This window comes from Mauremys mutica, chromosome 2 (assembly GCF_020497125.1).
Source record: "Mauremys mutica isolate MM-2020 ecotype Southern chromosome 2, ASM2049712v1, whole genome shotgun sequence".
NCBI lineage: Eukaryota > Metazoa > Chordata > Testudines > Geoemydidae > Mauremys > Mauremys mutica.
The window spans coordinates 11,722,713-11,982,554 of NC_059073.1; the positions used below are offsets into that span (position 1 = coordinate 11,722,713).

Below are 259,842 nucleotides of genomic sequence, written 5' to 3' on the forward strand. Positions count from 1 at the left end.
CCTGGGGTTGGGCTTTTATGCTTCCGGTCCTGCGCCTTGACATCTGGGGGGCGGGCGCAGGCTCCAGTGGCTTCGCCCACTTTGGCATCCAGAGGGGCTCGTCCCTCTTTGGAGCGGCTGGGAGCCAGGCCGCCTCACTACAATTGGCCATGAGCACCAGCTGAGGATCTGGCCCATGATTCACTCATTTCATGCAAGCAAAACTTCCTCCTTTTGTCTCTGTCCCCCTGCTCTCTTCTTCCCTGGGACCTTTCCTTCTGCTACAGCAAATGATGCCCCTTTAGAGCGCGATAGGGCCTGACTGTCCCCTCACGTAAGCCTTACACCAGTTTGATATTGGTGTACCTCCATAGCGTTCAGCCGAGTTACTCCTGATTACAAATCAGACCTGTATTACTCTGATTTGCCACTGGGTGTCGCCCAGACATCATGCTTTCCAATTCCTGGCCCTATCCAGCTCCCCAGATTTCAAGAGGAAAGCCCAGAAGGCTCCATCCAGTGTCAGTGCCCGGACTGTGCCTACAAACGGGCCCTTCTGCAGGAAGGGGCAAGATGCCCATTCGACACTCTGGTGCATATCAGTCAGAAAAGACACGAGACCTAAGGCCAAGAGAGGACTGGGATTTTGTCACTCCGCCGGGGCAATTTGAAAACAGATCATGCTGGCCTAACACAGGGGTATATGACCGGGGGCCCTTGAGGACATGTGGGTCTGGTTATGAACTGAAAACGTGTCCCTGCAACTTCTAAACTTGAATCACCAGGAGGTGGTAGGGGGCACTGCCTCCCTCCTGACTCCCACAACCACCCTGCAGCCCCACCAGCAGCCTGGGGTGTGCCAAGAGTGCGCTGAGCAGCTGCTGGGCCTTCTTCCTGCCAACTGCCCAAGACCTGCCCCGCTGGCTGCCCGCTGCACTGCAGGGGCAGGAGGAGTGAGTAGCTCTAGCTTCCCAGTGCCTTGCTTTGTGACCGCATGGCGGGAGCCCCAGGAAGACGGAGACAGGAGCTCAGCTGGCTGTGCATTCGGCGCGGGAGTAGTGCAAGGATTGGCTGTGGCCGTCTGAAATCACGAGTCAAGTCCACAGGCTTGGAGAGGCTGGATAGGGCTGCTAGGCGGGATCCAGATGTGGGTGCCAGGTGGAAACCGTCTCTCTCACTGGCGCTGCAATCCTGTACGTAAGCAACTTGACAGTCTCCTGTCGATTTTCCCAGGGACACAACAAGGGCGGCTGGGCTTTCTCGGACAAGCAAGAGGCAGCTGTCTATATGCCAGGTGAACGAATCCCAGCGCTATAACCCACCCCAGTCCCAGCGCTGCAAGCCATCCACATTCCAGCCCGTAGTGTTTCCTCACTTGGAAAAGCATGCAATCATGACTGGTGGTTGGCGGCACTTAAAGGAACATGTTTACATAGGCTCTGCCAAACCACAGGAAGTCTCAGTTCGTAGGGGTGAGGAGGCAGGGGAGAAAATGAGGGGTTTGTTAGCCATTCCCAGCGGTGATTTGCTGATGGTGGCAAAGGCAAGACTAGAGGATTACACTGCTATTATTTTGGGTCACATCTCAGGTTGTGCCTTCAAAAGAGCTGGATTCTCCTCTCACATGAGGTTTATCCCTGTGTCAACTCAACTGCCTTCAGTGCAGCTACTTCTGATTTACACCCGTGTGAGGGAGAAGACAGTGTTGTGAGGTCTTGGGATTTTATCACGAGTCTGGCAGCGTTTGGTGTTCGTCTTCCAGCCCCAGCTGCTCAATGCAAGAGATGGCTTGAGAATCTTGGCTTTAATGAAAAAAACACCTAAGTAACTAGCCCTTGTGCTTGCAAAGGAAAGCTTGAAAATGTGACCTGAGTGTAACCTATAGTCTTAGAACCAGAAGGCAAATGGAAGGAGCTCAACTCTTTTTTAATAACAAAATCTCATGACTTTTGGGGGCCTGACTCATACATTTTCATTGCTTGGGGTTGGCAATACTAGAGAATCAAGCCCAGCATCTCTGTGGCACCCATTGGCATCATAACAGCTGCATGTGTTCAAGGCTTTATCCCCTGGACAGTGCACTCCTGTGGCTTGTTAACGAGTTTGAGTACCTTGCAGGACCACAGCAGGGTACCTATAGCAGTACAGCAGGGTACCTATAGCAGCACAGTGCTTGTGATCATTTGTTGGCTCTGCAAATTTCTGGTCAATCCAATCAGCCTGGGGCTGTTTTGTGGTGTTTTCATGAATGGGATTTTGCACATTTAACCCACTGCTTGATCCAAGAGGGATGAGTCTGTTATAGCTCCCCCAAGTTGGATGTTATTCTTTAGCTCAAACTGTAATGACTCATGCCTTTTAGCTCTGGAAGGCCCCAGTTCAATCCTTGGTCATGACCAAAATAGTGGCTGACCCACTCAAACATATGTTTGGGGAATGGCTACTTTTAATTCACCTGTGAAATACCCATATCAGTTATTCATTCCTGAGAAATAACATTTCAGACATGCAGTGAGGGGGCAGAAGCTATACCATATGGTGTAGGTGTCAAATCATACAGCATGAAAAATCATAGAATCTCAGGGTTGGAAGGAACCTCAGGAGGTCATCTAGTCCAACCCTCTGCTCAAAGCAGGAGCCATCCCCAGGTAGATTTTGGACCCAGATTGCTAAAAGGCCCCCTCAAGGACTGAACTCAATGCTGGGTTTAGCAGGCCAAATGCTCAAACCACTGAGCTATGCCTCCCACCCAAAGAACATAGGGACAGCAACAATCTGTTGGCTTGACATGTCTGTACAAACTGTTCAAATACACCTCTACCCCGATATAACACTGTCCTCGGGAGCCAAAAAAATCTTACCGCGTTATAGGTGAAACCGTGTTATATCGAACTTGCTTTGATCCATCGGAGTGCGCAGCCCCGCCCCCCTGGAGCACTGCTTTACCGCGTTATATCTGAATTTGTGTTATATCAGGTCGCGTTATATTGGGGTAGAGGTCTAATTAGGACTTGTTAATGAATTTATAAAATCTAAAGTCTGTTGTTAAATAATTAGCCCAAAGGGGTGGAAAATGAACCCCACATGCTGGGATAAATTATTTGCAATGAACACTACCAGCCCTGTTGTGTGGTACCCATTAAGCAGCTGTGCCTATTAAGAGCAGGCGATGTATCAGGTAAGGTATTTCCAGTAGAGATAGGGGAGTGATACTGCCAGTATACAAGGCACTGGTAAGATCTCATCTGGAATGCTATATAGAGTTCTGGTGACCCATGTTCAAGAAAGATGAATTCACACTGGGACAGGTGACACGAAAAGCTACTCAGATGTTCCGGGAGGTGGCAGGCCTTTCTTACAAGAGGAGACGAAAAGAGCTTGAAAAATGAAGGCGAAGAGGGGATCCAATATGCTCTTTGTCAATACATCATGGAGTAAACACCAGGGAGAGTGAAGAGCTGTTTAAGGAGAATGTTGGCACAAGAACAAATGGGTATAAACCGACCTTGAGCAAATTCAGGCTGGACATTAGACAACGCAACACTGTGTTTCATCTTTTATTTTTTTTAAAGAACTTTGTTTTCTTTTAACCTTTTATTTATTTATTAAAAGATCAAACCTTGGACTTTCACACCGAATAAAGACTCACCTCTGTACATGGTAGTCAATGGGAGTTGGCCCTGGTTTGTCACCCCTGCACTAAAGTTCATTAACATCCATTATCTTTAGGCTAATTTGGTTCCCGGTAAGTGGCCTCCCTGATTAAGTAAACTATATTGTAATCAGTCTCCTTTTAAGTAACAGCACTATCAAACCAGGACATGTTTCCAAAGGGTTCAGTTGTTATCAGTGTTAGTTTCTGCTGCCTCGTGCTTTGAAAATTTTATCCCAAACTTTTAAAGTTGGAAAAAACCCTCAAATCAACAATTAACGTCTTCAGGGCTGCCCAATGTACTTGATAAATGGGGAGAAACAGCCCAGGCAGGCAGTGTTGTCTGAGGGTTAGAACTGGGGGCTGGGAAGGAAAAACTCTAGAGTTTTATTTCCATCTCCAATAAGGCACCTATTAACTCCAATGGGCATTGGATCAGGCCCTCACTGGGCCCCAATCCACCTGAACAGGGCTGGCTCCAGACCCCAGCGCGCCAAGCGCACGCTTTGGGGGGCGTCCCAGCGGGAGGGCGGCAGGCGGCTCCGGCAGACCTCCCGCAGGCATGCCTGCGGAAGGTCCGCTGGGACCACGGCTCCGGTGGAGCATCCGCAGGCATGCCTGCGGGAGGTCCACCGGAGCCGCAGGGCCAACGGACCCTCCACAGGCACGTCTGCGGGAGGTCCACCGGAGCCGCGGGACCGGCGACCACTAGAGCACCCCCCGCGGCATGCCGCCCTGCTTGGGGCGGCGGAAATCCTAGAGCCGCCCCTGCACCTGAACACGTGCTGAACTTTAAGCACAGGTATAGTCCCATTGAATTCACTCAGGGCTGGGTGACCTCAGACAAGTCACTAACAGCTCGGTGTGTCAGTTACTCCATCTGTAAAAAGGGGACAATAATCATTGGCCATTTGCAAGGATTAATTAATGTTTATTAAGCTTCTTGAGAGCCTCAGATGAAAGATCCAGGAGCAGATTCTGATGTTATGGACACTAATGCAAATACAGACTAACGGTGTTAAGTCAGCGGAGAGGTAACACACCCCTTTGGTTTTACCCTGAAACTTGGTGGACCCTCTGCGACATCTCAAAGAAATATTGGCACTTAAAAGTGCACCCCCTTGGCACCAGGACCCAGCAATAGAATCATAGAAATGCCAGGCTGGAAGGGACCTCAAGAGGTCATCTCATCCATCCCTCCCACTGAGGCAGGACCAAGTATGCCTAGCTAGACCATCCCTGACAGGCATTTGGCTAACCTGTTCTTCAAAATGATGGGGATTCCACAAGATCCCTTGGTAACCTGGTCCGGTGCTTAGCTAGCCTTATAATTAGAAAGTTTTTCCTAATATCTGAACAAAATCTCTCTTGCTGTAAACTTTTTTTTTCTATCTTCTGTGGACATGGAGAACAATTGATCACCATCTTCTCTGTAACAACTTTTACATGTTTGAAGACTCTCACCAGGTTCCACCTCAGTCATCTTTTCTCTAGGCTAAACATGCTTCCCCCTCCCCACTTTTTTTAACCTTTCTTCATAGGTCAGGTTTTCCAAATCTTTAGTCAGTTTTGTTGCCCTCTTCTGGACTCTCTCCAGCTTGCCCACATCTTTCTTAAAACGTGGCACCCAGATTTGGACACCGTATTCCAGTTGAAGCCTTACCAGTCATGAATAGAGCAGGACAATCACCTCCCATGTCTTGCATAGGACACTCCTGTTAATACACCCCCAAGTGACAACTAGACAATAAAGAGGTGACCTCCCAGTGGATTATGGCCTGGTTCTCTGTTGCCTGGCACCGGGTACAGTTACTGCCACCTGTGCGAAGTGGGTGTGTAGCCAGGGTCTGGATGAGCTCTCCCTGCCATCTACTGATGAACTGGGGGGAAATTCCTCAGGAGCAGACTGTATTTGCAGAGACACACCTACTTTGCCTAGGCAATCAGCAGACAGACCTACTTTGTCAAAGCGATCAATTTAGGCTGATTTGGGTCAAAATTCACTTTTGTCTTGAATGCAGGGGTAATGAAATGATGTTATCCTTACTGCATGACAAAGGGCAGCAGAACTGTTCTTAGCATGCCCTAACTGAGCAGATCACCTAACGTTAACCTCACTTGCTAAACGGGGGGGTAGGAATGCCAGATCCAAGTGAAATTCAGAGAGGTGTTCGAGGACAGGTGTTCCTACTTCGTGGTATCAAAATGTTTAAAGCGTTCTAAAAATCATTTAACCCTTTCCCTCCAGTGTTTAAAAACAGACTGGCCAGACTCAATTGAGTGTCCTGGCTTCTTCTCAGCGATCATTAGAACCCGTAACACCGATAAACTGATGTGGGGCTTAAGCCTTCGGCTGTATGTAAAGTGTTGGAGACTATACTGGCATAGCTATGCAGGCATAACCCCACTGTGTAGACGCAGCCTACACCAATTGAAGGGGGGCCTTAGACCTGGTGGTGTGGACAGTGTTGTGGTGAAAGACAATGCAGAGAGAGCAGCAGCCATGAGATTTCCCACCACCCAGGGACATCACAAAGGGCTGGGAGAGGTAGAGGAACCTCAGGACACAGCATTGCAGCTGAAGGCAGAGGTGCTGGCGACCAGCAGCAGAGACAGCGGTGAGTAGCAGCAGATGTGCCACGGCGATCAGCCGCAGAGGCAGGGGGACTTGAACCCACCTGACCACACCCCTGGGTTTTGGGATTCTGCTGATCTCCATCCATGAGTGGGGTATGGTGGAGGGAAAGGGGAGAGGTGTGTTACAGAGATATTCATCCATTGGATTTTCACACTGCAAGGTGGGAAACTGGGAGAAAGGAAACTGTCCAAGATACTGTGAGGCAGATGTTTTCCTTGGGGTTCACATACTTCGGAGTCATTGTTGCAGCGGTTTCCCAAATTAACATTGTGTTTCCTTCTTCTTTTAATCAAAGATTTCTGTTGTGACACACAGACTTAGTGTTTGCGAGCGGGGAAGTGTTACCTCTTAGAGGCACTATGGGCGGGGGTTAGTTTTCCTGGTTTCTGGGTGGGGGCTTGAGCCAATTCTGTTTTGTAATGTAAAGAGGAACCCCCTAGTTATTGAACCCAACCTCTGGTGCTGCTGACATCACCTGGCAGAAGGTTTTTGTTACCATTCCGACCTGGTAGCATTTTTCACCCATTTAGCTCTCCCTTTGGGTCAGAGATCAATGATGACATGGGGCCAGGCTCCAGACCCAGCATTTCTGTAGCCATTGGACACAGCTTAGAGCTTTTACACAAGCTAAAATCTATCCGGAAATAGTTAATCAGCACTGTAAAATTGGAGAAGAACCATACAGATGACAGGCCAAATAAGCCAGCCAGCACCCAGTGTATTATAAATCAGTAACCTGCCCCCTCCCTGAAATGAAAGGCAAACCAAACCCCAGTGGTCTCTCCCGCTCTGAGCATGGCTTTGGGATAATAAATTATCCCCAGATTATCTGTCCCCAGCATTGTTTTGCTCATCTGCTCTGCACTCTGGCTGTGTTTGCACAGGGGATTAATTGCTGCTGCAGAAGTTAAAGCTGCAGACTCTTAATTACCATGGTTGCTCCCTGGGAGCAAAAGGCAACAAATGTAAACCAGATACAAGGGAATCTTTAAAAAACAAAACAAACCACCCAAACCCCACATTTAACCCGTGAAGATTGCTGCCATGGGCTATTATCAAGGCAAATGGGACAAGACATTCCCAGTGCATGAGCAAGTTTAACATCGACAGTTACGCTCACTGGGATAGAGCTGGCAAGGACTAATCCGTCAACTGAGCACCAGTGGAAGACAGACTGGACTCTGCCCTCTCCTCGCCACCACTGCCGGGGTTTCTGCTGCACCACTCAGAGCAGAGACCGAGGACTGGGTGATGCTGTCCTCTGATGCATCTTGCAAGGATCACTGTCATAGGGTGCACAAGGAACCACATTGACCATCGGTCTGTTCTACCGTGACACCTCCTGTGTTCTCAAAGGCCGAGAGGTCCGTGTGGCTGCTTTAAATGTGTCATAAGGCCAAATGGCTGGAGACCTTCTCATTGCAGTGGCAGTTTATGGACCGGCCTGTTAGCCTCAGGTTTTAGGCTCAGGGCCAACTTGTCAGCCTGGGGATTAGTGATTGACTGCGTTCAACGTCTCACAGCCTGTCCTGTGTCGCAAGTTTATATGCTCTCCGGGGAGAAGAAATCCCACCTCTCCCAGCTGCTCCATGGCCTCTACGGCCATCTCCAGCCTGTGGTCCCACCCATGACTTTAGTGTGCCCTCAATGGTGGAGGGAATGACTATGTCAATCAGTCAAGTGGCAGAGCCCCTGGTCTCACGCCTACTCACCCTGGGGCAGGGTGGAGCTGAGTGCTGGAGCAATACAGGGTCTGCTCCTCTTGCATGAATGCCAGAATCATGTCCCAGCCCTCGCAGCAGAACCGGTGTGATCCTGCTGCATGCCAGCTCTCCAGCATAAGGACAGGAAGCACCCACGGCCCTTAAAGGTGCAGATGAGCTTCCAAGAACTCTCCTGCTTCTCCCAATGCCTGTGTGGGAAGCCAGGCTGGAAGCCTGTCAAGAACAGGCTCTCTCCTGAGATTTCCAGCATGTCCTGGTTCTGTTTGGGCTGGAAACGCCATGAGAACAGCTCTCCCCATGATATTTCAGTATTTCTGCTTCCGGGCCTGGGCTGAATGAGGAAGTGAGGGGGCGTGGGAACCAACAGGAGAGACATACACATGAGAACGTTAACTAAACTGCTCTGAAACCTCAACACAGGGCTCTGCCTTGTTTGGAGTGATTCTTATGTTAGCCTAATTGCCTTGCCTCCTGAAAGTATTTACACCATTTGATAGAGACTCCCTCTGTGAACCTGATTAGGTAAACTCACTGCGCTCCTAGAACCACTGGGTTAGAAGGGACCACAACGGTCATCTAGTCTAACCCCCTGCCGAGATGCAGGATTTGTTGTCTAAACTATCCAAGACAGATGGCTGCCCAGCCTCCCTTTGAAAACCTCCAGTGAAGGAGTTTCCACAACCTCCTGAGGCAGTCTATGCCATTGTCCTACTCTTCTTACAATTAGGAAGTTTTTCCTGAGATTTAATCTAAACCTGCTATGCCGTAGTTTGAACCCATTGCCTCTTGTCCTGCCCTCTGTGGCAAGAGAGAACAACTTTTCTCCATCTTTTTTATGGCAGCCTTTCAAGTATTTGAAGACCGCTATCATTCCCCTCCTTAATCGCCTCTTTTCCAAACTAAACAGGCCAGTTCCTTCAGTCTTTGCTCATATGTCTTGCATTGCACCTTTTGAGCATCTTTGTCACTCATCTCTGGATCCTTTCCAGTTTCTCTACATCCTTTCTATACATTGGTGACCAAAAGTCGACACAGTTCTCCAGCTGAGGCCTAACCAGCGCCAAGCTGAGTGGTACTATCACCTCCTGTGACTTTTATCCTATGCCTCTGTTAATGCCACCCAAAACTGAATTTGCTTTTTTTTGCAACATTGCTGACTCGTGTTGAGGCTGTGATCCACCCCAACTCCCAGCTCCGTCTCAGCAGTGCTGCTGCCAAGCCAGTTTTCCCCCATTCTGTATTGGTGCATTTGGGTTTTTCCCTAAGTGTAGCACCTTACATTTGTCTTTGTTGAATTTCATTTCGTTGTCTATAGCCCCATTCTCCAATTTATTAAGATCCCGCTGGATTTTAGCTCTATCCTCCACAGTGTTTGCAACCCTCCCTAGCTTTGTGTCATCTGCAAATTTCATCAGTGTGCCCTCTATTCCTACGTCCAGGTCATTAATAAAGATATTAAACAACACTGGACCCAGAACAGATCCCCGTGGAACCCCACTTGAGACCTCCCTCCAATCTGACATCATTCCATTATAGTTACTCTGTTTGCGATTAGCCAATTATGTATCCATTTAATGGTAGCTCTGCCGAGCCGCATTTTTCCATATTATGTCATGTGGGACTGTATCAAAAGCCATGCTGAAGTCCAGGTATATTAGGTCCATCACATATCCACTATCCCCCAAACCAGTTACCCTGTCAAAGGAAATCAATCTGGTTTAGCATGATTTGTTCTTAGTAAATCCATGCTGGCTGCTAGTGATCACCCCTTCATCCTCCAGGTATTTGCAAAGTGAATGTTTTATACATTGCTCTAGAAGCTTCCCAGCTATTGAAGTCAGGCTGACTGGTCTACAGTTTCCTGGCTCCTCCTCCTTCCCTTTTTTAAAGATGGGCACTAGTTAGTCTTCTGGGACTTCTCCTGTCATCCACGAGTTTGCAAATATTATTGCCAGTGGCTGTGAGATTTCTTCAGATAATTCCTTCAGCAGCCTGGGGTGAATAGCATCAGACCCAGCTGACTTGAATTCATTCAAATTGGTCACAAGATCTCTGATGTTTTCTTTACTTATCCCAATCTGCATCCCTTCCCCTTTGTTGTCTATGGTAACTTTGCTAGTCATAGAATCATAGAATGTCAGGGTTGGAAGGGACCTCAGGAGGTCATCTAGTCCCACCCCCTGCTCAACGCAGGACCAATCACCAACTAAATAATTTGAGACATAAGGACACCACTCAAAAGAAGAGTCAGTGATTAATGGAATTATTAAAAATTATTAAATTATTACACACACAAGGATTTAGACTTTCTAAATAGAATATATATATATATATATATATATATATATATATATAGGAAGTCTCTATTCACTGTATCAATAAAAATGCAAAAAAGACAAAATTCCTTGTTTGTTGTATTATTGAAAATTTCCTGAAATACAGTTTAAAAAACAATGAAAGAGAGAGCCATTTAACACACCAATGTCTGCAACACCTTGAAACTGCAATTTCAAATGCACCTCTCATTAGGTGTAAGAAGTTCCACAAAATTTGGGAAAATGTTGAGAGGCGCTCAGAAAATTTTCTTTACTCCCATCCGTTTTTTTAAGGGTATATGATGAATGTCTCTTATCCTTGTTATTACCCTGAAGACTGGTATCCAAAGCTTTAAAATATCAAGTACCCTATGTAACTGAAGCTACACTGGTAGCTAACCTGGAGATAGCAGTTCTTTTATTAAGAAATTGAAAGAATTATGTTAACGTTTTACAATAGTGACATCTCACTAAATACAAGGGAGAACATTAACATTCAGGGCCGGCTCCAGGCACCAGCCCAGCAAGCAGGTGCTTGGGGCAGCCACGGGGAAGGGATGGCACGTCGGGCGCTTCGGCGGCGGGTCCCTCACTCCCTCTCGGAGCGAAGGTCCTGCTGCCGAATTGCCACCGAAGAATGAAGCAGCGGCGGTAGAGCTGCCACCAAAGTGCCGCTGATCGCGATCGCAGCTTTTTTTTCTTTTTTTTTCCTTGCTTGGGGCGGCAGAAACCCCTGTTAACATTTAAAAATAAAGTTAATAAATAATAAAATAAATATAAAGCAATTTATAACCCTAATATTTGCATTGCTTTAAAATATTTAAGATTTCTGAAAAAAAAAATCTTTGACTTATCTCCCATTATTTTTAATAATTCCATCAAGTATTTATTTTTAAAACCACAACAGTGGTATGAAACAGTATGCAAATTACTTTGCTTGTGGAAAGCAGGTAATTAAAAGTCATCCCTACATTTTATACACTTGCCAATATCACTAATGCCAGAGCAAAAGTATTAATAAAGAAAATAGAGGCATCATGGAATTTTTATCATTAGAATTACAGAATGCTTGCCAAATGAATAAGGGATGTGTTATTTTTAAACTCTTAAATTATAAAAACCAACACAGAGAGATTAAACTAGTAACCAAATTTCACGAGGTAGCTGTCCTGTTCTTTCACTAAACCTCCCAACAGTGCTAACAAAAGCTAATAGAAGTACTAATTAAAAAAAAAACCAGTCAGTCAAAAGAACCCCAGTGTTTTCACAAGACACACCTAGGGCAAATACTGAAAAATCTATCAGAAATTAAATAATAAATTATTGTAACCTCAAGGCAGAATAGTTGCATTTCCCCTCCCCTTATACATGCCCCAGTAGGACTCAATGAAGGGTTAAAAAAATCTTCTAGAACTTGCTAGCTGGTTCACTGCACAAAGACGAACACCCCAAGATGGAGTATCTAGGATGATACTTACCATGTAAGAAATTATACCACTGTCACATTATGTGTGTATGGACATACTAGGTGTCAGCATAAGAGTACACACCATGCTAGCAAATGCCTGGTTGGAGCCATAAGGTCTGATAACCAATGGAATATCCAGCTAAGTGTCAATTCTCCAGCCCTCATAGCCACATTCTAGATATCTTACATAGTCCTTCAATTTGCCTTGATACAGTTGATTTATGAGATCAGCCTGCTCTGTTTGCTCGTCCGGTCATGTTATTTTTTTGTGAGAAGACTGAAGCAAAGTAGGCACTGAGCAGCTCCGCTTTCCTATCATCTTCCATTACCATCACCTTCTCCATTGAGCTGCAGACCCGCACCATCCCTGATCTTTCTTTTGTGTCTGACATATTTGAAGAACCCCTTCCTGTGTCTCTAACAATTCTTGCCAGCTGTAACTCACTCTTTGCCTTGGCTTTCGTGACTTTGTCCCTCCACACTCGCGCTATTCCCACGTATGCTTCCTTGGTGACATGCCCCTCCTTCCATTTCCTGTACGTATCCCTTGTGGTTTTTAGATCACTAAAAAGCTGCTTGTGCAGCCACATTGGCCTCCCATGGCTCTTCTTATCTTTCTTCTGCATCAGAATAGCTTGATGTTGCACGTCTATTATTATATCTTTTAGGAACTCAGTTACATCAGTACAACCCATGGACTTCCATGAAGGACAATGATGCCGATGGGATTGCTAGACCAGGATCTCTGCTTTCTTGATGTCTTTTAAGGCCTAAGCCCTCTGGTATAATACAGAGCACTATGTCTCTAGGCCAAATTTTTCAAAAGTGCCAAGTGATTGTGGGTGTCTCTGTTTTTTGAGTGCCCAACTTGAGGCAGCTGAAAGGGGCATGATTCCAGAAAGTGCAGAGCACCAACCTCTGAAAACCAGGGTCTCAAGCTGGGCTCCCAAAAGTTGAGACACCCAAAATCACTCGTCTTTTTTAAAAGCTTGGCCTTGTTCTATATGAACAAGACTCTGCCACCATTACTCACGCTGGGAAGTACCTCAAATGCAGAGTGAGGTACAATTTAGCAAGTCAGTGGAGCAGAATATGGCCGTATAATAATTAATGATTCCCTATTACTGAATTTATTTCCAAGTATAATTTAAGCACTTATCCACAACCGGAGACTAACTACACATAATACAATGAATGTTTAAAGTGGGACTTTCTATAAACAAGAGAGAGGTGCTACCTTAGAGACAAGGGCTAGAAATAGGAAGATATGGTCCCCTTCCCACAGAGGGCTTGAAATTTAAGGCCGAATCCTGTGAATGGATCCGTGTTGGTACAATCCTATTGATTTCTATAGGGTTCCGCACAGGACCATTTGGATCCGTTCAAAGGATCAAGGCCTAATTGGTGATAAGACTGGGTTACAAGGAGAAAGCAAGAAGAACATGCCGTTAATCAATGTAGGCATGAGCAAGTCTTGCTGGTACTGTTAGAACTGTTATTATTTAATTAGTGTGATAATAATTATTAAAGTAATTAAAGTAAAAATGACTCAAGCTCTCTTGGGTTTCATCAAAGAAGCAAGCCTTAAGAAAGGACTAATTATTTTTATGCAATCTCCAAAAGGGAGCTGAGTGCTTAATCTGAATATTAACTTTCTAGCCCATAAATCTGTGAAGAAAAAGCCTTTCAAATATGAACCAACGTTACAACATCTTTGTGAGCCTGTAGGCCGTGAGAACAGAAAAGTCTCTTAGGGTGTCCTTGGAGAAAAACCTCGGAGGCAGCAACTCTCAGAGCCCAGGTCAATTGCCTCAGGCTCGCATGCACTATGGGGCTAAAAACAGCAGTGTAGAAGTTCCCTGGAGCCGAGGCTCTGAGACACAGAGGGTTTTTTTTTGCAGTGTAGACATACCCTAAGGCCAGCATGAATGCTCCCTATTCAGATCAATGATGTGTCAATTCTGAAACCTAATGATGACAACAACTGTGTCAACTCTGTTTCCTGTTGCACTCTTAATCCTTTAGCAGAAACTCCCATGTACTCTGGGATCATGGGAGGAACTTGAGGAAAGTCCCACTCCTTTTTTCTTTCCAATCTGCTGACACTGCTTGCTATATCTTCTCGAGGATTTCACTTACTTTTTCTGCTTCCTAGTTTTGCTATATATTAATATGGGGACATAAGGGATGTCTGTGAAGGTTATTTTGGTAAAGTTTTTATAGTGCTGTGACGGCCCTCGCTCAGGGTGGTTGGTAGGGGAGCATTGCCTAGTGGTCAGGGCTTAGGCTCATGACATGCAGCGGGATTTGTTGGTAGAAGAACCCGGGCCCCTCCCACTCCTCCGAGCTCTGACCCAGGGCACTTTGAGGGCTGTCAGTGCTCTGCAATCATCCCAAAGTCTCTGTCTGGGTTTAGGCGGTGTGGGGGAGGTCACTTTCTTTTCTCTCTCGGGCAGTAACTCCTGCTCCAGCGGTATGGCGCAGCCTCCTGGGGCCAGCTCAGTCCAAGGGCTTTCCCCTGCTAGAGTAGTTCAGACAAAAATAAAGGGTGATTAACCAAATCCAGAGTTTGTATGAGAGGGAGAGGGGAATGTTGCCCTCTCAGGCTGTCTGTGCAGCCGACCGTCCCTTCCCTCAGGGAAGGACCTTTGGGCAGCTGTTTAGTGAGAGATTCTGCCTTCCTTCAGTTCTTCTCTCCTGGAGCTGCAGGTTGCAGGTCTGCTCTCTTCCCTGGGCTGACACTAAATGTTTCATTCCTCTGACTTTTCACTCCCCCTCCAGTTGCTGCATTTGCTACAGGTGTGGCAGGGCGGGGCTGGCCGGGCCCAGAGCAGTTCCTTAACCCCTAGTTGCCCACTATGGGGTTTGTACACCCCATCACAAGTGCTTTGAGCTTTATTTTAATCTCTCTAAGCACATGCACTGCCCTCGTCTATGCAGCTGCAATGAAAAGCCATTATGATGGTCCAAATGATTTAAAATGCAAGGTTCTAACTCATGCTTACAGTGGCTAGCTTCATTGCCCTCAGAGAGAACAGCTGTCTGGGGGCATGGGCTGTCTCTGTACAGTACCGAGCACAATGGGGTGCAGCTGCTGACTGGGGACTGTGAGTGCTACCCCAAAACAAACATTCTAAGAATTAAGACTGAGCCAATTCTTGTGGGAGTGTAACTCCTCCTGAAGTCAGGGAGCTGAATTTTGCCTGACATGTCAATCAGGGCTAATACTGACATTTGACTTCAAAATCATCTCACCTTCCAGTCCTGAGCAGCACATGATCATCTGACCCATATGGCCAGGCTCTCGTGTCTCATCTCTTATGTAGCTAGTGCCCTTGTCTGCATGTTTTGCACACTGCACAAGGTTGCAAATAAACTACATCCCTCGAGCTCTTACTTAGGGCTGCTTCGGCTGCCAGCGCTCCCCGCAAACCAGATTGCTCTCTCAAAACAAGGTCTTTCAGTTGGGAGGCGCGAGAGATGCACCTGGACCACAACAGAGCTATCTGTGAGCCTCAGCCTTTGCTAGGCTCCTCTTCTGTGCCTCTCTCCAAGGCGCCTATGCCAATTACAGTCTGTCACATCTATTTCAGGCCCTTGACTCCGAGGTTTGCCACATACCACTTGGAGCAATAAATAGATACTCACAGGGGAAATCATGACCCTCCTCCCCCAAAAGCTGGTGGTAAACGCAGTTCATGAAACTCAGTGACGTCAGAGAGATGCCCCTGGGGCTCAGATAAGGAAGATCCAGCTGCTGGTTAATCCTGCTTCTCATCCAGTGATTTCTAGGGATAACCCACCCAGGGAATTCTGGGGAGAACTTTAAATAAACCTCTAGAAACATACACTGCGAGAATAAAACCCTTGTCCTTGGGAGTGTGCAAAGAGCCGAATGCCATTCCCTGCGCAATAAACTCCTGGAATGGCTGAGCATTGATCCCAACCCTCATGAAACAGTCTCCCCTTCATCACCGATGCACTGAGCCAAACTTCATCCTGAGGCAATTACCTGTTTCCCTCATTTATCTAACCATGTGACCATGCGTGGTTAGCAATGGTGCATGCCACTTTCCATCTTTAAATGACAAACACTAGCTAGATAATCCTCACTACACCCCGACAGGGTAGATAAAGGAAGAAATTTCCTTTTGCCCGTTTTACACATGGGCAAGAGTTTGGGATTTGCCCAAGTCAGTAGGAGAGCTAAGATCAGCACCAGTCTCCTGGCTTGTAGATTGTGCTCTTTAGATACATCCACTGCTCTTTAGCCGGTGCTCTTTAGATTCACCCACTGCTATGTCTGTGAACATTGCTCTGATTACAACATGCCCATTGCTGTTCAATCATGTATGCCCAGGTCACGAGGGAGAGGGGATGGTTTTGTGTTAAAGCAGAGACCGGGGCTGGGTTCTATCCAGGTTTTGCTGCTTGTGACTAACGCAGCCCTCCCAAACTCATGCCAGTAGCACCTCTCCACCACATTGTACCACTATGTATGGGGAGGCCAGAAATAAAACCTTTGGCTCCCTACCCTGAGCTTTAACAAGACAATGATGCTTGAAAATATGCACCAGGCACGTTTATGTGCATGGGAGAGGAAAGGAAGGATGAGGGCATCACAGATCCTACCGAGTGCTCCCTGCCGGCCACCCCTTAGGACGGCAGTGGGGGGATCCTCATCTCTACTGCTCTGGATCCCCGGCTGCACCAAGCTCCTGGATCTGCAGCAGGCTGCGGCACTGGTCCCTCCTTTGGCATCTCAGACAGATTCCCCGGGTGCCAACTCTCAGTCTCTTACACCTTCTTGGAAACAGAGCTCCTCAAGCTCATCCCAGTGCTGACCCCTGGGATACACCAGTTACTTAAACATACCCTGTCCCAGAACTTCACCCCAAAGGTGTGAAGCATCTGGTTCTAGTTTAACTCCCTCGGTGGTGCACAGCAGTTGTAAAGCAGTCAGCATGCACGTGCACGCACATGCACACACACGTTTTGCACAGTCTAACACCTTTATGCTCTTTTATAGTTAATCATGTAATGCCCGGGTGAAAACTGCTCATACAAAACAATAAAGACTAAGCACACGTCCCTTCCTATCTCATCCCTTCTTGCGAGTCTTTAGGGACCATTGGTGTCCAGGCAGGGTGTCCCTTCCTTGTGCAGCCTATTGCAGGCTAGCTGGTCTCTCTCCTTCATGGAGTCCCTTACCCAGCTTCTGTGACCTGGCTGTCTCCAACCCCACTCTTCCTCTGCCTGTCTGGCCCTTGTTCCTCTGTGTTTCTTTATTTTAAACCCCTCCTGGACACCTGGCCTCTTTTGTTCCATCGCTCCTACCTCCTCGCCTCACCCAACTTCAGAGGAATCAGCTAAATTGGTTTCTCTAAGGCTTTGACTATACTAGCACTTTTGTCGGTCAAGGGTGTGAAAAAACCATACCCCTGACCAACATAAGTGCCGGTGCGGACAGCGCTACGTGAGCAGAGAGGCTCTCCTGCTGACATAGCTAGCGCCGCTCGTTGGGGGTGCTTTAATTACGCCAGTGGGAGAGTTCTCTCCCGCCGGCAAAAAGCAGCTACGTGGGAGACCTGACAGTGGCACAGCTGTAGTGGTAGAGCTGTGCGCTGTAAGGTCTGTAGTGTAGACATAGCCTAATGCTGCAGCTGCTTTTAGCATACTTTTCCGTATCATCATTACCCTCAAGTGTTTCCCATTGTCCCTCTCTGGTGTGTATCTGCTACAGGGGCTGGCAGCAGTGTTGGATCCACATACTTATAGGTACAAATGATTCGGCAGTTTTTCCCTAATACGACTTCACACTCTCAGTCAGGCTTCATAAGTTATACAGAAATAGCCCCACTTCATCACAGAGGGTAACAGCAATGAGAATGTGTTTACACAGGCTAGCAATGGGCGCAGTTTGATTGGTCTGTTATTTGTGTTCTGTGATTGGTCACTGTAAATGTGCGGGACTCACCCAGCGGCGCCTCCTGCTGGTTGTCTTGGGGAATTAGCTCATCAGCCTCCGGAGCGCCCGCTGCAGGCCAGTGTCCTGCTGCCACTTGGCCCCCCATGTCCCTCCCAGACCCAGTGCCCCATTATCTAGGGTGCAGCCCCATGGCCATAGACCCCAGGGAACGCCCACCCACTATCCCCACCTTGCCTCAGTCTGGGCTACTGCCAGTCCTCATCTAGCCCCCACTCCCTGCAGTATCAGCCACTCATCACTGGCAAGGAGGGTTTGGACCTGCTGCCTCTGTCTACCCCTGGACTGCCCCCAATACCCATTGGCCTTCTGCTAGGCCACAGCCTGGGGCTTTCCAGGTTGGAGCCTCCCCAGCTCCTCTGCCTTTCCCCAGCCCTGCTCCACTCAGGTACCCTGTCTCTAGCTCCCTGCAGACAAGCCCATCTCCCTCTACAGCTAGAGACAGACTGCTGAGCTCCTGGCTCCCAGCCTCTTGTATAGGGCCAGCTGAGGCCTGATTGGGGTGTGGCTCCCAGCTGTGCTTACTTCCCCAATCAGCCTAGCTTTTCCCCCGCCCCAGCCCTCTGCCAGGGCTGTTTTAAGCCCTTTAGGGCAGGAGTGGGTGACCATCCCGCTACAGCCACCTAAGTCACGTGCTCTTTAATTGGCGGACCGGAAACTTTTAAGACAGGACAATAATTACTACAGAATTGGTGGTATGGATTTCCGTGCTAAAATTCATTAAACTTTCGAGATTCACAAGCCCACACCCAGCACTCACCTGAATTCCCAAGGATATCTAATAATATGATCCAGTGAAAATGCTACGAATTAGTTTGTTACCCTTTGACCTGCATCAATAATGTGAGCCAGGACATTTATAGACGTTTGTTCTTCATGAAGATCGGTATACAAACATAGGTATACAAAGGGGGGCTCGCATCGCTGTGCAGTATCAGAACTGGATTATTCAGTTATCAAAAAAAAAAGCGTAATTGCACTTTTCTTTTGTATGTGTGTATTATAAAATGTACAGGGTAGGTTATGAGGCCTAGGGAATAGCGTAATAAATGTCATTCTTGCTGGGAACAGCTCGTGAGCTTGGCATTATGGTGTAATAAAAAGCAGCTGAAAATAGCAAGCTGCTTAAAGGCCAAGGTCTTGCAGCCTTTCAGTGCTCAGGACGTGAGGAGATCAGATAGTGCAGACAGTGAGAAAAGGGGAAAGAAGTTTGCAGTAAAATTCTTTCTGGTTTTCACACAGAAAGGAAATGAACAAAGCAGGGAGGAAGCATCAAGGCAAGAGGGTTTGGGCGGGGCCGGGTTGAAGAAGAGTAGCACAAATTCAATGCAGGGCAGTCAGATGCTGCAAAAATCTCCCGATGCCCCACACAGAATGGTTTGCAGAATTGAGGCCATGCTAATTAGCAATGAGTGCAATTCAGCGCTGGTGGCACCCACCTGGATATACAGAGGATGATGGGCTGTGGTACAAGGGTTTTCCCATTGTTAAGATTTGGAGGAGTAAAGTGTGTCTAGGAGTGTGTAGAGCAGGGATGCCTGGATTCCATGCCCAGCTCTGCTAGTGACTTTTCCCAGGTCACTTAACCAGGGGCGGCTCCAGGCCTCAGCACGCCAAGCGCGTGCTTAGGGCGGCATGCCGCGGGGGGCGCTCTGCCGGTCGCCGGGAGGGCGGCAGGCGGCTCCGGTGGACCTCCCGCAGCCGTGCCTGCGGATGGTCCGCTGGTCCCGCGGCTTCGGTGGAGCATCCGGAGGCGTGCCTGCGGGAGGTCCACCAGAGCCGCGGGACCAGCAGACCCTCCACAGGCACGTCTGCGGGAGGTCCACCAGAGCCCGTGGGACCGGCGACCGGCAGAGCGCCCCCCATGGCATGCTGCCGTGCTTGGGGTAGCAAAATCACTAGAGCCGCCCCTGCACTTAACCATTTACTGCCTGATATCTGGAGGCCTGACGTGAGGTTTCAGTAATATCTGCAAAGCGTTTAGAAATCGACACCAGCTGAAAGGTGGCAGGGCTAATAGCGTGGGATGTGCCCAAGGGCTGGAATCAGACAGCCAAGCTGTGTGTGTGTGAGAGGCTATGGGCAGGGCCGGCTTTAGGCCAATAAGAAGGCCCCTTGCCCTAGAGAAGAGCCCCTAATGGCGCCTTTTTAATTTTTACTCACCCGGCGGCGCTCCGGGTCTTCAGCGGCATTTCAGCGGTGGGTCCTTCACTCGCTCCAGGGGTCTTTGGCAGCGGGTCCTTCAGTGCTGCGGAAGACCCAGAGCAAGTGAAGGACCCACCGCCAAAGTGCCGCTGAAGACCCAGACCACCGCCGGGTATTCGAATCAGGCCCTGCACTTCCTAAAGCCGGCCCTGGCTATGGAGAGGGGGAACCAAGTGCTGGAAAAAAAGTCATATAGCAGGTTCCAGGGGCAGCTCTCTCATGAGCAGCGTTCCCTTGGGCTGGACCAAGAGGTATCTTGTATTGACTGACTATCTCTTTGGAATTAGCGGGGTATTAATCACCCATCGTGAGTTGGATTTATTTTTATATTGCACGTTAGCTTGAAATAAAATTCTAATCCCTATCAGGAGTCGCAGATTTCACAGGGAACTAAGAAAATCAGCTAGATCATAGAATCATAGAATATCAGGGTTGGAAGGGACCTCAGGAGGTATCTAGTCCAACCCCCTGCTCAAAGCAAGACCAATCCCCAACTAAATCATCCCAGCCAGGGCTTTGTCAAGCCTGACCTTAAAAACCTCTAAGGAAGGAGATTCCACCACCTCCCTAGGTGACCCATTCCAGTGCTTCACCACCCTCCTAGTGAAAAAGTTTTTCCTAATATCCAACCTAAACCTCCCCCACTGCAACTTGAGACCATTGCTCCTTGTTCTGTCATCTGGTACCACTGAGAACAGTCTAGATCCATCGTCTTTGGAACCCCCTTTCAGGTAGTTGAAAGCAGCTAATCAAATCCCCCCTTGTTCTTCTCTTCTGCAGACTAAACAATCCCAGTTCCCTCAGCCTCTCCTCATAAGTCATAAATCCATGACCGTCAGCAGTTTTGCTTAGGTCAAAGCTTGGCATAACCCACTCTCTGTGAGGATAGCTGCTCTGACTGCCAGGGAGCAACTGTGTGTTGGGTGGGATCACCAAGGGGGTGCCTGAATGCGTAACTGAGGGAAGATATTCCTAATGGTAAGGAAACCTCATCTGCGATCCAGCACTGAGGAGTCAAATATCACGAATGGCCCGCGCTGTCCTAAGCGAAAGGGAATGTTCTCTCTAAGATATTAACGATGAGGCTTCCAGACCAGGAAGGACAGCTTTCCCAGGCTAGCACACATCAAAGGCATGACCAGAGCTGTGTGACATCTCCCTGGAAAGCTTGCCCTAAGAATCTCATGGTGTGAGCTGCCAGTTGGTGTCATTTCACCCCCCGCCCTTCAATTTCATTGTATTTGTGTTTTGAATTAAATGCCTATTTTTGCTTGCAACCCCCCCCGGGGGGCCTGATTCTGACCTCATCTAGGCTGGTGTAAGCCTGGAGAACACGCCACAGAGGTGAATGGAATTACAATAGGACAGAACTGGTGTAAGTGAGAGACGACTCAGGCTCCAATTTGTCTCATTTTTCAGAGGACATAAAAAAGGCTCAAAACTGAGCATATATCTACTCAGCTGTGGACTTGGTTTTTCACAGAAACTGGCCCATTTTAACTGAAATGGGGCCCTGGATTAATTTACATGTTTCAGCCCCATTTTCCATGCTCATTTAGAATCATAGAATCTCAGGGTTGGAAGGGACCTCAGGAGGTCATTTATGGAGGAGGCCTTGAGCATCAATTTGTTTTGCATCAAATTTCAGCTGGAATCGGACTGGACAATCAAGAATAGTTATTTTACCCCAACTATCTGCACCGGCAGAACTGGGAGGCATTTGGAAAGGTGTCCCAGTGGGACGAAACCCAAGGATCATTCCTGTTGGGAGAAATGGGGTTGTCGGGTGACAACTAAGAATTTAATTAACGAGTGAGTGGGCATGGAAGGAGAGAGTTCTCCGCCTCAGACAGCTGGCAGTCGAAATGGAGAAGAGCCAAATGAAGGGAAAATGAAAAGGGTGTCCACGGACATTATTTTTTCCCTTCCTGTTGCATGCATATGGGCACTGTTTGCTTTACGTTTGTAGCAGGGAGCCAGGCAGGACAGGGAAAGGCTCTAGGCCAGGGGTGGCCAACCTGAGCCTGAGAAGGAGCCAGAATTTACAAATGTACATTGCCAAAGAGCCACAGTAATACGTCAGCAGCCCCCCATCAGCTCCCCCACCCCGCTCCCAGCACCTCCCAATCAGCTGTTTCGTGGTGTGCAGAAGGCTCTGGGGGAGGAGCGAGGACACAGCAGGCTCAGGGGAGGGGGAGGGAAGGGGTGGAGTGGGAGTGGGAGGGGCAGGGCCTGTGACAGAGCCAGGGGTTGAGCAGTGCGCACCCCCCGGCACATTGGAAAGTTGGCGCCTGTAGCTCCAGCCCCGGAGTTGGTGCCTGTACAAGGAGCCGCATATTAACTGCTGAAGAGCCGCATGTGGCTCCAGAGCCACAGGTTGGCCACCCCTGCTCTAGGCAGGGGCCTTGCAGTGAAGCAAACAAAGCGAGCAGCTTCCCTGTTCTAATAAGGTTCCTGGTTCAGTGTTAGAAGAAAGCGACTCTTCCTGTGATTCTTCCCTCCCACCTCCTTTTGAATGGGCATTTCCTTTTGTTTTTAACCATTTCTATTCCAGCATTGCCATCCCAAGCAGTCACATATTACGAGTCAGGTCCCCCAATGTGGGAATAGAATGTGAGATGCTGAGATTGTTTAGGCTTCTGGGCTGGGAACTGTGTGTGAAGGGCTGGCCTTGGGCTCATTCTCATTGGCCAGCTAATTGTAAATAGGATGATAAGTCAGACAGGTGTGTAGGATGATAATTACCCTATGGGTTACAGCTGTGGCTGTGTGGGTTTGATTAATTAGTTAGTAATTGTGACTGCTTACCATGTGGTATATAAGAGCATGCTGGGAATGAATAAACATATATGCATACGCACACACGCTGTCTCTCTCTGCTTGGGATCACATTGAATGTTGAACTTTGCTCCTGCTCTCATGCGATGCAACAAATGGTGGAGAAGCTGCGGGCCATAGTATCGCTGGCCTGAAAAAAAAAAAAAAGGAAAAAAAAAAAAAAAAAGGCGTCTGAGATCCCCCGCCGCAGGAGGGGGAGAGAGGCGGAGGAGCCGCGCTCCGGAAAACTTCCCGGCGCTGTGAAGACGCAGCGGGCAGGGGGCTGAGCGGGGGGGGGGGCTCGGGCCCCACCTGGCCCCTGTTCCTGAGCCAGCGCTGATGCCTTGCGGTATCGTCCCTGCCAGGCGCTTGTCACAGGTGCTGGAGCGGCGTTCCCGGGGCGGCGGAGTCTAACAGGGCTCTGGTGTCACCTGCAACAAAAACAAAACGCCTTTGCAAGGGCTTTTCCGAAAGCTCCAGTGAGAAATGCCGCGCTCAGCCTGGGTGCACTCAGTGAATCTTCAACTAGTGTCTGCGCGGCTCCCTCTTGGCAAGTTTGGAGCGTGGCAGAGAGAGGAGAGATCAGGAGTCATAGGAACGGGAGCTACGTGCGTTTGTTACTTACAGGCAATTTGAATCTGTATTTAAATTGGAGAAAGGTCTGGAAAAAAATCCGTGTGTGTGGAGGAGAAGAGGCAGAAGTCAGCCAGTCAAAAGCCTGTGTATGTGTGAGAGTTTATAAGGGAGCAATATTTTCTGACGTGCGATTCTACACTTGGAAACAAAAGTGAAGCATGTTGCATGGAGCAGATTTTACCTTGTGTTTGTAAAATGACTTTGAGGTCTAAGAAATAACCCGTTGATATAAAAACAAAGAATAATAAAAAAAAACACTCATGTTGCCATAAAAAAAAAAAGGGGGGGGGGGCGCACCTGAGCTCAGTGTTGAGCGGCAAGCTGCAGGGCGTCTGAAAAGGGAGGCACACCCGAACTCAGAGGTGAGCAGCTAATATGGGAACCGCTGCGTCAACAGAGGAGAAGACGGTGACACGCATCACGGAGCGGCGGGGAGAAAAGTTCCCCTCTGATGCGTTATCCCGCCTGTTGCGGTGGGGACGAAGAAGGGGACTTTCCGTTAAAACTGTTTGGGAGCGGCTGGGCTGTGAGCTTTGGAAATCGGTGGCTCAGGGCGATGAGGAGGCTTTCTCCCTGAGTCCAGTATGGCTCACCGCGCAGAGAAGACTGGAGGAGTTTGAGGATGAGAGAGAACAACTGCAGAAAATGGCTGATTTTGCAGTAACACTGGAACAAGAACTGGAACAGGTTAAATTGATTCTGCATCAGCGAGATCTGCAGTTTGAATCTTTACAGCAAGAGCATCTAGTGCTCATGAAGCAGCTCACCTTAACCCAAGAATCATTGCACACCAAAGAGCAGTCCCTAAATGACCTACAGACTCAATATGATGAGCTGGTGGCCAGGTTAGAGGAATTCCAGGGTGATGTTATTTCCAAGGATGACACGATCCAATATTTGCAGAATGAGAAGATTGTCCTAGAAGTAGCTCTGCAGGCAGCAAAAGCAAGCAAAGAAGAACTTGATGAAGGAGCAAACTTCTTAGGTGAAAGTACTGAGGCAGCATCAGAAATCTTGGCACAATTGAGCCAGGTGGAAAATCTGCAACAGGAAAGTGCCAGCCTGAAGAAACAGACCCAAAAAGTAAAGGAGCAGTTCCTACAGCAAAAGGTAATGGTGGAAGCTTATCGAAGAGATGCAAGTTCACAGGACCAGCTGATTAGTGAATTGAAATCTACAAAGAAGCGGCTGGATTTGGAAGCGAAAGAATTAAAACGGGAGCTACTGAAACTTCAAGGTGAAAAGCAGTCCATTGATGTTGAACGCTCAAGATTTCAGAAGGAAGTATCCCAGGTTCACCAGCAGATGGTGGAGTTAGAAAGCCACCTCCAGTCAGTGCAAAAAGAACGGGATGACATGGAGATACAGCTACAGTCTTTGCAGATTGATAAAGAACAAATGACATCTCTTGCTGAGATGAATGAGGTATTAAAACTACAGGTAGAACAAATGCAAGAGGAAGCCAAAAAGGCCATCACTGAACAGAAACAAAAAATGAAGCGTCTGGGGTTAGATCTGACCAGTGCACAGAAAGAAATGAAGGCAAAACATACTGAATTGGAGCTGAGCAAACTAAAAGCACAAATCGCTGATGGAGGAAATAACCAGGCTTCCCATGAAAGGATTCAAGCCTTGGAGATAGAGCTGCAGGCTGTTAGCCACAGTAAGATGATGTTGGAGAAAGAGCTGCAAGAAGTAATTTCACTCACCAGCCAGGAGCTTGAGGAGTACAGGGAAAAAGTGATTGAACTTGAGGATGAGCTTCAGGAATCTAGAGGTTTCAGGAGGAAGATAAAACGTTTAGAAGAAATAAACAAGAAGTTGGCCCTCGGACTGGAACATGAACGGGGGAAGCTCACTGGTCTTGGTCAGTCTAACACTGCTTTGCGAGAGCACAGCAACATCCCCGAAACAGTACTAGCAGCCGAAACAGTACTAGCAGAGAGAGAGGCAGACCTGGTGCAGCTGAATTTCCGGGTTCAAGCAGTCCTAAAGCGTAAAGAGGAGGAGGATCAGCAAATGAGGCAACTTATTCAAGCCTTACAGATTGCCTTAGAAAGAGAAAAGTCAAAAGTTAATAACCTTGGAGAGCAGGTTGCGGCAGCCAGGGTGGGTGCAGCGCATGACCGTCATCATTATAAAGCTGCTGTTCTTGAGCTGAGTGAAATTAAGAAAGAGCTACAAGCCAAAGAACTGCTTGTCCAAGCCCTTCAGGCTGAAGCAGACAAACTACAAGCTATTATTGAACGTGCTCACGCCTCTCTGAAGGCGCTCCTCTTAAGACAGAAAGGGGGGATTTGCAGTGAGCGGGCAGACGCCTTGGATAAGACGCCTGCCGCTCGGTTGCTGAAAGCTCTTTACGTGCTTAATTGGTTACATCTTGGTAAAAACAGCCAGGTGCCCCCCGCGATTAAACATGTCAACGGGATGACTGGGGAAGAGCAGGGTGCGGCCTCCCGACCCTCGGTCAAATGGTTTGATTACCAGCAGCAAATATGGAAAGGACCAGTTGACTTGCTAACGTGGGGCAGGGGTTATGCGTGTGTTGCCACTGATGCAGGTCCCAGGTGGATACCGGCGAAGTGGGTTTGGCCTTGGCTGCGTCTTCCGGAGAGCCTTATGAGACGCGCCCAGGCGCCGCGGAACCAGAGCCCCCGGAGGAGAACTGTTTGTTAGCTCTGTCAGGACTTTTCCTGTTTGATCCTCCGTGAATGAGTTACTTGTTTGAAATGATTTTTGCTGTGCCTGAAAGAAATTTTGTGTTTGTTATTTAGAGTTAAGATTTATGTCTTGTGTTTTTGTTATGTTTCGTGTTGTCTGTTTTCTGGCCAGAATTGTTGTTGTGTTGTTATGTGGTTCGATGTGTCTAGGACCTCCCCCCACCCTCAGTGTCAGTTTGATCGCCTGACATCTGAGGGATCAGAGAGGGGGGAATCCTGCAGAATTTACATCATTTGTCTGTTGTGTCTTGTTTTTGTTTGTTCGATGTTTTGGGGTTATATGTTAAGGATCGTATCTACAAAATAGAGTAACTTTTGAAAACAGGTATAAAGTTTTAATTTTGGCTTGTGATAGATTGTGGTGTTATGTTGTTATAAGTTGGAAATGTTTGGCGAATGTTTTTATCTTGTTTCCCCTTTTTCTCTTCTTTTGATTGTGAATAAAGGGGGGAGATGTGGGCTCCGAGTAGGACTTGGTGCCTGCCCCCGATCACATGATGATTGAAATACTTGTAACGAATGTTTTTATCTTGTTTTCTCTTCTTTTGATTGTGAATAAAGGGGGGAGATGTGGGAATAGAATGTGAGATGCTGAGATTGTTTAGGCTTCTGGGCTGGGAACTGTGTGTGAAGGGCTGGCCTTGGGCTCATTCTCATTGGCCAGCTAATTGTAAATAGGATGATAAGTCAGACAGGTGTGTAGGATGATAATTACCCTATGGGTTACAGCTGTGGCTGTGTGGGTTTGATTAATTAGTTAGTAATTGTGACTGCTTACCATGTGGTATATAAGAGCATGCTGGGAATGAATAAACATATATGCATACGCACACACGCTGTCTCTCTCTGCTTGGGATCACATTGAATGTTGAACTTTGCTCCTGCTCTCATGCGATGCAACACCCCAAAATGATACGATGGGTTTAAAAACGTAAGGGATTGTTCAGAATAATAAAAGTGGGGTCTCGTTTGCCCTCTGCTCTGCAAGGCTGTAGAGTTCATATTTTCCAGCTTTTCTCTGCAATTGCAGAGGCTAGAAAAACTTACTTTAGACAAAATGAGATCCTTTCATATTCACACCACTCCAGGTGCTGGGGCTTTAAGAAAAAACTCCAAATACCACAAGACTTGTGATTAAATCAGGAGAGTTGGCCACGATGTGTGTCTTTACTTGTTCCGTTATTTTAGCCCTTTCGTGTCTCTTGCAGGATGCCCATAGGGCCAGCTGCTCAGATCCCGAGCCCTAATTTCTGATCTCTAGGAGCACACTTAGGAGGATTTATGGGCAGGAATGGCTGCTGTAAATCTTTAAGTTTCAATGTTTAGATGCCCACGGTGGACAAATCTAGAGGAAACAATAGCCTTCCCATTTACTAGCTTTATATCTGTAATTGTTCTCATTTTCTCCCTAATATCTTTCAACCATGTGTGTAATAAATATTCGGGATCTGAACTGGTGTAAATCCACATTGCTGTTTTGAAATCAGTTTACACCAGCTGAGGATCTGGGCACATTACTCTAAGGGATTCTGTGATTTGATCCGTTGGTCCAAATTAACACTCCGGCCTTTATCTGCTGAGAGATATTCTGTTAAAATTATCCCTAGCATTAGTTAATTCTAAACCATTTCCTTCATTTACACCAGGGTTGAGTTTGGACTGCAATGTGTATTACCAAAGCTGTCTACTCTTGTTGTTGCTATTTAACTTCTCTATGGTGGGAGCATGCAATCAGGAGCAGAGCCACATTGAGCTAGGCACCGGACGGATACACAATAAGGGCACGTTGAAGTGCATAGATGTTTCCTGCGTTGATGTAGGTAATCCACCTCCCCAAGTGCTGGCAGAATTCGAAGGAAGAATTCTTCCCTAGACCTAGCTGTGTCTACACCAGGGGTTAGGTCAGCTTAATTTTTAACACCCCGATGGACGTAGCTGGAGCGATCTATATTTTAAGTGCAGACCAGGGTTAAGTCACAGTCCTTACCCCCAATGGACTCAGTCTGCTCTTAGCTACGTGCAGACAGCAGATTTGGGGTAGCTGGTAACTTGGTGACACCATTACTGAGATTTTCCTCATCCCCTGCAGAGAGGAGGGGAAAGGTTATAGGATATAAAAGACCTGACCAAAAACAACTGAGTGCAAAACTCAGGGCGACGTTCAGAGTCATCAGCGGTGTCCAGAGCTGCCAGCGTTTTCAAAGCCTTTGAAGTTTGTTCCTGAATTGATGCAGCCACGTATGCCAACAGAGCTCCTCAGTGGGCAGCAAAAGGTATGTTGCAGCATCGCGTATGTCCAAATAGAGCCCTCACAAAGGGCAATACGAGGCTGTATTTGACCCTTTCATATGCAGAACTATTATTATTTATTTGTATTGTGGTAGCACGTAGAGGCCTTAACTGAGACCAGGGCCCCGTTGTGCTAGGTTCTGTACAAACAAGTAGTAAGAGATCACCCTGCCCCAAAGAGCATACAGCTCAAATACTCGTGCAGAGAAGGAGAAAGAGAAAAATACCACTGTCTCCCTGGATGGGGAACTGAGGGATGACCTGAAATACCCAAGACCACACAGCACATTGGGGACAGAATTGAACTCAGATCTTCACTGACCAATGCCTCAACCCCAAGACCTTGCTAGCATCAGATTGTGCAAATGACTCTTTGTAACTAGGTGACAGTATCACAGTTCCAAACAGCTGCCATAACTAGTACAGACCTATCGTGTGATCAGGAGAGTAACGGCTGTTTTTTTAACCCCTCTGAGGCAGCCGTTTCCTGCGGTAGGAACAGCACAGCTTCAGATTCCACAAGAGATAAACTGAACAGCTTCTAGCATCTTTACGGGCTCTGTGCAATTAACTTCCAACATATCTCTGCTATGAGACCTGAGTGTGCCTATCTCTGCACCCATTTCATCTTGCTTAGCATCTCCCGAGGCCTCATTTGTTTCCATTCAGCGTTTAGAGAAATGTTTGTATGCACCATCATGCATTTTGCCTGTAACACGCTGTGATCTAGCACCAGCAAATCTACCAAAAGGAACCTCCCTGCACTTGCCAAGGATGGCCTAGGTGTCCTGCTAGGTCCTTCCCCATCTCTAAATGCCATGGTTCCTGCGCTGTGCTCCCCATGGGTCCAGAAGAACATATTCCCACGAGAGGGAGAATGCAATCTGCTGTAGCCCATCTTGAAAGCTGGAACATAGGATCTGACTGGCATAGCTGTGTCTACAGTTCTCTGAATGCAGCCTGTCAGAACAACATGTAGATGGTAATCTCTTCGGGGCAGAGACTGTCTTTTTCTTCTGTGGTTATACAGCACCTAGCACAATGGATCCCAGTCTGTGAGTGAGGATCCTAGATGCTACCACATGATACATGTGACTGGAGCTTAATTTTTAACACCCCGATGGACGTAGCCATCTAACAAGATGGCTAAAACCCCAACTTGTTGCTCAGGGTAGAGATGTGGTGGAGACTGAGGCCTGGTCTATACTGTGGGGGGATCGATCTAAGTTACGCAACTTCATCTACATGAATAACATAGCTGAAGTCGACGTACTTAGACCTACTTACCGCAGTCTCAAGTCGACGGCTGACACTCCCCCGTCGACTCTGCCTGCACCTCTCGCGCCGGTGGAGTACCGGAGTCGACGGAAGAGCGCTCAGCGGTTGATTTATTGCGTTTTCACTAGATGCAATAAATCGACCCCCACTGGATCGATTGCTGCCCATCAATCCACTGGGTAATGTAAACAAGGCCTAAGAAACCCACAGAAAATGGGCACTGTCTGTGTTGCGTAGAGATGCTTGCTCTGCATAGACAACCCCCTGATAGCATTGTCTGATGGAGTAATAGTTGTGCACACCAGTGGCTCTCAACCAGGGGTATGTGTACTCTTGGGGTTACGCAGAGGTCTTCAGGGGACATCAACTCATCTAGATATTTGCCTTGTTTTACAACAGGCTACATAAAAAGCACCAGTGAAGTCAGTACAAACTAAAATTTCACAGACAATGACTTGTTTATACTGCTCTATATACTATACGCTGAAATGTAAGTTCAATATTTATATTCCAATTGATTTATTTTAGAATTATAGGGTAAAAATGAGAAAGTCAGCAAGTTTTCAGTAATTTTGTGCTGTGATACTTTTGTATTCTCATGTCTGGTTTTGTAAGCAAGTAGTTTTTAGGTGAGGTGTAACGTGGGGGTACGCAAGACAAATCGGACTCCTGGAAGGGGTACAGTCGTCTGGAAAGGTTGAGAGCCACTGGTGTGCACACAGGGCCGGTGCAAGGATGTTTTGCACCCTAGGCGAAACTTCCACCTTGCGCCCTTCCCTCCCCCTCGCGCCCCTGCCCTGAGGCACACACACACACACACCCCCGTGGCAGCTCCCCCTCTCCGCTTAGGCGCCGCAAGCCTGGGAGGCGGGAGAAGTGAAGCAGCCACGGTGAGCTCGGGGAGGAGGCGGGGCACGGGTGAGCTGGGGCGGGGAGTTCCCCTGCATGGCCTTCCCCCCTTACTTGCTGCAGGCAGCCCTCCCCTCATTCCCCTGCCCCAGCTCCCTCCGCCTAAATGCCGGCGGCGACCGGGGCGGCCGAAGATCCAGCCATCACGGTTGCTGCCGAAGAAAATGGTGCCCCCCAAATCCTAGCGCCCTAGGCGACCGCCTAAATCGCCTAAATGGTTGCACCAGCCCTCTGTGCACAGTCCAGACTCATATGTTTTCTGTGGTGGATGCTGGTGGGGCTGTAAGCACTTTCAAATGAACCAGATGTAAAAACACTTTCTTCTTCTGTATTATGATGATGAAGAGGCCACAATTCTTCAGCCATCTGAGTCAGGTATGTATACCCGTCACATCTGCCAGACCATCACAGGACATATTGCATGTCAACCCCGGACAGAAATTTAGTAAAAGAAGAAGGGTAGGAATGGGGTCCAGGGACTCCCGCTAAGCACTCGCAGAGAATTGATACCAGGGGTTCTCCCAACAAATGTTTTGGTGGCCTCAGAGTGCAGCCACCAACTCTTGCTGGTGGCCGCACTGACACTTTTTCCTAAAATTATTTATTTTTCCTAAAGTTAATAAAGTAATATGCACATATATACATCCAAATCATTGTAATTTATTTATGTAAGGTTGGGGGGTGGGGGGTTGCAGACTCAATAATAAAAAGTATGCACAGTTATCTCTATTCCTTACTGGACCTAACAGAATAGAAACACCAATAATGTGCTTTGCACGTTTTTGTCTTTTTTATTATTGTTTCGTTTGCTTTTTTGGTAAAAGTGGTTGTCTATATAGCAATTCTGAAGTAAATTTTAAAATGCTTTGACATAATAGAAGTCCAAATAATAAAGAAAAACATATCAGGGTGGCTTGGGTCTGGGGAGGGGAGGGAGGAGGGGCAGGGCTGCGGCTGGCCCAGGGCTCCTCCAAGCAGGTTGGGGGCTCGTGGCTTCAGCCGGCCGGAGCTCCTCTGGACGAGGAGGGGGTGCTCCAGGCTTCAGCCAACCCCGTCGGGACTTCTCTGGGCAGGTGGGGAGGGGGGCAGGTCTTGGGGCTTCAGCCAGCCTGGGGATTCTCTGTCCACAGGGGTGGGGGCACTCAGGGCTTCTCCGGCGGGGAGCTTGTGGCTTCAGGCACAGGGAGTCTCAGGGCTCCAGGTGCCGGGGATGGAGGGGAGCGTGGGCAGAAGGGGTGGAGTCAGAGGCTAGCCTCCCCAAAGGGGGGCTCCACCCACTGCCCATTAATGATCTGGAAGATGGTGTGGATTTCACCCTCAGCAAGTTTGGAGATGACATAAGCTGGGAGGAGTGGTAGATACGCTGGAGGGTAGGGATAGGTTACAGAGGGACCTAGACAAATTAGAGGATTCGGGCCCAAAAGAAACCTGATGAGGTTCAACAAAGACAAGTGCAGAGTCCTGCCCTTAGGATGGAAGATTCCCATGAACTGCTGCAGACTAGGGACCGAATGGCTAGGAAGCAGTTCTGCAGAAAAGGACCTAGGGGTTATAGTGGACAAGAAGCTGGATATGAGTCAACGGTTTGCCTTTGTTGCCAAGAAGGCTAACAGCATTTTGGGCTCTATAAGCAGGAGCATTGCCAACAGATCGAGGGACGTGATAATTCCCGTCTATTCGACATTGGTGAGGCCTCATCTGGAGTACTGTATCCAGTTTTAGGCCCCACACTACAACTAGGATGTGGAAAAATTGGAAAGAGTCCAGTGGAGGGCAACAAAAATGATTAGGGGGCTGGAGCACATGACTTATGAGGAGAGGCTGAGGGAACTGGGACACAAATGAGCTAAAGGGGAATTTCAGTTGACTGTAGTGGTGTTAGATCTTAGATCCGGGGGCTGCAGCCCCCGGATTGCAACATGTTCATATGTTACATCCAGTGGAAGGCAGTGGTGACGTATACATTCTAGCCACAACAGTTTATTATCCCCACCTGACGCCAGCAGATTATCTGAGTTCACAGGCACAGAGGAAGGTAAACTCTCCTATGTCCATTACCCTATGCCTTTATATACTGGAAAAAATAATTTGTCTACTACTAGACTAATGACTTCATTCTGCACCTTATTAAGATTGGGCTGCTCTCATGGCTGAGCTTTTGGTCTGGAGTTAGTGTGGTGGAGGAGGGTGTGCACAGTCGAATGGAAAGCAGGAAATGATTGCTGATTAAGATTCAGAACAGAGGCTTAGCATTGAGGAAGGGAGTAGGAGCCTAGAGCAAACAGTGACAAAAGTCTGACTCCCAATCATGCTGATTTGTATCAGTGGTTGAGAAGTCCTGACATTGGCTCTCACATCTTGATGGCCTCTCAGCTGCAAAATCTCCCAATTCCCCGATCCTAATGCAACTAAAATCACTTAGATCAATAAGGGCTGCACCCACTTGTGCCAAGGCTGAATGTGGTCCGTGCAATGTAGACGCAATAAGGCCAATAGAGCTGCATGTCTCCCAATGGACCGTCACTCCCCCACTCACTCCAGTGGAATGTCCTCAGCTGCTTCTTTTTGAAGTCCATATGACTAAGGACTCGAGCTAAACCAATGTTTGTTTGTGTTCTGACAGGGCAGATAGAATCTGTTGCTCCACTCAGGATCATTTCATCATCCTGACATTGGTTATAGTGCATTGCCTCATTTCTTCCTTAGTCCCTTACCAGAAATGAATATTTAAAAATAACATTCCAAGGCTGTATTCATAAATAGGTAGAGTGGTATGAATATTTTAAGCACACCATTTGTAGCAGATAGTTGTTCTTACATGGAACTTCACTATAAATATACGGGCATCCGTATGTTCATGGGGTTTTGCAATGATCTTCATTCCCACTTGACTTTGCCTTTCCCCCCCCCCCCCCGCACGTTGTCTTTCTTAAATAAACCATTGGCAGTTACCATGGAAACACAGCTCTCTCTTTCTATAGCCCCCTCCCCATTTCTTTTTAGTAGGCTTGTAGAGGAAATCTATTCATATTTCCCTTTTGTTGCTCTGCCCCTCTTCCCGCTCACTCGGCAGGAGCAGAGGTGGTCTAGTGGCTATAGCAACGCGAATCACATGCTACAGACCCAACAGTCATCCATGGGAATCAAGCCTGTGACCTTCAACGCCAAAATGGCAAGCCCACCACTTGAACTATCAAAGAACTCCTTCAGCATGGAGACAAGAGTAGGCTGCATACTCAGCGGGACCCGCTCCTAGAAGGAAACATGAAAACACACATATGCCACTGGGATCAACCACTAAAGGGAGACATGCTCATGCAGACTCTCTCTCTCTAAATTCAGTTCACCAAATTATGGACCTAACAGCCCTTGTCATTAGGAAGGAGATAGTACTACTGTCATCAGACCTCCCATCCACATATGGTTACAACCCTTCTATCTGGGCTTCAAACATTCATCTCTTTTTATGATAACCTGAAGAGGAAAAATGAGTTGTGCCCTCTTTTTGCTGATTTATGATGGATAAAGAAGGTCATATGATTTTTTCTACTTTTTATAGAATCATAGAAGATTAGGGCTGGAAGAAACTTCAGGAGGTCATATAGTCCAACCGCCTGCTCAAAGCAGAACGAACCCCAACTAAATCATCCCAGCCAGGGCTTTGTCAAGTCGGGCCTTAAAAACCTCTTATGGATGGAGATTCACCACCTCCCTAGGTAACCCATTCCAGTGCTTCACCACCCTCCTAGTGAAATAGTGTTTCCTAATATCCAACCTAGACCTCCCCCACTGCAACTTGAGACCATTACTCCTTGTTCTGTCATCTGCCACCACGGAGAACAGCTGAGCTCCATCTTCTTTGGAACCCCCCTTCAGGTACTTGAAGGCTGCTATCAAATCTCCCCTCACTCTTCTCTTTTTCAGATTAAATAAGCCCAGCTACCTCAGCCTCTCCTCATAAGTCATGTGCCCCAGCACTCTAATCATTTTCATTGCCCTCCAATGGACTCTCTCCAATTTGTCCACATCCTAGTGGGGGGCCCAAAACTGGATACAATACTCCAGATGTGGCCTAACCAGTGCTGAATAGAGGGGAATAATCACTTCTCTCAATCAGCTGGCAATGCTCCTACTAATGCAGCCCAATATGCCATTAGCCTTCTTGGCAACAAGGGCACACTGTTGACTTGTTGGGTAGAAAAGGTTTGATTTATTAAGTGTACATAGTCGCCATTTTGGATTGGTAAAAGGACAACCTGTCCTCCATCTTAGCATCCCTTCTCCTTCAACTTTTGGCACTCTTTTTGAGTTTGGCGGTAAAGCAAGGAAAAGGTGGGAAAGGTAGTGTCTCATGGCAGTAGAATCTGACTAGCAACAGAGAACACATATAAGGGACTGTCACCCTCTGAGGGGCTCTCTGTGTCTCTGGATGCTGTGAAAGCAGGTCATCCCAGTGAGGCATAGATGCCCTCCCACCGTGTACCAGTCCTGCTATTAGCTAGACCCCTGAGAGGTTAGGATTTGAGGTGAACCAATAACATCTACCAAGGTTTCCTTAACTTGCCTCCACTCACCTGTTCCATCATCATGTGAGCTAGCATTCAAATTCAGCATGCAGGATGACAAGATAAAGAATAGGAGACAGAAGACACCATACTGAAGATTTACTTACCTGTCACTGAAGTTCCTGAGGTCCAGTTCCTGTTGTTTTCCTGTTCCTGGCACCTATCCCTGAGATCCTGGTTCCCGTCTGTGTTCCTGTTCCTGTTCAGTGTCTGCAAGATATGGTATAGTCCTTCTTGTTTAGTCCTGGGTACCTCATTGTGTTTAGTGTTTGGGGTTCTGGGATTCACCCTGTAGTGGGGCAAACTGCCCCACTCCCTGAGAGTGTGGGCTACAGCAGGCCAGGGCACCTGCTCAGACAGGGAGCCAATTAAAGAAGGGCTTATTGTGAGCCAATCAGGGCCCAGTTTGGAGACAGCCAATCAGGGCCAGGCTCAGCCCTATAAGAAGGCTGCCCAGGAGAGGCACAGTCAGTCTGTCCCAGGCCTTTAAGAGGAGAAGGTCAGTCTCCAAGGGTGGAGACTAGCACCGTGGACAGCGCAGTGCTGGCCAGGGCTCGGGGAGGCTAGAGAGCTTGAGCCCATAGCCGCCAGGCTGCAGGCCCTGAAGGGAAGGGCCTAGCGGGTGCAAGGGGCCATAGGGGAAGCGGCCCAGGGAAGCAGACAGAAGAGAGGGGAGAAGGAGGACAGTGAGGCTGCTGCCAGAGGGTCCCTGGGCCAAGACCCAGAGTAGAGGGTGGGCCTGGGTCCCCCCCTTCACCCCTTGCAGTATACCCAGCCATTGGCCGTAGGGAGTGGCCATTGTACTACGCCAGATCCCTGACAAGAGGGATTAGACTCAGAGGGTGGTTGGACATAGTGGCTGAGGTGTAGGACTGCTGATCACCGACCCCCGGAAGGGGGTGCAGATGGACTAAGGGGCACTGACCTTGTCTGTGAAGACAGGCAAAAAAAGCATTGAGTGCATTAGCTTTTTCCACATCCTCGGTCACTAGGTTGCCTCCCCCATTCTGTAAGGGCCCCACACTTTCCTTGACTTTCTTCTTGTTGCTAACATACCTGTAGAAACCCTTCTTGTTACTCTTAACATCCCTTGCTAGCTGCAACTCCAAGTGCGATTTGGCCTTCCTGATTTCACTCCTGCATGCCTGAGCAATATTTTTATACTCCTCCCTAGTCATCTGTCCAAATTTCCACTTCTTGTAAGCTTTCTTTTTGAGTTTAAGCTCACTGAAGATTTCACTGTTAAGCCAAGCTGGCCGCCTGCCATATTTGCTATTCTTTCTGCACTTTGGGATGGTTTGTTCCTGCAACCTCAATAAGGATTCTTTAAAATACAGCCAGCTCTCCTGGATTCCTTTCGCCCTCATGTTATTCTCCCAGGGGATCCTGCCCATTAGTTCCCTGAGGGAGTCAAAGTCTGCTTTTCTGAAGTCCAGGGTCTGTATTCTGCTGCTCTCCTTTCTTCCTTGCACATCTTACACCCACAGGGTCTGTTTACACTACAACTTCAGCCATGTTGGTGGACCCAGTTACAATATGGCCCTTTCCTGACCTGGTTAAGCCACCATTCCACACCGTGGTACGTGCAGGAATTTAATCATTTTCTCAGACAATGCTAAAGCCTTGGACTGGCCTGTTTACATGGCAAAATGGGATTGAACTTTAACTGGGTTAGAGGACCGCTGCAATGGAACCAGGTCGTCTGATGTTGTGTAGTTGGACCTTTATACAGTACTTCTCTCCCAGGGCCACATGCATGTATAACTTTCCAGATCTGGATGCAGTCTCTGTTCAGGGCTCCCAGTTCCTGATGGCCTGAATTTGCCCCTGGGTAACAATACTTGGGTAATAAGTGAAGCATACAACCATGGTGTTGATGTGCATGGGAAGAAGAAAAGTGGTACCACACGGGAGTGAATTTCAGTTTCATTTGTGTGCAGAATGCAGTCCAGTTAGTCAGTCTTTAAGTGAATTTCAGACATTGATCCTATATATCCTTTGACTCTTTAAAAGCACAGGCTGCAGTTTTTACCTTTTGTGAGAAGGAAATACTAATACAGAAAAAATCTGAATCTGAGTTTTTGTTGGTCTTGTTTTCTCTCCAGCTCACTCAGAAAGAAAGAGCATCCCCAGCCACTCAGTGTTGCAGACGCTATTGAAGACTTTTCTGCAAGTTCAAGAAATCCAACATCTCCATGAGACCAAGTGGGTTTGTTGCTGGGTGGACCTCTGTGCTGAGAAAGACAATTAAAAACAATCATTTACTTTTTGTAATTCTGGAGGAACCAAGTGAATCAATTGTGCAGTTGTTATCTTCTACCCATTAGTGTCCATTTCAGGAGCTGCACAACCTAAACTGATACCTGCTCATTTCTATCAATAGACTTTTTCATACTGTTCAGATTGCAGGTGAGGCAATGTAGGAAAAGATGCTACAATAACTGGTGCTTCATCAGTGGTATTGCTTATTAACCAGGACACTGATGTGAAACAAAATGGTGAAACCTCAGACACTGATGTGAAACCCGTAGTGCAAGACTGAAGTCTCTAGCTGGTTGTGAGAAGGACACTAGTGGTGTTGACCAGCTCTGTGTGGTGTTTAGCAGTTTAGATCCAAAGGAGTCTTTTTTGTTTCAGTTCTTATGGGGGTCTAACTTTTTACCCCCTGAGGCTCATTTTAGTTTCTGGGTTTGAACAACCCTCAAATCTAAAGTGAAACCCTGCTGAAACCACCATTTTCCCCCTTACATCTTCAAGACTATGAGAAACTGCCAAGCTGTATCTAGTTTCCACCTGCAACCATAAATTGTAGTCTCCTTAGCTCTTTGACCCCACAATTGACCAAAATGGAAATGCAGGATCACTTGGAACTCAGGGAAGGTTCTCTAAAGGTTCACAAACCTCAATGAATTAGACTTAAGTTTGGGATTTGTAGTTAAACCTACTGCCTGGTCACAAAAATGTCACCTGACTCTAATGACAGCCTAAAGGAAAGTACTAAAAGCAGAGTGTCTGTCTTGGTTCTCTAATAGTATGTGGAGCTCAGGAGAGAATCTGGTCTGTAATTGGAAGGTGAGAAGGAGGCATCGGTGCTGGGACAGTAATACTAAAAGATATTAGGAAGCAATCTCTGTTCTTTCCAGTCCTGGAGAAGTGGCTTTTGTAGCAACTTTTTGTAAGTTAACAGTAGAAATGCATCATCACTTTTCTGCAGAAGCAGTGAGAGGTATTGTCAGCTGTGACACAAAATAGAATCATTATTTCCATTGATTCAGTGTGGCGGCATCCTAGGTGAAAGAGCTTGAATTTTGCTGAAATGAAAATCATTATGGTAGAGCAAGGAAGGATCAAAAAAAAGAGGAAAGATTAGGGACCAGAAATTGTGACAAAGCAGGTGTGTGAGAATCCTTTCAAGAGTGTAAAACCCTCCCTCTAAACTTAGCTACTGCAGAAAGAGCCTCTGCTTCTGTGTATAGATATGAACTAGCACAGTGCTGAACACTGTAGTCCCAATCCATTGAAGGATTTAGGCATGTGCTTATCTTTAAGAATGTGAGTAGTCCCATTGACTAGAGGGATAGAGCCCTATAAGGTTAGTAATTTCAGCATGGTTACAATGATCCCAAATTGCTTTTCAGTGCATTATGCTGAAAAGGACATTACATGATGCTGAAATGCAAGGAGATTGTCAATATTTGTGCTGAATAATCCCTCCAAATCCAGGAAATTACAGTTAGCGTAGATCCCACTTGATCCTCTTAAGGCAGTGACCCAAATGTGGAAACATTTCTCTAAACTAATGTGAGTTTTCTAAACTAGATAGAAGTCTGGCAGGTCTAGAGTGGCTATGGGATATGGACCAGATTTAGGGCAGCTAGATGTACTGTTTTTAAAGGGACAGTCCCATATTTAAGCCCTCTTGCAAGTGTCCCGACTTTTTCTTAAAAACAGACAAATTGTCCCATGTTTTCTGTCTCCTCCACATCAGTACTGGTGGGTCCTGCTGCTGGCCAGATCCCTGCTCGCCAGCTGCCCTCCCACCAGCAGTGAGTGCTGGGGGGAGAGTGTCCAGTGGCTGATGATGGGAGTGGGTGTGCAAGGCTGGTGGTGAGGCAAAGATGCAGAGCGTGGAGCCAGCCACTCTCCCTGCTGGTCCATCAGTGCAGCCCCCCACTGCGTGCTGGCTCTCAGCCAGCAGGGCTCTGCTCCCCCATCCCATTTCTGGCTGGCACTAGCTGCGTCGTTCTGCGAGCTGCGATGATTTGTGAGTGCAGGCAGGCGCCAGGTGGTGGCCGGTTACATGTCGCCTCTGCTGCCCATCCATCGGCCCTTTACATCATCCCCCTCTCACTGACCTCTCCCTGCTTTGCCTGTTTGCCCTGCCCCACCCCCAACCCACTGCTCCTCCATATCCCCCCTCTCCTCCCCCCGGTGGGGCGCATCCTGCTCCTAGCGGAGAAGTCGGATCACTCAGCTCACCAACAGCCTGGCTGGCAGGCTCCTTCCTTCCCCCACTGCCTCTGGCCGGCAGACTCCTTCCTTCCCCCACTGCCTCTGGCAGAGCTGGCATCCCAGGAAAGCCCAAGACCCTCCAGCCTGGGCCACTGGTCAGGAGGAGCCGAGCCCTGCGTGTTCCATAGCCCCGCACACAGCGCTGGCATGGGGACACCTCTCTGCCCCTCAGCTAAGCTCTGGAGTGGCGGGCGAGGGGCGGGGGGAAGCAATTTCCAGCCTTTTCATACCCTGAACCTGCAGGCTCCACAGCAGCCCCTGGGGCAGGGGCTCAGCACACTCTTCACAGCCCACCCCTGCCCTGGGTCCTGGCAGTGACTGCGGGACTCTCTGTCCCCTAGGCACCCTCACCTGCTGATCCACCTCCCCGGCTGAGTTCACAGAAGCCCCTGCAGTCAGGTTAAAGGTAATAATTGGAGATATACCAATCTCCTAGAACTGGAAGGGACCTTGAAAGGTCATCAAGTCCAGCCTCCCTGCCTTCACTAGCAAGACCAATTTTTGCCCCAGATCCCTAAGTGACCTCTTCAAGGATTGAGCTCACAACCCTGGGCTTAGCAGGCCAATGCTCAAACCACTGAGCTATCCCTCCCTGGGCCTTGGTACACAATGCAGCCTTAGGGCTTAACTCCTTCCTGCCCATGCTGTAGCCAGGGAAACAGGAGGCTGCTGGGTTATGTCGGTGGCCAGCAGCAGCCTGGAGGTGTTAGCTGCCTTTCAGCTGCCTTTCCTGCTTCCAGCCACGTGGGAGGCGGGGGCAGGAGGGGAGGGAGGCAGAGAGAGTAGGGTGAGCAGATGTCCCGATTTTATAGGAACAGTCCTGATATTTGGGATTTTATCTTATATTGGCGCCTATTACCTCCCACCCCATCCCGATTTTTCACACTTGCTGTCTGGTCACTCTAGGAGAGAAGAAGAGATGAGCTCTGCAAAGACACGGGCCAAGTCATCCATCTCCTCCTCGCCTGTGGTGGAAATAGTTCCCGTCCCTTCCCCGCTGAAAGTCTGCTGCTGGCCACATTCTGGTGTGAACCCTGGCGGAGATCTGTGGGAGGGGGAGGTGCATACGACCCCTCCCGTGTGAACCCTAATGCCTTAAAGATAAGAAGGTAAATAAAAAGAATCCAACTACGCAGTATTTCTTTTTAATAGGGGACTCAGTCAACTTGATGTTAATTTGAATGTTTGTACTTCATAGTCCTAACTGATTGCCATTGAACTCACTTGAATACAAGTAATTTTACCAGGTATCCCATATTCAACATAGGGAAATATGGTTGGCCTACACAGTCTGGTCAAGAGACCTGAAGATGTTACCGAAGTCGGTTTTGTACCAGTGTCAGGTTTATCTGGGGCCTCTGTCCAGTCCAAAAAAGACAGCGTTCACCTTGCACAAAGCACCACCACAATTGGCACTAATTTGCACGCTCAGTGGGGAAGCACTGAAACATGGAAAGCGAATACCATCTCCTTCATGAAGAAAGAACCAGGTCAGGTTTGTAGCACTTACTGGGGAAGTATGGTAAAGCTTGCTCCAGCAGAAATGAGTCCAATAAAAGTCCACCCACCTTGTCTCTCTAACATCCTGGGACTGACATGGCTACAACAATAACGCAATGTAGTGGTTTGCGGCAAAGAAAAAACAGAACAAAATAATAAATGTACATTGAGAATTAAATTCTGCCCTCAGTTCCATTGAAGGTAATGGCGTTAAACTAGTGTAACGGTGGTGCGATCTAGCCAAAAATATTTTACCAACTATAGTGGCTGGGCTGGCAAGCTTTTTCCTTTGTGTTTGTTTTTGTTCCCTTTGTTGTTGTTCCTGTTTCCTTCTCTCTCTTTTTTAAAGGAAATAGTTGATGTTTGTATATGGTTTTAGCAGCCAATCCTTGTGCATCCAGTGATGTCAAAAGAGAGGTAAGTCAACAGAACTTTTATCTGAGTAAGACTGGCAGAATCAAGCCTGTGAACACCAAAAGCAATTTACTTACTATTTAATAAAAACAACAGTCATTCCACCCACAGCCTCGTTCCTATTTCACTTAGAGTTTGTCCTCACTTTGAGGAGGTAGGAGGGAGTTAGCAGGTTTGCTGTGTATCTTAAAGGTGAAAGGAAAGGAAAGGCCCAAGGAGAAAATATGGAAGTATACCCTTTATTGGCTTTGTATGATGCATAAAGAAGTCCTGAAAGGTATTTTCAAAGGTTTTTTTCCTTTCTTTCTTTTTTTTTTTAAACCATGGAAATATTAGGCTTGTCATGTCTGGTTTTGCCTGAGGACTTGTTTGGGCTATTCTTCACCTAAGCCTTTGGGGTCAGTTTTCAGCCCCATCCTGGGCTCATTATTCCTTATGTTTGACTTGCATTCTCTTTCTCAGGAACCCAGGCCCACCGTCTACTCTAGGTTCTGGCCTGGACCTGAGTACTAAGCACAGGGTGATGAGAGATGGCGGAAGCCGGTGCTATTTTCATGGGCTGCTTCCTACCTCTAAGCCTCCTTGTGGTGCTTCCCATAGCCTGTCTTTAACACAGCCTCCATTATCTGCTGAACTAATAAGTCTTCCACCCCTCTTGGGCTCCACTCAAGTGCTTTTACTGGCCCTACCTCAGGGTCACCTCTACAGGAGCCTGACCTGCTTCCTGTGGGTTTCCGTCCACAGGAAAATCCTGTCTCCTCTGCAGTCGCAGGCAGGCTCTCTCTCTCTCTGTCTCTGTCTCCTCAGTTCTCCCTGGTTCCTTATAAGGGCCAGGGGCCTAATGATCCTTACCTAACTCCACTCCCTCTGGGCAGAAGGCAATCAATCAATCAATCAATCACAAGTGCACTAACTGGGAGTAAACTCCATCACAGCCCCCCAAAGGGTTCTATACAGTCAGAATAAAAATCATTTCCTTTCTCAATTAATCTGGTTTCACTTGCGTGGTACCCCTGTTATCATAATCCTACCAGTTCTCCCATCATTGATAGGGTCTTCCAGGGTACACCAGGTTTGAACTTCCAATATGGAAAAAAAAAAAAAAAAACCAAGTCTCCCCAACCTTTCAGGATTTAGTGACATATAATAAACAAAGCAAAAAAGAACACTCATCTTTACTGTTTTTACTTTGCAGGTCACCTGCAAGGCACAAACAGCAAAACTGTAATGCTTGTGTAGCCACGATATGTCAGTCAAGTAACTCACATAAAATAAAGGAAATGGAATTACACATGCTCTGGCCCGAGGCCATGAGGTTCAGAGAGCCTTCGGCAAGGTAGGAACTCTAAACAATGGGGAGGGCACTTAGCATCTATCATCTAGCCTGCTGCAACACAGACCCAGGGTCCGGGCCACACCCCTGCACCCCGCCACAGGCTTTAAGTGAAAATGGCTCTGCAGGTTACCTGATTCCAGCACCCAGACACCCAGTTCCCAATGGGATCCAGACTCCAAATAAATCCATTTTACTCTGCATAAAGCTTATACAGGGTAAACTCATAAATTGTCCATCCGCCCTCTATAACACTGAGAGAGAGAGAGATGCACAGCTGTTTGGTCTCCCAGGTATTAATCACTTATTCTGGGTTTATTGATAAACAAAAATGATTTTATTTAGTATTTAAGTGGTTTCAAGTAATAACAGACAGAACAAAGTAAGTCACAAATCAAAATAAAACAAAACATGCAAGTCTAAGCCTAATACATGAAGAAACTGATGACAGGTAATATCTCATCCTCAGAGATGTTCCAATAAGCTTCTTTCACAGACTAGACTCCTTCCTAGTCTGGGCCCAATCCTTTCCCCTGGTACAGTCCTTGTTAGTTCCAGAAGACATCTGAGGTGGCTGGGACTTCTCCTTGTCCTGCTCCACCCCCTTTTATAGCTTTGGCCCAAGCCGGGAATCCTTTGTCTCTCTGGGTCCCCACCCCTCCTTCTAAATGGAAAAGCACCAGGTTTAAGATGGATTCCAGTATCAGGTGACATGTTCACATGTCCTGTGAGACCCCAGCCTCCATTCTTCCAGGGCTAGCCCACAAGTACCCAGGAAGGGTTGCAAGTAAACAGAGCCATTTACAGGTGATTGATTCTGAAGCACCCTTAATGGCTTCCATTTAATGTTTACATCAGTAATACAAGTGTATATCTTATTACCCTAATTCTAGACACAGAAATAATACATGCAAACAAATAAGATGAACACACTCAGTAGATCATAAGCTTTGTAATGATACCTTACAAGAGACATTTTGCATGAAGCATATTCCAGTTACATCATATTCAAACTCGTAGTGCAACGTCACAACTACAATCACACCTTCATTTGCTGTGTGGACAAACCCTCAGTTTCCTCATCTGTAAAACTCAATACCAGCAAGGTCTTGTGAGGCTTAGTTCATTAATGCTTTCAGAAGTTAAAAGTATGCTCAGGGATTTCTGTTTTAGAAGACAAAGTTTCAGTGTCTTTCACCAAAGAAGAAAGATGGTCTTGAGATTAAAGCATATCTCTGGGACTCCTGAGAACTAGTTTAATCTGTTTACATTAAATAATAGAAAAAAACTTTCTAACTATAAGGTTAGTTAAGTACTAAAATAGACATTCAAGGGAGGTTGTGGAATCCGTGTCATTGGAGGTTTTTCAGAACAAACATCTGTCAAGGATGGTCTCTAGGTATACTTGGTCCTGCCGGCCTTAGCGTGGGGGCGAGGGGGGGGGTAGACTAGATGACCTCTTGAGGTCCCTTACAATCCTACTTTTCTATGAGTCTATTAATAGATTCACTACAGATTTTCTGTGTGACTTTAGGCAAGGTGCTTAATCCATCTCTGTTCCTCATATCGTCTCTGTAAAAAGGAGACCATAATACTTCTTTAATGTCTGTGAGGCACTCAGATGCTATAGTAATGAGTGCCATAAAAAAACCTATCAATCAAAAATAAATTGAGAGAGGCAGCTCGTGCTAAAGACAAGTGCTCTGTTCTCATTCCTTCAACTTTATGATATATATATCGCACCCTAGATACACATGGTGATTTATAATAATAAAGTAACATATTGACAGCCCAAGACAAGACCCCTGCCCTGAACAGCTAAGTATTTGCAGCTTTTAAATCACGCACGTCTCCGGGGCAGTGACCACTGATGTAATGTCATTCCATCTAGAGTTTATCTGGTTTTGCTACCGTGAGTTGCACCATATTCAATTTATTATTTATATTGCTTAGGAAATTCCCCAGTCTTCTACTGAGTTCAGCAACAGCATTTGGCTTTGTACCCACTACAGCACTCAATTCCGCAAATTGGCTATGCACTGTGTGAAGAAATATTTCCATATGCTTGTCCCAAATTAATCCGCTGTTAATTTCAAGTAGCTCATTATTGTAGAATTATGGGGATGGTATAAGCAGGAAAGGATTTTTCTGTTTTTACGTCATCCTTTCGAATCTTAAACACATCACTCAAGTGACTCTTCTTCATATTTTAATTCTTTTCCTTCCCATGCTAATTGATCCTAGGTTTTGGAATCTCTCACAGTATGAAAATACCTCTAATCATCTTTGTTGTACTTCTCTGAACCTTTCAGCTCAGTTTAAAGTGACTTGACCACTGTACTCCAGAGGAAAGATAGATCATTGTTTGATGTCAGGTCATTATAACAGTGTACAAATCCTCAACTATCAAGGACTTCACGGTTGTCAATGGGCTGCCAGCATGGAACCTGCTAACAGGGCTAGAACTCAAATCTTTCTGAAGTCAGTGGGCTTTGGATGAGGCCTTTTCCACTTGAGCTAAGTGAGAGTAACCTTCAGGTGCTTTTTGTGTAGAGCCCATGACACACAGTTGGACAGTCGAGATCCCCTCCAGTAGAGGGTAGTGGTGCACATACACATTACTTAGTTCCTTTCAATATTATTTTTCTGCACCTTTGCTCAATGATCCTTAGTATGGTGGTTGCTTTTTTAACCGCTGTTTCACATTGGGCAAGTAACTTGGTTGAGACTCCTGAGCCATCTTCCTCAATGGATCCTGCAAGTTCCAAGTTCTTGGTGTATTTGTAGAGATATCTGCCTATTTTGGGAAATACTTGTGTGACGTTACGCTGTACAAGTTACATTTCATTTTCCAGCGTGTTGTGCCATTTAACCCCATCTGGGATTTCTCACGCTTTCACTAGCTTCTTCCTCCAGAGTCATTGAATTAGCAGGTTAGGACGTGGGTTCACCATTGTCCTATAGTGCAGAGAATCAAGACTACTCATTGTCTGTATCACCAGCCCTATAGTGCTAACAGCTAAAGGAAATGCTCCTTGAACTCGGGACGGGGGGAGGGGGGCATAGGCAACACTTGTGTAAAAATCGTGACTGTCGGCAACAGCTAGAGTGACCAGATAGCAGATGTGAAAAATTGGGACGGGGGTGGCGGTTAACAGATGCCAATATAAGAAAAAGCCCCAAATATTAGGACTGTCCCTATACAGTCAGGACATCTGGTCACCCTAGCAACAGCAGAACTAGCCATTGGAAGTTGAGGCCACCTTGCAGTTATACTAGCCCACCCCCCACTCCTTCTTTGCCCCCCTCCTCTGCTCTTACCCCCCCTCTCTGCTCCTCATCTCCTCCCCTCCCCCTCCCCCTCCCCCTTCCTTCCCCTCTTGCCTCCCCCCATCTCCTCTTACCCCCAACAGCTCTTCTCCTCCCCTCCCCCTCTTGCCCCTCCCCCTTTCCCCTGGCCCCTCCCCTTCCCCTCCTATCTTTTACCCCTCCCCCAGTCCCTCCCCCCCGTGACCCCTCCCCTTGTCCCTTCTAACTTCTCCAGTCACCTCCCACCTCCTTCACCCCCTCAGCCCCGTTAGAGCGTCACAGCCCTTCGGGCATCTCCCATTGGCTCCGCCGGCACCCACGTGACACCATTTGTAACGCGGGGTGTGTGTGTGGGGGGGAAGCGCTTGACCAAGCGCCTCCGAACGCCAGGGAAGGGGGCGGGGCGACGAGCGTGCCTGCGTGCGAGCGAGCGAGCCAGCCGAGGGGCGCGCGACGGAGCAGGGGCGGGGTGGTGTCTCGTGCGCGGGGGAGCCCAGAGCCGGCGCGAGCTGCTGCGCCCTTGCGGGGGGCGGGGTCGGTGCGCGGGAGGCAGGTGAGTGTGCGGGGCGCGGCGGGGGCAGCCCGGGGGCGGTGCGGGGCGTGTGGGACCGTGAGCTCCCGCGGCTCGGGAGGCCCCCCCCTGTGTGGGGCACGCTGGGAATTGGGAGGAGGAGGGGGGGTGCGTGCGGGTGGCTGGGGCCCAGGGTGGGGGGCGCTGGGGATGAGCCCGCCCCCTCCCACGCACTCCCCGCCTCCGGGCTGCCCTGGAGGGTGGCACGTGCCCCACGCACAGGATGCGCTGGAGCTGGGGAGCCCGCACTCCCGTGCCTAGGGGACTCTGTAGCTGGGTGCATCTCCTGCAGGTGGGGGTGCCCCCTGGACACGATGTCCTGGAGCTGGCTGAATGCTCCCTCTTCTCAGTGCATCCTTAGGTGGTAGAGATTGTGCCTTGCAGTCTGGAGGAGGGTGCTGAGGGGGTTAAGTCCCCTGGGTAGGATGTCCCAATATTTGGTTGGGAGAAGAGCATCGTCGCGCTGAACATTTTTGCACTTGGAGAAAGTCAGTGAGGGTACAGCCATACAAACTATGATGCCTAGTGACACTTTCAACAAACAAAGCATAGAAATAAATGGTCAGTGTTCAGACTGGGGAGAGGTAAATAGCAGCGCACCCCAGGGATCTGTACTGGGACTACTGCTCTTCAGCGTATTCATAGATGATCTTGAAAAAGGAGTAAACAGAGAGGTGGCAACGTTTGCAGACAATATGAAATTACTCAAGATAGCTAAGTCCAAAGCTGACTGCAAAGATTTACAAAAGGATCTCGCAAAACTGGGCAACAAAATGGCAGATGAAATTCAGTGCTGATAAGTGCAAATTAATGCACATTGGAAAACATCATCTCAACTATACATACAAAATTATGGGGTCTAAATTAGCTGTTACCACTCAAGAAAAAGATCTTGAAGTCGTCATAGATAGTTCTCAAAACACATCTACTCAATGCATAGTGGTAGGCAAAAAAAAGCTAACAGAACATTAGGAAAGAGATAAAAAGACAGAAAATATCATCATGCCACTATATAAATCCATAGTATGCCCACACCTTGAACACTCTGCAATTCTGGTCGCTCCATCTCAAAAAAGAATTGGAAAACGTACAGAGAAGGGCAACAAAAATTATTAGGGGTATGGAACAGCTTCTATATGAGGAGAGACTAAAAAGGCTGGGACCATGTTTCTTAAAAGAGACGACTAGGGGGATATTGAGGTCTGTAAAATCATGAATGGTCTGGAGAAAGTGACTAAGGAATGTTATTTACCTGTTCATGTAACACAAGAACCAGCGATCCCCTGACGAAATTAATAGGCAGCAGGTTTAAAACAAAAGGAAGTAATTCTTCATACAACGCACAGTCAACCTGTAGAAGTTGTTGCTAGGGGATGTTGTGAAGGCTAAAAGTATAACTGAGTTTAAAATAAAGAATAAGATAAATTCAGGGATGAAAGGCCCATGAATGGCTATTAGCCAAGATGGTCAGGGATGCAATTCCATGCTCTTGATTGTCCCTAAGCCTCTAATTGCCAGATGGTGGGACTGGACGACAGCGGAGGGATCACTCAGTAATTGCCCTGATTGTTCATTCCCTTTGAAACATCTGATGTTGGCCACTGTTGGAAGACAGGATACTGGGCTAGATGGTCTGACCTAATATGTCTGTTCTCATGTTCTTATGAGTGTATATGTGGTGGTATACATTGTTGCAATGAGCACGAGGACTCTGAGATCTGAAGCAGCAGAAGTAATAGGTGCTGCATGGCAAAAGTGATAGTGGCCACACAGAACTGGCATTGTTTTTTCCTTGACATTCGTTTCAGCTTTAAGTAAATAAAAACTAGGTTGGCGAAAGTCCCCAGCATCTCGCAGTTGCCACCCAATTACAGTTATGAAAATGTGTGTTTAAATGGTTAGACTCATAATATTTCTTTAGCCAGGTATGCACTTCAAACTTACATTGGTATAACTACATCGCTGAGGGGTGGGAAAAATCCAGGAGAGCTTCTGCCGTCGACATAGCTACTGCCTCTCGCAGAGGTGCATTAACTACACCAGTGGGAGAAGCTTTCCTGTCGGTGTAGTAGCGTCTTCACTAAAGCGCTACAGTGGCATGGCTGCTTCACTGTATGTGTAGACAAGCTTTCAGTTTCCCTCTCAGGCTGTGTATTTAACTCAAATTATTGCAGACTATTTGTATTGGATGATCTGGATCTGAACCTGGAAAATGGCAGAGGTCTATGGTCTAGTGGGTGGGTTCTGGGCTGAAATCAGGAGTCCTGAGTTCTGTTCTCAGTTCTTTGGGGGCAGTGACTGTGTCTCGAGGAATGTGCAACCACATGTGTAGTGTCTTGCACAATAGGGCTCATGGGGCAGTGATCTCATGTAAGCCTTCTAGGCCAGGGGTGGCCAACCTGAGCCTGAGAAGAAGCCAGAATTTACTGATGTACATTGCCAAAGAGCCACAGTAATATGTCAGCAGCTCCCCTCTTCCCAGTGTCTCCCACCCACCAGCAGCCCCGATCAGCACCTTCCCCTCCCTCCCCGCACCTCCTGATCAGCTGTTTTGTGGTGTGCAGGAGGCTGGAGGGCGGGGGAGCGAGGACATGGCAGGCTCAGAGGGAGGGGGCAGGAAGGGATGGAGTGGGGGCAGGGCCTGTAGCAGAGCCAGGGGTTGAGCAGTGAGCACCCCCGGCACATTGGAAAGTTGGCGTCTGTAGCTCCAGCCCCGGAGTCGGTGCCTATACAAAGAGCCGCATATTAACTTCTGAAGAGCCGCACGTGGCTCCGGAGCCACAGGTTGGCCACCCCTGGACTAGGCATTAGTGTGATATCGTTAATAAAAAACAACCCCTTCTTCATGTAACCGTCATTTTGGGACTTAGATTAAAAAATATCAATGTTCAGCCGGACAGACCCTTTTGAGACGCTAGCTCTGGATGCTGGTGTCTTATTCCAAAATGTGTGTGATGTACATCTTGTACAATCAGAATTACTAATCCCAGCAATTAGTCTAAATCTTGGGTTTTATGTTACTGCCAGCTTCTAACTAATTCAATTATAACTTTATCTGCCCACTCAGAGGAACTGAGATTTAAGCCGAATGAATGGATTTTTTTATGTGCATCCTTCTTGGTAAACTTGTTCAGCAAGAATACAAGCCTTAGGCTCTGTCCATGCTACAGATGTCTGCCAGCACAGCTGGTGACGGTCAGGGGTGTGAGCTTGAAGAGCAGTGATCCCTGAGGGCATGGCTACACTTGCAAATTTGCAGCGCTGCAGCAGGGTGTGAAAACACACCCTCTCCAGCGCTGCAAATGGCGGCGCTGCAAAGCGCCAGTGTGGTCAAAGCCCCAGCGCTGGGAGCGCGGCTCCCAGCGCTGTACGTTATTCCCCACAGGGAGGTGGAGTACGGACAGCGGGAGAGCTCTCTCCCAGCGCTGGCGCTTTGACTACACTTAGCGCTTCAAAGCGCTGCCGCGGCAGCGCTTTGAAGTGCAAGTGTAGCCATAGCCTGACTGACATAGCTGTGCCAGCAGAAGCCCTAGTGTAGTGGCTAGCATAGCCCTATACGGATGCATGTGCAGTTACTGGTGGCCATGGAAAGAAACAAACCACAAGTCAATGGAAGTTGATACCTTGTGTATATAACCAACTCATTTCATAAGATCCCTTACTTTTCACCAGACTGGATTTAAAGGCACCCTGATTTGTGTCGTGTTTGTGCTATATTCTACAACGGTTGGAATTAAATTCAGAACTGGGAGATTTTACTGATTTGGGACTCTATCCTGTGTTTCACAAATGCTTAATACAGGTGTATTTGCCTGTTCTCCACTTTAGCATTCTTGGCAGCACCCAGCAGTACATCAAAATTGTCATTATGTTCCAGAGTTAACCAAATGGAGAGGAAAATGTGTTAATTCACTCTCTTCTGAGCTACTGTTTGAGGCAGTCTGCTGGGAATTCAGGAAGGCAGGGCTGCATCAAGCTAAATTCAGTTCAAGTTTGGAAGGTTTGCTTCTCAACCATAAGGATTAGAAATGTCATTAGAAATTAAATTTTAAATTCTGGAGCACAACTGCAGGCTAATAGGTGCTTAATCACTTGGCTTCAAACATAGGTGTCTTTCCCTATCTTTACTCTGTGCCTGCAAAGTTAAAACTTTATTTGTTTTCACATGCTTATTATTTTGTGAAATTCTCAGTTGGGACCAACTGAAATTTCACATTCTTGGTCTCAGCACAGAGGAGAGAGGTCTATTTTTTTGTTTGTTTTATTTTGAAAGTTAAAGGGAAAGTCCCTTTAGGTATTCTACTGGCAACAGTGTGTGGGTGAAACACAGCGTTTCAAGACCCTTTACTCATCAGTAACTGAAACAGATGATCAAAAAAACCTCCAGAGTAGCACCTCCCTTGGTAGCATTGGAGGGGGAAATTTAAACACTCATAAAGAGTATGATTGAAAAATCACTTGTGGGCATGGGCACCTGGCATCTTTGAACAATTCCCAATGAAGGTCTCCCTCCTTTGCTTCCCAGGATGCAGGATCCCTGAGGGTGACTGCTGCTGCTCCTAGGGTAGCTTGCAGGAGGGAGAGTGTAAATGCTTCACTAGAATGCACACAGTACAGTCATCCCAACGATGCAAGTGTTGATCCTTGTACAAAGCCGCACCATTTTAAAGTGAGTTAGTTAAACTGGTGCAACCTCTGTGTGGACGTTCTTGAATTTAAACCTTGTTTATATTTGACTTAGTTTAAAGGGGTCCCTTACCAAAATCCACACAGAATGGAGCTGGATGTATGTGTGTGACTTAAAAAAATACTTTTAGTTAAACCAGTCCAACTTTGTGTAGACAGGAACTGAAGTTTGCTTTGTTCTGTTGCTGCTGCCCTCCTCCACTGCTTTCCCAGGTGTGCTGCTGCTGTTCTGTTAACCCAGTCTTGCAAAGCAAAAAAATAAAAAGTCTCCAGCTAAATCAGATCAGCAGCAAAGCTGTGAACTTGTCCCACTGCCACCCTGTTCATGTTTGTGAGGTGTGATCTTCAAAACCTTGTTGTTACTATTTAAATGCTAGCATACGTGAGTGGATTCTCTTTCTCACAGGGGTTGTCTTCACTATTATTATTTGTATTACCCTAGAGTCTGGGACCCCACTGAGCTAGGCACTGAACAAATGTAGAACAAAAAGACTGTCCCTTCCCCAAAGAGATTATAAACTAACGTCAAGTATCAGAGGGGTAGCCGTGTTAGTCTGGTTCTGTAGAAGCAGCAAAGAATCCTGTGGCACCTTATAGACTAACAGAAGTTTTGCAGCATGAGCTTTCGTGGGTGAATACCCACTTCTTCGGATGCAAGCAGTGGAAATTTCCAGGGACACCTGGAAATTTCCACTGCTTGCATCCGAAGAAGTGGGTATTCACCCACGAAAGCTCATGCTGCAAAACTTCTGTTAGTCTATAAGGTGCCACAGGATTCTTTGCTGCTATAACCTAACGGCTAGTCGACACTGGTAATGCTAAAGCGCCGCCTCTTGTGGTCGCGGAGCAGCACCGGGAGAGAGCTCTCCCAGCTCTCTTAAAAAAAACCCACCTCCACGAGGGGCATAGCTCCCAGTGCTGGTGCACTGTCTACACTGGCGCTTTATAGCGCTGAAACTTGCTGTCTCCGGGGGGGGGAGAGGCGGTGTCTTTTCACACCCCTGAGCGATACAGTTGCAGTGCTGTAAATTGCCAGTGTAGACAAGCCCTAAGTATAAGTAGGGCCCTACCAAATTCACAGCCATGAAAAATGTATCATGGACTGTGAAATCAGATCTCCCCTGTGAAATCTAGGGTATGTGTGGGAGGGGCAGGGCTAGGGGTGCCCCAGCTGGGGGCACCTGTTGTGCCCCGGGTTCCAAAAGTTGAGGAACTTAAGTTATAATTTGAGCACAGCCCCTAACTCACTGGTGCCCAAATTTTTCGTGTCCTCCCCACCAGTAACGGAATCGGTCCATGCCCCTCCTCCATTACCGCACAGCCTAGGCATCCTCCACAGCAGAGCTGGGGCTGAAGGTGGAACTGGGGATGGGGGGATGAGGGGGTGGGGCTGAAGAGGGAATGAGGGCAGAGCTGGGCAGAGGGTGGTGTGGAGCTGTGTCTGGGGGGCAGAGCAGGGCTTGGAGCCAGAGCAGGGTGCAGAGTGGGGCTGGGTGGCACTCCCTCCCTGTCCAACATACCACAGGCCCTGCCACGCCGCCCCCCCACACCAACGTTCCTCTGTGTCCCCCTAGGGGGGCGCACCTCACAGTTTGGGGACCACTGCCCTGACTCTCAAGTCCGTTCATTTAACTTGAGTTGGCTGGCAAGTCCGGGGTAAAGGGTAATGCTAGAGCAGGGGTTGGCAACCTTTCAGAAGTGGTGTGTCGAGTCTTCATTTATTCACTGTAATTTAAGGTTTCGCGTGCCGGTAATACATTTTAACGTTTTTAGAGGGTCTCTCTCTACAAGTCTATAAACTATTGTTGTATGTAAAATAAATAAGTTTTTTAAAATGTTTAAGAAGCTTCATTTAAAATTAAATTAAAATGCAGATCCTATCAGTTTAGTGCAGTGGTTCTTAACCTGGGGCAGGGCCGGTGCAAGGATATTTTGCACCCTAGGTGAAAATTCCGCAGAGACCCCCACTTCCCCCCGCGAGCCCTCCCCACCCTACCCCAGTGGCCCCTGCCCCAAGTCCACTCACTGGCTTTGCCGGGCTTGGGCCGCTGCAGCAGCTCGGCAGGGAGGAGCCGCCTTCCGGAGGCACCAGAGAGCCAGAGCGTCCCGCTTGCGGTAGCAGCGAGCCCCAGCCATGGAGGAGCTGGTGCGGTGCAGGGGGGGCAGCAGACCTGCAAAGGCGGCGGTACCGCTAGCGGGGAGCAGCCGTAATCCCCCTGCCCCTCCTGCCCAGGATGCGGCCCGGTGCCCCCTAGGGGGCTCCTGCAGGCTGTAGTGCATGTAGCCCCCATGCGCCCCCTGGCTCCCCCCTCGCCTAGGGTTACCATATTTCAACAATCAGAAAGAGGGGAGAGCCCTGCCCTAGCTCCGCCCCCGTCCACTCCCTCCCACTTCCCACCCCGATTGCCCCGATCAGAACCCCAACCCCCCGCAACCCGCTCCTTGTCCCCTGACTGCCTCCTCCTGGGACCCCTGCCCTTAACTCTCCCGCCCCCTACCTAAGCCTCCCTGCTCCTTGTCCCTTGACTGTCCCCTCCTGAGACCCCCCCACCCTAATTGCCCCCCAGGACCCTAACCCCTACCTTTTCCCTGACTGCCCCAACCCTTATCCACACCCCCGCCCCCAGACAGATCCCCGGGACTCCCACGCCCCATCCAACCACTCCCTGCCCCCTGACAGGACCCCCAGAACTCCCTACCCATCCAACCCTCCCCCTGCTCCCTGACTGCCCTCCGGGACTTCCCTTACCATGCCCATGCCGGTCAGACGCTGGCTCCATGTGGAGTGCTGAGGCAGTGAGTGCGGGCTGTGGGAGGGGCAGCAGCGGCAGCAGCAGTTCACACTTCCAGGAGCCGCAGAACCCGAGTGCGGTGAGGGGGCAGCTGGAGGGCACCCCTGCCTGGGCTGCGGCCCGGTGCCCCCCGGCGGGCTACCGCAGCGGGTGCATGTGGCCGGCGGTCCCTGTGTGACCCCTGGCTCCCCCCTCGCCACGCTCGGGCTCTGCAGCTCCCGGGAGTGTGAGCTGCCGCCCCTCCCGCAGCAGGCTCAAGGCCCCACGCCATGGCGGCTCTCACTCCTGGGAGCCTCAGAACCCGAGCGTGGTGAAGGGGGAGCCGAGGGGCATGCCTGCCGCTGGTCTGGGGTCCTGGATGCTGAGTGGGGCCGGCAGCCGGGACATCGGCTGGCAACCACGTGCCAGGCAAAATCAGCTCGCGTGTCACCTTTGGCACATGTGCAGTAGGTTGCCAACCCCTGTGCTAGAGGAAGCACAACCAGCTGCTGATGTTACTACTGTGGTGGATGCAGGCCAGCTCAACTCATGTGCTGCTGGTCCTCCAGTGCCTTCCCATAATTCCTCCTGTGTGCCCAGAAAGGACAAAGTTCTCCCACAATTCACTGGGGGAGAGAGAATTCCTAGAGCAGTTCAGCTTACTGCATTACAAGAACCCTGGTGTATGCCCCCAGAAATCTTAGTGCCACGCATGAGTGAGCGCAGAGAAGTGTGGACATAGCAACTTGAAAGCTTTTTCACAATGTGGCTGCTCTCACTCAGGTTAGCCTAATGTGAGAGGATTACATTTAAATGTAGATAACTCAAGTGAACTCTGTTAAGATGTACCCTCAAACAAAAGAGGGACATTGGGGTCAGATTCAGTGCTAAGTGAAGTCAAAGGAAAGGCCTCCATTTACTTCAGTGGGAGGTGGTTTGGGTCCCAAGAGTAGAATACCTATCTGCACACAGAGTTACGGTTATATATTTAAATACAAGTCATGCAACAGGAGACGTCTTACTCTCGTTTCTGTGAGCTATGTTACTCTCCTGAAGACAATGCAAAAATAAATAAATAAATTACCATCTAACCAGTCACGTTTTAGGGCAGTGTATACACAGATCCTGGCAACTGTTCTCAGTTACATGTGCATATTTCTTCTTTTTATTCTAGGCAATGCCACCTATTGGTGATGCCCCATGTTACCTTTTGCTACAGAATTAATTACATCTGAGAGGAAGCATGAGTAAATGCAGATCTAGGAACCAGCTGATGCTTTGAGAAAAGGTAACAGCCCTCTGATTAATCAGCCATCCACTTAGAAGATAATTGAGCCCATACTGAGCAAGGGCTGCTAAAGGAGGTTCTCTCCGCTGCACCCCAGCAAACACAATAAATTCAATTTAATTACGTAGTCATATTTTGTTACTTCCACAACGTTTAAAAATGTCACTGGCACATGGCTGTTAATTAGGTAATGTAACAGCTCCCAAGAAACACTCATTGATTTTTAAATAATTCTTATGCAGCATAAGCAAAAAGTTCTTTTTTATTGTTGTATGTCCTAGTAGTTAAAAATTGCTAGGTTGCTTCCAGCAAAAAAGTAATCAATAATAGCAGCAATGAGGTTTGACTACAGAGCTCATTATAAGTTAAATGTTTAAAAAAAAAATTGAGGGCAGGGGAACCGTGGTTAAAAATTGGGCTTTAAGTCAGATTCCTCGTGTTTCACCATGTTCTAACACTTTAAGGTTGTGTGTTCTTAAGTCAAATCTGAGTGAAAACAAGGCAATTTTGTCATTACCAGCTCGAGTTAGACTATGAAGACCCTAGGGTTTACCTTGGACTTGCTAACTTGTGTGAAAACTGCAAACTTTCTCTTCACTAGAATGCACCCTCTCTTTTTAAGGGCTTGCCTACACCAACAATTAGACCACAGCAACCCTGGGCTAGCCTGCTGCTGTATAATTGTCACTGTGCACCTTGCTGACATGCATTAACAGCTTGTTAGAATGCTTTGCTCTGATCCTCTTTTTGAAAGGGGACTAGCTCACAGTGCATTAATGAACTGTTAACATGCACTAGCAGGGTATGTGCAGTTACACCACAGCAAGCTAGTGTAGGGTAAATTCACACCCCAGTCTGTGGTTCCTGTAGACAAGCCCTATGCTTTCTTTTGTCACTTTCTTTCCCAGCCAGCTCTGTGGGGGACAAAGTAGGTGGCATCTGTTTTTTTCCTTCTCCTTCCTCTTGCTGCTGCTTCCTCTATGCTCTGTTCTGCTCCCCTTGTTGAATTCTCCTTCTTAACTCTTTCCCTAAAAACAGCTGCAAGAGCAGCAGTTTGCAGACCTCAGGGGGAGAGGGCCAGTGAGCTCTTACTGTCCTCGGAAACACAGTGGTGACCTTAACTAGCTCAATGATCTGAGTAGTGTCAGAGCACATTGTCCTTCCTTGCCCTCTGAACATGCTCATCTTCTGCCCCACACTGGAACACGGAACCCTGCTACACTCAATTCTAGAGTCTGGCAGAGTCTAAAGCTGTTATTCCCCTGGAACTGCTGGGACAAGGAAGATGAAGTGCTGAGTAGGGCTGGAACAATAGGCCCTTGGTCAGAAAAATGAGGAGGCTAAACAGAAATTAAAAGGAACAATCAACAGTGAAATGCCTGCAGACTGCATGGAGATTATTTAAAAACACTATAATAGAGGCTAGACTAAATGAGGATTTAAAAAAGAAAATGCCACCATGGCTAAACAGCGGAGTAAAAGAGGCAATTAGAGGCAAAAAGGCATGTTTTAAAAATTGGAAGTCAGATCTTCCTGAGAAGAATAGAAAGGAACATAAACTCTGGCAAGTCAAGTGTAATAAGGCATGTGAAAAAAAGAATCTGAAAAGCAGCTAGCAAAAGACACAAAAAACAATGGCAAAAAAATTAAGTACATCAGAAGCAGGAAGCCTGACAAACAGTGAGTAGGGCCACTGGACGATTGAGGTGCTAAAGGAACGTTCAAGAAAGACAAGGCCATTGTGGAGAATCTAAATGAATTCTTTGCCTCAGTCTTCATTACAGAGAGTGTGAGGGAGATTCCCACACCGGAGCCATTCTTATGTGACAAATCTGAAGAATTGTCCCCGAGTGAGGTGTCAGTAAGAGGAGGTTTTGAAAGAAATTGATAAATTATTAAACTGTAATAAGTCACCAGGACCGTATAGTAGTCTCCCAAGAGTTCTGAAGGAACTCAGATATGAATTTACAGAACTACTAACTGTAGTATGTAACCTGTCACTTAAATCAGTCTCTGTACCAGATGACAGGAGGATAGCTAATGTAATGTAGATTTAAAAAAAAAAAGGCTCCAGAGGTGATCATGGCAATTACAGGCTGGTAAACCTAACTTTAGCATCAGGCAAATTGGCTGAAACTATAGTAAAGAACAGAATTACCAGACACATAGATGAACGCAGTATATTGGGGAAGAGTCAACACAGCTTTTGCCAAGAGAAATCGTGCCTCACCAATCTATTAGAATTCACTGAAGGTGTCAACAATGGATATAATGTACTTGGACTTCCAGAAAGCCTTTGAGAAGATCTCACAACAAAGAGGGCATAAAAAGTAGGAGACTGCTAATAAAATTTGCAGATGACACAAAGTTGGGAGGTATTACCAATATGAAGGAGGACTGGAATATCATGCAAGGAGATATGGAGGACCTTGAAAACTGGAGTAATAGAAATGAGATGAAATTTAGTAGTGCAAATTGCAAGGTCATGCACTTAGAGACTATCAACACATTTTTTTGCCATAAGCTGGGGATGTATCAGTTGGAAGCGACAGAGGAGGAGAAAAACTTGGGTTTGTTGATGAATTACAAGATGATTATGAGCTGCCAATGTAATGAGGCCATGAAAAAGGCTTATACACTCCCAGGATGCATCAGGCGAGGTATTTCCTGTAGAGATAGGGAAGTGTTATTGCCATTATACAAGGCACTGGTGAGACCTTATCTGGAACAATGTATGCAGTTCTGGTCTCCCATGTTTAAGAAAAATGAATTCAAACTGGAACAGGTGCAAAGAAGGGCTACTAGGATGATCAGAGGAATGGAAAACATACCTTACGAGAGGAGACTAAATGAGCTTGGCTTGTTTAGCCTAACCAAAAGAAGGTCGAGGGGAGATATGATTGCTCTCTATAAGTACATCACAGGGATAAGTACCAGGGAGGGGGAGGAGGTATTTAAGTAAAGTGCCAATGTGGACATAAGAACAAATGGCTGTAAACTGGCCATCAATAAGTTTAGGCTTGAAATTAGACAAAGGTTTTTTACCATCAGAGGAGTGAAGTTCCAGAACATCTTTCAGAGTGGAGTAGTGGGGCCAAAAACCTAACTGGCTTCAAAACTGAGCTTGGTAAGTTTATGGAGGGCGTGGTATGACGAGATTGCCTACAGTGGCATGTAACCGGTCTGCAACTGCTAGTAGCAAAAATTCGGAATGGCCAGACATGATGCACTAGATGGGGAGGGCTCTGAGTTACTACAGAGAATTCTTTCACAGGTGTCTGGCTGGCAGGTCTTGCTGGCATGTTCAGGGTTCAGCTGATTGCCATATTTGGGGTTGTGAAGGAATCTCCCCCGGGTCAGATTGGCAGAGACCTTGGCGGGTTTTCACTTTTCTCTGCAGCATGGGGCATGGGCCACTTGCAGATTTAAACCAGAATAAATGGTGGCGTCTCTGTAATTTGAAGTCTTTAAATCATGATTTGAGGACATCAGTAACTCAGCCAGAGATTGGGGTTTATTACACAAGGAGGTGGGTGAGTTTCTGTGGCCTGCGGTGTGCAGGAGGTCACAATGGTCCCTTCTGGCCTTAAAGTCTATCAGTCTGAGGTCCTTTCATGGATCAGTTACTGCTTAAAAGATAGGAAATAAAGGGTAGGAATAAATGAGCAGTTTTCACAATGGAAAGTGATAAATAGTTGGGTCCCCTAAGGATCTGTATTGGGACCTGTGGGGTTCAGCATATCCATAGGTGATCTGGAAAAAGGGGTAAACAGTTAAGAGGCAAAGTTTGCAGATGTCACAAAATTACTCTGAATAGTTAAATCCTAAAAATTGCAAAGAATTACAAAGGGATCTCACTAAGTTGGGTTAAATTAGCTGTTACCATTCAAGAAAGAGATCTTGGAGCACTATGGATAGTTCTCTGAAAACATCCTCTCCATGTGCAGCGGCAGTCAAAAAAACCCCTGAATAGAATGTTAAGAGCCACTAGGAAAGGGATAGATAAGACAGAAAATAGCACAATGTCTCTCTATAAATTCATGGCAAGCACACACCTTGAATACTGCGTGTAGATCTGGTCACCCCATGTCAAAAAAGATACCTTGGAATTGGAATAGGTACAGAGAAGAGCAACACAAATGATTAGGGGTAGGAACCGCTTCCATATGAGGAGTGGTTAAAAAGACTGGACCTTTGTCTATGGATATGTCTACACTACGAAATTAGGTCGAATTTATAGAAGTCGATTTATTAGAAATCGATTTTATACAGTCGATTGTGTGTGTCCCCACTTAAGATCATTAACTCGGCGAAGTGCATCCACAGTACCGAGGCTAGTGTCGACTTCTGGAGTGTTGCATTGTGGGTAGCTATCCCGTAGTCTCTGCTGCCCATTGGAATTCTGGGTTGAGCTCCCAATGCCTGAAGGGGCAAAAACATTGTCGCTGGCTGTTCTAGGTAAATGTCAGCCCTCCCCGCCTGCAACGGCAATAAATCCTTTCTCGCCTTTTTTCCTGGGTTACCCGTGCAGACAACATACCACAGCAAGCATGGAGCCCGCTCAGCTCACCATCACTGTATGTCTCCTGGGTGCTGGCAGACATGGGACTGCATTGCTACACAGCAGCAGCTCATTGCCTTTTGGCAGCAGGCGGTGCATTATGATTGGTAGCCATCGTCGTCATCTCCTGGGTGCTCTTTTAGCCGACCTCAGTGAAGTTGGTCAGGGGTGCCTGGGCAGATGTGTGTGCTCCTGGCTGGCCTCGGTGAGGTTGGCCGGAAGCGCCTGGACATAAATGGGAGACGACGATGGCCAGCAGTCATACTGCACTGTCTTCTGGCAAGCAGCCAGGAGACAACTGTGGCTAGAAGTCGTACTGCACCGTCTGCTGCCAGCCTAAGATGTATCAGAGAGATGGAGTGGATCAAAGTAATAAAGAGACCAGATTTGTTTTGTATTCATTTGCTCCCCCCTCCCTCCCTCCCTCTGTGAATAGTGGGGGAGGGATAGCTCAGTGGTTTGAGCATTGGTCTGCTAAACCCAGGGTTGTGAGTTCAATCCTTGAGGGGGCCATTCTGTGTGACAACCCTGTAAGCCATGTCGTCGCTTGCCCCTCCCTCCGTCAGAGCAACAGCAGACAATCGTTTGCGCCTTTTTTCAGGGCAGACGCCATAGCACGGCAAGCATGGAGCCCGCTCAGACACCACCGCAATTATGAGCACTGTAAACACCATGCGCATTATCCTGCAGTATATGCAGAACCAGAACCTGCAAAAGCAGGCGATTAGGCGATGGCAGTGCAGTGATGAGGACATGGACACAGACTTCTCTCAAAGCCCCGGCAGTGTGGACATCATGATGTTAATGAGGCAGGTTCATGCCGTGGAACGCTGATTTTGGGCCCAGGAAACAAGCACAGACTGGTGAGACCTCGTAGTGTTGCATGTCTGGGACAATTCCCAGTGTCTGCGAAACTTTCGCTTGTGTAAGGGCACTTTCATGGAACTTTCTGACTTGCTTTCCCCTGCCCTGAAGCACAAGAATACCAAGATGAGAGCAGCCCTCACAGTTGAGAAACGAGTGGCGATAGCCCCGTGGAAGCTTGCAGTGCCAGACAGCTACCGGTAAGTCGGGTATCAATTTGGAGTGGGCAAATCTACTGTGGGGGCTGCTGTGATCCAATTAGCCAACACAATCAAAGAGCTGCTGATATCAAGGGTAGTGACTCTGGGAAATGTGCAGGTGGATTCCAGGTCTGGGGTGAGAAACAGTTCCTGGCTGTCAGGGAAAACGGTTTCTCCGCTTCCTTGCTGTGAGCTATCTTCAACCTCCTCCTCCTCATCTTCCTCATCCCCCAAACCCACATCCCTGTTGTGTGCTACTCTGTTGACGGAGTCAAAGCACAGGGGTGTGGTAGTTGTAGGGGCATCCCCTAGAATGGCATGCAGCTCATCATAGAAGCAGCATGTCTGGGGCTCTGACCCGGAGCGGCCATTTGCCTCTCTGGTTTTTTGGTAGGCTTGCCTCACTCCTTAAGTTTCACGTGGTACTGCTGTGGGTCCCTGTTATAGCCTCTGTCCTTCCTGCCCTTTGAGATTTTTTTCAAATGTTTGGGCATTTTGTCTTTTGGAACTGAGTTCTGATAGCACGGACTCGTCTCCCCATACAGTGATCAGATCCCGTACCTCCCGTTCTGTCCATGCTGGAGCTCTTTTGCGATTCTGGGACTCCATCACAGTCACCTCTGCTGATGAGAGCTGCATTCACCTGCAGATCGCCACGCTGGCTAAACAGGAAATGAGATTCAAAAGTTTGCAGGCCGTTTCCTGTCTACCTGGCCAGTGCATCGGAGTTGAGAGCGCTCTCCAGAGCGATCACAATGGAGCACTCTGGGATAGCTCCCAGAGAGCAATACCGTCAGATTGTGACCACATTACCCCAAATTCGACCCGGCAAGGTCGATTTAAGCGCTCATCCCCTCGTCGGGGGAGGAGTACCAAAATCAATTTTAACAGCCCTTTAAGTCGAAAGTAATGGCCTCGTTGTGTGGACGGGTGCAGGGTTAAATCAATCTAATGCTGCTAAATTTGACCTAAACTCGTAGTGTAGACCAGGGCTAAGGTACAGAATTACTTCGGTATAACAACGTTGCTCAGGGATGTGAATAATCCGCACCTCTGAGTGACCATAGTTATACTGACTCCTGTGCTGGTGTAGACAGCGCTATGTCAGCGGGACGGCTTTTTAACTGAACTGATGGGAGACGCTCTCTGCCATCAACTTAGAGCGGCCTCATTAAAGTGCTACAATGGCCCAGCTGCGCCAATGCAGCATTTTAAGTGTAGAACTGCCCTTGGACTCTTCAGCTTAGAAAAGAGATGACGAAGGTTACGGTAGGGGTCTATAAAATCATGAATGGGGTGGAGAAAGCGACTAAGGAAATGTCATTTACTCCTTCTCATAACACAAAAACGAGGTGTCATCCAATTATATTAATAGGCAGCAGGTTTAAAACAAACAAAATGAAGTATTTCACACCAGGCACAGTCAACCTGTGGAACTCATTGCCAGGAGACATTGTGAAGTCCAAAAAGTATAATGGCTTTCAAAAAAGAACTAGATACTTTCATGGAGGATATGTCTATCAATGACTATTAGCCAAGATGCTCAGGGATGCAACTCCATGATCTGAATGTCCCTAAACCGCTGACTGCCAGAAACTGGGATTGGACAACAGGGTATGGATCCCTTGATAATTGCTCTGTTCTGTTCATTCCCTCTGAAGCATCTGGCACTAGCCACTATCTCAAGAGGTGATACTGGGATAGATGGGCCATTGGTCTGACCCAGTATAGCCATCTTATATGCTTATGTAACTTGCTGAATGCTGCTCCTAGCATGGCTGTTGTGGGCATCTAGGAGTTACTCCTCAAGTGGATGGAGTTTTGAGTGCTTTTGCAGATTGTTTTTCAACCATTCAGTCCGGGGTGGTGGTTCTAGCCATTTCCACGTCCTGGGAATAAGTGATCTTGCAGCCAAGAATAGCAATTCTTCTAAGATCTTCCATAGGGTGCTATTAGAGCTTTCTGCAGCTCATGCGTGTTTATAAAATGGCCCCACGATGAAAAATGTAAGATCTTAAACACATCTGTTTGGATCCAGCCTCTACTAGACAAGATGAGAACATTTAACTGGCAGCTAACTGTGTCAAACAGGTGAGCAAACTTTTTGGCAATGAATCATTGAGTCTTGAGAAAAAATCCACTTCCCTGTGGTGAGAAACTTTTAGCTGAACTTGACGGCTCTCTCCTGGGAATCTAAGAACTCACTAAAAACATGTGAATAATTTTCATCTCTAATGGATGTGATGATAGGCTTCAAAACGTGACTGGTGTGTAAACTAATGCAGTGCTTTCTGAATCTGTCAGGAGACGGCTTCAGTGTCGCTGCTGCTGCTCATATCTCTGGCCAGTTTCTTCTCTGCTGCAACCTGGCAGTCTTTTCAGAGGTCAGTGCCTCTTCTGAGACTCCTGCCAGCATCTGTGGAACTGACAATAGGGTCAATTTTGTGTTGCTAGTGTCTGGGAAATTCCAGAGCAGGGAGTGGAGCTTTTCACACAGGATCACAATCCAAAAGAGACTTCGGGATGCCGAGAACAATGGAAGCTCTCCATCTCTACATCATCCTAGTGGCTCTGGTATGGGTGGCGCAAACAGAGTGGTTTTTAATCCTTTCTAAGATCTAGAGTGCAATGCAAGAAAGGCCTCAAACTTTTCAGATACCAGCTGGCCAGAGGTTGCTAGGAAAGACAAGAACTACTGTGTCCATATAGGAATCTCAGCACCTGCCTCAGCTGAAGGAGGGGGAGTGGAGGGATTCTGTGTTGGGCATTAACCCTGGAGAGTGTAAGTTTTTTTTCTAGCTGTTAAATATCTGGTTAAAATATTCAAGTAGTGGCATTGTGCTGTAATCAACCTGACACAGGTAGAACACTGCTGAAAAATAGACACTTGGAATCAAATACCAAGTCTGATGCGTAGCCTTGGCCTGGGCAGATTATGCTGGTCGGGCAGAATTCAGAGGGGTCTGTCTGTGTTCGCACTCTGGAAGCAATTGCGTTGCTTACTGTGCTAATTAACCCTCACTGATTTGTGTGAATAGGATGTGTGGATGTGTACAAGGGTGTGCCTGTGTGAAGAAGACTTGATAGGATAGATTAGGACTTGTTTACACTTGAAAATTAATGTAGATTAAGATAGGGTATGAATTTAAAGCACAGTGGCTGCTCCTGGATAACTCCATGTGTGGACTCGTATTCCAGGGCAAGTGTCCACATATGATGTTAATCGGGAACAATTCCATGTGTAGACAAGCCCTTAGGGAAGTGAAGTATTTGGGAGAAATCAAGAGGAAAATATGGAGAAGGGAAGGCTAGAACACAATGTGGGGTTAGAGGGAAAGAAACCATGACTGTGGCATGTGTGTATCAAATTGTGAACTCATTTTGTATTAGGACCTTCTTTATTTTTGTAATGCACCTCTATCCCGATATAACGCTGTCCTCGGGAGGCAAAAAATCTTACTGCGTTATAGGTGAAACCGCATTATATTGAACTTGCTTTGATCCGCCGGAGTGCACAGCCCTCCCCACCCTTACACCCCAGGGCACTACTTTACCGCGTTATATCCGAATTCATGTTATATCGGGTCGCGTTATATCGGTGTATAGGTGTATGTGCTGAGCATGTCTAAACTTTCCCTAGGCAGCTTATTGCATTGCACTGAAGACAGTGCCTGCCCAAGAAAGGTTTTTGATATATCTGTTGAATGATGATCACTGAGAAGCCATCCATTGATTCTGATTGTCTCTCAACCACTTACTCACGCCTATCGAACAACAGATTTTCTGTAAAACAATAAATGACATGGAGAATCTGAATAGGGAAGTGTTATTTACCTCTTCACGTCATGCAAGAACCAGGGGTCATCCAATGAAATTAATAGGCAACAGGTATAAGTACTTCTTCACACAACATGCTCGTTGCCAGGGGATGTTGTGAAGGCCAAAAGTGTAACTGGATTCAAAAAATAATCAGACAAATTCACAGAGGATCGGTCCATCAGTGGCTATTAGCTAAGATGGTCAGGGATGCAACCCCCATGCTCTGGGGCTCCCTAAATCTCTGACCACCAGAAGTTGGAGCTGGATGACAGGGGATGGATTACTCGATAATTGCCCTGTTCTGTTCATTCCCTGTGAAACATCTGGTGCTGGTCCCTGTCAGAAGACAGGATGCTGGGCTAGGTGGATCACTGGTCTGACCCTATATGGCTGTTTCTTGTGTTCTTCCATAAATGTGGTGAGCCTGACTGTGGGTGGGGCTGGGGCTTTCCAGTGGAAAGCATGGCAAAAAGGAGCAGACTTTTTGAGTGGGATGCTGCTCTGAGTTGATGCGGGGGAGAGGGTCGGGAAGCTGACCATTGCTGCTTGGAAGCAGGCTATGCAGGAGGGACTCCGCCCAACCTGAAACGCTGACAAACCCCAGGCTCACAGATTGGGTGAGAGTAGACTAAGGTGTGTCATGAGACTTTAATCTCCGCAAAGATCTGTTGTTCTTGAGTGCTTTCAAGACTGAAGTGACTGTGGCAAATGAGGTCTTTTCCCAAGCCTGTTTCTTGCTTCTTGCCATATTGTCCAGTAGGAGTTAACCCAGAAGCCCAGAGTGCCCGCAGTTTGGGCAGAAAACTCGTTGGGGAGGGGATGAGGGATTGGGAGGTCTGAGGCAGTTGTTTCAAGGTCTAGGGGAGCTGGAATGTGGAGTCCCACCTTGACCCTGTAGACCCAGAGCTAGAAACAGAGACAGCTCAACCCAGCTCAGCTCAGACCCACTTGTCGTGGAAGCATGTGGGACCCAGCAGTTGGGTCTGCTCACAGCGGACTGGGGACTGTGCAGAGGGGGTCTGGGCCAAGGTGTTACAGAAACATTGACTGGGGTCAGTGCAAAAGAAGAGATGCCATGTTCGCCTACAGAAAAGAGAGTGGAAACTGGAGCAAAGCCAGCAGAGGTTTTACAGGAACAAGGGAAAATCTGTGCATGCATTTAAAGAGTGATTATCGAATAGAAAACTGATTGTAGATTATTGTTAAATACAGGGCTCAGTAAACAAGACAGTTCCTTATTCCTCTAAATTGCAGGTTTAAGGGATTTGATTGGGAGTAGTGGCAGCAAAAGAATCTCTCAACCTGACTAATAGACTTCATTCTCAAGCTAGTCGTGCTGGTAGAACTTCTGTATATCCACTTGCATACAATGACACCAGCTAACTGATGATTCAGTAGGGCAGTCTGTGTAGAGAATTACCAAGTGGCTAATCACAGTGGTGGGATTGTGAGGAGTTTTTTAAATTTATATCTCTTAGGGCTTGTCTTCACCGCAGAGTTAACTCTAGTCCTGTCCACACACACACACGCTTACCTTAAGTGTTGGTGGTGCTTTTTACTCAAGTTGGCTGGCCCCTTGGGTATAGATAGACTTGAACACCTTAGATTTTTATCAATAAATGTCAGTTTTACCTTATGCACGCACAGACGAAAAAATACTTCCATTGGTGATAATAAAACGTATGGATAGGCAAAGTAAAAAGAATGCTTCTTGAGAACCTGTCAGAGTTTGATTTAAGGATATTTACTGTGTGTATTTTGACACATGATGCTGACTGTGTGTTTTAACTGTTATAAAGCTTTAATTTAGAGTCTCAATGTCTGTCATTACATAATTTCTGACCCCTTTCCCTTGTCTGCCCCCCCCTCCAATTTCTCACAACTATGAAAATTGAAATAGATAAAAATAAAAAAAGCTTAAAATAAACACAAGTATTATCTGTTGAAATGAGTAACCGCCCCTCCACCTCCGAATTCTGCTAAGCCTAGCTATAGGCTACAGATCAATTTAGCACAACTCATCAGCAGTTAAGCTGCTCAGAGAGGTCATGTTGAGTGTGGTCGCGTTCACTCAAGCTAGGCTAATGTGAGAGGAGTAACTTGAGTGGATTCTTTAGTGAAGACATGACCTTACAGGTGGAGCAGTGGATGTCTTTGGCATTTCCTTCCTTTAGATGGGTTGTTTGGGTTTCACCTACTCACATTCCTCTCATTTCTTCTCTCTGATGGCTCTTGCCCTGCAGAACCTGGCATGGTCATCAGAATTTCAGCATCAGTCAGTATGTCACTTAGTTTCCCCCATGAATTGAGTTCACCATTTCTTTCCTACTCTCAGGCTTTGTTGGGTTTTAAATTAAAGAGGCGCTCAGTTTAAAAATCAGTGTCTTTTTTTTTTTTAAATAACCTTACCTGTTACTAATAAACTGCACATGAGCTTAAAACCAAAAGTACTTTTAAAAGAAATGTTGCTGTGTTTGCTGTTTCTTTTGTATTGCTGTCAGCATTGGGCAGGTGTTAATAGTTGGTGTTAATTTCTCTCATGTTCTAGCCCAGTGCTACAGTATGAGTTGCGGACGCTGTAAGAGAATGGTTTTCTAACTGCTGCTTCTAAAATTTTGTTTTTAATTGAAACTTTTCTGCTGATTTCTGATTTCTGTAAAAGCATTGATCTTGGGTCGTAACATAAAGTGGTCCAGATGAAGATTAAATGATGTGTTTGAAAGAGATTTGAAATAAGATGGAAAGAGAGTGGATATACGAAGGCTGTTCAGGAAGACGAGATGCTAGGAAGGGACAAAGAAAGCTGGTGTTGGATGGTTGTGGGGGACAGATTGGAACAAGACAATGAGTGGTCTAAACGTAGTTTTGAACTGTCCTGGAAAGGAGGGGTTATTTGTGGTCACGCTTCTTTGTAGATTAAAAAACCAAAGCAAATTCTGTAGTAGCTATAACTGCTGCACAGCTAGCTGCTGAGAAAGCTTGTGTCACTCATGGTAGCCCTTCGTCGGGAGCAATTGCTGCACTTCTGATCCTGCTGATGGATATCCAAATCCACAGCCGTGAAAAACATGTCATGGACCATGAAATCAGACCTCCCCTGTGAAAACTAGCTATTGGAGAGGAGAAAGAGGGACAGGGCTGGGAGCATTTTCTGGGCCCAGCTGCTAGTCTGCTAGACTGGGGACAGGATTTCCCCTTCCCCTGTATGGCTGTTCTTGGCGGGGAGATCAGACCCACTTCACAGAAACTCCCCAGGCTGCAGGAATCTCTGTGGCTGTGCTGCCTTCAGAGCCCAGCAGTACAGAAGTGAGGGTGACAATCCCGCAACCCCACCCAGAACAGCTTTGTGACCCCCCCGCCACACCTCTTTGGGGGATGGGACCCCCATGGTTACAACATGGTGAAAATTCAGAGATAAACACCTGAAAATGTGAAATTGACCAGTTTTAAAAACCTCTGGCTATGAAATTGATCAAAATGGACCATACATTTGGTAGGGCTCTCGATACAGCCATGGGTGACAGTAATTGAGAGGGGTGGTGCATGGGCAGCTCTCAGTGATGGGGATTTTCCCAAAGACTCTCGCTGGAAAATACCTTTTGTAGAGTATAAAAAGTAGGTGTAAAGGGAAGAAATACAAATGGAACCTTCAGGCTTCTGATAGCTGGAGGGAGTATTTCCCTGCTGTAGTTTGGTTCAGTTCTTTTGTATATTACCCACATCTGTCTGAATTCCTCATTGCACTGCTAACGAGGGGTTCATGTCTGTCACATTGAAAATTTTCACTAGGAAATGTATTGTTGTGACCTGGAAAGGTAGGACTCCCACAAACATGTCATCCTGTACACCAGCTACTGAATAGAAGTCCATCCTAGGTGTTAGAACAAGGGAGTACGTCAGGTCTGGGATCTCTTCCAGCTCTAACACTGACTTGCTGTTTGACCTTGGCCAAGTCACTTAAACATAGAATTGTAGGACTGGAAGGGACCTCAAGAGGTCTTCTAATCCAGTCACCTGCACTCAAGGCAGGAATATATATTATCTCCAGACCATCCCTGAAAGGTGTTTCTCTAACCTGCTCTTAAAAATCTCCAATGACGGAGATTCCACAACTTCCCTAGGCAATTTATTCCAGTGTTTTCCTAAGTGTCTGGCTAGTTAGTTTTTCCTAATGGCCAACCTAAACCACCCTTTCTGCAATTTAAACCCATTGCTTCTTGTCCTTTTCTCAGAGGCTAAAGAGAACAATTTTTCCCCTTCCTCCTTGTAACTACCTGTTATGTATGAAAACTGCTATCATGTCCCCTCTCAGTCTTCTATTCTCCAGACTAAGCAGACCCAATTTTTTAAATCTTCACTCCTAGGTCATGTTTTTTAGACCTTGCATCATTTTTGTTGCTCTTCTCTGGATTTTCTCCAGTTTGTCCATATCTTTCCTGAAATGCGGCGCCCAGAACTGGACACAGTACTCCAGCTGAGGCCTAACCAGCGTGGTGTAGAGCGGCAGAATTACTTCTTGTGGCATGTTTACAACGCCCCTGCTAATACATCCCAGAATGTTTTTTTTTCTTTCCAACAGTGTGACACTGTTGACTCATATTTAGCTTGTGATCCACTATGACCCCCAGATCCCTTTCTGCAGTACTCCTTCGTAGGTAGTCATTTCCCATTTTGTATGTGTGCAACTGATTGTTCCTTCCTAAGTGGAGCACTTTGCATTTGTCCTTATTGAATTTCATCCTATTTACTTCAGACAATTTCTCCAGTTCGTCCACATCATTTTGAATTTTAATCCTATTCTCCAAAGTACTTGCAACCCCTCCCAGATTTGTATTGTCCACAAACTTCATCGGTATACTCTCTATGCCATTATCTAAATCACTGATGAAGATATGGAACAGAACTGGACCCAGAACTGATCCCTGCGGGATCCCACTCAATATGGCTTTCCAGTGTGTCTGCGAAACACTGACTACTCTCTGGGAACGATTTTCCAACCAGTTATGCACCCACCGTATAGTAGCTCCATCTAGGTTGCATTTCCCTAGTTTGTTTATGAGGTCATGTGAGACCGTATCAAAAGCCTTACTAAAATCAAGATATACCACGTCTACCACTTCCCCACCATCCACAAAGCTTGTTACCCTGTCAAAGAAATCTCTCTCTACCTGTTCGTCCATCTCTCACAGATGTCCTGAGCTTTGATCAATGACCGTAAAGGGCATTGGGATTTTGGTTAACGGAAGGTGGTGGTGGTGGTATCCTAAAGTCAAGCAGGATTTGCAGGTCAAATAGTATAGGGTTTTGCTCCACTCCCATAGAAAGTGTTTGGAGTGTATGTGGGTTTGCGGAGGATGGGGGGAAGCAATTGGAAGAGGGATGTTGATGTAATGAATTGCTGTGTATGTAGTTCACATATGTGCTGATTCTCAGCTGCCTGGGATCTACAGACAAGCTCATGGCAACTGTCTGAATTTCAGCCGAGATTGCGGGACGACTTTGCTAAGAGCCTCTTGCAGCTCATCAGCTGCAATATCTCCTTCCCCTCCCCTCGAATTCAAAGGCTGTGCAGGAGGCATGGAGTTGATAGGGGGTGTCTGCAGCTGTGCAATGTTTGTAGCCAACTGTTTTTCCTGGAAGGCAAGTTTTTATCTTAGAAATATTTTTATTCTTAGTCTCTTGTATCTTAACTGTTTGGATGTCAGGTTTAGTTTCCCATGACACTAGGCAATTTGAAAGGCATGGGGTGGGAGGGATCCATTTTCTGTGCAAGTCTTTGTGCTATGGTATCTCATCCAATCAATGGTAAATTTGCTGTATCTCAGCTTTTTAATACTGCCTGATAATTTCCTCTCTACATCACTGAAGATCACCGGGTGCTTAACTTGGGAGCTGAAAGCAGATTTGTGTGCTGTCCTGTCGCAAGTGCGGGTTGGGGGAAACAGGGCAAGAGCAGTTCCCATGCACAGTTCTGTGCGCTATGGTAGATTGACTCGGAGTCGTTCCAGTTTAATTCGCCTGCATATTTTGCTGCAAGTGTCAAGTTGGGAATCAGACTTGATTCTTAACATTGAGAAACCTGCATGATGCGGTCTGTTTCTCCCCCCGCCCCCAGATCTAAGATACAGGTAAATCAATCTCATGCATCAGGACATGAGCTGATTGCAGAGATCAGGAAGGTGATTCCCTCTCTATACATTGATATCTAATCATAAAGCACCTGGCTAGCTGGTTTTATTTCATTTCTCCGAACTATCAGGTGTTGGTCGCTACTGGAGACAAGAGTGTCAGACTCGATGGGTAAATGATTTGATCTGGTGGTATGGCAAATCCTATGTTTTATCATCCTCTTCTTTTTTCTGCTTCACTTTTAAGGCTCCCTGTAAGCTGGAGGGCATCTATTGTCCTGGGGTCATCTGATATTGCAGACTGTCGAGGCTAGATGCATTTTTCTCATCCAGCAAACTCTTTGGGCTCCTGGACCTGTGATCAGAAAGGAAGAGGAGTGGGAAAAAAACACCCCCATCCTGAGTTCTGACTTGGCATACAGATTTGGGTAGTATTCACAGAGCGTGTGTGTTTGTGAGGAAGTGGTTGAAGTTGAAGGGGTGATGGAGAAAGCGGGATGAGCCATAAAGAAAAGGGTTGTGGTTGCAGCCTCTCCCCTCCTCAGACCTTTGGTAACTTCCTGTCCTGTTGAGAACCCATAGGGTAGAGGAATGTAAGGAACGTGAAGAGGGGTGGGGGAATCTCCAAAAGGGCACATCTTAAAATGTTTCTTTTGCAAAAGCTGGTAGAGAGAGAAAACTCATTTGTCCTCTGAAGTGTTGTCAGATGCGAAGACACAGTTCAATCCTTACGGTGTGAAAAAGGGGATTTCTAGCCCTGCCACCTCGCCAGAATTACCCTTGTATTGAGTCACTCCTGCCAGTGCTTTCATAATAGAACCAGGCTTAGAGGAAGATCAGGGTGGCTGAGCCAAAGTGGAAATCCTAAATAGTTGGCTGGAGGACAGGGAGGTCGCTTCGCTCTAGCGGGGAGGGATCATTCTGCAAATGGAGTCGGATCATTTGGCATCGTTGTGTAGCACCAGCCTGCCACTCCCCCACATCGGGATAGAATGAGTGTTCTGACACGTCTTCATGGGCACAGCTCATGGCGTTGCACAATAGCTGCATACAGGTCTTGTTATCTGCGTACAGGAACCTATTTGCAATTGTAAGAGATCTCTCTTTTTTTTGTATTCCTACAGCCCGCTTGTGTGATTTCCATGAGCTGAGCACTTCGATCAAAAGCCACATTCTTAGTTCATAGGATGGCTAGCCCTGTCTAGGGCTGGTAAGCAGCTGCAGAAACCTTTAGCTAACCGTCTTTTTTTCCTCTGTAAAGAGCGGGGTGTGTGTGTGTGTGTGTGTGTGTGTGTGTGTGTAATGAAATGAAATGAAATGAAATGGAAAAACCGAAACCAGGAGCCAGATCCTGCTTTCTACCTCACACAGCTTCACTTTTTATTCAAAGTGCACCACAGACACTTCATCCTCCCAACCCCGCCCGAGACGCAAGTCATGCTTACTGCCCGTCTTCTAGATGAGGTCACGCGTCTGGCCCGAGGTCACGCATCAAGACCTTGGCACAGCTGGGATCACCACTCTGGAGCGCCAGACCATGGGAGCCAAGCACTGCTTCCCCCACGGAGCTGAGTCATGAGACCAGATCTCTCCAGCTTACACTGTGTAACCAGCCCAGTATTTTTAACGTCATATAACTGTTCTGTAGGTTACAGATCTGAAGCAGCCATGGCGAGGGACTCCTGAGTGCAGGTGATGGCTTGTTTTTATTGGCAAAGAAGTGATTATATTTGTATTTCCTACCCTGAGTAGCTGTTCTCTGCTTCTGGCATGGAAATCTGCACATGTGCAATGAGTAAACACTGCATCAGGGGAAAGGGGTTTTCTCCTCTCCCTGTTCAGGGTCAAGATATATGGGGGTTTTAAGAACTGGGGTCAAGTATAGGGGACAAGTATTTTTGATCAGGTTGTGGGATACTCTGCTTGCTGAGAGGCAGCATGACCCAGTGGGGAGGGCACTCGACTGGGAGTCAGGAGACCTGGGTTCTGTTCTCATCTCTGCCACAGACCTGCTGGGTGAACTTGGGCAAGTCACTTCCATTCTCTGTGCCTCAGTTTCCCCTCCCACCTTTTGTTTGGTTTGTTAACATTATAAACTGTTCAGGGAAGAGACGGTTTGTGTGTGTCTGTATAGTGCATAGTACAATGGGGCCCTGACTGTATTTGGGGCTCTAGGCTTTGCTGTTAGGCAGATAATTAACATATTGCTTGTCTTGCTATGCCTGGGCAAACTGTCGTAATAGCAGCAAGGAGCAGCTGCTGTCATGGCAATAGAACTGGATGCTCTAAAATGGTTTGTTCCTTGAGTGCCTTGTGTATTGCTGTGTGGCGTTCCACCACAGAGTTAACAGTCCCAGCGCGTGTGGCTCCCGACGCAGATTATGTCCCTCATGGCAACAGTTTACCAGGCCAGCTTGTTGATAAGAAAATGTAGGAGTTGCTGAATAAACACTTGGAGGGTGCCCTGGGGAGTTTGGTACTAAACAGGATGCCTGTGCCTTTCGGTGCCAAGCAACCTTTCCTTGGAGCCAAGGCTGATTTTTTTTTTCCTTCAATTTTTTTTAAGCCTTTCAGTCAAGCTTTCTCCTCTTGTTCTCACCATTTTCCGTAACCTTTTTTTATCTGTTAGATCATGCAACAAAAGGGGAGGGAGTGTATGTGTGTGAGAGAGAGAAATGTAGCCCTCAGAAGTCAGCTAAACATCAGCCCTGTATCTCTAGGTGACTTGCTGATGGCCCTGCTACAGATGAGTCGGGAGCTGCTCGTTTGGGAGGCAGTCTGGTGCAGGTGGGTTTAGTATGTTCAGTGGAGGCAGGCAGAGCTGCCAGGCAAGCAGGAGCAGAGTGAAAGCACCTGCTCATTAGCTTCCGGCCTAGGCCCTACTGCCTTTGAGCAGCCACGGTGCAGGAGAGCTGGGAGCTCCCTGCACCCAGCGCAGCAGAGAGCGGCTGTGTCTGTATTCCAGACCCACCCTTCCTGCGCGGATTCTTTGGGCTGTCACCTCCCCCTACCTCTGCTCACTTCCCCAGAAGCACACGTGATCTTTCCTCCCCTCTGGATAGCTGTCATTTACTGGCGGACAAGATGGCGGATCCGTGGAAAGTCAGGGGCAGGGAAGAGCCTCCTCTGCACTCAGGGGGCATCTGTGGTGGTTTTCTGAAGTAGGGGCAGGTTCTCTGGTGCTTTGAGAGGAGAGACTCCAAGAAACAGTCAGACTCCCATCACAGTTACAGGGCTAGCTGCATCTTTCCCGCCCTTCTGGTTTCTGAGTGCACCCTCTCAGGTGGTCAGCCCCCTGCCTTTTCCTGTCTGGGGGTGGGGGGTTGGGGGTGAATCTCATAATCTTACAACTCTCAGACCAGGACCTGGGTACATCACCAGCTGCTGATCACACTGCAGGCCTGAGTGGGTTCCAGGCACCTCCCGTCAGGAACCTGTGACCATGGATAGTGACCAAAAGCCTTCTTACAGCAAAGGGTTTTTATTTAGTAGTTGGAAAGTAGTCTCTTTTAATCTTGCCCTTCACTGCAAACTGAGCTAGACAGGTTTTCCTCTTCTCTTCCTGTGACTGAACGGAACCTATTGACGTTCTCCTTGCAGCGCTCCGATGGTCCTGTGTGTCTGGAGGACTCAGTCTGGCCTCTCTCTCTGACCCTCCCCGTTCACACTCCCCAGAGAGAGCAGGCTAGAGCCCAGTAAGGCTTTTTGCTCTGGCATTGCCTCCTAATGACCCTTCAAGCTCCTCTCTCCCCAGCAAGATGCTACCCAGACAGAGCCACAGGGTGAAATAACCATTTACAAAATTATTAAAGAGCACCTTTACGTTTGTTACACTTGCCATTAAGAGTAGTTGCTGCCGCATCAAGCAAAAAAGGATGAACCTCCATTATCTAAATGTTACTACTATGATATTAGTGAAATAAGGGGAAGCATTGAGGTAAACAGTCATCGTTCAGCTTCAGAGTCAATGCCACATTGAATGGGATGGGAGACGCATCCCCCTGAGCTAGCGTTTCAGGCTTCTGTCTGCAGACTAACGAAGCTAATGCTGTATTGTTTGTCTCTTTCTTGCTGTGATGTTGATCCCCATAGGCAGGCGATTGCTATTTACCATTGCAACCTTGCACAGAACTTAGAAAATAATTGATGGCTGTAGTCAAGGCAAGCAAGTTTGGGTTGGAAACAAGTGCAGTTTCTCGTGGATTAACCTTTAGAAAGAAACCTGCAGTAGAAGATGGTGGATCAGAGTCTGACCTATAGAAAGGGGGGCGGGGAGGGCGGCGGATTGGAATGGAGTCTCTAGCTGTTCCTGGAATTTCTTTCCTTAGGGTGACTTTTTAAAGAAGAACCGAGAGGGAAAACTAGCCAAACTTCCCCACAGATCTCATGGTGGGGGTGAGGGTTTGGGCCTGGAGTTCCCCAGAACTCCTTCCTTTAAACCGTAAGCTCTCTCTCCCCCCAGTTGCATTAGTGATACGTGTCTGCTCCTCCTCTCTAGCTACTCAAGTGCGTTTAATCCACGGGAACTTGGTTCTTCGGTGCGCTGCTGCTGCGCTCTGACTTAACGGGGCGGGGATCTGCCTGGCAGGCTGGCCGACCTGCCGCTTTGTGGTTCTAGGCCCTGAGGATCCGAAGCCCCCATCCTCCTCTGAGGGGAGGCAGTTCCCTGTGCAGAAGGAGTGAGACAATCTGCCTCTGACCCAGGAGGGGTTGGGGGCTGGAGAGGTTGCAGGAAATGGCAGCGTGGAAGGGGCAATAGAAGGAGATGAGACCCGGGCTTGTTTGGGCCGATGGGGATGCCACGAAGGGCTGTGGAGATTACGAAAGCCAGTTTAGTCCCCAGGTGGGGTGCACCTGTTGGGGGTCCATGGGGAGTTGGCAGGTAACACGGCAACATTGCCAGCAGCTTCTGCAGCCGAGCGGGCTTCCCATCAGCTCGGCAGCTGACAAAGAGCCAGCCTGATACTCCTCCCGTGCCTGCTGCTGCATAGGAAACGAAAAGGAGCCTCTGAGTCTGAAGTCATCTGGTAGGAGGGGAGCGTGAAGGGATAAAGGGCAGCGTGTGCGAAGGAGCTCGAGGGGGAGGGGCGGAAAGGGAAAGAAATTTATGCCAGAAAGATGTGGAGGATCAGGCAGCAGGGTGGAGTGTGTAGTGGAGGAGGGATGGCAGGAACAGAACAGATGGGGAGGAGGCAACGAATGAAAAGATGAGTCAAAAGGGGATGGTGATTAATATTCCTTAATGGTGGCAGAACATTGCCTGCATTGCACTGTTGTTTTTTTTTCTTTCTTAATTTAAAGCTAACCATGAATACCTTTCCACGTAAGGAGGTGTTGCATGATTGCAAATGGGACTGGTGAGTGGGAGGCTTCCCGCAAGCTGATATCTCCTAAGATGCTTTATGCTAAGAAAAAATTTGAGACCCCCCCTGGATGTGGGGGGGGGGAGGGAAGGGTCAGCACAGGGAAAACGGCCCTCGGTGACCTCTGTTTTCCGGGTGACATTGTCCTGTTCTTGGGGACAAGTGTCACCAGCCATTCAGCATCTCCTTGCAGCCTCTTTTGGTCTCCTCCATACGGGTGGTGCAATGCCGTCCTAATAGGAGAGTCTGCCATTAGGAGCAGTTATTAACGCGTAGGACCACTTCTGGGCAAGGAAATGAATGCCCTTACATAGCCATAAATGCCATCTGCGTACTTGGTATGCGTAGGTGCTCTTGTGTATATAAAACGAGCTTCTTGCAATAAAACATAAGATGCTGACATATAACTATCCCCTCTTTGCTGTTTAAAATCAACCTTTATCCTGCGTGCCTGGGCGAAGTGCAGGACAACGTCTTTTTCCAGTGAATGTCTGAAAGACAAGCAAGCGTTACAGTAATCTTGCAATTGTACTAGCTAGCAGGGATGCAAAAAGAAGAACAGGACTTTCAGAGGGCTCCTGAATGTGGTAAAAGGGGCAGCCGGAGTGCAGAACTGGCGCTTTCAACAGCTTATGTTGCTCATTATAGAAGGCCTAGTAAGATCAGCCTGCAGCACACGTTCTGGAGCTGGGAGTACACGTCAGGCCTTGTTCTTGTGAATAGGGTCAGCAGCTGGGAAATCGCAGAACAAAGTGCCTCCGTGGTAATTCCCAGCTGCCATTAAAGCGGCTTTTAAAATAAATTCTCTCTTTTAAAGAGAGATGCCAAGCATTTAAGGGTTTGAACATTCCAGAGTGGGCTTTGGGAGTTCTGTCCTCTTCCACGCTGGGCCATGGCATTGTAGAGAAGGGGATGAGGGAATGGGTTTAATTATCCTGGAAACTAGGAAATGTTCTGATGAACTAAAAAATTAAAACAGGCAGGTTTTATATCGCTGTGACACTCAGAAGTCTAGCATTGTTGAAACAAGCTTTCTACTAAACTAGGAAGAGCTTTTGTGAAGACGCAACATTATCTTATCTGAAGTTTGAATATATGTTGATGGGCTATAGATTACATCAGACTTGTTCAGTATTAAAGTTCCCGTGAACCATTTCTTTGCTGCTGTGCCTGGATGGTATTTATTTGTGGGGTTTTAAATCTTTAATATTAAAACTGATTTTCCTTTAACAGGGAAGTTCATTTTTCTGTCTTTGTTCATGTTTGCCTGGTAACGTGACATAACCAAAAACATAACTTTGCAGCTACTCTCGCTCTCTCAGAACTCCCTGAGAAGTGTTGGATCAATGTAGTCCTTTTCTCATACTCCTGAAAATTCTCAAGACCAATTGAGTGATCTCCACTGAATATTTTTTTAAAGTGGCTTTAGGCTAGAGTGAGAGAAAAACCTAACATAGATTCTCAGAAGGTAGGCGCCGGATAATAACCTATCTGATTAACCACTCCTTCTTGGCAATGAAGGATGATTATTTATTTAACACTTGTATTGAGGTAGCACCTAGAGACCAATGAGCTCAGAGCTCAATGGCTAGGTGCTGTACAAGCATAGAAAAAGACAGTCCCGCCCTCCAAAAGTTTATAAGTTAGGTCTGAAAAAGTGGAAATTCTCCTGGTAGCAGTTCGTTTCTGATTTGAAATTTTGAAGCAGAAATGGGCTACAAGCCACATGAGAAGGTCTTCAGTCACTTCATCATTAAGCACGAAGAACAGGATGTGCTCACATGCAATGTATCTGAGGCCTTGTCTCTTGGGAGGATTGGTTGGCACTGTTTTCAATAACCAAGGTTGTTCCATGTGTGTAAACCCTAAAGAAAGTCACAGCTGGCATTGTTGATGCTTACCCCACTTGTAAGCAAGGGTAAGACTCAGCGAAGTATTGGAAATGTGGAATTGCCATGCTGTTGCGGCTAAAGGCTTATCTTGGGAGTTTTGAAGAACTTGCCAAACGCCCGCTAGCCAGGAGGAGTTATAAAAGGCACAGATGGGGAGCTTGTTAGTGTGGGCCAGAGAAACCTAGAGCCTCCTCTTTCCCTAGGATCTGGTGTGAAAGGTACTAGGGTTCCTACTAAGGAATGCCAGGGAATGGTGTGTGTTGTGTTGATTTCTGGCTAGTTAAAGGTCCGATAACCATGAAGCATCTCCCTGGAAGGAAGAGGGAGCTGTCTGCATCTCCTGCTCCAGTGTCGTCTCCTACAGCAGGCACGCTGGGTCTCTGCTGCACTGCATTTTACCCAGCCTCCCAGCTGCTGCGTGAAGAGAGGAAGAAAGATTCCACTATTTGTCCACAGCTACTGCTTTTGCATCATCTTCCCCATGTATAACAGCTACTCATTTTGCTGCTGCTGCTTCTCGTAACTTTCCCGGGCCATGCAGCCTTGGGCTGGATATGATTCCTGACCATCTCACTGCTTCCCGTAGCATACTGAGTAACATCCATGGCACTGAGCTGAGTCTCAGGAACTTAGCTTTGTCACGTGGCAGCGGAGGCAATGTTGCCTTTCTGAATCCGCAGTCAGACAGCGCCAACTTTTACATGACTCCTCTATGCTTGTAGCAGTGAACTGCAGATGTGCCCAAAAAGTCATTGCACAGTCCTACAGGACAACAGTGCTTGCCCCAAGGACCTAGTGCTCGGAAAAGAGACAAGAGCAGGTAAAAGATGCGGGAAAGGGATAACCACATACAAGGCATGGGTCCAGTGTGATCACAGACAGATGCTGTGATGCTCTGTACCTCGGGGGAACACGTTCATCTTTATAAAATTATTGTGTGGTATCCAATGCAAAGTTTGTCATGTTGGGTGTCTTCAGAAGGCTTATGATGCACTGAGTGATGTTGTAGTAATTGTCACAGTCGTGTTATAGTGAGGTTATAGGTTATAATTTCATGTGTATAGTTACAAGGCTGAAAAGGTGTCCTCCTGGCTTAAAGGAAGCCCTGGCAAAAACTCTCCAAGAACAGAGGGGCAGTTCACACCTCATCAGGGCAAGTATGGGACAAACCCAGACCAGTCTCACAGGAACAAAGGACGCCTAGGCAACAACAAAAGGATCTGTTGGACTCTGGAGTGAGTCATCCCCCGCTTCCCCGGGGTCAGTTTGGGACTGTGATAAGGTAATGCTCACCTGACTCCTGAAGTGGGGGGACAAAGCCATGAGGGAAGAAAGGACATGATAAAAGGGAGAGACATTTTGCCATGCGCACTCTCTCTTCCAATACATTTACAGACACCACACCAAGCGACTGAAGCGCTGATCAAAGGGGAGAGCCTGACTGAAGAGCAACCAGCCTACCTGTGGTGAGAAGCATCTGCCTTTGTAAGGACACTGAAAGTGTTAAGATCAGCTTAGAATGCCTTTTGCTTTTCTTTCATTTGACCAAATCTGACTTGTTATGCTTTGACTTATAATCACTTAAACTTTATTTCTGTAGTTAATAAATCTGTTTGTTTGTTCTACCTGAAGCAGTATGTTTGGTCTGAAGTGTGCCAGAGTCTCCCCTTGGGATAACAAGCCTGGTACATATCAATTTCTTTGTTAAATTGATGAACTCATATAAGCTTTCAGCGTCCAGCGGGCATAACTGGGCACTGCAAGACGGAGGTTCCTAGGGTTGTGTCTGGGACCCGAGATATTGGCTAGTGTCATTCGGTTGCACAATGGAAGGAGCAGCTTACATGCCGGAGGCTGTGCGTGAGCAGCCCAGGAGTGGGGGTTCTCACAGCAGAGCAGAGTAAGGCTGGCTCCCAGAGTCAATGATTGGAGTGACCTAGCAGATCACCAGTTCGGATAACACCAGAGGGGAACGTCACAGGTGCCTTGTTTCAATCTTTATTTTTTGCCACATACGCTTGTTAATATGTTATAGATACTCATCGGGGTGCAAGGGAAATGTAGGAGAGAGGAGAAACAGGTGGGAAAAGGGTAATGAGATGCAAAACAGAACGGAGGCTGAGCTGCTGAACGGTAGCAGTGATAGGGGAGTGGTAGGATGAGACCAAACAGCCCATGGCAACAGAGCAAGCCTATCCTAATCCAGTGTTTCAGTGAATGGTACAGTCTTGTAGGTATGCTTTGTTGCAGTCTTGCTTTGATGCCATTTTTATTTGAACAGTGGCTGCAGGCAAGCATAGCACGAAGGAGGTAATACCACACGTCTTCAGAGTCACAAACACAGAAACATAACAGAGAAAGAACGACTAATTGCGTCAGCTAGTGCATTGCAACTCTGCCTTGTGCAGCACTGACTACAGTGTGGCCTTCAGAGACTTGTTCAGTTGAGGATATCTTTGACAATGAGTTCCATCATTGGAGAATACACCAGAATCAGGACACTTTCCCCCCTCCAACTGTGTCTTAAATTTGTCCCCCACCCTGTCACCCCATCACTCTAGCTAGCATCTCTTCTCTGGTCAGTTACTTGTAGACTTCTGTTCCTCTATCACACAGCGGGGTTGTCATTTGGTCCAGGAGTGTTTGTTCTTGGCGCTTAATGCTTTTTTCATCTGTAAAAGTCAAACCGCTGCACCAAGGTGGATAAATAGATTCCCCATTTGTATGGGTGGGGAATGGAGACACAGAAGGCATGTAACTTGCCCAGGATACATGACGCGCAAGGGGCAGAACTACAAAGAGGACCCAGGTCCAGCTCCTAGTCACACATGTAGCTCTCAGTCCATTCCTCCTAAACTAACCCCTCAGACCCTTAGGCTTTTTTTGTTGCTCTTCTCTGAATTCCTCCTAATTTATAGGCATTTCGCCAGCAGAGAATACATTATAAAAGGAGGACTTGTTCTTCAAGTTTCCTTCCAGTACAGCACATTTGCACAAATAGCAACCCACTCTGCAAGTAGTTCTGTGCTTCCCCAGCTATTTCTGAAATATTTGTAGGGTGCTTGGGGAACTGAATTGATGTCTTAAGAGGAGCCAGGTCCAGTTTCATGGAGGACCTTGAGCCCGAAACCTAGCCCAGTCTTCACATTTTGCCAATGTACTTCTGTGAACGGCTTCAGCTGGCAAAACATAGCTATAATTCTTCTAAAATCCCCATGCAATTTGTCGCTCTCGTGAGAGGAAATGGGAAAGAACCCCACACAACAGATGTTAATCACGTCACTTCATGTTCTACTGGAAAGTGCATAGATACTGAAGTAATGGACATAGTGTAAGGATCTGACAGGATTAAATACTGGGTAATATTTAAAATAGTAGAGGGAAGGAACCAGGAGCAGTAAAAAGCCTGGGTTTTGAAGAAGTTATGTCAGACTTACAACAGCTAGTTAAACCAAGATAGACATTTAATGGATGAAAAAGGAGTAACAGATTGGGACTGCTAAAACATTTAATGGTGTCTCACGAAATCTTACCTGAATTAATTAAATTTAGCTTGAGTCTGAACATGCTCGTATGGTTCAAAATATGAGAAGGAACAAAGTGAATGAGAATAAATAGCCACATATTTTAAGTTGGAAGAGTCTAATAGAGTCAGTGGTTCAATTATTTATCATCTTTAATGATCCAGAAGAGGGAATAAGAAGCAGTATAAGAAAATCCAGACATTGAATTGGGAGGTGGTGCAAAGACCAAGGAGGAAGGGGGAAGTAATACAAATGGAGCTGAAGAACGTAGGATCATAAGTAAAACCATAAAAATGAGTTCACTGTAAAGAAATGTATATAAATCCCAAATGCACCTATTCAATAGGAAGGAGAGATTGAGGCAGCAGTAATGCTGGAAGAGGCCAGGGGTGTGACAGAACTACAGATTAGTTAGGCGCTTGCCATCCAACACTCGAATAAAAAGAGAGAGCAATTTTGAGCCGCAAATGTAGAGACATAAAGGCTGTGATCAAGTAGCCAGAGCGTGCCGTTACCTGTGACACTGGAGTGAGCGCACCTGCGATACTTTGTGCACTTGTGGGAAACATTCTGCCTGCAAGATTTTTCCAAATTGGAATGAATACAGAGAAAGAAAATCAAAAATAATGGAGGGACTGAAGGAAAATGGTTGAAGAGGAAAGTCTTAAAGAAAATATATGTATAGAGGGTTGGGACTTAGTTAGAATGTTTCCAGGGAGAGCTAGGAGTTACTGGATGCATAGGAAATGTTTCCAGATATTCAGGCTAACCTTTTCTGATGTCCGTGTAAGCTCTGGAATAGTCTTTCACGGTGCAGGGGAAATGGCAAAAGACCCCCCTGGTTTTGTGTTGTAACTGGAAAGGACAGAGCATTTGACAATATCCTCTAGGGAGCAGAGCTAGTCTCTAGGTTATGGATTAGATGCCCTTTTAAACATTTTCCATGTCTGATTTCTGTAGCTTGTTTAAACACATCCTTAATATTTTTTAAATTAATGCAAAAAGTGCAATGGATTTCTGCTTCTCTTAAATCATTGTGTGTCTTATGATTATAAGATAACCCCAAATAAGCCACTCTGAAACCAGAATACCTGCCCCCAAAGGGGTTTGTATCAGTTTAGCGATATTAATTGAAAAAAACAGTGTAATCTACTTGGTGCAATTTTCTTGAGCCTGGGCAGGTGAACCAACGGAGGTAACTTTCTTGAGGTGACCGACAGGCGGAGCAACTGAAAATGTGTCATAACTCTGGGCATGGCTTCGTAAAAGACCCAATCCTGTCCATGTTAATACCGGGAATCTCACACTTGCTGATTTCCCCTGATGTCCATACTGGTTAGGTGGGAAGGTGCAGCTTGTTTTACCCTGAAGCGCTGGTAGTAAATATCTGAAGCATTTCTGAACAAGGAGAGGTATTTCATGTTCACAAGCAAATAAGGAAGATGGTGCCAATTGCTTACGTGAATACCCTGGGTAAGATAAGGAACACTGTAGGAGTTAGGCAGCAGTATGTTGGGAAGGGAACTTCCCGCTTCGATTGTGGGAAGGGGAAAGGTGATCTTTTACATAACAAGCCAAGCAGAAACATGCACACGGCTTTCTTCCCTAGCTACAGAGGCGGCATGGGCATGTCATTACCAACTGGTTTCTGGCAAACTCGCACGTACAATAGAAACTGAAGGGTCTTGGATGCCCAAAGTAAAGCGATGATGTTTCCTGGGACTTCACTCAGACTGACTTCTAATAGTCTGCAAAGGGCCTAGTGCCTGCTTGGTTTCACATTGAGTTTGGTGTCTGTCTGGAAGGGTGCGTTCATGCTAGTAAAGATCCATCCACACTGAGGATGGTTAGACATCACAGTGGTGTAACCCTGGAGCCTTCTCTACAATGGCACACCTGTCATTGTGTTTCCTGGGGACAGCAAGACTTGCCTGGTGTAGGCTCACGTTGTGGGCTTGCAAATAGTTTGGTTTGGGTTTCATTGCTGAAATTATGCACGACTCTAACTGCAGCCGGAGATGAGCAAAGTATTTAACCCACCCCCCGCCTCGCCCTCCAGCCGACACGGACATGTTGTTGTCTGTGTGGTTCAGCATCCAGCCTGTCCTCCACTAGGCCATAAGGACATGGGTTAAGTTCCACATGTTCAGACTTGGCCCCCTGCCAAGTGCTGATGCACAGGATAGCACCAGGGAAGCTGACTTGTTTGAGGTGCTGTTCATCAGCTGGGACTTGAGGCTCATCTCTGGCTTAAACTGGAACCCCAGCTCTGAGCCACCTAACTTCTGTGCCTCTGATCTGACCCCGACCTGTAGGGTTTTGTCTCTGGATTGGATCCAAAGCCCAAAGGGACCCATTTCCCAGATTTGCTGAATATAGCCTGAGGCAGTGGAAATGCAAGACTTGGGCCCTGACCTCTTGAGAAGAGCTCATGATGTTTCAGCACCATCATCCCTAGCTCTGCTTTGTCCTTTAGCTCAATCTCCAACCCCACGTCTAAACCTAACCTGGATGAGACGAGGGTCCTAGGCCCTCTCCTTGCCCGTTTGTGAGCATCTCATGGGCCAGTAGCAGTCCCGTGGCCCTTCGGGGAAAAGGGCCGTGAATTCCATCAGGATCCTTGCCAGTGTTCCCACACCATTCACTCAGATCAGTTCTGACAACCGGGGTTGTGGTCTTGTCTACACTAGGAATAAAATCAATTTCAAGCAACCAGTGGCCAGCCTCTGGGGTGGCTGCCCCTTTGCAAATCCCAGGCATAGATATGGAAAGCTGCAACTACTCCACGAATAAGCTCCAGTTCCAGCAACGAGGCCAAGGCCTGCATGCGTGCTGGTGCTGAGTGCATCTTGGCTGCAGCATTTGCCACTCCCAAGTCACTGACCAGTCTCAGCCCTTGCTGAGGCAAGATGCTGCTATAGAAAATTCTATTCTGGTGTCCTGTGGAACACCACTCGGGGATGCTGGCCAAATGCTTTTGGCCATTGCTTCCAGCAAGCCTGCAGAATTGCTAGCAGGGAAGATTCAGGTTTCAGAATTGTAGTTGCTCTAGGTTCTCACAAGATTACTGGAGGCAGAGGAATGTGCAAGAGAAAACACACTTTGCTGTTAAGGGGCAGAGAAGATGACTCTCTAATTACAGGATGAAAAAGCTTGGCTTATCTTGATTGCAATGAATTATCCTTTCATGAGATGGAGAGAGTTTTCCCAACTTTGTAATATTTAAAAACCGGACACTCCAGTAGGAGTGCTGGAATCGCCCCTGCCCTGCCCCTTCCCTCCAAGCCCCTGCTCCCATTTGCTCCTCTCCCCCCCCCCCTTCCCCTGTTGCTCACTGCTTTTCCCCTCTCCGCACCTCCTGAGTCGGGAGGAACTCACCTGTGGAGCAGGGGCTGGGAGCTTCAGCTGCTCGATGCAGGTAGGAGGCAGCCCTGGCTGAATAGAGGCTGGCGCAGGTGGTGACCTGGCAACTCCTCGCCTCCCCTGCCTGCAGTAACCGGACTTTGGGTGTCCAGTCAGTAGATCTGACTGGACACTCTCAGGTCCCCAAAGTCCGGTTGAAAACCTGGCACTTGGCCACCTTAGAGAGAGAGAGAGTGTGTGTGTGTGTGTGTGTGTGTGTGGTGGGAGGGAGCGCAGACTGCTGCCTGTCCATCTTCACCAGCAAATCTTAGGAATGCTTTGATGTCCATTGTGTCCCATTTGGTACCTGACACCAAGATTAATTGCCACAAGACTATCCTACATCTCTTAAATCTCTTAATGAAGTTCGCAGAGTTTACAGGGACACCATCAGCTTGAAATTGAGTCGCTTTTGGAATGGGAGTTAAAAGTAGTTTCTGTTATTGCACCTGAGCCCTAATTTTGATTTTTTTTTCATGATCAATTTTTCATATATACAGTAATTTCTACTGCCTCCTCCCTTTACTGGTGTGTGAAAGACCCACACAGATAGAAAAGTGCCTGACTCTACAGTGGAGAACAGTCTGAACACAGTGAGTCAAATGCACATGGAGGGGGAAAAGATATGTTCTCTAAACCTTCAATGTGCTTATAACAGTAGGTTAAAGAAAAACTGAGATAGAAATATAACTTTTCAGAATGGTGATGCCACTTAGATGTACCTACATATCTTTTATTGGGTTTTTCAAATCCATCACGAAGGCGGTGGGTTTTTTTAATATGTCCAATAAAACTGGCTGGTGGGAAGGATACCTTTTAATAGCCTTGAAGTTTGTGATATGGTGACCAGATGTCTGAAGTGGGGAGGGAAATCCAGGTAGGAGTCCAGATTCTATTTTCAGCATCTGGAGTTGGGCCTAATGGTCAGGTAAGGCACCCAGAGCTTTTTAGTGCTGATCCGATCAGCAGCATGTGTTGCATGTCTCTTCTTTGAGAACAATATCCACTCCCTCTTAAAAGTTGCATGGTAGTGGAGCTGCTAAGTTGTGCGTGAGAAAAGCTCTTCTCCATCTATGTTCACCTTATGTGATGCACAGTGAATGAGGGCAAGTTCCCCAGAGGTGGGTGGGTGGTTATGCGGCAGGTCATTTGTGAATGCGTGTTTGGCATGATTGCCTTCAGCGACTTAGCAAGAGAACGTTCATCTTTCCCTCTACCCCAAAAATGACTGAACTTTTTTGCTCAAACTTAACAGAGCGCTTCACTTTTGGGCAGAAACTAAGCCTGGAATGCTTCAGCCCAAAAGGCAAAAGTTCCAGAAAGCTGAGTGATCTGGATACGTGACAACAGGTTAGGATGAACAGAGTTCTGCAACCTTTACGCTAGCAGTCATTGTTGCTTCTGCTGTAATGAGAATCCCAGAAGTTCTGCAGATGCTGACTTACATTTCCAACATAGCTACAATTGATCTGATGGTGGCTTTCCTGAGTTGTTTTGAGTGTGGTCTGCAATCTCCAGAACTCATGGACAATTGCTTTTATACACCGAACTCTTAATCCTGTACGTTTGCAATTCCGAAGTAGAACCTGTAATCCTCAATCTTCCCTTACATTTGACTTCGGACAGTAGAGTCTGGAGCAGTGGTTCTCAACTAGGGGAACATAGAGGTCTTCCGGGGGTACATCAACTCATCTAGATATTTGTCTAGTTTTACAACAGGCCACATAAAAAGCACTAGTGAAGTCAGTACAGACTAAAAATTCATACAGTGTCTTGTTTATACTGCTCTATATACCATATACTGAAATGTAAGTACAATATTCATATTCCAATTCATTTATTTTATAATTATATGGTAAAATGACAAACTCAGCATTTTTTCAGTAATAGCAGGCTGTGACACTTGTATTTTTATGTCTGATTTTGTAAGCAAGTGGTTTTTAAGTGAGGTGAAACTTGGAGGTATGCAAGACAAATCAGACTCCTGAAAGGGGGACAGTCGTCTGGAAAGGTTGAGAGCCACTGGTCTGGATTACTGAGTAGAGGGCTGGGTGTCTGAACTCCATAGTTGGTCCCTGTTCCCTTGGACAAGCCAGTTATGCCAGAATTTTCAAGTGTCTGCTATCCTGGGTACCCAGTTGGAGGCGCCTTTTGGTTAGGTGTCCATTGTTAGACCACTAAGTTTGAAAATTTTGCCCTTAATCATTGGGCTGTAGTTTCCTAGGGCTGATGTGGGGACTAACTCATTTTTGTACTAGTGCTTTGAAGACGTAAGTGAACCTAAACACTAAATATTAGTAAATGAAGCAGAGCACCTTTAAAGTATTTTGGTGGTTCCTCCCCATCTCCCTGCTCAAAGACTCAAAGCATTAAACTAGTGTTAAGGATTTGATCGACAGAACTACTTCGCTTCGAAACATAAACTAGTGATGAGTTACGAGAAAGCAAAGTGAAGCCTCTTCTCATTCTCACATCCTTATCACGTAAAATCAAATTATTGCAATTTTTTTTGCGGGGGTGGGGGGAAAGTGGAGAGGGGAAACACGGAATGTTAATTTTTTATTCTTTAATTATTGCACAAGTTTCATGAAAACTGTCCATATGAGCTCAGGCTGTTGGGTTTCATAAGCTAATTGGTCTTCAGCCTAATTGTTAATTGGGTGAACACTGCTGGAGGTGATTGAGCAGAATATCTCTCTTCTTCTGGATGCTACTGGCAGGGTGTTGTTGGCATGCTGTCCTGCTGGAGGCTTTTCTTCCAGGTGAGTTGTAAAACCAAGATCCTGGCCACCTGTAGCCATTGAAGATCCCATAGAACAGTCTGTGGTGATAAGGGTGTTAACGCAGGTTTCAGATTGGGTAACTATTCTCTGCATAGCAAAAATAAATGTAATCAGTTCAATTTTTCACCCTGCAGTTTCTGCTGGGTGGAGTATTCTTCGCTTTCAGTGTTGTCTACCATTGCTGTGTTCTATTGAACCGTGGCTGTGTTTCACACCAGCTGTAGCTGCAGTTCAGTGGTAGGCAAAGTAAATCTTGTACTATGCAGTTTATTAAAGTCTGTAAGATACTTTGAGATCCTTCTGGATGGCAGGCGCTATGTACATGTAAGATTTGGTGTCATGGCTTTTATTCTTTAAAGAAAAAGGTAGGAATTAAAGCAGAGACAATGCAGTGATATGTTACTTAGTGCCTTTATCTTCAAAGTGCTCTTATTGCTTGGAACTGAAAACCGGCAGCAGGACAGAAGGCTCAGTGGTAAGAGTGGTAGCCTGGGGTTCCGGGCACATAGGTTCATTACCTAGATCCACCACAGGTTTTGACTTTGGCCAAGATCCTGAGTCTCCCTTACTGCCATCGAAAGGTGGTTAGCACTTCCCTACCTCACGGGTGTTCTGAGGCTCTGAGATACTGCTGTTCTTCTCCACAGGATCCATTACAATGGTTCTCACTCCCGTGAACAGTTCACTGGAGGCCAAGCCAGACCTGTCGATCAAGGCCGATTGGAAGTGGCCACACCTCTGAAGACCCAGCCAAATCAATCTGGCTCCTGGAGCTGCAGGAAGGGTTTACCAGTCCGCCTGATCAGAGCAACAAAAAGACCAAAAAACCCCCATGAAGGATCATTTGTATTAATATTTGGCTATTGGAGTGTAAGTGTCGCTGGGCTCTTATTTAGCCTGAGGGGCTCTGAGCCAAGCATGCTGGAAACCCTTCTCTGATACTGAGGGCACTGGCTGCAGTAGCCTCTGGTGCAGCAGGCCTTTCTGGCAGGAACGTGCCTCACCGGCAACCAGAAGAACAGAGAAGCTGGCAGAAAAGAATGTAAAACTGTACTGGGAGTCCAGGGTGCTGGGAGTCTGGCTGTGCCACACCTGCTGGGCTAACCGGATCCCGCTCATGCTATGGGTCGGCCATGCTCCACAGCTTTCTCACAGCCACGGAGGGATGAGAAGGAGAACAGCCCACCCACACAGGAACAGACAGACTACTGCTTACTTTGTCCCGTTTCTCCATCCCCCTTTAACGAGGCATGTCTGGCCTTAGGGAGCCCTGCTTGGCCTACTACAGGTCTGCTGCCTGGGAAGGTGTCTCATTCCTCTCCTGGAAGCAGGTCAGGGTGGAGGGAGCTTAGGGTGAATCTACAAAATTCAATGAACCTATTTAAGGATCATTTCAAGAGTGACCCTTTCAAGACTTATTTCTATAACACAGCAGCAGGTGTGGTTCTCCCTTCAGACTCCCCCCCGCCCCCAGTGATACCTTATCTCAGAACAGGGAGGCCACTCTCCCTCTGCCCTACATGGCTGGAGATTCTGTACAATCAGGGTATGCTCAGTGACTGAGACCTGTGAGGCTAATTTGTCTCCCTTCCTTCCCAAAGTGTTCTGGTGGAAACCCAGGCCCCAAGTTGTCATTCCTCCCCAAACCCCAGAAGACCCATTTGTCTCCAGGATCTTGCAAAGATGATGACGTTGTATTCCTGACAAAGAGATTAATAGGCCCCAGCTATGATTGGGCACTTTCTCCCATGGTCAGAAGCATGACTGTCTTTCTGTTTACTGTGTTCTCCAGGACAATAAAAAGCAACAAGTTGGGTGGCCTCATGTTGTCTGAAGACATCCTGGTTTTTGTATCCAGCTCACATGACAACCACTCAGTTATGCCTCCTGTCCAAGGAGGATCTGCTCTCAAGGACTGGATTCCACACCCAAGCACAGAGTAGTTAGTCTAGCTACAGGACATTTAAGAGATTCCAATTAAAATAGGAGCGGTATTTATCATACCTTTTAGCTTTGAGAAAATGTTCCACAAAAAGAGCATCTTCAAAGGCCCAGTCTAGGGGTAAGACATCGTGCTACCCATTGGCATGGATGGATCTGGTCAAGAGAAGGCCAAAGCCTATCTTTCTTGGATTTCTTTTGATATGGGCCTAAAACCTCAGACTCTAATGTCCAAGTGGTAACCATTTCCAGCTCACTAGAGACAGTAAGTAGGCGACTGTCCTCTCATCCAGACGTAAATAGCTTTCTTAAAGATGCCATGCTTCTCAAGTCTGCACCAATTAGAACGTGCTCTTGGGACCTAAATCTTGTACTAAACACCCTGCCAATGCATCTTTTGATCCCTTGTCAGATGTGCCCGTAGATTTTCTGCCCTTAAAGGTTGTCATCCTGTTTGTAGTCACAATAGAACGGAGCAGTTCTGGAGGTTACCGTCTCATTGAGGAATGGTAGTACCAATGTCTCATGAGGGCTAAGTCCAGGTGAGAGTTAACACAGCCTTTATTCCTCAAATGAACCTGGTTACAAGAAATTGGGGGGATAGGAGGAATCTGTATAATTAGATTCCAGCATTGTCACTCTGTCTCAGAAACCTGAAATGTCGGAGTCCGTGTGGAGTAATACAAGCAGTTACAAACATGACTGAGAGCTCTTCTTGTTCGGAATATCACCAGGTTCAGTCATCTCTGGGGTTTGCGATCTGTTATCATCCAAGTTTTAAGTTTTCAACCATTGTCAGCTTTTTTACATGACTTTATGATTTACACTTGTGTGACAGCATGAGTTTTCAGCTATTATTATGAAACACATAACGAAATGTTGCATGGCCTCCTTGTAATGTTGCTACACCTTCATGAAGGTTTTTAAATAAATTAAACGTGCAGGCCTTATTGGTCCTTGCCATTGGAGTAAGGGCTCTGCATACTGTGTTCATCAGATAACTGATCTCTTCTTTATCTTTACTGTGCTCAGCCAGTCACTGATCTTTTTGTCATCTTTGTTGTCACTTCCCTGTTCAGGGTCAGCAGCTTTTATAGCCTTCTTCCAAAACTCATGATTGTACACCTGGCTTATCGTGCAAATTGTGGTCTCTCTAAGGTCTGCTGAGATCTGGTCCATGTACTGAATCTTTGGTCTTCCCTTTGTCGTCTTCCAGCCATGATCCATTGGTAGGGTGTCCCTTGCAATGAACTCCCAGGTCTCCACTGGCTCTTTTTAATATAAATCTCCTTGTTCAACCTTTGTTCCCCCCTCAGTGACACATAGCTATGGTAATGGATCCCGTTGTACTGGATCTGCAGAATTTCCCTGCAAAAAATAGGAAAATTATAACTTACTGGAACTTTCCTTTTCTAGCGGGAAAGCACGCATGTGTGTTACAATAGAACTTACCCATGCTTTGGAGCTCAACGGAGGCAGAACCAAACCTGTCTATCAAGGCAGACTGGGAGTGGCCACACCTATAGAGACCTAGCCAGTATGAGATACTTCCAAAGTTACTTTGTAGAGCTAAGTCATTTAAACTTTAATTCATAGGTTATTAAAATAATACATTCATATAAACACTTCCTACTACAGAGCAACTTCAGATTTCGACCCCAGTTACTGGAGGAGAGAGATAATAGAAAACATAGAAGCAGCAAAGAATCCTGTGGCACCTTATAGACTAACAGATGTTTTTGCAGCATGAGCTTTCGTGGGTGAATACCCACTTCTTCGGATGCAAGTAGTGGAAATTTCCAGGGGCAGGTAAATATAAGCAAGCAAGAAGCAAGCTAGAGATAACGAGGTTAGATCAATCAGGGAGGATGAGGCCCTGTTCTAGCAGTTGAGGTGTGAAAACCAAGGGAGGAGAAACTGGTTCTGTAATTGGCCTATACATTGAATGCTTCCGCCGACGTGCACAGGCAGAAATTGTGGAAAAACAACATCGCTTGCCTCACAACCTAAGTCGTGCAGAATGCTATGCCATCCACAGCCTCAGAAACCATCCTGACATTATTATCAAAGAGGCTGACAAAGGAGGTGCTGTTGTCATCATGAACAGGTCGGACTACCAAAAGGAGGCTGCCAGACAACTCTCCAATACCAAATTTTACAAGCTACTTCCCTCAGATCCCACTGAGGAATACACTAAGAAACTGCACCATCTACTCAGGACACTCCCTACAGTAACACCGGAACAAATCAACATACCCTTAGAGCCCCGACCAGGGTTATTCTATCTACTACCCAAGATCCACAAACCCGGAAATCCTGGACGCCCCATCATCTCGGGCATTGGAACTCTCACTGAAGGACTGTCTGGATATGTAGACTCTCTACTCAGACCCTATGTTACCAGCACTCCCAGCTATCTCCGTGACACCACTGATTTCCTGAGGAAACTACAATGCATTGGTGACCTTCCAGAAAACACCATCCTAGCCACCATGGATGTAGAGGCTCTCTGCACAAACATCCCACACGCTGATGGAATACAAGCTGTCAGGAACAGTATCCCTGATGATGCCACAGCACAACTGGTTGCTGAGCTCTGTGCCTTTATCCTCACACACAACTATTTCAAATTTAATGACAATATATATCTCCAGATCAGTGGCACCGCTATGGGCACCCGCATGGCCCCACAATATGCCAATATTTTTATGGCTGACCTGGAACAACGCTTCCTCAGCTCCCATCCACTCATGCCCCTTCTCTACCTACGCTACATTGATGACATCTTCATCATCTGGACCCATGGGAAGGAGACTCTGGAAAAATTCCACCATGATTTCAGCAGCTTCCACCCCTCCATCAACCTCAGCCTGGACCAATCTACACGGGAGGTCCACTTCCTAGACACCACGGTGCAAATAAGTGATGGTCACATTAACACCACCCTATACCGAAAACCTACCGACCGCTATGCCTACCTTCATGCCTCCAGCTTCCATCCCGGACACACCACAAGATCCATTGTCTACAGCCAAGCACTGAGGTACAACCGCATCTGCTCTAACCCCGCAGACAGAGACCAACACCTAGAAAATCTCCACCAAGCATTCTCAAGACTACAGTACCCACACGAGGAAATAAAGAAACAGATCAACAGAGCCAGACGTGTACCCAGAAGCCTCCTACTGCAAGACAAGCCCAAGAAAGAAACCAACAGGACTCCACTGGCCATCACATACAGTCCCCAGCTAAAACCCCTCCAACGCATCATCAGGGATCTACAGCCCATCCTGGACAATGATCCCACACTTTCACAGGCCTTGGGTGGCAGGCCAGTCCTCGCCCACAGACAACCTGCCAACCTGAAGCATATTCTCACCAGCAACTGCACACCACACCATAGTAACTCCAGCTCAGGAACCAATCCATGCAACAAACCTCGATGCCAACTCTGCCCACATATCTACACCAGCAACACCATCACAGGACCTAACCAGATCAGCCACACCATCACCGGTTCATTCACCTGCACATCCACCAATGTAATATATGCCATCATATGCCAGCAATGCCCCTCTGCTATGTACATCGGCCAAACTGGACAGTCTCTAAGGAAAAGGATAAATGGACACAAATCAGACATTAGGAATGGCAATATACAAAAACCTGTAGGAGAACACTTCAACCTCCCTGGCCACACAATAGCAGACCTTAAGGTGGCCATCCTGCAGCAAAAAAACTTTAGAACCAGACTTCAAAGAGAAACTGCTGAGCTCCAGTTCATCTGCAAATTTGACACCATCAGCTCAGGACTAAACAAAGACTGTGAATGGCTTGCCAATTACAGAACCAGTTTCTCCTCCCTTGGTTTTCACACCTCAACTGCTAGAACAGGGCCTCATCCTCCCTGATTGATCTAACCTTGTTATCTCTAGCTTGCTTCTTGCTTGCTTATATTTACCTGCCCCTGGAAATTTCCACTACTTGCATCCGAAGAAGTGGGTATTCACCCACGAAAGCTCATGCTGCAAAAACATCTGTTAGTCTATAAGGTGCCACAAGATTCTTTGCTGCTTCTACAGAACCAGACTAACACGGCTACCCCTCTGATAATAGAAAACATGCTTGCAAGGAAAGTGGAAGAGTGCACGATGATTCTAGCTCCTCTGACTATACTCCTCTTGCCGGGTAGGTTGGTTTTGCGGATTTCCCACTAGAAGGAAGTAAGTTTTGGGGTAAGTTATGGTCAGTTTTCCTATATAAGTACCTTAAAGGTAGAGTACTTGGACAGATAGCTGCAAAATATCTGGAAGTTCCGTCTGGCATGTTTTGATATGGAGGGGGGCCTTTGCTGGCCACTGAAATGTTTCTGCAACTTCTCGAACACTATGATTGATGTGACCTTCCTTTCAAGGTGGTGGTAAGCCAGCAAGGGAATGCTCTATTTGAGATCTGCTGAGGAACAGACTTTCTGCAAACTGTAGCTAGTTTCCTGGGAACTTTTTCAAGACTTGGCAGCTGAGCATTACAGGGGTTTTCACATAGGAACCAAATGTTGTCAGTGCAGTGCTCCTCTCTCTAAATGCAGGGTCAGGTCCCTCAAAAATCAGACTATTGACGAACAAACTAGTGTATTAAAAGCTTTGGTTTTCTTGGAACTTTTGGATTGCAAAGTTTTAACTGGTGCCAAAAAGTTTTTTGTTTTATTTACTTTGCAGGCCAAAAATATAATTCAGCACAGTGAAATAAGGAAGCAAGAGCTCTCGTACTGATGTAGCTGAGTATGCATTTTACTGTCACCCTTAAAAATCACTATCCAAACAACCCCTCATATTAATGCAACATTAGGGCTGAGAAATCAAACACTGAGAAATCAGGAAATGCAGAATTAAAATTGAAACCTCTGCCTTAGCTCTGTCTCCTTTGTACTTCCAGTGTGACTTTAAAATATGGTTAGCAGTGTTGTTATAGCCACGTTGGTCCCAGCATATGGTAGAGACAAGGTGAGTGAGGTAATATCTTCTTTTGGACCAACTTCTGTTGATGAAAGAGACAAGCTTTCAGGCGCTACAGAGCTCTTTTTCGGGTCCTGAAGAAGAGCTCTGTGGAGCTCGAAAGCTTCTCTTTCACCAACAGCAGTTGGTCCAATAAAAGATGTTACTTTACCCACCTTTTTTAAAAAATGTGTCTCTCTCATTACAGATATGCCAGTTACTATGTTACAAATTGAAACTTCTTTGTGCGGGTTGGTTTTTAGACCTGGTTTATTTTGTAGATCTCACTGAGACTTAAAGCCTAAAACCAAGCCTGAAGTAATTTGGTTGAGGAGCTTTTTTAAAGTTTAGAATTGGAAACAAGCCCATGTTCTAAACCCACACTAGCTTTGAATTGCTTTTTAAAAAAGAATGAAGATTTCAGCTTGCTGATTTCATATGTTTTTTTACTTGAAAACCTACTTAACTCGAAACTACCTGGCTTGATGGCCGTGAGCCAAAGAGGAATGTTTCAGGGGCTTATGCTGAACAGGGTTTTGAAAGTTGCCTCATTCAAAAGAATCACACCTGCATGTCTAAAAGTTAGTCTGCTTAAAACCAGCACCCTTGAAAAATAGGCCACTTCCGTTTAGCTGCCTAAATATGAATTTAACAGCCTAATTTCTAGAGACTAGAGTTACGGTCTTCAGAATTACCTGAGTCTCATTAATCTCTCAAGTGCTTAAGTTACTTTTGAAAATGGGACTTGGGCTGTCTAACTTAAGCAATTTTGAAAGCTTTACCCAAGATTTGAAAAGTTTTTGCCTTGAAAATCAAAGCAACCTGTTAGTCCCTTGAAAAACTAGTGTTTAAAAATGTGATTGTCATTCTTTTTGTGGGGGAGGGCAACCCTGATTAGGCTTTTGCTTGGGTAAAGGGATCTTTAAAATATTGACAATTCGTATTTCCTTTTCCCACTACCTCAGAAAACTGAAACAATTTCTGAGATTTCCTCTCAAAAGCTGTGTATCTTGCCTGTTTTTATTAATCTGTTCCTCTGATGTTTTTAATGGATTTTTGCTTTGGTGTTTGTAATTTCTTTGCCATCTATTCTGATTGCAGTTTTTAAAAATATCTATTGGCATATACAAGTAAGGTAATCTGATAAAAATAATTAGAAAACAAATACCCAGAGGGAGGAATCGGATACAGTGCATTGTATGAGTGGTTACACATCTAACTTTGTAGTCGCTACAAAGGTAAAGTATGTCTTTGCCACAGATATTTGAGGTGTGAGCGTGGGCCATTAGGATGAATTTATAAATTAAAACTTTTCTTTGACCGTCCAGTGGGTTCACCTTGTGTTGTTCAACTTTGTATTGTAGCTGCACTGTAGTTGGAACTTGGCATCAGCATAGCGTACAGCTGGGTAAAAATTCCTTCTGCTAGCTGCTAAAATTGGCATCGGATAAGGTTAGTGGTAAAGCTCCAAGGGCAGGAGAAAGAGCAATAACTGAAATAGGCTGTGATAATTTTGTTAAGTTATGTTTATTTTATTGGAGTGTACAGGCCAAAGACCAGTGTTTTACATCAAAGGAATCTGCCTGGGTTACCAGCGGTTGGCATAATTCCTGGTTCTTGTCTTTATAGATAAAAGTCTGTAGGAATTGCCTGGGGTAAAGAGAACTCTGAAGGGTAAGGAGAAGAAATTCTGGGAATGGGGGGTTTGCAGTTGGCAGGTGAATTCATGCGTTGGCTTTATGTATCATGCAGTTCAGTCACAGGTATTGCACTTGGCAGCTAAACAGCTGCGGATCCCTTGCTTATGCTTAGAAGGCTTGGCCTCTCAGAGTGCAAGCAGCAGAGAGAGAAGAGTTTTGTCTTGACAGGGATTTTTATTCCCTTCCCCCAGAGCTCAAGCTGATGGGACAAGTGTTTGTGCACATCTCCTCTTCATGAGTGTGGGGGGGGAAACAGTCAACAAAGTCGTTTGTCCACTGATGTTCCACAGTGTCTTGACTGATGTCTATAGGCCTTCTTTTGTTGCGCAGGAGATGGCACTTCTTGTGGTTAACTAGTATTTCACACTTGGTAATGCTTTTCTCCTGACTGTGGGTTTATAGTTTCAGAGCAAACACTTTCATAGTCACAGAGCAAACACTTAAATATTACCATATCACGTGGAATATAAATATTGTTAGTGTATTAATGCGTGCAGCAGTTTACAGGCATTTCACAGAGACTAAACACAGATTTATAAATGTAACACCTATTTGAACAGTGCTAACACACTGGTGAGCCAGGCTGGTTTCCAGTGATGTATTTGTCAGTATTCAGTGATGCCTAGGGGCCTTGGCATGAGCTGGCACCTTGTCTGCCAGCGTCACACAGGCATGGACTCCCTCTCTGCTCATAGGAAAGTCACTTTATCATCCTGTGCCTCTATCTTCCATGTCTGTAAAATGGGGTTAATACTCACTCGCTTGCAGTTGCATAGTGCTCTGTGACTTGCAGATGCAAAGTGCTGTCTGCTGTCAGCATTGGACGTTGCTGATCTGGAGTGAGTGAGCCACAGAACGAGAGTTGCGACAGTCAAAATAAGCCTTCATAAACGTACAGGCTGTCCGAACTCTCTTTACGGGTTGTCCTCTGGTTGGCTTCAGCTCTCTGCCTGGAGCAGCCTGAATTGCCTCTGGGGACTGCGCTGGTGTCCTGCCATGGCTGAAATGCAGCGTGTCAGAGCCACTGAGCCCTGCAAAGGAATCTTCAAAGGCAGTAGTGGGTTAGGGAAGAGAGAAGGGCTATCACAGGCCCACAAGTTAGAAGTGAACCAAGGTCTATAGGTAGCGAGAGCTGTGGCCATGCTGAGAACAAATGATAGAGCCTCAACAGGTCTATGTTCAGGGGATGGGGGAAAATGAGAGTGGGTTGGTTCACACTCCTCCCATCAAGCCAGCAGTCCTGGTCCCTGTCATGTCTGACAGCTGCTGGGTGGGACTGCAAGGCTGAGCTGTCAGATCCTGGGTCGACCATCAAAGCTCCATCAACACTGACTGCTGCTCTTCCTCAGTGCGCCGCCAAGGCAGGGCGTTGCACTCATCCAGTGGAGAAGGCAAAATTCCACTTCCAGTCCATGGTCTATAGGCCAGGGCAGAAATTCAGGCTGCACCCCCCCTTCCTTCACACCACATGCCCCCAGTATCAATAGGAGGGTTGCACAATGAGTTGGGGTAGAATCTGGCTTTTGTAGGTAGTTAAACTTCATAGATACTGTTCAAGTTTTGTTATTTTAATATCACTTGGTGAGCAAACATGCACCCCCTTGTTTTTTCTTCTTCCTTTCTGTGACTCAAGTGCCCCATGTTGGCAACAGATGGGTACACGGTTACGAGTCTATATCCAGGAACTTGCGTAGACATGCCCAGATGGGCACGTTTCCCCTGTGATCGCCATTTTCATGATATTTCCCCGAAGGGGCCCATGTGGTGTCTGCCGAAAGCTAAGAACTCGCTGGTTGTCATGGTTGTTGCGAGATGTACATATGGAAAATATTTGAAGAGTTGTGTAACATGTAGAATGGCGCATTCCAAAGCTGCTGGAGGTGAAACTGGTCACCGGGGGCAGGGTGGTTCTCTGAGCTAACTCGGTCCAGAGTGAGAACAGTTGGCATCTCTCGGCCCGGCCCAGCCAAGTGTTGACAGCCTAGAGAAGGTGTGGGCTTGGGCCTTTCCAAAGTACAAACAAGCCCAAGAAAAGGACTTTGAATAGGGGAACCATGACGGGCAAGTGAAGTTACTGGAAAACTCTGGTTATGAAACGAGACAAAATATCTGGAACTGCATAACAGGAGAAACAAGGGCACCAGATGGGATCCATTATGGAGGTGACACTGCCAGTGGGAGTGTCTCCTGAAAAGTAGATCCTAGCTGTTTTGACTGGACAGGCGCTGGATGGACTGACCATTGGGTGAGAAATACCTCATTAGGCAGGAAAGGAACTCATTAATTAGTACAGGCTCTAGATGGCATTTTGTGCTTTTCTTTTATCTTATAACTGTTTCCAATCCTCATCCTGGCTTCTATTTGAATCTTTATCTTAAGCTTTGTCGGGTAGATGAGTTTTACTATAGACGCAACAAGTACTGTGCGCTAAGGAGCGTGTTGAACTGGGAACACTGCTCCCACAGAGGCAGCGAACGTGTGTGCATTGCGGTGCCCAGAGGTCGAGGGAGTGGGCACGTGAGTGTAATAAAGTGGGTTGTACAGGCTGGTTGGAGGGACCTGAGCCCTGGGTCAGAGCAGAACTCAGGGGGGTTATTTCCATAGATTTTGCCCCACATTCTCTGCTTTGCCCCAGATACTCCCTTAGGGAGCCTAAGGGGTGGGGTGTGCAAATTGCTCTCCTGCAGCGGGAAGCACGGGGCTTGCAGAGCCTGGAGTGGGGCAGTTTTGTTGCCAGCAGCCGGTAATTTGGGGTGAGTTTCCCCCAATGGACATAGGTAAAGCTCCCTCGCGCTGTTAACAGGTGGGAGTGATTCACCCTGCACACTGGGGTAACCCCCAAAGTGTTACACTTGCCCATCCTCTTTTCTTGTGTCTCCCTCTTCCGTTGTTATTCCAGCTGCATTTCTTTCCCTGTGGTCTTTCCCCCTACCCAACCCCCTGGGCTTTTCTCCATCCACCGAAATGATCAGCAGTGTAATTGTTAATGTTGCCAGCAGTGTCATGTAAATCGATGCTCCCGTGTGATCCATAGGGGACTGAGGTGGTTCCACCTCTCCAAGCTGTTGTTTCTGTCTGTCGGCTCAGGAAGGCAACGCTGCATCCATCCATGTGCCCAGTGTTCACTTCGGAAGGCTTTCTTCATAGCCATGAAAGCTAGAAACCCTTTTCTTAAATGAAAGCTGAGAGTCTGTACAGTGTCAATGCCATGCAGGCCACTCAGAGGCTTTGGGCAGACCAGATGTAGCCTGAAAGCCGTTTGTTTGGCACCCACATGCATAGAAAAAGGGTTGTGTCAATGCCAGCTGACCTGACTTAGAGCTAGAGTTAACGCAGGTTGAGTTTTGTCTGCATTAGGGTTTTGCATTGGTTTAACTACATCAGTTTTAAAATCACTTCAGAGAAACTGGTGCAACCTCTCTGGTATAGACAAGAATAAATGAGTTCTATCTTGGAAACTGAGAGGAAGAGGCGCTCGACTCCTGTCTCCCTGTAATAATGCAGGCAGGAGTCTCACCTTTCCCTTTTGTGTCCAGTTATGACACCCCCCCCCCTTCGTCCAGGCATGGACAAAACGACAGCAGTCTCACCATGTGTCTCTGCTAAAGGAAAATTTTCGGGGAGTAATTGGACAAGGCATCTATGAGGGGCCAGTTTGAGGAAACCAAGGATTTCATCTCTGTTACATTGTCTGATTTTGTGTTTTGGAGCCTACCTCCAAGGACTTGGGCTGTAAACTCCAAATTAGCTTCGTTCCCTTGCCCTCCGCAAGGGATCTGCTTGCTTAAGGTTGTTGTAGTTCACCCGTCACTGTGGCATCTCAGTGTATACAGGCCCTGATTCAACAAAGCATGGAAGCAGTCCTGTTGCTTAGAAGAGGAAAAGATTGCCCAGTGGCTAGGGTGCTAATCTGGGACTCAGGTAACCTGGGTTCAGTTCCCTGCTCAGGCATAGGCTTCGCTTCCCGTGTGAGTTGGGCAAGTCAGTGTAGGTGTTCTGAGGGCTCCAAGACCCTCCCCCTCGCTGGGTTTCAGAGCCCAGGCTCCAGCGGGTCTTTTATTTGGCGTCTATGCGGCTGTGAAATGGGGGTATAATAGTACTTCCTTGTCCAGTGGGGGCATTGGGGGGTAAATGCATTGTGTGGTGCTGAGTTGCTCTGGTACCTGGGGCCATACTTTGGATAGATTCACCAGGACACTCCCGTGGCTAAGTGCTTGATGGATCATGACTGAAGTTCTGAGACTAGCAGCGGTTAAAGTAGACTGAACTGTCAGGGGAATGGAGCAAAGACAGGGGAGCTTTTCTCCTTGACTTTAACCCCCTGTGATTTGCATCTCCCTCGTGTGGGGTTCTCCCTCTTTAAGCAAGATTGGGTGGCAAATTTTTCAGCTGTTCACCCCCGCAGGAGGAGGGTTTGTATCGCTGAGGACTGTGAGTTTCCTGGCTGGCTGCATTAACTCTGCCAGTTACAGTGATAATCTCAAAGGAATTGAATGTGTATGTAACTAAAGCTTCAGTGGTACTCTGCTGCATGTCTAGTAAATGAGGACGATCTGCTAACTAATACCGATGGGATGTAATAGCAGTAATAGGTGGATACAAAGGAGAGTAGCTTTCTGGAGCAGGGGTGATACAATTCTTTCCTTTGTTTGTGCTAAAAGTGCCAGAGAAGTGGGAAGGCAGGGGACTTTATATTATAGTAGTACCTAAAAGCCCCAATGGAGATCAGTCCCTATTGTGCTGGGTGCTGTGTGTACATGTACGTCACGTGTACACTAGGAAGAAAGTGTATTATTAAAACATGTCTGAATCGTAGCGTAGACAAGGCAAGCTGTAGTTTTAATACATTGCCCGGTCAAGGTATCTCCACTTTCTCTAATCCTTTCCAGTGATCGTGGGTGTTAATTGTCACAATAGTGGATTTTAAAAGGTGTTTAGAGTAGTGTTCTCCTAAGAAGGTGGTGTCCCTGGAAATAGGAATTTCCATGCTTAACATTTAAAAAAAACACACACAACTTTCTGATGAGGTTTTTCCTGAGTAAAAGATACGTTTACTACTCTCCTTCTATTGATTGCAATGTTTGTAGCGTAATCTGGGATCTCTGTAAATGAGAGACGTGTTTTCTACTCTTCGCAGCTATGAATCGTGGGGAGTGCCTGAGAAGAAAGAGTCCAGAATAGAAGCCATTAAATGGAGATGCAATTGCTGAGAACAGCCAGTGGATCTGTCTGGGTTTACGAAGACGTTCATATTGAATTAGGTAGGGTGTGGATCTCCTTGTTGCTTTTCCTTACATGGAAAGATTGTTTAAAAGGGATTTTCAGATGAAAGAATATCCTTATTTGTACTGTAACCTTTGTTTTTAATTGTGAAACACTTTCATCTAGTTCATTGTTCCCTAATTATACTGTTAATTTCCTGCAATTCTCTCAGATCGGACTAGATCTATAGGAAGACCATCACCTTGTTGATTGCACCTTTAGGTTCTCAGGCACTAGTGTAGTGCTTCACTATTTGAGTTGTAAACACTGCTGGGAAATTTATGTTTAGTTAGCTAACAAAAATAACACCCTTACCACTAGTATTTTACAAACTCTGCCCCTGGAAACCTTTTTGTTACTCTAAGGTCTGGTCAAAACACGCTTCTTGTACTGATATAATTAGGGGTGTGATTATTTTTTTTTCCCTTCCAAAATAGTTAGGCTGGTACAACACCTAGCATGGAGGCAGTCGTACCAATATAAAGGTGCCGTATGCTCATGCAGTTTTGTTCTCCTTCCCAAATGGGACCAGTCATACTAGCTGTACACATAGCAATATGACAGAGTCTCTGCTAGGGCGTTGCGGTGCTTTAACTATATATACCAGTAGAGTTACAACAGTACAGTTCTTGCACAGACAAATCCTTGGTAACTTTAACAGTGCATGTGTTTCAGGTGGTTTGGTGACTGCCACCGTGTTCATTCACACATAATAGTCTGAAGCTGGGACAAGCTAGTTACCGTCATTGTTCTGAACTCCAGTCCCAGTCTGAATGAACAGCCTCTCCCAAAGGAACAGAGCAGCATTAGGTTCCTCACATTGTAACTTGATTCATAGATTTCCAGGACAGAAGGGACCATTGTGAGATCATCTAGTCTGACCTCCTGTGTAACACAGGCTGGAAAACTCCCTCCCCCCAATAATTCCTAGATCACATCTTTTAAAAACGTCCAGTCTTAATTTAAAAATTGTAGTGATGGAGAATCTACCACGACCCACTGGAACAATTCAGCAAGGTTAATTACTCTCACCGATTAAAACTTTACGCCCTTTTAGCTTGCATTTTACCTGAGAAAAGCCTGACTTCCATCACCCTGCTCAAGGTGCTGATGAAGGCATAAAGGGTATTTCTTCACTGCAGTTAGCCCAGGTGTTGCCCTAATCTCCCCTCCCATCCTCTCGCGTGAGTTTGGCACTTTTAATCCAGGCTAGCTGGCCTGGCTGGTGAGGTGGGCTAGAGCCCAGGTTCTCCTGTCATTCAAGGTGGTAACATAGGGCTATATCGCTCCACTGCTGCTAGGCCTCCAGTGCTGCTCCACAATTGCCCCATGTGCCCAGAAAGAGAGACGAGTTCTCCCACAATTCCCTGGGTCGTAGAGTAGCTCCAGTTAGTGCAGCACAAAGAACCATGGGATATGTCCCCAGAAGCCCTAGTGACAAACCCAGGGAATGCAGCAGTAACTAGGGTAGGGCTTTGCAGCATGGCTGCTCACACCCACGCTAGGCTAACCCGGGGGCTCCAACCCGAGGGCCAACCACGCAGGCTAACTGCGCGATGAAGACCTGCCCAAAAGAGTTATTGTCTAAGGCTCGTGTCATCCCATCTCTAAAGGGAGCGCTCAGATTATGATGCACAGTTGAGCACTTCTGGTCCTATCTAGCAGTGGCTGGTGGAGCCACATATGTTTTAGCCACTTCATTATGACAAAGCTCCGATGTCATAAATTGCCACCCTAAACCACTCTAGACTAGACTCCAGACCCAGACTGCTGACTGCTACCTTTGAGAGCCTTGCTCTTTCCGAACTCAGCCTGCGTTAGTGAATACAGGGCCAGATTTTTGGAAAGAACACCGCTCCCATTTAGACACCTAAATGAAATGGCCGGGCTCTCGGCCACATTGAGCACCCAGCTGGGAGTGCTGGGGTCCTGAGCTCTTCTTGAAAATCTGATATGTAAGCTATCGCTTAAATCAGCTTCTGTACCAGATGACTGGAGGGTAACTATGACACCAACATTTTTTTAAAAGGCTTCAGAGGTGATTCTGCCAAGTAAGGCCAGCTTCAGTACCAGGCAAATTGGTTGAAACTGTAGCAAAGAACAGAATTATCAGACACATAGATAAGCATGATATGTTTGGGAAGAGTCAACACAGCTGATGTAAAGGGAAATACATGCCTCAATCTAGCCGAATTCTTTGAGTGAGTCAACAGGCATCTGGATAAGGGTGGATACAGTGTACTTGGACTTTCAGAAAGCCTTTGACAAGGTCCCTCACCAGAGGCTCTTAAGCAGACTAAGCAGTCATGGGATAAAGAGGGAAGGTCCTCTCTTGGATCAGTAACTGATTAAAAGATAGGAAACAAAGGATAGAAATAAATGGTCAGTTTTCAGAAGAGAGAGAGGTAAATAGTGGTGGCCCCCACGGATCTGTACTGGGACGAGTGCTGTTCAACATATTTATAAATGATTTGGAAAAAGGGATAAACAGACCATACAAAATTACTCAAGATAGTTAAGTCCAAATCTGACTGTGAAGAGTTGCAAAGGGATCTCACTAAACTGGGTGACTGGGCAACAAAATGTCAGATGAAATTCAGTGTTGATAAATGCAAAGTAATACACATTGTATGTACAGTTAGGATTATGTTTTCCAAAATGGTGGAGTCTAAATGAGCTATTACCACTCAAGAAAGAGATCTAGGAGTCGTGAATGGTTCTCTGAAAACATCCGCTCAATGTACAGTAGAAGTCAAAATAGCTAACCATTTTAGGACCCATTAGGAAAGGAATAGATAATAAGAGAGAAAATATAATGCCGTTACATTATATAAATCCATGGTACACCCACATCTTGAATAATGCATGCAGTTCTGGTCATCCCATCTCAAACCTGATCTATTAGGACTGGAAAAGTTACAGAGAAGGGCAACAAAAATGATTAGGGGTATGGAAGAGCTTCCATACAAGGAAAGATGGAAAAGACTGGGGCTGTGCATCTTAGAAAAGAGACGGCTGAAGGGGGCTATGATAGAGGTCTATAAAACCATGACTGGTGTGCAGAACGTGAACAGGGAAGTGTCATGTACCTCTTCCAGAAACACAAGAACTGGGAGGTCACCCATTTGAATTAATAGGCAGTAGGTTTAAAACAAAAGGAAGTACTTCTTCACACAGTGCACAGGCAACCTGTAGAGCTGGGGGATATTGTGAAAGCCAAAAGTATAAATGAGTTAAAAAAGGAATTAGATAAGTTCAAGGAGGACAATACGTCCATCAATGGCTATTGGCCAAGATGGTCAGGGATGCAGCCCCATGATCTGGGTGTCCCTAAACCTTTGACTGCCAGGAGCTGGGACTGGATGACAGTGAATGGATCACTCAATAATTGCCCTGTTCTGTTCATTCCCTCAGAAGCACCTGGCACTGGCCACTGTCAGAAGAGAGGATACTGGGCTAAATGGACCATTGGTCTGACCCTCTACGTCCTCTGCACTTCTGGAGAGGGTTAAAGGAAATAGCTCAAGGTTAATAAATAAATAAAATCTTCAGCTGTTTTTTGTTTTCCCTTCTAAATCACATTGGCAGCATGACAGGCTCACGTTGGCTGGGAGGAATATTCTCCATTAATCCATTCCTGAAGATCCCATATGAATTAAACATTTTTTTTTTTAAGAGAGAGTTTTAAATGCCACCATTTGGGTGCAGACATTGTCAGGTAGAGAGGAGAATCTGTCCTACCCCAGAAACTGGAATGCTGTGTGCCATTTCAGATGCACATGTCCAAGTATAATTGTAATGGGAGCTGACATGGAGAGACCACCCCGGACTCTGCTGAGAATTTGAATTTCAAAGCAAGTAATTAAACCACATCAGTAAAGCAGCTCTTATAGGGAAGGGGGAGGGGACTTCTAAGCCTAAAAGAAGGGGCATTCTCAGGAAAGATAGGAATGTTGAAATGAATCCCTTAGGGGGACTTAAATCTTAAGCACTTCCACATGACCTCAGTCGCTGGCAGATTCAGAACACCCAGGGTAGTTCCCTTTCCACGGAGTGACATTAAGAAGGTCTCCTATTTTCACTGGGCTTCCTCCCCTTCCCCCCCGCCTCCACAACCCCTTTTGTCCAGGGTCAAAAAGTGGCTTCTTGGATCTGATGGGATTTCAGATATGTTGGAGATAGGAAACTCTGTGGTTTAGGGCTCCTTTCCAGAGCTCTTCAGATGCTTGGCTACGGTCTGAGAAAGTCTTGCATTGGTTCACAACCCTTGCTTTGCACATATGTAAGTGCATGTATTTAAAAAAAAAAAAAGTAGGTTTCTTAAGCTATTTTAAAAGGAATTATTGACGTGTGCAGATGTGAACTGGAAGCTCTGCTTACTGAAAATAATTAACCCTTTCCAGCACAGTAGAATATTCAATCCTTACAGCATATAATGTAGGCAGAGCTAGTACCTTCATATGTTAAGGCTGTTCGGCCATTCTGTTTTCAGTTGCTTATAACTTGGCCAAACTTTAACTGTTTGGGCTGAAACTTTTCATGCCAGGTGTCTGATTTCCCTTCCCCCCCACCCCCCCCAGCTAAACCAGTTCAGGCAGTTTCAGAGAATGATGCTAAGGAAAAATATGTTTTGCGATGTTTTACAAAAAGAGAGGTCACCAGATTTCTTTTTTTAGAAGTTCGAGTGCCCCCATGGTTTGGCTGAAGGACCTGAAATTTGGCAGAGGGGTGAGGGGGCGGGGGGTGAGGGGAAGTGATCCTTGGGTCCAGGGCTGGACCTTTTGTCAACCCTGTGAAAATCCACGCAAATCTGGCAGTTTCCTAAGCCTTTGAAAAACCGCATGTAGAGACTTGCTGGAGCTTTGCAGCTAAATTCCCTGAAGATTCCATCTGCAGTGAGCATGCTCCAGTCTGGGGCTGAGCAGGACTTTCCTTGCAACTGTGGTTTCCAGCTGCTCCAGCCTGAGTGTAGGTCCAACCGCAGAATTCTCTTTCTCTCTCTCTCTCTTTTTTTTTTTTGCTGTGAATTCCCCTCTGCTGGGCCCAGAGACGAGAAGAGCCAGGCAACCTTAATTCTGGCATTTCCTAACTTCCGTGTGCTTGGCTTTGCAACCTTAATGAGTTTTTTATCTTTTAAGGGGATGTGCGTGTACGCATGCCCATGTGTGCAATTTAGTCTTTGTATTGCCTGTTAGGTGAGTGCTGTGGTTTTTACATGCAAATGTGAAGGCAAGCGAATGCCATGTACAGTCGTCACGTAGAATGCTCGCGCCGTGCAAAGGAGGCAGAAGGGCAGGATGGTAGCAGGAAAAGCAATCAACAGGAGGGCAGAAGTATGTGCAAAGAGGCAGTGCAGGGAATTACTGTATCTTGCACCACATCACACCTCTGTTCAAGTCACTGTGCTGCTGCAATCCTGCCCTTCAGCCTGTAACTTACCCCAGTGTCTACATCACCTTTGACATGCTTTCCTGCTCAGACAGTTTTGTCATCTGAAGATGGATGGAAGGGGGAATGAAGGGACCGGGGATTGAGAGATAGGGACCGGGGGTTGAGTTGGAGTGCCTTGGCAAGCTGGAATCTACAGTCTCTAAGCCTTAATTTTTAAGCCAGTATTGAGCCTCTAAGCCCTTTGTGGTTGTGAAGAGGACCTTCAAAATACAGGGCAAACCAATGCAGCAAGGTCTGCTCCAGTCTCCAAACAGCCTGTAACAATAGCTGAGAGGCCTGCATTGTCCCCTATTCATCAGCATAAGATGTTGACTCTAAATCGTAATTTGTCTCTCAGTGTCAGCTTTACTATTTCACTCCAGGGCACAGCATGCAAAAAGGAGGGACTATCCTGTTAAGAACTCCAGTGTTCTGACGAGCTTCTCATTTTGGCACGAGTGGGCAGAGCTTGGAACAGTACTGGCCTTCCCCCATTTCCTCCCCCTTCCTCACCCTCCCCCCCACCAGATCAACCACTTGTGAAGACCATCCCTTACAAAATGAGAGGAATTCACCACTTTTGGGGGGTGGGATGGGGCTGGGGGGCAGTTTCCCTTGAAGAGTGAGAGGTCAAAGCTGTTAGCAGAACATGGTCCAACTCGCACTGCTGTTCTGCCCTCTTTTTGGCAAGGTAAAGAAGCCTGTCCTCACAGCAGGTGAAAGGTGATGGCTGCTGAGCTGGACGTGCCGTGTTCTGAATGGGGTTGGCCCTTGCAGGGGAGTTTTGCTAGCAGATGTCTTGCTCTGTCCATGCCAGGGCCCTGCGACTGCTCACATCAGCTATGTCACTGGTGCTAGCTCCTCCCGCATCTCCCCAGTGTGGCAAAGTGGCCCTCTGGGCCTTTGTTCTGTGATGCTATTTCTGGTATAACCTTCTCCTAGTTCACTTATCCCAGAATGTAGTATGGTGTCGCTCCCTGATGCTTGGTCATGAGCTCCTTTTTTTTTTGTGAGGGGGGGGAGGGGGGAGGAGAGTTTCACAAGCATCTGTTCTGTCTGACCTGACGTCTCCCTAGATAAGGGAAGCACTCTGACACTGTTAAACACTTGGCAAGCCTGTGTTTGGAATGCAGACTTCGCTGTTTTGGGAACGTAGGCGGTTCTCCGAGGACTGCCCGCTCGGAACAAAGTCTGAGGGTGCAATGCGAAGTTTCCTGTCACTCCAGGAACACCCCCCACCACGCTGTGGTGTCCCATACGCTTTGGGGGTGGCTATTTCTGAAAAGGCAGACGCTGTGGGTAATATCCCCCTACGTGATAGCTGTAATGATGACAAATACTCCGCCATGTGCCTGGATCCATATGTCCTACACTCAGATTGTACGCCCCTTGGGACAGGGACTGCCTTTGTGTTCTGTGGTTGTACAGCACCTAGCACAGGGGGTCCTGGTCCATGACTAAGGCTCCGAGGTGCTACAGTAATACAAACAATAAACGCTTTTAAAAAAGAGGCCGGGAGCAAAGGACAGGGGAACTCTCTCCAGAGGTGACGGGTGGGGGGGTCACATGCTCTCTCAGAGTTGCTGCTTGGCTTGTACTGAGCGTGCTCACACGGCCTGAGCATTTTCAATAACATTTGCTGAAACTGCTGCTCTCACGTTGCCCCCCCAGTACCAGCGGGTACGGGTTGTCTCTGCCCTTTTGTATCTAGTGAGCTTACTTCCCTTGGGAACTGGCTGGCTGCTTCCCTCATTGCCCTCTGCTGGCATCAGCAGCCCTCCTTAGAATGCCACCTGCACAGCTGTTTGTTTACTCCCAGAGTTTGTTCTACAATTCAAACAGTCTCCCTGAATTGCCACTGAAGGGGCCGCTGGCTGATTGAGAGCAAATGGCTTTCCCAGACTCAGAAGCCCGATCTTGTCTGCCCTGCAAAGCTTAGCATGGGAATGCCTGGCTGGGTGGGGAGAGTGCTTGAGCCAGCAGCAGAATGGGCGCTATTGGCCTCATGCCTATAGGGGCTATATGGGCAGTGCTATTCCCACTGCTCCTGTGCTCCATTCGCAAGCAGCAAGGGAATGACCCCCATTGGGATGTGCTATGCAGGTGTTCTCTGCCACTCATGCCCAACTGCCTGCCTCCTTCTGCAGCACGCTCTGAGGCTCTGCTTCTCTGACGGTGCCACGAAGCAGGGGCGTGAGTACCTGCACAGGCTGCTCTGGTCCTTTCGTGGCTCCATCAACAGCCCCCTGCATCAGGCTCTGCCTCCTGGCAGGTAACGTGGAGGCGGGAGGGAGGAGCTGGCAGGGAATCGGTGCCGATGGGGTGTTACTAAGACATGTAGGGAAGAGGCTGGAAATGCAAAAGGGAAAGTGTGGTGGTGAGGGAGGGAGAGCTTGAAAGCAAATAGCTGCCCAGTTTTAAGGCTAGTTAAATTCGTGTGTGGTCAGTCACACTTCAGCGGAGCCTACAAGAAAGTGGCAAAGCAATGGCTGTGTTGAGCAGCTGGTGTTTCTCTCTTGGGGCAGGTTGGGGAGTGGGGTGAACTTGAAAGCTGAGCAAAAGCAGAAGGATGACTTTGTGTTAAGTCACTGTACTGGGATTTGAGAGACCTCGGTTCAGTCTCTGGCTCTGCCACAGACTCCCTGTGTGGCCTTGACCAAGGCACTCCATAGCTTTGCTGCAGTCCCCGTCTGTAAAATGGGGGTGATACTTCTTGATCCCTGTGAGGATACATTCATTGGTTTTTGAGGTGCTTAGATACCATGGAGATGAGCGCCAGAGAAAAAACAATAAATGAAGGCTTGACCAGTGTTGGATGAGGCACTTCCAAGGGAAATGGCAGCCTATGGGCTGCATTGGCCAGGCTGGGGGGAAATGTATGTAGGTGTGTGATATATTGCCCTCTGCTGGCTCGTAGTTGCACTTGCTTGTGTGGTTAGATCTCCCTCTAGTGCAGTGGTTCTCAAGCTGTGGCTCGTGTGACATACTCAGGGCCATACGGGTAGTATATATATTGTGTTGATGAGGCCCCCTTGTCACATGATATGTGGGCCACAACGGTAAATAAGTTGAGAACCACTGCTCTAGTGGCTGGCCTGCTTAAGGTGACATCGCTACTGTACATCACAATTCTACTGGCACTAACAGAGATTTTTCCTTAAATTTAAATGCCGTGTTTGCAGCACAGTACACCCTGAGCGCTAATCCCATTTGGCTCACGCCCCCTGTTGGTCCTTGTGTGTTGGTGACCTGCTCCCTCCGGGGGCTTATCAAACCCAGAGTTCGACAGACCTCAAGACAGAAGACCTATCTGTTGGCCCAGGGTTTTGTTTGAACTTCATAATAGGGAGCGGGTGTTTGATTTTAATGATTTTACTGATGCAAGGCAGCTAAGTTCCTTGGTGATAGGTTCAGCTATAAAGTTCTGAATTAAAAACTGGACTGTGTGGTGAGAAAACAGTTCAGTGCTGTGTGCTATGGAAAGAGACCACGCTTTGTTGTGTAACTGTAGATACGCAGGTGTAGCAATTTATTTCCTGTGTTGCGAGAAACAATGCAAGAGCATACTATTAATACCCGCAGTGGGGGTAGGGACGTGGACAGTGGCAGGTAACGGAGACGTCTCTGGTACCACATTGTCAAAATCTGCACCGGACTAACTGATAGGTCTCACTGCTCAGGTTGAAGCCTGCTTAGCTTTTTTCTAATAAAGGTGATTGTTACCTACTGTGCTTACCTTAAAAAGGTCTCTTGGTAGCTCTGTGCAACTTCATTGGAAGCTCAGTGCCCCTAACTTGCATGAGTTTTAACACAGGTCTAAAGCTCCAGCTCCTGGAGGCAGGTGACTAGGTGAGATCCTCAGACTTCCTTTACCAAAAAAGTAAGCTGCTCACCCACATGTTTTAAGAAAAAAGCTTGACAGCATGAGCCAAGTGCACCCTAAAAGGTGAAGCCAGAGGATAAATAATCCCCCTTCTTCCCCCCGCTCCACATACTTGTTGAAAAATATCATGGATTTTTAAAAATACAGTTGAACCCTGTTATGTCGCCGGCCTAGGGGTTTGCCAAAAATAGTCCAGATAACCGATGAGCGAGATAAACCCCTATCCACCCCCCCACCCCTGAACTCCCCTGCCCTCTCTCCAACACCCCCTCCCTGCCCCTTACCGCGGTGCCTGCACGTGGCTGGATCCGGCGAAGCGGGACGGGGAAGCGGGGCCGGGCGACCGTGGACGGGGACCCGGAGCCGGGCAGCCAAAGAAGCGGGACCCGGTAAGCGGGCCGGGCGGCAGGCGAAGCAGGACCGGGTAAGCGGGGCCGGGCGGCAGGCGAAGCGGGGACCGGGGACCGGGTAAGCGGGGCGGGCGGGGGGCAGGCGAAGCGGGGACCGGGTAAGCGGGGCCGGGCGGCCGTGGACGGGGACCCGGAGCCGGGCAGCCAAAGAAGCGGGACCCGGTAAGCGGGCCGGGCGGCAGGCGAAGCGGGGACCGGGTAAGCGGGGCGGGCGGGCGGCAGGCGAAGCGGGGACCAGGTATGCGGGGCGGGCGGCAGGCGAAGCGGGGACCGGGTAAGCGGGGCCGGGCGGGGCGGGCGGCAGGCGAAGCGGGGACCGGGTATGCGGGGCCGGGGGCGGCGGGCGGGGACGGGCAGGGACCGGGTATGCGGGGGCGGGCGGGCGGGGACGGGCAGGGACCGGGTATGCGGGGCCGGGCGGGCGGGACGGGCAGGGACCGGGTATGCGGAGGCGGGCGGGCGGCGAAGCGGAGCCGGGCGGACGGGCGGGCGGGCGGCGAAGCGGGGACCGGCGAAGCGGAGCCGGGCGGGCGGGCGGCTGGCGAAGCGGGGACCAGGTATGCGGGCCGGGGCCGGGCGGGGCCGGCGGGGACCGGGTATGCGGGGCCGGGCGGGCGGGCCGGGCGGGCAGGGACCGGGTATGCGGGCCGGGCGGGCGGGGCCGGGCAGGGACCGGGTATGCGGGGCCGGGCGGGGCCGGGCAGGGACCGGGTATGCGGGGCCGGGCAGGCGGGGCCGGGCGGGCGGGGCCGGGCAGGGACCGGGTATGCGGGGCCGGGCGGGCGGGCGGGCAGGGACCGGGTATGCGGGGCCGGGCGGGCGGGCGGGCAGGGACCGGGTATGCGGAGCGGGGACGGGCAGGGACCGGGTATGCGGGGACGGGCGGGGACGGGCAGGGACGGGGTATGCGGGGGCGGGCGGGCGGCGAAGCGGAGCCGGGCAGACGGGCGGGCGGCGAAGCGGGGACCGGCGAAGCGGAGCCGGGCGGGCGGGCAGCAGGCAAAGCGGGGACCAGGTATGCGGGGACGGGCAGGGACCGGGTATGCGGGCCGGGCGGCTGGGGACACGGTGGATCGGGGACGCGGGGAGCCGGGCGGCTGGGGAACCGCGCGGCTGGAGAGCCGGGGAGCGGGCGGCTGGGGACACGGTGGGTCGGGGACGCGGGGAGCCAGGCTCGAGATATTAGGGTTCGGGGAATCGACATAAGGGATGAGAAACCCATAAGACAAAGAGGGAGTTTGGCGGTTCCACTTGTAAAATGTCGACTTAATAGGGTTGGCAAGTTAACCGAGGTCGAGATAAATGGGTTCGACTGTAATGATTTGGGGGTAGGGGGCTGACTAGCAGTGGGGTTGGTAGTGCTGCAGCAGTGAAGAGGCTTTTCTGTTATTTAAAGCTTGGGTGCCACTAGCCTAGAAATTCTCTCCAGGTGCTCCCAGGTTACTCCTGCGGGAGTTCTGTGCCAAAAAATTAAAAATTCTGCGCACAATATTTTCAAATTCTGCATATTTTATTTGTCAAAATAATAAAAAAGATTCAGGAAATGTTTTTTGAGAAATAGATTCCTTACTAGGCATATTAATACAGAACTATGAGTAATAATTCATTTAAACTGCAGTACAGAACCGTATTTCCCGCACCCCTCAGAAGCAGTGCAAAGGCTTGGGGGAGAGCTGAGGGAAGTAATTGCTGGGAAGGAGCCTGGGAGTGAACTTGGAGGGTTGTTGGATGTGGGTGGGAAAAGTATGAAACACGTTTTTATGGGGAGTGGGGAGGGATTGTTAGAGAGCTTCCCCCATGCAGAACCTGGCTGACCCCTCGCCTCTCCCATTCAGTCAGGCACACTGCCCCTCTCCCTATGGGTCCCTGCACCCCCATGTGTCCTTGCACCCTTGCAGAAGTCGGAACTGCAGCAACTTTCCTGCAGACGCTCATTAATTATGCGCACACGGTGGTGCAGAATTCCTCCAGGAGTATCAGGTGGTAGTAGAATACATATAGTAAGAAGACACACACACACACACACACACACACACACACACACACACACACACACACACACACACACACGTATGTATGTATGTATACACACACATACAGAGAACATGAAAAGGTGGACGTTGCCATATCAACTCTTATGTTGGCAACGTCCACCTTTTCATGTTCTCTGTATGTATATATATTGTCTTACTATATGTTCCATTCTATGCATCTGATGAAGTGGGCTGTAGCCCACAAAAGCTTATGCTCAAATAAATTTGTTAGTCTCTAAGGTGCCACAAGTACTCCTGTTCTTTTTGTGGATACAGACTAGCACAGCTGCTACTCTGAAACCTGATAACTAGCTGCATGCTGTTGCCACTTACTTTGACTGCAAGAGAGTTGGGTTTTGTGTTACATGTCGGGCAGCCTTTAAAGTCCTGCTCTGAAGGAATTAGTTAGTTGTAAGTGGGACAAGTCCTGTCCGATGGTCTGTGCACAGAAAACTGACTATCTGGCTGTGGCAGCTAGGATTGCCCTGTCGCTGGGAAAAGATGCAGTAATGGAGGTTGTTCCTGAAATCATCCTACATCAAATGACGTATTCCATACGTGATGAAAAGCCATGGTGAGCTTCCTCTCGGTGACTGTGCCATAGGAGTTAGAACTGGAAAAGGCCTGTTGGGTCACAGCTAGTCCATGGCCCTGGGGCCAGCGCAGGATGATTCCCCACTGTATATTTTCCAGGTGCTTGTGGAGAGAAGGGCAGATATCGTGATCTGAATTGTGTCTAAATGCCGGCCTAATTCTGCTCCATAAGTCGTCAATGGCAATAATGCCTCATTCTTTTGGAGCACCTCTCACCCCATTGATCTCAAGGCTCTTTACAGAGGCGGTTGGCAATATTAGCCCTTTTCACAGATGTGGAAACTGAGGGACGTGCGGGTGAAGTGGATGCTTGGATAGAACCCAGCTCTCCCGAGTCCCTGTCTGGTGCTCTGTCTGCTGGACCACTCAGACTTAAATGGGAGCAGAAGTCGCTTTGCCTCTAAGTTCCTCGTGAGGGCGCTGCCTAAGCCTGTAAATCACCATACACGCCTGTGGCAGTGCCATAACATAACTCTGCTGTGTAGCATCCCATGATGTCACTCCCAGAGCACGTTGCCCACAGGTACAGCAAATGGGTAGCGGAGAGGAGAACTGGCAGTTTCTCTGCTATTGAAAGACGTGCGTTGTTTCAGACAAACCAATTCGGCTGCCCGTTGCGGTTTGACATATGAAGCTGGGTATCGATCCAAGGAGAAGTTACAGCACAGGACTGGTTATAAATAACTTGACACTCTGTTAAGCCTTAAAGCTTGGAGAAGCTATCTTCTCTCCCGAGCAAATCTGCCCAAAGGGCAGCCGGGAGCCTGACGATCGCTGTGTGATACCACTTAATTGGCTGTGGCAGGTTTGTACTGAAAGTGATTGGAGTGGACCTGAAGTCCCCAGAAGGCTGGGCAGGGCGGCTGCTGGTGTGTGTGTGTGTGTGTGGGGGGGGGGTGTTATGGTTTTTCCCCCCCCAAGGGTCTTGTGCTATAATGAATCTGTGTACTCCGATACTGTGCAGTGAGTACTGTGTGACTGCTCATGAGGGAAATGCTGTGGGGTTTGCTGGGTGAGGAATGTACTTACAGGTGGGCTCATGGACACAGAGGTCTTCTGCTCATCCTGGAGATTAGATTTCCTGCTGACTTTATCCAAGAGGAAATGTTTGCCATAGCGAGCTCTCCTGGGCCAGAAATGTTCAATCCTCTCACTCTGGGACTCTGTTGGGTCCCACCTCTGAAGTGGCTGCATTATGTGCCGACTCCTCATACAACACTTTGGGCTCATTCCTAACAAGATTTCTGTGTCGGGATGTCCATTATCCAGCTATATATAAAAAAGATAATGATGTATAGGCGTCAATTGCATCCTTAATTTACTCAAAGTAGGAGGGGTCTGGGCTAGCATTACTTAATGCAGGTCAAGGTAAACCGTACTCTTGCCGCAGGTGCAGAAGCTTCAGTTATCCCTCGCAGAAGCTCGCTGTTGGTGGAAGAATATTGCTCTCCAGAGGGGACAGCTTTCTCTACCCTCCCCCGTGAACTGTCTTTCCAAACAGTGAACCTGATCTGTGTTTGGGACATCGCCAAGTCTGCATTCAGCAGAAGCAAAGAGCTTGCTAAGCACTAAGCATGGGAGAATCTTTGGAGCATAGCGAGGAATGGAAATGCTGCATGCTTGCCCAGTTTGTTCCTTTCCATCCTGGGCTTGGTTCACAAACTTGCATCTGGATTCCCTCCACAGGCAGAAGTGCCATTCTAAAGATGAGCTGGGGGCTCACGAGAACTCTGAGAAATGCTTTGTTTGGAGATGCTTCAGTGCCAGCATGGTAACAATATTGTGAGCTGACTGGTTCAAGGACAACCTGGATCTCAGATTTGGCTGCCTGCCAAACTGTGACCTAAAATTGAGCTAGTTAAATAAAACCTAATTTTCTAGTGCCTACTAATGTTCTAGATGCTTAACCACACACCCAGCCCACCACGGCCCTAGAGAGCATAAATGCTGAACTCTGAATGTGATAGGCACATGAGGACACACCATGTTTTTCAGAAGGTCAGACTAGATCAGTGATCTCCAGCCTTTTTACGCACAAGATCACTTTTTGAATTTAAGATCAACCCGGATCTGCCCCGCCCCTTCCCTGAGGCCCTGCCCCGCTTACTCCATTCCCCCCGCCTCTGTCACTCGCTCTCCCCCGCCCTCACTCACTTTAACTGGGCTGGGGCCAAGGGGTTCGGAATGTGGGAGCGGGCTCTGGGCTGAGCCTGGGGGAGGGGGTTGGGGTGCAGGAGGGGAGCGAGGGGTGCAAACTCTGGAAGGGAGTTTGGGTGCAGGGTGTGGGCTCAGGCCTGGGCTTGGGGTGCGGGAGGGGTACGGGGTCTGGAAGGGAGTTTGGGTGCAGGGTGTGAGCTCAGGGCTGGGCTTGGGGTGCGGGAGGGGTCTGGGGTCTGGAAGGGAGTTTGGGGTGTGGGAGCGGGCTCTGGGCTGGGACAAGGGGTTGGGGTGCAGGACGGGGTGCGAAGTGCGGGCTTTGGCTGGGAGGAGCTTACCACAGGTGGCTCCCAGTTGGAAGTGCAGCGGGGCTAAGGCAGGCTCCCTGCCTGCCCTGGCCCCATGCCGCTCCCGGAAGCAGCTGGCACATCTCTGCGGCCCCTGGGGTGGGGGTGGGGTCAGGCAGCTCCATGCGCTGCTGCTGTCCCTGCCCCCAGTGAGCTGTGGCCAATGGGAGCTGTGGGAGCGGTGCTTGCGGGCACGGGCAGCCCACTGAGACCCGCTTCCCCCCCTCCCCGGGCCGCAGAGACATGCCAGCGGCTTCTGGGAGCGGCTTGGGGCCAGGGCAGGCCCCACTGCGCCACCGGACTTTTAGCAGCCGGAGATCGCGATTGACTGGCAGAGGCTCCTGGATTGACCAGTCGATCGCAATCTACCAGGTGGTGACCACTGGACTAGATGGTCCCAGTGATTGCTTCTGTCCTTTGAATCTATGAAAAAGGAGTTGGGGAGGGGAGTAGACAGGCGACAGAAATGACTTGGGGCCGCGTCTGTAAATTGTAAACATCCACCACGACGTTTTTAGGAGTGATTTGAGGGGGCGGGTAAGGGGGGATTGGCAAACAGAAGGGCGTTCAGAGCGTAAGAGGCCGCGGAGAGAGACGTGCTGTAAGGGACAGATATAGAGGGTATAAAGGCTGGTGTCACGGGGGTAGAAGGGGCGAGGGAGGAGAGAGCAGGGCGGAGGTGTGTTGGGCTGGAAAGCAAAGAGAAGAAGCTTGAGCTTGTACTGCAGTACAGTTGGCAACCGGCGAGGTGAGTGAGAAGGGAGGGGTGTGGTTGAGGAGACGGGTGACGTTGGCGATGATTTTGGCAACAGTGGCTTGGATGGGACGCGTTGTGTCCCTCAGGGATGTGTTGCTGAGCGGCTTGGCGTCTCAGACCATGTAATGGATTAGTTCATTCGACGTGAGAGAAAAGAAAACGAAATTCCAGTTTGTATGGACCCTTCCAGCAGCGTGCACATGGCTACTTCCTGTCAGTATGCCCTGTCCCTAGTGTGCAGGCCATGGCATGCTAAGCTGGGAAGCCAAATTTTCATTTGGTCAGAGAGGTAGGTTATTCGGATGGTCTGAGGAGGACATCAGGTCAGAGTAGTTTGTCCCCAAAGGAAGAGGCACGTACAGCCTGCATCCAACACAGCTTAACATACCAGCTAACTCCAGTGTGGCACCAAGAAAAAGGGACACTCCTGTTTTCTGGGACAGCCATAGGCAAGATCCAGGTTGCCATCGGAAAGTTAATGTAAAGTATGTGTCCCCAAGCCCGATGAGCCCCCAGCAGTAAGGAAGGGAGGGGCATGTGGCACACAATCCATTTGAGATGAGCAAAGTCACCAGCAGGAACCAGATTACTCTGGTGCAGCAAAATGCCTGGTTCTGTGGTGTCCCAGCTACCAGGAATTCCACTGGATTCCACACAGGCTCCAGGGATTCTTTGGACCCATCTCACAGTGGCTCAGACTAGAGGGGGGTTTAAGTGTATTTTGTGACTTCGAGACTTCAAAATAAACTTTTTATGCTGTAGCCCAAAGGGGATGCAGTAAAAACGAGAAACCGTGTAGTACCCTAAAATCCTGCAGTTCCTAGCCCTGTGATGTTTCAGAATACAGCATTTTGGAGGATTTATAGCCATTTGGACCTTGATTGTATGACTCGCAGGGTCTGAAATGTAAAAAATATTCCTCCCCCTCTCTTGCATGCTCCAGGGGAATTTAGTATGTAAAACACCGTCATTTGTGTAAAATATTTGCATTTCACCAAAGAGGCTGTTTTCATGCAAATAACCTTAAGGAAGAAAAGTCGAAGCAAAACTCTGTTAAACCAGGAACGTTTCTAGGTATTCTTGGGGGAACCAGCAGCTCCTTTTAAAAAGTTCTCGATTTCAGAACTGCTTGTGACCCAAGGGAAATACATTTCCATATGTGGGTTTTCTTACAGAAGCACCTTTTGAGTGTCAGTAATTCAACACCCTGTTTCTGGTTTTAAAAAATAGTTTGTCATTGGAAGGGCCCCTTTTTGGTTTTTATTTTGTTTAAAAAATCCCAGGAAATTTTAATCACTGTTTATTACAAAAATGTAATAACTGGTGAAAATCGGTGCAAAAAAATAACTTTGCAGCTTTCTGGGTAAATATTGGGGTACCGGTAAATCTCACTCTCTTCTCCAATGTGTTATGTTCTGAAACTTAGTTTTTCATTTTCGAACCATTTTAGCATGTAAACTAATTCACTAACTTTGATTTGCTTTTGAATGCTGGTAACTATCTATGCTGTCTGTAAAGCTGGTAATGTGTGTGTGGTGAGTGTGGGATTAACAGGATGTACAGTTTCTGTTGGACATTGTATTCTTCTAGTCTTAAGCTGTTCAGTAGTGTTCCTGTGTATTGTTAGAGAGCTTGTGTATGCCATCCCAGAAGTGATTGCATGTCCTTTGTGGGGTAGGGGTTCAGTTTGTCTGTAAAGTTCTTTGGGATCTCTGGATGAAAGATGTTGCATAAATGTAAACGTTGTTTTGGTTTCTCCCCGGTCCATTCCTCTACACTATCATAGTCGTATGAGACAGTTGTGTTCCTCACCTGGTTGCAGTAATCAGTGAACAGTCCATAGGCAGAGGACTGTCCAATGTGATGCACAGATAACTTCTGCTCTGTGAGGGGATGGCTAATGGCATTCTATACACTTTCACTTCTGTTTTACGTTTACTTGTGCTTTCATTTAGCATTAGCCTGATGTAACTCACTAAGAAATCTTAGCTTAATGCACATTAGATGCTTAAAGCAGGGTAGCCCAGCAGTCCTCTCTTATTAAATTGTTCCGAATTTCTTTTCCAGCCATGTTACAAAAAATGCAGTTGATTCCAGTTATTTCTTTTCAAGCACCCAGAGGACTTTCTGCAACAGGTGCCTCTTAGAAGCATGCGCTTGTAATAGAAACCACCGATTACCAGGCCACGTGCTGGCATATGGAAGATGCAGAATCCTGCTAACTGTGATCGTTTAAACACCTGAGCCATCCTGCTAACGAGCACCCTGTGAGCATGTTCAGAGCATGGCTTTGCAGGCATGCTTCTCAGACAGTAAACACCTATTCATGCAAATCAGGGTAACTGTACAGAATATGGTTGTACTCACAGCGTGATGAGCATAGGGATCTGAGCTGGTCTCGCTCTGCTTACCAGAAATCTGATTGAAGTCCCTGGTGCCAGGGCCGCCCAGAGGATTCAGGGGGCCTGGGGCAAAGCAATTTCAGGGGCCCCTTCCATTAAAAAAAGTTGCAATACTATAGAATACTGTATTCTCGTGGGGGCCCCTGGGGCAAATTGCCCCACTTACCCCCCTCTCTGGGCGGCCCGGGGTGGTGCAACCCATTAGGTGACCTAGGCGGTTGCCTAGGATGCTAGCATTTGGGGGACGGCATTTCAGGTCCTTTGGCAGCGACCGTGGGATCTTTGGCCACCCCGGTCGTCATCGACACTTAGGCGGCAGGGGGGCGCGGGGAGGGCCGCCTACAGCAAGTAAGGGGGGGAGGGGCGGCACGCAGGGGAACTCTCCGCCCCAGCTCACCTCTGCTCCTCCTTCTCCCCTGAGCACGCCGCCCCGCTCTGCTTCTCCCGCCTCCCAGGCTCGCAGCGCCAAACAGCTGATTGGCGGCGCCGCAAGCCTGGGAGGCGGGAGAAGTGGAGTGGTGACGGCGTGCTGGGGGTGGAGGCGGAGCAGAGCTGAGCTGGGACGGGGATCTGCCACACGGCTCCTTGGGCCAGGGGGAGTTGCCGTGGGGGTAGGCCTCAGGGTGGAGGGGGGAGCGCCTCAGGGCGGGGTGGGGGTGGGGAGCTGCCACGGGGGAGGGCGCCTTAGGGCGGAAGGGGGGCGGAGAGCTGTCACAGGGCTCAGGGGCGGGGGGGCGCAAGTTGGAAGTTTCGCCTAGCGATTCCTCCTGGAAGGGATTTTCATAGGCTGGAGACTTCAAGTAGCATAGATTAAGGACAGAGATCACCTTACTATAGGCCGCTCTTGGCTTTTCTTTCCAAAGCAAGTCTGATAGGGTAGGAACAGTGCTGAAATGATACCACAGCTCTTCTGCAGTGTGGTCCTGGGTAGGGGACATGCCACTACGCTGCATCTTCAGGCCTGGCTGTTGATGATTTAGATTCAGGTGGCAGTGTCCTTCTGAAGAATCCCAAACGACATACTGGTGGCTCTTGCTTTTCTCCCCTGCTGTCACAATGCAGCCACTTCTTGAGGGAGCAGTTGAACCGCTTGCAGAAATGCTGTGTAGCAGTTTAGGACAGGAAGTCAATAATATTGTACCCATGGCGAGTTTAGATGGACTGAATACAGCTACCCAGTCTTAGCCAAGGCATCCGGGTTAATGCTCCAGTGAAAAGTCCTGGGGCACCTTTAATGAACACGAGTGACCGTTGGTGGTATTTGCCTAACGTAAAAGATGGCACTTGGCACAGAACCTCCTGGCATCATGCTGGGGCTGAGTCAAGAAGAAGGAGCACCCCAAGTCCTGGAGAGTGAGGGGCCACAGCACAAGCAACCGAGAGAAGGGGGTTTCAGATGGGGTGAGAGTGAATTCCCAGACCCAGCCACAAGGAGGCGCACCTGCTGTGAGTGGACCCCTTTATAAGTGCTAGCCTGGGACTTGGGTTCTGCCACTGAACCTGCTGTGTGACCTCGGGGTAGCAGCTTCCCTTCAGCTGTGCCTCAGTTCCCACCTGTGCAAGGGGGTAACAGCAGTGCCCTGCCGCACAAGGCGTTGGGAGGATCAGTGCATTACAGGTTGAGGTGCTCGGAGACTCCAGTAATGGGGGACAGGTGAGTAGCTGGGACAGAAGGGAAGCTCATGCAAACAGAACAAAGACCTTTTACTTGTCAACTTTTTGTGACTTGCCCTGTTTGCTGCTAACTCACAGGCTTTGTTCAAACAAGGATACCCTCGGCCTGCTTTTGTCCTGATGTGAAGTCAAAAATCTCAGCAATTTTTGGCATTACCACGTTCTACAGGTGACAGAACGGGGGTAGTGTGGCTAGCTGACGCGTCCCGTCACAGATGGAGAGTCGGCGTCGAAGGCAGGATTAGAACTCAGGAGTTCCTGGCTGCCAGTTACCGAACTGACAGGAAGCGGGCGTGTCTCATGCAGGATCGCCATTCCCGGGCAGTTGAGGAGACAGGGCCAGACCTGTCAAATAACCTGGTAATGGGTTGTGCTGCCTCCTCACAATAACAACTGGTGATTTTCAGGGTTCTTTTAAAGTCTGTTTACAGAGAGACCAGTGTCAGTTGTGAGTAAGCTGGTGGGATGAGCTGTACGTAGGCGGGAAATGTAACGCTGGGGTGGTTTCTGTCCTAGAATAGAAAAGTGGGATGGGGAAGGAATCATGTTTGATGTATATTTCATAGATGGCCTGTGGAGGAGGGTGCCACAGACAGGGGTTCTAGGGCTCTCACCTGGCTAGTTTTTCTCCTGTGTTGCATTTTTTTTACCTGTAACTTACAAGTGGGGGAAAAAACTCAGGCCCATTGCAACTGGGAACTGTTGCTGCATGCACGAACATTGGCAGCTGCTTCCACTATAGCCTGCAGGTCATATGGCCTCTTGGAGTGCTGCCAGCATGGTACCTGGGTCCTGCTCCGCGTACTGGGTCCTCGACATACCCACGTGGTGGCTGAGGCTCCTGTTCCTCTTGGCACAGGAAAGCAGGGTGACCCACGGCTCGCCAGGAGGATGGGGGCTGGGGTGGGGGAGGGAGGGACTCCTGTGAGGGGAAGGGAGGCCGATTCCCTGGGTTGAGACTCCTGTGGGTTGGGGGGGAGGTATAGGGTCTCATGAACCAGGGGGGTCAGGCTGGTGGGGAGGGGAGGGCATACCATGTGAAAATGGCTGTGGGTGACCCTGTATAGGTATGTAAGTGCCTGCATGCAGTAGTGTGGGATAATGGTTCCCTAATGGACAATTATGGGGTTTCTTGTACCTTCTTCTGAGGCATCGAGAACTGGCTACTGTTGGAGAGAGAGGGTAATGGATAATAGGTCACACACATGCCTTGTGTACCTGTAGTATTGCTATATTACTTATATTGGAAATGTAGAAAAGGGGCTGTATTGGAGTATGAGGGTGTTCTGAGAATATAAATTGAGATTAGTCAAGCATATGGGAAGGCAGAGTTAAGGTTAATTATTTCTGAAGGTCTTGTCTCTCAGAAGTTTTCCGATTTCCATTATTTCTGAACTACAATGTCCTGTAGCTTGCAGTACAGAACTGCAGCTTTAACTCTGTCTTTCACTGGATCATTTCAGCTTCAATTTCAGGTTTTTAGTAATAGTTGGTTGCCATGACAGCAATGAATCTTAAATGTAGTCATCAACCATATGAATGTTTCTATTTCATATTATAATTGAGGGACACTGTCAAGTTTTTTTAAAAAAATCAGAGTTACCAGAAACGCTATCGGCAATTAAAGTGAAAGTCGTCAGTCTGGCATCTCATTATTTATATATCTGGTTTACTCTTGAATTTCTCTCAGCTTGAGCAATGACATGGACTAGTCTACACTGTTGGTCATTGCCACATTGCAGATACTCTAGAGGGTTGCAAACGTTGCAAGGAAATATCTGTAATGGAAACAGCTTTTTTATGAAAAGTACTTCTAATAGTTTTAGGTGATGTATAACCTTATTGCAAAACGTGCATCTTGGGCCAGATTTGTCCTGACGCCTGCCTCTAAAGCAGTATTGCAACATATGAAGTTGGAAGCTCTCCCCCCACACCGATGCTGCCAATGCAGAATGAATGAGTAGCTCCTTTTCTTGGCAGTAATCAGATAGGTTTTGAGTTGTTCCAGCCAGCAGTCTCTACCTTGATCTCCCAGTTCCTTCCCTGTCTGAAGTGGTTAAACCATCTCTGGAAGGGGTTAGGCAATATTCTCGTTTGGATTATCTTGTGTTCATCCACGTGCAAGGTGAATAGCTATCTAATCTTGTTGTTTGCTGTTTTCATTCTCCTAGCATCCCACAATCTTAAAACAGTTGTTGCAGAACAAAGGCCCACATGAGGTCCAACCTGTTCCATCTTCCACAGAAGCAGCTAGGGGAGAGTTGCTTTTTTCCTCTCTCATCTGCTGCTTCATTTCCCTCTGCCGTTGTCCCCTGTCTGATTAGCCTCAATATTTCCCCCCCAAGTTTCCTCTGTCAGAAAGACGCACATAATTCTAGGCAGAAAGGAGTCTTTATTTTCTTTTCCCAAGTGGGAGGGCATATATGTGACTATTGAGCTTATAATGGCAAGTGAGTCCCGTCCCAAAGGTAATTACAGGAGTATGGACCTCTCTCTGCCGTAGCAGGTGGGGTGGGAGTTGGATTCCTCCTCCGTTTGCCTCCTCTCGGAAGTCAACTTCTGTTTCTGTTCATGTGCTAGGGAATCGCAACTCACTCTTTGCTGCCCTGGGCCCTGTTGACACTACACTTGTTAGCTCTATTTCTCTGTTAGTTTGTCGTGCACCTGCTTGCTTGCCATGTGCCTGCTTGATTGAAGTTGGTAGTGTGGTCTGTTTGGGGGGCTGAGTGCTGAGCCTAGCGGCCTGCTAGCCAACGCCGAGAGCTTGCTGTCCTTTGATCCCTAATCCCTTAGGATCGTTTGAAAAGGGGTAAACTCGGGGAGAACAAGGGTTTAAAAAGCCAGCTTGTAAGTTACAGGCCATAAGCCTAACTTCAATACCAGTTGGTTGCAAGTATAGTAAATAACAGTATTATCAGACCCATGAATGAAGACAATATGTGGGGGAAGAGTCAACTCTGCTTTTGTAAAGAGAGATCATGCCTCACCGATGTACTAGAATTCTTCGTGGGTGTCAATAAGAATATGGACAAGAGGGATCCAGTGGCCAGGGCCGGTGCAACCATTTAGGCGACCTAGGCGGTCGCCTAGGGCGCTAGGATTTGGGGAGCGCCATTTTCTTCGGCAGCGACCGCGGCGGCCGGATCTTCAGCTGCCCCTGTCGCCGCCGGCATTTAGGGGGCGCCTCAAGGCATTTAGGGGGCTGCCGCAAGGGGGGCGCCTCAGGGCGGAGGGGGGGAGCTGCTGCGGGGGTGGGGGGGACTCCTCAGGGCGGGGGCGCGGGGTGGGGGAGGACACAAGGTGGAAATTTTGCTTAGGGCGCGAAACATCCTTGCACCAGCCCTGCCGGTGGCTATAGTGTACTTGGACTTTCAGAAAGCCTTTGACGAGGTCCCTCACCAAAGGCTCTTAAGCAAAGTAGGCAGTTATGGATTAAGTGGGAAAGTCCTTTTATGGATCAGTAACTGGGTAAAAGATAAGACACAAAGGATAGGAACAAATGGTCAGTTTTCACAGCAGAGAGAGGTACATAGTGGTGTCCCCCAAGGTTCTGTATTGCCACCGGTGCTGTGCAACAGATTCATAAAATGATCTGGAAAAAGAGGTAAACAGTGAGGTGGCAACGTTTGCAGGCGATGCAAAACTATGCAAGATAGTTAAGTCCAAAGCAGACAGTGAAGAGTTACAAAAGGATCTCACAATACTGGGTCACTGGGCAACAAAATGGCAGATGAATTCAATGTTGATAAATGCAAAGTAATGCACGTTGGAAAACATAATCCCAACTATACATACCAAATGATGGGGTCTAAACTACAGTAGAACCTCAGAGTTATGAACACCGGAGTTACGAACTGACCAGTCAACCACACATTCCATTTGGAACCGGAAGGTAGCAGCAGAGACAAAAGGAAAAAAAGCAAATGCCATACAGTATTATGTTAAGAGCAAACTACTAAAATAATAAAGGAAAAGTTTAAAAAAAACACACCAATTTGACAAAGTAAGGAAACTGTTTCTGTGCTTGTTTCATTTAAATTAAGATGGTTAAAAGCAGCATTTTTCTTCTGTATAATAAAGTTTCAAAGCTGTATTAAGTCAATGTTCAGTTGTAAACTTTTGAACGAACAAGCATAACATTGTGTTCAGAGTGACAAACATTTCAGAGTTACAAGCAACCTCCGTACCTGAGATGCTCTTAGCTTTGAGGTCCTACTGTAGTTGTTACAACTCAAAAAGTGATCTTGGAGTCCTCCCGGATAGTTCTCTGAAAACATCCGCTGAGTCTTCAGCAGCAGTCGAAAAAAAGCTAAGAGAATATTAAGATCCATCAGGAAAGGGATAGATGATAAAAGATAGAAAATATCATTATGCCACTATATAAATCCATGGTACACCCACACCTTGAATGCTGTGTGCAGTTCTGGTCACCCCATTTCAAAAAAGGATATAATTGGAATTGAAAAAATTACAAAAGAAGGTCAACAAAAATGATTAGGGGTACAGAAGAGATTCTGTATGAGGAGAGATTAAAAAAGACTGGGATTGTACATCTTGGAAAAGAGATGACTAAAGAAGGGATATGATAGAAGTCTATAAAATCATGAATGGTGTGGAGAAACTAAATAAGGAAGTTTTATTTATCCCGTCATATAACACAAACCAGGGGTCACCCAATGAAATTAAGAGGCAGCAGGTTTAAAAGAAATTAAAGGAAGTACTTCTTAAGACAATGCACAGTCAACCTGTGGAATTCGTTGCTAGGGGATGTTGTGAAGGCCAAAAGTATAACTGAGTTAAAAAAAAATTAGATCATTTCATGGAGGATAGGTGCATCAATGGCTCTTAGCCAAGATGGTTAGGGATGCAGCCCCATGATTTGGGTGTCCCTAAACCTCTGACTGCCAGAAGCTGGGACTGGACAACAGGGGATGGGTCATTTGATAATTGCCCTGTTCTGTTCATTCCCTCTGAAGCATCTGGCATTGGCCACTATCAGAAGGCAGGATACTGGGCTAGATGGACCATTGGTCTAACCCAGTATGACAGTTCTTATGTTCTTAGAGATTATCCTATCCGCCCATGGGTGAGAAAAATCCTCTTTAGGAGCATTGAACAATTTCCGAGTAATGTCCATAGCAATGTTGAAAGCCAGTCTCAGCAGCTGGGTTTATGTGTTGGGACTGCTGAGTCCCAGCGTGCTGATCCGCTGATTGTGTTTAAAACACTCATTTGCAGTGGCAGTGGCGGCTGCTGAGACAGTAACCTACTTTCTGCTTCTGGTTCACAGCCCAGATAGAAACCAGAAAATCTGCATGCTGCCAGCGGTATGGGAGGGAGCCAAAGCTGTTCCCGTTTTGTTGTGCCGATAGCTGGGATACGCGGATTGGCTGGCAGAAGCGGAGACTGGCCTTGTGAATAATACTCTGTCTCCAAACCTCTTCCCTCCACGTGCTCTCTTTTTTACACTCTCAATAGAGAAACTGTTACCATTTCTCAAGCGATAGATATGGAATAAGGCAGGCATTTCACTTCTTTCCAGCACAAGCCCCTGTTCTGGGTTGCTGAGTTCCAGCATTCCTTTCTGTCAACATGGAAATCCCTGTGTACAGTTAAAAGGTTGACTGGGATTTCTGCTGTGTTTCCCGAGGGATAAGTCTTTTCTGATTTGTCTGCCCTGCCCTCCCCTCCCCATTATTGTCCTTTCATAGCCGCTCATCCACCTGACCCATCCTTCAGGTGAGGCAGGCTTGATTTTTGACGCCTTCTGCGTTTTGCTGGCCCCACGTCTAGTTGGCTTGGATAGGCTGCTCAAGAGAGCCTGTGGGCAAGTCTACGCTAGAAGCGCTACGTCGGCACAGCTGCGCTGCTGTAGCGCGTCTGGTGAAGACACTCTAGGCCCGGCTTGACAAAGCCCTGGCTGGGATGATTTAGTTAGGATTGGTCCTGCTTTGAGCAGGGGGTTGGACTAGATGACCTCCTGAGGTCCCTTCCAACCCTGATACTCTGACTAGTGAAGTTACCATAGACAACAAAGGGGAAGGGATGACTGGAGAGCGCTCTCCCGTCAGCTAAATTACTCCACCTCTGCGAGAGGCCGAAGCTGTGTCAGCAGGAGAGTGTCTCCCACCGACATAGCGCTGGTGTGGACAGTGCTTAGGCCGCTGTAACTTGCGTCGCTCAGGGGGTGGCTTTTTCACACCCCTGAGCGACATAATTACATCACCTTAAGCAGTAGTGTAGACCGGCCCAAAGGCTGTCTCTCTCATACCCACCCGTTCGGCGCTGAGGAGACTGGATCAATGGGGTCCTTCTGTATATAATAAAAGACAAGATTTGCTGAGGCACTCTAGACTGTTCCCCGGCAGCCAGCACCGGACTCTGTAGTACAGTTGGTCATTGAACTGTAGTTTGTAAACTGTGATCAGGCAATTCGCAAATGGCTTTAACGTGTCGGTTTCAGAATCCTTTACTTCGGCACTGATGATAATTACGCAGGTGGTACAACCCAATATTTCTGCATCTTATATGCAGCTTGCTAGGTCTTAGTCTGAGAACCGCTGCTTGAGTGCGTTCCCCAGTGTATTGTCCTGTCCAAACTATAAGTAAGTTGATAGACATTTATATGTAGCTAAACATGGGTGTAAAACACTCAGGTTTTAGTTGTGCTAACACTCAGGAACCTGGTGTAGTGTAGTGCGTGAGAATATATGCAGGTACTGAGTGTATCATTGTCCAGTCCAGTTTTGCATGTCCCATACAATTGTGGGAAACTATTTCACAGGGTTACAAGATGTCTGCCAGGCAGTTGCCCCTGATATTCAACTTAAATGTTAGGAGTAGTGAATCCAAAGAGAGAAAGCTAAGTATGCACCATACAGGCAGATGTATTAGTAGGAGCATTGCCAGCAGATCGAGGGAAGTGATTATTCCCCTCTGTTTGGCACTGGTGAGGCCACACCTGCAGTATTTGGTCCCCCCACTACAGAAGGGATGTCGACAAATTGGAGAGAGTCCAGTGGAGGGCAACGAAAATTATTAGGGGCCTGGGGCACATGACTTACAAGCATAGGCGCCGACTTATATGGGGCTCTGGGGCTTTAGCCCCATGAATAAATCCCAAGCAGGGGCTCTGCCCCACCAATGTTTTTTCTCCCCTGCTTGGAGCGCCCCCCCGCCGCTGCCGCCGCCGGGGCTGCCCAGAGCCCTTTAAATCCCAGCCGCCGCCGGGAATCAGAGGGCTCTGGGCTGCCTGCTGCAGCGGGAAGCCCAGAGCCCTCTGATTCCCGGCGGCGGCTGGGATTTAAAAGGCTCTGGGCTCCCCGCGGTTGCAGGCAGCCCAGAGCCCTTTAAATCCCCGCAGCGGCTGAGATTTAAAAGGCTCTGGGCTCCCCGCGGTTGCAGGCAGCCCAGAGCCCTCTGATTCCCGGCGGCGGCTGGGATTTAAAAGGCTCTGGGCTGCCCGCCGCAGCAGACAGCCCAGAGCCCTCTGATTCCCGGCCGCGGCTGGGATTTAAAGGGCTCTGGGCTGCCTGCAACCGCGGGGAGCGCAGAGCCTTTTAAATCCCAGCCGCGGCTGGGATTTAAAGGGCTCTGGGCTGCCTGCAAACGCGGGGAGCCCAGAGCCTTTTAAATCCCAGCCGCAGCCGGGAATCAGAGGGCTCTGGGCTTCCCGCTGCGGCGGGGAGCCCAGAGCCCTTTAAATCCCAGCCGCGGCCGGGAATCAGAGGGCTCTGGGCTGTCTGCTGCGGCGGGCAGCCCAGAGCCTTTTAAATCCCAGCCGCGGCCGGGAATCAGAGGGCTCTGGGCTTCCCGCTGCAGCAGGCAGCCCAGAGCCCTCTGATTCCCGGCCGCGGCTGGGATTTAATGGGCTCTGGGCTGCCTGCAACCGCGGGGAGCCCAGAGCCTTTTAAATCCGAGCCGCGGCCGGGAATCAGAGGGCTTTGGGCTCCCCGCCGCGGCGGGCAGCCCAGAGCCTTTTAAATCCCAGCCGCGGCCGGGAATCAGAGGGCTCTGGGCTGCCTGCTGCGGCGGGGAGCCCAGAGCCCTCTGATTCCCGGCCGCGGCTGGGATTTTAAAAGCTCTGTGCTCCCCGCGGGTGCAGGCAGCCCAGAGCCCTTTAAATCCCAGCCGCGGCTGAGATTTAAAGGGCTCTGGGCTCCCCGCCGCAGCGGGCAGCGCAGAGCCCTCTGATTCCCGGCTGCGGCTGGGATTTAAAAGGGTCTCAGCTCCCCCCGGTTGCAGGCAGCCCAGAGCCCTTTAAATCCCTGCCGAGTTCTTAAGGCCTGCGGGCTCCCCGCGGTTGCAGGCAGCCCAGAGCCCTTTAAATCCCAGCAGCGGCTGAGATTTAAAGGGTTCTGGGCTCCCCGCCGCAGCGGGCAGCCCAGAGCCCTCTGATTCCCGGCCCCGGCTGGGATTTAAAAGGCTCTGGGCTCCCTGCGGTTGCAGGCAGCCCAGAGTCCTCTGACTCCCAGCCGGGGCTGGGATTCAAAGGGCTCTGGGATCCCCGCGGCTGCCAGCAGCCCAGAGCCCTTTGAATCCCAGCCTCTGTCCGCTGATTGCCCCCTCCCCAGACCCCTGCCCCAACTGCCCCCCAGAACCTCCACCCCCTATCTAAGCCCCACTGGTCCTTGTTCCCCAATTACCCCCTCCCGAGACCCCTGCCCCTAACTGCCCCTTGGGACCTCAGCCCCTATCTAAGCCTCCCTTCTCCTTGTCCCCAACTGCCCCCTCCTGAGACCCCACCCAACTTCCCCCCCAGGACCGCACCCCCTACCTGTCCCCTGATAAACCTCTTAGACTCCCATGCCTATCCAATTGCTGCCTGTCCCCTGACTGCCCCTTCGAACCTCTGCCCCATCCAACTCCCCCTGCTCCTTGTCCCTTGACTGCCCCCCGGAACTCCCTACCTCTTCTCCAACCCCCAAACTGCTTACTGTGCCACTCAGACCAGCGTATCTGGCTCCATGCAGCTCCAGACAGTTGCTGCCATGCTTCCCCATGGAGCCCACAGCCCTCTCCCACCCCCAGCACCTGCCTTCCAGATTTGAACACCTCAAAATTCAGGAGTGCTCAAGCTCGGTTTGGGCAGCTTTTACTTCATTTCTCCCAAATCAGTTTCCCCTGCAAGGTGCCAACTGAAGGTGTTGGAGAACAGAGAGATCAGGTGGCCTCCTAATGCCTGGAAAAGAGACAAAGGCCGGAGGAGGGAGTGTCAGTGCCTGTGCGGACTTCTGGGAAGTGCATGGTGTGGAAGGGGATGCTGTGATGCTTTGGAACATCTCCATACAAAGCCAGTCAGGACTCTGGGGGAGCCTCCTCTCTCGGAGCATACTGTCTCCAGGGCAAGAAGCTTACACCTTCCTGGGTCTGACCTCGGAGCATTCAGCATGCCCTTCCACATCATGCACTTTCCAAAGTGAGTCTGCCCAGGCTGGTCCTGGGGCAACCAGAGGTCGCTGCACCCCTACTCTGCAGTCAGATGTGACTCTCAGCCAGACAGTAAAACAGAAGGTTTATTAGATGACGGGAACACAGTTTAAACAGAGCTTGTTGGTACAGAAAACAGAACCCCTCTGTCAGGTCCATCTTGGGGGGTGGGGAGCCCAGAACCAAGTTCTGGGTCTCTCCCAATTTCCCCAGCCAGCTCCAAACTGACACTCCCTCCTCTGGCCTCTGTGTCTCTTCTGGACAAGGAGGCCACCTGATCTCTTTGTCCCCAACACCTTCAGTTGGCATCTTGCAGGGGAAACTGAGGCACCCACACAGTATTCAGAGAAAATATTAAGAACATTCCCACTTCATCACAACAGATGCAACAAAATATAATACCGTATATTGAAGTAGGCAAGTGCTGCTTCTGACTTTCCACTTTTAATTGACTCTTGTAATCTTGTGGCGCTGACGCGTTGTAGCTTCATTTTATATCGGCTTACAGGGCGGGAGCGGGGGGGGCACCACCATTTTGGGCCCCACCAAAAATTATACAAACCTGCCGCCTATGCTTACAAGGAGAGGCTGAGGGAACTAGGGTTATTTAGTCTGCAGAAGAGAAAAGTTGGGGAGGGATTTGATACCTGAAGGAGGGTTCCAAAGAGGAGGGAGCTGGGCTGTTCTCAGTGGTGGGAGATGACAGAACAAGGAGCAATGGTCTCAAGTTGCAGTGGGGGAGGTCTAGGTTGGATATTAGGAAACACTCTTTTATTAGGAGGGTGGTGAAGCACTGGAATGGGTTACCTAGGGAGGTGGTGGAATCTCCATTCTTAGAGGTTTTTAAGGCCCAGCTTGACAAAGCCCTGGCTGGGATGATTTAGTTGGGAATTGGTCCTGCTTTGAGCAGGGGGTTGGACTGGATGACCTCTTGAGGTCTCTTCCAACCCTGAGATTCTATGATTCTATGTAGGCAGCTGTCAGGACCCCCTTTAACCAAGCTATAAACAGTTAACTCTTTAAACTCTTCCTCTTAAACCAAGTCCTCAGCTTCTTGATCTTTGTTTTTGTTGTCCTTGCCAATTTATCCTTTCTTTATGAGGGCGAGATGCCATTCCAGGTTGGGTCTCACCACACCAGCCGTGGCTGGTTGGGGAGGGGATGCTGTGCTTTATGTTACAGTCTTTATGAGCATATATAGCAGGCTGATCAGTAGGTTAATATGGTCTAGCGGCTAGCGTGCACAGGACCAGAAGTCAAGAGATGAAGGTTCTGTTCCCGGTCCTGCCACTGATGTGCTGTGACCTTGGGCAAGTCGCATCACCTCCATGTGTCTATTTCTCCTCCCATCTTCTGTCTTTCCATGTCTGGCTAGGGTGTGTCTATGCTGAAGCTGAAGGTGGATTTCAATCTCAGGTGGATGTACATGTGCTAGCTTTGATTAAGCAAGTATACGAAAAATAGCAGTGGAGCCATGGTGGCATGGGCGATGGGAGAGGTTAGCCACTCCCAATACACTCATGTCACCTGTGTCACTGCGACCATGCTGCTGTTTTTAGCACACTAGGTCATTCAAAGCTTGCACACCTACATCTACCTGAGCTGGAAATTACAGCTCCAGACATCCCCTTAGATTGCAAGTGTTTCTGGGGCAGGACCGATCTCTTACCGTGTGTTTGTACGTGACCTAGCACAGTGGAGCCTTGACTTCCTTTGCAGACCACCTTCTGCCTTGATGTGTAAGAAACAGAGTTGATAAACACACAAGAGCTCAAGGACCAGTAACTAAGGACGGCTGAGTAATGAAACTTGGCATTTGTACAGTGCTCTGAACTTGAGGGAGAGCTTTACGAGCCACCTGATTGTTTCGTATACCTCAAGCCCGAAGGTGGTCTGGGGGGGTAGCAGATGTAACAGAAGTCTGCTCCATGTGCTGGGTGCAGGCCTCTTTCGCACACTGCGCATTTGTGGAGACTAGATTACAAGTCATGCAAAGTACTGCTGGCAGAATGGCGTTCTCCTGAGTCAACTCAATTTGGTAATAAAATTCTAGTTTGCATTTTGGATCCTATCAAGACTGAACAGATCCTGTAATAAGGCTGATTACAAAATTATGCCAATCCAGAGTACAGGACGCATTGAAAAAAAGTTATTTTCCTGGCACCGTCTGCTCCTGCTGTCACCACTGTAAATAATGCTCTCTGGTGCATTATCCCTCTAGCTCTGTCTGGCAGTGTCCAGAGCACAGAGCCCTAGGCTGAGGACTGTTTTTATGTTTCACAGCAATGAGCCTTCCACTGCTGGACAAAATGTATGGTTGCAGCCACCGGGGAAAGGGTACTGTTGCTCTCTCAGGACTGAGTCATACGGGAGATAATAGATGCAGGGATGGCTGAGTGTGGCGGTCTGAAATCCAGATAGCAGGAAAGCTGAACAAGATAGGTCAGAAAAGTTTGCATGGATTAGAGACAAGCCTGTATCAAGCTAATCATGTTGTGTACAGAGAGACTGGCATCAAAGGGTTGAAATAATACACTGAATTCCAGTCTGTATATTGGTGGTGTAATTATTTCTGTTTAATTTGAGTCAAGGGGTGTGTGTGTGGTGCGGGGGAAGGGTGGCGGCAAGGATAAAGCGTTAAGTGTTTCCATATCTCTTGTATCTTTGCAGCTGTATTCCTCTTGTATCCTCTTGTATCCCCAGAAGGGAATTTGCTGACACCATGATAAAACGATCATGATGTTCTTTTCTGTTCTGCAGTGGAATTGCTGTTGTAAACGTGCAGCCCCAAGCGTAAAGTCTGCAGGACGCAAAGTGAAGATGTTCGGTTCCATGGTGGCAGGGGCCGCCTAAGAACCGAGATAGACCCAGTCCCTGACCCAAAGAATTTATAGTGTAAATGATTGGGACGGAAGGGATGGACTTGCTGCAAAGCCCAGTGAGCAAGTTGGTGCTTAATCATTCAGGGGGGAGCAGGGCTTGTGGAACAGGAATGCTTGCTGACTCGATGTCTTTCTGCCCGCCTGACCCCCAGAGGCCCCCCTCCGTGCAAGATACGGCCCATGCCTGGCTTGTGAGCAGAAAGTGCTTTATCTTTGACACCATCGTAGCAGCTTCTGCATGAGATGCCATAATCTTGCTCTTGACTATCCATGTTCATTTAAAGAGCTCCTGGCATTTTTCCACCAGAGGAAGAGCCATGCTTGTAGAGTCTTTTGAGTTATTCTGTGATGTATTGCTCAACTGTAGCTGATAGCCTTATACTATGTGGAGTACATTAGCTGTTTGTTTACTAGTGTGGTAGACCATGCGTTGTCTTAAGCAGCAGAGCTATCACGGATAGGAAAACTGGAAAGAGATTTCCTGGGGGGAGAAATTGGTCAAGTTTTTTGACTTCCTGGTCAGCACTAACCATAAAGTTCTTTAAGCATGGTGTCTTTTTCCCCTGCTAAATTCAGCAATATACTGTTTGTACCCCGGAGGGGTATCTTAGATTACCTACATATAGGATTCTCCATATCTTGCTCTAAAGAGTTAGGAGCTCCTGTGAGTAGTTTAAATGGCTGCTATGTTCCCTCTCAGAGGAGGTTGACTTTCAGTGATGGGTAAAGACCATACCTGTGTATGTTTCTGAAGGTTGGTGAGCAATGAGAATAGTTATTGTTCTCAGGCCAGGCCTATGCTAAAATGTTGGGTTGACCCAGCTGCGTCCTTGAGGGGTGTGAAAAATCCACTCCCCTGAGTGACATGGTTAAGCCTACCTAGCCCCTGGTTTAGACAGCCCAAGGTCGATGGAAGCATTCTTCCGTCGACTTAGCTACTGCTTCTCAGGGAGGTGGATTAACTATTGGGATAGGAGAGCCCCTCCTGTGGCTATAGTGAGTGAACCATTGTAGCGGTTTAAATGTAGATGTAGCCCATCGTCCGACGAGCATAGCCAGGGAGTAAACCGGCAGTGCTGGAAAAGGTGGGTTAATTGTGGCTGGTGAAGCATTTGAATTTTCCCCCGTGAAAAGTAGCCTATTTGACCGAGTAGTACAGTGACCATTAGCACTTATAGGACTCTTTCCACATTCATAGTGTTGTACAGACCTCAGCTAATGAGGTCTTACACAGTGTTATCCCTATTTTATAGATAGGGAAACTGAGGCAGGAGATGTGGCTATACCTCAGGCTTTCAGATTCCTAATCTGATGCTGAAACCACTCAACCCACACTCTGCCATTCCCCTTTCCGTTCTCTTGTAAATACCCCTCCCCCTCCCCGCCCCGTCTCCACAGAGGAAACAGTCTGCTAGCAAGCTGGGAATTTGTGTAAAGCAACATCCTAAGGAGCCTTTGGGTGGTTCGAAAAGCTGCTTGGTGTCTGTGATGAGTAAGAGACAATGGCTTCAGCAGAGCCATAAAAAGCCATTGTTGCCTCCATCATCAAGGGCATTACAAAAACCCACAGGCCCATTCGCAACTGTGGCATGCGAAGCCTCCAGAGCAAAACTCGTGCCTGGCATAGACTGGAGCCCTGGGAGATACTGCTCTGCCGTGGGGCACTGGGAGACCCTTGCCTACAAGGTATGGAAAGATTGACACGAATACCAGGTAGGAGCGAGGGACTTGATGACTGAGGGAAGTTACGATAGGCTGTAGACAGGGATATGGCGCTGGAAGGGGAAGGGTGTCATGTGAGCTCCTTGTCAAAATTCTGCCACTAAACTGGAATGGTTCCCCTGTCGCTGGAACTCACCCGTTCTTCTCTGCTTCTGTTAAGCCCTGTCAGAGAGGACATGTCACTGGGGCTCATAAAAATACTTCTGAAGAGCAGGTTTTATTTATTTTGCCTCTGGAACTGGTATGAGGGGAATTTTTGTTTGTTACTTTTTGGGGGGAGGGGTGGGGGAGATTCCTTCCTCTGCAGCATCCTCACCCTGGGAGGGCATGAGCCTGTCCGCAGTCTAATTGGGATATTTTTGAGGTAACCCCTTATTAAAAGGTGGGCAGCGCACGAATAGTTACACAACCCTTTTATCTTGAGGCTGAGAGTTCAGATTCCAGCAAGGGCTGACGTTGTCGCTCTGATGGACTCATAAAATGGTATGATGGTCTCAGTCCAGTTCCTAGGGAACAAATAGAATAATAGAATATCAGGGTTGGAAGGGACCTCAGGAGGTCATCTAGTCCAGCCCCCTGCTCAAAGCAGGACCAATCCCCAACTATTTTTTTTGCCCCAGATCCCTAAATGGCCCTCTCAAGGATTGAACTCATAACCCTGGGTTTAGCAATGTCCACAATTACTGCTGCAACTGGCTAGATTGGTTGGTCGTCTTGGCAGAAAGGCCAAGGAATTTCAGTGAGCCCAAACACAGCTGCTTGTACCCACTGGTCAGAGTTGAGGCCTGTTGGTTGATTTGGGCCATGTAGGTGCTATAGACCTGTAATTGCCTCAGGATAGGGACCGTGTCTTCGTACAGGGTTTCCTACGGAGTCTAATTACCGACATAGTGAGAAGTTAGGATACTAGCAGGCGCCAGCTGACAAAGCTATAACAGGAGCCAGTAGCTGGAAGCTGAAGTCAGCAAAATTCAGAATGGAAATAAGATGCCAATTAACGGGGAAGGTAATTAACCATTGTAGCAGGAACTATGGGAATAGGAGCTATTTCCAGGGATTGTGGTGACTTCCCATCACTGACCAGCTTTCTAAAAGAAATGCTCGAATTCCGCAACAGGCTGCTAGGCTGGGTTCAGGAACCACTGGGTGAAGTCTGTGGGATCTAGGGATCATGCAGAAGGTCAGAGTGGATGATCACAGTGGTCCCTGTCCCTTCAAATCTGTGAATGGGGAGAAAACAAGAAATGGGTGGCGGTTATCATGGCAGCGTCTAGGAGCCCAAATCAAGGATTGAGGACTCATCGTGCTAGGTGTTGTACAGGCAAGTAACAAAGAAGACCATCTTGCCATAGAGAAGCAGAGACAACATTAGCTAGACAACATGGTGCACGGATTAAGTGGGCGACAAGTTTAATGAAAGGTGGGAGGAATCACAAAGCATATTCTCGCACTCACCAGGTAATTAGCCTCCTTATTTGGGTTTTATTGGGGGTGGGATAGGGAGGAGGAGACAAGTTTGTTTTCTTTCATAGATGCCCTTTGGAAGTACGAAAACTCTGGGATGGGGGAGAGTAGCTGATTATGTGGGGGCGCACAGAATACGGGGCTGACTAGCTGATTATGTGGGGGTGCACAGAGTACGGGGCTATCTTCTAGAGCGGAGAGGGTGGCAGTAAGAAGAGAGTAACAGGGAGGGAACCTAGGGATTGCCAGACTGGTTAGACCTGAGGTCAACCTAGCCCCGTGTCCTGTCTCTGGTAGTGGTCAGCATCCAGTGCTTCAGAGGAAGGTGCAAGAAGGTGTGGGATAATCTGCCCCCTACATTAGATTTCCTCCTGGTCTCTATTAGTCAGATTAGCTTTAACCTTGAAGCACAAGATTTAACATCCCTTCCACAGTTTATATCGTCGGGAAGTGTGGAATGGGTGCAGGGTGAGGAGAAAGAACAGTGGTAGCCTGAAAACTCCAGTGTGCGCTGAAACTTTTCTGCCCTGGACTGGTTTTGCTGCAGAACTTTCTAGGGAACAATCTCCTCTTGGAGGTCAGCGACTGTGCAAACCAGTTACTTATTCATGCCTACTATGAAATAGTTTATTTTGCTACCTATTTGCATTTTACTGTCCAGCAAACATCCCTCCACTTCTGTCACCTCCACATGTTGCTGTCATGGTGGTTTCTTTGTTCGTGCATCAGCCATTGGTAGCACCTGGCACCCAGTGCTAGGGACCGTAGGTACCAGATTCAGGTTGCTAAGCAGGAGGAAGCTCTTAAAATGGAAACGTTCCCTCCAATCTCCTTGTTATTGTTTCTCCTCTGTGAACTCTCCTCCAGTGTCTGGCATTAACTGCCTGGTAATGATCCCAGCACTCCAGATATGGCAGCAATCCAGGCTGTTGAAGCATTGAATTGACTGGAGGATAATGGGAAATAGATCATGTGAGCTCAGGTTGTAGGGCCAACAGGAAGTGCTGGTGGCTCCAACGGAAGCTGGAGCCACCATCTTTTCCTGGTGCCAGAAAATGTCTGCTCCTGTGGAACGTCTGCTCCTCATCGCTTGTTCCCCTTCCAGTTCCACCTGGAACAAGAGAGCACCCATCTCGGCCATTAGGTTCCCATCAGTCTGCAGACTGTGGCAGGCCATAGGCATGTAGTCTTACAGGAAGGATCATGGCTCTAACCCCCAAAGTATTTTTCATCCTGCCTTGTAGCCAGTGGGAAAGTTTTCCAAGTCCTGATAATCCTTTGTGCTTCCTATAGCACCTTCCTTCAGATGATCTTGGAGCACGTTACAGACTTTAATGACGGGATGAGCCTTCCCTGCAGCCCTGTGAGATGGGCAAGTGTCGTGATCCCCAGTTCAGAAACAAAGAAGCTTAACCTTTGGGTGCTTCAGCGCTGCAGCCAAGGTGGTGCAGGGAGCCTGTGACTGGGCAGGGACCTGAGCCCAGATCTCTGAGGGCCAGTTCCGCACATCAGCTACCAAACCTGCCTTCCCTTTGGGTTTGACACTGCAAACGGGGGGAATGGCTCGCTTCCTGACAACGGGGAGAGAAAAAGGAGTGATCCTGTGTGCCCCCTCCAATGTTCCAGAGGGGAATAGTTGGGATTGGGTAAGGGGAATGAGAAACCATCTCAGATTCTCCCTCTTCTCCTGCCGAAAGCCCGATGTGTAATCTGCTTGTTTGATCTGGATCAGCTTCCTACGGGGCTGGTACCTACATTGAAATCCAAGCCACACTAGCGAGCTTTCCAGTCAGGCCTCTTTTCGCAGTGCTTCAGGCTTTGGCGCGGAGCCAGGGCAGAACTGGAGCTCTGTGATTTGCAAGGCAGCCAGCTTAAATGATTATATTACGATTCCCTGTGGAGTTGGCCTCCCTTCCCCACCCCCCTCCTGCTCCGAACTGGCATTGGAGATCACTAATTGAACACAGACATCGCAGCGCTCAGCAGCAGGGAGCACGTTGATTCATCCTCTTCGTCCCAGAGCCCGGGGTTTGCTTTCTTTCTAGTCCATTGAAACAGGGGCAAGGGGCTGCCGCTGTTGTCTGGAGGCTGACGGTGGGTCTGGAAGCAGCTTGGGCTGTGGGCTGAAGGGGTAACTAGCCACTGCCAGCGTCGCGGCTGGTGTTTCTACCTCAGTGTGTGCATTAGCTTTCTCAGAGCTGCCTGTTTCTCTGTGGGGTCCCCCTCTCCGATTTATCAGCCTTGCTTGGAATCAAAGTCAGGAAAACCTCTGACGTTGACGCTGCCTTTGAGTGCTCCAAGCTGCTGGTGGGGGGGATAGCGCAGAAAGTCAACCCCGGATCTCATTCTTAGCGAGGCCGGGGGTAACTCATTCTGCTGCACCCCCTGTGCGCACGCGGAAGGAGTCACAGCCTCCAGTGCGAGTGAGTTATCTGCAGCTGATTGTTATCTTGCACTCACTGTCATGTCTCTCTTCGCATTTAAAGGCTGAAATATTGAACGCTTTGTGGCTGCTTGCGCTGCCGTACGAGGCTAATTCTTTCAAGCTGGAGTAGTTTAGTGCCACGTGGGAGAGGCTGATGTGATGCATGCGGTGGTTGTGAAAAGTAAATAAATCTTTAGCTAATTCTCTCAAGTATCCAGATGTACAGCAATGCAGGGAAAGGGGGCTGCTAGCCATATACGCTGGCGGTCCTTGGGGTAACCTTTTTTCCTGACTGCGTCTTGAGAAGTCAAGTAGCTCGACCTTGTCTTTAGCAACCTTTCTAGGAGAAAAAGAGCAGTTCTGTTGCGGTCTCGCCTGACAGTTGACGTCTGTGTCTTCCTGACAAGTGTGTTTTAAATACAGATCCAGAAATGCCATTGCTTTTTTAAAGCATAGCCGTGTCTCTGTAAAGGTTTCCCTTATTAAGCCTCCCAGATAGCGTTTGGTGCAAACTCAGATGGTTGGTACTGGGAGTAGTCTTCATAAAACTAAATTAGTCAGGGTCATGAGAGCTTCTTGTGTTGGCTATTTTGTATGGATTTCATGCTTGATGCTGGGTTTCTGGTTTTTTTGTTTAAAGAGTCATGCTCTCAACATCTGGGGAGGGGAATATTCTCAGCCTCCTTTGTTAATAAGGAAGCTGTGTGCAGACTAACAGAGCTCTGCTTTCATGCCAAGAGATGCAGGGTTACCTCTCCCCCTAGAGGAGATGGATAATCCAACCCACTTGCCTTGTAGGTTGAACATTTGTTCGTTTTTGGACTGTTCCCAGGAATCCAGCCAGGATACAATAAAGGATGTGGACAGGCAAGCAGTGACTGTGATTGGATTACTGCTAGACATCCAGAAGTCTGGCATTACACATGGCCAGCCGTGGGCTTAGCAGCTGAGGCTGCTCAGAGTGGCTTTGGGCAGAGGCATCGCTGAGGTTTAGTAGCTGATATTGCAGAAGGACTGGGGGGCTGGAGCTAATTGTTCATTGTGAGGCTGTCGTTCATTGTGGCCTGGGAACCGGGACGCTCTCTTGCTGGCTCTCGGTGAACTCTGTTTATCTGTCTCTCAGAGGAGTATGAATGATTGCCTTCCCCACTGGGGGTGTTCTGAGGGTTAATGTTGGTAAGATCCTCTGGTGAAAAGCAATAGATAAATGCAAAAATGAACACATGGACTACCCAGGTAGGGTATGTGTATGCAGCCTGCTGCAATGAGCCTCCGAGCCTGGATCCACAGACTTGGGCTCACGGGGCACAGTGCTAAGCAAGGCTGTGCAGATGTTGTGGCTTGGGCTCTGAAGCGTAGAGAGAGGCCTAGCACTGCGTCTGTCGACATACCCTTAGAGGGAGCACATGGACCCCAGTTTCAGACGGAAGTGATGGGCTTGGTGCACGATCAGTAAGTGAAATTCTCTGGCCTGGGTTATGCAGGAGGTCACTCTAGGTGATGGCAGTGGTCCTGTCTGACCTTAAAATCTACGAAAGCTCAGCAAGGTATTTAAACGTGAGCGGAAGCAGCATGCCAGCATTCACCCTGAAGTTAGGTACGTGTTTAGGTACCTGGCTGAATCAGGGCCTTGGTCTCTCTGTTTTTAAGCACCTTTTGAGGGTTGAAATTTCTCCTGCTCCTTCCTACCAAGAAACTCCTTCCCCTCAGGGGTTCTGTAATGGCGAGTATTTGAATTCAGGGGGGGTGGAGTTTTCAAAATGCACGGATGAGGCCTGTTCGAAAGCACATCTCTCTGGTGCTTTGCCCTTAGTTGGCTTTGTAGTTGAGCTCCCTTAGCTCACCCTGAATGCCGTGTTCCAAGCCTGCTGATTTTCTCCGCCTTCGCTTCTGCTCCGGTGCCACTAGCACCCTAGAAGTAGTTTGCTGATCCGCACAGGATGTCCTGCCAGTGATGGGAAGTGGTGCAAGGGGCTCTGGGGTGCATAAGAGGACCAGGAGTGAGTAGCAAGGAGGAAAGGCTGATGTGTCCTGCTCTAGAGCCGGAGGCATAAAACTCCCCTGTGTTCCTTAATGTCAACACACCGTCCTTTGGAACAGTGTCGCTCGACATGCCGTGCGCACAGTTTAACAATCAGGCAGGTGCTGTGAAGCCGGCACGTGCCTCACAACCATGGAACTCTCAGTTCAAGTTTATAGACCAATTCTAATCTAGGTTCACAGGCTCCTTGCTGAACTCCCAAGAAAATAAAGGATTTAATCTGTTGGCCACCCGGTTCTTAGGGAAGGAAGGATGGTCTAGTGGGTAGGCACTGGAGAGAGAGTCAGGAGAGCAGGGATCAGTTCCCAGCTCTGCCATTGACCTGCTGGGTGACATTAAGCAAGTTACTTCCTCTCTCCCCTACCGCCCTCCATCTGTCTTGTCTATGTAGATGATACGCTCTTTGGGACAGGGACTGACTCTCAGGGTTTGTACAGCACCTAGCACAATGGGCCATTGCTCTTCCTTGGGGCCTGTTAGGTACAAAATAGATAATAAAACGCATGTTAATGATGTGTGTTCTTCAGAGCAGATAGGCAAGTCTGGATTTTTTCATTTTCCCATGTTGTAGAATTCCGGGCATTGTCAGAGCCATTTTTATTCGCTGTCCTTGCTTGGTTAGACAAACTGTTGCTAGAGAGCAGCACTTGGCATGGTCATCTGCGTCAGCACAGTCAAGGGTGGCTTGTTCTGTGTGTTCATTCGTGATTCACACAACAGTAATGTCAGGGCTTCCAGACTGTGTAGCTTTCATCATCGCTTTGTTGCAATAGCTAGAGTGTGCAGAGACAGACTGGCTAGATGATGCCATAGACGAGTGGTTCTCAAACATTTGTACTGGTGACCTCTTTCACATAGCAAGCCTCTGAGTGCAACCCCCCCCTTATAAATTAAAAACACTTTTTAATATATTTAACACCATTATAAATACTGGAGGCAAAGCAGGGTTTAGGGTGGAGGCTGACAGCTCGCGACCCCCCATGTAATAACCTCATGACCCCCTGAGGGGCCCCGACCCCCAGTTTGAGAACCCCTGTCATAGACTAAGGGCTTGTATAACTTTGGTAACTTACCAGAATAACTCTCCCAATACAGATATTTGGGTGTTTCCAGGTGGATGTGTTTTTATTCTGGTGTCCACGCAGGAGTAGCTACTTCAATAGATTTCCAAGTGTAGACAAGCCCTGAGGCTGTGTAGGTAAACTCTCTGCTTTCCGCTAAGGGCAGGAACTGTTGTAGTTCAATAAGAAGTAAAGAACTAAATGGCAGTTGACAGAATTTTCAATATCTCGGGGGGCTTGGCTACACTTGAAAGTTGCAGCGCTGGGAGTTACAGCGCTGGTCATGCAGCTGTGCAGGAACAGCGCTGGTGTGTGGCCACATTTGCAGCATTTGCAGCGCTGTTGGGAGTGCTGCATTATGGGCAGCTATCCCAGCATTCAAGTGGCAACAACGTGCTTTTCAAAAGAGGGGGGTGGAGGGTGGTGTACTGTGACAGGGAGCGGGGAAGATAGAGAGAGTGGATTTTTGGAGCCAACACTATGTGTTAGCTTCCTGGATTGAAAAATCACAAAATGTTCGCGAACCCTTAGTCTTAATTGCAAACAGCCTGCATCCAACGCTGTTTCTCTGTCAAGCAAACATTCTCTCCCTGCCTCTCATTTGATCGTTCACAGCCAGGTACAGATAGCTCCTGTTTGCTGTGATCAGTGTTTGTTTTTTTAGATAAGCAGTTCAACGGAGCTCCGATCGGAGTTCACAACAAAACAAAGAGAGGCTGCATAACAAAACAAAGAGAGTAATTTAGTTAAAAGCATTCTGGGATATCTCCTTATTCTCTGGAGGCCAATAAAAGCGCTGGTGTGTGTCCACACTTGATGAGCAGCGCTGGATCACCAGCGCTGCAATCGCTACACCCCAACCTGACCAGGTGTCCAGCCAGCGCTGCAGCCAGGGAGTTGCAGCACTGGATGTGCCTTGCAGGTGTGGACGGTTACTAATTGCAGCGCTGGAAAGCCTCTACCAGCGCTGCAACTTGCAAGTGTAGCCAAGCCCTGGGCTTCAGAGGCATTCCAAAGCAACTACACTGAGGTCCCTTGAGCAATGCTCTTCTGTTCTCCTCCCCTGCTCCTCCCTGCACACCTTACCTAATAGCGTACTAATTCCCGTCAACTTGAAGACCTCCGCACTAGCACCAGACCTAAAAGCCGAATGAAGTCCGTCTTTACATCTGGTAGTTGTTTTTAAATGCTTCATCTGCCTTGCCGATCATAGGAGTGAATTGCAAGATTCTCTTGTTACACCTTGTGCGATGTGTGAGGAAGGAAGGGTTAAATGAAAGGGGTGAGCATGGAAGCAAGTCAAGCTGTGCAGTAAGTTTAGATCAAAACCATTGGTTAACAACTTGCACTAACAGGTTGTACTGAGATGTAGACACAAAATGGAGTTGCAAAATGTGTTGCTCTATCCATTGGAGGAAAACTGGCGGTCGGTGGGATGTGATACCTGCGGCTGTTGGGAAAATGTGATCGAAGTTGCTGGCTAAAACAGGATCACGTAACCTTATCCAGCCTGGGGTCTGTAGTTTTTAACAAATACAGGTCAGTTGGTAAGTACTGTGGAAACTCTGTGAAACAGGTATCTATCTTAAGTACTCACATGCCCCTCGTCACTGTGGTGTCCAAACCCCTCAATCCTCACAACACCCGGTGAGATTTGCAAGTGCCATTAGCTCCATTTTATAGATGGGCAAACTGACATGTAGACAGAGTCAGTGATTTGCCCAACGTCACCTATGACCAAGCAGGGACTTGAGCCCAGGTCTCCCAAGGCTGATGCCCTAACCACTGGGACATCCTTCCTCTCATTTGGAAAACTACCACCCCTGCAGGGTCACAGGCCTTCAGCACACTCTTCTTCAAAGGACACGCCTCTCGTTCTTCTTGTCTGTTGGGACTGGTCATCTTGATCGAAACCCTCAACCAGGAATAGGCTTTGCATTTACCCTGGGAGGTCCATCCACTACCATCCTGTACTTTCTGCCACCATCCCTTCCTGCACCTCAGGCCGGTAACAAAGATGTGGCCATGTCTTGTAAAGGAGAGAGTGGGAGACATTCTGTGATGAATTCTTCATGTGCACGCTAGATCTGTGTGTGTATGTTCCTGAATGACACTTCTCGTCTTCCTCCAGCAACATGGCTGTGTTTGCCACTCGCTTGCATGCTTATTGCTAGAGCTGGTCAATGTCTTTCTAACAGTTTCAATGAAAAATGGCCTCTTGTAGTCTAAATAGAAATTTTCATTTGTCTTAAAAATGTCCAGTTTTCTTTGCCATCTGTGCTCTCTCCCCTCACCCCCACTCCCAAAATCTCCAGTTTCCAAAAACTCTCTAGGAAACCCCACAAATTTACATTTATTTCAAAACTTTTCATGGCAAGTAACATAGCATTTTCCAGCCAGCTCTACTTATTTCCCAAGCAGCTTCTTGGAGGCAGATGTACCTACACCGTGTGCCTCTTCTTTCCCTCTACTGACTGATGCGTTTGTCCCGCCTGAATGTCAGATTGCATGGTGGCTCGTGGCTTTTGTTAAAAGAGAGCGAGGCCCGAATTGGTGACACTGATCTGCTTTTTCCGGCTGCTTGGCAGCGCTGCACCTGGCCCGGTCTCCTCCCAGTCATCACTTAGAGCTCTGTGTGCAGATGTTGGGTTGTTTTTTTCCTCCAGGCCTTTCATCTTTAGTTCCTGTTTCCTTCCACACCCTTACTGCCACTGGGAATTTCCGAACTTTTCTTTCCTTTGGCAGGCCCCTTGCTGTGGTTATGGTTGTAACCAATACAATCGCTCTTCCGTTGTCAGAGTCAGTTTTTCTCAGTGGCGTTGAAGTCCTGGCTGGGCAGGAGGACTGTAGTGTCTTCCGTTAGGTCTTTACACTGGAACTTTTTCTGTATACCAGGTCGATCCAAACTTGTGTGTATACATCCAGCCACCTTCTGTTCTAGTTGCAGTGGTTTGTCACATGCTGCTGTTGCTTTAAATTCTACTGTAGCTGATCTTTTACCCTTCCTTTAATCTGCTGCCTTGCATGATAGGTACGAATGCATGGTCGGGATTTTCCAAAGGGATTAGCAGCTATGGATGTCTGTCTTTTGGCTGCCCAACTTGAGACGTGAGTGCTGGATACTTCGTGCACAACAGGCCCCGTTCAAGGTGTCGCAAGCTGAATACCAAAAATCACTAAGCACTCTTTTAAAATCTTGACCATATTTCAACTTTCAACAGTGGCCTCCCCCACCTCTGCAACTCAGGGTACGTCTACACTGCAAATAAATCCTGCGGCAGAGGGTCTCAGATCCCAGGTGACCTGAGTCCGACTTGTGCTACAGGGCTCAAAATAGCTGTGTAGACATTCCTGCTCAGGCTGGAGCCTGGCCTCTGAGACCCACCACCATTATTAAGTTTGAACCTGGGCTCCAGCCAGAGCGAGAATGTCTACACTGTTCTTTTTAGCTCTGTAGCACAAGCCCGAGTCAGTTGACCCATGCTCTGAAACTCACTGCCACCGCAGATTGTTGTTGTAGTTTACGTGAACCCTCAGTCACAACCAAGGAATGAATCCTGTCCCTTCGATCCTCTACCCTGATTGTTTTATTTCTAGTAAATTTTTAAAGATAAAATGTAAACGTTGTTTAAAGGAAAAGCATTTTATAGAACTCCATAGGAATGTTGTTGTGACACTCTTCAGCTTCAGCTAAGTTTTGAGGGTTTGGAGATCAACGTGTTCTTGGGAGGGCGGGAGAACAGAAGGAATGATAACGCTAGTGTCTGAGAACCAGCAAGTGAAATGGATTGGAAACAAAGTGAAACTGACCAGTCTTGTTTTGTTGTATAAACTGAACCAGAAGCGGAAATCAAGCAAACAGCATAGTGAAAATTCAGTTAAAATCTTTGTGTTTTTTAAAGGGAATAACTAAAAAAGATTAAGATTTTAAAAATCTTGACAATGTAATTATTTTTTGTGGAATTCGCACATGTAGAAATTCCCTCCAAAGAGCAATTTAAAAAAAAAATCTGGTTTATAAAATGCACTTTTCTTCTTTTACATGTGGTTTTTTTTTGGGGGGGGGGGCTTATAAAATAAAACCTGAATAGGCTTTATCAGTTCTCCACCTTCTGTTATGCTGGATAATGTTCAACTTTAGCCATCTTCACTGAGATGGCTGAAAAGAAAAAACAAAACCCCCATCTATTCTCTCCTGTACTATAATGTATGTGCCCAAAGATGAAGTGTGAGAGTTTTAAGCCATTTGGGCTTTGTAAATAAAATGGAAGGGGAGTGAGGGAATGATCTCTCCCCTTTTTAGGAACTGTAGCTTAATATAGTTTCATTTATCAAAGGAAATCTGTGTAGCTTTCTTTCCAATCTTGCCTCTGTCCTGCACCGGTTTTACATACCCATTTTTGAAGAGCAGAGGCTGTGCATGGTGCTATTATGTGGTGTGTTAGTGTTGCAAAGCTCTCTGGAAGTAGGCAAGACCTCTAATCGCACCAAGATAGTGGTGGCATTTCAAGCCTGTTGGCGTGAAAGAGAACTGCTCTCCATTCAGTTTGGCAGAAAAAGCAGCAGATCCTTCAACTGCTGAAAAACCTCTGGTAACCAAGGACAACTTGGCAACTTAGCGAAATGGGAGCTTTAAGATGGAAATTAGACCCTTCAGATGGTTCCCCAGATGGGGCGAGAACCTGTCTCGGATAATTCTTTATTCACTTTATAAAAGAAAACACAGAGATTCAGGTCCCCATGCAAGTGGAGGAGGGCTTCCTATTCAGAGAGTGCGGTACAGCAGTTCTGTTATCAAAAGACACTGCATTTGCATCTACAGCATCGAACAAAACCGCACCTACTCTGGACAGAGCTGCGGCAGGCTTTTCTGCGGCTGTTCTCCAGACTGAAAGGACTCTATTGTCAGTAAGTAATGCTAGCCAGACTACACAAGAGCTTTGGATTAAATGGCTCTATTGACGCTTTGCTAGAAGCATGTATAGAACGATGGTTGTACCGGTGGGAGTGTGCGAACTGATCAGTAATAAGTTTTAGATAACTGTGGGTATATCTCTCCCTCTTCTCTGTTTATCTGGGGGATCCATAGAGATCAGATCCGAGACCTAGGCTTGACTGGTATGGACTAGTAGTAGCTGGAAGCTGTTACAGTTTGATGACTATTTGGTGGCTTGTGTATCATCATACCTATGTCTTGTATAGCTCTTTTCATCAGTAGATCTCAAAGCCACTTACCGAGGAGGTCAGTATCCCTATCCCCATTCTACAGGTGGGGAAACAGAGGCACAGGGCAGGATATGGCTTGCCCAAGGCCATCCAACAGGTCAGTGACAGAGCTGGGTCTCCTGAGTCAGGGCAGTGCTGTACCCACTGCCTGGCTGTCTCGTGTGTAGGTGTGTAGAATCCCAGCAGGGTGATGGAAACCCAAATGGCCCAGCAAAGCTGGACTGCCCTTTCGTGCTGGCGTGGCTGGGATAGTGGCAGGAGTGAGGAAGCATGCCTGGATCTGCTCCACACTGTACATGTCCACTGGGCTGTCTTCTATGAATGGGTCCTCCTGAGCTGTGCGAAAGGCCAGGACCTGGAACAAGGGTCACAGTGTCCCTCTTGTCCTGGGATTAGGTTAGAGAGATTGCTGCCCCCCTGACTCCAGAGGCTTCCTGAGCGTGTGTGTGTGTGTGGCGGGGGAGGCGGGATGGTGACCAGGTCCAGCCCCCCACCGGGGTCAGCAGCCACTGCCCCACTTGCAGGGGCGGCTCTAGCTATTTCGCGCTCAGGAAGCCTCTGGAGTCAGGGGGCAATAATCTCTCTAACCTAATCCCAGGACAAGAGAGACACTGTGACCCTTGTTCCAGGTCCTGGCCTTTCGCACAGCTCAGGAGGACCCATTCATAGAAGACAGCCCAGAGGACATGTACAGCATGGAGCAGATCCAGGCATGCTTCCTCACTCCTGATGCTATCCCAGGCACGCCTGTGGGAGGTCTCCCGGACCCGCCTGCCGCCCTCCCGGCGACCGGCAGAGCGCCCCCCGCGGCATGCCACCCCAAGCACGCGCTTGGCGTGCTGCGGCCTGGAGCCGCCCCTGCCCACTTGGAGAAATGGAAAAACGCCAGCCAGACTTTGTGCCATTCAGGGCCATTGAAAGAACAAGGGCTCCGTGTGAGGAATCTAGCCTGGCATTCACTGTGCCGGGCCCAGGAACGCTGTCACAGGGGCCCTCCATGGATGAGCCAGAATGCAGCTGGAGTGAATGCCCTGGAACTTTGATTTAGAGCCTCCCCCGGTGGCCGGTGCTGGGATTCAGCTGCTGGAGTGACGACTGGGCCTTGCACCTGGAGCAGGATTGGGGCAGCCCCCGAGTGCTGGGGACCGGCGAGAGTGGAGCTGTTGGCTTGGCAGCGTGGGGAGTGGGAATGACTCTGGTTAAGGTTCAAATTTAATTCATGCTATTGAGCAGTAATGTAGGGCCAGATGATGCCATCTTAGACCAGGGCTGAATTTAACTCCTGGCTGATCGCTTTGTGTGGTGCTAACGAGGGGTCAGCAGCCCCTTGTGAGCTGACTCCTGCATGTCAAGGCACAGACCCTCGATGAGCAAGGGGGCCCTGACCCTGGGGAGAGGGAACCTCACTGCTGCTTGTCCCCGTCCCATCCAGTCCTCCTTTCTCTGTGTGCATACTGCTGCTCCCACCTCCCCTCTTCTCTTTCGGATTGGCATCGCTGACCCCGGCAGCACGTGGGCAGAGTGGGGAGCGGAGCGCTGACCCAGCGTGGGAATGGCATGATTGGCGTTCCCGCGCCCTCGGGGCAGACGGGAGGCAGCCTGCGGTGCGGCTCCGGGGAACAGAGCATGCCCGGAGCACTGAGCAAATGATAATGATTTGACGTGCATTCCTCGGCGGTGAACAACCTAGAATGGCAGGCATTCCCGAGCGCTGCGGAAATACCGACCGGGCAAGGCGAGGTGTGCTGTGTAGTGAGTGTGTTCGTGGGCTGGCCTCTCCCCTCTCTACACCTGGGCTCTAGCGGTGTCGGTTCATTTTACAAGTGAAAGTGAGTCTTGTGGTCTCATCCTGCTTGGCTGTGTGGAACTCATGTAACTTGGCTTGACTGGCAGCCTCTGTCCAGGAGGAACACGAGACCATGGGGACCAGGGTCCCAAGAGACCAGTGCTGAGGACCTGTCCATGCAGTGCCTTTCTCCAGTTGGTGCTGCAGTGAACTGAAATTTGTCTTTTGGTTCATACAGTGCGGATGTCTGTCTAGCCCAGAGGCTCCCATCCCCCTCTCTGGGCATCCTTGCCATCTGATCTTATAACAAGCACCCGTCTCCTCCCGCCGTCGGTGCCGAGCCCCACAGTTATCCAGTGCCAGCCTCTCCACGTGTGCCAGCCTCTTCCCCAAATACCGGGATGCCAAGGTGGGGCTTGCAGGCTGTTTGGAAGGCTCACGAATCCAAGCTCTGGCAGACCAAAGGGTCGGAGGAAGCACGTTCCCCAGTCGAGGTCTGAAGGGTGGTCTCGTGGATGGGGCCCTGGGGTGAGGTTTGGGCTGGGAGTTCAGTTCCTGGCTGCGACACGGGTTGCCATTGTGACCTTGGGCGAGTGATGTGGGGGCCGGGACAGGTGGTGTCATCTACTCTGACCTGGTCTCTTAAGTCACTTTTCAAATCGGGACCGAGTCACTTTTCTAACACTTCACCTTGCGCCGTGGATCTGAAGCTGTCAAATGGCAGTAATACTTCCTTTGGCAGTTCCACAGCCAGTCTCATTCACGCGTTGCCACGGCAGAGGGGAACAGCAGCTCCCGGGAGATGAGGGTTGCTCGGCTGTGAGCTAGCTGCATGTGCGCAGAGGGTTTAAAACGGTATGTCAGAGATGCAGGGAAATCTCTGGCTATGTGCTTTATTTGAGGCTTCTCATTTTCCACAAGCCATGTCATAAATATTGTATCTTCCCTAAATGAGTTGGCGCACCTGTAATGAGCAACTTGTGTTGCAGATAGCTGTCAGAGGCATGCAGATTAGGAGTTCTTAATGAGCAGGATGACCCTACCAGGATTCCCAGGGGTCGGGGCAGTAGCTAGGAGCATCTTCTCAGTTTCCCTTTGGCAGTCTCCCAACCCCCCCGCCCCTCTCATGGTGATTCATGGTTTGATTACTGCAATGGGCTTTTTCCAGCATTACTGCTCCAAATCTTTAGCTAGTGCCAACAGCAAAATCCTGCCTCATTAGTGGTGCAGGGGATCTCGAGTATATTTCTAGTGCTCTGAATGCTGCTTCAGTGTAGTTAAGTAAATCTGCAAACCCTTATATCATATGGCTCCTGGTTCCTTAGCAGGCTGCTTCCCCCGCCCCTGGCTTTCTTGGTAACTTCCGATTTGAACACTCAGGGTCTAGAACTAAGGAATCTTTTTATTGGCCAAGAATCCTTTATTTCCCCTTGTCTGTCTGCCAGAATCTGTTGACATCCAGGGGTACAATCCAATCCCATCTGTTTACAGAAGCATTCACCACAGGTGGTCTTTTCCTCACCAGCCCGAGTCTGGGTGGGAATATGGTTAGTCTCCATCAGTCGGAGGCATCCTGCCCCACTCATTTACTTCGTGTTTTCAGTCTCTGTCCTGTGAGTGCCCCCAGGTTTCACAATGGGCGTGTGTCTACAAACACACAAAGGTTACTGAGCTTCTGCCGAAACAGCTCTGCGTCTATGTTGCCACAGCCCCCTGCTATGTTCCTTCAAGGAACTGGGCTGGGCCGTCAGTTTCTCTCTTGCTCATAACAAGAGGCAGATCTGAGTTTGTGTAGGCTCTGGTTTTAGTATAGTAATAAAAATCTGCAGTAATAAGGCCTTGAAACCAAGGACCTTAAAGTGTTTCACTCAAACTGAGCCATGTAACCAGACCTGGGCAAAGAGTGCAGAGTATTTGCTAATTCTTTTCAGAAACTTACTTGGAGTCAGCTTTGTTACATCCACCTTTTCATGGACATTTGAGTGAGCTCTTGTTCTTAAAAGCATGTTTGAAGGTCAAATTTCAGGCCCGGGTTTAATTCAGAAAAGAAAGTTATTTAGTGAGTAACCCAAATTCATTTGGGGCAGAAACAAAATTATTACATAAAGGTTAGATCATCCCATTGGGGAACAGATGCCATGTAAGGTTGCCAACAGTCCCATATTATTAGGGGTGTCCTCTACTTAAATAAAAAATCAGGTTTCCAGTAGCACTACACCTCTGGTTAAAATACAGAGTAAAAGGAGTCTCGTGTTGCTTTAGAAGGCTGACAGGGGGGCAGGTGGGCCAGATTTGAGTGGTGGTGTGACCTAGTGCACAGGGTTGCAACACCACTCGGATTTGGCCTGGCCACCCCTCTGTCATGCATGTCCTGTATTTTTGAAAGACCATGTTGGCAACCTTAATGCCAAGTGACTTAGGTTAGGTGACCAGTCACACAACTTGCCTATCCACTGCAAACCGTTTGTGAACAATCTATAGGCCGATATTTCTTTGAATAAACCATTGATCAGTTTTGAACAGAGAATAAATTATTACATCATGCTGTGTTTGTGGGTGAATTACCAGCACAAAAACAAGGGTAAACTTGATGGCTAAATTGTCATTAAAATCTATTAGCTCTACTTGCATCATCCCGCTTGGAAAAATATCATTTATACCCCTTTTACAGATGGGTAAATTGAGGTACCGAGCAGTTAATTGGCTTCTTCAAGGTCAAGCTGCAAGTAGCAGAACTGGGACAAACGCAGCTCTTTGTTTTAAGTAATGCAGTCCTTAAACAGCCTCCTTCAGGAGACAAGCAAAGGGTTAATGAGACTTGCTCATAAAAGCACTCGATAACGCCCACTTATCACTCACACATGTATCCTACAATTACTGACAGTTGAGGTTTCAGCAAAAGATGCTTGTGGCAAAATGTAAATTGCAATTTGCTTAGTACGTGTTTCTTTCGGGGGGAGGAGGGGGGCCTTTGAAAAAAGCCATTTGTGTTCCGGAGCTTCAGACAGTGCAGACCTGAAAATTAATGCTTCTGCCTATGTAAGTTAAAAGAAAACCCAGTGTTGAAACCAGATCGCAGCAGGCTTAAGCGATCGCTCTGTGCAGAATGTCAAATACCCAGTGAGCTGGAAGCAACCTGACGGAGCGGGGTTTTTTGTGGCTGCCTGCCTTGCTTGAGACTCCAAAACTGCTGGTTGGATTTCTGAAAGGTACAGACGCAGCCGAGGTGAGTTGGGCTTGACCTTGTCTTTGGTTTGACACCCCGCACCCCCATTTCCCTCTGTTGCGTACTGGTTTTGCACCTGAGCCCTTTTACCCCGCTCTGAGACAGTGTTAGGAATTAAAGGCTGAGTCTCAGGTAGGAGGAATTGATGCTATTCATATAAATTGGGTGGATCAGAAGAGCACTCTAGATGGTCAGCTAGCCCATCCTCCTGACTCTTGGCAGTATCCCCTCGCGGCTAGGTGGATGTCAGTAGCATACCGACTGATGGCTATGGTCCAGGCATGGAATATCTCCAATTCCACAACGGCCCACGGCACAAGGTGTTGCATTGCTCCTCTGTTCTTCGCTGTCCATCTCTCCTCTATGCTGCAGGTTGAAGCTCTTTAGCATAATGCTGCTGGGACAGGCCAGGAATGTTGCTCATTACAGCAGGTGGGGGCTTTCTGCAGCGGTTCTCAAACTTCATTGCACCGCGACACCCTCCTGACAACAATTACTGCACCACCCCAGGAAGGGGGAGTGAAGCCTGAGCCCCGCCACCGTGGGAGGGAGAGAGGGGCAGGAAAGGGCGGTAACCTGAGCCCCACTGCCCTGGGGGTGGGGCTTGGGCTGTGGCTTCGACCCCGAGCCCCAGCAAGTCTAACGCCAGCCCTGGCGACCCCATTATAACAGGGTTGCAACCCGCTTTGGGGTCCCAACCTACAGTTTGAGAACTGCCTCCATGTGCTCTTAGCTGAGGGTTGTGAGCGCACGGCAAGGTAGGAAGGTTGCAACCAGCTGTGAGCTAATTCATGTGCTGCATGCGTCCACACAGCGTATGTGCGGGGCGGTATTTATAACACATACCCAGGTTATACGTGCAGGGGTATTATGGCAGGCTGTTCTTCGTGGTTAAAACCCCCTTTGGGTCTATGTACTCACATTGAAATCAGGCTGAATTCAGTGCTCTGTACCTGGACCCCTTGGCCCTAGCTATGTGACTAAAAGGACAAGAGGCGTACGCTTCTGATCTGCGCACGGTGCCTGGGCACTGATCTGCCAACGTCCTTTGCTATGTGTTTCTGCCAAAGCCAGGCAGCAAACCATGCCTTATTGTGTCACCTGGGGATGTGGCAGGTCCACAAACACCGACCCTTGTGTGTTTCATGTCCGGCCTAGCTAGATGTAACAGCACTTCACCCATTCCCATTTACACAGCCCTGTGCTGTGACTCCACTCTTCCTCTTTGGAACCCAGGAGGTGAAAGGCTGGTACGTTAAACATTGCTCAAGGGCTTATACTTGGTCTGGTAGTGTGTACCCTGCCCTCTGCTGGATGAAATCAGAATTGCTCAGCAGTCTCCAAGATCCTATACAGCTTGCAGCTAAAAGAGATTCTCCTTTATCTCAGCCATTAAAGAGCTACAGCTGTGGACCAGGAAGGCCCTGTTTTCTATCACCTCTGCTGCTGTGAAGTTCCAAAGGGTCACATCATTGCATAATATTGATAGTCAGGAAGTCTTGGATTGTGTCTTCACGAGGAAAAAAGGTGTGTGTTTCAAGTCGTAATCAGTTAATCTGTGATACGTTCTTTTTGTAGTGTCTCTTTCCAGAGCAATTACTGTCCACTGGCGCTTGAGTGGACACTAGCCTAGAAGGCTGGTTAAATCAGGATTATTATTATTACTAATAGTGCTTTGCACTCAGTGACATTTTGTATCCTTAAACTCTCCAACCGTGTTAGAAAGGTGGGGTGAGCATTATCCCGATATGACTAATGGGGAAACTGAAGCACCGAGGAGTGAAGTGGCTTAAGAACAGAGTCATGGCTCTCAGCCCCAGGCCATAGTTCGCTACACGGTGATTCCTGCTGCCCTGCCCTGCCCTGTGCTCGGGACAATCACCTGGCACTGATCTCTCCCTGTGGCTCTTTTATCTTTATTATGGATAATGGTGAATCATGAAGGTTGTTACAAGGAGAGGAGAAAAAAATTGTTGTTCTTAACCTCTGAGGATGGGACAAGAAGCAATGGGCTTAAATTACAGCAAGGGTGGTTTAGGTTGGACATTAGGAAAAACTTCCTAACTGTCAGAGTGGTTAAGCACTGGAATAAATTGCCTGGGGAGGTTGTGGAATCTCCGTCATTGGGGATTTTTAAGAGCAGGTTGGACAAACACCTGTCAGGGATGGTCTAGATGATACTTAGTCCTGCCTTGAGTGCAGGGGACTGGATTAGATGACCTCTCAAGGTCCCTTCCAGTCCTATGATTCTATTAAACTAAGGAGCTAGGAAGGGTTGCTTATGCTGTAAAGCAGTTGCTCTCCTTTTGTGGTTTATGTTAGAACAGTGTCTAGAAGTGGCATCTGAGGTCCGGGCCCCATTATGCTAGAGATTATGCATGTGTATATGGTGAGAGACTGTCCCTTTGTCCAAAATGGGGCGGAGGAATAGCTCAGTGGTTTGAGCATTGGCTTGCTAAACCATTGGCCTGTGAGTTCAGTCCTTGAGGGGGCCATTTAGGGAACTGGGGTTAAAAAAAGAAATCTGTCTGGAGATTGGTCCTGCTTTGAGCAGGGGGCTGGACTAGATGACCTCCTGAGGTCCCTTCTAACCCTGATATTCTATGATTTTATAATCTAAATAGACAAGGTAGAGAGAGGGCAGGAGGGGATGCAAAGCACAGGGAGGTTGCCCAAGGTCAGTGGTAGAGGTGAGACTAGAATCCTGCTTCCCAGTCTGGTTCTCTATCTGCTAGGCCGCACAGAGCTACCTGTAGAACCCTCCCTTCGGATTCCCTTGTCTGAGCTTTGTCAGATTGAGTAACTGGTTGGGTCTGTGCAGTGCAAGAGTCTGAAAGCCAAGGGACACCTAGGGCTGTGTGCTGGGGATAAGCTATCTTCCTCCAAAAGGTTATTTACTGCATGTTCCTTTGCAGCATCCAGATCCCCTGTAGCGCTTGTGTGGGAAGGAGATTTATGCACTTGACAGGTTATTAATATTGCTTGAAAAATCCTTTTTACATTGTTCTGTCATGCTTAATATGGTAATCGGTATTGCAGCTTGTATTGCCGGGATGAATTGTGATTGAAAACCCATTAAGAATTTATGGACTAGTACTGAATTGCCAGAACATGGATTTGCCAAAATAGTTGAAATGCTTCCCTGGAAAATTAGACCTTGTGGGAAATGAGTATGTTTTTCTCAAATGCAATCAGTTCCCACCGAATCCAGATTACTGGCAGAAATGGATCAAAGCCAATAAAAAATATTGAATGCGTATAGAATAGGGATCACATGTCTGACATTTGCTACCCGATGACGGTGGTAAAAGGTTCCTAGGGAACCTCCGCTCCCGACACACATTGCAGAGTATTCGTTCTCAGCAGTTCACGAGACCTTGTTCGTTGCTCTAACAGAATTTTGATGCAACTGATGTGATGCAAGTCCTGGAAATGCTGCAGAGCTGTATTCGAGCCTTTCGCGAGCACATTGTACCTTCGTGCTGCTTTGGCTGCAGTTCAGTTGGAACCCGATAAAACATGGGCAGAGGCTTCGGGTTTTATTGGAGAGAAGGAAGAAGTCCTTTTGCATCACTCCTGTTTTAATGTCCCAAATATTATACTGCTCCAGCTCTGCCTCCTAATAATAACATGTTGGCCGGACATAGGGTGACCAGATGTCCTGATTTTATAGGGACAGTCCCAATTTTTGGGTCTTTTTCTTATATAGGCTCCTATTACTCCCCAACCCCTATCCCAGTTTTTCATATTTGCTGTCTGGTCACCCTAGCGGGACATTCCTTTTTTGGGGGGCAGCAGTGTGGTAGGGGTTAGAACACAGGACTGGAATTCAGGAGGCGACTAGCGACTTTCTTGGGCCCAGTTTGAAATGCCTTGAAAAGGACCTGATTTTCAGCAAGTGCTGAGCACTTTACCCTCTGAAAATTGGGCTCCTTTAAAGTGTCTCTAATTGAGCAGCCAAAAAGTGATACCCAAAATCACTAGTTGCTCTTGAAAACCTCTGCCGTGGTATTCGACAACCAAGTGAAAACAGAGTGGTGCCTTGGGCATTGCAGTATAGAGCTCTGTTCCATGCAGTTATATAATAATAACAATGAGAGATCTACCTATCTCCTAGAACTGGAAGGGACCTTGAAAGGTCATTGAGTCCAGCCCCCTGCCTTCACTAGCAGGACCAAGTACTGATTTTGCCCCAGATGTCCCCTCAAGGATTGAACTCACAACCCTGGGTTTAGCAGGCCAATGCTCAAACCACTGAGCTATCCCACATAGCGTTTCCTGGAAGCTCAGGCAAGTTGCTAACACAACTGAAACAAGACTGGACTCTTTGCAAACCCCTTTTAAGAGTACCTGGCACCTTTTGTGCACGCATGGTCTTGGGGCTGACCTTCCAGGCTGGAAGGAAAGCCGGGCCCATTCGCCCCTGCATGGCATCTCACGCCCGCGGTGGGTAAAACCTCTCTTCACATGTAGAAGTTGTGCAGTGTATTTCAAAACGATGTTTTTAATTAAAAGCGACATTTCTTAGAACTCCTGCTGGCGGCAGCTGTTATGGCTGAAGCGTAGTTTATGACACTGTCAATCTTTGCAGCCCAGAGTTGATGACTTGCAAATAATTATTCAGGCAGTATTTAAAGTGGGACAAGGCATTCGGCCGGTCTCAACATTAACAGTGTAAAGTTCATGCTTAAGCATATCTCCTTGTTGAATCCATGCCGGTTTAGGCTCTTGCATACAACCAGCTGTGTTTGGACATGAATTCTGACTCAGCTGATCACCAATATTCCTCCCTCAAAACCCTCACGCTTTGTTCTTAATTTTCTTTTACCTCTTTGCTTCTTTATATTTTTGCTTTCTTTTAAAATCTGATCCTTTCAGACACTACAGCGCACTGTTAGCTCCCAATGACAGCCCTGGGGATGGGACGGGATGTATCATTTTTAGTTCCTGCTGTGTTGGTTTTTTTATTTTTCCTGTGGGATAACAAGAATGTCACATAATGATGGGGCCAGGTGCTGCTATGTGGCAAGCTAAAGATAACAGCAAATGGCATGGGACCAGGCAGCAGGATGGATGGATGTACAGTCAAGGCTATGAGCATATTTAGATGTTATTTCTTTGCCGAGCATGCTGGATGGACAGGATTTCTTTTTTGCACAGGTTAGAGCCGCCTTCTCACAAATGTCGATGGCTCATGAACTCTGTCACATTACTGTTCAACAGCTAGAGATGGGATTAGTGAGGCAAGAATTACTTCCAGCTCCTTCAGTTGCAAAATGCACATGTGTGTAATCCACTTCCTTTTCCCTGGTACTGCAAGTCGCAGTCTGTTGCCTGGTGGTGATAGTCAAGCTGGCCCCCTGGTTTTCTTCCAGTAAGCACCAGTGTGGAGCCCACTGGAGGTGTGCCTGCACCTCCTGCGTGGGAGCCTGGAGGGTTTTTGAATAGCAGTGGCCTTTGGGGAAGCATATGAGTCTGGTGCTGCCTCGTGCTCCTGTACAAGAGCATAAAGGCAGAGAGGAGGCGGCTGCCACCCTCCATCAGTTCTCTTATCACCCCTGGCAGTGACATGGAGCCTGGAAAATGTCCAATCAGCTAGGTCTTAGCTCAGGCTAAACTTCTTCAAACCCTGCCGAAGTCTGCAGGATGGAGTCTTCACATCTCCAGTATTTGACCTGTGAATTAATCTGACCCACCTGGACTGAGCTCTACTAGTCAGACGCCACCCTCCAGACATGCATGCAGTACAGGGCTCTTTAACATGGCAGACTTTAAACCTGCAGGCTGCAAGCTCTGGCCCTCCTGCAATGGACTAAATTCCCTGAAGGCTGGACACAGCAGATATTTCTTCTCCCTGGGGTAATCTCACGTTCTGAGCAGAGGCTCGGAATGCTTGTCCTCCGCCAGACCTTGCACCTCACGAGACAGGAAGCTGAAATTCTGTCCTCCGGAACGGTCCATGAAAGTCTCATCAGACCCCGAGGACTCAAATTCCTGAATCCTACTAGTGACAAACCAGCGTCATCGAGCAGACAGGCAATGCCTGAGACTGGCACAAAGAAAACAGCGCAATGGAGATCCAGCTCCAGCATCAGCCCAGATTCCCGCAGCTCCAAAGCTGATCTCAATATCACGATTGCATCCGGCATCAACACTCCCGGTGTCTGTGAGAAACCAGGAGGAGCTGCACCAAACGCTGAAGCAGAAGCCGAAGAAGGAGCTCCCATAAGAACGGATACAACAAAGCCTCCCGTGAGAAGTTCACCAAGTCCCACACAGGCTGGGGAGAAGGAGCAGCGTGAAATACAGCAGACTCCACTGGCACTGGTCCCAGCTCCAACAATGCACCCCTTGGTGTCGCCTTACATGACAGCACTGCCCCAAAAGAAGTTTGCTCCTTCTCTCTGTTCCCAAAGAATGCTCTCCCCTGAGGTAAGTCATCAATATATTTTGTGAAGCAGCCTGCGATCCTTCCGGATGCAATGCAGTACATTAATATAACTTATCGGTATTGTGCCGCTCTCCCCCTCCAGCGCTGGGGGAGCAACCTGCTGCAATCTGTTTATGCTGCACATGTTCTCTCTGCTTATGTTCCATATTTCAGTTCAGATGCCTGTGACTGAAGTCAAGGTTGCTGGGCCCTATATCACACATGTGTTTTTTTTAAACTTCCTGTTAGGGATTGTGCAGGGGGGTGAACTGCAGAAAAGGAAACCTTAATAAAATACCTAACGCCACTTCTGTTGTGTGCTGAGTGCTGAATAACGCGTGTGCTTTAGGATGAACGTTTGCCTCCTTGCTTTTTCTAAATCTCCTTTTCCCATTAAAACCAAAGATCATAGGAACAATGAAAGGGAACAGTGTGTCCCTGCTTTGCCCATAGAAACATCATTCTTTTACTCAAAGTGCAAATGGACCAAGACCCGCTGTAATGATACCGTTCTGGCGGGACCCAACTGAGAGTGCCAATTCAGGACAAACTGCTTAAACAGGGCAGTTACGGCCCAAGGCTGGGGTTTTTCCACCTCTACGGCAAACCGAACCAGCCAGACAAAGAGGACTTTGGTCTCATCCCAATGGCTAATTCCCTTAGACACACAAGCAATTCCCTTAGACACTCCAGTTTCCCAGTATCACCACCAGTGCCCCTCATCCTGGGGATGAATCGTTATGAAAACCAACACCCCAGTAAAAGAAAAAGATTCTCTCAATCCCAAAGAATCAAGCCCCAGACCCAGGTCAATATACACATCAGATCTTACCCACAAATCATGCTGTTGCCAATCTAAAGGTTTATTCATAAAAGGGGAAAGATAGCGATGAGCGCTAGAATTGGTTAAATGGAATCAATTACATACAGCAATGGCAAAGTTCTTGGTTCAGGCTTGTAGCAGTGGTGGAATAAACTGCCGGTTCAAATCAAGTCTCTGGAGTACATCCCCTGCTGGGATGGGTCATTCAGTCCTTTGTTCAGAGCTTCAGTTTGTAGCAAAGTCCCTCCAGAGGTAAGAAGCAGGATTGAAGACCAGATGGAGATGAGGCATCAGCCTTTTATAGTCTTTTCCAGGTGTAAGAACCTCTTTGTCCTTACTGTGGAAAATTACAAGCAAAATGGAGTCTGGAGTCACATGGGCAAGTCCCTGCATACTTTGCTGACTTACAAGGCGCATCTGCCTTCTCTCCATGGATCAATTGTGTAGCTGATGGTCCTTAATGGGCCATCAAGCAGGCAAGGCAGAGCTAACACCAACTTGTCTGGGATGTCACCCAGAAGCATAGCGTAAGACCGTATAGAGCCAATATTCACAACTTCCACTACAAAAATGATACACACACATAGACATCATAATTATAACCAGCAAACTGTAACCTTGTCTTAGACACCTCATTTGACCCCCTTCAGACAAGATTCGGTGCCACTACAGGACTTTGGTTGCAACCATGTTCTATATGGTCCCAGATTATGTCAGTAACGTCATACCTGCCTAAGCAAACGTGCCCAGGATTAGTTGCAAAACGTGGGGTCGCTGTTGACTTTTCTAAAGCCACCCTCCCTCTCTCAATCTCCTGCCGCAAGGTGCTGCGAGTGCTACAGGGAACAGATGTCATAACGCTCCTAGCACATGGAGATAGTGGTGAGACGCCACACTGGCAAATCGAACGCCTTGAGCGCAGGGCTGGGTTCTGAGGCTGGTTCTGCCACTGGTTCAGTGTGTGGCCCTCGGTGAGGCCCAGGTTTGGAAAAGCTGTGTGCTTATTGGTGCCCGGCTTCAAGAATCTACGGCAGTGATGCACAAACTTTTCCAGTCCCGTCCTCCCCCCGTATCAGTAACACCCCCCCGCCCCCGCTTACTGCACAGCCAAGGCTTCCTCAGCAGGAGAGCTGGGGCAGGGGGCAGAATGGAGCTGGGGCAGGGGGCAGAGCTGGCCTGGAGGCGGAGCTGGGCCGGAAGGCGGAGCAGGAATGGGGGTTGAACGGGGTTTGGGGACGAGCTGGCCTGGGGGCAGAGAAGGGCTGGAAGCGTGGGGCTCCCTCCCCACCCACCCACCCACCCCCTGTGGGGCTGGGCGGGCCTGGAGGCAGAGCAGGACTGGGGTCTGAGTGGGGTTGGGGGAGGAGCGAGGCTGGGGGCAGAGTGGGGCTGGATGCGTGGCACTGCCTCCCCACCCACCGTGGGGGTGGCCTGTGCCCCACTGCACGCTCCCCAGATGTTTCTCCATGCCCCCCTAGGGGGCCATGCCCTGCAGTTTGGGGACCAATGATCTTAAGGCCTGACATTCGGAGCGGCTAGGCAACTCTAGCTTCCATGGACTCCAGTGGGAGTGGTGGGTGCCAGCGGGTCTGAAATCCAGGCCCATGGTTTCTCAAGTCGAATACCCAGAATTAGTGGTTCCTTGTGGAAATGTGGGCGTTAACGTCTTCCTGACTGTAAAATGGGGCTAAACCCTCTCCCTGACTGAGATATTCATACAGCCCCTTGGTAACGTATGCAGTGCGAGCGCCGTTGGCAGTTAAAGCAAAAGGCTGCAGTGCACTTGAGAGTGATTCGATGTCTCAGGGAAGCCAGCATCATGCTCAGGGGCCCAGGAAAAGGGCTGCTCGCTGACCCAAGCTGCGACCTTCTACGTGCTCTGGACTGGGGCAGAGGGAACGCTGCTGGGACACCAGCTAGTCTGCAAAGCGTTGAGAACGGGAGGTGGCCCACAGTGTGGAAAGCTCGACTGCAGGGATCGGCAACCTTTGGCCTGCGGCCCGCCAGGGTAAGCCCCCTGGCAGGCCGGACTGGTTTGTTTACCTGCCGCATTCACAGGTTCGGCCGATCGCGGCTCCCACTGGTCACGGTTCATCGTCCCAGGCCAATGGGGGCTGCGGGAAGCGGCCAGCATGTCCCTCGGCCCACACAGCTTCCTGCAGCCCCCATTGGCCTGGGACGGCGAACCACGATCACTGGGAGCTGCATTCGGCTGAACCTGCAGATGCGGCAGGTAAACAAATCGGCTCAGCCCACGCCGCTTCCCTCAGCCGCCTCTGGCCTGGGGCAGCGAACCGCAACCAGCGAGAGCCGCGATCGGCTGAACCTGCGGACGCGGCAGGTAAACAAACCGGCCCGGCCCACCAGGGGGCTTACCCTGGCGAACCGCGTGCCAAAGATTGCCGATCCCTGCTCTACTGGGAGCCATTGCTAAGTAGTGTCAGGAGCAAGGCTCCTAGCAAGCAGCTGTTCATGCTCCAGCAGAACTAAGCCTCTGTGTAGTGTCTAACCAGACACAACTTGGCAGCCAAACAGGGTGCTAGCCCTCTGTGCTGCTACTAACCCATTCTTGTGATTTAAAGGGGTTAGTAAGAATCTCTTCCTCCGTAGGGTGTGGGGGAAGGGAAGTGGCTGCTCTTTCCTTACTCGGCAGACAGCTCGCAGGCCGATCGCTGGGCGCTGCTCAGAGGCTGGGTAAGCTGTTCTGTTCAGGTCCTTGGCCAGGAAGATGCAGCATCTGCCAAAGGAAGGACGGGACTGGGGGTAATAAGGGAATGTAGGCTGTTGTGGGTTTTGCTGTCTCCATCCAGCTCTACCTGTAAATCTCAAATCTAATGAGAAGCCACTTCTGAGTGGAGCGGGGGATTCAAACCCCAAGTCGTAGGAGTGTGGATGTGTTCCCGGAGTTATACTACCAACCTCCAGATCGGGAAAGAGGATAGAGGGTATGCACTGTGCAGGGAGATCAGAACAACTCGGTCTCCTAAAGCAGTAATTAGCGAGCTTCAGTTGCCAGCATATAAGCTGGTTGTAGGTCACGCTAGGACATGGTTTAGAGACGCGATTTCTCAATGCTACCTTAAATGACTGCATCTTGGAAGAGTGCAGTATTCAAGTGTACAGTTCTGTACTGCAGCAGCCGGAGGCCCCCAAGTGAGATCAGAACCTAGTGAGATCAGCAACCTGTGCACGTGCCTAGTAAGAGACAGACCCTGCCCCAAAGAGCTTGCATTGTAAATAGACAAGACAGAGGAAGGGGAGTGGAGGTTCAGGGGGAAGAAAGGAAAGTTGATTGCATTGTACAGTTGGGAGCTGAGGCAGAGAGAGTGAGTGATTTGCCCAGACGCAGTCGAGGAGCACATGGCAGAGCCAGGAATCAAACCCAGATCTCGAGTCTATGTGTAGTGCCTTAAATACAAAACCATCCAGTTCTCAGCTGGGTCCTAAATCACAAACACACCTCACTTGTTTCAAGAAGTTCTTGAAGCATTAAGTAACTAACGTGGACCACAACCTAATGAAGTCCAGCATCCTCTGAAGAAGGATGGTCCTAGAAACTGGTCCCTGAACATGGAACTTTTCAAAAGGAGGATTTTAAAACGGGAAGCTAGTCATGAAGAACCCAAAAATCCACACTGAGGAAATTAAACTCCTTGGGTTTAGCGTAGTATGTCCTCCTACTCACACTGATAGTCACACAGGGCATGCATGCCCCTAGCAGAAAAGGAAGCAAAATAAAGAGGGGAATATAGAGTAGGGTTAGAGGACAAGATTTCAGAGGTGGTGTGAGCCAGATGGCTATCCTTCAGAAGTGGAAATCCAACCCATGTGAAGTCAATAGAAAGGAACTTAAACTGAGATAGATGCCGTGTAAGATCAAAATTAAGGAGTGTGAAGATCAAATAGCCAAAGGCATTACAAATAAAGAACTAGAAATCCTCTAAGTGTATCAGAAGCTGGAAGCCTGCAAAATAATCAGTGGGCACAGCAGGGTGGCGTTAAAGGAGCAATTAAAGACTGTAAGAAACTAAATATTTCTTTGGATCAGTTGTCCCCACTGAGAGTGCTGAGGAGTGAGCTACTCTTTTCAGGCAATAAAGATGAGTAGTGTCAGAAGGAGGTGCTGGAACAATTTTCAAATCAATTACAGGTTAATCGGTGGAAATAGTAATTACGGCAGCTCTGCTGTTCTGAATGGGTCTCTTACTGCTATATTGATAATACCCAGTATTTCAGCTGCTGGGCAGGATTTGTTTTCCTGTCTCTTTAACGGACCTCCGCTTTAGCCTCTTTTCTTTAAGCAAACAAAACAAAGAAAACAGTTTGCCGGAGAGAATGCCAGTGAATTTCTCTTGGGAAACATTTGCTCTTCGGGTTCTTGGCTCTCTTCTTTTCGACCATGCGTATCTGGAGCCCTGTGTTCTTGGCATGAACCAAAAGCTGAGCGACATCTGGTCACCCTAAAAGATCTGTTTCTGCAACAACAAAAATCTCTTATGTGGCTTCTCTGGCTGCAGGCAGGCTGGGGGGGAGGGGCGTGCATAGTGGGCGGGGGAGGAGGGGAAGGAGCAGAGACGCTGTCCAGTATCTGAAATATTAGCTGTCAGAAATGCCGCTCTGCTGAGAAGTGGCAAGCACGGCACCACCAGGCTTAACTTTGTGTGCTGATGCAGGAATGAGATGGGGATAAATGAGATGGTCTACGTGTCGAATTCTTGGCTACCCCATGGAACGGGTCTGCTGAACCTGGCAAGTCAGATCCACCAACTTAAATGTCAGTAATGCACAGAGACGCCCTTTTCTGAGCTCTCCAGTTGGTCATGTTGTACCTCTCTCCAGCAGGGCTATTTTAAGAGAATAGGACATGAGTAGGTTGCCAGGCTTTTGGGGTAGGCTTACAGAAATACCTCCTTAAATAGTGAATGTGCTTAATTCTTCCCATGCAGGTGTGAGATTCTGGGAATGGGTCTGTTCTGATTGACAAGAAATTGTATTTCCTTCACAATCTTGCTGCCAGTGACTGGGAAGAGAAGATTCCCGTTTCCCTGGAGAAAACCTTCTGGGTGACTCTATTTTCAGGATGGAAGGGGGTTGTTGTGCCCATTTTGGCATTTGTCAGTCATTGCACTCAGAGGCTCAGCTTTTCCCAGGACTCCTGCACTGCCTGAGGTTGTCTGTGGATCTCTTTGCAAGCCTGTAAGAATTCTTACCCCTGGCACCTGCTTTGGAGTGAAACACCCTGAATTTGCTTCCAACTCGTTCAGCCACTTGCTGCTTCTGTCCCTGTTTTAACTAATGCCGGGGACAGAAGCACATGGGCGGATGTGGGCTTCTCCGCAGGGGCTTGCATGGCCATTTAGCTCTGATAGTGTCTTGTCATTATTGCAGTGCCTGTGTTTGGAGTGCAAGAGGGCCATGGGTTAGCTACTTGGGAGCCCAAGAAATCTCTTGACCCTGTAGGTGGGTGCGAAGCCTCTGTGTCCGTGGTGGACAACCTGCGGCCTGCATGCAGTCCATCAGGGTAGTCTGCTGGCGGGCCGCGAGACAGCTTGTTTACATTGACCAGCCGCAGGTACATGCTGGCCACCGCTCCCATTGGCCAGGAACGGCTAACCACGGCCACTGGGAGCTGCAGGCGGCCGTGCCTGCGGACGGTCAATGTAAACAAACTGACTCACGGGCCGCCAGAGGATTACCCTGACGGGCCGCAGGTTGCCCACCACTGCTCTATGTCCAGCGCATGCTTCTGTTGGCCAAACCTGAATTAGTCTGCTTAGATGAAAGAAAAAATAGAAGTTGCCAGGAGTTACAGTTGACACAAGAAAATGCAGTCTTAGCATGGCTAGAACATGAAGAACGCCTACCTTCTATCCCTGGCCATTCCCATTGACTACATGTAACTTCAGGCATGGCCTTGGGCCAGACGTGTCAGGCTGGGGTTGTTGAAGTTGGTGTCTGAACTACTGGCTTGATTTTTAAAGTTACAGAGTACCCACAAAAAGTCCTGTGGCACCTTAAAGACTAACAGATGTATCGGAGCATGAGCTTTTGTGGGTGAATACGTCTGACGTCATGCGTCTGACGAAGTGGGTATTCACCCACAAAAGCTCATGCTTCAGTACTTCTGTTAGTCTGTAAGGTGCCACAGGACTCTTTGTTGCTTTTTACAGATCCAGACTAACACGGCTACCCCTCTGATATCAGAGAACCCACAGTCGTCCCAGAGCTCAAAGGGAGCTGCAGGTGCTCAGCACTTCAAAAAGCGGGGCCTTAACCTCTCCCCCTCCATGTAAAATGTGTTTATCTGCCTCTCAGAGATGCTGTCCTAATGCTTGTACAGTATTGTACAGTAATGCTTGTACTTGACGGGCTGATGCTCTGCAATTGCCAAGTATTGCTTCAGATACGGGTCAAGATGCATCTATAGCATAGCAACATTGAGTTTCTATGGTGATTGGCAAACCTGGAAGTAGAACTAATAATAATACTTAGCTCTTTATATAGGACATCTCATCAGTAGATCTCAGAGTGTGCTACAAAGGACATCAGTATCATAGCCCCATTTTATGGATGGAGAAACTGAGGCACAGGAGTAACATGATGAACCCAAAGTCATCCAGCAGGCCAGCGGCAGAGCTGGGACTAGAACCCAGATCTCTTGAGTCCCAGGCCAGTGCTCTATCCACCAGGCCACACTGCTCTGAAGAGCCCCCCCGCCCCGAGAGTTGCCTTGGTTTTATGTACAGTAGCTGTTGTGGATCATATGTAAAAGCTTGTCAAAGCACTTTGTGAAGCCCAAGGATAAACACTAGTAGTGTGGTGACACTGAAGGGGAATGCAGCAGCTGCTCAGTGCTCAGCAGTAGTTGATGAATGTGCATGCAGCCTTGATAATAAATAGGGAGATTTATGTGAACCGTGCTACTTAACGCTTTGTCAACAAACAGATCATCTTTTTGCAGCAAAGCCCTCTCTGGAGGGAGTAAATACAGACTGCGAACTGGCAGCTCTGTCGGAGCAAGGGCTGGACCCTGTGGATACTTAAAATGAAGAAATTGTTTCATCTGTGGAATGCAGGTTTCTGTTCTCTCAATCTGTGTGCTGGTCTTAATGCTTGAGATAAAAATCCAAAATAGCTTCTGATTATTTAGGTGTTCAAGTTGCATCTTGGCCATATTGAGCTGGGAGTGGAATGCTTGAAGAGAGCTGCCAAGGGTTTCAGTCTTTTCTTACCGATTGCTCATTTAGGACCTTTCTTTAGAAGACCCTGGTGGTCCTGAAAGTATTGAGATTGATGTGCCAAAGTGCTTTGAACATGGATCGGTCGGGATATATCAGATGATATAACTCGTGTCATTCTTTTTCGGTTTACTTCCTTCTTCCCCTGCTGTAATACTGGTGTAACTTTAGAAGCTGAAATTTCTTGAGGCACTAGTATTATAATACTGCTTGCCACTTGAGAGCTGGGTACTGAGCATTTCAAAAGGTGAGACAATTTAACACTGTTTCTAGCTCGAGAAGTTGTTGTGGTAGCAGCCTCTGAAACGATCAGAAATGAGATCGGTGTGTTTCAAGTGTGAGCTTCTCCTTGTCTTTTCATGTGTCTTTAAAGTGCTGAATAAACCTGTGGCCCTCAGTGAATAAATTGTGTGGGTTGTAAGGAAGGTAATTGAGTGACATGATTTTTATGGTCTCTTCGTGTGCATCCTGTCAAAGTTGGGAAGAATTGCTAGTGTAAATACTGCTGGGAATTCTAGTAGTTCATGGCTGAATATTTTTAATTTTTTGAAGCATTTCTGTTCCTGGGTGCATATGCAAAAATTAAAGATACTTTTAAAACGGGTGAACATCATTTAATCATCAGTAGATTCAACCCTGACAGTAACAAGTCTCAAACTTCAAGCCAATGTACGGTAAATCTCATTACCTGGGATTGTATAGCATGAAGAAAAATTCAGCTACATTTGCAAATGTCTGTTTCCCATCCCAGTTTTGAAACCATGACATAGAGAACAGTGAAGACTGGGAGAAAGTAACCGTGGGAGAAGTAGTCTCGTCTTGTTTTAGTTTGTGCTAGTGATAGTGGCTTTCATTCTTATCAGGTAGATGTATTCATTTACACTTTACTAGTGTAACTCAGAATCTTTTTATAACCTTGGTCAGACGCAAGTCCTGGCTTCTATGTTTAGAGAGGCTCCATTTATAGTGATGTAAAATCCCCAGTGGAAAGTCCTATGTAGTTTTCAATGCTGCAGTATCCTCTCAAGTGAAGCTTTCCAATCACAGACTGTCGCTATGCAGGTATCTCTTATAATTCTATCGCGTTCTGTCTTTGGATTTTGTAACGGATAAAGTCCAGAGTTTTAGAAATTGATGCTCACAACGTGAAGAGATGTGGAATGAAAACAGTGAAGGACTCATAGAATACCATTATGTCTGTGCTCTCACAGGTCTTCAGTGATGCTCCCGTGGGGTGTTGATGCTTGACAGGTGTGGCACATAACCAGTTTGTAACCGTAAATATTGGTGAATCATAGAAGTCAGCACTTATTGGTAATTTACTCCAAATTTGCCTGCCAACCTATACATTTTAAGAATCCATAGTTCTTGTATTCCAGGGCCTCAAAGTGCGTTCCAGACATGAATTTAGCCTCAACACCTCCCTGTGAAGTAGGACCATTTTAGAGATGAGAAAACTCAGACAGAAGTGAAGTAACTTGACCAGAAAGTTTGTGGCAGAAGCGGGAATGGAGAATTAGTGATGAAAAGGACAGAGGGGAAGGAAAAGCTCTCATATGAAGAGAGATGGAAAATATTGGTATTGTTTATCTTAGAAAGTAGATGAGTAAGAAGCATAATGATATAGAGTGAGCAGTGTAGAGAAGGTAAATTGGGAACTTTCATTCTCTGTCTGGGAACACAAGGACAAGGGGTGCCATCAGTGAAACTAAAAAGTGGGAGACTGAAAACCCAAAAAAGGAAATACACAGTGGAACTCACTGCCACAGAATGTTGTTCATTCCAAAAGCTTAGTAAGATTTAAAAAGGGCCTGGATATTGACATGGATCCCAGAAGCCAGAGTTGTTATAGATCAGGGGTAGGCAACCTATGGCACGCATGCCAAAGGTGGCATGCAAGCTGATTTTCAGTGGCACTCACACTGCCCAGGTCCTGGCCACCGGTCCAGGGGGCTCTGCATTTCAATTTAATTTTTAAATGAAGCTTCTTAAACATTTTAAAAACCTTCTTTACTTTACATAAAACAATAGTTTAGTTATATATTATAGACTTATAGAAAGAGACCCTCTAAAAACGTTAAAATGTATTACTGGCATGTGAAACCTTACATTAGAGTAAATAAGTGAAGACTCGGCACACCACTTCTGAAAGGTTGCCGACCCCTGGATTAGAGATTAGGAGACCACCTAATATGAAGGTCAGATTATCCCACATCTGCCTTAATGTGAGATTACTTGCACCTTCCTCTGCAGCATGTGATGCTGACCACTGTCAGAGACAGATACTGGACTAGCTGGACCGTGGATCCAGTCTGGCAGTTCCCATGTAGAGCTGAGTCCCAGTCCTGTGCTTTAGCTATGTGACCATCCTTCGCCTATTTTGAAATGTAGTTGCATTCTAGTTATGCACGAAAGCTGTTCTAGCACAGAGAGAATGTGTGCTAAGCATGTGCTGTCCTGTACTCCTAGTGTAAAAAAAAAAGAGAGAGAGAGAGAGAGAGCAGCTGGACCTGGTTGTAGTGAGCTCAGATATCAAGAAACTCTATTTATAGTCAAGCAGGGTAAAAGCACCAAACGCTCCCATTGTACAACTAGCAGTTCTGTAGTGAACCTATGCGGCATGGGGGAAATAGTTCTGCTCACGCTGTCACTGTCGCTTTCAATGTGACTGAAATCTGGGTTTGACTCAGTTAATAGTTTGATCACTCACTGATCCTCCTTCAAATCCCTCCTTAAGACTCATTTCTACTGTGCTGCCTACAGCATCCTGCCAGCTGATAATAGATAGGCAGGTGGTCAGCTGCGATTGCAGCTTCTGATAATACATACACTAACACATGGGCACACTTGTAAATGCATCTAAGCTCTGCAAAAACATGCCTCAATTTCTGCCGGCCTGTCCTCTCTTCCTGCTTGTTTCACTCGCTTGTTTTGTCATAAATAAAATACTAGGCTGGGATTTCAATGGAGCCCGAGGGAGTCAGGATCCAAATCCCATTGAATTTCCCTGGAATTTCAGCATTTAACTCTCTTGCGGCTAAACCCAGGGTTGTGAGTTCAATCCTTGAGGAGGCCACTTAGGGATCTGGGGCAAAAATTGGTCCTGCTAGTGAAGGCAGGGGGCTGGACTCAATGACCTTTCAAGGTCCCTTCCAGTTCTAGGAGATTGGTATATCTCCAATTATTACCTTATAAAAAACTCTCTGGTGCAGGGGCCTGTATGTACAGCACCTGGCATGAAGTGGCCCTGACAAAGTTGTGTCTGGGCACTAGTGTGATGCAAATAATAATCAGTCTATTAATAGGAAGAAGACTCATGATTTTAACAGCCATTAATAACAGTTGCTTGCCCGTTAATAGTCAATATTCTTTTCCATGGTGGCCAGATGCTAGCTTTTTGTTTTCCTCTGATGCAGTGACCACAAAAAGGCCCTATATTTTTCTCTCCTTTTCCTAGGAGCAGGGAGCTAGTGGAAATGTCCAGCTTTGTCTCACTGTGTGAACTCCCCTGCCCACTCGCCCCCACCCCCCCGTACCCTTTTACAGCTTTGTTTTCGGCCAAGCCGAACATATTCAACAGATGCAGGGTTTTAAATATAGAAAGCAGGTGTCTGCAGTGAAAGAGAAGTTCCTCAGTGCTTATCTGAAGTGCAGAGGGGCTTTCACCGGATACTCCTTTCAAAACAACCCCGTCAGAGCTGCTGCATCCTGACTGGGGCGATTCGGGCAAGCCTGTGTGATGTGACGGGTTATTAATAGCCCTCGGAAACGTGATACTCAGCTACTTCACTTCCCGAGAGGACAGTGGGGATCTGCTCCTCGTCAGGTCGCTTCCTCTGGGAAGGTTTTAAAAGGAGGAGAATAGAAGAACTTAGCACTTTGGCTGCAGGGCACTGTGTCCACCTCCTCACTTCTAGCGCACAAGGAAGGAGTTTGTCATCCTGACACCCAGGGCTGGCGTGCTAGCGTCCTCGCTTCGGGTAAGATTTCAGAAGCATTTCCAGGTGCTGAACTCGCTGCAGCGAGACTGGGAAAGACGTCTCTCGAAGCTCGGGGCTTCAGACAGTAGGGGGACCCTCTCCCTAGAAATTCAACTTCACTGCGCCTCGCGGATGCTGTAGGGAACCGCACCGTGTGATAGTGGCGGTTCTTTGGGGAAAATGTGAGGTGAGCTGCTTCTCTTCCTGACTCAGGCCATAACATGGGAAGCAGTAGCTACCTGCGACTCTCTTAGAGGTCACTGGAAAACTGCTGATTTACTCAGGGTGAGGACTTCCACACAGAGCACTGATTTGTTATGGGTTTGTTTGTTTTTTTAATGTAAGTCACCCTTTGAGGGGTCACCAGTACAAATGGAGTGTGTTCTTAGCTCCCCTGTTATATTGCTGTCTTGCTGATTCTCATTCCTCCCCATCCCAGATTGGCGTAGGCATCAACAATGAAAGAGGAATGAAGTTCCTCTGTGCCAGGTTAGGAACCTTCCCTCTTAGCATTTGGAAAACTAGCTGGACAAAGGAGAGACCTTCTCTTGCTCCTCCCAGGCTGGTATCTCCAGGGAGCAAGAGGATAGCCTGCACATACAGTCTGACTTTAGGTTGTACAGTGATAAGTTCAGACATGGGATCATTGATTGTGCTGGAATGCTACAGGCCGCTGACAGTTCTCACAGAGCGTGGTATCCGGTTGGCCTTGTCCGGTTTCCACGTACTGCCCGCCGAGGGTAAAACCCCAACAGCCTTACATTAGCGCAAAGGAATTCACACAAAGTAAGTTTCCCAGGCAGGGAACCAAATTTCCACTGAGGTTCTGTGGAGAGTGGGGGTGACCCGTTGGACTGGGGCAAGAGTTGAGGGTGGGGGTTCTAATCTCTGCACTGCCTCTGACTTGCTGTGTGGAAATTGGTTAGTCAGTTAACCTCAGCTTGTTATCCCCATTTCACAGATGGGTAAATCCTTCCCCATCTCCTAGGAGCAGTGCCCTGAGTCATCAGTTGTTATTTGTGTACTGACTTGAATGTGCCAAGTGCTGCATAAACATGACACAGTTTTATAGGTCCACATTGCCCCACGTCAAGATGGTTTGCCTCATCAGGGGATTTGCAGGGCAGGGCAAGGATCTCCTCCTGTTCTGTCATTACACTGGGGAGACTGGACTAACAGTGGGGCACACCCTCAATCCCCAGAGGTCACTTGTCCTGAGGTTCTCCTCCTTGGGAGGGGATCTGTCCAACTATTATTCATCATAATAGATGCTTTGCTATTATGTCGCCATCTGCGAGAACTCCAGCTCAGGTAGGGACTGCCTCACACAATGAGCGAAAAACCATTGCCAGTTGGTTTTTCCCCCACTCTCATTTATACTTGCTGCCCATTTCAGCATTGCTGCCACGTGTCATCTTCCACCAAGTGGACGGTTTGACTCTCCTGCTGAAGGTGGCTATGTAAGTGTCACGGGAGGGCTCACAAGTGGTGGCATTCTTAGGAAAATCTGCTGTGTCTCCATGTCAGTTTATTTTTCTGTCCACTCAAGGCTTGCTGGGCCGGTGTGTGGGCGGGGTGTTGGGGAGCATTGCGAGGATACTTCCTGCCGTGGGGAGCCATAGCAATTTTCAAAGGGCTGTTGCTGAAACTAGGGGCCGACGTTTGGATTTGAGGGTCTGGCGTCAGGCCCATTCATGGGAAAACTTGGCCCGGACTGAGTCGCCACAGAGCTAGGTAGGCGAGGAGGGATAGGCTTGTGGTTCAGGCACGGGATTAGGACTCGAGAGAGCTGACTGTCCGATTTTTCAAGAGAGCTCAGATTGCCAACGTGCGGAGCTGCCTTGACAGTCTGGCCCTTCATCTTTCTGTGCTTGGGTTCCCCCTCTTTAAAATGGGGGTGATTGTACTTCCTTTCTCCCCCCGCCCATCCCTGCATCTTGTCTGTCTCTGCGGGCGGAGACAGGCTGTTAATGTGTGTTTACCCTGTGCAGAGTGCAGGGGGGCCCTCGTCTTGCTTGGGGTCTTCAGGTGCTGCAGAATTCGAATCGTAGCGGGTACGTAGCTCCCACTGACAACAGGAATTGCTTTTAGCTCTCTTTCCCGCAGTTGGACAGCCCATCGCCCTCTCCCTCCATCGTTAACCCCTTCATGGATGTTTGTCAGCAGTCTTCTGAGGCATCCGCCACATTGAAAGAATAACGGGGGATGCTGGATAATGCAGCATTAGCATGGTCTCTCGTGTAGTGTAAAAGGTAGAGGATGGCACTGAGTGGGTTACGCCTCTGATAGCCGCCTCCTCCCTCAGGTGTGCTGTGAAGCGCTGTGACAGTTCCAGTTGCTTTTTTGTGCTGCGTCTACACCAAGCGAGAACCATACAAAGATGCTGCTCTGCTCAGCTGCCTCCCGTTTCAGTTTACTTATGTGCTTATGTGCTATTTTGAGTCTCTGGCCAGGCAGAGCTAAGCAGCCTGTGACCTGGGGAAGGTGCGAGTTTCAAAACAAGAGTCTGCCAGTGGCTGAGTGGGGTGATCAAATGGGGAGGCTGCCTCCAGCCGGGATGGTGGGGAGCGTCTCCTTCAGCTAGGCAGGTTGTAGACCGCATGCTGGATGTCCTCCAGTCATAGAAATTGGGGCGCTCCTCCATTTCTCCCACGTTCACAGTCTCCGGACTGTCCACAGTTGTTCCATGCGGAATATACACAAGGGCTCTGTCTAGTTTCAGGGCTGTTGAGCAGCAGTGGCTTAAATGAGGGGCCATTGAATCTGGCTGTTCTTTAACAATGTGTTTGACTGTGACATGCACAAGAAAATCCTCCCTCACAGGAGTGAGCTGCTCTAAAGGCTGCCTGAAAAATGCTCCAGATTCTCTCCCTCTGAAATGAGTCAGATTCAAGAGGTCACTGAAGCACTGGGGCTTTTACCAGTTCTCTTGGGAGACTGCTCCACAGCCAGAAATTTCCCCAGGGGAAGGGATTTTAGCTCCATTTTTCTTTTCCTTAATCTTCTCCCATTACTGTTCGATAGACCCCTATGGACTTTACAACTTTCCAATACAGGTGGGCAGCTGTTGTGTGCTGCCTCTTATCATGTACCCCAAGACCTGGCTGTTTGGAGCTGCTGTACACATCAGCAGTGATTATGGAGTTCTCATCAACCCTGGTCCCCGAAACCGCCTGCATCCATCACGTACCTATACTTCAATAGGAAAAGGCTTGTTATAACTGCTCTGCACTCTCCTTTCCCCAGGATGGCTATTGCTGACGTATGTCTCTGGCATGTTCCTCGCGCCCCTTCTTACAGCCTGGATGTTTCACGTTGCTGCTGCCAGTTACTTATTTGCACACAGGGACACTCGCTGTGCTGTCAGTCTACCTCTCATCCACTAATAGCTTTATTAATAGGTTTCCAGCTCCTCTGGAGGCTTCTAAGTGGAATGCGCCTCTGATTTCATGCTTCAGGAACAGGCACCAACTGAAGAACCAAAAAAAGAGAGAGAGGAAAAGCTTAGTTGACCTAAGAGTATTAGAGGTGCATTTGCTTGACATTAACCATTGAGCGGTGTCGGTGTCATGTGGCTGCTTAGGGCAGGCTGACTGGTTACAAGCAGAGTGAGTTATTCAGGGCAGAAATCGTGTGTGGTTTCTCCTACCCTGCTGTGTTGTGTTTGCTTGGATACTAGCAACTTAAAGGTAAGATACGGATAGACGTTTCAGATACTCTTTTGTTCCCTGTGTGTGTGTAATAAATTGCATGCTGTTGCTTGGAAACATAGCCAGACGTGGCTATAAAGTCCCTAATCTCAGATGTTTCGTTACAGAGGGTTAACAGCAAAATACCTTGATGCTGGAGGGTTTTTCTCAGCGACGGCCGGCTCAGATCAGCTTTAATTGTGGCAGATGGTACCGTATTTATCGGCGTATAACACGCACAGGCGTATAACACGCACCTTCATTTTAAGGGGGAAATTTCAGGAAAAAAACTTAAATTTCAAATAAAGGACTTTGAAGCAAAATAAGGGTAGCTCAGAACTTGTTTTATTAATATTATTACCACTTATAAGGTAAATAAGGTTCGCGGGGAGGGAGGCTCGGGCCGGGACCGCGCTCGGGAGGGGGACGGGGGCTCGGGCCGGGTCGGGCCACGCCGCTCGGGAGGGGGGCAAGGGGAAAGGGCCGATGGGGGTGGGGGGTGGGGGACGGGATCTCGGGCCGCTCGGGAGGGGGGTCGGGGGCTCGGGCCGGGTCGGGCCACGCCGCTCGGGAGGGGGGCAGGGGCTAGGGCCGCTCGGGGGGGGGCAGGGGCTAGGGCCGCTCGGGGGGGGGGGGGCGAGGGCCGCCCGGGGGGGGGGGGGGCGGGGACGGGGTCTCTGCCGCATCGGGAGGGGGGGCAGGGGCTAGGGCCGCTCGGGGGGGGGGCGGGGGGGGGGTCTCTGGCCGCTCGGGAGGGGGGCGGGGGGCTCGGGCAGGGTCGGGCCACCGCCGCTCGGCGAGGGGGGCAGGGCTAGGGGGCCGCTCGGGGGGGGGGGGGGGGACGGGCACGGGGTCTCGGGCCCGCTCGGGAGGGTGGGCGGGGGCTCGGGCCGGGCCGGGCCGGGCCGCGCCGCTCGGTGAGGGGGGGCAGGGGCTAGGGCCGCTCGGGGGGGGGGGGGGGACGGGGACGGGGGGTCTCTGGCCGCTCGGGAGGGGGGCAGGGGCTAGGGCCGCTCGGGGGGGGGGGGGCGGGGGGGGGGTCTCTGTCCGCTCGGGAGGGGGGCGGGGGCTCGGGCAGGGCTCGGGGCCGGGGGATGTGGCCACACGCTCTCGGCCGAGGGGGGCAGGGGCTAGGGCGCCGCTCCGCGCCGCTGGGGGGGGGGGGGGGCTTTTCTTTTCTGCCTTGGGGAAGTGCTGAAAGAAAGGAACTGGACCCACCAGAAAGGAAGTGCTGTGGTCCAGTACCATTACCATATCTTTGGCTCAGTGGCATGGTGAACTAGTGAGAAGGGAAAGAACAATGCTTCATGCCACAGATGCAAAGTAAAACCTGATTCTTCCCGCCTTTGCCTGTGGGCCCAGTTACTCCTTGGTGACTTGTCCTGGACCTGGACTTCCTCTTAACCCATCCAGTTACAGATCCCAGAACCAAGTAATTGGTTGCACTGGTCACCTCTGCTGGGCCAGTTGAGCTCCTGCTGTAAACCATCAAAAGGATTCTCAATTGCTTGCTGCTAACTCGAGAGGAACTGCCATTTAATGGATATCATTACAGGAATACCGTATATATCGGCGTATAACACGCACACATCATTTGCCCCCTATTTTCAGGGGAAAAAAGTGCGTGTTATACGCCGATAAATACGGTACTTGCATTCGGAGGATCCAGTCCCACATTTGTATTCCTAAGGTGGCATTTAGGGCAGCTCCTCTGTCTTGGCAGGGTGTCAGTGTGTGTGTTGTATTTGCTCATCAGAAGGTGGAAGATAAGCGCAGAGTTCACCTTGTAAGGTGGGTAAAATGGCTTTTAACCATTTCCCTTCTATCTCGGGCAGTAGGTGACTGCACTGAGCAGTGATTAGTTTTCTAGCCCACGAGGCTTGCAGGGACACGGCGCTGTACCAGCTGTTGACTGCACTTTTTGAAACTGGTCACTTCCAGCTTTCCAAGCCATAAATAAGGGGTGAGTGTGAGCTGCTTTCCTGCCATGGCTCGCATTGCTAGCACTGCTGCTACTTCGTAATGCCATCTCTCTTTAAATCGCATGTTGGTTGTTTTTAATCTCCTGCCTATCCTGTAAATCCAGGCAGAGATTACTCTCGCCTTCCTGCCTCCCCAGCCTTTTGTTAGCAGCCTGTTACAAACCAGCTTCCCAGCAAACTTGCCCTACTAAATCAGCTGCCAGCTGAAATGAATCCTCCTCCTTGGTTATGTTTATTTTCTTTCCCCCACTGCTTTCCCTCCCTCCGCTGCTTAGCTGGCCAATTGCAAACTGGCCCCTGAACCACAGCCTGAACGTGCCCGGATAATCTTGAAGCAGAAATACATGGCACTCAGCAGGCACATTGTGCAATTTTGGTCTTCTGTGCTTTATAGTATCTCCTGGAAACACGCCCAAGTGGTCTTTACAGCCCAAAGTGCTCTGTCTAGCTGGTGTCAATCAACCAGAGCTGGGGGATGAGGTGAGGCGAAGTTATCTGTCTGACCTCCATTGTCATACTATCTGAGCACCTCACAATCTTTAATGTATTGATCTTCACTGTACCCCTGTGTGAGGTGGGGCAGTGCCGTTAACCCCATTGTACGGATGAGGAAACTGAGGCACGGAGAGACTTAGTGACTTGCCCACGGTCACATACAGAGTCTGTGGCAGAGCAGGGAATTAAACGGAATCTCCCAAGTCCTATGCTGGCACCCTAGTCACTGGGCCATCCTTCCTCCATAGAGTCAACTAAGTTGGCTTTGGTTTTGTTTGGTTTTGGAGTGGAATACAGTATTTCCGATGGAAAGGAAACCAGGGAGCGTGCTACTTATATCCAGCTACAGCCCAGTGCTCTTTCCACTAAGAGATGGTGTGTCCAGCTGGGAGGAGATGTGGTGGTGTTTGTTTGTGCTGCTGCATTAAGTAGGAGCCCACTGTGCTAAGTGCTGTGCAAATGCAGACCAATGTAGAAGGGAGGGAAGACCCTTATTTTTATTAAATAGCATTTATTAATGACGATCCTTCTCAGACCCAAATAGGAGAGAATCCATAGGGATTGTCGCAAAGGGCCTTCCTCTAGTTTGCTTTAATTTGGGCAGAGAGAGGGGCATTCAGTGCATCACAGTTAGATCCTTAATTTCTCCCTTTTTCCTTGTCCCCAGCTCTGCCTGCCCCCAACCCTTCCATGGCAGGGCTGCCCTCCATCTGGCAAAGGACTCTCCCACAGGGGGGACCTGCAGACCCTATCAAATCTCCCCTTCCTGGCTGAGTGACAGGAGTGAGGTACTGTCAGCGCTTGGAGACAGCAAGGCTGGGATGAGTGATCTACCTTTGTTGACCTTTTGGTTCCAGCCACTTCTGCGCAGGCCTCAGTAACCGGTCCGTCTCCTTTCTGAAACGCTGCCGTTTTTCATACCCGGGAGTCCCGGCTGGCTGCTTGTAATTGATGAGGCTTTTGGGCTGTGAAAGGAGACATTTCACCTGGACCAACCAGCCCATTTATCATTGTATCTTGGTTACTCATATGGGCCCCAAGATATTAGTGCCTCACAGTTGCTAATGTGTTTATCTAACGTCCCAGTGCTCGTATCCCCAGTGTACAGAGGGGGAAGTGAGTTTAAGGGACTGACTTACTTAAAGTCACACTAGGAACGTGGCAGAGGCAGGAGTTGAATCCAGGGTACCGCAGCCTCCCTCTCTTTCTATGATGGTCTCCTTGGTATCTTGCTTGTTAGAACGGACACTTGGCTTTTCAGGGTATCTGGGGTCTTCGTGGCTTTCAGTGGAGTTGCAGAGGCTGCGATTGTGAAAATGCTGTCGAGCTGCCTGAAAATAGGGCTAGGGCTCAGGAGAACCTGCCGCAAATCGCCCCCAGCCGGCTCGTTCACGCAGAGCGCGTTTGTTGTTTGTCTGAGTTACTCAAAGGACAAGGGCAGTAACGAAGAGCTGGAGGGGGACTCGGTGTGCGAGCTGGGCTCAGTTCCCAGCCCTGCACAGATATTTCCTGTGTGACTTAGGGTAAGTCGGTCACCGAGTCTCTCTGGGTATGTCTGCACAGCAAAAAAAAAACAACCCCAAACCTCACAACAGTGAGTCTCAGAACCCCGGTCAACTGACTTGGGCTCATGAGGCTGTAGCTATTTGGGCTAAAAATAGCAATGTAGATGTTCCCACTCAGTTTGGAGGCCAGGCTCTGAGACCCAGCCCCTCACCGGGTTTCAGAGCCCAGCTCCAGCCCCAGCAGGAATGTCAGCACTGCTGTTTTTTAGCCCCGTTGCACAAGCCCAAGGTCAGTTGACCTGGGCTCTGAGACTTGCTGCTGTGAGGTGGGGCTTTGTTTGTTTGTTTGGTTTTGCTGTGTAGACATACCCTCTCTGCCTTCCTTCCCCCTGTAAAGTTGAGCTACTTCCTCCCTCCCAGGCGTGTTGTGAAGATAAAACCCTTCAGTGATCAAGGCCTCAGATACGAGGGTGTTAGGGCCATATATGTACTTAGTTAGAAGAAAACTTCAGGCTTGAAATGCCCTTTGGTAGGCAGGCATAATTTAGGAGTCTCCCTCTCTTATAGGGGGAGCGTTGGCCTTTTGTGATGCATCTGGAGTCTGCTGGCCTAAAGAATCTGATCTTTTCTATGGACTTAAAATTATCCACCCTGTGAGATCTTTTCCCCCTGCCTCCCCCAGGAACTCGAAACCCTGCCCCAGTGTTTTCCCTGTGCTGTAATCCTTGACATCTTTCCTTGCTAGAAGCAGCAAAGAATCCTGTGGCACCTTATAGACTAACAGACGTTTTGCAGCATGAGCTTTCGTGGGTGAATACCCACTTCTTCAGATGCAAGTGGGTGACCACTTGCATCTGAAGAAGTGGGTATTCACCCACGAAAGCTCATGCTGCAAAACGTCTGTTAGTCTATAAGGTGCCACAGGATTCTTTGCTGCTTCTACAGAACCAGACTAACACGGCTACCCCTCTGATACTTTCCTTGCTAGGTTGGTTTGCTCCTCTGGACGCACAGGCTGCCTCAACATTAGAACTTGCTGTGTTGGATGAGATCCGAGGGCACAGAGCTTTCACCATGACTTGTGGCGTAAGCCTCAGGCAGGCAATACATCCGTAATGGCCATGGCCAATTGTGCAGCACTGTATCTTTGGGGCGGTGGCGACAGGGCCGAGATACCGTGGTGACGGGGCACTAGATGTATCTGCAGAGGGAGTGGGGTAAGTTCTTCTGCTGTTCTTTGCTGAGTCCCGAGACTGGATTGTTCCTGTGGCTGTCTGGGCTAGGAGGGAAGGGCGTGCTGTTAGCACATACCGGTTAACACATGCTAGCTAACCTGTTTGAAGTGTCTGATGTACTTAGCACAGGTTAGATAACGTGTGCGAACATCACAGCACAGCTCAGGAGGCAGCATGTTGCGGGGGACGGAGCCCTGGACTGGTACCCAGGAGACCTAAATTCCATTCCTAGCCCAACATATTGGGCCCTGGGGCGGTTCTTTCCGCACCTTGGTGTGTTTGTCAGATAGTCCTTACGCCGCTTCATAAAGTGCTTTGGGATCTATGAAAAGAACTAAGCAGCTGTTACTTCTAAATGCCTTTTTAAAAGGACCCGCGTGATACTGTCCTGACAGACCCAAGCCCGTGTTCAAATCCTGCTCCAGTATTGACTCTGTAAAGGATGGACTGTTGCGGGGTGGATCAGACACAGGGGGGCTGCTGGCACAGCATGTGGGGACAGAGGTATGCTGGAGCATGGAAGTGTTCAAATGTGGCGGGGGGATTTAATGGGGAAATAGCAGCGCAGATGAAATGTATAACCCTTGTTGCTGTCCCTTTAAATCATACAAATGAGGAATGGTATTGTCCCAGGGCGAGGGAGACCTTTCCTAACAGCTGCCTTCCTGCGCTGCTGCTCCTGCAGGGGGAAGCTACGCAGCAGGTTGTTATCTTCTCAGGGACAGTTCTAGTGAGCGAAGCTGCTAAAGAAATCCCGAGTCCATGCTCTGGTGGCTTAAAATCCCCAACCGTTTCTGAAGGCCCCGGTGCCGCCTCTGCCCTCCCACCTCCAAGGATGCGGGAACTGTTTCTCGGGTGTAGCTAGTGGTTCTTGCACGTTTCCAAGGCTCGTGGGATGGATCCACTCTCTCTTCCCCCCACAGAGCAGACAGCTGGGTTTCTCTGCAGCTGTCTCAGGTTTTTTAATAGAAATGGTTCGCATTAGAGCGCAGACGCCGGTGCCTCTCATAAGGAAGCCTTCACATTCGGATGGAGCCAGCTAGAAATGCCTTGCTGAGAGCTTCTCAGAGCTAAGCCGGGCAGTTTAACTTCCACCTGTGACCTGCTGGCCACCCTTCCCGTCCTAGGCTAAGCCGATGAACGCAAGCCCCCTTTGCAGTGATCTGCTCCGCCCCCTCAGTGGACACTCCCCTCATCGCCCTGCCAATGCAACCAGGGTAAGGATTTGCTGTGATCATCATCGGACCAGATCCCAGCTTGTTAGGAGAGCTTGCTGCTCGATTCCCATGGGCCGTTGGCAGCAGGGTACGGTGTGGTTCCATCGTCATCTGTGAAAGGCAATTGCAGTGTGTTGTCGCAATGAGCTGTGCACCGGTCATAAGGAAGCCACAGGTGGTGTAGAGGCATTTGCCCGCCTGTGTGGGCCTGTGCAGCATGGGGAGAACGCCGCCCTGATTCTTTCCCAGAGCACGGTCGGGCGTCTAGCACCGTTCAGAGAGCTGAGCTCTGGCTTCGCAGATCCATGTGGTGGGCGCTGGGCGTGTCTCTCTATATAGCTGGGCAGGAGTGGGAGAGCATTTCCAGGGCTCTGAGCCCCCTCTTCCCAGACCCCCTATCAGGCTCGGGGAGGGGAAGGAGCCTTTGTTTGAAGGGGCGGGTGTCTTCGTTGTCGAGCTGCTCCCTGCGCTCACGGGTCAAGTAGCAGGTGAATGTTTTCCAAGCAGATAATGACTTGGCTGAGCGCTGTGGGTGCTCAGTCAGTGCTTGGGGTATCCCAACGGGCCGTGCTAGAGCTCAGCCCCCCATGACTGGGGGAAGCCGCTGACTAGCAATATTTGGAAATGGGCCTTCCCAGAAGACGAGCCATTCACGAGTGTCTCTGCGTGGCACAGTCGCGAGAGAGCGGGGCTTGCAGAGGACGTACAGGGTGACTAGTGCGTCTTGTGTGTTCCTCTAACACCTTTCACCTGACAAACACACGTCACAGTCGCTCAGCCTCAAAGCCCCGTCAGACCTGGGCCGATGGCACGCCTATTGCTAAACAGAGGCAGAGAATAGACAGTGATTTCCCCAAGGTTACCTGCTTAGCTAAGGGCAGAACTGGGAGTAGAGGCCTGGCGAGGAGCCCTCTGCCCGGCCACTTGCCTGCCTGGTTTCTCTTGCGAGCATTTGCTGTTAGTTGATCTGATCTCATTACGTCCACCTTAGCTGGCCCTTAGTGTGACAATTCCTGAAGTGTTTTGCTCGGGGCTGGGGTGGAAAAAGGCTTTGGCTTCAGACCCAGCAGCTGCGTCCCCTACTAATTTTGGCACTACGTGGCCCGGTATAGCTTTCTGTTTACTTGATCCCAACCCCAAAGTGATTTCATCCTGTATGTTTCTCCCTTCCAGGCTCTCTCTGCCGGTGACTGGCTGTGGATTTATGGAGGTGCCAGGGAGCAGCTTTGAGTATTGCCACGCACAACATTGTGCCCACTGAGGAAAGGTCTCGGCCAGCTCGCCTGCCCCTGGGTCCGTGCCCTCGGGTTTAACCATTCAAATCTCCCGTGCATGGCTCTCGCAGCCAAGGGACTCCTGCTGGCTGCTGCCACAGCCTGATCCGCTTCGGGCCCCCATCGCTGCTCCCAAGTACTCCACCTATCCAGATGGGGTAACGTGACGGAGCGAAACGGCACGCGAGGAGGCTCCCCGATGCAGAGGCCTTTCTAGAGAAGAGAGCAAGGAAACCGGAGGGCGCGGAAGGCAGGGAGGGCGGCGGCTCTGGATTGCACACCCAAAGGAAACTGACACTACAAAGGGAGATTATTATTTTTTATTATTATTATTTGGCTTCAAGCACATGGTTTTTTGTGTGTGTTGGGGGATCTAACACACTCCCAAGAGCTGGGAATATTTGCACAACATTTGTGTTGGGGGTTTTTTAAATTACTTCCCTCCCACCCCAAACTCCAAGGGTTTTTTTTGTTTTGTTTTTTTTTACTTCTCGTCCTTCTTTCTTTATTTCCCCCTGCCACCCTCACTTCACCATGGCCCGTATGAATCGGCCTGCGCCTGTGGAGGTGTGCTACAAAAACATGCGGTTCCTGATTACTCACAACCCCACCAATGCCACGCTCAGCACCTTCATAGAGGTAAGAAGGAAATGCAGGAAAGGTGAGGGGGTGGCTCGGGGAATTGATAATAGAACATAGAGGTTTGAACTCATAGGGACACCAGTTCAACTCTAGCCCATTGCTTGACTGGGACTTAGGAGATCTCGGTTCAGTTCCTGGCTCCGCAACAAACTGCCTGAGGGCCCCTGGGAAAGTCATTCAGTCTCTCTGTGCCTTAACTCCCTATCTGTAAAATGGGGCCAGTAATACTGTCACTTCTCCTCTTACCCTTGGTCTGCCTTATCTGCTAGGATTGTAGTGTCTTTGGGGCACAGACTCTCTATACTACAACTCAGATCTATGGCTGTGATTTAAATTTCCTGGAAAGGAAATTAGGCATTCAGCCTTCTAAGCATCTCTGCCAGCCTTCCCCTACATGTATGTGCAGCTCCCAGCACAAATGGTCCCTGGTCATTTGGGGCCTAAAGGTGGTGCTGTAATACAGGCCATAACACTCCTCCTTTGCAGGCGTGTCAGTCCAGAGCCTTTCACCACAAGTACCTGGGGACTCATTTGGAGTGACAGAACAGTTCTGAGTGCAGGGCACCCCGTCACCCAGCTCCTTGTTTGCACAGCACCCATGCCGAGGAGGAAAACATCTCGTAGTATCTGGATCTGAAATTGGATGCTGCTTTCCCCGTTGCAAGTACTCGCCACTAGGTTGCTCAGTGTGCATAATTCACAGCACCGTCTTCACAGCTGTTTGGAGAATCTCTGATCCTCTGAGGCCCATTTTCCATACAAAGACACTTAGCCACAGATAGATACAGTGGGTTGCCTTTGGCCAGATTCATAGATTATAAAGCCAGAAGGGGTCGGTGTGGTCATCTACTTTGACCTCATGCACAACACGGGCCATAGGACCTCCCTGTAATACTTACTGCGTAAACTAGAGCTGATCCGTTAGAAAGACATTCAACCTTGATTTTAAAATTGCCAGTGATGGAGAATCCATCACCAGCCCAAATCTTGTTCCTATGGTTAATCGTCCTCATTGTTAAAAAAAAAAAAAAACAACAACAAACAAAAGTGTGCCTTATTTCTAGTCTGACTTTATCTTCAGTTTCCAGCCACGGAATATTGTTATTCCTGTGTCTGCTCTCTTATCAAATGTACGATCCCCATGTAGATACTTACAGACTGATCAAGTCACCCCTTATCCTTCTCCCCATTAAATTAATTAGATTGAGCTCCTTGACTCTGTCCTATAAGACAGGTTTTCTGCCCTTTCATTATTCCTGTGGCTCTTCTTTGAACCCACTTCGATTTCTCCACATCATTCTTCTATTGTGGGCACCAGAACTGGACACAGTATTCCCGTAGGGGTCGCATCAGGGCAGCTCCTGTTTATACATCCAAGGATCACGTTAGAGAAAGTCTGTCTCAGTCTAGTGTACCCGGGCTCCCACTTTCAAGTTTCTCTTTGTATCCTCCGTGACTGCAGTTAGTTGACTACGTTGTTCTGTAAATATTTCTGTGTCTGTGTCTGCAGGAGGACAAGGGGGAGGTGTTGGGAGATCGTCGGTTACCTGACTCTAATCACCCTTGTCATGCCAAAATCTCAGAGTTGTGGCAGGGTATCCATGATGATTATCATCTCCAGATCACTGTGAGCCACGCTGTTCATGCTTAGCCTCCTGGCCCCTCAGAAGAATTGAAGACACATCTCAACAGCTGTGTTCTCCCTATGTTCATTGGTCTTGTACCTTAATTTCTATTGGAGGCAGAACTGAAACCTTCTGGAGCTCAAACGGTATTGCTGTTCGAGTCAGAGTGCAAAACTGCTTCGTTACAGCACTTGATCACCACGGCATTCAGAGTAAACTCCCATCTCTGTCCACACGCGCACACCCTGCCCTCCCATCCACCCCCACCAGTTGTGGAATTTTATAAATTACATTTTCATAGCCACAGCCCAGCAGCTCCTGTTCCTCATTAGGCTTAGCAGACTAGAGGCGACAGAGATGCTTTGGTGATGCTGCACAGATAAGTCTTCATGAGCTCAGTGTCTGGGCTCTGGATCCCACTGGCAAATTAAGTAATTGCAGTGTGCAGGGCGGTAAAATTAGAAGTGGTGTGTCTGGCATTATCCGCCGCTTCACACTTGTGTGGGGAAAGAGGGGTGCTGCTTTGACCCTGTTCTTCCTCCGAGGAGAGAGTTTTAGTTCTGTGGTTGTCAAAATGTAAAAGGCTAAGTTTTCCTAAGGAGACCTGAGCCTAGTCTAGTTTACTTTGCTCACATGCACATGTTCTTCTGTTGATTGAACACATGATATCCCCCCTTAAATGTATACAGCATCTTCCATTCCAGAAGATCCCAAGGCATTTAAAATGCAATCCGAATTCATTTGCCATTCAAAACCAGCCCACCTGTGGAGCATTCATATAGAGGAGATGAAACCTGGTGTAAGATCTAGCTTACTGTTCTTTCTTTTGCACAGTCCACAGAACATTTTATTTACTCGTTTGGTGTGAGTTAGTGTCAACTGTGCATGAACTCTCAATGTTAAGTCATTGCTAGCTGGGAAGCAGCACAAACAGAATTTTGAGAATTCAGCACAGCATGAAGAGACATGTACGCAGGACTCTTCACGTGCAGAGCTGACTTGAAGCAAGGGGGCGTTGAACAAATGGTTTACAACAGGTTGGAAATAAGGAGGCTAATCACAAGCCATGTTTGTGGCATAAAATAAAACCTTGTTAGACACGCTCATCTCACCATCCTCTCAAGCTTCTTGGCACCATCCTGGTAAAGGCATGAGTTGGAGCTGGCATTCTCAGCTGTAATTGCTTGCCGTTTGGTATGCCAAGCACTAGGAAACAGACACGCTCTGAGGATGCTCTGCCCAGGAAATGGCTGGTGCGCCCATTTGAGCCAAAGAAGAAACTGTCCCAGATAGAAAAAATAATCCCTTCAGAGCCTGAGAAGCAAAAACCTGCTGACACTAGAGACTTCCTTTTCACATGTGCAAAGGACCCACCAAAGCAGGTGTGAGCCGTGTAGATTTTGAAGGGTAGTGGGTACTGTGAGTGTGGGAGGGAGAAGGAGGAGGAACATTTTAGACGTGGTGGGAGGAGGGAGAGCACCATAAACCTTTCCCTAGGGTTCGCTGTTTGCTCATAACTTTGTGAAGCATCTGGTATGAGAGTAGATTTGCCACATTCAGGCAAGAAGCAATTCAGATGATTTTCCATGAAGTGTACGTTAGCTGGTTTTGTCAGATCGAAGTTCCAGGCCAGTCCGAGCTCCAGGTGATAAGCCGTGCTGGAAGTGGACCAAGTCTCTGACTGCCTGTAGCATCCAACTAAATTGCTTGAGGGATATAGCAACAATACTCCCTGGTTGGTCAGGAAGGTGACCTATGTAATTTTCAAAATCCTTACTGCATTGGTGAGTGAAACTGAAACAAGTGGTGGACCCGGAACCTATAGAGAAATAATCTCTCACATCAGAAGTGGGGGTTTTTGCACAGCGTTGTAAAAGCAAATCTAAATTCTTTCTTTTGAAGACTTGCACCTGCATAAGTGAGAAGGGCACTGGTGGTTAAACAGTTTATTTTAGGCATAGAGCAACAAACTGAAATGCAGTTGGACTTTGGGTTCAGTTGGATTGTGTGCAGTTTAGCCTCCACATCATGTTGCCTGCAGTCTGGCTCCCAACTTTCATAGATTTGTAGAATCTAAGGCCAGAAGGGACCACTGTGAAGATCTAGTCTGATCTCCTGTATAGCACAGGCCCTCGGCCGTCTCCAAAATAATTTCTAGAGCAGGTCTTTTAGAAGAACATCCAACCTTGATGTAAAAATTGTCAGTGAGGGAGAATCCTCCATGACGCTTGTTATTCCAGTGGCTAATTACCCTCACCGTTAAAAAAACAAAACAAAACAGTACGACTTGTTTCCAGTCTAAATGTGTTTGGCTTCAACTTCCAGCCATTGGATCGTGTTATCCCTTTGATTGGTAGATTGAAGAGCCCATTATCAAATATTTGTTCCCCATGTAGACACTTTAGACTGTGATCAAGTCAATTTTCATCTGTATTATTGTGTTAGGCATAGACTCTGATGCCTACAGTTGAGTATTAATAGCCACTTTTACAATACTGAGCGCTCCTGTTATGCATGTGTTGCTTAAAGGGACACAGTCAACTTTTAAAATCAGGTCCATTTCAAAAAAAGTTTAAAGTAGCTTCAAATTTTACTCGCAGGCAGAGTCCCCCTAACAGATTTTGCAGTTTTACAATTACCTTTTTCTATTTTATTAAAAGGGTTTTCTCTCCTCTCTTGCTGTGTGAAAGACAAGCATCCAACAGCACAGAAAATAGATCAGCTGACTGGAAATATAAGGAAAGCAGTAAAACTAACTACACAAAATGCTGTCAGATGCACAAAGGATAAAGAAATCATTATTTATAATCATCTTCAGTGTTACTTGCACCAAGAGTAGGTTAAAAAAATTAATTTCAAGCTGGCAGTGGTTTAAAAAGTGTATTGCACTGACGTTCATAAGAATCAGTGGCTCCACATCTGGCACCATTGGATTGTACGTGTCCTTAAAGTGTGTGAGCGTGTACTGGCTAACTGCTTACTGTACTGAAATCTGATGCAGCTGTCAACGCTCTTGAGCTGCGACTAGCTTTGTTTGTCAGGTTTATTTTTTTTAATGAGCAGTTCAGGATGTGCAATAAAACATGACAGGAGATGCCACCTGCGCTTGTTAGAAAACATAGTGATGATGTGAAAATGTTCATGATAATTGTAAGGAACCTGCAAAGCAGTAATGGCTAAAGTCAGCCCTGATATAAACAGAAACGATACCGTTGACTTTGGCCCCCATTTGGGGAAGAAAATTGCTCAGTCCTCTGAGCACCTAACATTGGGTAATTGCATGTTCACAGTGTGGTCACGCACTTTTCCAGCGAAAGGGACAAAGCTTGGTCCAATGGTTAGGAAGGAAGCCTAGGACATGGGACACCTGGGTTCACTTCTCTGCTCTGCCACAGACATCCTCTGTAACCATGGGAAAGTCACTTAGTCTCTCTGTTCCTGTAAGTGGAGATAAGAGCACTGCCCTGCCTCACAAGGACACTGTGAGGATAAATACATTCACAATTGTGAGATGCTCAGTTCCTGGGGTGATGGAGACTGTAGAAGCATAATAGATAGTAAGCTGAACGCACTGGATAGTGCTTATTAGATGGTCATTTTTGTGTTCTGAGAGGCTAGTGAGGCTGATTTTTCCCCTGCCCCCAGTGGTACATCTGTCTATACCAAAATATTTCTGCATGTTTCTCACGGGATGCAGTGGAAGCCCCACTGCTTGAGCAACTAAAAAATTGGACTGGACAGAGCACTGGAGGAATATACTACAGGCAGTAACTGCACTGGCAGAAGACAGGATGGATCATCGAATCATAGAAATATAGGGCTGGAAGGGACCTCAGAGTCATCGAATCCAGTCCCCTGTGCTGAGGCAGGACCAAATAAACCTAGACCATCCCTGGCAGGCATTTGTCCAGCCTGTTCTTAGAAACCTCCAATGATGGGGATTCCACAACCTCCCTTGGAAGCCTCTTCCAGCGCTGAACTACCCTTAGAGTTAGAAAGTTTTTCCTACTATCTAATCTAAATCTCCCTTGCTGCAAATTAAGCCCATTATTTCTCGTGCTACCTTCAGTGAACATGAAGAGCAAGTGATCACCGTCCTCTTCGTAACAGCCCTTAACGTATTTGAAGGCTGTTATCAGGGTCCCCCTCAGTCGGCGTTTCGCTAGGCTAATCATGCCCAATTTTGTAACCTTTTCTCACAGGTCAGGTTTCTAAACCTTGGATCATTTTTGTTGTTATCTTCTGGACTCTCTCCAGTTTGTCTGGATCCCTGCTCTTAGGCACCACGAGTGTTTTCTTGGTGCAGGAGGGAACTTGCAGGATTTTATACTTCACTATATTATTGTTAACGAGACGCTGCTGTAATACGCCTAGGGCCCCAATTTGCTAGCACTGGACAAACCTAAGCAAGAGACATCGAAATAGACAAGACAGAGTGTGTGAGAGGAAACAGGGACTTGCCCAAGGTCACTCAGCAGGTCAGTGGCAGAGCCAGGAATAGATTCCAGGTCCGACTTCCTATCCAGGGCCCTGTTAATTGGACCAGTTGTCTCCTGTCTGCTGCAAACATTCCCGGGGGGAAACTGTTGAAGCGTTTGCAGTGCGCAGTCGTACCGGACTCCTTGGGGCAAAGCCGTGTGTCATGCAGAGCCAGACGGAAACACGCTGTAGCCGAGGACAGATAAGAGAGTGCTCACTTTATCTGTGCACGGAGCTAAAAATTCTCTCTCTGGTATTGCTCTGTTGAGCACTTGGGACCGTAGCCAACGTGCTGTTTTGAGCAGTTCATTTTCCTAGAATTGGTTATGTTGTCCATGGATGTTGATTGGTTTCGTGGGCAACAAGATGGGCTTTTGCATACCTCCTTGGATTCAAAATAAATGTCCTTGCTCGTGTTTACTACTTAAAGGAGCAGTGAAAGTGTCCAGCCTTTATTGCTGTAGCTTAAAAATATCACACTCTTCCCTACACCAGATTTTCTGTCTTCATGCCCTGTGATTTAACATTTGTCTGCCTCTTAAACCTTGTTTACATGAAGGTTTTTGTCCAAGTCTCTCTAGGCGAGACTCAGGCCCTTTGACCACAGTGTCATGTAGTCTTGCTCTGAGCAGGGTTAGATGCCAGTAACTATTATTGATTTGCATTAAGATCCCCAGAAAGATCAGGGCCCCATTGGGCTAGGTGCTGTACAAACGCTCCCTGCCCAGAAGAGCTGAAATGGGCACGGAGCAGTGAAGTGACTTGCTCAGGGTCATGAGAGAGGTCAGTAGCGGAGCGGGAACTAGAACCCAGGCTTCCTGAATCCCAGTCCACTGCTCTAAGCACTGAACTACATGTCCACTCATAGTCACCCCAAGTATGCCAAAGGCCCACTCTGCTCGGTGCTGTCTAAACACGAACAGAACAACCCGCCCTGCCCCATAGAGCTTAATCAGCTGAGCTGCATCTGTGCTAGACTAATTGCTGGCAGATCTGACAGACATTTCTATTGCTGACACGCATCTTTATGTGGAGAAACGTAGCGTCTAGTGAAGTTGCAGGAGAAACGTAGCATCTAGTGAAGTTGCAGGAAGGTCGCGCATTGCAAAGTTCCTGCTGGAGCGATGTTCAGAAAGATATTTTCCTGCGTAGGGAAAAGGAGGCTTCGCCATCCCAGCCCCTTCGTAGCTCTTCCGCCTCATTGTACAAATATGAATGAATCTTCACGACACCTCTGCCAGACACGGGGCACGATCCCCATTTCATAGCAGGGCAGGGGTGGATCCTGGCTGGAACAGCCAGTCATGCTGGAGAACGCTAACACCTCGGTGTGAGTGAGAAGCTGTTTCTGGCTAGCGTTAAAGCGTGCTGGGTTTGGGTGTGTTTGTCGCCCTTTCGAATCTCTTTCACGCTAGCTTGAAATCACTTGAATCTCTGTTCTTTGTTACTAAACTTAAGTTTTACCTCAGACCAGCTCAGTGCCGGGTATTAAAGGGCTGTGTTTAACCCCAGCTGAGCTATCGAGCTGTTGTATGGACTGGCTCTTTGGAGGCATCGAAGTTGGTGTTACCTCTGACAGTGCTCAGCAAGAGGGACCAGATACTGCAGGGGAGACAGTTTGGAGGAGACTCAGAATTGGAAGGGCTTTTGGGATCACCCTGTAAAGGAGTCACTGAGGGATGAAAGTGCGGGGGGGAGACCTTTATGCTGTGGACATGGTGCTGGTGTCAGCTGCACAGCGTATGGGCACCTGTGGTTACCGGGCAGGTGTTAGACCCCCCCTTACTGGTCTGAGTCCACCCCCAAAGCATCACAGAGGTGTTGACTTGCCCAAGGTCCCAGTGAGCTGGTTTCTGGCAGAATTGCTGGGACGTTTTGATTTGTGGGCTTGTGCTCCGACCACATACAAGCTGTGCCATAACGGGCGCAAATGTATGTGTTGGAGGATTTTGTTTTCAGGGCTAACACTGGAAAGGGGTCGGGGAAGCCATGGTGGAGGGGCTGGTGGGAGGATTAAGGGGATCATGAATGTAAATGTGGAGAAAGGAGAGGGTAAAAGAACATTTGCAGCCCTGTACCGCTCCCAGCGCATGCCACCATGCACCTCCTGGTCCTGACTCAGCCAGGCACTGAAGCGTGTGCCCAGCTCACTCAGCATGTGACTTGTGCTGGTACATGTTTCAGTGCCGGGCTGAGTCTGTATCTGACCCACAAATAGCACGGGTGAGAAGAGAGGCCTGTCTGCCCTCTGGTCGAATTGCTATAGAGAAGATGTGCCTGTAAGTAAAGAGTCTCCCCTTCCCTTCCCAGGATCTGAAGAAATACGGAGCGACAACGGTAGTGCGGGTCTGCGAAGTGACCTACGACAAGACTCCCCTGGAGAAGGATGGCATCACAGTAATGGTACGTAGCCTCTGCAGGGCTGTTGATCCTGACTAGAGTGTCCCCTTTCGGTCTCTCTCCCTGAGTTCGGGGGTGAGCAACAGCTGCTGCGGGAGGCTTTCGAATGTGGGCACAGCCAGCCCGTTACAGTGCGGGGTTGATGGGCTAGATCGGGTCTCCTTACTTCTCTGGAGTAACCGTACACCCTCTCTCTTCGAGCGCCACCTCCGCTTTACCGGACAGTGCCCGCGTCCTTCCTTTCCAACGACAAACCACAGCAGAGCCAGGGCCACGCCAAACCCTGCCGGGGTTCAGAGCAGCCCGGCTTCCACTTGGGGCCAAAAGAGGCAGGCCACACCCAGGCTTTGGGCCTAGACTGCTAATCGCAGCCTGAAGTAATAGTGCTGACGTACGTACCCTGGGCTGGGAATGATTGGCTCAGATCCCTTCGCTGGGAGCCCGTTCTCTACCCAAGGCATCGATGCCCAAGCTTAGGCAGTACCTCTTGGTCCCCGTCTCTCCCATATGTTTCTGTTTGGTAAATATTTGCTTTGTTGGCCTCACAGATCCTTCCAATAACTTCTCAGCTAGCAGCTGCCTTTGGAGCTCGTGCTTCCGTTCGGCGGCTGTTATAGCTTCCTTGAAGTGGTAAAGTGATAGGAAGGGGAAAGGAATAAACCAGGGGTAACCAATTATTTTTTTGTCAAGGTCCAAATTTCTTGGTCAAGGTGTAGTCACGGTCCAAGCTCCAGAGAAAATAATGCAAAAATAACAACAATAGTGATAAGTAAATAAAAAGATCACGGTCAGTTCAAAAGCATCTGGCAGTGCAGATTTGGCTCATGGTCCACCTATTCCACCCTGGAATAAACCCAGTCTCTCATTATCAGCTGCCGCCTTGTATCTCCTAATGTGTGTGTGTGTGTGTGTGTGTGTGTCTCCGGGAGAACATACCACTGTAATAGATACGTTGTTACCACTTCTGAGAGATGGATGGAGCGAGCACAGGACTGGAAGCCAGGAACTCTGGGGCCGAAATCTCTACCCTGTTATGGTAGTATAGATCCAAAATGCACACACACGCACATCCCTGCAAGAGTAAAAATAATGCAGGCAGAAGTCCAGCAGCAAAGTGGGGACTATCCAATTGATTGCACTAATGCAGCATGTACGGTTACGCCACCTGCGCACAAGGCAGGTACGTGTGCATTCAGTGCAAGCAGTGCATGACCCTCAGAGACTGAGTACAGGCTCTTGAGACCAAAGTGGCTGAACTGGAGGAAGCAAGGGAGACAGGGAGGTACATAGAGACTTTCCAGGACTTGGTAGAGCGGTCCTGTCCTCAGTCTGACAGCCTCTGTGCTGTTGAGGACGATGAATGTCTCGGGGAAGAACATGAAGCTGGAGCAGAGGGAAATGATCCCATAGTTGGGATTCTCTTTCCAGATGATGTCATGATATCCCCTCGCACTGAGGATACCTCTCTGCGGGGAGGGGTATTAAATGCCTAGTATTAAATGAGGATAGCGATTAAATAGGCATCACAGAAACTTGGTGGAACGAGGATAATCAATGGTACATGGTAATACCAGTGTACAAAATACATAGCAATAACAAGGAGGGAGTGGGAGTGTGCTGAATGGAGTTGGGAGTAGCACTATATCTGAGAGAAAGTACAGAGTCAAATACAGTAAAAGTCTTAAATGAATCAAACTGTACCATAGAATGTCTATGGACAGAAATTCCATGCTTGAATAATAAGAGTATAGCAGTAGGGATACACTAACGACCACTTCACCAGGATGGTGACTGTTATTGTGAAACACTAAGGGAAATTAGAGGAGTTACAAAAACAGAAAACTTAGTAATAATGGGTGATTTCAACTATCCCTTATTGACTGGGTACAAGTCACTTCAGGACAGGATGCAGAGAAAATTTTGAGACCCTATTAATGACTGCTTCTTGAGGCTGGTAGTCCTACAACCCACAAGCGGAGAGGTAATTCTTGATTTAGTCCTAAGTGGCTAACAGAGCCTGGCCCAGAGGTGAATATAGCTGAACTGCTCGGTAATAGCAACCATAATGTAATTAAATTTAACATCCTTGTGTGAGGGAAACTAGCAAAGAAACCTACCACAGTAGCACTTAACTTCAAAAAGTAAACCACACAAAAATGAAGAGTCTAGTTAAATAGAAATTAAAAGGAACAGTCATGAGAGTGAAATGCCTGAAAGCTGCATAGGAACTTCTGAAAAACACAATAATAGAGGTTCAAACTCCATGTATACTCCAAATTAGGGGAGGGGGGGGGGGACTACTAAGAGGACCAAAAAGTGCCACCATGGCTCAACAACATTGCCAGAAGCTCGGAATGAGCGACAGGGGATGGATCACTTGATGGTGACCTGTTCTGTTCTTTCACTCTAAAGCACCTGGGGCTGGCCGCTGTTGGAAGACAGCGTACTGGGCTAGATGGACCATTGTTCTGACCCAGTATGGCTGTTCTTATGTTTTTAACATTGCAAAAGTGACAGTTGGAGACAAAAAGACATCTTTTAAAAATTGGAAGCCATATCCTACTGAGGAAAATAGAAAGGAGCATAGGCTCTGGCCAGTCAAATGGAAAGTATAATTAGGCAGGCCAAAAAAGAACTTGAAGAGTAATGAGCAAAAGACAGAAAAAACTAACAGCAAATTTTTTCAAGCACATCAGAAGGCAGAAGCCTGCCAAACAATCAGTGGGGCCACTGGACAATCAAGGTGTCAAAGGAGCACTTAAGGAACACAAGGCCACTGCAGAGAAGCTAAATGGATTCTTTGCATCTGTCTTTGTTGCAGAAGATGTGAGGCTGATTCACACACCAAGCCCTTCTTTTTAGGTGACAGATCTGAGGAACTATCCCAGATTGAGCTGACAATAGAGGAGGTTTTGGAACAAATTGATAAATAAGTCACCAGGACCAGATGGTATTTACCCAAGAGTTCTGAAGGAACTCAAATATGAAATTGCAGAACTACTAACTGTGGTACGTAACGTATCGCTTAAAATCAGACTCTGTACCAGATGATTGGTGGATAGCAAATGTAATGCAGATTTTAAAAAAAGGCTCCAGTTACAGGCCAGGAAGCCTAACTTCATTACCAGGCAAGTGGGTTGAAACTATAGTAAAGAACAGTATTATCATAATATGTTGGGGAAAGTCAACATGGCTTTTGTAAAGGGAAATCACATCTAACTAATCTATTAGAATTCTTGGAGGGGGTCAGCAAATATGTGGTGGTCCAGTGGCTATCGTGTACCTGGACCTTCAGAAAGCCTTTGACAAAGTCCCTCACCAAAAGCTCGTAAGCAAAGTAGGTACTCATTGGATAAGAGAAAAGGTCCTCTCGTGGATCAGTAACAGATTAAAAGAGAGGAAATAATGGGTAGGAATAAATGGTCCATTTTCAGACTGGAGAGTGATAAATAGTGGGGTCCCCCAAGGATCTGTACTGGAATCAGTGCTGCTCAACATATTCATAAATGATCTGGGAAAAGGGGTAATCAGTGAAGTGGCAAAGTTTTGCAGACGTTACAAAACTACTCAAGATAGTTAAGTCCAAAGCAGACAGTGAAGAGTTACAAAGGGATCTCACAACACTAGGTGGCTGGACAACAGTCAAAAAAGCTAACAGATTTTTAGGAACCATTAGGAAAGGGATAGATAATAAAAGACAGAAAATTCATCATGCCACTGTTTAAATCCATGGTAAACCCACACTTTGAATACCATGTGCAGTTCTGGTCGCCCCATCTCAAAAAAGATATAATTGGAATTGAAAAACAATTACAGAGAAGGAGAACAAATATTATTAGGAGTACGGAACAGCTTCCATATGAGAGATTAAAAAAGACTGGCACTGTTCATCTTAAAAAGGAGACAGCTAATCGGGGGGGATGTCATAGAGGTCTATAAAATCATGAATGGTAAAGAAGTGTTATTTATCCTTTCACATAACACAAGAACCAGGGATAGACTAATGAAATTAATGGGAAGGAGGTTTAAAACAAGCATAAGGAAGTACTTCTTCACACAAAGCACAGTTAACCTGTGGAACTCATTGTCAGGAGATGTTGTGCAGGCCAAAGTATATAACTAGGTTCAAAAGAGAATTAGTTACATTCATGGAGGATAGGTCCATCAATTACTATTACTCAAGATGGTCAGGGTCATAATCCTATGTTATGGGTGTCCCTAAACTTCTGAGTGTCAGAAGCTGGGACTGGACGACGGGGGATGGATCGCTCGTTAAATTGCCCTGTTCTCTTCTGAAGCATCTGGCCACTGTCAGAAGACAGGATACTGGGCTAGGTGGACCACTGGTCTGACCCAGTATGGCCATTCTTACGGAGTAACCTTCTAGACTCTGATGGTGTTAGTCCACATTCACACAGGTTTGTTTGTGCAGAATTGGTCCTCTGAGTTCTAACCCAGACTCTTTCTGTGGCTCCAGGCAAGACACTTCGCTTCTGTGTGTATGTTCCCATCTGTAACACGGGATACTTATCTACTTTCCGGGGATAGGTGTTCTGAGGATTAATTAGTTAGGCGGTTGTAAAGCTTTTTGAAGTTGAAAAGTGCTACCTCGGTGCTAATTATGCCAGGCTCCACTCAGACAATCCCTTCTTGGTGCTCAGTGTTTATCTAAACACAAAGATGTGCCTGTTTAGCAGTGCAAGTTGTGTGTGTCGACCAGGCCTTAGTCATAGCAACACAGGAGACAGGAGGGACCAAAGTTCACCTCTGCCAGAGGCTCCCCCTCATCATTTGCACAAAAGTGATGCAGTAGATCCTGGCTCTGTGATCCTCTGGCAATGCAAGGGGGGCGGGGGGGGGAATGAGGAATAAAGCTCCCTGCCAGTACTTGGAGCGGGGAAAAGAGCTCAGATTGCCTGACCCCAGCTTGCTTGAATGCTTAACTCTTTGCATGCTTGAGTGCAGCGCTCTGGTTAGGTTTCTAACCTCAGGTAGTCTTTGGAATGCCCATTGAAAACTAGACTGGCCCAAATGTATGTGAGTTGCAGTAGGGACCAATCCTGCCCTAACAGGGAGACTGCCCAAGTCTCTACCAGCGCTAGGTTCTAGGATTTTATACACTTGGCATGCCAGTAAATGTACATTCCTTTGTAATAGCTGAATCCCTGTATAGTTGAATCTGCTATGACCCTCCAGAGTCCACTTTCCTTGTGACCACGAAATGTACAATTTCTAGAGAGATTTCAAGCCCTAAAGGTTTAATTGAAGTACCCAAAGCAGGAGCTATCGGAACTAGAACTTGTGGCAGCTTCCTCTTTTCCCTTTGGGGTGTGCATTCCCATTCTGAAATCTGTGTAATGGGGGAGACGTTAGTGCAGGCCTTTTCTCTTGGCTGCCTAATGCTAGGTGCAAAGAGAAGGAAACTGAAGCTCTGGAAGCCTTATGGGGCTGTTCGTGCACTTATCCATTTGTAAAGTCCCTAGCTTTAACCCTCGGAGAGGGGGACTTGTGCAGACAGGCTGCACGGATGGCGCGGGCAGCCTGGATTTCCCTGTGAGCTCTAACTTGCTTCGCATCAACCTCAGCTCCTCTCTTGCAGTGTCGAAGAACCACCTTGAGATCCTGACGCCTGTTGCGTCTTTCTCAAGCCTGGCACTTCGCTTTCTCTCTCCCTGGAACCTGCTAGAAGGAATGAATGGGAATGTGCTAGAATGTGGAGAGAGACTTTTAATGTCCCGGTCTCCAGCTGCACGGAAGCGAGGTGCGATTCTTGAGCAGCTGGGCACTGCTGCTTTGTATCCAGACCTCACCAGGCACTGATCATAGACAGCTTGAAGGATCAGCAAGCTCCCCCTTTAAAAGACATCCTTGAGGATATGTGCATTCTGTATGGGCAAAGTGAGCAAGGTAACAGTGAGGACAGTTTATTTAGGCTTGTGTATTTAGCTCTTTCTTTAGGACATCGTGGAGCCATTTAAAGCCGTCCCGGTTTTTAATTTAGCTGTCATGTCCCGGTTGTGTGGCTTTGGCAGCTGTCTGAGCTGTGGGAATGGCAGCTGAGCCTTTCTCACCCAATAAAGCTAAAATTCCATCTCCTTCGTCAGAGCGTTGTAACTAAAGCTTCCAAACCAGCCGGAGAAGAAGGGGTGTTTAACACACGGGCAATTCCAGAAAAAGCAAAGCCTTGAATTTTTCTTGGAAGCAAATCTAACTGCTCTTAATTACAGGGAAAAGAAAAACCCTGTAAAAGGGGAGGCTGCGGGACCTATTGACTTTCTGGGGTTTGTCTCGGATGCAGCATTCGAAGGCTGCCATATGAAATAGTGGCTTATTTCTTTATTTTTCCCTCCAGATTGGGATTTGAGATGCAAAGTTTGCATGGCCTTTTTAGTTCCCACACGTTGTGGGTGTTCAGATCTGGGATTTTGGGAAACAGCCTTGTTATGCAGGGTGATGGGAGCTTGGGTCAGCCCCATCTGTGGTTCTTATTACAAGCCTGTTTTTCTAGTTGAGGTCATTATGACTGAAGCTATTCAGTTTGGTACCTGCTTAGATCCAGGGGCCTTCGCGGCAGGCCCAGTGCTCGCAGACAGCGTGCGAGGATTCCCAAAGGTGTTGAGAGTTGGCCATACTCGGTCCTGGCAGTTTTGGAATCCAACTGGAAACGCTGGCACGTAGGTTTGGTTAAAGGCACTGAGCGCCCACTACTTCAGTTGGTTTTATTTGGCCTTAGCAATCGACAGCCACTCTGAGAATCCAAGCCACAGGCGTCTCACGTTGAGCACTCAGACACTGAGTACCCAGTTGTAGAGGCCACTTCTTCAAATGCGGACGTTCACCTCTGTCCTGTGAGTTGATGATATTCCTGGCAGATCTGGCCTCTCCTGTAGCTCACCATTGGTAACACCCAATGTCCTACTGAAATAAACGCAATTCAGACTGCAGATTGGTGCCGGGGGGGGGGGGCATACTCAAAATTGGGAAAGGGAAGAAGGCACAAGTTGAGTGGGGATAGTATTAATACGACCCCCACTGGGAGCCATAAAGCATCCAGGATTTTAAAGGTTCCATTCCTCAGGGCGTGACACAAGCTAAGCTGCTCATGTTACCCGCTAGTATTATCTCATCCAGAGGGTATGTAAATTGTGCTTTATTTTTTTGCTGTCTCAGCAGTTGCATGATGCAGCTAGAGAGTACTCAAGACAGTCAGTCAGCAAAAAACGTTCATAGATCTTCTAAATGCCTAGGCTGTGTCTTTAATCATAAATAATTGAAGATGAGGTCAGGCATGAGAGGAACACGCCAGAGTTCTGACAGGTCTCTTTGCCAGGTCATCTATTAAATTCTCTTTCTCAGCTGAGTGCTTGAAACAATAAGAGCACTAGGATGAACTCTCTCCAGGACAAATGGTAGCTCTCGCTGAGTTATGGAAGCACGTTGGGTGGAGAGAGAGAGAGAGAGAGAGTGTGTGTGTGTGTGTGTGTGTGTGTGTGTGTGTGTGTGTGTGTGTGTGTGTAAAAGAGAGTGAGCACATGCAAAGGGTTCTGTTCCTCACCTAAGTTCCCCCTAAGCTACATGGCCGCCCAGCAGTCTATCACATGCTGCGTGCTTCAGATGCCCCTCCCCCCACTGCCATGCTGCTCCCGGGAACCTCCTGCTTGCTGTGCAGAGCGGGGAGGGGTGGCGCTGATGTCAGGGGGTCCCCCCTCTGCCCTATACTCCATCTCCACAGAGCAGGGTGCCGGGGACATAATAGGGCTCAAGACAGAGGGAGCTTGTTGGAATCTGCTGCTGTGTCTGAACAAGCAGGCTTCAGACTGGTGAGGGCCGGTCTGCCAAAGGTGGCAGCATGTCTGTCCGTCCGTGTGTGTGTGTGTCTTTCTGTCTCTCTCTCTCTCTCACACTCACCTCCCAACACATACTTGTATTATTGTTGTTGTTACGTCTTTGTACTTTTTACAATGCACATATATTCTCTGTAATGTTATTCTTTCATAATTTTTAATTTTCTCTTACGCTTAAATTTAATACTTGGAGTAGTGAGTTCTAAAATGCCTAACCTGCCCTGGCTGGAGTAATCATCCCTATGGAAACTTTTTAAAAATATACACGATATGTAGGTTTTTTGTTTCTACTGGTGGTGTACATTCCGCACATTACCTGGATATGGTGCACATAACAAAAGCCATTCCGCACGTGGATGGAAAAAATTAGAGGGAACGTTGTTCCCCACCTGTGACACTGACAGCCAAGAGCCGTATTAGTGGCTAGCGTGAAGGCTGCGCACCTGGCTTACTTAAAACAAAGCAGATGGCAAGGAGCACACAGATGTGACTGGCAAGATGACAGGTCTTGGCGTGTCCTCCTCCAGCTTCATCCAAGGTGACTGGAGCGTCTCATGCCAGGACTCCTGATCCTCACAGGTTGCACTTGCGCATCTGAGGGAATCACAGCTGCATGAGAACTCCGTGGGTGACCCGTTGCCTGGCCGGTGGAGACCAGGACAGGGGTAGCGTGTGTCTCAGGAGTACGGTCTCAGGAGAGGCGATAAGCAATGAGCTGTATGACTCGGAGCTTGGAAGCAGCCACTCAGTCAGCTTCTAAACCAGAATTGAGGGCAAAAGAGGGATTTAGAAGTAAAACCAGGAGGAGCTGGGGAGACTGCGAAAGGGGTATCTTTGGGTGTCATTGATCACTTTTTAATTATAAAATAGTTTCCCCAAATCATAAATCTTGAATTAGAAAAGGCAGCTCCGTACCCTGGGCTTCCGTGGGTCTCGCTGGTATGGCAGACAAAGTTCACAGCAGCAGCAGCTTTTTTAATTGTGTGTTTTACACATGAACCTGTGTGTAATAGGCTGGTTGGACACAGTAGTGCTCCCCCGCACTGCCTGGGGAGCATTCCTGCAACGGCGCTGGGAGCAGAACCAGCTGGTTAGGATGGGAAGCTGACGCCACCATCAGCGGCCCATAAAAAGGCAGCGTAAATAGCAAGAGGACGGGAGTGGACGGGCAGTGGATCCTTGTAAATGGCAACAAAACCCTCTTGGTTCCAGTACCCCATCATGCTTAAAACCCCCAGCAGCTTTCCCTTTCAAACACTTGAGCAGCTGTCACAGACAGCTCTCCCACCCTGCCCGGCTTAGGGAGAGAGGCAGCTGCCCACTTCCATTGGGACTGGCGGTGATCTTTTTCTCCATCCAAACTGTGTTAAGTGAGGATGTTGTACAGCGTTCGGTCCCTCTTCCCCACCATATACACTCTAACTCAGTCCATTTCTGCTCCACTATAGCCTGTATATGTTACTGGTCTGCACCACAGAGAGATTCCACCATCCCTGGTGTGGAAGGCAGAGGACAGTGTTGAATGTAACTTGCCTCATATATAGTGTGACAAAGTTCCTCCTTTATCTTGGTGGGTCCTGCGCTTATTGGCAGATTTGTTCGCCTCAGAGATTCACCATGTGGGTCAGGGAACAGCCCAGAGACCTTCCCCTCTGGCAGAACCCACAGTCCATGTCAATTCCTCCTGTGTTTGATCAGGAGTTGGGAGGTTTGGGGGGATCCCGGGCCCGCCCTCTACTCTGGGTTCCAGCCCAGGGCTCTGTGGACTGCAGCTGTCGAGAGTGCCTCCTGGAACAGCTGTGTGACAGCTACAACTCCCTGGGCTACTTCCCCATGGCCTCCTCCCAACAATTTCTTTATCCTCACCACAGGACCTTTTTCCTGGTGTCTGATAACGCTTGTACTTCTCAGCCCTCCAGCAGGATGCCTGCTCACTCTGTTTCTTGCACACCTCTTGCTCCCAGTTCCTTGCACGCACTTCCTCTCCTCTGGCTCCCTGGCCTGACTGGAGTGAGCCCTTTTATAGCATCAGAGGGGCCTTAATTAGAGTCAGGTGCTTAACAGCCTCACCTGACTCTTAGCAGGTTAATTGGAGTCAGGTGTTCTCATTAGCCTGGAGCAGCCCCTGCTCTGGTCACTCAGGGAACAGAAAACTGCTTATCCAGTGGCCAGTAGATCTCCCTTCTGCTACTCTGCTGTTCCCAGCTGGCCTGGGTCGGTCACACTGCTTAATTGCAGTGTGCTTTGGTTCTGGGTCGGATTCGGATGCAGTGATTACTAGGCCGTGCAATGAGGCTAATGCGCTGGTCAGACCCAGTCCCTGCGCTGCACAATGCAAACCCGTTCGTGGTTTGAGATTACTGGGTTTCTCTCGGAAAGAGCAGAAATCTTTGTTCTGCTAGCTCGCCCGCTGTGACGCTCTGCATGTCAGGCCTGCAGGAGGAGTTTAAACAGCTTTTGATTCTCTTTTGGAGGAGAGACGTGGCAGGGAATGTTGGGAACCTTTCCCCAGCAAGATAGAAGGTGCCAGTACATCTCAGGCCTTTTCGGGCCCCCTGTGAGCTCCGCACACAACGTTCTAATCGCATCACGGGGTTAATAATAATCACAGAATCGTAGTTGGGGATTGGTCCTGCGTTGAGCAGGGGGCTGGACTAGATACCTCCTGAGGTCCCTTCCAACCCTGATACTCTATGATTCCCAGGAGGTGTGGGATGCTCCCATGTGCTGTACAGATTGAGGACATGTACAGACTTCCTGCAAGAGGCTAAGTGCTTTTCAGTCCAATATCCCCAATTTTCTAAAGCCCAATGAGTATGATTGACACTTACTAGTTCTAACCCCAAAGCACTCAACAGCCTAATCATGCACCATGGTCACTATCCATCCCTGAACTTCAGCTTCCTCGGCATGGTGAGGAGGCAAAGTGCTTTCAAGGTGCACAGCAACCCTCCACATAAGATGGGATGACTCAGGCAGCAGGATCCCCTAATGCACACAGCACCGATTCTCCAGCAATGCCTAGTGAGTAATTGAAATTGCGTCATTGATTTAAGCAAACAAAAAAGCCTCCAGGGTTTTTTATCATCTTATACCAGCGATGCCTTCAGCACAAGGCGTTAACGCCCACGTATATTCTTTCTGCGCTGCACTGTATGTCGTTTGCATTTGCAGCGTTGCGTCGGCACAGTGTGATGTTTCTGAACTCTGCTCTTCGTACATTACAGCCCTTAGCGTCCCCCTACCCCAGAAGTAGCTATAGTACATTCTATTTGGATGATACTAGCGCCTAGAGGGCCCACCCGACATCAGGGCCCCATTGTGCAAGATACAGACCCTTCCCCAAAGAGCTTTCAGGCTCGGTAGACAAGGGCTGGAGGAGAAAGAGGCGAAGTGACTTGCCTGGGATCATGCAGCAGGTCACTGGCAGAGCTGGGAATAGATTCCAAATCTCCTGACTCCAGCCTATTTTACTGACCACTGGAGCACGTTGCCTCTCTAGACTGGTCACCGATCCCCTTCCGTATAGACCAGTCCACCAGGATGAAGTTATTACACTATACATAGACCCTCTGAGGCATGTATATTTCATATAGGTCAACACATCGTCTTCCCATAGGCTTTGACTTTATACTGGAGCTCTCTAGTGAAAGATCTGATTAGAACATATTGAAGAAACTTGGCCTGTTGTTGAAAACAGAACTTACCATGAAAAATCGTTGGTGTGTGCGGGTTCCCCCAGCCTCGAGGAAAAAAAACCAAAACAACAATTTAAGAAAAGTTTATTTAGAAACTTTTAGTGAAGGGGGAAAAACTCCATCAGATTGAAGGAATACAACTGAATATGAAGAAAAAGACTAAAGGAAAAAATAAGCAGTGGCATGAAAGCAAAATAGAATGAGCAAATGAAAAGAGAAATGTCAAGCTGTGGATAGTGTATAAAATAGTTTAGTACAAGTGAAACCAGAGTTGGTGAAAGAGCAAAGGAAATAAATACTTCAGAAAGCGGGGAGAAAATGACAAAGGGGATGTGGCAAATAACAGAGTGAACGAAACTGGGCTAAACTCCATCAGTTCTTGTGCTTTTAAGTTAAACGTGTGAGCAGCTGCATTGAGTTCAAGTTATATGCATGGCTGTAAGTCTTTTCAGGGTCAGGGCTTTTGTGAGTCAAGTTCGCTGCAGAACAGACTTCCGCCAGTGTTTGGTCTGCAGTAAAATCTGTTACGAAGTCTGTCTGAACATTTGGGGGCAAGTTTTTGTTTGGAAGCACCGCCTGGGTTTTTAACTACTAGAGGCTCCTTTTAAGAGTCAAAATGTTTTAAGAAAATCTGCCACACGTTGCTTTATTTGAACACACAGTGCTGTGTTCATAAAATTCCCAAGCCTGTTGTGCTTTTGGCCTGATGGATTCAGTGCCACTCTGCTTTGAAATACGGCTCGGCAAAATAGCATTCTGGAGTTTCCCCATGTATTGTGTAGGAATAATTTACAAGCAAAACACCCAGCAGCCTTGCAAACATATTCAGGACTCTGAGGGCTTGTCTATAGCCAGCCAGTTCAACTAAAGGTATGATCCCTTTTAAACCTGTTTAACTTAAATCAGTGCAAAAGATTGTGTGGACACTCTGACTTTGAGATAAGCTAGGTTCATTTCAGTTTAGCTTGTCAGTTAGAAACAGATTTCAGCTAGACCAAAATAGGCTACTCTGAACCAAAAAGAAGCATCCACGTAGGTTCGCACTCGTACAACTAAACCAATGCAAACTTGCGTTTAGACAACTGCTGAATCAAATTGGATTCTCTTCTCCTTGCATATCAAGGAGTCAAGGTTCTGCAGGCCAACTCGGGGCCTCAGTCACGTCTCTGCACTCCTACTGTCCTTCTCTTTCGCCTTTGTTGAAACCTGTGCATCCTCCTTTTCAAAAGTGGCTGCTTGTTTTGGGTGCGTGACTTGAGATGCTTCATCGGGGCCTGATGGCCAGAGGGTTGGCACTTTATGAACCCTTTAAGTTGCTTGAAGTTGGGCACCCCAAAATAACTAGTCATTTCTGCAATTCTCAGCCACCCCATCTCTTTGGAGAGTGGGACTGCACTGTAAATCTCTTGGGAAGTGTGCTTCTAAACCTTCCTGCTGATGGTGAGGTTTAGACTCGCCTAACGCTTTAATTCAGTTACACTTGGGTCAGACTCGGTCATCAGAACGCTCGCTTTCCGGCTTTATCCTCTAGGAATCTCTAAACAGACTCTGGCCCTGGGCACGTGCCTGCAACAGGCAGGATCTGGTGAGAGCCAAGACCAAGGGCTTTTCACTCGGCTCAGTTCAGGGTGACTGAGACAGGTGAAGAATTGGCGAGGGGGACAGGGCAGACACATGCCAGGGATGACCCCGACCCAGGTGAGGGGGTCCATGGTGTGTCGGGAAGGCAGGTGTGCTGTGTCACAGAGAAACAAGTTGGCTACAAGCAGTCTATGCTACAACATCCTCCCATCCTGCCTCACTCGTCCTCGACCGCCTGTTATATTGCAGGCTCCCCTCCCACAACTGACATTGCATGGCCTTAGAAAGACTTCAAGAGGCTGAGAGCACGTCCTAGGTAAGCTGTTCCTATGGTCGAAGGCGTCACCGTTAGCAGTGTACACCTTATGTCTAGTATGATGCCTTATGGGGCAACGTAGACTGCCCAGTCCACGTCCCGTGAAGGAGATTTCCAAAAGGGAGTCGTGATTTTGGCTGGCCTCAATGTTTGGTGCCAAACTTTAGGCATCTTAGAGGGGGCCTGTCTTCCGGGGAAGGTTGAGCTCTTGGCCCTCAAAAATCAAGCCTCTTTCAGGTGCGTCAAGCTGGGTGTCTGAAATCAGTAGCCGTTTGGCCCCCCGGCTGTAACCTGATCTCCCAAAGTCCACAGACTATTGACATGTCGATCAGTTACTTGTCAGCTGCACTCAGTTACTTGTCAGCTTGGGTCGTGGTGGAATGGGGAGGCCGTGTCTTCGTTGCTCCTCTGCGTCGCAGCCTGTGTGTTGTCTGCTGGGCTTCTTTATTTCAGCGTCCGAGCCGGATGTTTAAGCCCACGCTAATTCTAGAACCCGTCGCGTCTGCACCACGGAGTCCTGCAAAGCAGATTGAATCTGCCAACTCCTTTGTTTAGCCAGGAACGGGCAGTGGGGGGTAGGGACAGGGAGTGCTTGTTTCAAGTTAAACAAGGCAATATTGTGGTTTCGCTATCTGTATCTATCTCCCTTGTGGTGAGAAGCCTCTTAGCTTTACTGTCCTTTTTACCTCGCACGCCCTTTTCCCAAAGAGGGCAGGGCTGGCCTTTCACTGGTGGCTTAATTGCACTTTGATGGGTGTCAGTCTCTGGGACACAGGCCAGCTCGTAGGCTCTCTTTCGGTGGTCGGGCTGAGGGGGCCTTTCGGAAGTTGGCTCGGGAAGGAAGTCTGTTTTCCTCTGAGTTCCCACTCCCTGTGGCTGTAGCTGGCAGCATCTGAGCCAGCAGTTACTGTTCCCACCCACACTCAGCTCAAACATGTGAACTGCAACATCTGCCAAACCCCACATGTGTTTCGAGTTTATGGAGGCAGGAGCTTGGCCGCTCTCTCTAGCTGAAGCAATAAGACTTGGAGATGGAGCCGTACCCTAGAAATGAACCTTTGAAAGCGACGTCTGTTACCTTCTTTGGTCAGTGCTGTAAAGTTACCCCGGCGGGGAAGGCTTCCTTACGGCTTAACTTGCTAAGAAATTCAGGATCCCCCTTGTTGGCTGCGTGTGGCTTTTACTGCTCAATATTTACAGCAGCTCACCCAAGGATCTCAGAGCATGTGAATACGAGCGGCACAGCCCCACCCCTGCGAGGGTAGAAATAATCTTAGCTAGCTCTGACCCAGCCCTTCTCTGGAGCAGATCTCCATGCGCTTTACAAAGGAGATTATCCCCGTTTTACAGGTGGGGAAACTGAGACACGGGGGGGTGACTCTCCCCAGGCCACCCAGCAGGTCAGGGGCAGAGCTAGGAATAGAACCCAGTTCGTCCGAGTCCCAGTCCAGTGCTCTGCCCACTAGGCCATACTGTCGAGTAGTAATCCATAGCAACGTGTCCCTCGTACAGCTGAGCAAAGCCAGTCCCAGAGAGAGGTGAAGCATCTCAGATGGGAACAGCCCAGGTCTCCGGATCATGGGGCTCCTTCTGTGGCTCGGAGGATGCTGTGCTTTAGAAATTCAGCCCTGGGGAAACTGGAGATTGGGGGAAGCTTCAAGTGCCTTCCTCTCCCAGTGTTGGTTTGTAAGATTCGGACTTTATGTACCTTTCGCTAACTGCTCCCTCCCCCCCCCCCCCGCCCGCCTTTCCATTAGGACTGGCCCTTTGATGACGGCGCTCCTCCTCCCAGCAAAATCGTGGAAGACTGGCTCAACTTGCTGAAAACAAAGTTCTGCGAAGACCCTGGCTGCTGCGTGGCTGTTCATTGTGTGGCCGGCCTGGGCCGGTAAGTGAGGGCTGGAAAGGAGCCAGGAGCTGCCCTGGGGGTGGGTCTCGGAGGAAGGACTGCTAGATTTAAATATCTTGTTAAAGGGAGACATCTCCTGTCACAAGTAACTGCTAAGTCCTCCGCAGTTCGGAGAAGGTAAATTCTCCCTCTTTTTCCCTGCTCTTCCTTTGTGCAGTTGGCAGGGCTGTTCCTATCGTCAGGCTGTGACTCGCCTTGGGCTCTGTACTATCGGGGCTCCTTCTTGTTTGGGGAAGGGTCTTCCATGCAGCCGCAAAGGCAGGGGGTGGAACTCTTTTCACAAGAAAATGGGAGTGTAAAAGTTCTGGCGCTGACCGGAGAAGCCAGGCCAGGTTAGAGAGACGAGATGGGGGAGGTCACATCTTTTATTGAACAGAAGTTGAGCCACTAAAAGATCTGGCCTCCCGCATCCTGTCTCGCTAATCTCCTGGGACCCAACACGGCTACAACAACACTGCACACAGCAATGGAAGAGATCTTAACTCCTTAGGCGTCTGTTTTAAACACCCTGGATTTCAACTCGACAGCCTCTCTCTTTAAGGGGGGAGGTGTGATCCAGAGAGCGTCCCTGGGGAGCAGCTGGGCCTCACCCAGGTTACCTAAAGCAGCTGTGGCCAGGCGGAGCAGGGTGGCTGTGGGTGAGGGTGTTAATGAGCAGTCCTCAGCTGAAGCGGGTTAGGATCCTGATTCAGCAAACCGCTGAGGTACATCCCATTGCAGCCCCTGGGATTTAAACTTGTGCTGAAGCATGGCAGGGGCGCAGGCTGGATAGTGGAGACGGGGGAAAGGGGTGGGACTCTTCTGAGCTCCGCCTACGAGTCGCCATGATGAGAGGTCGCTCACCGCGGCTGGGCTCTTTGAGCTTGGCTTCCCCTCAGTGGGACTTGACCATACCCACAGGCTCTGCCTGGGTTCTGAGTTTTGGCTAAATAAATACACCCAGCTGTCACCCACCTGGCTTTAACAGGAATTGGGCATTTGAACCCGTGAGATGGCTTTGGAAATCACAGCCCAACACCCCATGGTCTGACCGGGTAGAGTGCAGAACGGCTGTTCTTTTTGCTCACTCCGTGGCTATTAAAGGCACCTGGGGAAGGAAAGGCCGGCACTACATAAATTAACGACCTGGGCAGGCTAACGAGAGTGGTGACTTTATACCTCTTCCCTGTATTTAGAGGTGTGATCTGTCATTCCCTTGCTTGGCTTCTCAATCCTGGTCCCTGCCTGGGAACTAATCTCTCTTTTGGTTTAACCACCTCTGAAACAAAGCAGGGATCCAAGTGCAGGTTGTCACACAATCATCTGCAACAGCTTTTAATATGCTCTTGGAATCCTCTATCACTCACGTACTGGAGTGCCACAACGACGTAGGTTTTATTAAGGTCTGTCATGTAAATGTGGCTTGTAAAATCTCCCCCCTGTTAAAACTAGAAGCCACTTTTCAGACACTTAGTATCTAGTCCACTTCGGTCTGGTTTGGTTTTTTTTGTTTTTATCCTTTATTAAAATACTTGCAAATCATTTGCCAAATTCCTCTGAAATCAAAGCTGTGTTTTATAGGGAGAGCAGTAGACAGCTGTAAACTCTGTCCTCTCTTTATTTTATCCTCCTCGCTTTAAAAGGAGCATAATTTCTATGGGCTTGGATACGCTGCGCTTCAGACCTCCAATCTTGAGTTAATTTTTTGGCCAAATGACAAGGCCTGAAAACCAGAGTTTATATGGTGGGAAGTGGCAGTGAACACGCCATTATAATGGTGCTGCTGGGATTTGCTCTGGGAACCTATTGTAAGAGAAGCTGGATGCAAGAGTGTCTGTTTCTGTATGATCTCTGTGTGCTGTATAACCTGAGCCACTGTTGATTTTGTGTGTGCGTTTGTGGTGCTGTGGGTTTAGCGTGGGGGGATTGTGGATGTGATTACAGTCGGTTTGGAAAGAGTCAAAGAGTTTTGGGGCGTTTTTTGGTTAAAGGCTCTTATCGCTGCTGGCATTTCTTTAATTAAAGCAGGAAGTGAGTCCTCTCTCCATTACTTTCCAGAGCTCCTGTTCTCGTAGCCCTGGCTCTGATTGAGAGCGGGATGAAGTATGAAGACGCCATTCAGTTCATCAGACAGTAAGTGGCCTGTAATAAACCCCTCCACTGTGTGCCAAGCAGCAAATCGACAGCATAAAATATCCAGAGTGACCCGGTGCTCTTGCTGCTCCACGCCGGTGCCCCGGGAATAAATCGCTGGCGCTTACGAGACGGGCAAGTCCTGTTTCAGAGCCGCACCTGGGGGCCGGGACAGCATGAATTTGTGAACTCCTCTGAGCAGGGTGAAATAACCTTCAGATACTTGCTTTATCCTCCCCCGAACTGACGGGAGATGGAGAAAACGAGTCTCACGGGCCTGTTGGCTGCACAGAGAGAGGGTTGTTTGCTTTCCCCCCCTGGCTGCCCTGTGCTCCATGGGTCTATCTGTCTGTCAGGAGTCTGTGTGTGTGAATCGGTAGCCAGAGCTGAGCAGACCCAGCCTACTTTTTTTGCTGCTCATCATCAGTTGCTGTTTCCCCAGCTATGTTGGTGGTTGTGGGCCAGAGGGATCAGGGAATAATTAGTCTGCTAAACTCCTAGTGACCTATTAATGCAGACTTCATTCTGGAGTCCTGAGCAGTTCATTAGCAGAGCTAGGATCCCCCAGGCAAAGAGCTGAGCCTTCAGCTCTGCCGCATTGACAGCTACTCGGTAAATGAAAGAGAGATTGCAGAGGTCCTGGGCAGTGAAATAACTAAATGCTAAAAAGGGAGGAAGGAAGGAGCCGAGTGGAAAAGTTGATTTCTAGACCAACAATCATCTTAATCAGAAGGCAGGCGCAGAAAGCAGCGAGTGTCATGCATGGTGTGTGTGTGTAAGAAGTTGACCAGACTCGCACGTGCTGTGACTGGTTGGTTGGTTGGTTTTTTTCATGACAGAGGTTTCTGTTTTGCCAGTTTGCAGTTCTGGGGAGGGGGCAGTGGGGAGGGCTGTACGGATCTCCGGCGTTCTTGGATCCTGGGATCTCCACTGGAAGAACTCTTGACCATTCTGTTGGTCATAAGTCAGCCTAGGCTATAATAGACATCCTTTCTCATAGCTGATACTTGCTGTTAGCCACCGTTTCTATATTCTTCTACAATCCCAATCTAGTCTTCATAATATATTCTGCTTCATGCCCTGCGGCTCCCATTTAGGACTGCAAATATGGGGATTATTCTCTCTTTCCCCTTTCTCTGACACCAGCTATGACTGCAGGAGGGTTTTCCATGAACACCAAGCACATCAATCTCTGTCTATGGTCTGATCCCCAGTTCCTGCCCCAGATGAGGAGTCCCACTCTGCTATTTCTGCTCAGGCTCCTCCTTCGGGCGCACTCCATTTTCATTGGAAAGGTTTCGTTGTGTGTGTAGAACAGAGCAATTCAAAATGGGAGGAGTAAATCGGACTAGGAATAGAAGAGCCAGTTAGTGGAGCCAGCCCAGCTGCACGTTCTCCAGAGTCTGTTATCGATATTAGTCCAGTTTTAAATGCCCCAGAGCCAAGAGGTTCCCACCATTTCCCTGGGAGAGGCTAATCCAAAGCCTAACAGATCTCCCTGCTAGGGCACTGTTCAGCCTACATTTCTCTCTGCATAACATCAGCCTGCAGGAGTTTGCTCCATCCCATATTTCTTGACTCCCCAGGTAACAGGGTTAGCACGGGTGCAGACACGCAGGCCTCCTGCCGTCAAAGCTGGATTTGCTGCACAGCTGAGTGCGAGAGGGAGGACAGGGGAGAAATGCGGCTTGTAGGAACAAGCCCTCTGGCTTCACTAATTGAGCAGGGACCTCTCTGGCTTTGAACTCCCAGCCTGTGAGGTGCATGATGTTTCCCCCAGAGCCTCTACAGCCACTTGCTGGCCATGGGCCCTCTTAGACTTTCAGGGTTCTGCTGCATGGACACTGAGAGATGAGTGCCGGGGTGCAGGGCTGGTTCTGGGACGCTCCTCGGCCCGGGAGCACTCATGGCTTTCTCTTTGTGTTCCAGGAAGCGCAGAGGAGCCATCAACAGCAAGCAGCTAATGTACTTGGAAAAATACCGGCCAAAGCAGAGACTCCGATTCAAGGACCCTCACAACCACAAGAACAGATGCTGCATCATGTAACCTCAGCAACCTCTTGCCAAAACACACGCACGGACACACACACGGGGGCACGCAGGGTCGGACGGTGGCGTTGCGGGGAGCTTGGACAAAGTGGCACTGACCTTTCCTTGTACATGGGGCACTCTCTCTTTTAAAGAATCGCTGCACCCCTGGCCAGCTAAGGCCGAGGAGAGAAGATGGTTCACTCCGGGTTTTAATGGACAAAGAATTAGCCCATCATTTCCCCCCCCCCCTCCCCAAAATCTCCCTTCCCCCTCCTCACCCTTTCCCCAGCTGCAGGCGGAGCTTGAGTGGATCTGAATTCTTTGCACTGAACCCAACTGCAGGAAGAGATCTGTCCAGGCTGCGCTGCCCCGGGGATGGGTTGTGGGAGGGAGAAATGCAGAGAATTTGCCTGCTGCCTGGTGTGTGACAGCCGCAGTCTGGCACTGTGTCAGATACGCATCGGGCCAGCCCCTTGCACTGGGTTTGCTGGATCGGGGGTTAGGATGTGCTCTGAGGTTGGGTTTCCCCACTGGTCACAGACATTCTTCCCCCTCCCTTCTCTCTGTGCTGCTCTTCGTTAGGGCCGCGATGTTACACGTCCCAGCGGGGCACATAGGATCAAGGGCAAGTGGCTTGTTTTAGTTCCCTGGAGTTTGCTCCAGTCAGTCACTCGGGGCAGGGTGTTGTTGAGGGAGGAGACGGCGCTGTTACATACACTGACTGAATTCCAGCCCTGCACCGAACATCCCCCGTGTGTCCCCTGGGAACGTCACTCTCCAACAGAGAACTCGGTCCGTTCAGATTTCAAGGGCTTTCTTCCCCCTCCCAGCCACCTCTCTCCTTTGCCTGAAAAGAACCTGCCCCTAGAGTTCCTTTGCTCCTTCTAAAATCAAATGGTCTTTTGGGGGAGTGGGTTGTACACTGGGGAGGGGGGGGGGAATGGAAGGGGAGCACGTTGCTGGGGCCAGTAAAGGGTCTTCTAGCTGGGAGGAAAGGGGCTTAGGTGTGGACGCTAGCCAGGTGTTAGATAGATGCATCCCAGAGCATATTCACAACCTCCAAATAGAGACTTCAGGACTGGGTTGGTGCTGGGGCTGACGGAGGGAGAAGGGGCAGCCCGACAATTTGATGTCACAGAGGCGTAGCGTGCGAGGGAATTGGGAGTAGGTGACGTTTCAGTCACATTCTTGGATCGTAGGAGTTTCCCGTCTGGCTCAGCGTTAGTGTAACTAGCCAGGATCTGCTTGTTTCACCTTGAAAGCCGCCGTCTGGCTGGAAGACTGAGCAGCTTCCTACACCAAGTGAACCCCGGAGGAGCACAAGGGGGCGGGTGGTGATATTTCTCTTGAAATTTGTCATCTTTTCCCTTCTGACTGGGTCTGATCTTCCCCGTGGCACAGCGTCTGCTGCAGCAGCAGCTTCCTGTTCAGGTAGCCAGCCCTCCGCGGTGCTCTGCAGTGACATTCACCTTTGGCCATGACCCGTGGCTGGGGTTAGGTACCACTGCCCTTGGGGAAATATTATTGATGTTGGGTTCTCTCCAGATGGCTGCAGCTGTAACCCTGGGCTCCCCCGGTGGGTTGGGGAAAAGGCTGAGATCCTCTCCCTTGGTACACATGGCCTGGATAAGTGTGTTACCCAGGAGAGGGGAGCACCTTGGTTACAGGAGGAGGCCAGTCCGGCGAAGCGGTGACTTCAGGAGAACACTGCTGTGGCAGAGATGCCCAGATCTGTAGGGGGACCGGGGACTGGGCACTACTCTTCTGTCTTACCCCTTCCTCCTTTCTAAGGAATCGAGGCGAGAACGGATGGCAGGTCTCCTGGACTTCAGGTGTCGGCCACGCGTCCCTTCCCTAGAGCACTGCCCACGTGTGTCCTGTCACCTCTGACCTCTTTATTAAATGCACAAGCTTTACAAAATGGGAAGAAGATGTTTAATGTGCTGCTTGTCTGATGATGAGAATGGGGGCTGCCCAGGGCAGCTTTTTGCTCAGATGCTGCCGCCGAGGCCTGGCGGGCAGAGCACATGGCAAGTGCCCACAATCCCAGCTCCACCGTACACTTCCCCTGTGGCTTGCGCACATCATGTCACGTGTATGTGTCTCCGTGTCCCGAGAGAGGAGATGAGGGGGCTGGGAGGATGGATAGCAAAGCGCCGAGTGGCCATTGGGTGTTAGCTACGTGGGGGGTGTCCTCCCGGAAACTTCCCTGGCTAATCTGCATGAAAGCCACTGGGGTCCTAGGTTTGGAGAGGGGCTAGGAAGGGTCAGTCTCTTGCATGCAGGTCCTGTAGTGGGGAAGGATTAAGAAACTCTTCCTCCAAATCCTGCGTCCATTTCTAAGGGCTCTCCTGCCCTGTGTGCGGAGGGGAGCCTGCACCTGAAGAAAGGGGAGATTCATGTGGGCAGCCGGCTCTGTTTGGAAGGGGGCAGGTGAGATGGACACATCCAAACAGATGCCGCTTGCTTCTGCCCCTGGGCTCGGGGAGTGCAGTGCTCCCCTGTGGGCATGGGGCGGGAGAGCAGCTTGGAAACCCCTGGGAGTCTTCCTTTCTCTGCCTGGATCCCTTCTGTATCAGAGAGAATAGGGCCCCCGTTGCTTCGCCGACCCATGCCATTGCTCCTCCCTGTGACTCTGCATTTCTCCCAGCCCAGAAAGGAGCCAGTCTCAGAAACCGCCCGCTGCCGGCTGGCTCTTCCCTAACCCCTGGCCGATTGGGGAGCGGGGTCTCTTAAGGGATTTCAGTGGCACTTCTCAGAGAGGCAGCCCCAGGGAAGGGTTTTTCCCTCCTTCCCAGCCCCCTGGCTGTTCCAGGTTCTGCCATGAGCCGGCCAGCCCCACAATATCCAGGAACTGGTGATTATTTAAAACGGGGCAGAGGTGGAGCAGCCACCTTCCCTTGTGGCAGATGAATCTGCAGTGCAAGGAGTGTTTGTGGGGGAAGGGAGATGCAGGAACACCATCCGCGGGGTCTCTGGCTCACTACTGCACCCACTCTCCTTTGGGGCTCCGGTGAACCTAGCGATGGGGAGTTCTCCCCCCCGCAGCTGTCCTGAGTTGCTGTCTGAGCATGCCCAGGCACTGCCAAGGATACTTTGTACTGCCCGCGGATGCCCCCTGTTGTTTAAGGCCATGTGACATGGAAGATGGCCGATTTCCGCCCTCCCCACTGTGCGGTGGAGAATGGAACGTGCTGGCCCAGTGTGAACGTGGCTTCAGCGGTGCCGCGCCAGCTCAATCCTTCTGTATGGGTCGGTCTGAGAGGAGAGGTCCTGCCTCTTCCACTGGCCCCTCTAACGTTGGGGGCAGGCTTGGGGGTAAACGGACGAATGGCCCTCCCCCCCCCGCCCCGTGCACTGCTGTATGCTTCCCAGTTTGTCAGCGCTATCGGCTTTGACCTCGGCTGGGTCCCAGCTCAGGATCTCTGCAAGCAGGCGCCTCCGTGTCAAGCATTCGAAGCTTGGGTGGACTCAGCAGTTCATCTTCCCCAGCCTGGCCCACTACCTCTACTGCAGCCAGCAGTACAGATGGCGCCCTCCAGTCTAGAAAGAGGCACTGATGCCAGAAGAACGCCAAGCAGAACAGCCTGCAAGGTGACATGTTCCCTGGGCATGCTTCAAACTCCCCCTCGGAGTCAGGCCTGGCTTCGGCTTTAGAGTCTGCCTTGACGTGCTCCACACCAGAGCAATCCATTGACCCTGCACACACCCTCCCCCCAGTGAAATCCTTAATGCAGGCACACGGGAGCATGGGTGTGTGTGAACACATGGCGACAATTACATCATGTACACCACTGGGCATGCTTATGGGGCGGCTCTCCAGTGGCAGAAGTGATGTATTTAAACACCCACCATAATATGCTTGTTAATTCCTGCCCTTGCAAGAAGAAAACACATTTTTAACAGATGAAAAATGGAACATATTGCCTTTCATGAATCCTCTGGCCTTTCTTCTCTCATCGGCTCCATTTCTAAGCACCGCCGGGCACTGCAGCTCGTCTGTCGAGGAACCGGGGCTGGACGGCCGCGCCAAGGGAAAGAAGAATATAAACTTCCCTCCTCCTGAGCAGAACACACAGAAATGAGGAGAGGTGATCCACACCCCAGTGCAAAACCTTCCTTCCGCGGAAGCCAGCCCTAGTTGTTCATGCTTATTGCATCCCGAGTTGGAAACGTAGCCCACTCACCCGCCGCGCTGGTCAAGCACAAAGCCATGAATGGAAAGGACTCTGCCCCTCGGCATAATTTTGTGATTGTAACTCGTCGTCGTAGCATCTTCCGTTGATATCCCGTGGGGATCATGAATGGGGATTACAAATGCTGATTTCATCTGCTCCTTGTCAATAATAGCGACGTTGGCCAGAACCTATTCGCGTGGATGGGCCCAGATGATCAACAATGCCGAGTGATTTTGAGTGCCTCCATTTTTGGGGTGCCCAACCGGAGCTGCCTTAAAGGGGCCTTGACTTTCAAAAAGTGCTGAGCATCAGGCACCATTTCAAGTCTCAAATTCTGGGCCCCTAAAAACACAGTCACCAGCCCCTCCTGCAGCTTCACCTCTGATCTCGTAAAGAAGGTTGTATAGGTTCTGCAGGCATCTGCAAAGGAGCCGGTGTAGGTTTAATGGCTCCAGGCTGCGTGACTTATTCGGAAACCGTCTCTAGTGCTGCCTCTCATCCACCCCAAACGCCACCACTTCACAGAATGCTCACGCTGAGGCCAATCCTAGGGGGTTGGTTCGTAGCGTTATTCCTCCGGCTGCTGGGAGACCATGATGACCTCGGGTGTGCACCACACTGAGCAATGCCCCAGAGCAGCGCTGTGTTTCTGTGCCAGCAGCTCGTCTTTCCTCCGCCTCTGGATCTTGGCAGGAATCCCGCACAAGGTCACTGCCTTTAGATGGAAGTGAGATGACCCTGAGATACTGTCTGTCTAGATAGCATAGGGTAAGAGCTCTCTTGCCAGCCCTGTCTTCGATTTGCTGCCAGAATCCTCCATGCTAGGGGATACAGTCTCCATGCAAAGGAACTCCTTAAATTTGCATGGCGACATCCACGGTGGTTCTCCCAAGATTTGAGAGTCCAAGGCACAGAAATCCCCATCTTGGTTTAACGTGACATTAGCAGGGGCTCTACAAATCCGCCCGGGCTAGGAGGGAGTAGTGTGTTGCTGCGTCTCGGAGAGGTTAGAGGTGGGACAGACCTGCGGCAGCAGTATCCCAGAGGGGATTAAGTTTGGTACTTAACTGATCCAGATTGGATGCTCCGTTTCTCTCTGGTTTACTCCTGTAGCGTTTATTTGCAGGCGTTCACAAAAGATGCTGTCGCCACTGGGGATTTGCACTGTGATTGCAGGTTCTCCTAACTTCTGCACCATGTCCTAGGAGAAGATGCATCTCCATCCAGCCCTTTCCCTGCTCTCTGTGGGACGCCCACCCAGCTCCCATGAACTTCCTTTGTGTTTCTCCTCCAGTCCACTTTGCTAGCACGTTTCACCTGAGCAAGAAGCCAGCAAGATAGGGGACGGGGGACGGGGATGGAGGAGAAAGGTGTCAATCACAAAATGCTGTTGCAGTCAGTGGCAGCAGGATCGTGCCCTACACGTGGAGCCCTTGGCAGAGTTGGGACAGGAACAGAGATCATCATGGATGTATCATGAGTTCCTTTAGAGGGCTGCAGAGTTCAGCTGCTGTAACCCGCATCAGCGCCGCTCTGGTCCAACAGCGGTGGGAGGATGCTCGGCCCAGCCACACTGATGGCCCCAGTTCCTCTTGGCCAAAATGCCTGGAGTGACACAATACACCCCCAGATCACAGCAGGCTGCAGCCATGTTGCTGTTCTAGTACAATCCGTGTACCCTGCTGATAAATCCTCTTTTCCATCACACGACGGGCCTGCGAGAATACTGCACCGCAGAGCTTTCAGCCTCCCAAATGGAAGCCAGGTCCATGGCTGATCAACGGCAGCTTGAGGGTGCCGCCAATGCTGCGCACTCCTTTGCACTTGTGGAAATGTTTCTATATCAACACCCTGCTGGCGTGAGGTCCCTTTCTCGCCCTCCCCTCCTGACCCTAACCCTCAGGATAAAGGCGATGCAGCCCAGCGTGAGCAGGGATGTGCATCGTCACGAGCGTTCAGTGTGGATCGGTGGCACGGGATTGCACTGAGTGGCAATGGGTTCAGATCTGCTCCGTTCCTCGGGGGGAATGTGAGAGCTCAGCCTGGTTCAGACCCCCTTTGCGCCACCACCCCCAGGTAGAGTTCAGAGATTGAAACAAGTGGCTCTTGTCTGTCGCGGTGGGTGTGATCTGAACTCGGAGCGGGGGGGCTGTTCTCTTTCTTTGGATGGGGACAAGTCGCAGGATAAATCAGAATCAATTCCATTGACGTAATGGAGCATGTAGAACTGAGGGGACAGGAGACTGATGTCTCCGCTTTGCTTTGAAGATTGGTATTGTGAACTCTCTCTGAAGGCCTCTCTGTGTTAAAATGGTGACCAGTTTTCCAGGTCACTGCAAAACCATGCCCCCCTTAGCTGCTGTAATTGGTTTTTGATGGACACCTCTCTCCTGTGACGGAACTTGTTACCTCCTTTTGCTAAGGGTGTAGTTCTGTGTATGAGACACCGATGGTTTTGGTCAGGGAGCGGGGAGGGTTCTTGTGTCTCGGACTCACAGCTGGTTAAGAAGTGTCTGTCCAACAGAAGTTCTCGGAGGAAATCTTTGCGCCTGCACAGTCGTTACTTGCAAGTGAGAGCGATTGAGTGGAGCAGAGCTGGGGGTGGGGGGTGTGGGGAATACGTGTACAGAAAAGGGATGATGGAGTCTTAAAGATGCAGTTTTAAAGCCTGTGGTTAGGATTGTCTTGATGGGGTTAACAAAATAAAGCAGAAAAAGTACTCAGATTTTCCTGTTTATCTCTAACATTTGCCACCATTTCTGGCTAGCAGCGGCAGTTTGACAGTCAACCAGAGCAATATCTCCCCCCACACGTCCCCAAAAAGGAACAGATGAGAGGATCTGCGATTTCTCCTCACCCATGACATTGCTTTATCATTTCAGTGGCTTGATTCAAAGCTGGACAGTCTTTGCCTTGCCTCTCGCACATGTGGCATTTCGGCAGTCGCACAGGGGAAAAACAGCTTTGTGCCTTTTTGTACTTTGTGGTCCAAGATTTCCAAATGTGGGTGTCTAAAGTGAGGCTCCTAAGCCCATTTTTAAGCAGCTAAAATGAAGGGCCTGTTTTTTCAGAAGGGCAGAGCAGCCATCCTCTCACCGTGTTCATGGGGAGCTGCTGGGTGCCGAGTGCTTTCACTCTGGACATAGGAGCCGGACTTGAGGTACCCATTTCATAGAATCATAGAATCTCAGGGTTGGAAGGGACCTCAGGAGGTCATCTAGTCCAACCCCCTGCTCAAAGCAGGACCAAACCCAACTAAATCATCCCAGCCAGGGCTTTGTCAAGCCTGACCTTAAAAACCTCTAAGGAAGGAGATTCCACCACCTCCCTAGGTAATCCATTCCAGTTCTTCACCACCCTACTAGTGAAAAAGTTTTTCCTAATATCCAACCTAAACCTCCCCCTCTGCAAATTGAGACCATTACTCCTTCTTCTGTCATATGCTACCACTGAGAACAGTCTAGATCCATCCTTTCAGGTAGTTGAAAGCAGCTATCAAATCCCCCCTCATTCTTCTCTTCTGCAGACTAAACAATCCCAGTTCCCTCAGCCTCTCCTCATAAGTTCTGAACAGCTTGGCCACAAAGTATTTTAAAAGGCAACAGAAAAGGCCTGAGGTGTTAGGATTTTTCCTGCTTTGTCCACCCTTTCTTCCTGGGAGGTTCCCAGACAATTAGAAAGCAAGCAGGTTTCAGATACTGGAGGTATCGTAACCATGAAATGAGGCTTGCTGCATGGTGGAAGTGATTTGTATTTGTGTTTGGTTTTGCTAACCTTTGTTTATATCAAATGCTTGGAAGAAGAGAACTCCTAGTTAAAGAATTGTCCTTAATTCATAGACTATCAGGGTTGGAAGGGACCTCAGGAGATCATCTAGTCCAACCCCCTGCTCAAAGCAGGAACAATCCCCAGATAGTTTTTTTGTTTTGTTTTTTTAAAACCCAGATCCCTCAGTGCCCCCCCTCAAGGATTGAGCTTACAACCCTGGGTTTAGCAGGCCAATGCTCAAACCACTGAGCTATCTCTCCCCTCCCTTTGAAGTGGCCAGGGCATCACGACCATCCCTGACCCACTGCTCTGGATCATTCCAGCAAAACTAGGGCAAAACCTGATTGACGTTCCGAATGTTACAAATAAAAAACAAACAGCTGGAGAAATAAACATTTCATGTCTCCTTTGTCTATCATAGGGAAGCCAAAAAAAGGCACAGACTGAGCTGTAGGCACCATAGACAATATCCTTCTTCCCTTCCCTTTAAAATGAATTCTCGTAAATATTTGAATTCCTAGCGCTGACACTGTGCCAAACCCTAGCATTCGGCGTGATCGCTATAAACAGAAACTCTCTGACCAGCATCTGAAGCAGCTTTGTGCTATTCATGAAGGAGAGGAATTGTCTAACTGAGCTTGAGTGGGGGTGGGAAATATTAACCTGGGGGGAGGGGGTCATTTCCTCTGTGTGCGTTACAATGTTTTGGCTTAAAATGATCATGTTTTCCGTTCTGTTCTCAGTGCTTTGTGATTTAAAAAAAATAGAAAATACTGAAAGGTGACAGTGATGAGAAGTGTGAAATACCTGTGTAAATGGCCACCTTTTTAACTGAGGTTTGTTTCTACCTATTTAAAGATTGTGTTATTGGTAAATTATATTACGGGTTTTGAGATAAAGCCACCACCACCATACTTGGGCTGAAGGAGCTTTCAGCAACAGAGTTATTACCATTAGCCAATTTGGGAAGAGGCAGAGGCTCGTCTGTCCAAACAAAATGAGGGTTAAGTTGCTTTATTTTTCAAAACTGACACAGGGAAGCAAAAGGAAGATCCTTTTTAAAACTGCAGTTTACAAGTTCTTCTATCCCATTTGCTTCTAACCACTTGGCTCCATAGGCAGCTTCAGCTTTTGGTCTTGTTATGGATACTGTCTGGTGAGGCAAGAATTCGCCTGGTGTCTTTGCTCAGTGTGGGGCTATGGGACAGGGGGCATCACATTTTCAAGCATATAACCAACGTTCTTAGGGTTTTTTTTTAAGTGTTCTGCTTTACTTTAGATAATATTCTCCCAGAAGAACTCTTGATTTCCCGGCTGTTTCTTTGCGACAAAGAACTGCGTATAGTTTTCCTTTTAATCTCCGTGGGCAATCTTAGTAGTATGTAGATTAAGCCCAACGACTTTTTTGGTCTGAGCCATAGCTAAATTATTATATCCAGTGCTTTTATACCAGACAACATCACTTGGGATATGCAGATGAGGTATAGGATCTTGACACTTTATAACCTTTTTTAAAAGAAAAGTCTGTTTACTTATGTCTTGTGTAAAATCGTATGCCTTTTAGTAATCACTTTTATGAAATTCCTAAAGTGGATTAAGGGAGTTTTGCCTCCGGCAACAACAGCAAAATAAAAATAAAGGGTTCACTGTTTTGTACATTGTGTTGTGAACTTTTCTTCAGTTGTCACTGTAGTGCTTTTGCAGCTCACGTGCTCTGCGTTACATTAGGCACGGCTTGTGTTGGGGCAGCGGGGTGCTTAGAGGACGTATACGCGGCAGCAAGTCTCAGAATCTGGCTCGACAGACTCAGACTCTCAGGGCTCAGGCTACTGCATTAAAAATCGCCAAGTAGTCCTGGCTCAGGCTGAAGCTTTGGCTCTGAAGCCTAGGGAGGGGGTGAGCTTCAGAGCCTGAAGTCTAAATCAGTGTTCCCTCTAATTTTTCGCATGCATGTGCAGAATGAATTTTGTTATGTGCACCAATATGGAGGTGATATGTGACACATCACCTCCGTATTAGTGCGCACAACAAAATGCATGTGGTGGGGGTGGGGCCGAAGGGTTTGGAGTGTGGAAGGAGGTTCAGGGCTGGGACAGGGTTAGGGTGCAGGGGCGTGGGGGTGCAGGCTCTGGGCTGGGGCTGGGGATGAGGGGCTCAGGACTGGGGTACAGGATTGGGGTGGGGGGTGGGCTCTGGGCTGGAGCCAGGGATGAAGGATTGGGGTGCAGGCTTCCTCAGGGCTATGGTGTGGAGAGAGGAGGACTCCTCAACTCGCTCTCCCCACAGCAGCACCTGGCCTGGGTGGGGAGAGACGCCTCTCCCTACCACGGCAGCTCCGGAGTTGGGGCCACAGGAGAGAGACCTCCCCAGCCGTGGCAGGTCTGAGCCAGGGCTGGGTTGGGACCATGGGAGGGGCACCTCTCCCCGCCGCAGCCCTGAGCACCGATGCGGCGCTTAATAGGCTGCTGCGCATCTGTGTGGCCGCACAGCTAAGGGGGAACATAGGTCTACATAGCCCAGGAACCCAAGTCTGTTGACTCAGGCTCTGAGATTCACTCAGAGATCAGGGTTCCATCCTACTAGGCGCTGGAGAGACACTTATTAAAAATTAGTTCCCTACCCCAAATAGACAAGGGAGGAGGGACAAAGAGGCCCAGAGAGGAGAAGTGACCTTGCCCAGATCACACTGCAGGTCAGTAGCAGAAGCAGGAATTGAATCCAGGTCTCCCAGTTCAGTGCTTTTTGGCCTGTCCTAGAAGGCCCCACTCCACCCCACCTCCATCTCTCATTTCTTACCACCAACCCCTCCTTTATGGTGATCGAGCCTGGCTTTCTATGTCCTTTGTCTTGGTGGCAGACAGCAAAGAACTGGTAAGTTATTGTCTGCATGTTGGAATCTTCCTGAAATTTGCTGTAAGGCCCAATAAGAAGAAACTAAGGGATGTCCATACGGGCAGTCTTCCCCCCCCCCCTCACCCTCCAAGGAAGGTGAATGAGAAGGAAGGAGTACAGACATGCCTCCAGAACTGTGGAGTGGAGAAAGTACACCTGGAGACCCATTGCAGGGCACATGTTGATCTAGCTGGATTTTTAGTAAGCCCTTTGACACAGTCCCAGGAGGTGTGTGGGTTACATACTTCCCCTCGCTGAGGAAGCACATCCCGAGCTCAGAGACTTCCCGGTTGAAATTCCAGATGAGCCCCCTGTAGCAGGGCGGACCCTGCTCCGGCCCTGAGGGCTTGGAAAAGCAGCCTGGCAGGGCTTGAGAGCTGCGGCTGGAGGCTGGGCTGATGGGGAAAGTGGCTACAGCTGGAGGCCACGCCCCAAACTGAAGCCCTGGGGCTTATAAGAGACAGGGAAGCTAGAGCCCAGACAGAGTCTCTCTCTGCCTGCAGAGAGGGATGGGCCTGGCTGCTTAGCTGGAGGCTAGATACCTGAGGGAAGCAGAGCTGGGGGATAGGCTGAGGAGCCAGGGAAGCTCTAGCCAGGACAGCCCCAGGCTGCGGCCTAGCGAAGGGCTATAGGTACTGTGGGTTGCAGAGGGCAGCCCAGGGGTAGGACGAAGCAGCAGGTCCAAACCCCCTTTGCCTGTGATGAGTGGGCTGATACTGCAGTCTGCCCCAGGGTGTGGGGCTAGACCATGACTGTCAGTAGCCACTACTGAGGCAAGGCGGGGATAGTAGCGCGGGGTTCCCCTGGGAGGGGGAGACCCAATTATAGATAGCGGGCACCGGGTCCAGGGAGGGACGCTGGGGGCCTGCAAACAGGCGGGTCACCGGCCTGCCGGGGGCGCTCCAGAGCAGAACTGCGGGACAATCTGAGCCCAACCAGCAGGAGGCGCGGCAGGGGCGAGTACCACCCCGTTTACAGTGGCACCTGACCAGGGACTTAAACCGCCCCTGATACAAGAGGCCTGGGCAGGAACTGTGGGACAGTTGCCCAGAGGACGACGGCCTTAGATAAAGAATGGAGACAGAGACTCTTATTAAACTCCTGGCCGAAAGCCAGCAGCAGCAGCAGCAGCAGCTCGTGGAGCAGCTGGGGGCCCACCAGCAGCAGCTACTTCAGTTCTTGGCGGTCCAGCATCGGGAGCAGCAGACCCAATGTCTCCAGCAGCTCGCCACCCTGTGGCCGAGCCCCGGTGGCGTCGCACCAGGGGGGCTGCTTCATCTACACCCCCTGCGCCACCTGTGCGTCTGGCCAAGATGGGGCCCGAGGATGACCCCGAGGCGTACCTCGTAACCTTCGAAAGGGTGGCGGCAGTAGCCGGGTGGGCACCGGACCAGTGGGCGATCCTTCTCGCCCCCTATCTGACGGGGGCCGCTCAGAGGGCCTATCGGGGCCTCCCCGATGATGAGGCCCGGGTTTACGCCCGATTGAAGGCGGCCATCTTAGATGCCTTCGAGGTCACCCCGGAGGCCTTTCGACGGCGGTTTCGGGGAAAGGTTTACCCTCCGGGCGTCCGGCCCCGGGCTGTGGCCCAGGAGTTAAGGGATGCAGCGACCCGATGGCTACAGCCGGAGCGTAGATCCTCCGCGGACATCACGGAGCAGCTCGTCCTCGAGCAGTTCGTACATATCCTCCCAACTCCTGGGAGGGCGTGGGTATTGCGGCACCGCCCGAAAACGCTAAACGTGGCTATTAGCCTTATGGAGGACTTTCTAGAGGCCGAGGCCCCTATAGGACCGGCCGCCCAGGCCCCGAGTCCGGGACCAGGCACTCAGGGGCTGACTGCGCCCAAAAGGCGGACGGAACGGCCCAGGGCACATGGACCTCAACGGGGGCCAGGCACCTTGGGCTGGAGGCCAGTGCCGGGGCCTAAAGACTGTTTCGCCTGTGGGCGACGGGGGCATTTCAGGAGGGAGTGTCCCTACCAGACTCGAGTGCCCCCTGTGACGTTAACAGGGGGCCTCCGAACTTGTTGGGCGTGTGGGGAGCGGGGACACATAAAGAGACTGTGCCCTCATAAGGCTCCCAGACCCCGGGCCAAAGCCCACAAAACAGGGGCTGAGGCAGGGGAGGGGCAGCGAGCATGCTTCCTCTCCCATACTCCGCCCCCTATCAAGGGGCAAGGGCCCCGGGGAAAAAGGGGGGACGTGCCGGGAGGGCCTCACATTGAGCGGGGGACGCAGACAACGGCCAGGGGGGCCGACATGGGGACCCAAACGCGGGGGGAGGCCCGCAGAGAACTGGGGAGGTCTACCGTCCGGTCCCAGAACCTGGGGGAAGTAGACAGGCTTCTCCGGGAAATCGAGGGCCTGCGGAGAGAAAGAGACTCCCTGCGGGTCCAGCTACGAAGAAGCCTGGGCCGGTAGAGCACCCTGCCCCCCCCCCCGGTGGAGGGGTTCTTGAGGGGGAGGGTGTGTAGCAGGGCGGACCCTGCTCCGGCCCTGAGGGCTTGGAAAAGCAGCCTGGCAGGGCTTGAGAGCTGCGGCTGGAGGCTGGGCTGATGGGGAAAGTGGCTACAGCTGGAGGCCACGCCCCAAACTGAAGCCCTGGGGCTTATAAGAGACAGGGAAGCTAGAGCCCAGACAGAGTCTCTCTCTGCCTGCAGAGAGGGATGGGCCTGGCTGCTTAGCTGGAGGCTAGATACCTGAGGGAAGCAGAGCTGGGGGATAGGCTGAGGAGCCAGGGAAGCTCTAGCCAGGACAGCCCCAGGCTGCGGCCTAGCGAAGGGCTATAGGTACTGTGGGTTGCAGAGGGCAGCCCAGGGGTAGGACGAAGCAGCAGGTCCAAACCCCCTTTGCCTGTGATGAGTGGGCTGATACTGCAGTCTGCCCCAGGGTGTGGGGCTAGACCATGACTGTCAGTAGCCACTACTGAGGCAAGGCGGGGATAGTAGCGCGGGGTTCCCCTGGGAGGGGGAGACCCAATTATAGATAGCGGGCACCGGGTCCAGGGAGGGACGCCGGGGGCCTGCGAACAGGCGGGTCACCGGCCTGCCGGGGGCGCTCCAGAGCAGAACTGCGGGACAATCTGAGCCCAACCAGCAGGAGGCGCGGCAGGGGCGAGTACCACCCCGTTTACACCCCCACTTGTAACATTGACAGACCCCTGTTGGTGGTGAGCGGGATTGAACCTAGGGCCTCTGGAACTTACTGCATGAGTCTCTACCGCATGAGTTAAAAGGCTGCAGCGCAGACTCATTTTAGCTCTTTCTCATGAAGTGGTCTTGGTGCCACTAGAAGGGACAGGACACCACACCCAGGAGGTGTGTGGGTTACACACGGAGCCTTCACCACCAGACTTCAGGTCACCTTCCTCACAGCTTGGATAAACTTGGCTTTGAGGGGATCCTTTAGAACAGTGGCTCTCAACCTTTTCAGTCTACTGTGCCCCTTTCAGGAGTCTGATTTGTCTTGTGTCCCCCCAAGTTTCACCTCACTCAGAAACTACTAGTTTACAAAATCAGATCTAAAATACAGATGTGTCACAGCACACTCTGACAAATTGCTGACTTTCTCCTTTTGCCTGTATGAAATGTTAACCTGTACTTATTTCGCTAGTGCTTGTTATGTAGCCTGCTGTAAAACTAGGCAAATATTGACCGGAATTGATGTGCTCCCTAGAAGACTGTGTACCCCGTGCCCCTGGTTGACAACCACTGCTTTAGAAGAATCAGCTTCCAAAACTCAATGGACTAGAAAAGAAAGGGGCAGACAACCCCACATTCTTTCACCTAAGAAAACAAAACCACCAGCACCTTTGGGCCCCTGGAAGAGAGCCTGAGCAAGGGGAGAGCCAGTCACCACTTTGCTGGGAGACTGTGGCTAAGAGAAACCATCTTGAACAGAGCCCGTGTGAAATAAGGCATACATTGATATTGGTGAGAGTAATTAATCATTGGAACAATTTACCAATGATTGTAGTGGATTCTCCATCACTGACCACTTTTAAATCAAGACTGGATGTTTGTCTAAAAGAGCTGCTCTAGAAATTATTTTGGGGAAGTTTTCTGGCCTGTGTGATACAGCAGCATTCCGGCCTTGGAATCTTGAAGTCTGAGCCATGGACTGAAGTCTGGTCCAGACCCGTTGTCTGCTCTCCCCTGTCTCGTCTGCTGTGGGCAGGAGGCCTGGGGAGAGGCTGGGCTTGGATGGGATGAGTGGATCCTTCCCAGCTCGCAAAAGGCATGATCTCCCTTGTGTGGCAGAAGGGCTCTGACTGAATGATGGCGGCTTCTCTCAGAGAAAAGGAGCTGGGACTCCAGAGGGCAGAGGTGGTGGATTCCATAGCGGAATAGGAGAACTGGCTCATCGCGGCTGTCGCCACACTCGGCCCGTGGGAGAGAGCAGACAGGGACAGATGGGACATGGCCCTGCTGAGCAAAGGCAGGGCTTGGGCACAGCCTTCCAACAGTAGTGCAATGGGGCAGTGCCTAGGCATGCCTTGCACACCACAGCCTGACACAAGGACATCAGCTGGGTAACGAAGGACTGAGAGGGGGAGCCGGCACTCATTTTATCTAGAACGATAACCCCTTCGTCACACGCACATGTGCAGCACCTAGCACAATGGGGCCTTGAGCATGATTGGGGACCCAGTGCTATTTTAACAGAAAGATTAGCTAACAACAATTGCTTTGGGTGAGGAAGATGTGAGCATGTGTGTGTAACCCTCGCCAGAGGAGGTTGTGAAGGCTAAGACTATAAACTATAAAAAGAACTAGATAAATTCGTCAATGACTATTAGCTAGGCTGGGCAGGGATGGTGTCCCTAGTCTCTGTTTGTCTGAAGCTGGGAATGGGCGACAGGGGATGGATCATTTGATGATTCCCTCTTCTGGTCATTCCCTCTGCTGCACTGGCATTGGCCAGTTTTGGAAGACAGGATACTGGGCTAGATGAACCTTTGGTCTGACCCAGTCTGGCTGTTCTTATGTTCTTACATTCTAACCCACTGGAAAACTGTCCTCTTCTAATGGCTGATACACTAGAGGCTAACAACCTACTATTGCTCCCAGTTAATGGAGTTTCTCCAGTGGTGGAGGTCTGTGCTATGGTCCTGAAAGTCCCTCACCTCACTTTCACTGGTATCTCACCTGTTATTTTAGGATCCTAGCGTGTCTGCTTTTCCCTGCTCCCTCCTCTCTACATTCATTATCCCCTCCCACTCAGCCCCCAGTCTAGTGCACCCTGCTCAGTTGCCTTACGGTATCAGAAGTGCATCCAGCTGTCTGGCCACGTCCTGTACCCTCCTCTCAACGAGCCTGAGGCTGTGAGCCAAGGTGAGCTCCTCCAGGGGCACAGGGCAGCTGTGGAACAGAGAGAGCAGATAGCTGAGTGCAGGCCCTGCCCTCAGGCCCTCTTTTACCCAGAGGGGCGGCACCGAAAGGCTCCCTGTCCCCTTCTCCACTGAGGCAGCCTCCTCCCCTGCAATACCCGGGCCTTGGATGTTCTGGTTTGGGGTTAGCTGGATTGTTAGGTGATCCCTGTCTAGTGCTGAGGAGGTGAGCGTCTATCCTGCTGGCTGCATGTGTGTCATGTCCCGTCCACAGAAGCTTATCAACAGATAGGATAACAGCCTACTCTAGCTACCAGCTATGCAGCTACTTCTTTAGCTCTAAGGGGTGCTTTATGCTGCAGAGCTGAAGGTCCAGGGTTCAAATCCTACTTGGAACCTATGCTGGGGGACTGGAGGAGGGGCCATTACCCAAGTGCTGCTGGATCCTCTACTCACCATACCAGAAAGACCAGCCTTCCTCCTGACCTCACCACCCCGGGGTGCACGGGGCTGCTCCCAGAAAACATTTTCTTCCCCTCTTGGGAGGGGAGGATGGTCCAGTCCAGTTGACACAATCTACCCCTCACCCGCCACTGCCCCGGGTTAAAGGAGCCGTATGATGCTGGAAGAAGGGAATGACCCACTGTACAAGGCGTGGGGGTGGATTAGAGATGGCAACTTCTGCAGGGTGGGAATGAATTGCAGGAGTCTAAAGGAGAACAGTTGCCTGCGTGGTACATAGGTCGGGGCAGGGGAGGGATTACTCGGGCTACTGCTCCTGGGTGGGGATGAATTGCATGACGCTAAAGGAGGGGACTGACCCACTGCAGATTCATGGAGGGGGGCATTGCTTACCACGTCTCTGGGGATGCACCAGCCTCCTCCACCTCTTGCGCACAGCGTCCAAAAGCTGCCAGAAGTGAGACATAAAGGAGACATTGAGCTGCTTGGGCACCCTCTGCTTCCTAGCAGCCTATTGCCCCAGATTTCAGAGGCAGCCTGTGAAAGGAGCCCCAGCCAGTGCCTCTGCACGGCTCTGGGCACGACTGTGCCTTCGCAGGAAGAGGGGAGGCAGGTGGGGGAATAGACCCTATTTCTTTGCTTTGCATGGGGCCTGAGTCTGCCACCGCAGCTGTGGGGTGAGGGGCTGCTTACCTTTCTTGTCTTTCTGGGCCTCCTCTTCCTCGGAGAAGCCTGCCACACACAGAGAAAGCAGCAGGGTTAGAAGAGAACTCCTCAATAAACCTGGGAGAACAATGAGCCAGAGGTGATTGCCATGTGGGGCCAGAGGGAAATTTTTCCTTCTGGCAGAGTATTGCACTCTGAGGCATCATGGGTAGGCATTGTGCTTTCCTATGATGCAGCCAATATAGGGCACAAAGCACAACCCATAACAGGGGTCACTGGAACACTCCAGGGGTTGGAGAAACAGGGATTGCTGGTACCAGGAGCCTGCAGAGTTTATAAGCATTGAAGGAGAGAGCCTGCAAAGTTCTCTCTCCTGCAGAGATGATCAAACTCTGCAGGTTTTAGGATTGCAGAGTATGCAACTAACCCCAGATACCATGCACGGAATTCAGACCAGGGGGGAGAAATCCAACATCTGGACAATAGTGTTTCCTAGATACATATTTAGGGAGGGAGGGATAGCTCAGTGGTTTGAGCATTGGCCTGCTAAACCCAGGGTTGTGAGTTCAATGCTTGAGGGGACCACTTAGGGATCTGGGGCAAAAATTGGTCCTGCTAGTGAAGGCAGGGGGCTGGACTCGATGACCTTTCAAGGTCTCTTCCAGTTCTAGGAGATTGGTATCTCTCCTATTATTAATGCATGATACTGGGGTTTTATCTGCAGGCATTTGGCATGGCCATGCTACTCCTGAGTGATGACGCCATGAATGGCTTATGCAAATCCTCCCAAACAAGTGCTGATATAACCCGTAGATCATCCTTAAATGGCAGCTGTTTTACACCAAAAAACAACAACAACAGTTTGGCATGAGTTCAGTCCACTTGCCTGAGAGCTGCAAAGTTTCTTGAAGGTAAACTGCACTGCTTGCAGCTTAACTAGCCAGGTATTCCTTTCACAGGCTAGAGCTTTCTCGCCTGGGCTCAGCCCCTTCCCTCCTCCCCCACAGTTTAGTTCCTTTAGTTCTCCAGATGTTTTCAGCAGGCTTCCTTTTGGGGAAGAGAGGTGGTGGAGAAGAACCTAGATTAACTTACTTCCAAGCCTTCAATAGGATTTGGCTATGACAGGAATCTTTTGTCTCCCAGTTTGACCCCCCCACTCCCTCCTAGTGGAAAAATACCACCAGTCCAAAATGATGTCCATCTGAGGGAACTGGGATTGTTTAGTCTGCAGAAGAGAAGAATGAGGGGGGATCTGATAGCTGCTTTCAACTACCTGAAAGGGGGTTCCAAAGAGGATGCATCTAGACTGTTCTGAGTGGTAGCAGATGACAGAACAAGGAGTAATGGTCTCAAGTTGCAGTGGGGAAGGTTTAGGTTGGATATTAGGAAACACTTTTGTTCTATCCTTGGGGGCAGCCAGTTTAGGAAGAAATCACTTGAGGCCAGACAGCTAACAAAACTACCATTTTATTTACAGACACAGAGCTCACTCAACCGGCCAAAGCTGGCTGGGCTATCCCCTAATAATCTAACTCAGTTGCCATAGGAACAAAAACCATGACAACCAAATACACAACAACTTTTTCACTAAGAGGGTGGTGAAGCACTGGAATGGGTTACCTAGGGAGGTGGTGGAATCTCCTTCCTTAGAGGTTTTTAAGGTCAGGCTTGACAAAGCCCTGGCTGGGATGATTTAGTTGGGAATTAGTCCTGCTCTGAGCAGGGGCTTGGACTAGATACCTCCTGAGGTCCCTTCCAACCCTGATATTCTATGGATTCTATGCGCTGACATGATCACATGACCCTGCAGTGTGAAGGCAGCATCCCAGGAAACTTCTCAGGAAGGAGGCAGATTAGTATCTTCATAGTCCTATTGTCCTTCCTAATGGCCCATCCTGGCTGATTGCCTACTGTTTGGGGGCATTCCCCTGGTGCAAGCACTTTTGTAATTGATACAGAGCCCATATTTCTAACTTCAGATACAGAAATGATACATCCATCCAAATAGGATAATCCCATTCAGTAAATCAGAACCTTTCCAAGGATATCTCACATGACCCATCTTGCATAAAACATACCGTAGTTATGCCATATTCATCGAACAATATTTCTATGAAGAATATGGGGCGTAATGTCACAGGGGTGAAGAAGCATGTGGACAAGGGCGATCCGGTGGATAGAGTGTACCTGAACTTTCAGAAAGCCTTTAACAAGATCCCTCATCAAAGGTTCTTAAGCAAAGTAAGTTGTCATGGGATAAGAGGGAAGGTCTTCACATGGACCAGTAACTGGTTTAAAGATAGGAATCTAAAGGTAGGAATAAATGGTGAGTTTATGAAGAGAGATAAATAGCAAGGTCCCCCAAGGATCTGTACTGGAACCAGAGTTGTTCAACATCTTCATAAATGATCTAGAAAAGCGGGGAAACAGTGAAGTGGCCAGATTTGCAGATGATACAAAACTAAAGATCGGTAAATCCAAAGCTGAATAAGCCCTCCTTGTTCCCAGATGTATAACTCTGTGTTGGGCTGTGTGAAAATGCATTTTGTTTGAATGGGCCCCATTTGCCAAACAAACGCTCCAGAACTCTCTGCATGACTGCCCTGTCCTCATCGTTATTTGCCATTCTGCCAATCTTTGTGTCATCAGCACATTTTTATCAGCAGCAATTTTGTATTTACTTCCAAGTCATTGAAAAAATATTGAATAGCATCAGACCTAGTACTGATCCCTGCAGAGCCCCATTAGAAACACCCACATTCGATGAGCCCCTTGACAATTACTTTTTGAGATCTGTCAGTTAGCCATTAGCCTGTTCTCAATCCGTTTAACCTGTGCTCCATTGATATTGTAGAGTGCTAATTTTTAATCCAAATGTCCTGCGGTACTTGGATGCATAAACAGGGGAATCTCAAATTGGAGGAGAGAGGTTATTTTACCTCTGTATTTGGCACTGGTGCAACCACTGCTGCAATCCTGTGTCCAGTTCTGGTGTCTAACATTCAGGAAGGATGTTGATAAATTGCAGAGGGTTCAGAGAAGAGCCATAAGAATGATGAAAGGATTAGAAAACATGCCTTATAGTGATAGACTTTAGGAGCTCAGTCAATGTCGCTTAAAGAGGTTAAGGGTGGTTTGAAGAAAAGTCTATAAACACCTACATGGGGAAGAAATAATTACAAATGGGCTCTTCAATCTAGCAGAGAAAGGTCTCACATGGTCCAATGGCTGGAAGTTGAAACTAGACACATTCAGACTGGACAGAAGGCGTCCATTTTTAACAGTGAGAGGAATTAACCAGTGGAACAATTTACCAAGGTCATGGTGGATTGATTCTCCATCACTGGCAATTTTTTAAATCAAGATTGGACATTTTAATTCAAGGTATGCACTAGGCATGATTGTGGGGAAGTTCTTTGGCCTGTGCTAGACAGGAGGGTCAGACTAGAAGATCACAATGGGCCCATCTTGCCTTGGAATCTGTGAAAAACAACACCTTCCAAAAGTCTAAGTTTGTCACATCTATGTTTGACATGGCCCATTTTCCATAAAATATTGTTAACCTGCTTTGAATATATTCCCATCCTTTAATTCTTTATTGATTGAATCTCATATCAGTTTGTCCATTATTTCAGGCTAAGTGGCCTATAAGAAGCTGGGTCAACCTCCTGAATCTTTTTGAATATTGACAAAACGTTAGCACACTTCCAGCCTTCTGGAATTCCCTCAGGAATCCTACATTGGTTAAAAAATTAATGTCCGTGGGCCAATAACCTCCTGAGCCAGCTCTTTGAGGACTCTTGGGTGGAGATGATCCGAGCCTGCTGATTGAAAACTACTTATGTTTGGTTCCTGCATTCGGCTGGCATCAATCCAGCCTTTCCATCTCTCTAGGAGTCTCACTTACCTCAGATCTGGCGAGCCTGATCACAGCATAATACACAAGAAAGAGCAGCAGGATCCTTAGGCAGGAGGCAGAGTTGAGACAGAGGAGGAGTGATCTCATTTCGCCGGACTCAGACACTAAGAATCACAGATACGCTCAAAGCAGCACCAAGTACCCAGGCTACACCTGAGGGCAGGTTGCTGCTCTGGCATCAGGCAGGCGCTGATGTCGTCTCTAGGTCACAATGAGGCTGTTCTCCTGTAATCTCCCTCATTGTGAGGTGTCAATGCTGTACATAGATCAGGAGATAGGATGGAGCAATCGCCCAAGGGGGCTGAGCTGCTGAGCTCAGAATAAGGCAGGAGAGAGGGCATCAGGTTTCCCAGGAAAACCCTGGGTCTTTTCCGAGCTCTATGACTCTCAAGCCCCTAGGCAAGAGACATTTCTTCCCTACTTGTGGGAACTCCTAAAACCCCTGTGACTGAGGCAGAATCTCCCAGCCTGAAGTGAGAAGCAGCCCTGAAGTGATTATCTAGTGCTACGAGTGCACAGAAACATTCACGGTATCGCCAGCCTAAGCATTCCAAAACCTTGAGCTGGGCCCCACCAAAATCATGAGATTGGCTTCCAAATAATGAGATCTTCAAAAAACATTCATCTGGGGAACTCTTCATTTGCCTTCTGGTGTCTGAGCTGCTAGGGTGCACTCAATTCACGTTCTCCAGCTTCTCTTTGCAACCACGAGGGATTAAAATTGGCTAACAAATTAAATAAAATAAAGAGCAGAGATTCTCAAATAAATCACTTGACTCCAGCAGTGGGTGCTTTAAGAAAAGAACCTGATATCATAAGATAATAAAGAGCCCTACCTCTTATCTAACATCTTCAATCAGTAGATCTCAAAGCACTTTGCAAAGGAGGTCTGTAGCATTAGCCCCCTTTTTGAGATGGGAAACTGAGGCACAGAGAAGAGCAGTGACTTGCCCAAGGTCACCCAGCAAGACAGTAGCAGAGTCAGGACTAGCACTTCAGTCTTCTGAGTTCTATCTAGTGCTCTATCCACTAGGCCACAGTGCATTTGAAGTAAGGGGTCATAGTCAGTACATTCCTGTAGTGGTTATTTTGGGCTCTTCCAATACCATTGTTATTGAAGTTACACATTTTGCCCTGTGGCCTCTGCTGGCACAGGGGCATCCTTGTTAAAACGAGTTTCTCACAGCAGGTTGCATCTGAGTTCTTGTTAGGCCTGAACACAAGTTCACTGGACCATGTCTCCGATGTCCCCATGGGAAAGCTTAAAAGCCATTGACGACCTTGCAGTGCACTGACATACTGGGATTTTCAGACAGCCTTTGACAGGGTCCCTCAGCAAAGACTCTTAAGCAAAGTAAGCTGTCATGGGATAAGAGGAAGGGTCCTCTCGTGGATCAGTAACTGGCTGAACCATAGGAAACAAAGGGTAGGAATAGTGCATGCAGATGTGGTCTCCCCATCTCAAAAAAGATCTCTTGGAATTGGAAAAGGTTCAGAAAAGGGCAACAAAAATGATTAGGGGTATGGAACAGCTTGCATAGGAGGAGAGATTAATAAGACTGGGACTTTTCATGGTAGAAAAGACAACTACAGGGGATAGGATAGAGGTCTATAAAATCATGATTGGTGTGGAAAAAGTAAATAAGGAAGTGTTATTTACTCCTTCTCAGAACAGAAGAAGTAGGGGTCACCTCATGAAATGAATAGGCAGCAGGTCGAAAAGAAACAAAAGGCAATATTTCCTCACACAATGCACAGTCAAGCCAGGGAACTCTTTGCCAGAGGATGTTGGGAAGGCCAAGACTATAAGAGGGTTCAAAAAAGAACTAGCTAATTTCATGAAAGATAGGTCCATCGATGGCTATTAGCCAAGCTGGGCAGGGTTGCCACACCATGCTCTGAGTGTCCTTAGGTTCTGTTTTCCAGAAACTGGGAATGGACAACAGGGGATGGATCGCTTGATGATTCCCTGTTCTGTTCATTCCCTCTGGGGCACCTGGCATTGGCCACTGTCGGAAGACCGGATACTAGATGGACCTTTGGTCTGACCCAGTGTGGCCGTTCTTATGTTACAGCTGTTCAGTCTCCTTGATACCTGTGATGTCATAATCCCACTCAGTTCTCCAGTCTTCCTTGGAGTCTGGATGGAAAGACAGGGTAGATGTCACCTAGTGAGCAGGGCCTGTAAGAGCAACCTGTGTTCAGGCAGAGAGGGGCTCCTGGGAGAGCAGAGTCAGGGCTCCGTTAAAGAGCCGGAGACAAGGGCCTGGCCTGAGTGTAACCCACCAAACTTTGATTACACCCGTACCCGTAATAATTCCATTGTATTGCAGGGACAGTGAGCAGGTTCAGTCTGTTCCGACAGCGGAACTCCCACCTGTGGAGAACACCACAAATCTGCAAATTGGGACAGGTGCGGATGCCAGTACCCTGAGTTGCTCCGATTTGGAGGAAAGACACCACAGTGTAGTAAAGCTGCTCAGACTAAACAAAAACATTCTTCTGTTGATAAGAGGACAATCTGTGGGTTAACTAAGACGCCTCATAAATCGAAACATGCTCTTATCATTACAGCAATACAGCACATACCGGTCAAAGAAAAAACACAGAATCTAACATACAGATTTCTTCAGTACTGAAAGGTACACGGGCCACTAATCCTACGCATTGAAAGCATGCGCTGCTCATTTGGCATTTATGTCCTCACGCCCTCCTGAGCTGACCAAGCAGCAAGCACCCTGTTCTTTGCATAGGCTGGGATCCTTCTCCTGGCAGTTATCTGCTTGCTGCAGGTAGCCAAAGCAGGCCTGCGAACATCAGCCCTCAGGGCAGAGATCTTCAGCGCCCTTCCGATACGGCTGTCTCTCTCTGGGGCTGGCTGAACTGGTGGAACAGGTTGGCCCCTGCTTTTTTTAAAATTTGGGAGTGGAATTGGCCCTCCACCCTTGGAGATGCCCTGCTGAGCATGTGTGACCCAAAGCAGCCCTCTAGTCGCACCCTACATGCGATGGTAATACTCTTTGTACAAAATATGCCTTGTGAGGTGGTGCACACTATCTCTGACAGAGACACTCGGCTTCGGGGGATCCTTTCAGTAACTGACCTGTGCCGACGCCCCTTCTATACCTCCTCCTTTTTTGTGTGGGCTGCTCAACCTGTCATGGACCAGGGCCTAGTGAGCGGAGCAGCAATGGTCAGTTAGGAACCAGGGTTCAGAGCTGGAGTCAGCAACTCAGCAGGGTCCCAGGGCTGGAGCAGTCCAGAGCAGAGCGGGAGCAAGGCAGGCACAGGAGTGATCGCAGCTGCCAGGGTCTGCACTGAGCAGCTGCCGACCAAGTGCTAATGTAACCCACACACCCTCTGGGTGTGGTGTTCTGTCCCATCTAGTGGCACTGAGACCACTTAAAGAGAGATTAATGCATCGGCTTTATAGCCTTAGCTAACAGGCAGTTGGCTTTTCGCTCATGCAATAGAGGCTCATGCACTAAGCTCCAGAAGTCCCAGGTTTGATCCCACCTGCCGACAACCCGGGGTCTGCCGGCATTATGCTACTGCTGGGCTTAAGAGCAGTCCAGGCAATGCCGATCAGCCAGTCAGACCATCTGGCTGATTAGGGGTTTCAACCACAGTTGGCTAGTGGCTCCCGGGCCCAGCTGCAGGCCCCCATTCCTGACAGGGATTCTATGGGTTGCTGTTTCAATCCAATTCCTGCCATTGCACAGCCAAGTCCTTGTGAGGCTAATGCCATCACTGATTCCAGGTGACTGTTGTTCATGTCTCAAACCTGATCTTGTGAATTAAACAGGGAAATGATTTTTTATCCAGCACCCGTTGGCCAGGGCGAAAGGGCAAAGACTGGTGTCTCTGCGCTGTTCTCCCGAGAAGGTCGGCCGAGGGCTCCGATGCAGTGAAATGAAAAGGCTGAAATGGAAATGCAGCCAAGACAGTGATCTCCCCAGTAATTGCAGCGAGGGCCGAGTGGGGTAAGCAGGGCAGGGGAAGGGAAGCGGGAATTGGCCAGCAGTAGACTCAGGAAAGCTTTAAGGTGTGATGATGAAGTGAAGTGACTCATTGGCTCGGAGGAAGGGAGAGTTCCAGATAGCAGAGTGCTGGGGCAGCACAAGGGAAGGAATCCTCCTTGGCTTGCCCGGACCACCCCTAAACATTCTGCAATTAAGATTGTTATCTAGCCATTGGCTTTGATCCGTGCATTTTGCCTACAGGTTTGGGCAATAACAAGCTGTTCCTTCAATCAGCCTAATTACTGCTGCTGTAGATGATCTTCCAACCAGAAGGCCTTGGGCTGCTTCTGAAGGAGCATTTCAATTCTGTAGCAGCCGCCCTCCCCCATAGATTTTAGGCTATAAAAATGCACCTATACTTTTCCCACCGTCTTGAAGAATAGCCCCACTCCCATGTTATACTACTGTATAGAGCCCTCCAACGCTATTTTAGGCAACTGTTCCTCTACAGTGCTGCCTAGAAAACAGGGCTGGCCTTACAATGAGGCAAACGCCTCAGGTGCCAGACCATGGGGGGGCGCCACTAGGACCCAGAGTGTAGAAAATTGTGTCTGCTGCTGGTGCATATGTCTACTCTCTGCTCTAGATGCCCAGAGATGGTGGAGTGCTGTGCTGGAGGAAGGAGGGCACAAGAGACATAACAGGCAGGCAGGAGAAAAGGTGAGAGGGAATAATAGAAAGCAGCAGGAGCTGCAGGGAGAGAGAGGAGGAGGAGTCTCTTATGTACCTATCTAGCACCCCCAGTTGCCTGGACTGATTCACACCAGCTTCTCAGGTAGCTTCCTGTTTCCTGCTGCTTCCCTGAACCCACTTGAGGAGAACAGGCAGCCAACTGAAGTAGTAGGAGCCAGTTAGGCCCTTAAGACGCTGATATCTTCCCTCACTCAGGCTCTGCCACCAGCCTGCTTATTTGTCCCCTTCAATTGAGTGTTGAGAGCCACTATAGCTGGCACAGAACAGCAGTCATGAGTGAAAGAAGAAAACGCCCCTCTGGGGCAGCATTCAGAAAAAGAAAGAAAGCAAAGGAAGCTTTTCTATCTAAGCAGGAAGGAGCTCTCCTGAGATACATAGACACAAATGTTCACGGTGAGCCTTCTAGTGCCAGCGAGGATGTGAGTGGTGAGGAGATGCCTGATCTTCCAGTTAGTCAGAGTGCAGCTGATCTGGCAGCTACTGCAGCATCCATATCTCCATCTCAAATGGATGTAACCATGCACATTCCTGAAGAAAAGTGTAGATCAGAGAAGAGTGTGGTGGAGGCACAAGAAACAGCTGCTGCTGAGTTTAGTTCCTTAAATCTAGATGATCGAGGACTGTGGACCCACTTGAGCAGTAGCCTGAGGGACTTCCTTGTACTGCCTGGGCCACAGCAAGTGAAAAACTTCATGTTCCCCAAAGACAATGAAAATAGAAGTTTCCATCCAACATATTACTGGCGTGAAATTCCCAATGGTGACAAAGTGGAGAGGCCATGGCTTATGCACTCAAAAACCCACAATGCTGCATACTGTTTTTGTTGCAAACTCTTCCAGTCTAATGTTCCAGCCACATTGGGTTCTACAGGAACAAAGGACTGGAAAAATCTGGCTAGAAATCTGGCATGCCGTGAAGAGGCAGCAAATCACCAGAGAGCATTCCATCGATGGAAAGAGCTTGAGATGAGACTAAGGTTAAAGGCCACCATAGATTATCAGCATCAAGAGAAGATTGCATCAGAGTCTCTTTACTGGCAAAATGTTCTGAAAAGGCTCATTGCCATCGTGAGAATGCTTGCTACCCAAAACCTAGCACTGTGTGGCACTTCAGATGGAAACTTCCTTAAATTGCAGAGCTGATGGCTGAGTTTGATGCTGTACTCCAGGAGCATCTAAGAAGAGTCACCACCCACTACCTTGGAAAAACTATTCAAGATGAGATCATATAGTTACTGGCAACAAAAGTCAAACAGAAGATTGTGGTAGTTCTGAAGTCAGCAAGATATTACTCTGTTATTCTGGACTGCACTCCTGACATCAGCCATACGGAACAAATGACTTTAATGGTGAGTTTTGTAAGAATAGAACCTAGTGAAAATGTCCCTGCAATGGTGACTGTCCGAGAGTATTTTCTAAAATTTATTTACATTGGTGATACTACAGAAGCTGGTATGACAAATGTGCTTTTTAAAAAGCTGGAAGATACGGGAATTGCGATAGCTGACATAAGAGGTCAGGGCTACGACAATGGTGCCGACATGAGAGGAAAGAACAGAGGAGTGCAGACACGGATCTGAGAGTTAAACCCTCAAGCTTTTTTTGTCCCATGCAGTTCTCATTCATTGAACTTGGTGGTCAGTGATGCTGAAGTTAATAAAGACACATCTACGCTCCACAATGACACAGGAGAGGCTGGTCGGCCTTGCAACCGTCTCAACAGAGCATGAGCTGGCCCAGACTGTGGACCTTCAGGAAGAAGGTCAAATCCTTGTAACCAAGAAGGCTCGGAAAGCACCACTTTGATTATTCAAACAGATAAAAATGCCAGTGTTTACTATGCAGACAAGAAAAGGTACATTTGCTGTTCAGGCGTTTGAGAGTTAAGTGTTACTTAAAATTTTTGAACAAGGCATTTTAGGTTGTTAGTTCTCCTTTATCGGGGTAGGTAGCAGAGGAGTACCATGAGAGGAGTAGAACAGGAAGAAGGCAGAATTGGGACCTTTCAAAGTTTTGGCCCAAGTGAGGGGGCATGGGGGCGTCATTTGAGCTCCCCTCTTCAGGTGCCAAAGTGTTGTGGGCTGGCCCTGCTAGAAAAAGTTGATGCTTGATAACTTGCACCCGTTTTCAATGTGGTCCAGCACTGGGAATCAGAAGATTTCACTTGTATTCCCATCTTGGCCACTGCTTTGCTGGGTGACCTCTGGGAAATCCCGTTCCTTTTCTGTGCCTCAGTTTCCCCATCTGTGAAAGAAGCAGGGCCACCCAGAGGATTCAGGGGGCCTGGGGCAAAGCAGGGGAGCTGTGGCGCTTGTACTCACCAGGTGGCAGTCCATGTCTTTGGCAGCACTGAAGGGCCCCCCTGCCGCCGAAATGCTGCCGAAGACCCGGACCGCTGCCAGGCCAGGGCTCACGGGGCCCCTTCGAGGCCTGGGGCAAATTGCCCCACTTGCCCTCCCCCCCGGGCGGCCCTGGCAAGAAGTTATTGTTTGTTTCTATTATGGTAGCTCCTAGGAGCCCCAGTCATGGGCCAGGACCCCATTGTGCTAGGCAGCGTAAAAACACACAACAAGAAGTCAGCCCCTAGACCAAAGAGCTTCCAAGCTGTTGTTAACCCATCCTTTGCAAGGCACTTGGAGATCTGGGGATACGCACTGAGCTTCATCATCATTATTGTTTGGCTCTGGCTTGGTTGCTATAAAACATGGTTCCCTTTTTATCCTGGATGTTCTCTCCAGACAAGCTGAGACACCGGGTTTTGCGACGCATGGCTGCTCTTGCTGGATCCAAAACAAACATAATCTCCACTCCCTCCATGCTGCACAGCGCTTCCCGCCTGCAATAACACCAGAAGGCATTGCATTGGTTAATGTTGGCAGTGCGATGTACCCCCTGTCTCTGGCAATGCACGCATCCAGGGGCTGCACATTTTGCACAAATGGAACAGCAATGTTAAAAGAGTCAAGACCTTCTGGCCGGAGCCTCCTTGTGATGTACAGGAGGGGGCTGCTGGGGCTGCTTCCCCGATCCTTCCTTAGGAATTCCACCCTTGGAGGTAAGTGAAACCCCCTCAATCTGTTGACCTTGTTGGCATGCTGCACAGCCGATCAGTTTGAGCAGGCGTTGGGCCAGCTGAGCGTGAGATTCCCCTTTCGGAAAGCGCAGTGGGTCACATGACTGGTGATTAGCTGGTGCTCCATAGGGTGGGAAGAAGAGCAGTGCTGCTGCTTAGGTTGACTTATGTTTGGTAACTCGTTTTTTCAATGTATGCCAAGGGCAGCCGGAGCCCAGGATGGGCATCTTGGGGTGTGGGGGTCTACTTAGAATGAAATTGTAATATGTAATTTTATACCATAGATGAAATGTCAAAGCAGTGGTGAGGTGTATTGCTGTTTGCAGCAAGGTAGCATCTGGAGGCCCCAGTTGAGTCCCCACTGTATGTAAGAAATTAGCCCTTGCCTCAAAGAGTTTGCAATCTAAGCAGGCAAAGGGTGGGAGAAGAAATAGAGGCCCAGAGAAATGACTCGCCCAAGGTCACACCACCAGGTCAGTGATTGCAACACAGTTCTCCTGACTCCCAGATCAGAGCTCGCCCACACAAACCATAAATATGGCATATGGAGCTTGCGCTGGTGCCAGCCAAAGTGGATTTGTTTAGTGTCTCTCAGCCTGTATCCCAAGGCACTTGAAAGTTGGTGAAGGCAATTAACTTTTTTTAATTGCTGAAGGAGAGGAAAACGTTTCAGTGGCAAGGGTGGAAAACACGTCAGTGGAGACCTGAAGAGATGAGTCATTATTCTGACTAGCACGAGCTGCAAGGGAGAAGGCGCTTGCATTGATCTATTCCCTCTGAATCGTCTTCCTGGCTTTCCTAAAAAACTAAGTGCAAATGAAGATAATAGTCTTTCTCCAGTACGGTTTCCTGCTGCCACACTGGCTCATCTCTCTACCAGAACGGGGTGAGGTGTCAGCATCGGACCCTGGCCATCCAACTATTGGCGAAAAGTTCTGTGATTGCTGTATAACGAAGCTGACAAAGTACTCGTGCCAGGTTCTGCCACAAACTGCTTAGTGCCGTCAGTGACAGCCCATCGCTGAGAGATACAGATGGTTCTCATAGTGAGGGAGTTCCCTTCAACCAGTAGCAGCCATTAAATGCTTCCTTTCGTCCCTCCCTGACTGCAGGTGTCTTCGTTTGCAACATCTCCCTGTGGGATTGCTGGGCGTGGGGGGCTGTGCACACCTCCACAGAGAGCATGCAGCCTTCAGCCTTGTGTCTGGGCCAAGTTATGCCTTAGTGGCCCAGTCAGAGCTTGGTGAAATGATTGGGGGTGGAAGATGCTCGGGGACCTGGCATCGATTTCTATCCTTTGATGAGCTGAATGCAAGAGCTGCCTCCAGCCTATGATGATAATCCCATCAGTCTCAACGGGCTTGAGTCAATGGCACCGTTGAGTCATCGGTCCGTGTAGGCTCTGGGCGTGGAATGAAGAGCAGTGCGTTTTATGTGGGCAGTGATCTGTACAATGAATAGAGAGGAGGCTCCTGTGTGTGAGTGAAAAACCTCTCAGCACCTCTGAGATGCTGGTGGTAACAGGTCGGGATGGTGAGATTTTTCAGCAGTATCTAGTGATGTTTGGGTGCCCAAATAGAGACAATTGAAGGGGCCTGGCTCTCGGAAGGCAGCTTCTCAGCCCTTTCTGTACGTCAGGCCCCTTCACGGTGTTTCAAGTAGGATACCAAAAATGGCAAGAACACTTTTTGGCAAATCATGGCCAAAGATCCCAGGCGCTGCATTTGGGCCGGAGCGCTGCTTGACAGCTGGCTCGCGGCACAATGGCTTAGAACCGGGAGGGATGTACGCTGTATCCAAGTGAAACCACAGCGGGGAATTCTGACAGGACAATGTGACCACCTGAGCTGGGAGCTAGGCTGAGACACAAGGTTTGGTGCCTGCCACTGAAGTGTTGTAGGTTCTTCAAGGGCCACGACGGCTTAGGGTGTCATTACAGCTCATCTGAAGATGATCCACCTGCCAGCACGGTGGGCACAAAACAATAGGCTGCGACATTGGTTCACTACTGACTGGGCTGGAGGAAAGAAACCCGCTGGATCACCCAACAGATCGTCCCACTGAGCCTAGCTGTTCTTGGACTTTGCCCTAGCAAGCCCAAATCTGCTTAGTTTGAGGGGCTTTGTCAGGCCAACAGCTTGGAGCGGTTCGGCTGCAGGCCAGAAGGGACCATTCTTCTTGGAGCGCTTGCTTATGTCCATTACACTGTAGGTGTGTGCACATGTGCACTGGTGCCAGAGAGTTTCCCCTAGCGGTACCTGGAGGAGGGGCGGCTCCAGGGATTTTGCCGCCCCAAGCACGGCAGGCAGGCAGGCTGCCTTGGTGGCTTGCCTGCAGAGGGTCTGCTGGTCCCGTGGCTTCAGCAGGGTCCGAAGCCGCGGGACCAGCGGACCCTCCGCAGGCACACCTGCGGGAAGTCCACCGAAGCCGCGGGACCAGCAGACCCTCCGCAGGCAAGCCGCCGAAGGCAGCCTGCCTGCCACCCTCACGGCGACCGGCAGAGCGCCCCCCGTGGCTTGCCGCCCCAAGCACGCGCTTGGCGTGCTGGGGCCTGGAGCCGCCCCTGCCTGGAGGGGTGGCTCTGCCCACTGCCAAGTTTGTGCTGGTATAAAGGGCAGAGACTGATCCCTCCTCCTGTTCCTTCATACTGTCCGTGGTTAGTGGTGGAAGTGTTCGAGTAGCTATTCACCAGGAACACCAACTACCTAGTGGTACTCAAAAAGCTCTTCGGATCTTTCTTTTCTTTTCTTGTTGTATAATTTGAAGTTTATTTCTTTCGATTTAGCCCTTCTTTTAGGGCTTTTCCAGCAACTCTCGGGACCCCACCAGTACTGGCAGAATCTATGCCAGGAACCCTGGGCTTCAAACCTGGTGCAGGCTGCAGGAAATTGTGACCCTCCCTCCCCAGCCTTGCATGTTTGGTAGAAAGCCACATCAGAGCTAGGTGCTCTATCTGTTGTGGCATCAAGACTAGGACGAAGAAGCTGGGCAAGGAGCACCTCCAATATATCATCATGTAGGATGCCATTCCACCGGTGTCAAAGCCCCCTGCATCGTCTAAAAGGAAGCTCTTCAAAGACTCCTTCCCAAAGCGTTCCACTGGCTAAATCAGCTGAAAAAGGCCTCAGAAGATCCCTGTCTCCAGGACCATCTTCTTTGAGGCCCATGGAATCAGAGCCACCCGCCTCAGAAACACAAGCACAGAAGTCTGCTTCATCTGGCTCCTCAGAGTTTAGGGTGCAGGTCTCTTCTGCAGAGGGTCCTTCAGGTACCAAAGATAGAGCACCTCCTTCGGCTCACTCCTCCCTGGTGCCAACTCACTCAGAGAGACCTCAGCTGTGGACTCCAGTTCCCTCTCAGGGACTGCTGGGCCCAGCTACTTCTCCAGTCGTGGCAGAACAGTCTTCCCTGACCACTGCAGTCAGCAGCCCATGTTGGTACCTACCAGGCCAGAGGCTTAGGCCACGGCTAGACACTTGTTAGGCTCGTTGGTATCACCGTCACCTTTGCTTCAGCGTGAAGAACATCACTTGGCACTGATGCAGTCATCTAGATTGTCAGCATCGGTTCATCCATGGCACCTCCTGCCTTCGGCTCAGTACTGGCACCTTCCATGGGGCCAGTTCAGGATCCTCCCCGTACTGAGTATTTCCAGCAGCTAGGAAGCCGTCCATGCTGCCTCCAGTAACGCATCCAGACATAGGTCTTGACTGAGGTCCCTGAGGACTCCTCCCGGCACCACATCTCCCTGGTCCTCAAGGGACTCCAAGTTGTCATTGGATTCTAAAGTCGACTCTCAGGTTTCCTGGTATCGATAGCCTAGCGCTCACTCTCGTCTTTGTTCTTGTCGCCGGGGCTCGGAGAAGAGTCCATCCAGTGCCCCCTTGTGGAATGCTTCCAGATCTACAGCCCCTTGTCTGAGTAAATCCCCCAGGAGGCACATTTCCCCAACAGCCCTGAGAGGCTGGTTGGTATGGAACAGCCACCCAACTCCTGTGCATTTGACTGACCATTTGCTGGCTTCATAACAGCCACCGGCACTACAGCCCATACACATACTGTTTCCTGATCTATTGGGTACGTATTAATTATATTGATTACTTTAAAAATCCCAGTTAATGCTCTGGTGCTTGGTAGGTTCTTGTCCCAAGTTCAGGCTCAGGAGTGTTAGAATTCCTGTTTAATTGGGAACCCTGATGTGCACAGTTGCAACACACACACATAGGAAAAGCCTTCTGTATTTGTAATAGTGTTATTACAAACACTCCAATCCAGCCAGGCAGAGATAATACGGAATGAACTGAGCATCCGTATTGTCCCACCATCCTTCGAAGAACAACCTGATGGTGTCCCCCCGTTACCATCACCAGTGGTTGTCATCCTGGCATCTCCCAGGGCACGCGGGCCGGGACACAACTCTTATTATGTGTTATGCTGATGCCATTATGCCTAATGCATATTCAGTAGGGGATTCTCTCCTTTTCCTAATTTGTAGTTCCTCACCTTACTAATGTCTGTGTGCTCTTTTCCCATAGGTTACTAGTCCTTTCTTTCAAGCTTATTAGCATATATGTCAATTAGTTAGCGAGACACTCTTGTGTTCAGACACCAGCTGATTTTCCTAACTTAAATTATCCCAAGCAGGTATAAACGAGCGTCTTGTGGTTACCTGTCAGCAGTTTAGTCATTACAGCATTCTTTCTTGTGATATCTTAAGATCAAGGGTTACTCCTGGCTAACTACTTATGCTAAGGTTTTGGGGCTTTATGCCTTGATGACTTCAGCTAAGCTATTGTCTTACAGGCCTTGAGGCTTGTAGGCTCATTGCATTACTGCCTTAACTTATGCCGATGCTGACCTAGCAAATACCTATAGGCTACGGTACTGCAAGACCAACCCAAGGGGCCATCTCCCTTGCCTCTGCGTCAAGCCTTTTCCTCTTCTCTGGATCAGACCCTGGTATTGGAGGCATTTTCTCCAGGATTGGATGACTTTAAAGTATATCAGGAGCTACTCAGGAAAATGGCAGCCTCTCTGGGCATCCAAGTGGAACCTGGAGAAGAGACCACACACAAGTTCATCGCCATTCTCCATCCCACTGTGGCCGGGAAGGTGGCCCTGCCTAAGAATGAGACGATCATTCAGCCAGTCAAAATGATCTGGCAGACCCCTTCCTGCACTCCTCCACTGGCCAGACAAATGGACTGGAAATCCCAGGTTCAATCCCAGGGGTTTACATGGTTCCATTTACACCCTACCCATGCTCATTAGCTGTGGCTGCCGTGAATGAGAGAAGTCGTCAGGGCTGTGCTTAGACTACCCGCCAACAACAAAGACACTAAAAAGCTTGATGGGGGGCAGGAGGGAGGCAGAATTCCAGGGCAAATCTACCCTTCCAGATTGCCAACCATCACACCCTGTTATTGCTGTGTGACTTCTCCAACGGGGAGGCCCTATCCCGCTTTGTCACCAGGTTGCCTGAAGATTCAAGGGACGCACTTTCAGTTGCTGGTGCAGCACAGCAGGTTTCCCTGGACATAGCGGACTCTGCAGCCAGGGCCACGGTGACAGCTGTAATGATGTACCGCTCCTCCTGGGTTGCAATCCTTGGGAATTCCTACAGTCATGCAACACACAGCTGAGGACCTCTCTCTTTTGAGGGTTCTCCTCCAAAACAGATGAGGCTTTGCACATCCTAACAGACTTGAGAGCTGTTCCGAAGTCCTTGTGCCTTTCCCCACTCATAACAAAGAGGACAAAATATGGTGCCCCATGGCAGCCTAGACAGCAGTATTACCCCATCTATCAGGCTGACCAACCTAAGTGGAGGCAAAGATCACAGAGGAGGAGGCAGATGCATTCCACTTCCTCTGGTCTGAGGCCTCCCCAGGCCTTAAAACAGCAGATCTGACTTCTGCGTTAAGGACAGCATGCTACCTGACCTGGATCTATCTGGCCTTTCCCTGCCTTTCTGGGGGCAGGTCCATATTCACCGCGCGGGTCGACGCGGTGAGTTCGACTTCACGGAGTTCGAACTATCGCGTCTGATCTAGACGCGATAGTTCGAACTCCCGAAGCGCCGCGGTCGACTCCGGTACTCCACCACTGCAAACGGCGGTGGTGGAGTCGACGGGGGAGCCGCGGAGTTCGACCCCGCCGCGTCTGGACGGGTGAGTAGTTCGAATTAGGGTACTTCGAATTCAGCTACGCTATTCCCGTAGCTGAATTTGCGTACCCTAATTCGAACCCCCTTTTTAGTGTGGACCAGGCCTGGGATAGATTGTCCCATTTCTTATATGCCCAGCAGTTCATCTCCTTAGACAAGTGGGTGCTAAGCTCAGTGGAACCCGGATATACCTTCCACTTCCCTACTATCCCCTCTTCCTTATCCCACTCCCTCGCCACACACCTCTTCAGAGACCCCTCTCATGAGTCTGTGCTAAGCCAAGGAGTGTAGACTTTACATTCCTTGGGAGAGACAGAAGAAGTGCCTCCTCTCCATCGGGGCAGGAGGTTCTATTCCTGATACTGTCTAACTTGCAAGGCCGCAGGAGGTCTCAGACCCATCCTAGACCTTAAGAATCTGAACAGATACATGAGGCAGACAAAGTTCCAGGTGGTTTCTCTGGCCATGATTATCCCTTCCCTAGATCTGAGAGACTGGTCTGCTGCCCTCGACTTAAAGGATGCCTCCTTCTGCATGGCAATCCAACCTGGCCACAGGAATGTCCTGAGGTTCATAGTAGGACGCAACCAAAATTCTGCCTGTCGTAAGCCCTGGGGGGGTTTACCATGTGCATGGCAGTGCTAGCAACTTATGGGGGTAGTTTGGGGCTGCTCCAGACACCAGGTTCAGGTCAATGTTCATTGTGTGTCTTCAACGTACTGGGCCTGCAACTAAATGGAGAGAAGTCAGTCTTATCGCCTGTCCAAAGGATAGAATTAATTGGGGCACTTCTGGATTTGATAGTCCAGGTTCTCACCAACAACACCCCAGCAGCATTTCATGTGAACAAGGAAAGTGCTGCCATGTCCAACAGCCTTTGCCAGAAGGTAGTCAAGTTATGGAACTGGTGTATTCAGAAAGCATCTTATCTGCCCTGAGTTCAAAATGGATTAACGGATCTGAGCAGATCCTTCAACTTAGATCACCGGTGGTACCTCAACGTGAATGTTTTGGCTTGAGTGTTTTGCACAGGGGTTTTTTGCGCCCATGGACCTACTCGCGACCTGGAAGAACAGGAAGTGTCCACATTTCTGTTCCAGAGCAAATCACAGCCCTGGATCAATAATGGTTGCTTTTCTGTTCCCGTGGGGCAAGGACCTCCTTTATGCTTTCCCACCAGTGTCCTTGATTCCCAGAATCACCAGCAAACTCCAGCAAAACTGTGGCAGAATGCTCCTGATTGCTCCTACCCAGGGCCAGTGCAAGGAAGTTTCGCGCCCTAGGCGAAACTTCCACCTTGCGCCACCCCCCACCCTCCCCGCGGCAGCTAACCACGCCCCCCGCCCCTCCCACCGGAGGAGCCCCCCGGCCGCAGCTAACCCAGCCCACCCCACCACTACCCGGGGAGCTCCCCCACCCCCGCAGTAGCTACCCCCCTTCCACGGCAGCTAACCCCACCCGGGGAGCCCGCCCCAGCTCACCTCCGCTCCGCCTCCTCCGCTGAGCACGCCGGCACCGCTCTAATTCTCCTCCCCGCCCAGGCTTGCAGCGCCGATTGGAGGAGAATTAGAGCGGGGGCTGTGGGCTCAGCGGAGGAGGCAGAGTGGAGGTGAGCTGGGGCGGGGAGTGGTTCCTCTGTGCACCCCCCCTGTTACTGTGGGTGGCCCTCCCCACGGCCCCCCACCCCAGCTCACCTCCACTCCACGCTTTTAGGCACCCTCAACCACTAGGCGCCCTAGGCGGCCACCTAGTTTGTCTAGTGGTTGCACCGGCCCTGCTCCTACCTGGCCAAGACAGACATGGTATTCAGACCTCCACATTCTGTCCTCGCAGGACCCCTTACCATTGCCAGGGACCAAAGACCTCCTGGCACAGAACCATGGACGAGTGCTGCCCCCCGAATCTTCCAATGCTGCACCTCACAGCGTGGCTCATCAGTGCCGAAGTGCCGAGAAAGCGCATTGCTCAACAGCCGTCCAGAACGTTCTGCTTAATAGTAGAAAACCTTCCACGAGAGTTACTTAAACCTAGATCCTTTTCAGAGTCACGGCTTTCCAGGAAACAGACGCCACCTGTAGGTACAGCCTGCACTCCTTGTTCCTAGTTGTATAATGTTGCATTTAGCTGTATTAAAATGCATTCTTTGAATGGACCCAGCTTACCATGTGACCCAGATCACTTTAGATGACTGCCCTGCCTTCAGAGTTATTTACTCTCAGAAAAAGTTTGACTAAACATTTTTGTTGGAATTTGCTGGTTCGTCCAAAATCTAAAGGTTGTGCAGAGGTGGTTTGATTTTTGAAAAAATTCTCCAACAGAATGCTGCTTGCCTGGCCTCTTTCGAACCCAGCCTGATTTCTTGCCAGCTCACTCACCCGGCTCCTTTGCTACCTGGCTGGTGGGCTTATTTCACTAGGAGGGTGGTGAAGCACTGGAATGGGTTACCTAGGGAGGTGGTGGAATCCCCTTCCTTAGAGGTTTTTATGGCCCGGCTTGACAAAGCCCTGGCTGGGATGATTTAGTTGGGAATTGGTCCTGCTTTAAGCAGGGGGTTGGACTAGATACCTCCTGAGGTCCCTTCCAACCCTGATATTCTATGATTCTATGATGAGCATGGGAGATGATCAATTTTCTAGCCACTTCGGTTTCAAATTTACAAACTTTAAGGCTGGTCTCTCTCCTTGTCGAGGATCTTCCCCCAGCCTCCAACCCACTAACCACTGGCTGGCTTAGACAGCCATGCCAGGTGCTGCTGCTTTGATCCACGCAGCGTTAGAGCTGGAAATGTAGGCTGGGGTGGAATACCAACTTCTTCGCTCCTTTCCTTTTACGAGCATAAAATATCCCAACAGGTAACACTAGTGAAATCCAGGAGCAGAGAGCACAGTGTCTGTGATTATTTGGTATGTATGTTACAGTAACAGGTGGGACAGCAGCCAAGATGGGGGCACATTGTGCTAGGCCTGATATACAAACATAGGGAACTCTCCCTGCTCCTACCAGCTAAATGACTGACAGTTATTTAACATATTAAATACCTCAAAAAACGTGAGGCCAGTTCGGCTGCCAATGTGTGGAGGCCACTGCCTATCATGAGGATGAATATTGTCTCCGTGTTTCCTTGTATTCCCCCATTGGTCTGTCTATATCCACCAGCTGTCTCCTATGTTAGCTTGGAAGCTGTTTGGGGCAGGGACTGTCTTTTTGTTCTGTGATTGTACAGTACCTCCCACAATGGGGCATCTACGAACTGCACCACTACAAATATAATAAATAATAAAAATCTGCAGCTCAAAAGGGGCAGGACGCGCAGCGCCGGAGCTGGGATCAGAGCTCTTCAGTCTGTTTCCAGCATGAGTCTGTCCTGCATTCCCACCCCCGTCAGCTTGGGTTAAAGCGAAGCGATTTGCATGCTAAGCCCTGCTATAACAAAGAGCTGCTTGCCCACCCATGCTGCTCTCCCTCCACAGGGGTAGAGGATCTGTGTCCTCAAGGACACAGCCCTGAACAAAAGCCACGGAACAGACTCAAAAAAAAAGACAAAGTGACACCGCAGTCTGACCTTTGATTGTCCATAGAGAGCTGCCAAACTAAATTGCACTCTGGGCTCTGGTCCTTCCCACTCATTACATCAGGGATGGCTCGTCAGAGATTCTTTTCTGGCTTCGTCAGAGAGCTCACGACCCCAGTGAATCTCATTCAGTCACGGCTCCGTCTGTGTCATTCACTCTCCCCGGCTGTGAAAGGGGCAATGCACTGACACTCAGCACTGCCCTTGGCGGCCAGAAACAATAGCCGGGGTGTGTTACTCCCATCCTGAGCGGGGTCCAGCCACCCGATCCAACAAGGTGGGAATTGGCCTCTCCGGGCAATCGAAGGAGGAGCAATGCTTTAAAACCAGCTCGCACATGGGGCCTGCTGGCCGTGGAAGGGTCAGGAGGGCAAACGGCCGGTTTGTCATTCCTGTCCCAAGGCCAGTTGGGCCACTTTAAAATGGAGAGTGTCTGGCGTGCCGTCGTCCGTTTCCACATGGAAAGCTTGGCTCCGCGCTGGGTTCACGGTTTTTGTTGTCTGCCTCGCTCCTGCTGCTGTCGGGTTTTCTCCTTCCCCCTTCTAACACCAGGCAGCAAAGGAGAATGGGAACTGCACTTGAATTCCCCAGAGCCCCTTTCCTGGACGGCTGTGTGCAGAACACGGGCCGGACCCTTCCTGCCTTCAAGGACACAGCCAGGAGACCTCCGCACCAGACAAAGCTGAGCTGGCTTTTGTTGGCTGGGGATGCTCAACAGATGGATGGAGGTGATGAATAACTGAGCCCAAATCTGCTGTGATCATTCTTGCAGTAGGAGAGCTCACTGCGCTGTCTGTGTCTGGCCCCGCTCCGCCCCACCTTCTGCGCTTCCCCTTTCGTTCTGCTCAGTCCCTTATGCCTTTGTTCAGGGTCACCCCATAACCCGATGTTTGCGAAGAGGCTTGAAGTGCTCACCGGTGCTACGTAAGTGCAAAGCATTTACAATATGATGGCCAGTGTGTCTGAGTGCCACTGCCCTCTGCTGGATGGAATCAGAACGGTGCAGCTGTGTATCCGAGGCCCCACATTGCTAACAGGGCTTCTCCTTAATTATTCACTGTTTGTACTACTGAATAGGATGACCAGATGTCCTGATTTTTTAGGGACGGTCCCAATATTCAGGGCTTTGTCTTATGCAGGCACCTATTACCCCCCACCTCCTGTCCCGATTTTTTACATTTGCTATCTGGTCACCCTACTACTGAATCACCTGGGAGGCCCATCAGGGACCAGGCCTTTATTGTGCTAGGTGCTGCACAAACAGCCAGTCCCTGCCTAAAGAGCTGACAGTCTAGCTCAAGAGGTCTGTGCTCCCAGAGCAGGAGAATCAGTTCGGTCTGCAAGAAGCCACGCAATCCCACTGTGGGTGTGTTACAGCATTAGTAACAGAAACAGAACAGCATGAGACTTCTACTCTGCTCCCAAGCCCGGATCTCTCTCTCTCATTCCCCCGCTACGATGTCTGATCAGGCTGAGCCGAACAGGCCCTGTTACTTCGGGAAGCCAGTGTAACGGGGGCCAGGCCGAGCCATCCGACTGCCAGTACGAAGGAGAGGAGTGGGCAGGGGAAGAATTCAGAGCGACAGTTGATAGTACTGGGGCCAGCTCATGCAGGGATGCCCACCACGGCCCATGGGGCTGTGGGCAGGATCACAACTACATGCCACCCTTAGACTGTGCCTATGAACCAGCCTTGTGTCAGCTGCCTGGCTTCACCTGAAATACCCTCCCTGTTGCACCAAAGCATCGAGGCTCCCGGCCACACTCCCCAGGCTGGACCCAGCGCTGTTCTCTCCTCCCTAACCGGTGTGTCACGTTCATGGTTCTCTTCCCTCCATGCCCATCAGCGCCTACGGGAGGGGCAGCAGGCCCGCTGTCTGCTCTGTGCATGTTTGCTCTCCGGTGGCAGCCACAAACTGCCTGAACGCCCTTGCACCCCACAGGGGAGCCGGAGGCTCTGAGTCACTGCAGGAGCAGACAGGGAGCGGCTGTGCTGTCAGATGGCCGCTGCTGCTTTCCTCCACCGCTGACCCATTGCCACCGGCTGGCACCTAGCTGAGGCCAGGCCCAAGGGCGGCCCCACGCTGCCGGCTCGTTGTGGCAGTGTTACAAGGCCGCGTTGGGCACAGCGAGAGCAGGCAGCAGGGAAAGCTCTTGACTCAGCCAGCCAGGAGGAGCGCAGCCCGGGCGGGGCCGGGAACGGTTGGCCTGCCGCTTCTTGCACTGCTGCATTGGTAACGGAGGCAGCTCCGCCTCCAGCCATTGCAAACACCTTCATCTGGGCCCAAGTGCTGAGCTCATGCCTTCCAGGGGCAGGAACTGTACATGTTACACAACCCCTTTCATCTGCGCTGGGGCACAGAGCAACCGCCCGGTGGCTGCAGATGCACAGGGGAGAGCGTCACCTACCGTATCAGCAACACCTGGGCTTTCCTGGGGGGATCTCCCATCCAAGTCCTAGTCTGCCTTGAGCCTGCTTATGTTACAGGTCCTGGCAGTTTGGCTTCAGGCCATCAGAATCCAGCTGTAAGGTTAAAGTCGCGTGGCACTGCAAGTAAAGGCACAATGAACTTTCCTTGCAGCACCGCTCCCATCCAGGGAAACCGCACGTGGTTATTTCCATCAAATGAGTTTTCTAAACCTCTGCCTACCCCGAAGAGATTGGATGAGCCTTCCCCAGTGACGTGCCGAGCTATCTGCACAGTAATTACTGCGATTCTTCAATCCAGGATGCAACCACAACCGCTTTGACCCATCAGCCGCCTGGCTTCCCGAGACACCTCTCCTGGGACTAGACCGTCACTACTGGGGCAGAATGCTGTCGGGGTTACCCCACCAAGATGAGGCTGAAGGAAAATGGGGTGTCCCCTCAGTCTGCTTCTCTTTGTGACTGAGCCTAAACACCCCACCCCATTCCTGTCCAGTGCGTTAAACTCACGTTAACCGAATGGCGAACGTGAGATTTAACACCCAGAAAGTGCGGCCTGTTAAGTGCTCTCAGAGCGATCTCAGCTCTGCCCTCTTGTATGCAGTGTCCGAATGACAATAGGGTGTTTTTGTTATATTGCCACTTGGCCGGTGAAGCTTACTGTTTGCTAATGGTGAATTTCATACCTATGGGCTCGTCCAAACACATACCAGTGAGCAATGACGTGGTGGTTGCCACTGGCCATTTTTTCTGTGGGACAAGAGAGGTGACGGGTGCGAGAGGTCTCTGATTTCAAAAGAGCAGAAGGAGCCTAGGGAAGGGAGAGGGACTCGGCTGCATCCAGCGGGGAGCGGACAGGTACGTGCTTGAATCTGGATGGGAAGGTGTGTGGGGAACGGAATGTTTGTTGTGTACGTGCCTAGCTCTACAAAGTGATCTTCTCTTCCAGAGCTGCAAGCTCCTTGCCCCGTTTCTGATGTTACAGTCCCATCACCCACAGTTGTATCACTGCCCTCTAATTAAATAGTGAATGTAAAACCAAGTTTAAAAAAAGTTCAACACCTCACTCTACCTTCCTCCACTGTGATGCTGAGCATTATGGTGCATGGATGCCACCTTCAGGAACTGCGTGGGAATTACACAGATATTGAAACACTTAGCTAGATATCTGCAGTCACCACAAAGAAACCCATGGCAGGAGTGGGAACTCAGTGGGTCAGTCCCTAATGGGGACTGCATCCCAAATCGGAACCAGCACAAAGTTTCTGGCAGTTTTCCTTCTGCTGAGCCAGGATGCTCTGAGCCCAGCCTGTGTTTCTCCAGCCGTGTAACTGAGTATCAACAGCCGAGACAGAAACCATATTTTAGAACGTAAGAATGGCTCTACTGGGTCAGACCCAGGGTCCCTCTAGCCCAGTATCCTGTCTTCCGACAGTGGCCAGTGCCAGGTGCCCCAGAGGGAATGAACAGAACAGGGAATCATCAAGTGATCCATCCCCTGTCGCCCATTCCCAGCTTCTTGCAAACAGAGGCTTTATAATAAAGTTCTTTTAAGAACCTGATTGATTTTAGTGTCCTAAAGATGAGTCTGGTCTGTACTCACATTGCTAAGGCAGTTAGTTTATATATTATTCTCAAGCCTCCCCAGGAAAGGGGGTGAAGGGTATTGGGGGGATATTTTGGAGGAATTAGAGATTCCAAGTGACCCGTCCCTGAATGTTTGTTTAAATCACTTGGTGGTGGCACCAATACTGTCCAAGGACAAGAATTTGTGCCTTGGGGAAGTTTTTAACCTAAGCTGCTAGAATATAAGCTTTGGGGATCTTTCATGCAGGTCCCCACATCTGTACCCCAGAATTCAGAGGGGGGGAGGGAACCCTGACAGGCCAGATACTGCTAACAGCTAACAATGAGTCTCCCCCTATCAGAGTGGGAGAGGGATAGCTCAGTGGTTTGAACATTGGCCTCCTAAACCCAGCATTGTAAGTTCAATCCTCAAGGGGGCCACTTAGGGATCTGGGGCAAAAATCAGCACCTGGTCCTGCCAGTGAAGGCAGGGGGCTGGACTCAATGACCTTTCAGGGTCCCTTCCAGTTCTATGAGAGATAGGTATCTCTCCATGTATTTATTTATTTTAATGTGTTAGGGGCCTCACTTTGGGAGCAGAAAACAATCTGAGTTCTACCCCACACTGTGAAGTTCCTAGGGGCCGTGGTGTGCAGCATGGGGACAGCCATAAAGTCCTCAGTGGCTGGGAATTTGTCCCAGTGCTGTTCCTATTTATACAGAAGGATCAACAGAGGTAGAAAGAAGCTAAAGGATTTGCCCAAAATCCCACCACAAGTTGGTGGCAATTGGGAATAGAACCCCAAAAATGTTTGTTTTAGCCCCATGCTCTCGTAACTTTACAGCAATCCTTGCCCAGTCTTAGACTACAAAGCATCAGAAATGTGCAAAGATGAGCTTCCACTCCACTTCTCCTGAGCAAGAAAATTGCGTGTGCAGCTTATGAAAATCTCAGCTTTTCTCGGATGCGATGGTGTCACAACTTGGCAGGCCAGATGAACTGAAGGCACTGGGTTGGGGACTAAGAAAAAGACATAATCAAGATTTTTCGATGCTTTTCCTCCAATTTGTCCAGTGTACGTGAGGGTCTTAAAGTTCAGCTCATGGCAATCTGGTTTGTTGACTGCAATTGAAAAAGCAATTCAGCTGGCGCTTCTGACAGAACAGAGGCTTCTGTTTTGCTTCATGGTTTAAGTGTAGTGTGAGTGGGAAATGGTATCTGTTCTGAGCTTTCCTTCTGAAGACTCTAAGCACCTTCTGTAAACCTCCAATTAGGGTTGCCAGGTGTCCGGTTTTTGACTGGAACGTCTGGTTGAAAAGGGACCCTGGTGTTTCCCCTCAGCACTGCTCACCAGGCTGTTAAAAGTCTGGTCTGTGGCGCAGTGGGGCTAAGGCAGGCTCCCTGCCTGCCCTGGCTTTGACCAGCTCCCTGGAGGTGGCCGGCATGTCTGGCCTCTAGGTGTAGGGGCAATCAGGGAAGCTCCGCATGCTGCCCCTGCACCGAGCACTGGCTCTGCAGCTCCCATTGGCTGGAAACTGCAGCCAATGGGAGCTACGGGAGCGGTGCCTGTGGGTACCGTGCAGAGCCACCTGGCTGCGCCTCCCCCTAGGGGCCAGACCTACCGGCCGCTTTCAGGAGCAGCGTAGAGCCAGAGCAGGCAAGGGGCCAGCTTTAGTCTCGCCGCACCACCGACCGGGAGCTACCTGAGGTAAGCGCCACCCAGCCAGAGCCTGCACCCCGAACTTCCTGCCCCAGGTCAGAACCACCACCCCTCCCGCACCCTAACTCCCTCCCAGACCCCCCAACCCCACTGTGACGTCGCAGTCTACACGGTTTTCTAAAAATATGCTAATGAGTGATATAATGTAACTGGAATATGCTTCATGCAAAAGGTCTCTTGTAAGGTATCATTACAAAGCTTATAATCTACTAAGTATGGTCATCCTATTTGTATAAATGTACCACTCTTGTATCTGAAACTAGAAATATGAAATATAACTCTGAGGGCCTATTGTAATTATGCAAAATGTGGGCCATTAATGGTGGTTTGGACTCTTGATGACTCCCATTAACCAGGACAATTGTCTGCAGATGGGTGTGTTTTACCTGTAAGTCTTTCTGTATCTGTGTGTGCTGGCAAGTGGGCAATGAAGTCGTGCAGTAACATGTGATCGTGTCACCTCAACTGGAATCCATCTTTAAGCTGGTGTCTTTCCATTGAGAAGGAGGGGTGGGAACCCAGAGAGGGACAAAAGGATTCTCGTCTTATGCAAAAGATATATCAAGGGGTGGAACAGAACAAAGAGAGGAGCCATCATGAGGAATCCCCTAGCTACCCCCTGAGCTGGAACAAGAGCTGTACCAGGGAAAGAATTGTGCCCAGGCCTGGAAGGTGTCCCGTCTGAGGAAAAAACTTACTGAAGCATCTCTGAGGGTGAGATTATCTGTATTCAGTTTGATTAGACATAGATTTGCGCATTTTATTTTATTTTGCTTGGTGACTGACTTTGTTCTGTCGGTTACTACTTGGAACTACTTAAATCCTACTTTCTGTATTTAATAAAATCTCTTTTTACTTATTAATTAACTCAGAGTATGTATTAATACCTGGGGGAGCAAACAGCTGTGCATCTCTCTCTATCAGTGTTATAGAGGACGAACAATTTGAGAGTTTACCCTGTATAAGCTTTATACAGAGTAAAATGGATTTATGTGGGTTTAGACCCCATTGGGAGTTGGGCATCTGAGTGCTAAAGACAGGAACACTTCTGTTAACTGCTTTCAGGTAAACCTGCAGCTTTGAGGCAAGTAATTCAGACCCTGGGACTGTGTTGGAGCAGACAGGAGTGTCTGACTCAGCAAGACACGGTGTTGAAGTCCTGAGTTGGCAGAGAAAGCAGGGCCAGAAGTAGTCTTGGCACATCGGGTGGCAGCTTCCAAGGGGGTTTCTGTGATCCAACCCATCACACCCACCTGTTGGGTTTCCAACACTGCAGGGAAGCATTAAAATATTGATTAGAGCTGGGTGACATATTTTGATGTTTTGATTGAAAAATGAACGGGGAAATGTTTATAAAATTGTTTCCTGTTTGCTGACCAGCTCTAATAAGAGTCTCGCTGAATTTTTGCAATATCATCATAACTTTGCTGTTCTATTGGGTTTTGCAACCCCCGTTCTTCCGTCCCTTCGGAAAACTCCAGAGCAGGAGTTGGGAGTGTGAAGGAAGGGGTGTGGTATTTATAATGGGCTCCACTGGTGCTAGTGCACGGATCGCTGCCACGTGACCAGGGAATCAAGTCTGTTTCTTGCAAACACAGCTGTGTATCAGATGCTTATTCCAGTTCTCTGTTCAAGTTCTGCCCACCATCACATTATAGCTAAAAGGCCCAGTACTGAAACAGTTAACACAGTTGCTATTTACATAGTCACAGTCACTAAAACTTCTGTCATTAAGGGGGGGGAAGCTTCACACCCCTCAGTGACAAAAGTTTTAACAACGAAAGTGCCAGTGTAGACATAGGCTATGTGTCATGGACCCAAAACAACCAAAGGATCTGCCTTAAAATCCTCCTCTGTAATCACAGTCACCTGTTCTGAACATCCCTTCAAACAAAGAAATTAAACGTAACTTCCTCTAGGCCCAGTCTTCTGCTCTGTCCAAGTCTGGGCCTGAGGACGGGCCAGCACAGTTCATTAATCAATAGTATTTTCCACTCATTCCCAGGGATGCCACCGGAGGTCACTGGAACACTTTCTTTTTTAAGGCAACAATTGTAAATTGTTATTTTCAGTGGAGGAGAACCGAGTTGGGAAATCAGTGTGTGACTAAGCTCTCCTGGGGCCTGGTCAGGAAAGATAATAGTAAAAACCCTTTGGATAGGCGTGAGCTATAGAAAATCAGCAATTTGGCTCACTGCTAGGAGAGAAGTAGGAGCAGGGTATAGACTGATGACGTAGTAGTATGTGCTCCAGACATAAGACCCCACTAACCTAGTTCCCGCACTGGCTCTCGATTCACAGGAAATTTAACCTGGTCTCCCCTGCCGGCGAGTAGCTGGAGGGAGGTGGTGAGACACCTCCACATTCGGCGCAAGTGCCATTATTGGGGTGAATGTACGTAAAGCTAGCACTCCACTCCTGATCAGCCCCCCTCCTGTCAGTCCCACCTTTTGGGCCCGTCTCTCTGACCTCTCCTGCTTGATCACTTGCCTTCAGCCTGAACTTGCGGTGTATCAGAAGCCCTCTCTTGGCTCCTGCCACTGTCTGTGACTGGAGCTGGATGGGGAACTAAGTTTCACTTCTGCAAACTGTTTCGATGTTTTGGAAATATTTTCCTCCCCAGGCAGGATGCAAAGCCGATGCTCCAGCATCTTTCCTGGAAGTGAAATCCTGCCCCATTTCATTTAAGAAACACCAAAACTGTCTCCCAGCTACAGTTTGGTGTTTCCAAAATCAGACGCACTCCCTGGACACACTCTGATGGAAAGATGCTGCATCCGAAAATTTCTGACCAGCTCTGTCTGTTACTAGTGGCATTGGCATCCTCCCTGCCACAGTCCAGATGCCATCTGCCTGCCTTGCCAAATGTTCTCATGGGTTTAACCCATCCACCCTTCCCCGTCTTCCCCACAGTCCCACTGTGCTGCCACGCCTGGTTTATCTGTAACGCAGCCAGAGAGCTAGTGCTGCCTCTTGACTCGTATAGAAAATTCTTTTTGTTCTTCCCCTTCCCAGATCTCCATGTCCTTAGATCATGAGCTCCTCCAGGCAGAGACCATCCCTTGTATGTCTGGAAAGCACTTGGTAAATGTGGCTGCTGCCTCTGACAGAGGGATAGCTCAGTGGTTTGAGCATTGGCCTGCTAAACCCAGGGTTATGAGTTTAATCCTTGAGGGGGCCAGTTAGGGGCAAAAATCTGTCTGGGGATTGGTCCTGCTTTGACCAGGGGGATGGATTAGATGACCTCCTCAGGTCCCTTCCAACCCTGATCTTCTATAACTACTAATAGATACATGCAGCATGTCCTGAAACGTGCTGCTCATCATGGCAGGTCAGACCGCAGCTCCTGTCTTGCTCGGCAGGGCCCTCTGTCTGCCCCTTTAGAGGGATGCAAAGTAGATCTACTTGCCATAAGCAAAGAAGGGAGGTGTGAAAAAGATATTGATTGAATGCAAACTGCACTCAGCATTTACTGCCTGCAATGGCTGTGAACCTGGATATGCTTTTCTAACTAGTTTTACGATGGAGCTTGATACATTTATTAACAACTTTATGTGGCGCGGTTGCCTGACACAGGATGTCCTTTCCAGTTCTATGGCCTGAATTCCTGCCTCCCCCCCCATTGGAATTATAAGGCCTGGGAGCATCTGATGCTGTTAGATCACTTGGGATCATGGTGACTTTTTCTACAAAAAATGCCCAAGAAAATGGTTGGCGGGAAATGGCTTAAAACCCTTGACTCTGAACCCAAGTGCATGTGGGCAAGTTCAGCTCTTGGAGGGTGACATCTTGCGTCTTGTTGGGCCTGTCTCAAGCAAGCAGCAGCAGTAACTCTTCAAATCCGGCTCGCAGTAGGATGGCGATGTTACACAACCCTCATTAGAAGGAGTTGCATTTTTCATGCCCCAGGCCCGTGAACTTGACTGAATTAAGCT

General features: G+C 48.8%; 2 protein-coding genes and 1 long non-coding RNA gene across 10 annotated transcripts; all 3 read left to right on the forward strand.

Annotated features, from left to right (window-relative positions):
- Positions 1–23,789: 23,789 nt before the first annotated feature.
- Positions 23,790–26,131, forward strand: LOC123365317 (golgin subfamily A member 3-like). The gene is made up of 2 exons (XM_045008054.1): positions 23,790–25,792; positions 25,981–26,131. The coding sequence occupies exons 1-2, from the start codon at positions 23,796–23,798 to the stop codon at positions 26,129–26,131; spliced, it is 2,148 nt and encodes a 715-aa protein (XP_044863989.1). The 5' UTR covers positions 23,790–23,795.
- Positions 26,132–32,464: 6,333 nt separating this feature from the next.
- LOC123362690 lies at positions 32,465–40,775 on the forward strand. 2 transcript variants are annotated; one of them, XR_006576518.1, is made up of 3 exons: positions 32,465–32,651; positions 37,287–37,470; positions 40,600–40,775. It is a non-coding gene; the product is annotated as an uncharacterized LOC123362690 (long non-coding RNA). The 2 variants fall into 2 exon arrangements; XR_006576519.1 differs by lacking the exon at positions 32,465–32,651 and adding an exon at positions 35,167–35,403.
- Positions 40,776–46,761: 5,986 nt separating this feature from the next.
- On the forward strand, positions 46,762–218,918 carry PTP4A3 (protein tyrosine phosphatase 4A3). Of its 7 annotated transcripts, XM_045003770.1 has the most exons (8): positions 46,762–46,802; positions 55,452–55,565; positions 101,874–101,997; positions 182,715–183,454; positions 191,872–191,964; positions 207,158–207,288; positions 209,347–209,421; positions 211,351–218,918. In XM_045003770.1, the coding sequence occupies exons 4-8, from the start codon at positions 183,350–183,352 to the stop codon at positions 211,466–211,468; spliced, it is 522 nt and encodes a 173-aa protein (XP_044859705.1). In that variant the 5' UTR covers positions 46,762–46,802; positions 55,452–55,565; positions 101,874–101,997; positions 182,715–183,349; the 3' UTR covers positions 211,469–218,918. The 7 variants fall into 7 exon arrangements, with proteins under 7 accessions (XP_044859705.1, XP_044859708.1, XP_044859707.1 ...); XM_045003773.1 differs by lacking the exon at positions 101,874–101,997; XM_045003772.1 differs by lacking the exon at positions 55,452–55,565 and having other exon boundaries at positions 46,780–46,802.
- Positions 218,919–259,842: the final 40,924 nt, after the last annotated feature.

What these genes read in the sequence shown, in the direction of transcription:
- PTP4A3 (XM_045003770.1), top strand. Translation starts at nt 183,350, where the DNA reads ATGGCCCGTATGAATCGGCCTGCGCCTGTGGAGGTGTGCTACAAAAAC. An exon ending in CGCTCAGCACCTTCATAGAG is followed by an intron (nt 183,455 to 191,871) that starts GTAAGAAGGAAA and finishes TTCCCTTCCCAG; the next exon opens with GATCTGAAGAAATACGGAGC. An exon ending in AGGATGGCATCACAGTAATG is followed by an intron (nt 191,965 to 207,157) that starts GTACGTAGCCTC and finishes CCTTTCCATTAG; the next exon opens with GACTGGCCCTTTGATGACGG.
- LOC123365317 (XM_045008054.1), top strand. Translation starts at nt 23,796, where the DNA reads ATGGGAACCGCTGCGTCAACAGAGGAGAAGACGGTGACACGCATCACG. An exon ending in GCTCTTTACGTGCTTAATTG is followed by an intron (nt 25,793 to 25,980) that starts GTTACATCTTGG and finishes CCACTGATGCAG; the next exon opens with GTCCCAGGTGGATACCGGCG.